The 288,358-nt window shown below is 37.2% G+C and overlaps 1 non-coding gene across 1 annotated transcript; it reads right to left on the bottom strand.

The window, feature by feature from the left end:
- Positions 1-183,449: 183,449 nt before the first annotated feature.
- On the bottom strand, positions 183,450-183,521 carry TRNAY-AUA (transfer RNA tyrosine (anticodon AUA)). The gene has a single exon. It is a non-coding gene; the product is annotated as a tRNA-Tyr (tRNA).
- Between the last annotated feature and the right edge of the window lie 104,837 nt (positions 183,522-288,358).

The raw sequence follows: 288,358 nt of genomic DNA on the forward strand, positions 1-288,358 counted from the left end.
AACAGAAGCAGAAGATATTAAGAAGAGGTGGCAAGAATACACAGAAGAACTGTACAAGAAAGATCTTTACGACCCGGATAACCATGATGGTGTGATCACTCATCTAGAGCTAGACATCCTGGAATGTAAAGTCAAGTGGGCTTTAGAAAGCATCACGATGAACAAAGCTAATGGAGGTGATGGAATTCCAGTTGAGCTATTTCAAATCCTGGAAGATGATGCTGTGAAATTGCTGCACTCAACATGCCAGCAAATTTGGAAAACTCAGCAGTGGCCACAGGACTGGAAAAGGTCAGTTTTCATTCCAATCCCAAAGAAAGACAATGCCAAAGAATGCTCAAACTACCACACAATTGCACTCATCTCACACGCTAGTAAAGTAATGCTCAAAATTCTCCAAGCTAGGCTTCAGCAAGTTCATGGTTCATACGTGAACCATGATGTTCCAGATTTTCAAGCTGGTTTTAGAAAAGGCAGAGGAAACAGAGATCAAATTGCCAACATCTATTGGATCATGGAAAAAGGAAGAGAGTTCCAGAAAAACATCTATTTCTGCTTTATTGACTATGCCAAAGCCTTGGACTGTGTGGATCACAATACACTGTGGAAAATTCTGAAAGAGATGGGAATACCAGACCACCTGACCTGACTCTTGAGAAACCTATATGCAGGTCAGGAAGCAACAGTTAGAACTGGCCATGGAACAACAGACTGGTTCCAAATAGGAAAAGGAGAATGTCAAGGCTGTATATTGTCACCCTGCTTATTTAACTTCTACGCAGAGTACATCATGAGAAACGCTGGGCTGGAGGAAGCACAAGCTGGAATCAAGATTGCCAGAAGAAATAACAATAACCTCAGATATGCAGATGACACCACCCTTATGGCAGAAAGTGTAGAGGAACTAAAAAGCCTTTTGATGAAAATGAAAGAGGAGAGTGAAAAAGTTGGCTTAAAGCTCAACATTCAGAAAACGAAGATCATGGCATCTGGTCCCATCACTTCATGGGAAACAGTGGAAACAGTGTCAGACTTTATTTTTTTGGCTCCAAAGTCACTGCAGATGGTGAGTGCAGCCATGAAATGAAAAGATGCTTATTCCTTGGAAGAAAAGTTATGACCAACCTAGATAATATATTCAAAAGCAGAGACATTACTTTGCCAACAAAGGTCTGTCTAGTCAAGGCTATGGTTTTTCCAGTGGTCATGTATGGATGTGAGAGTTGGACTGTGTAGAAAGCTGAGTGCTGAAGAACTGATGCTTTTGTACTGTGATATTGGAGAAGACTCTTGAGAGTCCCTTGGACTGCAAGGAGATCCAACCAGTCCATCCTAAAGGAGATCATCCTGGGTGTTCTTTGGAAGTAATGATGCTAAAGCTGAAACTCCAATACTTTGGCCACCTCATGTGAATAGTTGACTGATTGGAAAAGACTCTGATGCTGGGAGGGATTGTGGGCAGGAGGAGAGGAGGACGACTGAGGATGGCTGGATGACATCACCTACTCGAAGGACATGAGTTTGGGTGAATTCTGAGAGTTGATGATGGACAGGGAAGTCTGGCGTCCTGCAATAATTTGAGTCATGAAGAGTTGGACATGACTGAGAGACTAAACTGAACTTAGCTGATGGAAGGTTTCTATTTTTTGTTCACATGTTTTTTGTATAGGGAAGTATACCCAGAGGTCACTTTTCTTGTTCCATAATCAGAATATGAACATGATTGCACCACTTGTCTCACTGGTTCTGATGCCCCTCCACCTCCACATTGAGCTGCACCCTAACAGTCCTTGTCTTCATGGTCTCTGCTCTGCCCTGTGACCATTGCAGTTTTACAGTTTTCCTACCTTGTGACAGGAAAAAACTGCTTTCAAATTGAATGCTTAGTCGCTCAGTCTTGTGTGAATCTTCCTGACCTTATGGACGGCAGCCTTCCAGGGTCTCTTGTCCATGGGATCCTCCAGGCAAGAACACTGACTAAAGCAGGTTGCCATTTCTTCCTCCAGGGGATCTTTCCAACTCAGGGTTGAAACCCACATCTCCTGTGTCTCACATTTACAGGCAGATCCCTTACTACTGAGCCTCCTGGGAGGCAATGATATAGAATATGACCTTCTAAAAAGATTTCTTTATAGAATGTCATTGCTTCTGCAAAATTTCCTAAGGTCTATTTGCCAGCATTTCCCTTGTCACAGGAACCTGTGATCTCACTGTTTAAATGCTTTTTCCCCTTCTCTATAAACTACACTGAAGAACATAAGACCAACTAATTTAAAATAAAATGTAATTAGAATTGACTGAAAAAAAATCTTTTGATGCTAAATAGATATATCTTACGTGCAATAAAAAATAACTTGAATATTTCACTGATACTTATACATAAATGAAAAAGCCAGTTAAAAAATCTTGAAAAATCACAGGTTATTCAAGCTCTGACAGAGTCAGTTTTGACATGTAACCATTGGGTTATAAAGGCTAAAATAATTTCATAGTAGGAATGAAATGTTTATTAAACGAACAGATAGATAAAAAGGAATTAAGTGAAAAAAAAATTTTTTTTTTTTTGCAAATTATCTCACTACTGCTGTCTGGGTTCTTGTCCAACTTTCATTCAATTTACTGTGTGGATAGTGAAAATTTTATCTCTGCTGTAGCAACTACTAACTCTGAAGATGGCTATTTTCTCACAGAGAGTAATATAATTTTGACATCCAGGCAGTCTGCAAATTAAAGTCTAGAAGTAACTTTGTTCTTTCTATGATCAGAAAAGGCACATTCTCAGGCACCCAGGGAAGAATTAAAATCAACATAATATTTAACAGCTATAGGAGTACCTAATAATCCACTTTGATTGTCCTCATGGGAAATGCAAATTTACCTATTTATGTCTTTTATACTGATTTCTCCAATCAATCAAATGATTGAATTTGAAATATCCCAACCTTTTGATTGATCTAATCTACCAAATGATGAAACTGTGGATTCTCATTCCTCTAAAAGCGTGTTCTATTTTTCTCTTTTCTTTTTCACAGACTGATTTACAATCTTTCCTTCTATTGCTCCCTCTGGTACACTCTTTCCATATATTCTACTAGCTTTTGTGTTAAACAGTTTAACTAAATTGAATGAAGGCTCATCCCCTCATTAACTTTAATCCCTGCCTTCCTACTTTTAAATTAACAATGCTCAACTATCAAGGGAGTTTTATGACCATCAACCCATTTCTTTCTTTTCATGATTATATAAATACAGTTATTATATTCCCAATGAGATCGCTATTAGAACACACTTTCTCTGAGATTAAAACAAAGCCATTCTGCCTAAATTTCTTTCATTGTACATATTTTTACATTTTTTAAATTGATTCTACATTAGGGAGAAACTGAATGGCATTGCAAATATTAAGTATGTAACTTCAATTCTTAATATTTTAGAACTGTATCTGATCAATGCTTGTAAGAAGATATTCTTTATTTTATAATGCTAAAGACATCATTTTGATTTGGGATTTATATTTTCTCATACCTTGAAATAATACTAATAGTTAAATAAACCTAGGTATGTTGCTCTTTTGCTTAAAACAAGTTGCTATTTCACATATTTTATCATGATATGCTTTTTGATTTTGACATTGAATTTTTTTTTTACTAAATAACATTCTATTAATGATTCTCACATTTGCTCAAAGATACTTTCTGTGAAATTCTATCATTTAATTTTTAAATACATTTTTCATTGCTTTAAAAAATTTCTTATTGGTGTTTCAAAAGGAAGGTCACCATAAAGATTGTGACTGACAATATGTGGTGGCAAGTTACTGAATGACCTAAGAAAGGATTGATGAACCACAGGACAGGGAGTGGAAGCTCATTCATTCAACATTGTGTGTGTGATGTTTTATACTAAATTCTGTAGATGTCAGGATTACTAAAGCACAACCTTTGTCCACAGATACAATCAGAGGCTAGTGGGGAAGACAGAATGTAGCTACTAACCATAAGTCAGGAATATTACACAAAAAATGTGAAAGAAGCGTAAAGTGCTTTGAGAACAAAGAGAGGAAACAAATGACAAGTGAGCATGAAAAGGACATTTACCAATTTTCATCCATTTAAACTCAGGTATTCAGTGATGCTACACAATAGACACATTGCTAGGTGTCATGTAACAAATATCTAAAAAATGTATAAAACAAATTATCCTACACTCATGGTGTTTAAAATTTAGTGTGTGATATTTAATCTACAGAGTCTCAAAAGGAAGATGTTCAGGAGGCAAAGAAATATATTTCAAGCATAATAAGGAGCTGAAATAAATAAACCTGAGGTTATAAGATGATTATAAGTACACAGAATCATGTATATGCATTTGAGTGAAGGGAAAAAGATGAGGGTAAAAAAGAATGTCACCATACAGGGTGAGAAGAGAACATAAAGGAACTGGAAGCCCCCATTAGAATTATTTTTAAATTTTATTTATTTAGTTGTACTAGGTCTTAGTTATATCTCACAGACTCTTTGATCTTCTTTACAGCATGCAGGAATTTAGTAGTGTCATGTGAACTCTTAGTTGTTAGTTGTGATGTGTGGTATCTGTTTCCCTAAACAGGAATCAAACCTGGGTCCCCTGCATTGGGAGCTCAAAGTCTTAGCCACTGAACCCCCAGGGAAGACCCCTCTCATTAGGATTTCTGCTTCACCTGTTTAATCAGTAAATTGTAATCAAAAATTTTTGAGTAGAGATATTGACAAATCAAATTGCCAAAAAACATCTGTTAGATCACAGAAAAAGCAAGAGAATTCCAGAAAAACATTTACTTCTGCTTTATTGATTATACCAAAGCCTTTGACTTTGTAGATCATGACAAACTGGAAAATTCTTAGGTGGAAAATTCTTCAAGAGATGGGAATAAGAGACCACCTTACCTGCCTCCTGAGAAATCTGTATGCAGGTCAAGAAACAACAGTTGGAACCAGACATAGAACAACAGATGGGTTGCAATTCAGGAAAGGAGTACCTCAAGGCTGTATATTGTCACCCTGCTTATTTAAATTATATGCAGAGTACATCATGAAAATGCTGGGCTGGATGAATCACAAACTGGAATCTAGATTGCCAGGAGAAATATCAATAATCTCAGATATGCAGATGACACCATCCTTATGGCAGAAAGTGAAGAGGAACAAAACAGCCTCTTGATGAAAGTGAAAAGGGAGAGTGAAAAAGCTGGCTTAAAGCTCAACATTAAAAAACTGAAATCATGGCATCCAGTCCTGTTACTTCATGGCAAATAGATGCAGAAACAATGGAAACAGTCACAGACTTTGTTTTTCAGGGCTCCAAAATCACTGTAGATGGTGACTGAAGCCATGAAATTAAAAGAGGCTCCTTGGAAGAAAAGATATGACCAACCTAGACAGCATATTAAAAAGCAAAGACATTACTTTGCCAACAAAGGTCCACATGGTAAAAGCTATGGTTTTTCCAGTAGTCATGTATGAATGTGAGAGTTGGACCATAAAGAAAACTGAATACCAAAGAACTGATGCTTTTGAACTGTGGGGTTGGAGAAGACTCTGAGAGTCCCTTGGACTGCAAGGAGATTTAACCAGCCCATCGTAAAGGAAATCAGTCCTGAATATTCATTGGAAGGACTAATGCTGAAGCTGAAACTCCAATACCTTGGCCACCTAATGCAAAGAGCTGACTCATTTGAAAAGACCCTGATGCTGGGAAACACTGAAGGCTGTAGGAGAAGGGAATGACAGAAGATGAGATGGTTGGATGGCATCACCAACTCGATGGACATGAGTTTGAGCAAGCTCTGGGAGTTGATGATGGACAGGGAAGCCTGGCGTGCTGCAGTCCATGGGGTCACAAAGAGTCAGACACTATCGAGCAACTGAACTAAGGATTGACAGGTCTTTTTGGTGAATTACTGATGCAGGAAAGGAGACTAGTGATGATATCTATTACAATCATCCAGTAGAGACTGAAGTCTCTTTTTAAATCTGGAATAAGTAGCAATATAGAATAAGTGAAAGGACTACAGGGACAAGATGCTAATACAGGAGATGGCAAGAGTGAATGTCGACATTTTAGAAATCAGCGAATGAAAATGGACTGGAATGGGAGAATTTAACTCAGATGACCATTATATCTACTACGGTGGACAAGAATCCCTTAGAAGAAATGGAGTAGCCATCATAGTCAACAAAAGGGTCCAAAATGTAGTTCTTGGATGCAGTCTCAAAAACGACAGTATGATCTCTGTTCCTTTCTAAGGCAAACCATTCAACATCAAAGTAATCCAAGTCTATGCCCCGACCAGTAATGCTGAAGAAGCTGAAGTTGAATGGTTCAATGGAGGCCTATAAGACCTTTAGAACTAACACCCCAAAAAAGATGTCCTTTTCATTATAGCAGACTGGAATGCAAAAGTAGGAAGTCAAGAAACACCTGGAGAAACAGGCAAATTTGGCCTTGGAGTACAGAATAAAGCAGGGCAAATGCTAATAGAGTTCTGCCAAGAGAATGCACTGGTCATTCAAACATCCTCTTTCAACAACACAAGAGAAGACTCTACACATGGACATTACCAGATGGTCAACACTGAAATCAGATTGATTATATTCTTTACAAACAGTGATGGAGAAGGTCTATACAGTCAGCAAAAACAAGACTGGGAACTGACTGCGGCTCACATTACGAACTCCTTATTGCCAAATTCAGACGAAATGTAAGAAAGTAGGGAAAACTACTAGGCCATTTAGGTATGACCTAAATCATATGATTATTGATATGATTATTAATATCAATATAATTTAGAAAATATATATATTCACTTATGATTATATGATGTATGATTATGATTATATGATATCATCTCTTATGATTATTCAGTGGAAGTGATGAAGATTTAGGGGACTAGATCTGATAGAATGCCTCATAAACTATGGACAGAGGTTCATGACATTGTACAGGAGAGAGGGATCAAGATCATCGCCAAGAAAAAGAAATGCTAAAAACCAAAATGGCTGTCTGAGGAGGTCTTACAAACAGCTGAGAAAAGAAGAAAAGCAAAAAGCAAAGGAGGAAAAAAGATATACCCATATGAATGCAGAGTTCCAAAGAATAGCAAGGAAAGATAAGAAAGCCTTCCTCAATGATCAGTGCAAAAAGGAAAACAATAGAATGGAAAAAAATAGAGCTCTCTTCACAAAAACTAGAGGTACCAAGGGAATATTTCATGCGATGATGGGCACAGTGAAGGACTGAAATGGTATGGACTGAATGGAAGCAGAAGATATTAAGAAGAGGTGGCAATACACAGAAGAACTATACAAAAAAAGATCTTCACGACTCATATAATCACGATGGTGTGATCACTCACCTAGAGCCAGACATCCTGGAATGTGAAGTCAATTGGGCCTTAGAAAGTATCACTACGAACAAAGCTAGTGGAGGTGACGGAATTCCAGTTGAGCTATTTCAAATCCTGAAAGATGATGCTGTGGAAGAGCTGCACTCAATATGCCAGCAAATTGGAAAACTCAACCGTGACCACGGGACTGGAAAAGGTCAGTTTTCATTCCAGTCTCTAAGAAAGAACACTCTAACTACTGCACAATCGCACTCATCTCACATGCTAGTAAAGTAATGCTCAAGATTCTCCAAGCCAGGCTTCAGCAATACATGAACCGTGAACTTCCAGATGTTCAAGCTGGTTTTAGAAATGGCAAAGGAACCAGAGATCAAATTTCTGACATCCACTGGATCATTGAAAAAGCAAGAGAGTTCCCCAAAAAAGTCTGTTTCTGCTTTATTGACTATGCCAAAGCCTTTGACTGTGTGGATCACAATAAACTGCAGAAAATTCTGAAAGATATGGGAATACCAGACCACCTTAGCTCCCTCTTGAGAAATCTGTATGCAGGTCAGGAAGCAACAATTAGAACTGGACATGGAACAACAGACTGATTCCAAATAGGAAAAGGAGTATGTCAGGGCTGTATATTGCCACCCTGCTTATTTAACTTATATGCAGAGTACATCATAAAAAACACTGGGCTGGATGAAGCACAAGCTGGAATCAAGATTGCTGGGACAAATATCAATAACCTCAGATATGCAGATGATACCACCCTTATGACAGAAAGTGAAGAACTGAAGAGCCTCTTGATGAAAGTGAAAGAGAAGAGTGAAAAAATTGGCTTAATGCTCAACATTCAAAAAACTAAGATCATGGCATCCAGTCCCATCACTTCATGGAAAATAGATTGGAAACAGTGGAAACACTTTATTTATTATTATTATCATTATTATTATTATTATTGTTCCAAAATCACTACAGATGGTGATTGCAGCCATGAAATTAAAAGATGCTTACTCCTTGGGAGAAAAGTTATGACCAAACTAGATAGCATATTAAAAAGCAGAGATGTTACTTTGCCAACAAATGTCCATCTAGTCAAGGCTATGATTTTTCTAGTAGTTATGTATAGATGTGAGAGTTGGACTATTAAAAAAGCTGAGCACTGAAGAATTGATGCTTTTGAACTGTGGTGTTGGAAGAGACTCTTGAGAGTCCCTTGGACTGCAAGGAGATCAAACCAGTCCATCCTAAAGAAAGTAAGTCCTAAAGCTCCAGTCGTTTGGCCACCAGTTGCCAAGAGCTGAATCATTTGAAAAGACCCTGATTCTGGGAAAGATTTAACTTGGGAGGAGAAGGGGATGACAGAGGATGAGATCATTAGCTGGCATCACTGACTCAGTGGACATGAGTTTGAGTAAACACTGGGAGTTCATGATGGACAGAGAGGCCCGGCATGCTACAGTCCATGGGGTCACAAAGAGTTGGTCATGACTGAGCGACTGAATTGGACTGAACTGATAGAATAAGTGATAGGAATACAGGGGCAAGATGGTACAAGTTTGGCTGTTAGGATGTGATGGTAATAAAATTACTCATGAAACTTCAATATAGTGAAATTTGACAGCCCAGCTCTCTGGTATACAATTTGTATTTGAAGACTTTGTGGTTAATATTGGTTGAGAAACCAAGTAAGTAGCTAGAAATGGAAGGAAGATTCAGAAATAAAGATTAATATTTAAATGACATAAATATTTGTTAATAGTTAAAACAAAGGAAATGGATGAGATTGGCCAAGGGGTGCAAGCTAAAGTAGGAAGGAAATGGATAAAAGGAGAGAGTAATGGTGAACAATTAAAATAAAGGGGTAAGAAAAGAAAAAGGAGATCCTGAAGGGTCTTTTTAAAGGATAATTAGAAAAATCACTAAAATGTTTGTAGGAAAAAAAAAGATTAATAACAATGTATAATAGAATAATCTAATACATTCATAGATTATTAAGAGCTTTATAGAATCAGAGTCAGTAGAATACAAGATGGCAGACATTCTCAAGCCGGCTGGAGTGAGTAGGAGATAATGAGGTAGTAGCAGCAGATGAAATACGAAGGGATTTTTTCTGGGGATCCAGCGGTAAAGAATCCACTTTCCTGTGGAGGGGATGTAGGTTCTATCCACGGTCAGGGAACTAAAGCTCCCACTGGGCGACTACTGGTAAATTCTAGAAATTATATTAGCATAAACATGACATTAAGGTTTATCACAAAAGTCAGACTTGATGTAGTGAGTAAACCACCACCACCATAGAAGTGAAAACTTGATTTATTCTTAAAATTGTGTACAATTTAAATGCTACAGTTTATCAGTTTAAAGTTAAAAAAAAAAAAAAAAGATTTTCTCAATAGGCTAAAAAATATCCAGCTAAAATTAAAAGATGTTTACTCCTTGGAAGGAAAGTTATGACCAACTTAGACAGCATATTAAAAAGCAGAGACATTACTTTGCCAACAAAGGTCCGTCTAGTCAAGGCTATGGTTTTTCCAGTGGTCATGTGTGGATGTGAGAGTTGGACTATAAAGAAAGCTAAGCACTGAAGAATTGGTGCTTTTGAACGGTGGTGCTAGAGAAGACTCTTGAGAGTCCCTTGGACTGCGAGGAGATCCAACCAGTCCATCCTAAAGGAGATCAGTCCTGGGTGTTCATTGGTAGGACTGATGTTGAAGCTGAAACTCCAATACTTTGGCCACCTGATGCGGAGAGCTGACTCATTTGAAAAGACCCTGCTCTTGGGAAAGATTGAGGGCAGGAGGAGAAGGGGACGACAGAGGATAAGATGGTAGGATGGCATCACCAACTCAATGGACATGGGTTTGGGTGGACTCTGGGAGTTGGTGATGGACAGGGAGGCCTGGTGTGCTTCAGTTCATGGGGTTGCAAAGAGTCGGACACGACTGAGCGACTGAACTGAACTGAAGTGAAAACTTACTCAGTTGCATTGGTGGGTCATTAAGTCAAACAGTCATCTATGTGTTCAGTCACTCAGTCATGTCTGATGCTTTATGACCCCATGGACTGTAGCCCAACAGACTCCTCTGTCCAATTCTCTAGGCAATAAAACTGGAAGGGGTAGCCATTCCCTTCTCCAGGGGATCTTCCAACCTGAGTCTCTTGCATTGCAGGCAGATACTTTACTGTCTGAGCTACCAGGGAAGCCCAACATTTTTGCTCCCTATTTCACTTTTTGGTTTCCTTCTATTTTGGCTATGGAGAAACACACACACATACACACATACATACACACACACACACACACACACAGAGTGGGACCTGCATCCTCTTGTATATTAGTTCAACGTGACAAGGTATTACCCTCCCAACCAGAGCTATGAGTGAGTTTTTAAAATTCTGTTTCATATTTCTCTTTGGTTTGTTGCTTCTGGGTGTTGCCGTACCCTATTGGGAATGATCATGAAATATCATGGCATCAGCCCACTCCCTTTCTTCTCTTGCCAAATGCTGAATTATTTAGTTCAAAGCAATATTGTGTAGAACTTTCTAACAATAAATAAAGCTTTCTAATTCCTTAAGAGTTGCTACTGGCAGCGGTAGACAGGAAAACCAAATCCATATCTAGTGCAAGGATCTACTGCACTAGAGAATGTATTCTGTCTGCTATCTTCTTTAAGATAAAAGAGGGCTAATAGAATCGACTTATCACGAGGTGACTAGATATTATTCTCTGCCGTGGAAGGTAGGGCACTCAGCAATGGCTATAGCCAGATCACAGATGAGATGGAGAAGGGGTGCAGTGAGGACTGGGCAAGGATGGGTTACTTGTTGAAAAGTTAATGAAAACATCTCTTTTGGCTTCCTTAAAAAGTTCAGTGGTCAAGTACCCAGGCTCATAGTGAAAGAGAGTGATATTGAGAGGATATATATTTTTTTTTAACACCTGATTTTTGAGTGTCTCCTCAGGCACACTAAGTGTTTATATTGGAAACAAGTATTTTTACTCCTTAGGACTCTTCTATATGATTCATCCATATAATCAGGGCATACCCAACTTGATGGCTTGGTAGATGAGGTAATATATGCAGTTCACAAGGAGCTTATCAGGATTTTTCCTCAGAGAACCTGAATTTCCTCACAAATACCCTTGTTCTACACTGCAATTCCCCATCAGCACTTGACATGATTTCCAGAGAATGTTGCTGTCTGACAACAGGCACCTTGAACACTTTTGATTCCGACAGATCATAGAGAGCATAGTCAGAAGTGGCAGCACTCTTTACAGCCTGGATCAACTGGAGGACATACACTGTTCTGAGCCCCATGAAAAGCTCTCAGTATTCTGGATTACTAAGTAAATAGATAGAGCACCATTTCCAAATATGTATATCAATTGAGCAACGCACTAAATTTTGGCATATGGCATCTACAAATCCAAGTGATCCAACAGGCATTGTTCTTTTTTCCTAGTAAGGGGATGCAAGGTGCAAGTTATCTGAGACTTTGCAAGAGGCATTCCAACATATCCTAGATACCTCAACAGCCAAAAACATTTCAGTGGCAAGTACCTAAGAGTCTTTTATTTTCCATTGTCTAGTATGCATATATCTTTCAAAGTATTTTGGATACTTGCTACTTACCAATCAATATACCCTATCAACATAGACAATCATTGTGATAGACCAGCATGATTTCCTATAGGAAACAAGATAATTAAGGTCCCACTGAGCTAAATGATAAGGCCAAGCCCAGGAATTGATGGAGCCTTTGTGGCAAAACAGTGCAGTTTTACCTGCCAGTTGAAAGTAAGTGACTTCTGGTATTCTTTGTTTATTGGTATTGAGGAAAAAATGCATTGATCAGCTTGATAGTTAAGTTTGCATGTGTCATGGATTATATTCACTATTTCCATTAAGGAGAAAATATAATTGGAGACGTCTCTGATTGAGCTTATGGATAGCACACTGTCATTCTCAGTCATCCATCAGTTTTCTACATAGGGCACAGTTAAATGGGACTGCAATGGAATAATCACCTTAGTGGATGGATATTGCATCTTTCCAATTCTTAGGGCAAAAACTATGGAATCATTCTTCACTTCTATCCTCTCACATGCACATCCAATTTGTTAGGAAATTCTATTGGCTTAGATGACTGTGATAGCCTCCAAACTGCTCTCTTATTTTCATCTTTGTCCTCTACCATTGATTTTCAGTATAGCAACAAGAAATACTTGTAAAATATAAGGCAGATCATGTCATTCTTCTGCTCAAAATGCTGCTGTGTTTCTTCACTTCATTCACAAAAAAGAATGACATCCTTTCTGTGGCTGGAAACACTCTTTGGGTTCTGGGTCCTCATTCAATCTCTGAGTTCATCTCCTGTGCTCTTTATTCACTCAACTCCAACCACAGTGTCCTCCTTGCTGTATCTCAAACACACCAGTCACACTTTTGCCTTAACTTCTTATTTTCTAGTTACTTCTGGTATGTGAAATGTTCTTCCCCCATAAATACAGATTTCCAGCCGTTTGTGCATGTGTGTGTGCTAAATCACTTCGTCATGTTCAATTCTTTCCGACCCCATAGACTGTCACCTGCCAGGCCCTTCTGTCCATGGGATTCTCCAGGCAAGAATACTGGAGTGAGTTGTCATTTCCTTCTCCTTTCTAGCTCTTTACCTTCTTTAAATCTTTGCTCAAAATTATTCACTCAATGAGGCCTCCTCTGGCTCCCCTATTTAATACAGCAAACTTGCTTCCTTCCTCATTGCTTTCCTAGTCTTGCTCATTCACAGATTCCTGCTTTATATTTATATAAATAGAAATTTATATTTTATAGAATAATAAATCAAATGCCATTTTTCCCTCTGCTTAAATATGTGTTAAAACATCAACTCCCAAAGAGAGAACAAGATGGAAGAGGAGTAGTTGGATGTGGAGTACATTTCTGTCCATGGATACATCAGGAATACACCTTCAGACACAGAAGTGCATGCAGAACACCAGTTGAGAGTGGACAGGAGTACCTACCAGAGGAAAAGAATATATAGACCCATGCAAAACTCAGTAGGATGAAGGAACTGGGGGTAGGGGGACAGGAGTGTTAGTAGGACTGGACCTGCCCTCAGCTGGAGGGGGAACTGAAGTAGGGGTCCAATCCCCACATCAAGGCAATTGTCTGATTCAGAGGAGAAACTTTTAAGGCTGAGAATGAAGCAGCTGATCTGTGGCAGCCTAAATGGGATGAGAATCAGACAGTCCTTGCCACAGCCATACATACCCAGGACAGGGACATAGATCCCCTGGAAGGTGCAGTGGCTGGGAGCTGGAGTTTAGGGATTGTGGAGCAATCCCAGGGCGATGGCTGCTGTTGACTGCAGAGAGACAGATTAAGGGAATGTGAGGGAGGAGATTGTAGTGGGAAATGCCTGTGGAAGAAAGCGGGGCAGCAAGTTGATACTACTGTGTCATGTGTAAGGGGTGGAGCCATCACCCTAGCCTCTCTCCCCCCACACACAAGCACTGGCAGCTGAACAATAGAGAGGCTGGCCGATCAAATGCCTGATGGACTGAACTACACACAGTAGGACCCAACCTAGGGTGCCCTTTTAAGTGCCTGACCTGCCAATCTACACGGTAGGACCCCAGCCAGGGGGGCTCCTCTATGTGCCTGACACACCAAACAACAGAGAAGGACCCCAGGCAAGGGAGCCCTCTAAGTTCCCGAATGGATGGAGCTATGCAGAAGACTGGCCAAAGAGGCCTTCTGATCGCAGCTACAAGAGGTTCAAATAAAGACACTAATAGAGCCATATCTCCTGCAGTGGAGGCAGTATGTGTCTCTGCACACCTGGAGCTCCCAGGGTCCCCAAAGCCAAGCACCTGCACCAGCTTCACGCCCAACTCTCACTGGGACAGAGCTGCCGCAGGCAAAAAGAGTCTTGTGTCTGTGTATGCAGAGTCGCTTCGGTCATGTCTGACTCTTTAAAGACTTGCCTGCCAGGCTTTTCTGTCAGGGAGAGGCGGTCTGCAGGTAAGAATAATGGAGTGTATTGGCCAATACTGGTTGCCTTCTAGAGCACTGTATTTCCTGCTGCCCTAGCTGCCAACTCCCCAGAGTACCTAGTGATGCCAGAACCCCTGCAACCCAAGCAGCTGCACCACCTCCACATCTGGTCTTCACAGGAGCAAAACCCAAGTCCTCCAGAGCAGCTTCAGGAGCAAACCCCAGTGGATGACCCACATGCAGAGGTGGAAATAAAACCAGAATTGAAACCCAGGGGCAGTGTGGCTAAGGAAGAAGACTCAAAACCTTCCCACCAGCTGTACAAGCTGCAGATTAAATTCACACAATCAACTAAGCAGACTCTATGTCTATGGAATATATAAAAGGTCATTGAGGATGCCCAAAAATGAAAATGCACAGTTCTGACAGCTGTGGACATTGGAGGCAAGAACACAGATGAGCTGGACCAGATTATAATCTGAGCTGCCCCCACAGGAGGTCCAGAGATCAGCACAGTGTTGGAGGGCATCCTAGAGAGGTGAGGTGGACTGTGACTTCCAGCGAGGTGAAGGACTCTGACAGCAGTAACTCAAGAAAAACATTTATGATTCTTATTTATGACTTGTACTGTAGATTCTTTTGGATTTTTTTTAATTTTCCTTTTTTTCCTCCTCTGTTGTAGTTGTCAGTTTTACTGGCACTATGGAATCTAATTAAGCTTTTGAGCTTTTTTTTCCTCAGTCACATTTTTTATTGTTGTTATAAACCCCTGCCTCTACGTTGAGCTTTTGCAGTTCTGGGGAGTTTTCCTTGTTCTCTCTCTCTCTCTTTTCTCTAATTTTAATTTTTAAAAACCTATTATTATTTTTCTACATTTATTCCTTTGTTTTTCCTACGGTTCTTTTCCCATTGCAGTTAATCTTTAATATATATAAATCTTTATCTACCTCTATTTAACCTTGCATATCTATTCTTTCTTTCTTTTCTTTCTTTCCTTTCCTCTCAACATATTTGTTAGTTTTATTTTCATTGCTTTATTCCACAATTGGCACCTTGCTTCAGTTTTGTTTCCTAGTTTGTGTTTTAGTCAGTTTTGTTCTGGTAGGTATAATTTTTGGTTTCCTTTATTCACTGGGTCAATCTATTGTATTTTATTTTGTTGGACTGTTTTGATTTTGGTTATGAGGCTAAATGTATATGTGTATATTCAGTCATAATTTTTATTGTTGTTATAAACCTCTTCCTCTATGTTGGGCTTTTGCCGTTCTGTGGAGTTTTTCTTTTTTTCCTCTTCCTTTCTTCTTCCATTTTTTTCCTATTTTTCTTTTTTTGTAATTTTAATTTTTAGTTTTTTTAAACTTATATTTTTTCTAGATTTATTCCTGTGCTTGCCTTTTCTACAGTTCTTTTCCCCTTGCAGTTAATCTTTAATATATATAAACCTTCTTCATCTACCTCTATTTAATTTTGCATATCTATTCTTTCTTTCTTTTACTTCTTTCCTTTTCTCTCAACATATTTGTTAGTTTTGTTTTCATTGCTTAATTTCCCACTTGGTACCTTGCTTTACTTTTGTTTTCCAGTTTGTGCTTTAGTTAGTTTTGTTCTTAACTGATAAATATAATTTTTAGTTTCCCTTTATTGCCAGGTCAACCTATTGTACTTTATTTTTGTTAGACTGTTTTGACTTTGCTCATGGGTGTATATGTATATGCTTTTATTCCATTATTTTAATTAGTATTTGGCTGATTTTGTAACTGCCATTTGTCTGGGGTCCATCTTTGGTTTCTCATTTTTGGCTATTTGTTTTAATCTCACATAATGCCATAAGAGATCACTTGTGTAATCTTTATTCCTGAACAGAGGTCAAGGTCTGAGCCTTTGGAGTGGGAAAACTGACTCCAAGAACCTAGACTACCTGAGAACTAACCCTAGGGATTATCAGACAGTGAGAAGTCACACACACAAAAAACCACTTGAAAACAAGACCTGGCATCACCCAACCACCAGTAGCACCCTGTGCAGGACACTTCATCTAGCTAAACAACAAACAAAACAGAAAATACAAATCCAATCATCAGCAGACAAGATTACCACCTCACTCAGCCTTGGCCATCAGAGGAAAAACAAACAAACAAAAAAACTCAGCACAAATCTCACCCTACAGGCAGTTTATGCAAACCACTGGACCAACCTTAGGAGGTCAGAAACTGAAAGGAAGAAAGAATTCAACCTTGAAGCCTGGGAAAAGGAGACCTCAAACACAATTAGTTTAAAAAAATAATAATAATGAAAAGGCAGAGAAATACTACACAAATGAAAGAACAAACTAGAAACACAGAAGTCCAAATAAATGAAGAGGAAATAGGAAAACTACCTGAAAAAAAATTCAGACTAATGATAGTAAAGATGATTGAAAACCTTGAAAACAAAATGGAGAAAATAAAGAATCAATTAACAAAGACCTAGAAGAATTAAAGAGTAAACATACAAACAACATAACTACTGAAATTAAAAATAGTCTAGAAGGAATCAATAGCAGAATATTTGAAGCAGAAGAATAAATCAGTAAACTGGAAGATAAAATGATGGAAATAACTTCTGAATAGCAGAGTAAAGTAAAAAGAATGAAAAGAACTAAGGATAGTCTCAGGGACCTCTGGGACAGTATCAAACACACCAACATTTGAATTATAGGGGTCCCAGAAGAAGAAGAGAAAAAGAAAGGGTATGGGAAAAATTTTGAAGAGATTATAGATAAAAATTTCCCCAACATAGAAAAGGAAATAGTCAATCAAGTCCAAGAGGCACAAAGAGTCCTGTACAGGATAAACCCAAAAAGAAACACACCAAGACACATAATAAGCAAACTAACAAAGACTAAACACAAAGAAAGAATATTAAAAGCAGCAAGGGAGAAGCAACAAGTAACATACAATAGAAACCCTGTATGCTCAACTGCTGATCTTTCAGCAGAAATTCTGCAGGCCAGAAGGGAATGGCAGGATATATTTAAAGTATTGAAAGGGAAAAATCTACAACTAAGATTACTGTACCTGGCAAGGATCTCATTCAAAATTGATGTAGAAATAAAAGCTTTTCAGACAAGCAAAAGGTAAGAGAATTCAATACCACCAAACCACCTTTACAACAAATGTTAAAGAGACTTATATAGTCAAGAAATACAAGAGAAGAAAAAAGAGATACAAAATCAACCCCAAACAATTAAGAAAATGGCAATAGGAACATATATATCAATTATTACTTTAAATGTAAATGGAGTAATGCTCCAACCAAAAGACACAGACTGGCTGAATAGATACAAAAACAAGACCCATATATCTGCTGTCTACAAGAAACCCACTTCAGATCTCAAGACACATATATACTGAAAGTGAGAGGATGGAAAAATATATTCCATGCAAATGGGAAGCAAAAGAAAGCTGGAGTAGCAATCCTCATATAAGACAAAATAGACCTTAAAATAAAAAAGATTACAAGAGATAAGGAAGGACACTATGTAATGATCAAGGGGATCAATCCAAGAGGAAAACATAACAATTGTAAATATCTATGCACACAACATAGGAGCACCTCAATACATAAGATAAACACTAACAGGCATAAACGGAAAAATTGACAGTAACGCAATAATAGTAGGAGACTTTAACACTCCAATCGCACCAATGGATGGATCATCAAAACAGAAAATTAACAAGGAAACACAAGTCTTAAATGATACATTAGGTGAGATGAATCTCATTGATATCTTCAGGACATTCCATCCAAATGCAGAAGAATACATCTGTTCTAAAGTGCACATAGATCATTCTCCAGGATAGAACTCATCTTGAATCACAAAACAAACCTCAGTAAATTTAAGAAAATTGAAATTGTATCAAGCATCTCCTCTGACCACAATGCTATGAGACTAGATATCAAGATATTGCAAGAAAAAAACTGTAAGAAACACAAACACATGGAGATTAAACAACACATTCTAAATAACCAACAGGTTACTGAAGAAATCAGAAAGGAAATAAAAAAATTTCTAGAAACAAATGACAATGAAAACACCACAACTCAAAACCTATGGGATATAGCAAAGACAGTTCTAAGAGGGAAGTTCATAGAAATAGAATCCTCCCTCAAGAAACAAGAAAAACATCAAATAGACAACTAACTTTACACCTAAAACAACTGAAAAAAGAAGAATAAACCACCCCCCCCAAATCAGTAGAATTAAAGAAATCATAAAGATCCGAGCAGAAATAAATGAAAAAGGAAGAAATAACAGTAAAGATTAATAAAACTAAAAGCTGCTTCTTTGAGAAGATAAACAAAATTGGCAAACCTTTAGCCAGACTCAGCAAGAAAAAAAGAGCAACAAAATTAGAAATAAAAAAGGAGAGGTTGCAACAGACAATGCAGAAATACAAAGGATTATAACAGACTATTGTGAACAACTATATGGAAGTAAAATAGGTAACCTAGAAGAAATGGACAGATTCTTAGATAAGCTCAATCTTCCAAGACTGAAGCAGAAAGAAATAGAAATTATGAACAACCCAATTACAAGCACTGAAATTGAAGCTGTGATCAAAAATCTCCCAAAAAAGCATAAGCCCAAGAACAGATGGCTTCAAAGGAGAATTGTATTAAACATTTAGAGAAAAGCTAATGCCTATCCTTCTAAAACTCTTCCAAAAAATTGCAGAGGAAGGAACACTTCCTAACTCATTCTACAATGCCACAATCACCCTAATACCAAAACCAGACAGACAATACAAAAAAAGAAAACTACAGGCCAATATCATTGATAAACATAGATGCAAAAATCTTCAACAAAATTTTAGCAAACAGAATTAAGCAACACATCAAAAAGTTCATACACCATGATCAAGCTGCGTTTATTCCAGAGATGCAAGGATTCTTCAATATACACTAATCAATCAAAGTGATACACCATATTAACAAATTGAAAGATAAAAAACATATAATAATCTAGTCCATTCTGAAGGAGATCAACCCTGGGATTTCTTTGAAAGGAATGATGCTAAAGCTGAAGCTCCAGTATTTTGGCCACCTCATGCGAAGAGTTGACTTATTGGAAAACACTCTGATGCTGGGAGGGATTGGGGGCAGGAGGAGAAGGGGATGACAGAGGATGAGATGGCTGGATGGCATCACGGACTCGATGGACATGAGTCTGAGTGAACTCCGGGAGTTGGTGATGGGCAGGGAGGCCTGGCATGCTGTGATTCATGGGGTCACAAAGAGTCAGACACGACTGAGTGACTGAACTGCACTGAACTGAACTGAATCTCAATAGATGTAGAAAAAGTCTTTGACAAAATTCAGCACCCATTTATGATTAAAACTCTTGAAAGAATCGGCATAGAAGGTACCTACCTCAACATAGTAAAGGCCGTATATGATAAGCCTATGGCAAACATTATTCTCAATAGTGAAAGACTGAAACCATTCCCCCTAAGATCAGGAACAAGACAAGGGTGTCCACTTTCACCACTATTATTCGATATAGTTCTGGAAGTCCTAGCTACACCAATCAGAGAAGACAAAAAAAAAAAAAAAAAAAAATGAAAGGAATCTAGATCAGAAATGAAGTAAAGTTCTCACTGTTTGCAAATGACATGATTCTGTACATAGAAAACACTAAAGATAGTATCAGAAAATTTCTAGAGCTAATCAGTGAATTTAACAAAGTTGCAGGATACAAAATCAATACACAGTAATCACTTGCATTTGTATATACTAACAATGAAAAATCAGAAAGAGAAATTAAGGAATCAATCCAATTCACCATCACAACAAAAAGAATGAAATATCTAGGAATAAATTTACCTAAGGAGACAAAAGACCTCTATACAGAAAATTATAAGACTCTGATATTTTATTTTATTTTATTTTATTTTATTTTACTTTATTTTACAATACTGTATTGGTTTTCCCATACATTGACAGGAATCCGCCATGGGTGTACATGCGTTCCCAAACATGAATCCCCCCCCCCCCCCCCCACCTCCCTCCCCATAACATCTCTCTGGCTCATCACCGTGCACCAGCCCCAAGCATGCTGTATCCTGCGTCAGACATAGACTGGCGATTCGATTCTTACATGTTAGTATACATGTTACAATGCCATTCTCCCAAATCATCCCACCCTCTCCCTCTCCCTCTGAGTCCAAAAGTCCGTTATACACATCTGTGTCATTTTTGCTGTCTTGCATACAGGGTTGTCATTGCTATCTTTCTAAATTCCATATATATGTGTTAATATACTCTATTGGTGTTTTTCTTTCTGGCTTACTTCACTCTGTATAATCGGCTCCAGTTTCATCCATCTCATCAGAACTGATTCAAATGTATTATTTTTAACGGCTGAGTAATACTCCATTGTGTATATATGTACCACAGCTTTCTTATCCATTCATCTGGTGATGGACATCTAGGTTGTTTCCATGTCCTGGCTATTATACACAGTGCTGTGATGAACATTGGGGTACATGTCTCTCTTTCTATTCTGGTTTCCTCGGTGTGTATGCCCAGCAGTGGGATTGCTGGGTCATAAGGGAGTTCTATTTGCAATTTTTTAAGGAATCTCCACACTGTTCTCCAAAGTGGCTGTACTAGTTTGCATTCCCGTCAACAGTGTAGGAGGGTTCCCTTTTCTCCACACACTCTCCAGCATTTATTCCTTGCAGATTTTTGGATTGCAGACATTCTGACTGGTGTGAAGTGGTACCTCATTGTGGTTTTGATTTTCATTTCTCTAATAATGAGGGATGTTGAGCATCTTTTCATGTGTTTGTTAGCCATCTGTATGTCTTCTTTGGAGAAATGTCTATTTAGTTCTTTGGCCCATTTTTTGATTGGGTCGTTTATTTTTCTGGAATTGAGCTGCATAAGTTGATTGTATATTTTTGAGATTAGTTGTTTGTCAGTTGCTTCATTTGCTATTATTTTTTTCCATTCAGAAGGCTGTCTTTTCACCTTGCTTAAAGTTTCCTTTGTTGTGCAGAAGCTTTTAATTTTCATTAGATCCCATTTGTTTATTTTTGTTTTTATTTCCAGTATTCTGGGAGGTGGATCATAGAGGATCCTGCTGTGATTTATGTCGGAGAGTGTTTTGCCTATATTCTCCTCCAGGAGTTTTATAGTTTCTGGTCTTACATTTAGATCTTTAATCCATTTTGAGTTTATTTTTGTGTGCGGTGTTAGAAAGTGATCTAGTTTCATTCTTTTACAAGTGGTTGACCAGTTTTCCCAGTACCACTTGTTAAAGAGATTGTCTTTACTCCATTGCATATTCTTGCCTCCTTTGTCAAAGATAAGGTGTCCATTTGTGTGTGGATTTATCTCTGGGCTTTCTATTTTGTTCCATTGATCTATATTTCTGTCTTTGTGCTAGTACCATACTGTCTTGATGACTGTGGCTTTGTAGTAGAGCCTGAAGTCAGGCAGGTTGATTCCTCCAGTTCCATTCTTCTTTCTCAAGATTGCTTTGGCTATTCGAGGTTTTTTTGTATTTCCATACAAATCTTGAAATTATTTGTTCTAGTTCTGTGAAAAACATGGCTGGCAGCTCGATAGGGATTGCATTGAATTTGTAAATTGCTTTGGGTTGTATACTCATTTTCACTATATTGATTCTTCCAATCCATGAACATGGTATATTTCTCCATCTATTCGTGTCCTCTTTGATTTCTTTCATCAGTGTTTTATAGTTTTCTATATATAGGTCTTTAGTTTCTTTAGGTAGATATATTCCTAAGTATTTTATTCTTTTCGTTGCAATGGTGAATGGAATTGTTTCCTTAATTTCTTTTTCTACTTTCTCATTATTAGTGTATAGGAATGCAAGGGATTTCTGGGTGTTGATTTTATATCCTGCAAGTTTACTATATTCATTGATTAGTTCTAGTAATTTTCTGTTAGAGTCTTTAGGGTTTTCTATGTAGAGGATCATGTCATCTGCAAACAGTGAAAGTTTTACTTCTTCTTTTCCAATTTGGATTCCTTTTATTTCTTTTTCTGCTCTGATTGCTGTGGCCAAAACTTCCAGAACTATGTTGAATAGTAGTGGTGAAAGTGGGCACCCTTGTCTTGTTCCTGACTTAAAAAAAAAAAAAAAAAAGACTCTGATGAAAGAAATCAAAGACAACATAAACAGATGGAGAGATATTCCATGTTTCTGGGTAGTAAGAATCAATAATGTGAAAATGACTATGCTAGCAAATGCAACCTATAGTTTCAATGTAATCCCTATCAAATTACCAATGGCATTTTTCACAGAACTAGAACAAAAAATTTCACAATTCATATGAAAAGACAAAAGACCACAAATAGCCAAAGCAGTCTTCAGAAAGAAGAATGGAGCTGGGGGGAATCAACCTTCCTGACTTTAGATTATACTACAAAGCTAGTGTCATCATGAAAGTATGGTATTGGCACAAAAAACAGAAATATAGACCAATGGAAGAAGATAGTAAGCCCAGAAATAAACCCATGCACCTATGAGTACCGTATTTTTGACAAAGGAGACAAAAATATACAATGGGTCAAAGACAACCTCTTCAAGCTGGGAAAACTGGAAAGCTGTGTTGTAAAAGAATGAAATTAGAACCCTTCCTAACATGATACACAAGTTGAGTTCAGTTCAGTTGCTCAGTCCATCCTCCCTGTCCATCACCAAATCCCAGAGTTCACTCAGACTCAAGTCCATCGAGTCCATGATACCATCCAGCCATCTCATCCTCAGTCGTCCCCTTCTCCTCCTGCCCCCAATCCCTCCCAGCATCAGAGTCTTTTCCAATGAGTCAACTCTTCGCATGAGGTGGCCAAAGTACTGGAGTTTCAGCTTTAGCATCAGTCTTTCCAAAGACATCCTGGGGCTGATCTCCTTCAGAATGGACTCGTTGGATCTCCCTGCAGTCCAAGGGACTCACAAGTCTTCTACAACACCACAGTTCAAAAGCATCAATTCTTCAGCGCTCAGCCTTCTTCACAGTCCAACTCTCACATTCATACATGACCACTGGAAAAACCATAGCCTTCACTAGATGGACCTTAGTCGGCAAAGTTATGTCTCTGCTTTTGAATATGCTATCTAGGTTGGTCATAACTTTCCTTCCAAGGAGTAAGCGTCTTTTAATTTCATGGCTGCAGTCACCCTCTGCAGTGATTTTGGAGCCCCAAAAAATAAAGTCTGACACCGTTTCCACTGTTTCCCCATCGATTTCCCATGAAGTGATGGGACCGGAAGCCATGATCTTTGTTTTCTGAATGTTGAGCTTTAAGCCAACTTTTTCACTCTCCACTTTCACTTTCATCAAGAGGCTTTTTAGTTCCTCTTCACTTTCTGCCATAAGGGTAGTGTCATCTGCATATCTGAGGTTATTGATATTTCTCCCAGCAATCTTGATTGCAGCTTGTGTTTCTTCTAGCCCAGCGTTTCTCATGATGTACTCTGCATATAAGTTAAATAAGCAGGGTAACAATATACAGCCTTGACGTACTCCTTCTCCTATTTGGAACCAGTCTGTTGTTCCATGTCCAGTTCTAATTGTTGCTTTCTGACCTGCATACAGATTTCTCAAGAGGCAGGTCAGGTGGTCTGGTATTCCCATCTCTTTCAGAATTTGCCACAGTTTATTGTGATCCACAGAGTCAAAGGCTTTGGCATTTTCAATAAATGAGAAATAGACGTTTTTCTGGAACTCTCTTCCTTTTTCCATGATCCAATAGATGTTGGCAATTTGATCTCTGGTTCCTCTGCCTTTTCTAAAACCAGCTTGAACATCTAGAAGTTCACGGTTCATGTATTGCTGAAGCCTGGCTTGGAGAATTTTGAGCATTACTTTACTAGCGTGTGAGATGAGTGCAATTGTGTGGTAGTTTGAGGATTCTTTGGCATTGTCTTTCTTTGGGATTGGAAGGAAAACTGACCTTTTCCAGTCCTATGGCCATGGCTGAGTTTTCCAAATTTGCTGGCATATTGAATGCAGCACTTTCACAGCATCATCTTCCAGGATTTGCAATAGCTCAGCTGAAGTTCTATCACCTCCACTAGCTTTGTTTGTAGTGATGCTTACTAAGGCCCATTGACTTCACATGCCAGGATGTCTGGCTCTAGGTGACTGATCACACCGTTGAGATTATCTGGATCATGAAGATCTTTTGGTACAGTTATTCTTTGTGTTCTTGCCACCTCTTCTTAATATCTTCTGCTCCTGTTAGGTCCATACCTTTTCTGTCCTTTATGGAGCCAATCTTTGCATGAAATGTTCCCTTGGTATCTCTAATTTTCTTGAAGAGATCTCTAGTCTTTCCCATTCTGTTGTTTTCCTCTATTTCTTTGCATTGATCACCGAGGAAGGCTTTCTTATCTCTTCTTGCTATTCTTTGGGACTCTGCATTCAGATGCTTATATCTTTCCTTTCCTCCTTTGCTTTTTGATTCTCTTTTCACAGCTATTTGTAAGTCCTCCCCAGACAGCCATTTTGCTTTTTTGCGTTTATTTTCCATGGGGATGGACTTGATCCCTGTCTCCTATATAATGTCACAAACCTCTGTCCATAGCTCATCAGGCACACTATCTATCAGATCTAGTCCCTTAAATCTATTTCTCACGTTCACTGTATAATCATAAGGGATTGATTTAGGTCATACCTGAATGGTCTAGTGTTTTTCCCTACTTTCTTCAATTTCAGTCTGAATTTGGCAATAAGGAGTTCATGATCTGAGCCACAGTCAACTCCTGGTCTATTTTTGTTGACTGTATAGAGCTTTTCTATCTTTGGCTGCAAAGAATATAATCAATCTGATTTCGATGTTGACCATCTGGTGATGTCCATGTGTAGAGTCTTCTCTTGTGTTGTTGGAAGAGGGTGTTTGCTATGACCAGTGCATTTTCTTGGCAAAACTCTATTACTTTGCCCTGCTTCATTTGGCATTCCAAGGCCAAATTTTCCTGTTACTCCAGGTGTTTCTTGACTTCCTACTTTTGCATTCCAGTCCCCTATAATGAAAAGGACATCTTTTCTGGGTGTTAGTTCTCAAAGGTCTTGTAGGTCTTCATAGAACCGTTCATCTTCAGCTTCTTCAGTGTTACCAGTTAAGGCATAGACTTGGATTACTGTGATATTGAATGGTTTGCCTTGAAAACGAACAGAGATCATTCTGTCGTTTTTGAGACTGCATCCAAGTACTGCATTTCGGACTCTTTTGTTGACCATGATGGCTACTCCATTTCTTCTAGGGAATTCCTGCCCCCAGTAGATATAATGGTCATCTGAGTTAAATTCACCCGTTCCAGTCCATTTTAGTTCACTGATTCCTAGAAAGTCGACATTCATTCACTCTTGACATCTCCTGTTTGGCCACTTCCATTTTGCCTTGATTCATGGACCTGACATTTCAGGTTCCTAAGCAGTATTGCTCTTTACAACATCGGACCTTGCTTCTATCTCCAGTCACATCCACAACTGGGTATTGTTTTTGCTTTGACTCCATCCCTTCATTCTTTCTGGAGTTATTTTTCCACTGATCTCTAGTAGAATATTGGGCACCTACTGACCTGGGGATTTCCTCTTTCAGTATCCTATCCTTTTGCCTTTTCATACTGTTCATGGGGTTCTCAAGGCAAGAATACTGAAGTGATATGCCATTCCCTTGTCCCGTGGACCACATTCTGTCAGACCTCTCCACCATGGCCCGCCCATCTTGGGTGGCCCCATAGGGCATGGCTTAGTTTCATTGAGTTAGACAAAGCTCTGGTCGTAGTGTGATTAGATTGACTAGTTTTCTGTGATTATGATTTCAGTGTGTCTGCCCTCTGATGCCCTCTTGCCACACCTACCATCTTACTTGGATTTCTCTTACCTTGGATGTGGGGTATCTCTTCACAGCTGTTCCAGCAAAGCACAGCCGCTGCTCCTTACCTTGGATGAGGGATATCTCCTCACTGCCACCCCTCCCGACCTTGAATATGGAATAGCTCCTCTAGGCCCTCTGGACCCATGCAGCATCGCCCCTTGGACATGGGGTTGCTCTTCCAGGCCGCAGCCCCTGGCCTCGGGCAGGGGTAGCTGCTCTCAGCTGCTCCTGCACTGTCCCAGCCTGGCACTCTCGGGCACAGCCCCTGACCTCGGATGCAGGGTAACTCCTCTTGACCGTCGCCCCTGACCTCGAACATGGGGTATCTCCTCCCAGCTGCCGCCCCTGATCTCTGATGTGGGGTAGCTGCTCTTGGCTGCGTGTGCCATTGCAGCAGCCCGTGCTCTGATGATACACAAAGATAAACTCAAAATGGATTAAATACCTAAATGTAAGATCAGAAACTGTAAAACTCTTAGAGTAAAACATAGGCAGAACACTCGATGACATAAATCAAAGCAAGATCCTCTATAACCCACTAAAAAGCCTCTTGATGAAAGTGAAAGTGGAGAGTGAAAAAGTTGGCTTAAAGCTCAACATTCAGAAAACGAAGATCATGGCATCCGGTCCCATCACTTCATGGGAAATAGATGGGGAAACAGTGGAAACAGGGTCAGACTTTATTTGGGGGGCTCCAAAATCACTGCAGATGGTGATTGCAGCCGTGAAATTAAAAAACACTTACTCCTTAGAAGAAAAGTTATGACCAACCTCGACAGCATATTCAAAAGCAGAGAAATTACTTTGCCGACTAAGGTCCATCTAGTCAAGGCTATGGTTTTTTCAGTGGTCATGTATGGATGTGAGAGTTGGACTGTGAAGAAGGCTGAGCGCTGAAGAATTGATGCTTTTGAACTGTGGTGCTGGAGAGGACTCTTGAGAGTCCCTTGGACTGCAGGGAGATCCAACCAGTCCATTCTGAAGTAGATCAGCCCTGGGATGTCTTTGGAAGGAATGATGCTAAAGCTGAAACTCCAGTACTTTGGCTACCTCATGCGAAGAGTTGACTCAATGGAAAAGACTGTGATGCTGGGAGGGATTGGGGGCAGGAGGAGAGGGGGACGACCAAGGATGAGATGGCTGGATGGCATCACGGACTCGATGGACGTGAGTCTGAGTGAACTCCAGGAGTTGGTGATGGACAGGGAGGCCTGGCGTGCTGCGATTCATGGGGTCGCAAAGAGTCGGACACGACTGAGTGACTGAATTGAACTGAAACAAGTGAGACCTGATTAAACTTAAAAACTTTTGCAAAGCAAAGGAAACTATAAGCAAGGAGAAAAGACAACCCTTGGAATGGGAGAAAATAATAGCAAATGAAAACGACTGACAAAGGATTAATTTCCAAAATGTAGAAGCAGCTCATACAACTCTGTACCAGAATAACAAACAACCCAATCAAAAAATGGGAAAAAGACCTAAACAGACATTTCTGCAATGAAGACATTCAGATGACTAACACATGAAAAGATGTTCAACATTGCTTATTATTAAATAAATGTTAATCAAAACCACAATAAGATGTCACGTCACACCGGTTGGAATGGCCATCAGCAAAAAGTCTACAAACAATAAATGCTGGAGTGGATGTGGAAAAAATGGAATGCTGTTGCACTGTTGTTGGGAATGTAAACTGATACAGCCACTATGGAAGACAGTATGGAGATTTTTTTTAAGAAATAGGAATAAAACCACCATATGACCCAGAAATCCCACTCCTAGGCATTTACGCTGAGGAAACTAAATTGAAAAGACACATGTATCCCGTTATTCATTGCAACACTATTTACAATAGCTAAAACATGGAAGCAAACTAGATGTCCATCAACAGATGAATGGATAAATACGTTACGGTACATATACACAATGGAATATTACTCAGCCATAAATAGAAACACATTTGAGTCAGTTCTGATGAGGTGGATGAACGTAGAACCTATTATACAGAGTGAAGTGAGTCAGAGAGTGAAAGATAAATATTGTATTCTAATACATATATACGGGATCTAGAAAAATGGTACTGACACATTTATTTACAGGGCAGCAATGGAGAAACAGACATAGAGAATAGACTTATGTACATGGGGAGAAGGTGAGATGTATGGAAAGAGTAACATGGAAACTTACATTACCGTATGTAAAATAGATAGTCAACAGGAATTTGCTGTATGGATCAGGAAACTCAGACAGGGGCTGTGTATCAACCTAGAGGGGTGGGATGGAGAGGGAGATGGGAAGGAGGTTCAAAAGGGAGGGGATATATGTATACATATGGCTGATTCATGGAGAAGGCAATGGCACCCCACTCCAGTACTCCTGCCTGGAAAATCCCATGGGCGGAGAAGTCCATGGGGTCGGAAGAGTCGGACATGACTGAGCGACTTCATTTTCACTTTTCACTTTCATGCATTGGAGAAGGAAATGTAACCCACTCCAGTGTTCTTGCCTGGAGAATCCCGGGGACAGCAGAGCCTGGTGGGCTGTCTCTGGGATCACACAGAGTCAGACACGACTGAAGCGACTTAGCTGCATGGCTGATTCATGTTGAGTTTTGACAGAAGCAACAAAATTCTGTAAAGCAATTATCCTTCAATAAAAAAAATAAATCAAAAGAGAAAAATAAATCCCCTCTTTGAAGTAACTTGCATCCCTTGCCTGAATTAGGTTTTCCTGCCTATACCCAGCATAACTACTATTTTGGCTTCTGTGATTATGATTCCTTTTTTTTCGTCATAGTTTAACATATACAGATGAATTGCTAAACAACATATTGCATATATTTTATATTTTTCTGTATTTTTCCTCTATTCTATATGTTTCTCCTTTAATGTGAAACACATTGAACTTATTTCACTTGCTTACATCTATTACTATTTAATTTTCTTTGCTATAATGTGGTCCCCATGTTGATAGAACCTTTGTCTGCTTTGGTGATTGATGTACCCTCAGGGTATAGAATGGTTAGTGCCATATAGAAGATGCTCACAAGATATTTAATGAATGGCTAACTGGACAAATCTTTAAAGGAGATTAAGTGAAATAAAGCAAGTTGAAGAAAACGTGTATCAAATAATTCAATTTACATAAAAAAGGGAAATGAAAACGATAATATGTTGTTTAGCAACTCATCCATGTGTTAAATTATAAAGAAAAACAAAGGAATTATAAGCACAAAGTCACAATAGTAGTTATTCCAGGTATAGCGAGGAAAATGTAATTCATCTGAGAGATGCAAGTTACTTTACAGAAAGAGATTATATACTTTACATATTTGAGTAGAAGACAAAATAGTATTTGATTTATCGTTCATTATATATTCTTTGCTTCATGTTTAAGAAGTAATTAATATCATCATATATTAATTTTTAATTTTAGAATGCATTAGTATAAGATTTTTTTAAGTAAACATTCATTTAGATGTTAGATGCTAGATACTGTCCTTGATTTGAACAAAACAGGGAAACAAAAACAAGCAAACAAACAAATAAAATGAAAAACCTTTGTCATCTCATAGTTTAATTCTAGTGAGGGAGATAGTAAGAAATGTGTATATTGTCCTGTGATCTCTAAGATATTCATAAGTATAGTGGAAGTGTCACTTTATATGTGAACATCAGGGAAGACCTCAATAAACTAAGGCCTGAGAAACAAGGGAATCCCGATCATGGAGAGATCTTGGGAAAATTATATTAGGCAGATAGACAAGCTGATGTGCATGTCCTGACCTGAAAGTATTTAGGGATTAATAAGGTGGCTTATGTGACTCAAGAACAGAGAAGTCAAAGGACAGAGCTATACAATATGAGGCCAAACTCTACCATAAGGACTTCAGATTGTCCTCTGAATTAGAAACCTTGAAGGTTTTGATCAAAATGATACCATAATGGAACGTTTAAAAATAAAGTCGTTCTGACCACTGTGTTGGGAATCAACTGTGGGAAGATAAGGACAGAGTTAGGGAGAAGACCTGTTAGAAGACTACTGTAGTAAACCAGGCAGAGATAACAAGGACGGGGACACGGACCAGTTTATCACAATAGAGGTGGTGAGGTGCGGTCAGATTCTGGGCACATTTTGTGGTTTTTCCTGATGAATTGGATATAAGTTGTGACAGGAAAAGAGGAATCAAGAATGACATCAAGGTTTGTAACCTGAGCAATGATAAGATGGAGCTATGTACTGACAGGGCATCCCTGGTAGCTCAGTCATAAAGAATCTGCCTGTCAGTGCAGGAGATGTGAGTTCAATCCCTGGTTTAGGAAGATTCCCTGGAGAAGGGAGTGGCCACCCACGCTGATATTATTCCCTAGGAAATCTCATGGACAGAGGATCCCGGCAAGCTATAGTCCATGGGTGTAGCAAAAGAGTCAACCATGACTTAGCAATTAAAAAATGAAAAATATACTAATAGGGAAAACTGTATGTGGAACTGTGTGTTAATCTTTTGGGCTGGTATCTGCTGTGTGACTTTTAAGTTTATTTCTCATAGTTTTGGAGGATGGCAGTATAAGATCAGGGTGCAAACAATTTAGTGTCTGGTGAAAGCCCTCTTTGTGCTTTATAAATAGCTGCTTTTTGTTGTGTTCTCACATGGCAAAAGGAGTAAAGTGTTCTCTGAGGCCTTATTATTTTATAAGAGCACCAATTCCATTCATGTGCTATAATCACCTCCCAAAGGCCCCACCTACAAATACAATCATAATGAGAATTTGGCTTCAGCATATGAATTTTGAGAGGACACAGACCTTCAGTCCATGGCAATTAGGATTCAGGTTTGGATTTAGATGTGTCCAATTTGAGACATAGCATGGGTTGTTGTACAGTCACTAAGTTGTGTCCTACTCTTTGCAATGCTATGGATTGTAGCCCTTTAGGCTCCCCTGTCCATGGGATTTCCCATGCAAGAATATTGGAATATGCTGCTCTTTCTTTCTCTAGGGGATCTTCCTGACTCAGGACTTGAACACGTGTCTCCTAGATTGGCAGGCAGATTCTTTACCACTGAGCTACCAGCAAAGCTCCATAATATGTATTAAGCAATTGGTTATACAAGCCTGCAGTTCACAGAAGAGATCTAAAGATAACAATTTTACTGGATGGAATAATCTCAGGTATGTGCATAGACATGATTTATCAAAGACTAAGCTCTGGAGCCCTTTAACATTTGAAGTGAGTTGAGCCAGTAAAGGAGTTTGAGGGTGACTGGCTAAGGAAGATGACCAAGAAATTGTGGTGTTCAGTCCCAAGTACATGCTAAAAAGATGAAACTGAAAAATCAGTGATCAGCTGCTGTTATGCCAAAAAAGAAAAAAAAAAGAAAAAAAGAAAAAAAAAAAAGAACTTAAAATTGCTTCTGGAGTAACATGGAGAAAACCTAGGTAGCAACAGTTTGTGTGTGTGTAACACTGAGAACAAAATGAATACGAGTAAAAGCATGGAAATGATGTGTATGGCCACCATAAAGCTAAAACAATTTTTAGTTTCAATAAAACAGAAAAGAGTTTAAATTCCCTTGAATCTAGGTAAGAAGTTTACTTCTTAATATTTCTTGATCATGCTTCTGAGAATGGTCATATCTTTACTTGGACCCTCGTTATTTGGACGGTTTGGATTAACAGTTTGTGAGAGTGTTTGGTGAGTCATTCGACTTTGTTCACCATAGTAGAATATTTTACAATCCATTTGCCTTCCCTTCTCTCCGTAGAATCAAAATGTTCTTGGCACACACCATTTCTGGGAACCCACCAGGGCACAGTACACCAGTTTCCTTGTGGGAAACTTTTGCAATCAGCCACCAGCTGTAACAAGAACAGTGTTTCATTGAGAGAGCTGAAGCCAGTTGGAGAAGAGATCTTGAGTTTATTATTCCTTTAAGGATTTTGATGCTAGTGAACCAGCATGATATTCTTTCTTCCAGGATTTACAGTCATCATAGTTAAGACATTTCTTTTTTTTACTACCATATCATTTATAATCAATTTTCTCCTGAAAGGAGATTGGATTTACTGCACACACGATGCACCACATCATTTGCAAGACCTACACACTCATGAATTTAGTCAATGTAGAAGGGGAAATTTTCTTTGCTTTTACACAGTGTTATAAACTTTATCTGTCACTAACTTTCTACTTAGAGTCCTTAACAACCCCACTGATTCTTTCCCTGGTTGTTTGCTTCTTTTATTGATCTGTCTTTCCCAAAGCCATAGGCAGTACCAAGCACAACAAACAATTTAAGGTCTTTATTTGTCTCTTGAGTCAAACAGTTTCAAATCCATCTGATGATATTATCTCTTCAGCCCATAAACTTCAGAGTGGGCCTCAATAACAAAACTTTATGTTTTCAAAACATAATCTCATTCTAATTTTTTATTTTCTGTTGTCACACAAGACCCTACCTTAGGTTCCCATTACATTTATTCTATCAATTTGCTAAACAGTGGCATATAAACATACATTGGTTTTAATTACCCATATCACACTTATGCATTTGCTTCTTAAAAACACATTAAATATACAGCTTCCTGCTTTCTGGTAAAAGTTTTCTGAGGTACTGTTTACTCACATTTAGTTATATCCTCAGGGTTATCATTTGGTATTCTGCAGAGTTCAGTAATGTTCTAATTCTCTAACTGTTTTCTAAATGCATAAGGAATTTTCTAGATTCTCTATGTTTGTGACTCTGAAATAAAATATTTCATCTGACAATGAAGCTAAGACTCACTTTATCAAATAATGTGTTTTTGTATCCCCTCACATCTAACTGCTGCTGAATTTTTAAATATTTTTTTCTTTTCCCCCCAAATTTCAAGCTCCACCTTTATGGGAATCATTTTTTTTTTTCCATGTAATTTCTTTAACTAGGGCTAAAGGACTTCTTGGACATGGTGTTTCTTTATATATCAGACTGTAGGTCATATGCCATGCAAGGAACTGGTGATAATGTAGTGAACAAGATAGACAGATTCTGCTGTCACAGACCATTAATCAGAGATGCAATCAATAGAACAGGTAGAGTGAGCAATGGGGAAGTATAGGATGCCAGCTAACCCATTAGGCTTGACTGTTTCTCCATGCTTCACTCTGGTGCCGCTCATGATGCCATGGTTAGAATGCTGCGGCTGCTGCTGCTGCTGCTGCTGCTAAGTTGCTTCAGTCATGTCCGACTCTGTGCGACCCCATAGATGGCAGCCCACCAGGCCCTCCAGTCCCTGGGATTCTCCAGGCAAGAACACTGGAGTGGGTGCCGTTTCCTTCTCCAATGCATGAAAGTGAAAAGTGAAAGTGAAGTCGCTCAGTCCTGTCTGACTCTTAGAGACCCCATGGACTGCAGCCTACCAGGCTCCTCTGCCCATGGGATTTTCCAGGCAAGAGTACTGGAGTGGGGTGCCATTGCCTTCTCCATGATAGAATGCTACTTAACCAATATTCGTATTCCCTGCATTTAAGAGTCTTACGGTCAAGAAATGAGACAAAGAATAAGTGTTTCATGAGCACCAGGTATCTTGAAGTCTGAGAACTGGTGAAGGAGCAGTAGGAACAAGCCAACTACAACTCTGCCAACTTCAGGATTTTACTCAGTGTTAGAACTATGGGATTATATTGTTGGAATTCAAGGAGGGTACCTTAGTATAATGCCATCAGATACCCATCTTTCACTTGTCATCCTGAGATTATTTCAAACCTTTATGCCAACTTTTACCTCTGAAACCTGTCGGTATTAAAAGGAGCTTGATCAGAATATTCTCTAGTAAATCTACTTCTTTTTAAAAATAATTTTATTTATTTTATTTTTTAATTGGCTGTCCTGGGTCTTCATTGCTGGGTGGGATTTTTCTAGTTGCAGTGAGTGGGGGCTACCTTCTAGTTGTGGCTTCTCATTGAGGTGCCTTCTCTTGTTGCTGAACATGGGCTCTAGGGTGCGCAGGCTTCAGTAGTTGCAGTGGAAAGGCTCAGTAGTCACAGCTCCCAAGCTCTGGAGCACGGGCTCAATAGTTGTGGTTCACATGCTTAGTTGCTCCATGGCTTGTGGGATCTTCCCAGACCAGGGATCAATCCCATGTCTCCTGCATTGGCAGGTGTATTCTTTACAACTGAGCCACCAGGGAAGCCCAATGTACTTCTTTTAAGTTTCTGTTAATAGCCAATGTGAACCTGCCCCAACCATTATCACTATCCTGAATCCAAAATTCGTATAGAATTTGGGGAGGGGACAGGGAATGAACAGAGAAAACCGTGATGCACTGTGATACCCATGATGTACTCCATGTGTGACTGAGGCTCTATTACATCAGACCAAAAGGAGTGACACATGAAGTCCAGATAAATCGGCAGAGGCAGGATAAGGGATAGTAAAATGAATAATATGAAAGGTCCAGTTAGATGAGAAATATGGACAGAAAGTTCCAACAATAAACATTTAGTAGAATTTACATAAAGCATCTGGAGCACAATATTTAGGAGTTTTGGAAGAAGAAAACACAATAATATGTGCTGGTTTTTCAGGGCAAAATACCTATCCTGGTACCAACATAATGGCTCAGCCTTAAAGGACATGATTTCAACCTGTTGATTAAAATATGAGTTTTGTCTAGGGAGTCAGATAATAAATAATCCAAAAGGAATCAACAATGAAACTAAACTGACCCTGGACCAATGTGCTAAAGCCCTATACTGTATATTTCATTTTCCTACGACAGAGGAGATTTACAATTTTAAAAAAAAAGTGATGAATGATCTCCATTTATAATATTGGGGAATTACAAATGAGATTCAAGGTAAAGAAAATTCAGACACGATCTTGAATGAATACCACCTCCATAATAAACAAACTTTTAATCATTTTTTTGTTACAGAGTTGATGAAGTGGCTGTAAGTCCATGGCACTGACAAAAAGTTTCTTCTCAATGTCAAGTGACAGGAGATAGTCACAGTATCAGTAACTTTTACTATGTAAGACAGACTTTATTGGAAGAAGAACCTCAAGTCCATTTCTAAAACTTTAGAAATCTATATATTAGTTCATTTAATAATAATTAGGTTCAATCATAACATTCCCTTCATAAATTATGCATAGTTAGGATAAACCCACATTCGTTTGAAATAAGTTATCTGTTTCTCTCTTTTCACATCCCTTTAGTAGTTTCTTCTTTGGTCCTTCCTGACTTGACATTCTCATTATTCAACTTTGGACACTCATTTAACCACTTTTCTTAAACTTACTTCGTATTTCTAGATTGTACCATGTTTTAGTGTCTAGAGTGCTGACTGACTATACTTCCATTCCTGGAAACAATTCTGGGCATGCCAGGTTTCTATAAACCTGTCTATCCTTCAGGGAGAAATATTTGATCTTATAATTTCCTGAAATTTATCTATTTTCAATTTATAAATGATTACAAAAAACTAACTAAGCTTCTGCTTCAGGGGTTCAATGCTGTCTCTACTTAGGAGTAGAGAATTAGTCTTTGATTCTTTATCTGTTTTCCCATCAATGGAACACTCTACTTTTATTAAAGTAAATCTGACACATTAGTTATAAGATTGTACATCTCATTTAGTGAATTCTATGAAAATTCAATTTGTCTTTTACTGTTAGTTATTTCCTTCCATGTTTCTAAAACCTGATTCTAAAGAGCAAGAGAAAGAAATAAAGAGTGAAAAATAAAATACAGTAAAACAAAAACTGAATATTTGTATCATCTATGATACAAATTTGTATCATCTAATGTATGATTTATATAGCTTGGAGTATTAAAATCAGTATTGTCCTGAATGCTAGCTTTATGTGTTCATGAAGATTATCTCAAATTGCATACATTTTAAAATTTGCTTTTGCCTTCAATGTTTCCCTTTTGAATTTCATAGAACTATAATAATTTTTGAAACAGTAACTTTAATTTCCTTTTAATGTAGTCAGAATGTTTAATGTTCTAACATATTTCTAAATGATCTGATGCAAGGCAAGGAGAAGGAACTCAAAAAATTCTGATCTCAGACTTTTCGTCTAGTCAGCTGGATGAGTTTAATTTTGAATACACAAATAATGATGTGATCTCTAGTTTCATAGAGAAACTCACATCTACTTATAAATCCATATTTTTGGATCTTTCTTTGTTAATTTAAAATTCCCTCTATAGTCAAGTAGATGTGCATAAATAATTTACTTCCTTTGGTATATCAAAGGAGATTTACTTGGACAAAATGTAGAAGCATTTTCAAACTTTAAATATGTGTGGTTAAATTGCTTTTAGGAAAGATGGTATTAAAATCATATAACGGACCAGTAATGCACATTTTATAGTGTCATCATTAACACCAAGTACTTATATACTTTATCAATTGGTAGGCAAAATTAATCACTTGATTGTTTGAATTGGCTTTTCTTTGATAATTAAATAGAAGAAATGCATTTAAAGTTAATTCTTCTATCTAGAAGATCTATTGAGGCTTTTATATTTTCCTTTATTTTTAAGATTTTTGCCCAAGTATTAAACAATTTTATAAAATCATTTAAACTCTTTATGAAGACATCATATAAAAAATGAAAACAAAATGAAACATTTGCAAATAAATTCCTGAATATGACCTTTTATTCTTACTAAATAAAAAAGTCAATATCATGAGATTAAATTGTATCCATAAAACCTGGTGACCAATTCAACATTGTGAAAAATGAAGTGTGTATACATGTGTAAATATGTTTATAATGTACAGAAAGGGAGAGAGACAGGTTATGCCAAAATATTTTTTTCTTACGATCTATAAGGCAAAAGAAGCATAATTTAAAAAATAATAAAATGAATTTGAAGGAATGACCATCAGTACCTTGGTAGCTCTGAGGTTTTTGGTAATCTGTGAGACTCTGGCAAGTCTATTTGGCATCATTAGAACTTATGCATGTAGAACTCAGTGAACAACCCTTCCATCACTCGCTCCTGGTGTGTGAGGACCAGCCCTACCAACTCTAAAAAGGTAGTGGGAGAATCCCTTACATCAGTGAGTGAGTGACCACTATCAAGTCCTTTACACAAAACAAAATAAAGGATGGTTGTTGTTGGTTAAGGTTTGTGAGCCAGATAACAGGGTTAAAATATTCTTTTTATTATTCAATTGATGCTTATCAGATTTTATAGACTATATTTCTTGCAATTACATTTACAATTTTGCTAATTTATTTGACATAAATAAAGCAAGAAACATGAGTGCAATCTTGATAATTTGAATAGAATAAAGAAAATAAAAATTTTCTTTATCAATGCAGAGGCATTAACTCATCAAGGAAGACCAAAGCAGAGCATATATGATGTAGTTGGATAGCACTAGATTTGGACCCATACTGGATATGGAAGCTCTTGTGAATTTCTAGTTTCTCATTTCCAAGTGGAAAATAGAAGTAGTAGCCTCTAAGGAATAGGGAATGGCTTATTGCAATATAAAGCCATCAGTAAACATTACAAAAGAGCTTCCCAGGTGGCTCAGTGGTAGAGAATCCCCTTGCCAATGCAGGAGACACAAGAGAGTTGGGTCCAATCCCTGGGTCAGGAAGATCTCTTGGAGGAGGAAATGGCAACACTCTCCAATATTCTTGTCTGGAAAGTTCCATGGGGAGGAGCCTGGCAGGCTACAGTCCATGGGATTGCAAAGAGTTGGACCCAACTGAACACACACATATACATAAAACTTTTAAAAAATGGACTTAGACAAAATACTATTATTTATCATTTCACCTAGATGCCAACACACATACCAATTAATTAATTTAACTACTACTAGTCCCAAAAAGAAACCTGGGAAGGTGCACGGTACTGACTACTGGTCATTGGTCATTGATTCTAGCTGATGTAGATGAGGTAGAAAGTTGTGTCTAGCCTGGAGGCAGTAAAATATTTCAACCAGAAGCAGCAAGAAAGAGACTCAGAATGAAAAGTAATCTCATGTCTCTCGGCTTCCTCCTACTGTTGTGACAACATACAAGTCTTCACTTATAAATCAACTTTAATTTTTTTCTGATAGAGACTCTAAATTTGGGCTGTCTCCCATGTATAGAATTAAAATAATTTATGAAAATGCAATCTAAATCAGCAACAGAAAGTGTTTGCAATGAAGAACTGATAGTATATAACTTAAATGAAATTCCAGATTGAAATAAGACAATTTTTTCTTAAAGAAACATGTCCAGAATGCAAATAGTGTGATAGCATGAACATAGAGAAAGGTCTTAAATAATACAAATCTGCTTTATTTGCAAACTACTTATTCTATAGTGAAATCTTCCTGATTGTAATAGCCAGGTGACAAAGCCTACTGGTGTGGTAGGTACATATTCATTCCCATACCTTTGTCCACTTCACCCTTGGTGTCCACCTTCTATCCCATTAATAGTAAGCTAATTAGTGACATGTTTTGATTAATGCAATATAAGTGGATTTGAAATACACTGTAACTAGGTAGAAGTTTAGATATGATTGTAAGTTTGTCTTGTTACTCTTATTTAGTCACTAAGTCATGTCCAACTCTTTGCAACCCCATGGACTGTAGCCTGCCAGGTTCCTCTGTCTGTGGGACTTCCCAGGCAAGAATACTGGAGCAGGTTTCCATTTCCTTCTCCAAGGTGTCTTCCTGACCCAAGGACTGAACCTACATTTCCTGCATTGACACATGGATTCTCTACCACTGAGCCACCCAGGGAAGTTCTGGGGCTTGTCTTAGTCTCTTGTTAATTCCCTGTCAAAAGAACGGGTATGCTGTAAATAGTGTCCTCTCTTTCAGCCTTGATCTTATGGGAGATTTCTTGAGAAGAGCCATGCTAAATGAAGTTGAGTCACAGAAGTCATAGATAACCTGCAATCTCCGTTGCTTAAGCGGTAAGGACTAATCTCATAAAATAATATGGGTTGATTCTTTAGCAACAAAGCTAACTAATACAAGTGTAGATTCAAGTAATGGTTAAATAAATGAGTAGATACTTCTTTTAAAAGTATGATTTAATAATAGGAAAAAGAAAAACATAAACATATTATTAACTATTGTTTTTTTAATATTTTATTTATTCTATGCAGTCCTAATAATTCTTTCTTTACTTTATAACTTCTGAAGAATGGTTCTTCCATTTCTAATTATGAGAAGAATTTTAATTATAAAGAAAGAGGGATGCTGTTCAAATAGTGGCCAATTTCTATAAATATTGTGGTTCAGTCATGTAATGAGAAATGTACTATTTACAGAGAGAAAGCATTCAGATATTTCTTCATTACAAAATTAATGAAATACGAATAAATGTTATGACAATATTAGCCTTATTTCCAATATTTATCAACATACCATGACTTCCAATTAGCTTTGCAACTCAAAGTTGAATAAATGTCCTTCAGGAGAATGATGAGCACATGCAGATTAATATTAAAAATGACTTTGTTCATTAGTTAACAACTTTATTCAAGTCACCTCTAGGCTGATTGTAGACGATTCAGGCAAGTTTTCTGATATTAAAATCATACACAGAAATGCAGCATGCCTAAATTCAAAATATATCATAGTTTTTGGTTTAAAAAATATTTAAACAGGAAGATATTAAGGAAATCTAGTCAAAATTTAATATAAATGACAGGGATATGTGCAAGTCAAGCAACTGGCATTATCTGAACAAGGCCTCAGATTTTGTTTCCAGTTTCATTATTTGCATTAATTATGTATTGGCAGTTTATTTTTTATGCATGAGAACTGAGAGAGAGATACTGATCCAACTGCATATCATAATTGTCCTTTCAGAAGCAAAAAATGTCCAGTAGCAAATATAGCAAAAGATTAAGGGTCCCATTTTAGTTTTATGTTTCTATGATTGTGTTTAATATCATTTTTCCCAATTCACTGCCTAACTGATATGCAGTACTACTATTTCATAAATTCTGCTTTTCAGTTTGTTCAATGAAGATGACACCATGCATCCTGAAATTAGCTTCTTATTTTCAAAAAAATTTTTGAAGCTTGTGATTCACTGCTTTTAGAAATGTATACATTTCTAGGTGTCATTGTCTTCAATTGTAAGATGACAACGTTAAATATGTCATTAAAATGCATTCTACCTGATTTGTAGAGAGAATAAATATTCAAAGACGTTATCCATGTAATCCTATTAAAGCAGTGTTTGCAAGGAAAACGTGTCGCATGCTCTTGAATCTTTGAAGCTCATGATGATTGTAAGCCATGCTATGGCTCTGTTGTTAAATTTTCCCAAAGCAGTTAAAGCTAATGGCAGTAACAAATGAAATGCTGTAAATCCAGGAAAGCATCAAGCCTGCTTAATTCCTGAGGCATAAATTTTAATCATTGAAGTAGTCTTTTTTTTTTTTTTTTCTGTTTCCTTAGCTAATCTCACTTTCCTTTGTTTTTTCCCAAGAGGATTTGATGTTTTGTTAAGAATGAAATCAATTATAGTACAACTGCAATTTATAAGGGATTTAGCCCTAGACAGAAGTCACTAAGATGAGAAAAAGGTGTTTCACTCTGTTTTTCAAGCAGGTCTCTTTCTGTCTCTCTCTCTCATTTGGTTGATTGTCTTTATTTTCTTGTATTTTCATTGAGAGATTTTTGGCAAATTAAGCACTTTGACCTCCCACATGACTTAGTGGTAAAGAATCTTCCTGCCAATACAGGAGATACAAGAGAGGTGGGTTCGATCCATGGGTCAGGAAGATCCCCTGGAAGAGGGTATGGCAACCCAGTCCAATATTCTTGCCTGGAAAATTCCATGGGCAGAGGAGTCTGGTGGGGTACGGTCTATGCGATCACAAAGAGTTTTTGGACAGGACTGAGCACACAGGTATTTAGAGCGGTCACTCGTTCAGAGAGTTATTTCTTGTATACCCTTTACTTCCTTTTCTGGAAACTAAAAACTGTTACATGTAATTTATGCAGTTTAACTGGGGTTCGTATATGGACTATATAGGTTTACTTTGCCTGGTGTAGTATTTCAATCACCTCTATCAAAATTCTCTGGTGTGTTATCTAAAATGCAGATTCTTGGGCTCTAACTAAAATTTACTGAATCAGAATATTTACAACCGTGTCTGCATATTTAACAAAGTTCTCAGGTGCCTCTGAAGTTTTTGAACCATTGCTATAAATGAAGAAGTAGATGATGATATAGTTACTGACTTTTTTTTTTACCATTTCCTTATCATTTTGCTTTTTTCCCCCTCTTTTCAACTTATTTGCTATAATGTATGTTCTTCAATGTTGAGCTTTACCTTTCATCAACAGAATCATAGTACTGCTAATTAAATCTGAGAAAAGATTTGCCCTGAGGTAATAAGTTTTATTTTTCTTATTTTACTACATTTGTTATGTTTCCAAATAGGAAATCAGTTTGTTTGTTTTGTACATTAGTAACTTGGACTTGTAGAATATTAAATACAAGTGATTGGAAAAATTGTCTACATGGAGTTTTTAATAATTTGAGACTCTTCCTTCCAAGATAATGAAAATAATTCAGTGAGAGTTTAGCTGCGATATCTGAGTAACCAATAGTTGGAAAGAAGAGTACAGTTATCAAAAGGTGGACTTGTTTGTTTCATATTTTAAAGACAACTACATTCAAGTCAGAGCAGCATAGAAGGAAAAACACAAAACAATAGAATAGTAATAACATAATGTGTGCTGGAACACTGCCCCAGTGTACAAATGTGCAAAATCTTCAAACTGCCTCACATTAGCCCTGTGCTCATGTGTACATGGGTGGCACAGTTCAAGTTAAACTGGTGTTGATTTCATGCATTATACATCACACTAGGAGATGGAAATCACTATTGTTTCCTAAATTTCTACCTGAATTACAATAAATTAAAAGCTTATATATTGGAAAAACTGGTTCAGTGTAGAGGGAAAACTCAGGAAAATTAAATGTGCATTATTAAATATATTGTATTAATCAGAGTATATGTGCATGTTTGTGTATATAAAATCAGCAAATCATCTTAAGAATAATCTTTAAAACTGACTTTTCAAAGATTAGGAAAAATAACATAAAGATCATTTTGAATAGACCTGAGCATAAAAGAAAAAAAAAAAAAAACAACAACAACTGCTGAACAGTTATTGTAGTTTAATTCTCAATCATAGTAAACAACAATAAATGATCTTGTGACAACTTTTTGTCCATATCAGGTATTTACTTTTAGATTTTCTGGATTCTTCTTTCAACTCCCCATTTTATTTCATCTCATTTAATATGACTTCTGTAATCTTGAAATTATATAGTGAAAGTGAAAGTCGCTCAGTTGTGTCTGAGTCTTTGTGATCCCATGGACTACAGCCTGCCAGGAGCCTCTGTCCATGGAATTCTCCAGGTCAGAATATTGGAGTGGGTAGCCGTTCCGTTCTCCAGGATATCTTCCAAACCCAGGGATTGAACCCAGGTCTCCCACATTGCAAGTGGATTCTTTACCACCTGAGTCACCAGGAAAGCCCAAGGATACTGGAGTGGAAAGTCTATCTCTTCTCCAGGGGATCTTCCCAACCCAGGAATCAAACCATGGTCTCCTGCATTGCACGGAGATTTTTTTTTTACCAGCTGAGCTATATTGGTAATTAGCTGACATTATATAGGTTTCCACCGATGTTTTTGGAATCCTTTATATCTCTTCTATCATTGAAGAAATGATCATTGAATGCTTATAAATACTTGAGTGATATTGAGCTTATTTCTTAATCTACCAGTAATTAAGAATTGGAAATAACATAAAAAAATATGAATTTCATGTTCTTCCAGCTCAAAATTTGATAATTCTTTGGGGCTGTTTTTCCCATAACTCAGACAGAACTGATTGTTAGAATTTTCTTCCTTATATTAAGAATAAAGGTGATCGATCATGATTTTTACTCTTTTTGGAACAATACTCAATAGGATCTTTTCAGACATAGATGAGAGAAATTCAGGTCAAAGTGATTGTAGCAAATAGGGAATTAGGAGTCTCATAAGACTGGCATGGTTGGAGCCAGGCATTCAAATAATATAATTAGAGTTATATCTCTCTCCATCTCTATTGTCTTCTGCAATACTTTTTGAGAAAGTAGTGTCCAGATGGTGACCATGAGGCCAAACAGCAGTTCCAGCCAAATAGTCCAATGGTTTATCAACATCACCTCTTCTCCAAATCTTCTTGCAAAAGCCTGAGGATTGAGCTTCATTGGCTTGTACCCATTTTTTGATTAATCACTCTGGCTATGAGAGGAGCAGATGGGAATATGAAAAATGTGCGTGCGTGTTCAGTCACGAAGTTGTGCCTGACTTTTTGAGAACCTATGTACTGTAGCCTGACAGGCTCCTCTGTCCATGGGAATTCCCAGGCAAGGGTACTAGAGTCAGTTGCCATTTCCTTCTGCAGGAAATCTTCCTGACTCAGGGATCAAACCCACGTCTCCTGCATTGGAGGGTGGATTCTTTACCGCTGAGCCACCTGGTAAAGCCTATGAAATATGTACATTTTTCATATTGGTACATTTACCTCATATTGGCTATGCTGAGGTAAAATTTCTACTCCTGCATCTAAGGGTTAAGATAACCCAAATTAAAATAAAGAAGCAATATTACTTCTAAGAGGATAACTGATGTGCTTTTATCGGGAAGTTTGGAATTAGATGCCATGCAGGTAAACAGGTAAACACAAAAGATGTCCAAGGTAGTTTCTCGAACACTTAATGACAGCTAGCATGTTGTTTCATTATTCTTCTATTAGGTTTATTTCAGCAAACACTTCTCAAGCATTTTAGTCTCAGGACTACTTTAAACTCCTTAAACTGTTGAGAACCTCTAATGATTTTCCTGTATTTGAGTTATATATACTGATATTTACCATATTAAAGATTAAAACATAAAATGTAAGCACCATTAATTATTAAATCCTATAAAAAAATAATAAACCTGTTACCTATTAACACAACTGTAGTACTTTTTAGAATAAATAACTATATTATCATAAAAATTAAATTTGTGAGAAAATGGCTTTGTTTTTATACATCTCAGATTTCTTTAATATCTCCAGATGGCTGGATTCTCATATCTTCTCTGCCTTCAATCTGTGTTGTTTTGATGAAACTCTAGCCTTACACAGTTGAAAAGGGGAAGGATATTTTAAAACAGATCTTCAAGTATTTTTGAATGTTGAACTTCTATACTACTCCCAAACTTGACAGTTCCTTAAAAATTGTAACACGGAATCCAAAAATGTACTCATGAACTTTTATTTTATTTTTTTATCTTTTTATATTACAGTGTAGCTGATTAATAATGCTGTGATAGTTTCAGGTGGATAACAAAGGGACTCAGGGAAACATAGACATGTATCCATTCTTCTGCAAATAATAAACTTTTAAATTCTGTTCCATTAAGATCTATTGGTTGAACTTTCATTTTGAATGGATCTTTTATCCATGCATAATTTGGAAACTTTGAAACATCGTGCACTGTGTATTTGAAAATCACTGGTTGTATGTAGCAAAAATGCTCTATATGTACTTCTCATTTCTGTGCCCAGAATAAGGAGACATGTACTAAAGGGTTGATATTTAGTACATTTAATCCAAGGACAAAAATTCTTAAGTGAACCTGGCATTTCTTTCTTGTGAGTACATGGCAGTGAATAATAACAATGACTAGTAGTATAGTTTTGTACCACTGCTTTGATTCAGGCAAAAGCATCAGAAATTTCACCCACTGTTGCTTTTGCATCATCAGTAAAGATGTCAATACAGTAAAAGTATCAATACGTTGAAAAAGGGCAAATAATTTCTTAATATTATTATGAAAATTCACTTTACTTTTCAATCCTTTGAATGAAACTTGGAAACTCTACAAGTCTCTGTTTTAAAACCTAACTTGCTGCCTCAAACCTACTGCCTAAAGTGTTTTATGTTTTTTTGTTTGTTTATTGTTCCCTCTTTTTTTTTTTGTTTCCATATCATTTATTTTATTATGCTCTCCCAGATAAGACAAATTCTGTTAGCATCTGCGCTAGTCAGTCAGTTCAGTTCAGTCGCTCAGTCGTGTCCAGCTCTTTGCGACCCCATGAATCACAGCGCACCAGGCCTCCCTGTCGAACAACAACTCCGAGAGTCCACCCAAACCTATGTCCATTAAGTCGGTGATGCCATCAAACCATTTCATCCTTTGTCGTCTCCTTCTCCTTCTGCCCCCGATCCCTCCCAGCATGAGTCTTTTCCAATGAGTCAACTCTTTGCATGAGGTGGCCAAAGTATTGGAGTTTCAGCCTCAGCACCAGTGCTTCCAGTGATACCCAGGACTGGTCGCCTTCAGGATGGATGGCTTGGATCTCCTTGCAGTCCAAGGGACTTGCAAGAGCCTTCTCCAACACCACAGTTCAAAAGCATCAATCTAAGGTGCTCAGCTTTCTTCACAGTCCAACTCTCACATCCATACATGACCACTGGAAAAACCATAGCCTTGACTAGATGGACCTTTGTTGACAAAGTAATGTCTCTGCTTTTGAATATGCTATCAAGGTTGGTCATAACTTTCCTTCCAAGGAGTAAGCATCTTTTATTTCATGGCTTCAATCACCATCTGCAGTGATTTTGGAGCCCCCCAAAATAAAGTCTGACACTGTTTCCACTGTTTCCCCATCTATTTCCCATGAAGTGATGGAACCAGATGCCATGATATTTGTTTTCTGAATGTTGAGCTTAAGCCAACTTTTTCACTCTCCTCTTTCACTTTCATCAAGAGGCTTTTTAGTTCCTCTTCACTTTCTGCCATAAGGGTAGTGTCATCTGCATATCTGAGGTGATTGATATTTCTCCTGGCAATCTTGATTCCAGCTTGTGTTTCTTCCAATCCAGCATTTCTCATGATGTACTCTGCATAGAACTTAAATAAGCAGGGTGACAATATACAGCCTTGACATACTCCTTTTCCTATTTGGAACCAGTCTGTTTTCCCACATCCAGTTCTTTTTTTTTTTTTTTCTTTCTTCTTCTTCTTTTTTTTTTTTTTTTTTTTACTTTATTTTACTTTACAATACTGTATTGGTTTTGCCATACATTGACATGAATCCACCATGGGTGTAGATGAGTTCCCAAATGTGAACCCCCCTCCCACCTCCCTCCCCATACCATCTCTCTGGGTCATCCCCGTGCACCAGCCCCAAGCATCCTGTATCCTGCATCGAACCTAGACTGGCAATTCGTTTCTTACATCATAGTATACATGTTTCAATGCCATTCTCCCAAATCATCCCACCCTCTCCCTCTCCCTCAGAGTCCACAAGTCCACTCTACACATCTGTGTCTCTTTTGCTGTCTCGCATACAGGGTCATTATTACCATCTTTCTAAATTCCATATATATGTGTTAGTATACTGTATTGGTGTTTTTCTTTCTGGCTTACTTCACTCTGTATAATCGGCTCCAGTTTCATCCATCTCATTAGAACTGATTAAAACGTATTCTTTTTAATGGCTGAGTAATACTCCATTGTGTATATGTACCACAGCTTTCTTAGCCATTCATTTGCTGATGGACATCTAGGTTGTTTCCATGTCCTGGCTATTATAAACAGTGCTACGATGAACATTGGGGTACATGTGTCTCTTTCTATTCTGGTTTCCTAGGTGTGTATGCCCAGCAGTGGGATTGCTGGGTCATAAGGCAGTTCAATTTGCAATTTTTTAAGGAATCTCCACACTGTTCTCCATAGTGGCTGTACTAGTTTGCATTCCCACCAACAGTGTAAGAGGGTTCCCTTTTCTCCACACCCTCTCCAGCATTTATTGCTTGCAGACTTTTGGATTGCAGCCATTCTGACTGGTGTGAAGTGGTACCTCATTGTGGTCTTGATTTGCATTTCTCTGATAATAAGTGACGTTGAGCATCTTTTCATGTGTTTGTTAGCCATCCATATGTCTTCTTTGGAGAAATGTCTATTTAGTTCTTGGGCCATTTTTTGATTGGGTCGTTTATTTTTCTGGAATAGAGCTGCAGGAGTTGCTTGTATATTTTTGAGATTAGTTGTTTGTCAGTTGCTTCATTTGCTATTATTTTCTCCCATTCAGAAGGCTGTCTTTTCACCTTGCTTATAGTTTCCTTTGTTGTGCAGAAGCTTTTAATTTTAATTAGATCCCATTTATTTATTTTTGCTTTTATTTCCAGTATTTTGGGAGGTGGATCATAGAGGATCCTGCTGTGATTTATGTCGGAGAGTGTTTTGCCTATGTTCTCCTCTAGGAGTTTTATAGTTTCTGGTCTTACATTTAGATCTTTAATCCATTTTGAGTTTATTTTTGTGTGTGGTGTTAGAAAGTGATCTAGTTTCATTCTTTTACAAGTGGTTGACCAGTTTTCCCAGTACCACTTGTTAAAGAGATTGTCTTTACTCCATTGTATATTCTTGCCTCCTTTGTCAAAGATAAGGTGTCCATATGTATGTGGATTTATCTCTGGGCTTTCTATTTTGTTCCATTGATCTATATTTCTGTCTTTGTGCCAGTACCATACTGTCTTGATGACTGTGGCTTTGCAGTAGAACCTGAAGTCAGTTCTAACTGTTGCTTCCTGACCTGCCTATAGGTTTCTCAAGAGGCAGGTTAGATGGTCTGGTATCCCCAACTCTTGAAGAATTTTCCACAGTTTATAGTGATCCACACAAAGGCTTTGGCATAGTCAATAAAGCAGAAATAGATCCAGTGGATGTTGGCAATTTGATCTCTGGTTCCTCTGCCTTTTCTAAAACCAGGTTGAACATCAGAAAGTTCACGGTTCATGTATTGCTGAAGCCTGACTTGGAGAATTTAGAGCATTACTTTACTAGCGTGTGAGATGGTTGCAATTTGCGGTAGTTTGAGCCTTCTTTGGCATTGCCATTTTTGGGGATTGGAATGAAAATTGACCTTCTCGAGTCCTGTGGCCACTGCTGAGTTTTGAAAATTTGCTGGCATATTGCTAAAATGTGCGCAAAAGTGAATTTTACACTAATAATTTACTGGTATAATAATCTATTATAATTATCATTATCACAGTTTTTCTGCACAGATTGGAGGAACAGAAACATGGTTCTTCTATCAATGCTGTGGACATGTGCACTAAATTCTGCCAGCTGTTTTACAATACTGATACTGAGTTTGTAGTTAACACAAATTGTCAGGGTTTTGTGCATGTCTGAAATTCTAAGTATTCTCTTTTCTACGTTCTCACAGGTAATTATTTTAATGTTCAAAAATTTATTTTAATTTAATAATGATTTGGAAAGCTGTGCTGTTTCCTTCTGGCTAAAGCCCTGACTTCATAATCCAACATATATCTAGTCTGGGTTGGCATGTTTCAGTTCTGTATTCTCCACTAGAAATCACCCACGGCCTTTGAACCTGCAGTTTAAGAAAAAACAATGTGTTTTAAATGTGCACACACACACTCTCCTACATCTGCAGAGTAAAATGAGGAGAATTTAAGGACACCTTACTATCTACCTTAAGCACCTTAAGGTCAATGAGATGTTTAGAACCTCCCTGTCATATTTTCTCACGGTCCTTCAGTTCTTATCCCATTGTCCTTTGCAATTGAGCAGGTTATTTTTATAATTCATTATATCACTAGCCTTGTGGAAACTTTCAAAACTTTCTTTTATTTTATACATAGAATACATCAAAAATTAGATTTATTTTAATCATACCTTCTCTATTGTCATGTCCTATTCAAGACTTTAATCACCATATAACTTCACTCAATAGACATTAAGTCTTGGCCCATCCACTGACTCTCTGGCACACTCTTGGCCAAAACTAAACTTCAAAAGAATTAACTCTTCTGGGTTGCCTAACATCTGAGTATTATGAAGCTCATAGATGACTAACACTTTATGTACTATCATGAAATAATGTAGATAAAACCTGGCTCTATAACTCTATAATAGGTGTTCAGATAGGAACAAAATCAAATAAATAGATCACAAACACAAATCTAGCAATATTTACATCTGACAGGTAGACTCGCTGGCTTGAAGACTGTTTTTACTTTTTCCTGTTAGGTGGAATGAATGTGGAAACAAATTTCTACTGAACAAACCAGAATTGTATCTAATATGGCCTTCCTGTAAACATAAAACTAAAGCACAAACAAATGCTTAATTAATATTACTTAGGATTGAATTGGAGAAGGCAATGGCACCCCACTCCAGTACTCTTGCCTGGAAAATCCCATGGATAGAGGAGCCTGGTGGACTGCTGTCCCTGGGGTCGCGAAGAGTCAGACACGACTGAGCGAACTTAGCAGCAGCAGCAGCAGCAGAATTGAATTGGTAGCAATTGCACCTTATTTAAGAAAATTTAAAAGTTAATTTAGAACTCCCAGGATACAGTTTTATTTAATATATTTCCTAATATATTTATTTCTAATACCTAATATATTAGAAATAAAACCCATTTTTACTCAGTTATATTATTAGATACTATGTGGGTTTATGTGGGGCTTCCCTGGTGGCTCAGATTGTAAAGAATCCACCTGCAATGAAGGAGACCCATTTGATCCCTGGGTCAGGAAGATCTCCTGGAGAAGAGAATGGCTATGCACTTCACATTCTTGCCTAAAGAAATGTTGATTTATTATATACTGACAAAATAATGAAAATCTCATTTTTATATTTACACTGGATATTTAGTTATAGAGAATTACATTCCTCCAATTTCATATGGCATCAATAGAAATAATAATTTCCCCTTATAATAGCATAGAAATAATGCCTAATAGCATTATTCTGTTATGATATGTAAACATCAACATATCATGATACAAATGAGAAGATCACAAAGGAAATTTTTTGGAGTCACTTATTAAATGATAGAAATAGGGAATACTTTATTTGTGAGAAACTTATGCCCTAGTTGCCAAATAAACCATATTAAATGAGAATATAATAGCTGAATCAATCAGCAAGTGTATGCTGAACTCTTATACCAAAGAAAATTGAGCACTCTGCCAAATGCTGTGGGTGGAATAGAACCATAAAATGGTCCTGCTTTCAAGATCTATATGATCTTATGAATAACATAAAAATCAATGGGGGAATTATTTGATTGCCAACTAATAAAACATTAACAATATATGTTCCTAGAATTTGAAATTTCGGCTAAAGTGATTAGAATTTTTTTTTTTTTCATTTTGATTTGACCAAGGAGAAGAAAAGCCAGTATTGTATCAGACAGAAAACTAACTGACAGGTAACCATTTGCACACTCAGATATATTACTTTAGTAGATTTCAATGGAAGGCCTCTATATTCATATGAACAGGATTAAGGAAAATAATTAAGGACCAATGCAATACTCTACACCTAAAAATAAAGAGTAGTGTTAACACTCACAATGACAAGGAAGGGAATAATAGCTTTTCAATAAGAGCAAAAGTGGGCATAATGGTAGGGGAGAACTACTTCTTAGGGACTTTACATCATACAAAGCCAGGGGCGAATGCATTGTGATGTCGTGCTCATTCCTGCTGGAATGTCTCATTGGTCAAGTCCATAGGAAGCAAGAGGACAAAGAGATGATTATTCATCCAAAATGACCAGAGTCTCAGGGTGAAGAAAGATGAAGAATAGATATAGAGGGAAAAACAGACAGTATAGAACATAGTTGTAAATGAGGATTACAGAAGTACATTAATATTGGCGGTCTCCTAATGTAAAATTATATGAAACGTCACTTTGGGTACTTTTCACCAACAAAACAAGATCAATGTGAGCCAGAGTATTCACCAATGATAAAGAAAAAGTTACATTGTCAGCACCCTAGAATCCCTTGTGCCCCCTTTCCTGATGATGGGCAAAATCTTCATCATGATTTTGAGAAGATTTCTTTGTTATTCTTTTGATTTTTACTATTTATGTTTATGTCTCCAATAAAATGATTTAGTTTTCCTTTTTTTGGAAATGCTTTTGAATTAAATCATACCATTGTATTATTCGGGGTCTAGCTTCTTGTGCTCAACACTTTGTTAATAAGAGTCATCCATGTTACTGTGTAGTCAATTTTCATTTATATAAAATATTCAATATCTTGGAACTTATGTGTTTGTAAATGTTTGAGTTGCTTTTTGCATTTGGCTATCATGAAAAATGCCACTTGGAATATTTTTCGCATATGCCTTGATGAATATCTGCATATTTCCCCAGAATATATACCCAGAATGCAAACCCCAGATCGTAGGGCTTGCATAGCTTTGTCATTGTCAGATGATGTAGTCTATTTTCTAAAGTAGTTAGCAGCACTTCCACCAAGAATTAATGAGAGGTACTATCATTTCACATTCACATCAGTGTGTTCTTGTCCAAACTAAAATTTTGGTTGAGTAGATGTCTCATCTTTTCTTTAAATAGTTTCTCTTTATTTTTTTAGTTGTAGGATAATTGCTTTACAATATTGTACTGGTTTCTGCTGTACAACTCAAGTCAGCCATGAGTATACAAAAATCCTCTCCCTCCAAACCTCTCTCCCATGCCTCCATCCCACCTGTCTAGGTTGTAACAGAGTGCTGGACTGGGCTCTCTGTGTTGTATAGGTGCTTCCTACTAGCTATCTGCGTTACAGATGGTAGTGTGTATGTGCCAGTGCTACTCTCTCAATTCGTCCCACCCTCTCATTGCCCTGCTGTGTCAAGTAGTCCATTATCAATGTCTGCGTCTCTGTTCTTGCCCTACAAATAGGTTCATCAGTACCATTTTTTTCTAGATTCCGTGTATGAGTTAATAGATGATATTTGCTTTTCTCTTTCTGCTTTCTTCACTCTGTATAACAGGCTCTAGGTTCATCCACCTCAGTTCAGCTGACTCACTTTCATTCCTCTTTATAGTTGAGTAATATTCAATTGTATATATGTACCACTACTTCTCTATACAGTTCATCTGTCAATGGACATCTGGGTTGTTTCTGTGTCCGGGTACTGTAAATAGTGCTGCAATGAACATTGGGGTACAGGTATCTTTTTGAATTATGGATTTTTCAGGGTATATGTCCAGTAGTGGGCCTGCTGGGTCATATGGTAGTTTTATTACTAGTTTTATAAGGAGTTCCCTTTTTAGTAAATTTAACCTCTTAATTTTAATAGAACAGAAGTTCTCAATGCATTAAGTTAAGTAAGTAAGTAAAGTCACTCAGTCGTGTCCGACTCTTTGTGACCCCGTGGACTGGAGGCCACCAGTCCATGGGATTCTCCAGGCAAGAATACGGGAGTGGGTTGCCATTTCCTTCTCCAGGGGATCTTCCCAACCCAGGGATCGAACCCAGGTCTCCCACATTGGAGGCAGACGCTTTAACCTCTGAGCCACCAGGGAAGCTATTATGGTTAATTGATCTTATATCTTTTTGGAGAAATCTTTACCCACAAAGTCATAAAAATGATATCCAGTATAGCTTCGGAAGTGTTTTCATTTTGCCTTTAATATGGAAGCCTTTAAGCTATCTGATATTATGTTCTGTGCATGGTGTAAGATCAGTGAGTGGCCTGTTTCTTTTTTTTCCTCCTTTGAGATACCCAGTTGTTTCCCTGATGATCTGCAATGCTGCCTCTGTCACATATCAACAATGCATGGAAGTGTGACTCTTGTAATGGAGGATTTAATATTTTTAACCCTTACAAAACAAAAACAGCAAAAGCAACAAAACCTATGAGCTAGTATTACTCTGGTAGAAATAAGGAAATAGATTCATAGAGTATTCATTTTTTCTAGCACCAAACAACTAATAAATGATAGATTCAAAATCAGGTCCCATTGAGTCCAAAAGCAAGGCCCTCACCACAACGATTCTCTAATGGGAGAGAAGAACTCTACATTTTAGGCCATGATTCCACTGAACTTCCTCCTTCTAGAGTCTGGTTCCTTCTTATACTTAGTCCTAGCATATTCATCTGTTTTGCTTTTCCTCACCTGTTTTGGTCTTAATCTCTACTTATAATGGCCTTTAAAATTTGAAAAAAAAAATTTTTTTCATGAAAACTTTTCAGAGTCCTAACTTTCTTAAACCAGTTTTCTCTAAACTTGCTCTCTTGTTCTGCTTTTGAGCTACTTCCTTAAATTTATTAGACACTTGAAATTATTGTGTAAGGAATTTATCTTCAGCTGCTTCCCCTCTTTCTCTTCCATTGCTTCTATTTCTTTATAATCCTATAGATCCCCAGGGGTGGGGGCTTTTACTGACAGTGCAGCCATGAAATTAAAAGATGTTTGCTACTTGGAAGAAAAGCTGTGAAAACTTAGAAAGTATATTAAAAAACAGAGGCATTACTCTGCTGACAAAGATCTGTATAATCAAAGCTATGGTTTTTCCAGTAGTCATGTATGCATATGAGACTTGGACCATAAAGAAAGCTGAGTGCTGAAGAATTGATGCTTTTGAACTGTGGTGTTGGAGCAAACTCTTAAGAGGCTCTTGGACTATGGGAAGATCAAACCAGTTAATCCTAAGGGAAATCAATGCTGAGTATTCATTGGATGGACTGATGCTGAAGCTGAAGCTCCAATATTTGGGCTGCCTGATGTGAAGAGCTGACTCACTAGAAAGACCCTGATCCTGGGAAAGATTGAAGGCAAGAAGAGAAGGAGATGACAGAGGACAGATGGTTGGGTGGCATCACTGACTCAATGGACATGGATTTTGAGTAATTTTGAGTAATCTAGGAGATGGTGAAGGACAGGGAAGCCTGGGGTGCTGCAGTCCATGGAGTCGCAAAGAGTCGGACACGACTGAGTGATTGAAGAACAATAAATGTCTATACAGTGTACCTCACATGTTCAGTCTTGCCGTCCTTGTGCACCCTATCCAGTCATACTAGAATAGCTGCTTCAACTTGCAAAAAAAAAGCTCCTCTGAGGCCAGTTGACCACTTCTAGTTAGGTAGAAGAATTACTGAGTTACTCTATTTTCAAATCATATTCTCTGCAGGAAAGCAACTGACACATGCTTTCTGTTACTGCTAAATGTTCCAATTAGACCTAGGAGGGAGCATGGGGCATAATCAAATGTGTCTTCACCTAGAGACTTTTGTACTAGAACTGGTAGATAGACTAGCATTTTCCTCCAGAAAGGAAACCTTGAGAATGCAAGTTACAGTTTCAGATGGTAATGTGCTCTAAAGTGCAAAGAATTTTATCTTCAGAAGAGAGAATAAAGCTAATCTGAAAAGAGAAACAGAAATCCAGCATAGGTAGAGAATCCTATGTGATGATTTCCTTGTGTCTGTTGTGGTGATTCCAGAACTGTCCTGGTTCCTGTACTTTCAGATATTTGCTTTTATAGCTTCTCTGTATGGTCTAAAAACATCCCTGTAACCTTAAGCTAGTTTGTGTTAATTTTCAGTTTCTTGCAACCAAAAGTCCTAATGGACTTACCAGTGCTCTAATCCAATGCTGGGTCTTGATTCTTTGCCATTTCTTCCCTCCTTCCTTCCTTCTCTCCATCTTAATTTGAAAGAATTAGATCATTTATGTTGATAGTGGATATAATAGGTTTGTTCTTTTCAAGTTTATTTGCACTTTAACAAAGAGAAATTACTTAAACCCCAAACTCCATGATTTTTTAGTGTAATACAAAGACCTTCTGGAATCAGATAGCCTGATATTTCATTCCATTTTCCCTTACTAGCTATGAAACCTTGAAAACCTTGCCTCTTTGATAAAAATTATGTCAATAACACATGGACTGTTTAACCTCACCAGTTTTGAAATATGTTTTGTGAAATCAATTTTAAGACTCTAAGTCTTGTAGAAATATTAATTATTTAAAATTTCCTACTGTGCTAAAGCCACTGTATTTCAGATACTGATAAAATTAGGAGGAAGATATTCCAGAGAAAACACCTTTCTATTTTCCTCTAAATGCCGCATTGTTTAAGTGGCTAAATCATCTTCCAGTTTTCAAAGTTAGCACTGGGACAGGAACTGATTTTGGTCCCATTGTTGGAGTCTAAAAGCTCTGTTAACCTGCATGGATTGTCCTTGGTATTTCATCAAGGTCTGTGCTCGAATTTACAGAACAATGACACAAATGTGATTTTACACAATATCTTGCAAATTGAACTTTAATATTCTCTTCAGCCAAGAAATATTTATTTCACTATATTAAGAAGAAAGATATATAAACTGTATATACTGAGAAAATAAAATGATGCAACATTAATTATTTGCTAAACTGAAATGTGACAATCCTAAAGGAAAACCAAATGCATATTCAGACAGGAAAGTTACAATAAGGGTATCAGAATCCATTTGAGTCTACCATTTTTCAAACATCTAGTTTTACCTTGAGGTCACAAGAAAGTTCCATCTTGGGAGGGAAATAGCAAGATGACCTGTCCTGACACTGTCATAATACTAAAGGTTTCATGAGTTGAACTCCCGAATCCTCTCATGACTTCATTAGCCACTTTTTGTTCTCTTCTGTCAAAAACCCAATGAAGTAATTCATGCCAGTGTGTCATTCCAGGTTATACCCCTGACATGGAAGTATGCTTTCTTTGTGTTTTCAACTGTGCTTTAGGGTAACATTAGCCTTTCTTTACCTTTCCTGCTGCATTGGTGGTGACCTAGAGTTATTATTATTATTATTATTTTTTATCATTTGACTGCCAGGTGGAAATAAGGCAGCTTAGGACTGAGGAAATGAGATTAGAAAATGCAAATAGCGCTATTTCTTCATAGGAGTTCTGTTGTCCTGCTGCAAATGAAGAGATCCACCAGCTGCAAGAGAACAAAAAGCTGTCGCAAAAATCCTGAGGAGTGAAGAGCTCTTCTTTCCTCCTTGATTCACCAATTAAGCTCTTAAGGTCCATTGTAGACATATCATCCTTATGATGAAAGCGCTAGTAGTTTAGCCTAGGGGGACATTGATTGTTTGTGCATAAAAACAGAGATCCAGTCTGTGTTTAACATCTTTTAAATAGGTTTTGTAGGTTTACTTTCCTTTTGCCAAGTTCCTAGGGCTGTCTGAGTCAGAGACACATTAAGGATTTCAGTTTCCTTTCATACATGCTAATCAATCGCTTCAACCATTTAAACAATTGTTACTGACAACAACTGAAACAACAGTTCACATCTCTGTAAGTTCAGTTCATTTCAGTTGCTCAGTTGTATTGGACTCTTCGTGGCCCAATGGACTGCAGCACACCAGGCTTCCCTGTCCATCACCAGCTCCTGGAGTTCACTCAAACTCATGTCCATTGAGTCGGTAATGCCATCCAACCATCTCATCCTCTGTTGTCCATTCTCCTCCTGCCTTCAATCTTTCCCAGCATCAGGACCTTTTCAAATGAGTTAGTTCTTTGCATCAGGTGGCCAAAGTATTGGAGTTTCAGCTTCAGCATCAGTTCTTCCAATGAATGTTCAGGACTGATTTCCTTTAGGATGGACAGGTTGGATCTCCTTGCTGTCCAAGGGGCTCTCAGGAGTCTTTTCCAACAACATCCCTATAAACATGGCCACAAAAACAAATGCGTTATGCCATGTTCAAATGTTCATTATGTGTATGTTAGTGTGTGTTTGCATATGTGTAGATAGGCAAGTACATTACATACATATCTGTGTGTATTTAATGCATATTTTCTATTATATTTATTATACATCAATATGGCTAATTTATCTTATTTTACTTGAGAAATTTCCTTAAGCAAAGAAATTAAATGAAGAATCACAATTTAAAAATAAACTGGTATATAACAATTTTACATCATAGTAATTATGTTGTCTATTGAATATTTAACATACTGAATGAAACCATGAACTGTATTTATGAATATACTTCATAGGGACCTGGCATACTTCATGGTATCCTGGCATATTAAAGTAGAGAGAACAGTATATGACCGTAAGTGGGACTCAACAAGACATGTCTGAAAACTTGAAGGAACCCCTGTACATGGGAATAGAGATGTGGAAATATTCTCTATTTGAGGCTGGAAATCTTAGAGATAAAATTTATTGAGAACAAGGTAAACAAGAATTTTTAATTTTATCTGGTAAGCAATGGTGTGTGGGATACTCAACTGAACAGGGTGGAATTCTTGTAAATAGACAAATCTGGCTGAAATATGAAAAATGGACATGAGGGAGATTAAAGACATAGAAGCTGTGAAGAAACTGTATCGGGGGATCAGCCTTTCTTTTAGGGATTTGTAATGTACTTCTCAGTTGTGTCCAACTCTTTGTGACCCCATGGACTGTAGCCCACCAGGCTCCTCTATCCATGGGATTCTCCAGGCAAGAATACTGGAGTGGGTTGCCATCTAGGCTCACAGGAGGAAAAGGTGATCACTAGTGATAAAGACAAAGGAAAATGCAAACAAAGAGAAAAGAAAGTGGATCCTAAAAGCTGAAAACTGTAAACAAGGCAGAAAGGAAAGCATGCTCTGCTAGCAGGTGACATCAGAGCTCAAGAGACCAATTCTGAGACATTGACGAGATGGGGACTGTGAACCTCAGGCTTCTGTTTTAACCCTGGGATCCGGAACTAAAGAGGAAATAAAAAAAGAAACTATGGCTGAAATCCATGTGAAAATTTTAACTTAACTTTGGGTAGTGATAGCCAGAGTGGAGAAAATTGAACAAATTCTATAATATTTTAAGTAGAAGAATAATGAAATAGAGTGATAAATATAATGTGAAGGGAAAAAGGGAAGGGTGGGTCAGGGGAGAAACTCTGGTTTCTGTCCTAATGTTCAAGGTAGATGGTAGCATTTGTTAGGATGAATGAAGAAGAAGCTGGCAATTTTCATTTTCTTTTGAGTATTCCACCTTCACTGTCAATGAACTATCAACATAAATTGCATACATTAAATGTGCAGGTTGTGTGTCTGAAACTCACCAGAAAAACGGAGTCTTGAGTTATGGATTTGACATTTAAATTCACAGTACAATATGTATTTCTTACCATAATTCTCACAACTACCTTTTTATTTTCTGTCCTATTATTCCTGTTTACTTTCTTATTTTCCTACTTGTTCCTGTTTATTCTTCCCTTTGCCAATCAACTCCTTTCCTTAATATCACCCCAGCAGAGTGCAGTTGCAGAGTACTACTGGTTAAAGTAAGGTGAAACATTCATTATCGAGTTAGGATAAATTTGTAAAAATGTAATATTCAGATATCATTAGATCCAGTAATTATATTTCTAATTAATTATATTTAAAAATTCACTCAGGTGAACAAATTATGTATGCATAAAATATTCATGTTAGATCTGTTTATAATAGCTAAATACAAGAAAAAAAGCTGACTTATGTGGGCAAAGGATTGTGATCAATGCTTTGGGCAAATTTGTACAAGGGAATACTATATAGCTTTAAAAAATGAGAAGCAAGTTCAGGATTTTAGATTTTATTAGTACATATCTGTCAGAAACCATACAAAGTCAGCAAAAAGTAAAAATTAAACTTTGAATCTAATTCATTGAAAATCTGTTTATCTCTTTATACCTTGAGAAAATATTTTGGTTTTGGTCATCTAGATAGGCTTCTATAGGCTTTATCCTTTGCTTTTTATAAACTAAATCTCTCATAAAATAGTATACCCTTGAAATGGAAACTTGCCATCTTTTAGTGGACTAAAATAATTTAATACAAAAATCTTCAATTTGACACACTCAAACATTTTCTATCTAGCTCTAACAGTTTTTATTTGACCTTTAGGATTTAATCAAACTGTATGAAACTATATTCAGAATACATTTTGAAAATTATTATAAGCTGTTTATAGCTTTGTAAATCTGTTTTGGGTTCTATAATTGTATCATATTTAGTTCACCATCTCTAATAAAGTCACTGTCCTCACTTTCTCCAATTTTATTGTGCTTAATTGCTTTAACCGTGACCGACTCTTTGAAACCCCATGGACTGTAGCCCACCAGACTCTGTCCATGGGATTCTCCAGGCAAGAATACTGGAGTGGGTTGCCATCTCCTCCTCCAGGGGATCTTTCTGACCCAGGGATTGAACCTGGGTCTCCTGCACTGCAGGCAGATTCTTTACTATCTAAGCCACCAGAGAAGCCCCTGATTTCATCATTAAAGTAGAAAAAGGAGCATTGCTGACAGATTCTGTAACTTTTAACAGCATGGTTTAGTATCTGAGAGGAACAAAAGACTATTCTGTGAATCAAGGAAAAAGTTATGATCCAAGTATTTTAAAAATGTACTTGTTACTGTTATATTCTGTATATTTTTTACTCTGCAAGTAAAAACAAACCTGAGTATCACATACACATTCTAGCCTGTACCTCCTATCCAAATAGAATACCTCCTATTTGGATATATTCTATCCAAATATTACAGGATTAGTAATTTTCTGTTCAACAGAAAAGACATCCGGTATTAACCATACTTTGCCCTTGAAAAGAATCCTCCTTTTCCCCCTCTTCCTTACATCCAAAGCTTCCAGAATGGCAAAAAAAGAGTAGCTGGAGCTCAAGAGATGGGATCATACATGGATGGCTATAACATATGGTATATGTTAGTGCAGCACGGAAAGATATCCGACATCCAAATCACCTGGCTTTTCTTGTTCTCTGCATAAAACGCAGTCAGTTGGGAATAGAATCTTCCAGTCCATTATCATAAAGAAAGCTTATTATATAAAGACCCTATGGAGAGGAAGCATATGCCTTAAACCTAAAGGACATGGAGCACCTGAGAAGCCTGGGAGTTGTTACATCAAGGAAGGAAAAGGTGTTGAATATAAGCTTTGTCTTCATCAATTTGTCCTGATCAAGTAAGAATCAACCAAAAAACATGTGGATGTGAACTTGGCTTAGGAGAAGAGGAATTTTAAGATGAGAAACTTACCTAACAGAAAAACAAACCAAATTTTGAAGCACTTGGGTTTTGTCTGTGCTTGGAAGGTCAGAAAGTGAAAAATTGCTAAATCCATGAAACTGAAACTATTGGACAGTTGAGTCAGACTCTATTGTAGCTTTCTAAAGCCCTCTAAATATCACTTTATGCCAGAATATAAATTAGTAATGACCTTAGTGTCTCAAAAGAAAGGAAAAAAAAAATCTCTCTTTTCAAAATAGAGAGAAGGATGATGTTTAAGAACCAAATGAGGTTTCAAATCCACTATAAATATTTTTAACACCATTCCCTTTGCCTGAGATGCTTTCCCTCTGTTCTTCTGTCAGCTCCTCTTTGATGTTCTCCCCGATCCTCTTGTGGGAATTCCACAACCCTCATCTCCTTCCCACTCCTTTAATAACTCTCACCATAGTAAAATTTTACAAGTCTGTCTCCTCAGTTGAATTCAAGTTCCTTTAGGGCAATGACTGTGTTTTAGACTTTTTTTTTCTTCCAGCATCCAGAACATTCCTAGAACATAATCGTAAGCATTGATTGAATGATGCTTGCTATTATATTGTTTTGCCTAATTTTACTTAGTATACTTTACTAAGATTTAAGTTCCCTAATTAAAAAAAAAAAAATGCTTGCTTAGGCATAAACGCTGTTTTCTCCCTAACTTGAAACTTTTCAATGGCCAATCAGAAATATGACTACTTTAGTCTTTCACAGTACAAGAGAAAACAATATTGTCTTCCTATTAGAGATAGTAAAATTTGCAGACAATAGGAGCACTTGATTACTAAAGAAAGACTCCAAACACCTACAAAGCAGTTAGATGACCCCTGGAATTCCCACCCAAAATGTCTATCCCTGAGTTTCTTTAGTGGTTCTTGATGAATTTCAGGCACATGAGAAGCTGTCCAGATGAGCTTGGGAAAGGCAGCCATCATAATAGCAAGAGTGGTGGTTAGAATCTGCTCTTCCCAGAAGTAACTTCCACTTATAGAAATGCTAAGACAAAGGATTTAGGTCTTTATAAAAGCAGCCATGTCTATAACCATTTTCTGTTACTTTCTCCAACCTTCTTTATTCCCTCCCTCTTCCTCTCCACCCAGGATTTCCAGAAATGTAATCTAGCAATTCTCCCACCACCACAATATTGGTATTTATGTAAAGAAGTCACATGGCTACCCTCCTGCCTGAGCAGAGTACACTATGGTAATACTGAATAATTATGATGACCTAACCCCTAGGAAAGTTATCCATTTGATAAATATTTACATAAGGTTATTTGCCTCATTCATTAATAATTGATTTTTCAAAATGATCCTGCCAGTTTCATTTCTATCTTCTTTTAATTTACTGTTTCCTAAGTCTCAAGATGATCAGGGTTGTGATTTTTCACCTTCTGCCTCACTTGATTGAAGTGGCTTCAAGCATAATTTTGGGCTGCTCCTGCTTGATTGCTCTATTTACAACCAGTATGCTATTTTTTTGTGCATATACTTATCTGAAATCTTGAGGCCGTGATAACTATAGCTTCAGTTTGTAAAAAGTAACCTTCATTACTTGTAGAGAATTTATAATGTACATGTTTTTACATGGGGAATTTTCTTTAGTTGTGTCTTATATTTCCTCCTAGTAACAAGAGGGTGTCCTTGATTTCTTACATGTTGATAGACTAGTTTTTTTTATAGTATGTTTGCTTTTGTGATTGTTTTCTTTAGTGCTATGAATACTAGCTAGCCTCAGGATAATAAAGACATATTCAGAAGATTTAAGTTGCATACATACAAAATTCTGTTTTCCCCCAAGGGTGTCATATACTTGGTTTCAGAAAACCAATAACAATACTCCTCTAAGAAGGGGGATTGAGCACTTTTGAAAATATTTAGAGCACTTGCTCCTGTAATCAGAAGCCCCTCCTGTCTCGAAAAATGGACTTAGACTTATATTTTTACCTATTAAAATAATTATTGTTTAGACTAAAATGTAGATGCTTCTTTATTCAAACTAATATTTCTAATACATCCATCCTTTAATATTTCCAAATGACCAAGTGTTATCTCTAATATTTTAATAGCAATATTATTGACTTTTTAAATTATAGTAGCAATCTATCTGTCAATATAGAGAATATAAAAGATATTGAAAAAGCATAAGGAAGCAAAATTTATAATACTCAGAGACAGTTGATATTAATTTTATTTTTCTATATGCATGTGTGCATATTTACAAATCTTTATACACAATATAAAATTAAGATAATACTATATAGACAATTTTGCATTCCATATTTCTCAATCAGCATTGTTCTGTGGATTTTTTCAAGATCCTTTTTTATTCCTTGGAACACAATTTTTAGTAGCCTATATAGAATTATTATGGAGATTTCATAGTTTAATAAATATCTTATTGCCAGATAGGCTATTTTTCAAGGTTATATATAAGAGAATATTATATATTATTTTTGTACAAAAAATCTGCTTTTTTATCAGAATATACTTCTGAGTCAAAAGACAAACTACTCAAACTTTTTTTTATACATATTACTAAATTATTTAAAAAATGGAGGGCAATATTGTGTCTTATCATTTTTAAATTTGTTTTTTTGACTGTTTATTGAAGATAGCCTAGTTATTAGCTAGTTGTACATCTTTATATTGGAGCTGCCACCTGATGAGTTTATTTTTCTTCATCAGACATTATTCTTACTTTTCAGATTATAAGAACTCTTTACTTATGAAGGATTAAAAATTTAAACTCTACTTTTTAAATTGATAACCTAATTATGTGTTATGTGCATTGTAAATAAGACAAGGAAAATACCTACTTTTACAAAACTTTTAATTTAGAGCCAAAGGTAAAAGATAAAAGTAAAAGGTAAATAAATCAAATTTTTATTTATATAGTAATAAATAAATTAATTCAGAGATTGATAAGGGTATTATAGGGCAAGTGATACTTGAATTAAGGTGCCTAGAAATATGGTAAAACCTGCTACTCTCTCAAATCATCTTTACTCAGTTCCTATGCAATTCATGCCATATTTATTTTTTCAGACTTTACTGATTCTTATTTTTCCTAAAAATTTTGTGACAGTATTTTATTAATAGAAAATTTATAAGACTTCCAGTGTAAGCCTTACCTTGATCAAGCACTTGGTAGTTACTGCCATTCATCAAAGTTCTGGATTACCTGTGTTTTCCAATGGTAGTTCCTTGCAACTGACAGTTGTTAAATATTTATGAACAACATGCAGTTCTAAAATAATTTCAGGATGAAAAGTAGAAACATAAAGTATAAAATTGATCTCAGGATGCATCATGTAGTTTTGCTGCAGGAAAAATCAGAATGGAGAGATATTTGGACTTGGTGAATAAGTCTGAAGTGAATTCTTTGGTGTACTCACTAACACAGATGCCATTTTGGTGGGATTTTGAAAAGATCCTCTCCTTTTTTTCTTATGTTCAATAGATTTGACCAATAGCAGTACAGCTGAAGAAGTAAGAATTAAATAGGGGGCTCGGAGAGTGATATTTGGGAGTAATGGAGAAATGGGAAATGGGTCTTGGGCACGAAAATAGGTACTTATGTGACCCTCCTTGTCTCTGACTCAACAAAAGCATTCCCACATATAGGTCCTGGAGAATTATAGCCATGTAGAAAATGAGTGCATGAAAGAGTCTCTAGATTGCTTTGCAGGACAGAAAATAGAAACCGTGTTTGAGAATTCTCAGGTATGCAGATAACAAATTTTATTTCCAACACTATACAAAGCTTACCTTAAGATCTTCAATTACTTAGAAGGCAGAAGTAAACATATAATCAATCATGGTGTTTAATTAGATTTTTATAAAGATTTGTGTAGTGTTAATAATTTTGTCATAAATAAATTTAAGTTCATTGGAAGTTCTACTCTTGTATGGAGAGTGAAAAGCAAGGAAAATGTGAAGTGAAATGATGGATAATAAATACGAAGAGGATGAATCTCAGTAGTTCTTAGTAGAGAATTGGAGGAAATAATTTAGCCAAAAGAGTGTATATTTCCATTACTAGAGAAGAAATAATTAGTAACTTCCAAACACTAAACAAAAAAAATGAACTACAAACTGAGACTTATCTATCAGTCACATGATTGCTTGTTTTTCTGGGTGCAGGTAGGTAAATTCAGGTAACACAGCCTGATAGCCTTTCTCAACAGATAATTTAGGAATATGGAGTCACAGGGCCTCTTCTGTTCCAAACTCTGTCATTATGGACTTTAAATAAAGTATCTATGCTTGGGGAAATGAACTCTGAAATAACATTCTCACAACCAGTTTTAGTTAAAGAATTTCCGTTGACATATGACATCTCTTACTGAAATTTCCAAACAAGTATTTTTAATAAAATAGATTATTTTTTTAATATTTTTAATAAAATAGACATTGTCTCACTATTTCCAAAAAAAAAAAAAAGCTGTCTGGCTGAACTGTAAGTGTATGCTGATATACTTGCAGATACTGAACTTTATATTCTATAATTTGGATTCTCACTCAAAGAGCTCAGTCCAAAGCCTAGCACAGTGGTAAGTATTACACATTCAATAAAGAGTGCTGAGTTAGTCTATCTAGCATCTATGATGATTATGATAATAATGAGAATGACAATGATGAGAGTAATGATTTGTGTTCACAAAGCTACCATTTATTGAACTAGTAGTGACTGGGACTGTACCAAGTACAACATGAATCAATTAGCTTGTGTATTTCCATACGAATTCAATCTTTAGTGTTAGTTGCTCAGTTGTGTCCAACTTGCTGTGACCCTGTAGACTGTAGCCGCTAGGGTCCACTGTCCATGAAATTCTCCAGGGAAGAATATTGGAGTGGATTGCCATGCCCTTTGATCTTTAAGGCACCATAAATAAGACTTAGAGATGTGAAGCATTATAATCCTTAAAAACATAGCTGACTATTGAAAATGAAAATAATGATAATGCAGTGTGAGGTGAGGGATGGAAAATAGATTTGGTCTATGTATAAACAAAAAATAAATCCATACTTCATTGTAAACATTCCAAATGAGACTTGGAGAAAAAAATCCATAAACCAAAACAGAACAGACTCAGAGAAGTCAGTCACATTAAAAGGTGTAGAGGCAGGGAGTGATATTACTTTGTCATTTTCCGGTCACTTTTACCTACTGTTTATTAATTACCATAATATGTAAATGTGTAAGATATAACACAGAAATAGCATTACTTAGATGCCAAAGTATTTAATGTTGATGATAGCATTACATTTTTTAAATACTGTCATGAATATTTTTTAATTAATAAAAAACAAGACACTGAATCTTTGTCCAGATTTGTGTTTCAGCATTGATTGCTGAGCAGCAATGTTAAAAATTTCTACCTCATTTTCACAAAAATAGACAAGCTTTAAACTAGGATAAGAATGGGCTATGGGTTTGGAGCTAAGAGGTAAGATGTCCACCGAGCATATTTTCTATTTCTAAAACTAACAAATGGGGTGAAATCTCCAGTGCACAAGAAGAAATTAAAATAACCAGTTGGCTAATTCAAACTGTGATTAATTGAAAGGCTTATATCTTTAGAAGCATAAGAAACTACATTAAACTCCTATAGATATTACCCTGAACCTATAATTACATCAGCACATTTTTGCTTTCTTTTGGGATCATCACAGCATGGAAGAAAGAAGGAGTAGAGTAGGAAATATAGTATTCATTACATTATTCAGAATGGCTACCCGTATAATAAACAAGCTGATGATCAGAAAGCTGTTCAGATAAGAATGTTTCCCATTTATAATTATGCGGTCTTAAAATCTTATGAAAGGCAACTGACAGACTTATGCATCAAGAGTATTTGGGCAAGCACAAATCCTCTTAATAAAATAAAAATATTGAAAACAAAAGCAAAAAAACCTTACAACTAGGATTTTAGCCTTTGACTTTACGTTTCTGTTTCATTATAAAACAAACTTGAAGCTAATCATATCATAACCTAAGACTCCCTACCATCAAAGGTATTTCTATAAAATAATAACAATATAAAACACCAAAGCTCTATTCCAGGCCAAAACAATATGCAATTCTAATCTTGCTGGCTTTAACAAAAAATCATAATAAAGGTCAGGCCCAAGGTTTTAAACATACTTTCCACTGTACTATTTTAGAAAAAAAAAAAAAAATCAGAAAATGCCACTCTTTGGGGAGATGGTAAAACATTATATTTAGATAACAACTGGTATGATACAGACAAAAACTTTCACTCTTTCTTCCTTACAAATATCATTATCTTTATTAACCTCAGTAACAATCTCAGTTCAGATTAAAGTTTATTTTATTTGCATACAAGTAAGGGGCAGAGAGTGAAGAAGAACTAAAGAGCCTCCTGATGAAAGTGAAAGAGGAGAGTGAAAATGTTGGCTTAAAACTCAACATTCAGAAAAATAAGATCATGGCATCCAGTACCATCACCTCATGGCAAATAGTTGGAGAAATACTGGAAACAGTGGCAGACTTTATTTTGGGGGGCTGCAAAATCACTGCAGATTATGACTGCAGCCATGAAATTAAAAGACACTTACTATTTGGAAGAAAAGTTATGACCAACCTAGGAAGCATATTAAAAAGCAGAGACATTACTTTGCCAACAAAGGTCTGTCTAGTCAAGGCTATGGTTTTCCCAGCAGTCATGTATGGATGTGAGAGTGGGATTGTGTAGAAAGCTGAGTGCTGAAGAACTGATGCTTTTGAACTGTGGTGTTGGAGAAGACTCTTGAGAGTCCTTTGGACTGCAAGGAGATCCAACCAATCCATTCTAAAGGAAATCAGTCCTGAATGTTCATTGGAAGGACTGATGTTGAAGGTGAAACTCCAATACTTTGGCCACCTGATGAAAAGAGCTGACTCATTTGAAAAGACCCTGATACTGGGAAAGATGGAGGGCAGGATGAGAAGGGGACGATAGAGGATGAGATGGTTTGATGACATCACCGCCTCAATGGACATAGGTTTAGGTGTACTCCGGGAGTTGGGGATGGATAGGGAGGCCTGGTGTGCTTCAGTCCATGGGGTCACAAAGAATCAACTGAGCAGCTGAGTTGAACTGAACTGAAGTGGAATGCATACAGAGAAGTTAAGTTTTTTCTCCGGGGTTACCCAAAACAATCAGTTATTGTCTACTTGAGTATTATATATGTGTTTATCTGTATTTATGTGGAGAAGTATACACATATATACTGAACAGCACATATATGTATATATATATTTATATATACATAGTAAGAATATATACCTGCATAATACCATATATGTAGTTTATATATGTGAATGTATGTATATATTAAATATGAAATGTGGTGTGTGGGTATTGCCAGGACCTAGATGAAGTGCAATGTAGTTAATCACAATTTTTAAAGTTGGGAAGAGTTCACCTGGATTGGAATAACCCAGCATATTCTCTCATCCATCTCAATTAAGTTATTCTTCAGAAACACGGATAAAATGCATCATAATTTAGAATAATATGGATTTAAAACCTCTGGTGCTATAGACAGCATAAATCTAAGAGGTTTAGAATGCTGAGCAAGTGCTGAGAATATAGCAGTGGGTAAAGAAATAGAGATCTCTTCAAGAAAATTACAGAGACCAAGGGAACAATTCATGCAAAGATGGCCTCAATAAAGGACAGAAATGGTAGGGACCTAACAGAAGCAGAAGATATTAAGAAGAGATGGCAAGAATACACAGAAGAACTGTACAAAACAGATCTTCACTTCCCAGATAATCACAATGGTGTGATCACTCACCTAGAGCCAGACATCCTGGAATGTGAAGTCAAGTGGGCCTTAGGAAGCATCACTACGAACAAAGCTAGTGGAAGTGATGAAATTCCAGTTGAGCTATTTCAAATCCTGAAAGACAGTGCTGTGAAAGTGCTGCATTCAATATGCCAGCAAATTTGGAAAGCCCAGCAGTGGTCACAGACTGAAAAGGTCAGTTTTCATTCCAATCCCAAAGAAAGGCAATGCCAAAGAATGCTCAAACTACTGCACAACTGTACTCATCACACACGCTAGTAAAGTAATGCTCAAAATTCTCCAAGCCAGGCTTCAGCAGTACATGAACCATGAACTTCCAGATGTTCAAGCTGGTTTTCAAAAAGGCAGAGGAACCAGAGATCAAATTGCCAACATTCATTGGATCATCAAAAAAGCAAGAGAGTTTTGAGTACGCCAAAGCCTTTGACTGTGTGGATCAGAATAACTGTGGAAAATTCTGAAAGAGATGGGCATACCAGACCACCTGACCACCTCTTGAGACACCTATATGCAGGTCAGAAAGCAACAGTTAGAACTGGACATGGAACAACAGACTGGTTCCAAATAGGAAAAGGAGTCCGTCAAGGCTGTATATTGTCACCCTGCTTATTTAACTTATATGCAGAGTACATCATGAGAAATTCTGGGCTGGAGGAAGCACAAGCTGGATTCAAGATTGCTGGGAGAAATATCAATAACCTCAGATATGCAGATGACACCACCCTTATGGCAGAAAGTGAAGAAGAACTAAAGAGCCTCCTGATGAAAGTGAAAGAAGAGAGTGAAAAAGTTGGCTTAAACTCAACATTCAGAAAACTAAGATCATGGAATCTGATCCCGTCACTTCATGGGAAATAGATGGATAAACAGTGGAAACAGTGGCTGACTTTATTTTTCTGGGCTCCAAAATCACTGCAGATGGTGATTGCAGCCATGAAATTAAAAGACACTTACTCCCTGGAAGGAATGTTATGACCCACCTAGACAGCATATTCAAAAGCAGAGACATTACTTTGTCAACAAAGGTCCATCTAGTCAAGGCTATGGTTTTTCCAGTAGTCATGTATGGATGTGAGAGTTGGACTATAAAGAAAGCTGAGTGCCGAAGAACTGATGCTTTTGAATTGTGGTGTTGGAGAAGACTCTTGAGAGTCCCTTGGACTGCAAGGAGATCCAACCAATCCATTCTAAAGGAAATCAATCCTGAATGTTCATTGGAAGGACTGATGTTGAAAGTGAAACTCCAATACTTTGGCCACCTGATGAAAAGAGCTGACTCATTTGAAAAGACCCTGATACTGGGAAAGATGGAGGGCAGGATGAGAAGGGGACGATAGAGGATGAGATGGTTTGATGACATCACCGCCTCAATGGACATAGGTTTAGGTGTACTCCGGGAGTTGGGGATGGATAGGGAGGCCTGGTGTGCTTCAGTCCATGGGGTCACAAAGAGTCAGACATGAGTGAGTAACTGAAATGAATTAAATAAGTGAATACAATTCAAAAAACAAGTCAATTATATTTCCATATACTGTAAGCAAGAAAATACAAGATGCAATTCAGAAAATTCTATTTGTACTTGCAGCAAACAATAAAATATTCAAGAATAATTTTAACCAACAATGTCTAATGTTCTTACACTGAGAACAACAAAACTTTAAGATAAATTAATGAAAATTAGATAAATTGAAAGATATTCAAGTTTATAGATTAAAGAACTCAATGTCCTTAAACTGACACCTATTTCCAAGTAAAACTATTAGATTCAATATAATCCCAATAAAATTCCCAGTGTATTTTACAATAGAAATTTGCAAGTTATTTCTAAAATATAAATGAAATCATGAAAGTCCTCTAGTAGCCAAAACAATCTTGTAATACAAACAAATAATAAACTGGAAGATAAGTAGTATTGAACTTTAAGGCTTACCATAAAGCCTACTCTAAAGTCATTATGTGACTGATGTAAGGATAAGCAAATATATCAAGGGAAAAAAGACTGTCAACCCCTCTGTTCAATGGGAAATGAAGAATATTTTCAATAAATGATGCTGAATATAAAAAAACAAGCTGACATTTACTTTATATCATACCGAAATATTGACTTAAATAGGACAGGCCCTAAAATAAAAGCTAAAACTACATAACTTCTTGGACAGAAAGGAGATTAAACCAGTTAACCCTAAAGGAAGTCAATCCTGAATATTCATTGGAAGGACTGATGCTGAAGCTGAAGCTCCAATCATTGGCCACGTGATATGAAGAGCCAACTCATTGGAAAAGACTCTGAGGCTGGGAGAGATTGAAGGTAGGAGGAAAAGTGGACAGCAGAAGATGAGATGGCTGGATGGCATCACTAACTGAACGAACATGAATTTAAGCAAACTCTAGGAGATGGTGATGAACAGAGAAGTTGGCAGGTGGCAGTCCATGGGGTTGCAAAGAGTTGGACATAGCTCAATGACTAAATAGCAACAAAACTTCTAGAAGAAAATATAGTGGAAATATTTTTCTGGCATCAGCAATAGACAAATATTTCTTAGTTCATTGGAAATAATACCTTTAAAAAAATAAAGTAAAAATAGATTTCATGAATAAAACCTTTTTTTTCATCAAAAGACACTGCTAAGAAATATAAATGGGTAAGCCACGTATTGTGAGTCAGTATTTTCAAATATATACTTAACAAATGGTTTCTATCCAAAACATAACATATAATTCTGTGACCAGTCTTCCCAGAGGAAGCCTGACCTCTCAGGGTCTCAGGACATTGGAATCTTTTCAGAGGCCAGTAGAGGAGTTTTAGAATCATACTTTGATTTTTCATGATTGGACCATACTTTCCCTTTTTAAAGTTTCATTTTATTAAATTACTGAAAATTACTGCGTAATATAGATATGCTATAATTTATTTGACTATTCTTCTATTAGATGCTTAAATTAATTTCAATATTTTACTTTTCATATAAAATTTACATTAACTATTTTGCACAGCTATATTCTTAATAGTGGTAAGTATTTAAAATTGCATGTGTAAAACTGTGGTACCTCTTGTTTATTGTCAACCAATTTTCATACCCACAAACAGAACTGAAATTCATCCTTTCTCATAAAGTCATCACATTTAGCATCATAAGTGATATCTATGTACTCAATGAAAAAAGAATAATGATAAAGATTCTAAGCAAATATACCTGTTATGGGTTTGAAGGAATACTCATTTTAAAATCTTTCCTAAGGAGTGTCTTATTATATAGATTTTGGTGAAAGAGATCAAATAAAGATCAAATAAAGATCAAATAATTTGGCCCTAGACAATAACTGCCAGAATTTCAATGCTTAGGAGGGTCCCTTTGTAAGAAATGTTCTTCAAAAAACTGTGTGACTAATTCTCTCAGTGATATAGTCCAATTATTCTGTGCTTATATATTTCATAATTCTTCTCAACTCAGTGTGTTTCAGTAGAATTTACACAAACTGTCTCTGATATCAGTAATTATATGGTAAAAAAGAAAGATTGAAGTCAGTTGCTACTGGTTTGACATCATTTATATTTACAATACATTTTCCTATATTCCCACATAACCAGTTCTTTATTTATTAGGGATGTGAGAATGGTACCTTCTTCAGTTGATTTGTTCATTTTAATTATGTATAAATAATTTAGCTTGCAGGCTTTCAAACACATACAGCCAAGCTTCCTATTCTGTGTGTGTTCAATTTTCACATGAGGCAGCCGAAGCTGTAAACTTGGTACTCTTAAAATTCACTTTTTGCTTAAAATATAGTAGTTATGAGCTAATGAAAAAACATTTTAAACTGTAACATCAGGAGATTTTGTACAGTGCTTTCCACAGTGTTTTCTTTCCCTGGTAATTTCATATCACTTGACATGAACCCCCACCTCTATCACCCTTATGGAATTTCCCAAGATACTTTGGTACTGTAATATGTGAATTTTTCAACCTACTTCTTTGAACCTTCCATTTATTCTTATTTCCCTTTTCCTTGGGTTTGGCCATTATTCAAGATTTAACAAATTTGTTTGTTTGTTTGTTTTTCCTCTAAAATCTTTCCCTAAGGGGAATGTACTTACAGCTTCAAAATATCACTTCTCTGGAGATTATTTCAAATATATACTTGGCATGGTTTCCCATTTTAAAATATAATGGGAGAAATCCAGCAGTCTACAGTTAATTTCTTTTGAATATCCTGTTTCTGTTGGGTCCCAAAATACACATCCAGATTTGAATACAACATTCTCCTAAACCAAGTTGATTTCTTACTTTCCTTTCCCATCAATAGAGCTGTATTTCATAGTCTTACATCTTCTATACCTTTCTTTCATTTCATTTTCTGCCATCATTCTTCCATAACAAAATGTGCAGGCAAATTGACCATCTCCTCTCTTAGGATACACTTTTACTAATTTTATCCACACTACATAAACTGTCTCTCCACTGGTCCTTTCCCTGCCCAACTTTGATATTCAGGGGGCTTGATTCACATTCTCCATGAAAGCTTTCTTGACCATGCTTATAAAGAAATCGCTTCCTCCCTTCAACTCTGGTTGTCCTTCCTACAGCAGAGAGGTCCTTCAAGACCCGCTACAAAAGCAAAGCCTCATTTGACTCCTACAGCCATTGAAGCACATGGGTATAGTTTCTCACAATCTGAGATCAGTTCATTTTCAGAGCTGGTTTGACTCCCTCCCTCTTTAGTAGAAGCCAGGGAGACTGGGAGCACCTATCTCATTTTCAATCTGTTGCTCTCATTAGCCTTTAAAGTTGACAATGATGCTTTCACTTCCACTGCAGCAACTGAATATACAAATGGAAAAGGGTGGAACAAATTATGTGCAATAGAACTATGACCCACAATCTTTGTGGGAACCAGCCCAGAAAGCCAAACCACAGCCTCTGCAGCAGTTGGCCCCAAAAACTCAGAGTTGCCAGTGGCTGTCAACTTCCATACATTTTTCTTTTTCTTCTGACTCAGGACCAATTACAGAAAGGCAAATATTTCCCTAGTCCATCACATAGGATGCTCTACTTCTAGTAGCTGCCTCCTGCTTCCCTATGCCCATGCCTTCCTATCTGATGCTTTTTTTCTTCCTTCCTCACTATAAAGCATTTTCACTTCCTGCCTGCACTGGAGTCTCTGCCAAACAAGTCATGGTGGCTGACTTCCTTGCTATATCTTGTGCTGAATAAATAGCCTGTTTGTTTTCATTGGGGTGATCTTTATTTATATCATAATTTTTTGACCTTGCTTCAAGCATAATTGAAATCTCTTGCAATTAATGGCAACTTCATCTGTATTTATCTCACATAGAGAAAAGTTTGAGTTATTAAAGTTTGCATTGTCTATCTGTTGCCAGTATTGGCTGTCAGGGCTCACTTTCTCTCTTGATCATACTGTATGTAGAACAGTCATTATTATGGATGCAACTGTATTTGCAGGTTGTGAGGATTATATATGGAAGAATTATTGTCTGAATGCAGTCCTTGAGATTAGGAAGGAGAGAATGGACACAGCTGCACAGATCACTCCCAGGAAGTTTAACAACATCATCTCATTACAGTCTTTGTCTTTAAAGTTTTCCAGAATTTTCCAGGTGCCAAGGCTGGAAACATAGACTTTTTCCTTCTAAATGTTCAATTCTGAAATCACAGAACCACTCCAGGCCTGCAGAAAGCTGCAATCAATACCCTTTTCAATCTGCAGTTTCAGTGAACACAATTTAGCAAGGGTATACAAGTAAAGCATTTTCTGATCCGAAAACAATAGGAACACAGAGCTATAATGCTGTATCTATGTCTCCACTGATATCCTGAAAGAGCAATTTAATTTTGCAGCCAGCCATGTGTAATTCGAGTGTGACACATTAACAAATGGATGGCTGGTCCATCTTCCTGGCTTCCTGTCAGGATCTGGCTCTCATGATGCCTTCGGGCATGTCACAGGGAGCTCCAGCCCATTCAGAGCTGCATCTGAAGGAATTAGAGGACATAAATGTGGACTGATGAGGACAGCGGCTGCGAGGCAGGAAAATTAATAGTTTCATAGGAAACAATATGCAGTGTAGTAGCAAATCTGGGGGAAATTGACATTTTACTTAGTTCCTCAGAGCTATTTTAAGTATAATATAGAGAATTTAAATTATTGTTGAGTTTATTGAACCTATTTAACATCTGGCAGAATTTTAAAATAAGTAAATCAAATGGAATGCTAAACTGTAATTGGATTTCTATTGTATGTATTCTGTATAGCATTGGGTTGCCCTGGGAATATTAGACATGATGTAATTAACCTGAGCTTGTCCTAAATGCCTTCCAGAGAGAAGCTGGAGGGAGAGTGGAATGATGTATCAGTAGGAATGATTAGGATGTACTTTGGCATAAGTTTTCCTCAAAGTGAGACTCCATTTTAACCAGGATGCCAAGCGGGATATGATTCCACATCAGAACCCAGTGTTAGAGCCCTCTCCCATCCTCACCCTTCCACTTGCAAAGAGTAGTAAATCAGCAGGGATTTCTTGGGTTGGAAAAGAGGAAACAGAAACGAGAACTCAGAGTGCAGCAGAACTTGACCTGGTTACACTTGTCAAGGGTTATTGCTAGTTTCTCTGTGTTAAAATGTCATCTTTTGGTAGTAGAACCATATGTTGATATTTTATTATTTGCATGCACGCATACTAAGCTGCTTCAGACGTGTCCAACTCCAGGCTCCTCTGCCCATAAGATTCTCCAAGCAGGAATACTGGAGGAATACTGAATACCTATGTCTCTTAAGTCTCTCGCATTGGCAGGCAGGATTTTTACCACAGTGCCACCTGGGAAACCCCAGTTTATTATTTATACTTTATAATATGTACAGTAAAATGAATGCATTTATTTTTACAGGTTGCTAGCTTGTCTTTTCTAACAAATTTGAAAAATTATTTTTGGACATATTAAGAATAACCCTTATTATATTGCTAAATATAAATATTGAAACCAACTATACATTAACCTCACATATTTTTTGCAAGATTTACTTGACTCAAATTTGGAGAAGCCAAAATCCTTAGAGTCATATTTTGGAAAAGTTTCTTTCCATTGGACCATGCTACAAATAATAAATAACAACTGAATCATGCATTAGCTGGCACCTGTTCTAGTCATTAGTGAATCAGGCACATTAGGTATTTCTGATATATATATATATATAATACAGACTCTCAAAAAAGATGTTAATAAGATTCATAAAAAGAAATACAAAATAACAAAATATTATTTAAACATTGGTAAAACTTAAAAGACTACATCTGAAAGGGCCTGACATACAGTAGTTACTTAAAACAGTTGATAAATGAATGTATAGGTGGGTTAAATTTCATCATATATGTATAAGATATGGACTTTTGTGAAAAAAGTAGACTTAGATTTGAAATTCTTTGATGATGTGAAATGATCATGCACATGTTATTACTAATTAAGGGTATCAGAATGAAAATCTTCTAAGAACCTCAAATAAATTAGTCCTCTGAGAGTAAAACTAAACTATCAATTTGGGTTGGAAAAGTTGGCCTACACTAAAAGCACCCATTTCAAAAAACTTTTAAATTGGTGGGTATAATTTTTTTCTTCTAGTTAAGTAATCAGAGAGTAAAGACTCATGAAAATGATTTTTTAAAATAGTATAATAAGTAAATATCATTTGAGGAGTTTTTAAAAATACAGATCCCAAGGAACCTCTCCAGTTTACTGAACTACTACTCTACTTTAGTAGTTCTGGGTAGGGCCAGGAAGCTGAATTATCAAATAATATCTTTGGGGATTTTGATGCAGGTACCTACAACTTCAATTTAGAAATACTGATCTAAGCAGAGTTAAGTTCTATTTATTGGAATAAACCTGTGGCCTAGAAAATTATATTGACCTATATGCTGAGGAAGTAAAATAAGGCATCAGTAAAAGACAGCACAACCCAATAGAAAATAGTAAAAAAAAAAATTTTTAAATATACATCTGCATAAGACTGTCCTATGGAGATACAGGGTCTCAAAGGAGATGCAGGAATTAATCAAAAGTGATCTTCAGTGTCTTTGATCCCATGGTCAAAGTTATTCCAATGAAAAAACTTTCTTTCATGAACTGTATCCTACCAGTCTCCTCTGTCCATGGAATTCTCCAGGCAAGAATACTGGAGTGGGTTGCCATTCCCTTCTCCAGGAGATCTTTCCAACCCAGGGACTGAACCCTGATCTCCTGAATTGCAGGCATATTCTTTACTGTCTGAGCCATCAGGGAAGCCCTTCTTTCAACTATCTAATTATAGTGGTGTCTACCTTCATTTTTTTTGTAGGATCTGGTGTTTACAAAGCTTTTCCAAGGTTATAAGTTGGCTTCATAGTCCACTGGACTGTCTTTGCCTACATGAAGATGCTGGCTTATTTATTATTGTAAAAGGACAAAAAAATTGGCATTTGGGAATCCATCTTGAGCTTATGTGTGTTTTGACTACTCAAAATCTGAAGACTCCTGGACACTTGAAGTTACCCTTAATAAAACCAAACCTTCGTTTGTTTGTTTCAGTGTTAAGAAGAGTCTCCATGTGAAGAGAGACATCCAAATCTCAGGACCTCATTTTTAGGTCTCAGAGATCCACTCTCCAAACACCCTCCTTCCCACCCCCATTATTTACTGCTGCTTAACCTACATGACTTTGGGGAGCTGCTTTTTCAGGAACTGTTCTTTCATTGTCTATAGATTTGAGATGATGCTATCAATCGTAAGTCAAGTTTGTTGTTGTTGTTGTTGTTAAGGCTCTCTTTTTCTTTTTCTTTTTTTTTTTAAGAAATGGATCCAGAGTAAAACAATGAGTCAATTTCACAATATAACTGACTTGTTTTTGTTTGGGGATGCCCCTCAGATTTTAACCTGCAAATGAATCACTTGTGGATCTTACTATATGCAGATTTGGAATCATTAGTTCTTAGGACCTGGGAGTGTTGCATCTGGAAGAAGACTTTGTCATATATTGAAATGCAGTTCTGAGTAGCAAGGAGCCAGGATGGCTTCTCTCTATCTCTCTCCTCTGTATCTCTCATCTCTGTCTCTGTCTTCTTCCCTTCTTCTGCTAAAATGCAGGGTACAGAGTAAACATTTCTCTCTCTTGCTTGCCTAAGCACTGGCTTCTAAACTTTCTGGCCTCAGTACATTCTTTTCCATTTATAATTTGTATTATATGGAGGAAGATACAGTGTTAACCGTACAACAGTCCAATGATATGAGACTGAAACACAATAAGCTTAGCACTTATACAAGAAAGATAAATATGCAATAGCAGTGGCAGTGTTTTTATTTACAGTCCCTGAAAAGCCTGGGCATTTGGGACATCTAGCTACATGCTATTAATACTTTGTAAGCTCATTTCTCTTTTGTACTCTTCATTTTTAGTAAATTCTTATTTAAGTTTTCTAACCAAAGGATGATTTGATGAAATTTAACTCCAGCTGTCATTCACTGTACATCCAAATACGTACCATTTTTCTCTGCAGGGCATAACTATGAAGAAGCAATGTGGTCCATTCACCCAAATCAGTAAACAAGGAATGTTTCCAAATTAAACAATTTTATTTTATACTTTTATGTTTCTATGACATTTTAAGCCATTTCAGATCATTTATAGAAAATCTGGAAAGAGGTTCTCTTTATAGTTAAGATGTCAAAACTCCACAATTCACAGGAGCAATATAAAGAAGTCCAGTCTGGGAGTGGGTCAAAAAGCCAATAACACCCTTCCTCCTTATCACTTCCTAATATCGGGTACAAGATCAGTCCCCAGGAAATGAAGAGAGACAGAGATGGGATAATTCAAGTTAGGCTCTCTAGTAAATGGAAAAAAAAAACCTGAACCTAGTCAAAGTTTCAATGTATCAATTGCTTTGTTTCCTGTCAAGAAGTTTCTGTGCTTGAACAATGAAATGGTGTTGTCTCCTCTTGAGCCTGGATAGAACACCTTGATAAAAATCTGGATTAGTGGGTGTTGAAGACCATCATTATTTTATTGAATTTTCTCCCTTAGGTAATCCAAAGACTTTGCCTTCATGCTCAGTCTCTAAGTTGTGTCTGACTCTTTGCAACCCTTTGGGCTATAGCCTGCCAAGGTCCTCTGTCAAAAGGCTTTAAAAGGGAAAATTCAAAGAAAAGTTCCAGGATATTCTTATGGAGAAATACCAGCAGAGCTGTAGCCTACTGGGGCTCTTTGGAATATGCTTCTCATGGAAGAGTCATCAGATCTGAGGGGACTCAGGTAGGGAAGTGGATCCAAAGGGCTCTTCCATATGAGTATACAGTTTATTAGGTTAGTGCAAAAATAATTACAATTTTGGATTCAATGTTAAATCATTATAACTAGGCTCAAGCACATCTTTATTAATCAAAATAGGAATGGTTACAGTCAACAAAGTCTTGCCAAGGAGAAACAAGTTTATTTATTCCTGTAGCATAAAGATCCATGCTTCGGGGTTCGAGGAAACCTTGAAAAGCATTTTCTGTGTCCTGCTGGTTGTGGAAGCATTTTCCCCGCAAAACAGTTGTCAAGATGCTTGGAAAAGTGGTAGTTGGTTGGTGAGAGGTGAATAAGGCAGATGAGGAAAAACTTCGTAACCAAGTTCATGCAACTTCTGAAGCTTTGGTTGTGTGAGGTGTGGTCGGGCATTGTTGTGGAGAAAAATTGGGCTCTTTGTGTTGACCAGTGGCGTCTGCAGACATTGCAGCTTTCCATACAAATTTGCCCAGTACAAGTCTGTTCAGTACAAACCAAACAGTTTTCAGGTGCAAATCTCATTCATTTGCTAAACATAGTTCTCAGATATAATGGTTTCAGTGGTATTCAGAAAGCTCTAGTGGATCAGCCCGGCAGCAGACCACTAAACAGTGACCACGATCTTTTCTGGGTACAAGACTGACTTTGGGAAGTGCTTTGGAGCTTCTTATCAGTCTAAACCCTGAGCTGGTCATGGCTGGTTGTCATATACAATCCACTTTTCATCACAAGTTACAATCCTTTTGAGAAATGGTTCATTGTTGCATAGAATTAGACAAGACGACAATTCAAAACGATTTTTTTGATTTTTGGTCAGCTCATGATACACCTACTTATCAAGATTTTTCATGTTTCCAATTTGCTTCAAATGCCGAATGACCTTTGAATGGTTGATGTTGAGTTCTTGGGCAACTTCTCTTGTAGTTGTAAGAGGATCAGCATCAATGATCCTCATAGTCGGTCATTTTCAACTTCTGATGGCTGAACACTGTGCTCCTCATCCTCAAGACTCTCGTCTCCTTTGCAAAACTTCTTGAACCACCATTGCACTGTATGTTCACTAGCAGTTCCTATTCCAAATGAGAGTTGACGTAGCAAGTTGTCTCCACTGCTTTATGACCCATTTTGAATGTGAATTAAAAAATTGCTCAAATTTTCTTTCTAACATAATTTCATACTCTAAAATACATATAAAATAAACAGCAAGTAACTTTATTGGCAAAAAATTAAGAAATATATATTGAAATGATGTATAACATAACCACATTTATTTAAGAAGGTATTCCAATATCAAATGGCAAATTTCAACAATGCAAAACCGCAATTACTTTTGCACCAAGAGTTCTTACCTAATTGCCCTTGATAGGTAAGATGCGGAGCTGGAAAACCACACTGACTCTTTCTGCTATTGAGAATCCTGGCTGGGACTTGGAGCCAAGACCTCAGACAGAGATTACCAGTGGTTACCTGAAAGATGAGAACCCCAAATCCTAAGCATGCTTGATCAGCTCTAGTATTTTGCATCGTTTTAAAGCAAAGAGTTTGAACTATTGTCAGAAAACTATTGGTTTATGCTTAAAAACCTTTGTGGAGGGGACTGAAAATATAAAACCAAATATTTTCTTTTAATACATAAAATGGACCAGCACATGATTTCAATAACAGCTGCTCATCTCCTGGGAGTGTTGTGAATGAACACGTGAAAGATATGGGTTCTTATATGTACTATAAAATAAACAAGGTCAGATCAACTGGCCTGTAGAAAGGATCAGCTGTTTCCTTTTGCATTTTTATGGAAAAATTTAAAAGGGACTCTTCCTCATCAGTTAATCTTTTTTTTTCACAAACATATGAAGTGCTGGACATTTTAATAGATTCTTGAAAAAAGAACAAACAGTGTATTCATTTTGATCAGAATCAATGAAAAGGAAGATTCAAGTAGAAAAACAGACTTTATTTTTAGTAGACTTAGTTAAAGATTAGGAAGGATTTAAGGCACAATAAGGAAAAAAATGGAATTTAATTTCATCTTTGAGTTTTTAAAATGAATCTACTAGTTTAGAGTATCCATGCTGAGTATCTCAGGAAAAGTTGATAACAGCTGGATTTAATAAACTCATCTTTCAGTGGTTCTTCGGATTTTTTTTTTCCTGTGATGGAGAAGATTAAGAGATTCTCAACAGTAGTAATGATGATGATGACAATGATAATCATAGCAGTTACCATTATTATCAATTGTTCAATATCTGTAGGACACAAAATATTTTGGGGAATATATAATTTAGTTATTAACAAGAACAACAATAAAAACTATGATTATTTTCATTATACATATCCTTTTTCATTTGTTTATTTTTTGTTTTGGCTGTGTTGGGTCTTCGTTATGGTGCAAGGGCTCTCTAGTTAAAGCCCAAGGGCTTAGTAACCCTGCAGCCTGTGGGATTTCAGTTCTCTGACCGGGGATCAAATCCACATCCCCTGCACTGGGAGGTGGACTGTTAACCACTGTACTACAGGGAAGTCCCTTTCCTCATTTTAAAAAGGAGAAAACAGAGATCAGAGAGATTTAAAAGTAACATTGAGGAGACTGTTTCATCAATTCCAAAATTAGTAGCCAACAAAATTATATAATTTTTTCACTTTCTCTCTTTTTCTCCCCCTTCATGACCACTAGTCATGTTCTCTCTTTTTATACTAAATGCATCTCCATCTTTTCTTCTCATTTTCCAATTCCACATGAGTTCCATAGAAAGCTGTACAAATGATGCAATTGACCTGTTATTAAAAACCGGGATACTATTTGCTCAAACTGTAATAGGCTATTATAATATGTAAATATATACATTGATATATTGATGATGGCTAGGTAAATTTTTTTAAAAATCAATAAACAAGTAAATGACAGATTCTTGATCCCTCAATTTAATATTGCTTCTCATGTCAAGTCTTAATGTTTTTAGAATGTCTGAGTGGGATATAGAAAAACATGTACTCTATGAACACAGATGTATGCAGGGCCCATATTGTAGGTCATTACTAAGTATTCAATCATATTAGGCAATCAACTCTTAGGATTTTTAAGAGAGAAATTCAAACATCAGGCTATTAAATAACCTTTAACATATATTTCAACTCTGTTACTCTGATTAGAAAATTTACTGTTTAAAAGTCACCTTATTTCTATTATTGCATTTTATTTTTCATTTTTATTTACTAAAATCTCAGCTTCCACAGTTATATATTTTAAAGCATATGATATATATTATTTTGACATTCCAAAAAATCTTTAATATGTCACATTAAAAAAAAAATAACAAGAGTGCTTGTTTTCTATTTTTCTCTTTTCTTCTAGGATTCAGTTCACAGCTATTTATTTATCATTTAAATGCATTCAACTGAAAAAGAACATTTTCCTGCTGAATACAGAAACCATCAAAGATAAAGATGGGCTGATGTTTTTAGTGCCTGCTAATATTGTGTCTAGATTTATCTACCTTGAAAGTCATGCTATTTGTCAAAGCCTTGTTTAGTGTGGAAAATCCTCTGTGGCCAGTATTAGTCAAGTTCAGACATTCTTGTTCCATGTGTTGAACATCAGAGAAAGAAAAGGAAAGAATCATCAATAACCCAAGCATATCCCTCTTTTATTTGAATAACAGCTTTAATAACTTCCTAAAAAAATATAATTTTATAGACATTTCTGCATTAATTTGAATTATAGGTCTTTTGAGCTTAAGATATCATGATTGTGTATGTGTGTGCGTATGTGTTTTGGTGGAGGAAGAATCTTCAAATCGCTCTCTCATTGTTTAAAGAGCTTATGAAATTTCATCCTTTCCATTAAGCTGTGCGCATTAATGATAATCATTCTTACTGCCCCTGCCAAGTCTAAGTTTATATCACCCTGGCCCTTTTTCCCTGAAATCTACTGAATCTATGACCTTTGCTTCTCACAATGCAAAAATTGCAGTTACCATTTATTCATTTTTTTCCTGACTTACTTTTCTATTTGCTTATCTATTTAACTGTTTATTTTTTATCATTACAAAAAGGCATTTATTTGGTTTAAAAAAAAATTTAAACTAATAACAGGAATATGCCAATCTCCCTGCTTCCCTAAAACCTAGTTTCACTGATGCCACAGAGAAACTATTTTTGCACACATTGATGTACAAATACATATGTTTGCATATGCATATTTTCAAGAAAAGTTCCAATAACTTGCCCTGTTAGATCAAAAAGCTTGCAGGTTTGAGATCTTGTCAAGTTACTCTTCAAAGATTTTGTTGTTGTTGTTGCTACCATCTAAGGGATACCCATATTCTTTATCAACAGTGTCTCGTTAGGCATTATAATCTTTGTCAATCAGACAAGGAAACAGACTATACAAGTAATAGTGACTGTGATTTTAATTTTCATTTTAAAATTATGATTATGATTAAACATTTTTTATATATTTATAAACCATTGCTATTTCTTTATTCTTGAACTGTTTGTTTATATTATTTCCTCATTGTTTAATTCATGGATTGGTCTTTTCTTGTTACTTAAAAAGATTATTATTTAATAAAGCAACTAATCATTTGTCTGTTATTTTCTCTAAGATTGTCATTTGTTTCTATTTATATATGTTTTTGTTTTAATATTTCCCTTGTAAAAACTTTTGGTTTCCACATAACCAAATTCTTTTTCTTCTTAAGTTTCTGGGTTCTTTACATTAAAGGAGTTTCTTTAAAATAAGACACTTTTCAATTATAATATTTTCCATGTATTTCTTATACTTATCAAAAATTTGATTTTGATATCCTTTTCAATCCAAGCATAATTTAAATGAGGGATTATTTTCATTCCAAACTGTGTGGTTTACTTTGTTTTTTAATATTTATTATTCATTTTGCTTTATTGCATTTTTATTAGAACTATGGTCTCCATTAGGTCTCTGCATTGGACTATGACTTGGTAATTTTTCTGTGGCCTAATATATGGACACTATAATATTCTGAAGCCACTTGAAAAGAAGGATTTTTATTTTCTTTAATTTGATTCAGTTGTTTAAAATTATGAACTTTGAGTCTAAGATACTGTCTTTCCAAATTTCTGTGTTCTCTTTTTGTACATGAGCAGAGATTTCAGGGTAGGTTATACTTAAGTTTAGTAGGTTACAGTTGTGTGTAAGTGTGTGTGTGTGTGTGTGTGTGTGTGTGTGTGTGTCTGTGTTGAATTACCATTCATTTCTCTTCTTGCCTAGTGTAGTCACCAGCTGCATATCTGATTGCTACCAACTATTTCTCCATTCCTTGGCCACACTGATATTCCATTTCCTGGAAAGCTGTCATCTAAGCAGTCCCTTATTCAACCCCAAGGTGAAATCCTAGCACTCCATCTGAGTGCTCTGTTAAGCTTATTGTCTAATCAGTCAAAGCACAGCATTACTGTATTGATATTGAAAGTGAAAGTCACTCAGTCCTGTCCGACTCTGTGATCCCATGGACTATACAGTCCATGAAATCCTCCAGGCCAGAGTACTAGAGTAGATAGCCATTTCCTTCTCCAGGACATCTTTCCAACCCAGATCTCCCTCATTGCAGGTGGATTCTTTACCAGCTGAGCCACCAGGGAAGCCCAAGAATACTGGAGTTGGTAGCCTATCCCTTCTCCAGGGTATCTTTCCAACCCAGGAATTGAACCAGGGTCTCCTGCATTGCAGGCAGCTTCTTTACCAGCTGAGCTACCAGGGAAGCTTGTATTGATATTTTAGGGTAACATAATATGTTGAATGATGCCCCCTTTCATATGCCTATATCCTAACTCATGGAATCTGTGAATGTGACCTTATTTGTAAATGGGGTATTTGCAGAAGTAATTAAATATGATCTCAAGATGAGATCATCCTGGATTATCCAAGTAAACTTGGATTATCTGATGATGTGTCCTTTGAGTGACACACAGAGGAAAAACATAGAGGGTGAGGAGAAAAAGGCTATGTAAAGGTGAACACAGAGACCAGAGTATGCAGCCACAAGATGAGGAAAACCTGGCTTCACTAGAAGCTGGAAGAGACAAGGAGGAAGTCTCCCCAGAGCCTTTGGATGGAGGGAGTGCTACCTTTCTAATATCTTGATGGCAGACCTCTGGCCTCCAGAACTATGAGAGAATAAATTTTTGTTGTCATACTCCCAAATCGTTAAACAGCAGCCACAGGAAATTAACACAGGTGGTTACATCTCTTTCTGGAAATGAATGTACCAGAAGTTATCAGAATAGTATCTATATTCACTGTTACATTGGAGAGTGAATACAAAAGCAGAAAAAAATCAGTCTTTCATGATCATTACTAGAGATAGTAATTAACATGTTGTGGAGCATCAAGTCCAGGAGTATTCATATATTCATCTATTCATTCAGTGAGTTTCAAGAATATACTAAGGCACTATTCAAGGAGTAACAAACACATAATGATCACTGCTCTTGTGAAATTGACCTTCTAAGGGATAATACTAAGTAAGTTTTGCATAGCAGCACATTTGACTTTTGAAAATAGATTCTTTTAAAAAATCTTTTGATAGGTATCATTAATACATTTAAAAGAAAATCCTTTGTAAGCTAGTATAGTAATACCATGTGACTCCTTTCTACATTGTAGAGGATTCTTAAAACTCTGATTAACCTAAATTGTGCCTCTGTTTCTCAATGATTCATGTGTGAGAGATTGTTTTATTTATGCCATTATTATCTAATAAATGACCATGTCTTCAGAATACCAAATGGAACAAAAATGGAATCAAAAGAAGCTGCTGAAAATTAAATGTTCAAATAGATGAAAATAAATATTTAATGGTGTGACTAAGTGTAAGGGTATGGGGTTATTAGAAAAATGTTCAGTTGAGAGTGTTTCAGGGGGTATTTTAAGGTTTTCTTTCCTTTTTGTTCATGCCAAGCAACCTCGGGCAGTTGAGACTCAAGAGGCTTCATGGTATGAACTGTTAGGCCATAACTTAGTGATCTAAAACACAGCATATGGCAATTAGAGGCGTGTGGTTTCCTTTAAGCTATTCATTTGACTAGTGTAACAGAAGCACCTAAATTCCTTCAACTTATTATAATTTGGTACAATGGAGAGTCCAAGGCAAAGAAGAGCATTGCAGGACAGAAGTGTTCCAAAATATAGCAGTACTCAGAAAATGAAGGAGAAGTAAGAGCTAGGTGTAGAGAACCCTTCCTGTACAATGCAAATTAGACACAGAAGAGCAAAAGCCAGGAGAGGTATATGATCCAAAGAAGGAAAAGTCCCCAAGCTTCAGAAACTCCTCAAAAGTTCTTGTGACCGATTACCCTTTACCATTTTACATTTTTATGTTATGAAATATAAAATGTGTTTCTTGCTTTGTGTTCTTTGGAGAAATTGAGAAGCAGTGAATTGTTCCATATTTAAATTCTAGAGGACTCTTCCTCCTGGTTTTTTTTTTTTTTTTTCATTGAATCATAAAGTTTAATATACCTAAAAAAATAGAAAGACTATCCCACATTGGGACAGCTTGCCAATGGAACAACTGCCTAAGAGAGATCATATCCTCTCATCTTTAGCTGAAAAGTTATCTTTCTCTCATAAACTGTATTGTAGTATCATGTTCCTCCACAGATGACGAGAAAGTTGGAATGCATGTATCCCTTGTTTAGTTATCAACCCAGCTTTGATGATTGGGTTTCTACCTCAATATTACTGATTAATCATAATAAAGCATAGCTCTGTGGTAAATCATATTTGTGCTCTGCAAACACAACTGCTTGTATAACCAAAACTATAGTAGTTTTAAGGAAATGGAAGACTTGAACTTGAAATGTTTTTCCACTTTTTTATTATTAATTCATGACAATAATAGTAGTAATAATGAGCTGTTATCTTTTGAGCCCATATGTGCCAAACGTTGTGCTAAATAATTTACACACCTATTTCTGTTTTCACAGTGAACTTGTTAGGTAGGTATTTTTGTCTCCACTTTATAGGGGAAATCTCTCTTCCTTTGGGCTTCCCTGGTGGTTCAGATGGTAAACAATCTGCCTGCAAAGCAGAAGACCCAGGCTCAAATCCCTGGGTCAGGGAAGATGACTTGGAGAAGGAAATGGTAACCCACTCCAGTATTCTTGGCTGGGAAACCCCATGGACAGAGGAGCCTGGCAGGCTATAGTCCATGGGGTCACAAGAGTCAGACATGATTTAGTGACTAAACAACAACCATTCTGATTTTAAAATGTTTTATTTTTATTTTTATTTTTTTAGTTTATTTTAATTTTAATTTTTACTTTATTTTACTTTACAATACTGTATTGGTTTTGCCATACATTGACATGAATCCACCACAGGTGTATATGCTTTCCCAAACATGAACCCCCCTCCCACATCCCTCCCCATACCATCTCTCTGGATCATCCCCATACACCAGCCCCAAGCATCCTGTATCCTGCATCGGACATAGACTGGCAATTCGTTTCTTACATGATACTATACATGTTTCAATGCCATTCTCCCAAATCATCCCACCCTCTCCCTCTCCCTCAGAGTCCAAAAGTCTGCTCTACACATCTGTGTCTCTTTTGCTGTCTTTCATACAGGGTCATCATTGCCATCTTTCTAAATTTCATATATATGTGTTAGTATACTGTATTGGTGTTTTTCTTTCTGGCTTACTTCACTCTGTATAATCGGCTCCAGTTTCATCCATCTCATTAGAACTGATTCAAATGTATTCTTTTTAATGGCTGAATAATACTCCATTGTGTATATGTACCACAGCTTTCTTATCCATTCATCTGCTGATGGACATCTAGGTTCACACCAGTCAGAATGTCTGCAATCCAAATGTCTGCAAGCAATAAATGCTGGAGAGGGTGTGGAGAAAAGGGAACCGTCCTACACTGTTGGTGGGAATGCAAACTAGTACAGCCACTGTGGAACAGTGTGGAGATTCCTTAAAAAACTGCAAATAGAACTGCCTTTTGACCCAGCAATCCCACTGCTGGGCATACACACCGAGGAAACCAGAATTGAAAGAGACACATGTACCACAATGTTCACTGCAGCACTGTTTATGATAAAGGGTTTTAATGTAGTTCATTATTTAAAAATAATATATACCAAAAAAAGACTGTGTAGGTCTGCCCTAAGTTCCCAAATTTTTGACCTTCATATTCATCCTTCACAAAAAACATATCATTAAAAATTTTATCACATACTCTCCATATCACAATAAGGAATTTTATGTGTATGACAATCTTAAGATTATCCATTCTATAAGATTCATTTTATGGATGAAGAAACTGAGTTACAGAGAGGGAAGTGACAACCCAAGTTTGCAGAGTAAGGAGCAAAGATTATATTAGAAGATAATTCTCCCCTGAACCTATTTGCATTTTCTTGATATCAGCTAGGCTGCCTCAAAACCAGACCAGGTATGGATATGCAACAGGTCCCTCAAAGGTCATTTGTTAGTATTTTTCTCACTTATAGCAACCATCATTGCAGAAAACCACTTTCTGAAACAGAAGTCTGTACATATACAAAGTCTGTTTATTTTACTGTTGTTTTATTTAAGAATGGGGAATATGATATCAATACAGTACACAGAAAATGATGACAATAGCTTGAAAAAAATTGTATATATATGTACATATATATGTGTACACAAATCTATGTATTACTTGTAACTTGTTGATGGCCTTATTTCATAAATTTAGCAGAGCAATAAAATTACTTACATACTTCAAATGAAATAAACACAGAAAAATCATTTTTATTTTGTGGCACTCACAGAGATGTTGCCTATGGTTCTTATTTTATTTCATTTCTTAGTTTAGGAAGCTGACTTGCATAGTAATGACACTATGAATGCAGTCTTCTGGTGCCATTTGGTTCTGATCATTCTTTATTGATGCAATACTTTTGCTATGTTTTTCTTTCATTCTCAACATTTATAGTCCACAAAGAGCTGTGTTTTAAAGGCCCATCAATGTAATTGTGTGACTACATTTATCTACTCTGAAATGCGATGGACAGTCATTAGTCTTTCAAAGGTTTAGAGTTTTATGATATCTGCTTATATTCTTTCTCATTATTTAGTGTATATTTATAATCTATTCCTTTAAATTCAGTTATAAATCAAAATATTCTAGTGTGGACATGGGAGTGACTTATATTCCCTAGGAAAGAGAAATCCATTTTTTTAAACTGTATTTCAGTGAAAATATGCATTGGATTTTGGGGTGAGATGTATTTTTTTTAAAAAATGGAAAATAGTAATAAAAAGATGTTTTAAAAAAGAAAAATCTTAAATGGGATTATATAATAAAATGTTGAAATATATAATCTATATTTTACAATGCACATATTTGCATATGTGTGTTGTAAGAAACTTCAGTTGTGTCCAACTCTTTGCAACCATATGGACTGTAACTCGCCAGGCTCCTCTGTCCATGGGATTCTCCAGGCAAGAATACTGGAGTGGATTGCCCTGCCCTCCATGCACTCCTCCAAGGGATCTTCCACACCCAGGGACTGAACCCACGTCTCTTAGTCTCCTGCATTGGCAGGTGGGTAATTTTATTTCTTTGGAAAATTGGAAGTCATCTCCCTTTAGTCTTTAAGTTTTACATGTTAAAGAATCAAAGAATCACATTTAAATTCAAATAATTAACTCTTTTCATAAAGGTAAGAAATCGCAAGCAAATAAATTTCTATGATGTGCTCAGTAAGATAATGTGGTGATAAAACATAAGACCTGACCTCAGGCACCAGTCAGTGGGGATACAAGTCTGTCATAGCCAAAGTCCTCTTAGCACTAATTCTAAAGAAAAATAAAATCTACCCTTAAGAAAATGTTTTCTCTATGACAAACTCATTGCTAAGCAACTTGCCTCTATCATTTCTCAGAACTCTCGTGACATGAAAATGTCATGAGAACTTACAGGAGAAAGAGCAGATTACTTTAAAGAGTAGTGAGAGGATTTGGATCACACAAGTGAAAAGGGGCCAGCAGATGAGAAGATCTAGGCAAGAGGTTTGGAGCAAGTGCATAGGATAGATTCTACTTCTCTTCTGCTGCTGCTGCTGCTGCTGCTAAGTCACTTCAGTTGTGTCTGACTCTGTGTGACCCCATAGATGGCAGCCCACCAGGCTCTTCCACCCCTGGGATTCTCCAGGCAAGAACTGGAGTTGGTTGCCATTGCCTTCTCTGCTGCTTCTCTTCACCTGCAGGGAAATGAACATGTGCTTTAGAGTAAGTCCATCCTTCTGAGATCCATTGGAATGCCCAGAGAGTGAAGGCTATACCATTCTTTATACAGCAAAAGGGAACTCATAGTGAGTTCATACAAAATGGTGGTGTTGGGAAGAGACAGAGGAATTTTTTAAAAATCAAGTTAAATAATGGCTTTGTTTAACTTGATTTCTCTGAGGAAAGAAGGGTAAGAATTTTTTTTCAAATTTTAAATGAGTATAATAATTTTTGAAAACATTGAAAAATATGTTTCTACTAATAACAGCATAGGTGTGGTAGGCAGTAGATTATGACTAGGGGAGACAAAGAGAACAGAAATGGGAACTAAGCTGTGTCTATATAGAGATTATTTTGATGATAAAAGACTCAAATGGAGATCTCCAAAGGCCGCTTAAATCTGGGGGAACTTGTGTGTGTGTGTTTGTGTGTGGGGGTGCATAGTGGTAATGGTATAAGCAATACGGATACACACAAAAGATAATTTATACAGAGCAGAGGAGGAACAATTACAAAATTTTTTTTTAATGCCTACATGAATTTGGGAAGGGAGAAAATCAGGGAAGTCAACAATGGAATCAAATTCACAGCCCTAGAAGGATGGAGCAGATTGTGTATTCTTTCTTGTTGCCTTTTCCTGTTTTCCTCATAGATTTAAACACATGTTGATTCATTTAACATTTGTTTAAAACATTTTCTTTATGTAAGTCATTATAGATTAAGTATTTGTAAACATTTATAAAGTAAACAATTTTATTAGGTGCTATTGATTTTTATAGAGTGGAAACAAGATTTGTCTGATGTACAGTTCCAAAACAGGCAACTCCATGTTTTGCGAGTACACCCTCATTTTGTCTCTTTGTCTGTAATACAGATTTATTCACAAGGCAATTCTGCCAAATTCTGCTCCAGTTACAGATTGAAAGCACTTTCTTAACTCTCATGGGAACTTTCTATAAGTGTTAAATGTCAGAATTTGGCCTGAATTGCACATCCAATAAATAAGAAGATAATGTAACTAGAATGTTGGCTCAAAAAAATCGTCTCACACAGACTTAAAGAATATTTCTCCTGCCCAGCTTTATGAGATGTCATGCACTGTCTTTCTCCAAAATTCTTTGTATAAAGTTAAGCACATTTCTCTGTTGATATGTCCCTTGCATAAAGTCTCAACCATTCAGGTTTCAAGGGTAGTTCTTAAAAAAGTGTCTCTACAGAACACTAAAAGTCATTTTTACAATTTAATTTTTCTTCTTAACTAAGTATTTTGTTCATTTTCGCCTTTCAGAGTGCTTGTAAGATCTTTTATTTCCTGAAAACTTAAAACTATTAATATATGGAGTAGAATTTATAACAACTAATCAAGGCTGAAGTCCTGAGAATCAGGCCTGCTAGTATAAGCTATTACAAGTCCAACCTTGTAATCTACATATTTAGGTCCTTCTTCAGCAAACCTTTCTTCTATTGTATCTCTGAATATTATTTCTATACTATATCATTTGTCCTGTTACCCTACTATAATAAAGGTTATTAGAATATTAAATCTCAACTATCCCTCTTCCAAAGTTATCATCTTTTCTCTACACATTATCATCTATGTTCCCTCTTCCTCATATAGAGCCTCTCAAGAGCAGCACTGATTTCATGTACTCTGTATTGTTTTTAATATTTTTTAAACTCTGTGTTATGTCTTTTTATTCTCCTTTATCTCTATCAATGGATATTTTAGCTTTTAATAAGATCTTCATGTTTTCATCCTTAGACTCTGTAGTAGTAGGGTTTATGCAACAACTCAACTAGCTAAGGGATGCTCAGGTAGCTGATAAGACACTATTTCTGAGTGTACCCATGCTGATACTTCCAGTAGAGGTCAGCATTTGAATCAGTAGACTCAGTAAAGTGATCTGCCCTCAACAATGTGGGCAGGCATCACTCTATTCACTGTGGGCCCAATTAGACAAAAAGATATAGAAAGGGCAAATTATCTCTCTCTCTCTCTCTCTCTCTTTTTTTTTTTTTTTTTGAGCTGAGATGTCCATCTTCTGCCTGGGGACATCAGAGCTACAGGTTCTCAGACCTCTGAAGTCAGTGACTTACACTAGCAGCCCCACAGTTCTTAAGACTTTAACCTCAATTAGAAGTTAAATCTTCCACTACCTTGGTTCTAAGCCCTCAGACTCAGACTGAATTACACCACCAATTTTCCTGTTTCTATGACTACAAAAGGCAGGTTGTGGGACTTCTTGGCCTCCATAACCATGTGAGCCAATCCCTATAATAAATCTTCCCTTATAAATAGCTGTTAGGCAACACACACATGCACGCACACACACACACATGCATGCGCTCACACACATATGTATTTTCTTTTTCTATTGGTTTTGTTTTTCTGAAGAACCTTGATTTACAACAGATTCTAATTTCTAATCTCAGTGAGATTCGAATTGAGTTGTACATGTTTTCATTCACTCATCTCCAGTGTGTATAGGTGGCTCATTGTTGTCTGACTCTTTGTGACCCTGCGGACTGTAGCCCAACAGGCTCCTCTGTCCTTGGAATTTTCCAGGCAAGAATACTGGTGTAGTTTGTCATTTTCTACTCCAGGGGATCTTCCCAAGCCAGGGATTGAACCTAGGTTTTCTGTATTGCCTGCAGATTTTTTATGGTCTGAGTTACCAGGGAAGCCCCAGCTCCACTACCAAACACTGCTCAAAATTTACAATAGTCTCTCCCCTACTCCCACATCATGTGTCTTTACTTTTGCTAGGATGCCCTTTGAACCTTCCTTAGGGAGGCTTTTCCTGATACCAGTAGAGAGAGGCTCAGGCCAGGCTTGAGTCTTGCTCCACCATTTACTACAACGTGGCCATAGAAGTCTACTTTCTCATTCTCTGCCTCAGTTTCTCCATCTATGGAATAAGAATAAAAATACTAACACTGAAGCATTGTCATGAGGAAGAATACAGGTAAGGCACTTCAGTACTTTGCACTGTCCTGTACAAAGTACTCAATATATGTGAATTATTACTGTTCTCAGTTATTAATATGAATGGTTGGTTGATTTAGATTTGCATATTATCAGTTCTGTGATCTGTTAGCCTGAGCCATCTGGAGAGGTGGCTGATATTGTATAATCTCAATGTGATATTTGTATAAGCTCAATCTTCCAGTGTTTGTTGAGCTATCATACAGAGAACCAAATTTATTGGGCAGATATTTTGTTCCATCTTATCACAACTCTGCTCACATCATAGGGTGTGGCTGGTCACCATGTGTGATGCCTTCACATGGAATCCTGAGGCACTGGGTGGAGGGAAGAAGAGCTGAGAAGAGAGGTTGATCCTACTTTACAGAAACTCCAAGGTATTATTCATGAAAAATGCCTTGCACATTTCAGAGTGGGCACAGCCACCAATGCTAGAAAGAAGTAGAACAAAGTCCTTACACCTTTAGAAGGTATCCCAAGAAGAAAGTACCCCAAGCACTGGTGACTGATACCACTTTTTCAAAGGAAGTAAGTGCATTGTCTTCTTCTATTTCAGCATTAATTTCTGCCTCCATCTCAGAAAAAGTAGGGAGAGAATTATAAGAATAAAATGCCTCATGGATAAAAATTTGGAGTAGGCCACCCATGTTTTTTTTTAAGTATCATTCCATACTCACATATCTGAAGGTAGTACTTCAAAATTTGTAATATATGTACTTACATTTTACTGATTTTGTTGGATTAAAGTTTCTACATTTTTAAATCATTTTGCATCTATTCCAGGAAGAAATATTCCTGAGAAATATTCTCAGGGGGCTAGTTTTATGTACAGTATAAATTGCAAGTCAATTTCTTGCTATCCATCTTGACCACCCCCTCCCCCAGCTCAAAAGACTGTCATATCATATCGTACCAATTTAGGAGGCATGGAATAAGTCTCCCCACCTATATTCCTGTCCTCATGGTCAACAAGGATGTCAGTGTGAACTTTCAAGATGAAATTTGACTCTACAACTCAACTGGCTTGGACAGCTTTCCAAACTAATCTCCAGAGATGCTTCTGATGGTCCAAACATAAGCCCCTTATAAACATAGGGCTGCATTTCCTTTACTGGAAATTTTTTGATCACTCTGCCTCTCCTCATCCTCCCCTGCTACAGCTCCCGTTTCCTTAGTCAAGGCTAGTTCTTGTACCCTACACTTTTCTAGCCCTTGAACTTTAGCCCTACTATGATTTTAATATTTCATACTACCTATCCAGAACCATTGTAACCTCCATGAGAGTAGGCTCTATATTTAACTTTGGAAAGGCATCATTAGCATCATGGTGCACTATACTTATTTGGCAAAATTAGACACCAAAACATTTGTTGAATGAATTAATTTGAACCTCTAGACTTCTTACTTAGCTTAGTCATATTAATAAATTCAGAGTATTCAACAGTTAGTAGTAGATTTTGAGTTCCAAGAATTCCTCCTCAGCTAAACTTTGAAAAATTTAGTGTAGTCCCTCAATCATTTCTGACTCTTTGTGACTCTGTGGACTATAGCCTGCCAGGCTCTTCTGTCCATGGGATTTTTCAGAAGTGATCACTGGAGTGGATTGCCGTTTCCTCCTTCAGGGGATCTTCGACCCAGGGATTGAACTCCTGTCTCCTGTGTCTCCTGCATTGCAAGCAGATTCTTTATCTGCTGAGCCATCAGAGAAGCCTTTTTATTCGTTTGTTTATAGAAGTTTATTAGGGCATCCCTGGTGGCTCAGAAGTTAAAGTGTCTGCCTACAATGCAGGTAGACTTGGGTTCAATTCCTGGGTCGGGAAGATCCCCTGAAGAAGGAAATGGAAACCCACTCCGATATTCTTGCCTGGAGAATCCCATGGACAGAGGAGCCTGGTGGGCTACAGTCCACGGGGTCGCAAAGAGTCGAAGACTGAGCGATTTCACTTTCACTTTCACTTTCAGAGCTTTGAAAGAGAGCGGGAGAAATGGGAAGGGATATTCTGACATCATAAAATGAATAGAGATTTACTCTTCTTCTGTCCTTTGTTTTTCCGTAGTACAAAAGCATAAAGCTACTTGACTCGTTTCATGCTTTCTCAAGTTAAACTAAAATTTTTAAACATCCTATGTTTAAGTATTATCTAGCTACTGATTCTTTTCCTCATGTTTACTGAGCATTTGTTTACTTATTTTTTGAAACCAGTCATTGGTAAGTTATCTTCAGGTATGCTCCTAGCCCAGCATTAAAGCTCTCTGTAAAGCATACCAAAAGGAAAATAAAAATAGAAATGGGTGCTCTCTCATGTTCTGTCTTTACAGTGAAATACAGGTATGATATTAAAAGATAAATCTTCTAATGTTAAATTTGCTGGTAGTTGAAAACAAATTCTAGTTATTAAAATTAAATCCCCAAAAGAAAGTTTTACATGCTTAATAATATATGTTCAGAGGGTTATGCAGTTTTATATGACTGAGATTTCCAAATACTACTTGCATTGCTAGTCATCTTTTTGTGCTGTTTCTCTGCCTGTTATAGCCACTATTTTTTTTTCTGCTGTTTCTTTCAAAGCAAATGACAGACACATTTCTTTTCTCTAGTCAGCTTTATTAAACTATGATTCTTCTGCTGTTGAGTTCTATGAAACATTTAGTTTCAGCTTATTTTTAGTTTGCTATCAGTGTCAGCTGCCCATCCCCCTGCTGGGTGATTAGATTAACCATTGTTTCCACTGGTGCATGGTTCTTCCCAAGCCACTCTAGTTCAGAATTACCACAGAGATGCTCTTGGCCTTGGGCAAGTCATTTAGCTTCTCTGTGCTCTCCTTTCCTCATTTATAAAACGAGGATTAAATGACCTTTCTCTACCTACCTAACAGGAGTGCTTTAGATAAAATTAGATAATAGAATTAGAAGCGAATGGGAAGTTTAATTGTTGTACTAAAGCATGATGATCTAGTCTAAGGAACCCAAATAGAAACAGGTGTGTAGCAGTTTTTTGTTTTGTTTTGTTTTTGTTTTTTTTTTTGGTGTGTGGCTTTTGTATTCATAGATCAGTCTGCTATCAAAAGAAAAATAAATGTCAATTTGAGAATAAAAGGAAACCAAAACTAAAAATTTATAGTAGAAGACAACTGTGTCAGAGGCCAGATTAGAAACTCTGGGTGACCTTCTGTGATTGTGTGAGAGACTTAAGATAGAGAAAGCCATGACTCACTGTTCTCTACAAAAAGAGAAGGAAAGGAAATGAGAAGTAAGAGATCTGAGGAAGTGCTGCTAAACCAGAAAGCTCAGGAAAAACTTAAAGGTCAATCCTTGGAAAACATTGATCAGTAGAAGAGAAGCATGAGATTTTTAAACTGCAATGCCATACTAGCATCTAGTTTTCCTTTCTATTTTTTAATTTATTTCTTCTTCTACATCATGAAAGAAGAGAAGATATAGAAAAGTAGAGAAATCCAAAGAACAAATGTGATTTTTGCTAGAGATTGTAAGTGGTTCATAGTCTCTTTTCCTAGATTAAAATCATAAATTGAATTCATCCCACTGCAAGAAATTAGATTAGATGTACCTGGGCATACTAGATTCATGGTAGAGGCTCAGTTAATGAAAATTAGGGTGTAGTAAATACATGATAGCCTGGGAGAAATCAGGGCTAAGTTACACAATAAATGACAGCAATGAAGGATAATGAAACTGAGGCAGCTGGTTTGTATGTTCAGTATAACACCAACTTATGTAGATGTTCTTTATTCTTTATATTCAGTTGTTTTCTTAAAGATTTCAAATTTTATTGAATAAACATGGAGATATAAAAACCATGCTTTGAGATTTGATTAACCATACCTAGGGAAATTATCTCAGTTTTTACCCTACAGCTGTATAGTTGGGTCAAGCCTGTCTGTCAGCTGTCTGCCTGAAATGCTGAATTCTAGCTATAGATATGGAAGGTGGATGCACTGGACAACTTTTTAACATCCAGAGTGTTAAAGAATAGACATTCTTATGTCATTCGAAGAATAAGTCTTCTCTGGAGATTTTCTTCAGTATATTTGGTTTTTATTTACCTTTTTTTTTTTTTAATCTCTTTGCCTATTTCATTAGCCCCATCAACAATATCAAATTTAATTTCAAATAGATTCTTAGAATCTGTTTCACTCTTCTTCAGTGATTCCAATTTTATTTTGTGGCTTTTGTATAAGAAATTGTTTATCAATAGCAACAAACAACAAATAAAACAACAATAATAAAAAAGCAAGAATCTCATATGATTTATCAATTTAGTTCAGTTCAGTCACTTAGTCGTGTCCCACCCTTTGCGACCCCGTGAATTGCAGCATTCCAGGCCTCCCTGTCCATCACCAACTCCCAGAGTTCACCCAAACTCATGTCCATCGAGTCAGTGATGCCATCCAGCCATCTCATCCTCTGTTGTCCCCTTCTCCTCCTGCCCCCAATCCCTCTCAGCATCAAGGTCTTTTCCAATAAGTCAACTCTTCACATGAGGTGGCCAAAGTATTGCAGTTTCGGCCTCAGCATCAGTCCTTCCAGTGAAAACCCAGGACTGGTCTCCTTAAGATGGACAGGCTGGTGTCATCTGCATATCTGAGGTTATTGATATTTCTCCCGGCAATCTTGATTCCAGCTTGTGTTTCTTCCAGTTGAGCATTTCTCATGATGTACTCTGCATAGAATTAAATAAGCAGGGTGATAATATACAGCCTTGACGTACTCCTTTTCCTATTTGGAACCAGTCTGTTGTTCCATGTCCATTTCTAACTGTTCCTTCCTGACCTGCATATAGGTTTCTCAAGAGACAGGTTAGGTGGTCTGGTATTCCCATCTCTTTCAGAATTTTCCACAGCTTATTGTGATCCACACAGTCAAAGGCTTTGGCATAGTCAATAAAGTAGAAATAGATGTTTTTCTGGAACTCTCTTGCTTTTTCCATGATCCAGCCGATGTTGGCAATTTGATCTCTGGTTCCTCTGCCTTTTCTGAAACCAGCTTGAACATCAGGAAGTTCACGGTTCACGTATTGCTGAAGCCTGGCTTGGAGAATTTTTAGCATTACTTTACTAGCATGTGAGATGAGTGCAATTGTGCGGTAATTTGAGCATTCTTTGGCATTGCCTTTCTTTGGGATTGGAATGAAAACTGACCTTTTCTAGTCCTGTGGCCACTGCTGAGTTTTCCAAATGTGCTGGCATATTGAGTGTAGCACTTTCACAGCATCATCTTTCAGGATTTGAAACAGCTCCACAGGAATTCCATCACCTCCACTAGCTTTGTTCATAGTGATGCTTTCCAAGGCCCACTTGACTTCACATGCCAGGATGTTTGCCTCTAGATTAGTGATTACATCATCATGATTATCTGGGTCGTGAAGATCTTTTTTGTATGGTTTTTCTGTGTTTTCTTGCTACCTCTTCTTAATATCTTTTGCTTCTGTTAGGTCCATACCATTTCTGTCCTTTATCGAGCCCATCTTTGCATGAAATGTTCCCTTGGTATCTAATTTTCTTGAAGAGATTTCTAGTCTTTCCCATTCTGTTGTTTTCCTCTATTTCTTTGCACTGATCACTGAAGAAGGCTTTCTTATCTCTTCTTGCTATTTTTTGGAACTCTGCATTCAGATGAGTATATCTTTTGCTTTCTCCTTTGTTTTTGCTTCTCTTCTCTTCACAGCTATCTGTAAGGCCTCTCCAGACAGTCATTTTGCTTTTTTGCATTTCTTTTCCATGGGGATGTCTTGATCCCTGTCTCCTGTACAATGTCACGAACTTCAGTCCATAGTTCATCAGTCACTCTATCTATCAGATCTAGGCCCTAAATTCTATTTCTCACTTCCACTGTATAATCATAAGGGATTTTATTTAGGTCATATCTGAATGGTCTAGCGTTTTTCCCTACTTTCTTCAATTTAAGTCGGGATTTGGTAATAAGGAGTCCATGATCTGAGCCACAGTCTGCTCCTGCTCTTGTTTTTGTTGACTGTATAGAGCTTCTCCATCTTTGGCTGCAAAGAGTATAATCAATCTGATTTCGGTGTTGACCATCTGGTGATGTCCATATGTAGAGTCTTCTCTTGTGTTGTTGGAAGAGGGTGTTTGCTATGACCAGTGCATTTTCTTGGCAAAACTCTATTAGTCTTTGCCCTGCTTCATTCCATATTCCAAGGCCAAATTTGCCTGTTACTCCAGGTGTTTCTTGACTTCCTACTTTTGCATTCCAGTCTCCTATAGTGAATAGGACATCTTTTTTGGGTGTTAGTTCTAAAAGGTCTTGTAGGTCTTCATAGAACTGTTCAACTTCAGCTGCTTCAGTGTTACTGGTTGGGGCATAGACTTGAATTACTGTGATATTGAATGGTTTGCCTTGGAAACGAACAGAGATCATTCTGTCGTTTTTGAGATTGCATCCAACTACTGCATTTCAGACTCTTTTGTTGACCATGATGGCTACTCCATTTCTTTTAAGGGATTCCTGCCCGCAGTAGTAGATATAAGGGTCACATGAGTTAAATTCACCCATTCCAGTCCATTTTAGTTCGCTGAATCCTGGAATGTCGACGTTCACTCTTGCCATCTCTTGTTTGACCACTCCCAATTTGCCTTGATTCATGGACCTGACATTCCAGGTTTCTAAGATGTATTGGAAAAGAACTGCAAAAAAGCAAAATGGCTATCTGGGGAGGCCTTACAAATTGCTATGAAAAGAAGAGAGGCCAAAAGCAAAGAAGAAAAGGAAAGATATAAGCATCTGAATGCAGAGTTCCAGAGAATAGCAAGAAGAGATAAGACAGCCTTCTTCAACGATCAATGCAAAGAAATAGCGGAAAACAACAGAATTGGAAAGACTAGAAATCTCTTCAAGAAAATTAGAAAAACCAAGGGAAAAAAAGCAGAAGATATTAAGAAGAGGTGTCAAGAATACATGGAAGAACTGTACAAAAAAGATCTTCACGACCCAGATAATCATGATGATGTGATCACTAATATAGAGGCAGACATCTTGGAATGTGAAGTCAAGTGGGCCTTGGAAAGCATCACTATGAACAAAGCTAGTGGAGGTGATGGAATTCCTGTGGAGCTGTTTCAAATCCTGAAAGATGATGCTGTGAAAGTGCTACACTCAATATGCCAGCACATTTGGAAAACTCAGCGGTGGCCACAGGACTAGAAAAGGTCAGTTTTCATTCCAATCCCAAAGAAAGGCAATGCCAAAGAATGCTCAAATTACCGCACAATTGCACTCATCTCACATGCTAGTAAAGTAATGCTAAAAATTCTCCAAGCCAGGCTTCAGCAATACGTGAACCGTGAACTTCCTGATGTTCAAGCTGGTTTCAGAAAAGGCAGAGGAACCAGAGATCAAATTGCCAACATCGGCTGGATCATGGAAAAAGCAAGAGAGTTCCAGAAAAACATCTATTTCTACTTTATTGACTATGCCAAAGCCTTTGACTGTGTGGATCACAATAAGCTGTGGAAAATTCTGAAAGAGATGGGAATACCAGACCACCTAACCTGTCTCTTGAGAAACCTATATGCAGGTCAGGAAGGAACAGTTAGAAATGGACATGGAATAACAGACTGGTTTCAAATAGGAAAATGAGTACGTCAAGGCTGTATATTGTCACCCTGCTTATTTAACTTCTATGCAGAGTACATCATGAGAAATGCTCAACTGGAAGAAATACAAGCTGGAATCAAGATTGCCGGGAGAAATATCAGTAACCTCAGATATGCAGATGACACCACCCTTATGGCAGGAAGTGAAGAGGAAATAAAAAGCCTCTTGATGAAAATGAAAGAGGAGAGGGAAAAAGTTGGCTTAAAGCTCAACATTCAGAAAACGAAGATCATGGCATCCAGTCCCATCACTTCATGGGAAATGGATGGGGAAACAGTGGAAACAGTATCAGACTTTATTTTTTGGCTTCCAAAATCACTGCAATTGGTGACTGCAACCATGATATTAAAAGATGCTTACTCCTTGTAAGAAAAGTTATGACCAACCTAGATATTATATTCAAAAGCAGAGACATTACTTTGCCGACTAAGGTCTGTCTAGTCAAGGCTATGGTTTTTCCAGTGGTCATGTATGGATGTGAGATTTGGGCTGTGAAGAAGGCTGAGTGCCGAAGAATTGATGCTTTTGACCTGTGGTGTTGGAGAAGACTCTTGAGAGTCCCTTGGGCTGCAAGGAGATCTAACCAGTCCATTCTGAAGGAGATCAGCCCTGGGATTTCTTTGGAAGGAATGATGCTAAAGCTGAAACTCCAGTACTTTGGCCAACTCATGCAAAGAGTTTACTCATTGGAAAAGACTCTGATACTGGGAGGGATTGGGGGCAGGAGGATAAGGGGACGACAGAGGATGAGATGGCTGGATGGCATCAAGGAATCAATGGACATGAGTCTGAATGAACTCTGGGAGATGGTGTTGAACAGGGAGGCCTGGCGTGCTGCAATTCATGGGGTCACAAAGAGTCAGACACGACTGAGCGGCTGAACTGAACTGAACTGACGCAATATTGCTCTTTACAGCATCAGACCTTGCTTCTATCACCAGTCACATCCACAGCTGGGTATTGTTTTTGCCCTGGCTCCATCCCTTCATTCTTTCTGGAGTTATTTCTCCACTGATCTCCAGTAGTATATTGGGCACTTACTGACCTGGGGAGTTCCTCTTTCAGTGTCCTATCATTTTGCCTTTTCATACTGTTCATGGGGTTCTCAAGGTAAGAATACTGAAGTGGTTTGCCATTCCCTTCTCCAGTGAACCACATTCTGTCAGACCTCTCCACCATGACCCGCCCATCTTGGGTTGCCCAGCGGGCATGGCTTAGTTTTATTGAGTTAGACAAGCCGTGGTCCTAGTGTGGTTAGATTGACTAGTTTTCTGTGAGTATGGTTTCAGTATGTCTGTCCTCTGATGCCCTTTTGCAACACCTACCATCTTACTTGAGTTTCTCTTACATTGGGCGTGGGGTATCTCTTCACATCCGCTCCAGCAAAGTGCAGCCGCTGCTCCTTACCTTGGACGAAGGGTACCTCCTCACCGCCGCCCTTCCTGCCCTTCAACATGTGATAGGTCCTCTAGGTCTTCCTGCGCCCATTTAGCCACGACCTCTTGGACGTGGGGTTGCTCCTCCTGGCGGCCAGAGTCTGTAAGTGATGCCAAATATATGGTTGAACACTTTTAATATCATTTGTTTAAAATATTTTTAAAAATTAATAATATATTTATTAGTAAGTGATTACACATACTAATTTTTGAGATGTTTTCTATCTCGGAGAGAGGTTATAACTATAAGCCATTTGTGATTCAGGGGAATTTTCTGTTTGTGCTGCCATTTCATTTAGAAAATACAAAGGAGAAGAAAAGATCAAGGTGCACAGCAAAGACAGAGCATACAAAAGGAACAGAGACCATTGATGTCAACAGGAAATATCTATCTTTCTTTTCATTTAAAATTAAAGAAAGTAGAAATGTGACAAGATGAATACTTTTAACCAAAGGTAACTGAGAATTGCTGTATGTCAAGTTGTCAAAAATGCTTCTGACCTGATTTTTCTTTCATTAATTTTACTAAATTTTGTCCTCCTAATCTATTATTTCTTCTTGCTAAAATATATGTAACATCTAAGAAGAATCAGAATATGTGGTAATTCCTTTCCCACCACCGCCCCCCCACCAGAAATCTATCATTGAGCCTCCATCTGACAACATCATTGATACTCATTAAGGATGCAAGTTTATAAATTTCAGTCTAACTTTTGGGTTCTTTATGAACATAGATTTGTAATTGAGCCAGCTTATGACACATTAAAAAAAATAGGTAGCGGGTTTCTGAAGCAAATTAACTGGGGGCCAAATTTAGCTTCCTAAACTCATTTCATTTGCACCTCAGCTTGGACTTAAGCCATTAGCACAGCAGGATAAAGCAATGGTTATGCACCAGGCCACCAGCACTTCCATGCATAAGATTTTGCAGAATGACAGAAATAATGAATGTAATTAAAACAGCATGGAGCCAAGAAAAAATAATTAGTATACAAGTTGGATGGCTCTGGGAGGCCCATGACATGACAAAAACATTTTAAGGATTTTAATGATATCCTAAACTAGTTTAGTTTCCAAATAAGAGCTCATGTATCAAAATATTTGAGAAATGAATGTTCTTAATAATTGTCTCCAAACGTTAGACTTAAGGTGTTATACTTTTAATGACCTCTTTTTAATCTCAGATTTTCCCCCTTACTCTGGAAATGACACCTATGAATTATTTAATTATTATGTTCCTGAGAAAGGAGTTATATAAATGCCCTATGGTCATAAAATGGTAAAAGTTAGTTAAGATTTTTGGGAATTGTCATTAATGAGATTTAAAAACTTGTTTTTTTTTAAATAGTTATAAATCAAATAAGACACTACATTCTAACTTATTAACTCATAATCATACAGGCTATAATTTTTAAAGCTTTTAATCTTAAAAGTGAGAGAGGTCTAAACTTTCTCAAGGAAGATTTTTTCTGGAAAATCAATTTGAGCACCACTGATAACACTGCTAGTTCTTTAAAATCATGCAAACATAGTACATTCTGGGAAGTATAAGTCCTTCCTTAAAGACAGAAGAGAAGTATATATTATAGACAATTCTTCCCACCTCCTAAAATAAAAAGGATTAATTGATAAAGGTAGATTTTTACACTGATTTTTAGAAACACTTTGGGGCTTCTCTGGTGTTTCAGATGGTAAAGAATCTGCCTGCAATGCAGGACACCTGGGTTCAATCTTGGGGTTGAGAAGAGCCCCTGGAAAAGAGAATGGCTACCCTACTCCAGTTTTCTTGCCTGCAGAAACCCATAGACAGAGAGGCCTGGTGGGCTGCAGTCCATAGGGTCACAAAGAGTCAGACACGACTGAGTGATTTTCACTTCACTTCAGGATTACTTTTATTCTTTAACTTGTTCATACAAACTCAAAACAATAATTTTTTTCTAAATTATCTCTCTAGAGAAAAACCTAAAATGACTTCTAAACTTTTTTTCAAATATTATAGAGTTCTAAGAAATTATAATAGCAAATAAAGCCAAGAAAGTTGTGATGATAGAAAAAAAATAATGTGCCATTTTAGATCATGTTCTTTCAGGATGAGTAAATCATAGACAGAAAGCAAGGCAGAAGGAGAATTTGCAAGATATGTGGATGTGGATATAAAGAAGATAAAAGGAAAATTCAAGATCTGGGCCTTGGACGTCTTGGAGAATAATACTGCTACTGATAGAATCATATATCAAAAATTATATTTGTTGGAAAAAATAATGAAATAAAGTCGTTGAGACTGAATGACAATGAGGCATTCAAAAGGAACTGTGTAGTAGATTTTCAAAAGTAAAAAACTATACGAGGTCAAGATCTTAGAGATGGCTGTTATTTGCAGAGTCATTTGCTCAGAGATTTGACTTAATTCTTTTAAGCTGGCTGTGTTCATATCTCAAATGATCAAAAATTTCCTTTTAAAAAGGGGGAAAGGCAGATTATAAAAGCACTCCATACAAACATAAATTAAATTACTATTCTTATAGTCATTACATTTTAAATACTTTCAAACAAAACAGTAGCATTGCTTCACTTTACCTGTAAAAAACAGGCAGTTTTATACTTACAACAAAGTTTGTTTCCAATGCAAAATGTTTGTCATCATGTTATACATAACTATGGAACTGTTTTTAATCTTAAGCGGGAGTAAAATCCAAATTTTCTCAAGGCAAATGATTTAAGGAAACAAGTAAAATGTCACAGAAAATGAGCCCCAAGCAGCCTGATTCACTCACCGGTTCTTCCCAAATTCTACCAAGACTTGAAGAACAGGAAACATGGTGGATTCTGCTCTTTAGAGTGTGAGCTGAACATCGTGCTCCTTTAAAAGTATGTCATATTGTTGAGTTCCTGACCTCTAGAAATTCAATCTAATGATACAGCTAGACATGTTAAACCCTGGTCAAGCACTATGGGAATGCACTGCAGTCACATTTCATTAAAACAAAGCAAACAAGATTCTTTTCATGGTCTTGGAAACTTCCCTTGTTCATGCATGCATGGTTTCAGCTCACAAGGCTCATACTTTCATCTGGTAACATAATTTCTTGCATTTTATTTTGTGCTTGTATTCAGTTTATGTGAAAGACATTCTCTTGAGGATGTATCTGGCAGGAAAAAATTTTGTGGGATAGTATTCCTCACTATTAAATGATAAAGTGACTATATGTGGCTTTTATTAGTTTCCTCCTATGAATCATTCTCTTAATATAGACTATATTGCCAAGGATTTCTTACTTTGAATAATGTGGTTGTTGTCTATTTCATGATTCTTGTTAATTAACCTTAAAATTTGTAAAATCTATGTAAGAATGCAAATAGTTGAAGGAAAAGAGTTCATCTGCCTGAGTACAAGTATCAAAGCAAGTATATAGTTATTTGTTATGTTGGAACTGGTCCTTTTTGTAAGGAGAGTTTTTAACTGAAACAAATTATCAGTGGCTAATGGTCTATTTGGCAGAGCTCATAGCCAGCATTATTCTGGCTGCTCTTGATTAGAATGTAGACCATAGAAGGCCAAGGGATTCTTAATTGATTGTTATTAACAGCCTGTGCATTGTGTGTAATTATGAACAAAACTGGACCAGGGAGAAAAAAAGAAAGAAAAAGAGCTAAAGAGAATTAGGGTTATCACCTCCTCAAATATGACCCAGAGAAGTATGATCTAAGCAACATCTGAGGCTATAAATATGTTCTTTTCAACCCTATTTCTCAAATGTCTTAGGAGAAATAAAACTGATTTTAAGAATGAGAGCTGTAAGGACTTATTTAGGAAATCAGTAGTTAATCACATATATAAAGTCTGGAACACACTGGAGTCCATCAGTTGGTCAATTATATACTTGATACAACTTGGAACATAATTATTAGTATCTATGGCCTTACTAAACTACCTGTTTAAATGATTTAACAAGTGATAAATATCTGGTTAAATGGATATTTAGGTACTTCTGAACATAAACATGATGTTAAGGTTTATATCCACTCTATAATTTGTCATGTTGATTCTAATGAACAAAAATGCTCATGCACTAAATGTAAATATGCCCTATTTTTGAGAAAAGAAAAGGAAAAGAAAGATAAGACTGACCATCTTCCTTAAAACAGTTCTGTAGCTTGGCATGAAATAAATGAGTCATGGAAACCGCAGATACTTAAACATGGTATTTATCTTATTAGTAGTGTCTTCCTGTTACACAAAACACCTAAAACAACAGGGAATAGCAGATTAGAAACAATTTTCTCAGTTTGGCTAAACACTAGTAAAAAAATCATTCAATAATTTCCAATCAGGGTGTGAATAAGAAGGGCTTGGCATTTATGTGGTTTCCAACAGGTGAATGCCCTTGCCTTAGGAATAATATATACATTATTCATTGGCCAAAACCCAACAAAGTCTTTCACGTGAAAATAAATGCTAACTTCATTTCCAGTACAGATATCAAAAATACAGGTTGTTATATACCATGCTATTATACCTGCTTCTAATTACACTGATGTGGTTGATTTAGCAAGATAAAACAGTATTTCAGAAAAGGTGAACTTAAAGAAAATTATTACAACAAATGCAATTGTAATTGTGTAGTTGATCATGACGATTTATGGAAGATATTGGTAGGAAAAAAATAATAACACTAGGCAAGCTAGCAGACCTTTTTCAAAACATTCCAATCAACAAAAGTGTTTCTTTTCTTTGTGACTCTGACAACAATTTTAAAATGTTTTTTTTTTAGTCACTAGTTCTTAAGTGGTTCCAATTTGCAAAAGGAGTACATCAAGGCTGTATATTGTCACCCTGCTTATTTAACTTATATGCATAGTACATTATGAGAAATGCTGGACTGGATGAAGCACAAGCTGGAATCAAGATTGCTGGGAGAAATACCAATAACCCCAGATATGCAGATGACACAACTCTTATGGCAGAAAGCATAGAAGAACTAAAGAGCCTCTTGATGAAAGTGAAAGAAGAGAGTGCAAAAGCTGGCTTTAAACTAAACATTCAAAATACTAAGGTCATGACATCCAGTCCTATCTCTTCATAGCAAATAGATGGGGAAACAATGGAAGCAGTGACAGACTTTATTTTCCTGGGCTCCAAAATCACTGCAAACGGTGACTGCAGCAATGAAATTAAAGGATGCTTGCTCATTGGAAGAAAGGAGCAACCTAGACAGCATATTAAAAAGCAGAGACATTAATTTGCTGACCAAGATCCATCTAGTCAAAGCTACAGTTTTTCCAGAAGTCATGTATGGATGTAAGAGTTGACTATAAAGAAAATTGAGAACTGAAGAATTGATACTTTTGAACTGTAGTGTTGGAGAAGACTCTTGAAAGTCCCTGGACTGCAAGGAGATTCAACCAGTCTCTCCTAAAGGAAATCAGTCCTGAATATTTGTTGGAAGGACTGATGGTGAAGCTGATACTGCAATATTTGGCCACCTGATGCAAAGAACTGACTCGTTTGAAAAGACCCTGATGCTGGGAAAGATTGAAGCTGGGAGGAGACGGAGACAACAGAGAATAAGATGGTTGGATGGCATCACTGACTCAATAGACATGAGTTTGAGTAAACTCTTGGAGTTGGTGATGGACAGGGAGGCCTGGTGTGCTGCAGTCCATGGGATTGTAGAGTCGGACTCAACTTAGTGAGTGAACTGAACAAAACTGAACTGTTAAGTAATTTTCTAAACTTAGAGATAATTTGAATGTGGATATTACTATTTTTGATCATATTATTTGCCTTTTAATTTCAATGAATATAATGTTTTTTTACATTGAATGATATCCACCATAGAGGTAAAATATATCCCTAGGAACCTACATTATATTGCAAAATTATAATAATGTGAAATCAACATAGTTTTGTTTTTAAAATTCTCAGAGTTGAAACCAACCCAAATGAAAGATATATTGGAATACATATGACGCCCAACTCCATTCAGTGGAATAAGATACTTGTAATTCAGTAAGTTTTATAAAATATAGCATATTGCAGTGCTCAAAACTTGATAAAATAATTGCTTATCCTGTAAGGATATTTGCTTATGTGCACTAATAAAAATTAATGGTCAATCAAATGTTAAAAAACAGTTTATCCTAAAGAATCTGAGTCTACTTTAATAAATTTGATCTACAAGTCTAATTTATATCTATACAATTTTCTGGGAAATTTTCCTCATTACTTCCCAAGTAGGAAAATTATTACTGTACTTTGTCATAATTTTGTAAAAAGTTATGACAGTGAATAGATTGGCTAAAGCTTATACTTTGGAATTGTTTTATTCTAATATTATTCTAGTGTTAGAAGCCATGATAAACATTACTATCTACTATAAAATTCTTGTCAATAACAGCATTAGTTTTGGGGATGTGCTACTCACATGTGTATATTTGTTATATTGGAAGAGTACTTTAATGGAATGAAAAAGTTTAGAAATAGAATTGGAGTAAACAAATGGAAAGGCTATCTGGGTAAGATGACAAATTGAGCTGCTTTGTCTAATTTCTTCATGTCTGATCTTGCTTCATTATCAGAAACTAAGAGTGCTATGCACATGTTAAAAAGTCACACTCTTCCCTCTAGATACTTACCAGATGTGACCAGATTGAAGAAACCCAATAAGGACTGGAAAATAGCTGCCTTTACTGAGGATGAAGCTAAATACTGTGGAAACTGGGTAGAGGAGACTTAGGCTGAATCACGTAATAGGAAATGTGGACTATGTCACATCCTCATGATTGATATTGAAAGGCAAAATTCTAACATGATTTCAAACAGAGAATCCCAAAAGGGTCTCAGCACCCTGTTTAGGGGTAAATACCAAATCATTGAAAATTCTACTTATACAAATGTTAAGTGATTAGTTAAGTTCAAAAGAAAAATATATAGTGTGGGAATTATAAACATTTTACTATAAGAAAAAGAACTTATGTAAGAGTAAATATATACTGATTTTTTTAAATGCTTTACTACTGAACACAATGTATTTTTAAAGTACCTACTTTGTGCTTTCAATAAATGCAATAAAACAGACTGAGGGGGAAAAAAGGAATTTAATGATGTGATTAAAAAAAAAAAAGCTTCAGGTGAAAAAGAATTAACTGTATGAAGAAAAATACCAGTAAACTAATAGTAAAACTGATAAATTAAAAAATTGCACGTAGAAACAGTGTTGCATATAATCTTCATTGTAGATTAAATTGATCAGTAATTTAGAAAATAAATGGTATAATATCTTAGAATATAAATGAACATCCATGAATAGTAAAACTAATAAGAGAAAGTGGAATTATGAAAGATACCATTGTGAGATTAAATTCCATGGTTCTTGAAGTGAAGGATAGAAACAGTAGAGAAGAAAATACAGCCAAATGTAAAAAAAAAAAAAAATTATATAAAGTATAATAAAAAGAGATCAACACCTAGGAGTCTAGGAGTATTTTGGTGAATTAAAATATATTAAAATAAACTATATCCAACAATCATTTATACAGAAATAGCAGGATGCCTATGAGAAAAAAAAATCAAACTGGATAAAGGAATTCTACTGAAATAATAAATTCCAATGGTAGATTTGAAAAATATAAGAACATGAAGAAAAAAATGATCACCTAAGAAGTTTGTAAGAAAGCAAATCATGGTTTGGGTGTGATAGAAATAAACACATACTTTCAAAATGTAAGGGTTTAGAAAGAAGTATCATTGGCCGGCGGTCCTAAGATGGTGGAGGAATAGGACAGGGAGACCACTTTCTCCCCCACAATTCAAAAGAGAAAAGCAAACAAACAAAAAAGATCATCTGAATGCTGAGCAACTTCCACAAAAGAACTTCTGGATGCTGGCAGAGGACACCAGGCACCCAGAAAGGCAGCCCATTCTCTTCGAAAGTAGGTAGGGCAAAATATAAAAGACAAGAAGAGAGATGAAAGAGTTAGGGACTGAGAACTGTCCTGGGGAGGGAGTCATGAAGGAGGAAAAGTTTCCAAACAGCAGGAAATCCTCTCACTTGTGGCTCTGTGGGGAGTTTTGGAATCTCAGAGGACAACATAACTGGAAGAAGAAGAAGGAAAAAAACCCCACAGAATACACACCTAACTGCCATTCCCATGGAAAAGTAACCCAGATGCTCCCGTCTGCCACCAACAAGTGGGGGCTGGACAGGGTGGCGCAGGCTGCATGCTTAGGGTAACGACCAGGCCTGAGTGCCCTGAGGAAAATCTGTGGGAGCTAACATGAGATAACAATCCAAACTGTGGGATAGCCAGAGAGAAAAAAAAAGAACTTTCCTGAAAAAGGCTCTAACCTAACGTGAAACCTGGCCCACTCACAGAACAAAGTATTGAGCAAATACCAAAGGAAAGCTAGTCAGTTGTGTACATGCCCCTTCTCCAGGGAGGCAGAGAGGCAGAAGGCAAGGGGCAATCTCGGCCCCAGAGACTGGCATCCTCCAGCAAACTGTGAGCAGGCCCCCAGTTGCTAACCATGTCTTCCTGAGAACCTGAACGGTTGACATTCGCCAGGAGGGTGGCAGCCTGAGATCGGCTCCCCAGAGGAGACACAGGGCACACCAGAGATGGTGCTTTCATGGCACACTCAGGAAACTGAGCAGCCGGGACCAAGGAGGTGATTAAGATGCACGGTCTACCTGGGACAGTGCGTTCACCAAGCACCTGGCCGTCTGAACTGCTCGGACCTGGGAAGGGCACAAAACACATGCCCAACCAAGTCTGTGCCCTTGCAGACTACCAGAGAACCTGAATCTGAGCAGCTTAGACCTGAGAAGTGCATGATACGCAGGGTCCACTTTGGGCAGTACCCATGCAGAGCAACCTGGAGCCTGAGCAGTGTAGACCCGGAAAGCACATGCTGCCATGAGCTGGGGCAAACCCAGTGTGGTCCATACACTGTGAGCACTCCCCACAAATGCCAGTGATATTTGTTTGCAGTGTTCCTCCCTCCCCACAACACAACTGAACAAGTGAGCCTAAATAAGTGACCACCTTTGCTCCCTTGTGTAAGGGTAGAAATTAGACACTGGAGAGACTTGCAAACAGAGGAAGCCAAAATAAACAAAGAGGGAACCACTCTAGAAGTGACAGGTCAAACAAATTAAAACCCTATAGTTAACATTGACTAGGCATGGGAACTGTGGTGTTGGAGAAGACTCTTGAGAGTCCCTTGGACTGCAAGGAGATCCAACCAGTCCATTCTGAAGAAGATCAACCCTGGGATTTCTTTGGAAGGAATGATGCTAAAGCTGAAAATCCAGTACTTTGGCCACTTCATGTGAAGAATTGACTCATTGGAAAAGACTTTGATGCTGGGAGGGATTGGGGGCAGGAGGAGAAGGGGACGACAGAGGATGAGATGGCTGGATGGCATCACTGACTCAACGGACATGAATCTGAGTGAACTCCGGGAGTTGGTGATGGACAGGGAGGCCTGGCGGGCTGTGATTCATGGGGTTGCAAGGAGTCGGACACGACTGAGCAATTGAACTGAACGGAACTGAGGCATGGGAAGGGGCCTATTGACTTGAGAAGTACAAGCTGAAACAAGGAAATATCTAAAACTGAAGTGACCCCACACTAACCACAACAACTCCAGATAAATTCCTAGTTATATATTTTACTATTATCATTTTTCATTTTTTTATTTCTAAGTTCTTTATTACTCCTTTAATTTTCATTTTTATAACCTGCTATTGCCTTTCAAAAAAAAAATACCCTATTTTAAAGCAAATTTCATATATATATACATAGTAATTTTTGTGACTGATTTTGTTTTGTATTTTTAATATTGTATTTTTGAGAGTCTAACCTCTACTCTAGATTTTTAATCTTTGCTATTTGGTATTTGTTATCAATTTTGTGCCTTTAACAATCTAATCTTTCACTATCCATTTTCACTTAGGGGTATAATTACTGGCTTGATTGGTCTCTCCCCTTTTGACTCTCTCTTTTCTCACCCAGGTCACCTCTATCTCCTCCCTCTCCCTTCTATTCTTTACTTAACTCTGTGAATCTCTCTGGGTGTTCTGGGCTATGGAGAACACTTAGGGAACTGATAACTGGCTAGATTGGTCTCTCCCCTTTTGACTCCCCCTCTTCTGCTGGTAACCTCTATATCCTTCCTCCCTCTTCTGCATGTAACTCTGTAAACCTCTCTGTATGTCCCTCATTGTGGAGAATTTTTTCACCATTAACCTAGATGTTTTATCATCTGTGCTGTATGGATGGGGAAGTCTTGAGGCTACTTTAAGAATAAGACTGAAAGACAGAGACAGGAGGCTTAAATCCAAAACTTGAGCACACCAGAGAACTCCTGATTCCAGAGAACATTAACAGACAAGAGCTCATCCAAAAGCCTCCATACCTACACTGAAACCAAGCTCCACCCAAGAGCCAACAAATTCCGGAGCAAGACATACCATGCTAATTCTCCAACAATACAGGAACACAGACCTGAGCATTAAAATACAGGCTGCCCCAAGCCATGCCAAACCGATAGACACCCCAAGACTCACTACTGGAGACTCCATTGCACTCCAGAGAGAAGAGATCCAGCTCCACCAACCAGAACACAAATGCAAGCTCCCCTAACAAGGAAACAACAAGCCACTCTTCCAACCCCACCCACAGGGAGAAAGCTCCACAATAAGGAGGAACAACAAACTTCCAGCCTACAGAAAGGCCACCCCAAACACAGCAATCTAAACAAGACGAAAAAGCAGGGAAATATTCAGAAGATAAAGGAACAGGATAAATACCCACCAAACCAAACCAAAGAGGAGTAGAGGAGTCTACCTTAAAAAAAAGTCAGAATAATGATAGTAAAGATGATCCAAAATCTTGAAAACAAAATGGAGTTACAGATAAATAGACTAGAGACAGGGACTGAGAATATACAAAAAATGTTTAACAAGGACCTAGAAGAAATAAAAAAGGGTCAGTCAATAATGAATAATGCAATAACTGAGTTCAAAAGTACTCTGAAGGGAACCAATAGTAGAATAACTGAGGCAAAAGATAGGATAAATGAGGTGGAAAATAGAAAGGTGGAAATAAATAAAACAGAGAGAAAAAAAAAGAATTAAAAGAAATGAGGACAACCTCAAAGATCTCTGGGACAATGTTAAACACCCCAATCTTCAAATCATAGGAGTCCCAGAAAAAGAAGACAAAAAGAAAGGGCATGAGAAAATACTTGAGATAATAGTTGAAAACTTCTCTAAAATGCGGAAGGAAATAGCCACCCAAGTCCAAGAAACCCAGAGAGTCCCAAACAGGATAAACCCAAGGCAAAACACCACAAGACACATATTAATCAAATTAATGAAAATCAAACACAAAGTTCAGATATTAAAAGCAGCAAGGGAAAAGCAAAATAACACACAAGAGGATCCCCATAAGGATAAGAGCTGATCTTTCAATAGAAACTCTTCAGGCCAGAAGGGAATGGCAGGTCATACTTAAAGTGATGAAAGAGAAAAACCTATAACCCAGGTTACTACAACCAGCAAGGATTTCATTCAAATATGAAGGAGAAATCAAAAGCTTTACAGACAAGCAAAAGCTGGGAGAATTCAGCACCACCAAACCAGCTCTTCAATAAATGCCAAAGGATCTTCTCTAGACAGGAAACACAGAAAAGATTTATAAACTCGAGCCCCAAACAACAGAGTAAATGGCAACGGAATCATCCTTATCAGTAATTACCCTAATTGTAAATGGGTTGAGTGCCCCAACCAAAGACAAAGACTGGCTGAATGGATACAAAAACAAGACCCGTGTATACGCTGTCTACAAGAGACCCACCTCAAATCAAGGCCGACATACAGACTGAAAGTGAAGGGTTGGAAAAGGATATTTCATGCAAATGGACACCAAAGGAACTCAGGAGTAGTGATACTTATATCAGATAAAATAGACTTTGAAATAAAGGTCATGAAAAGGGACAAAGAAGGACACTACATAATGATCAAAAGATCAATCCAGGAGGAAGATATAACAATTATATATATATATATGTATATATATATATATATATATACACCCAAAATTGAACCACTGCAATATGTAAGGCAAATGTTAACAAGTATGAAAGGGGTGATTAACAGTAACACAATAATAGTGGGAGACTTTAATACCCCACTCACACCTATTGATAGATCAACCAAACAGAAAATTAGCAAGGAAACACAAACTTTAAGGGATACAATGGACCAGTTCAGTTCAATTCACTTCAGTCGCTCAGTCATGTCCGACTCTTTGTGACCCCATGAATCGCAGCACGCCAAGCCTCCCTGACCATCACCAACTCCCGGAGTTCACTCAGACTCGCGTTCATCGAGTCAGTGATGCCATCCAGCCATCTCATCCTCTGTCGTCCCCTTCTTCTCCTGCCCCCAATCCTTCCCAGAATCAGGGTTTTTTCTAATGAGTCATCTCTTCCCATGAGGCGGCCAAAATGTTGGGAGTTTCAGCTTTAGCATCATTCCTTACAATGAACACCCAGGACTGATATCCTTTAGAATGGACTGGTTGGGTCTCCTCGCAGTCCAAGGGACTCTGAAGAGTCTTCTCCATCACCACAGTTCAAAAGCATCAATTCTTTGGTGCTCAGCTTTCTTCACAGTCCAACTCTCACATCTACACATGACCACTGGAAAACCACAGCCTTGACTAGATGGATCATTGTTGGCAAAGTAATATCTCTGCTTTTTAATATGCTATCTAGGTTGGTCATAACTTTCCTTCCAAGGAGTAAGCATCTTTTAATTTCATGGCTGCAATCACTATCTGCAGTGATTTCGGAGGTCCCCAAAATAAAGTCTGACACTGTTTCCCACTGTTTCCACATTATTTCCCATGAAGTCATGGGACCAGATGTCATGATCTTAGTTTTCTGAATGTTAAACCTTTCCCACTCTACTCTTTCAATTTCAACAAGAGGATTTTAGTTCCTCTTCACTTTCTACCATAAGGGTGGTGTCATCTGCATATCTGAGGTTATTGATATTTCTCCCAGCAATCTTGATTCCAGCTTGTGCTTCTTCCAGCCCAGCATTTCTCATGATGTACTCTGCATATGCAGGGTGACAATATACTCCTTAATGTACTCCTTTTCCTATTTAGGACCAGTCTGTTGTTCCACGTCCAGGTCTAACTGTTGCTTCCAGACTGCATATAGGTATCTCAAGAGGCAGGTCAGGTGGTCTGGTATTTCCATCACTTTCAGAATTTTCTGCAGTTAATTGTAATCCACACAAAGGGTTTGGCATAGTCAATAAAACAGAAATAGGTATTTTTCTGGAACTCTCTTGCTTTTTAGATGATCCAGTGGATTTGGGAAATTTCATATCTAGTTCCTCTGCCTTTTCTAAAAGCAGCTTGAACATCAGGAAGTTCACAGTTCACATATTGCTGAAGCCTGGCTTGGAGAATTTTGAGCATTGCTTTATTAACATGTGAGATGAGTACAATTGTGCGATAGTTTGAGCATTCTTTGGCATTGCCTTTCTTTGGGATTGGAATGAAAACTGACTTTTCCAGTCCTGTGGCCACTGTTGAGTTTTCCAAATTTGCTTGCATATTAAGTGCAGCACTTTCATAGCATCATCTTCCAGGATTTGAAATAGCTCAACTGGGATTCCATCACCTCCACTAGCTTTGTTCATAGTGATGCTTTCCAAGGCCCACTTGACTTCACATTCCAGGATGTCTGGCTCTAGGTGAGTGATCACACCATTGTGATTATCTTGGTCATGAAGATCTTTTTTGTACAGTTCTTTGTGTATTCTTGCCACCTCTTCTAAATATCTTCCGCTTCTGTTAGGTCCGTAATATTTCTGTCCTTTATCGAGCCCATCTTTGCATGAAATGTTCCTTTGTTATCTCTAATTTTCTTAAAAAGATCTCTCGTCTTTCCCATTCTGCTGTTTTCCTCATTTCTTTGCATTGATCACTGAGGAAGGCTTTCGTATCTCCCCTTGCTATACTTTGAAATTATACATTCAAATGGGCATATCTTTCCTTTTCTTTTTTGCTTTTCACTTCTCTTCTTTTCGCAGCTATTTGTAAGGCCTCCTCAGACAGCCATTTTTCTTTTTTGCATTTCTTTTTCTTGGGGATGGTCTTGATCCCTCTCTCCTGTACAATGTCACGAACCTCCGTCCATAATTCATCATGCACTCTGTCGATCAGATCTAGTCCCTTAAATCTATTTCTCACTTTCACTGTATAGTCATAAGGGATTTGATTTAGGTCATACCTGAATGGTCTTTGGTTTTCCCCACTTTCTTCAATTTAAGCCTGAATTTGGCAATAAGAAGTTTATGATCTGAGAAACAGTCTCCCAGTCTTGTTTTTGCTGACTATATAGAGCTTCTCCATTTTTGGCTGCAGAGAATATAATCAATCTGATTTCGGTGTTGACCATTTGGTGATGTTCATGTGTAGGGTCTTCTCTTGTGTTGTTGGAAGAGGGTGTTTGCTATGACCAGTGTGTTCTCTTGGTAAAACTCTGTTAGCCTTTGCCCTGCTTCATTCTGTACTCCAAGGCCAAATTTTCCTGTTACTCCAGGTGTTTCTTGACTTCCTGCTTTTGCATTCCAGTCCCCTATAATGAAAATGACATCTTTTTTGGGTGTCAGTTCTAAAAGGTCTTGTAGGTCTTCATAAAACCATTCAACTTCAGCTTCTTCAGCATTACTGGTTGGGGCATAGACTTGGATAACTGTGATATTGAATGGTTTGCCTTGGAGACGAACAGAGATCATTCTGTCATTTTTGAGATTGCATCCAAGAACTACATTTTGGACCCTTTTGTTGACCATGATGGCTACTCCATTTCTTCTAAGGGATTCCTGCCCACAGTAGTAGATATAATGGTCATCTGAATTAAATTCACCCATTCCAGTCCATTTTAGTTCGCTGATTCCTAGAATGTCAATGTTCACTCTTGCCATCTCTTGTTTGACCATTTCCCCAATTTGTCTGGATTCATGGACCTAACATTCCAGGTTCCTAAGCAATATTGCTCTTACAGCATCAGACCTTGCTTCTATCACCAGTCACATCTACAACTGGGTATTGCTGTTGCTTTGGCTCCATCCCTTCATTCTTTCTGGAGTTATCTCCATTGATCTCCAGTAGCATATTGGGTACATACTGACCTGGGGAGTTCCTCTTTCAATATCTTATCATTTTGCCTTTTCATACTGTTCATGGGGTTCTCAAGGCAAGAACACTGAAGTGATTTGCCATTCCCTTCTCCAGTGGACCACATTCTGTCAGACCTCTCCACCATGCCCCTTCTGTCTTGGGTTGCCCCACACAGCATGGCTTAATTTAACTGAGTTAGACAAGGCTGTGGTCCGTGTGATCAGACTGACTAATTTCCTGTGATTATGGTTTCAGTGTGTCTGCCCTCTGATGCCCTCTCACAACACCTACTGTCTTATGTGGATTTCTCTTACCTTGGACGTGTGGTATCTCTTCACGGCTGCTCCAGCAAAGCACAGCCACTGCTCCTTACCTTGAATGAGGGGTATCTCCTCACAGCCACCCCTCCTGACCTTGAACGTAGCCCCTCTGGGCCCTCCTGCACCCACACAGCCACCACTCCTTGGACCAGTTATACCTAATTGATATCTATAGAACATTTCATACCGAAACAATGAATTTGACCTTTTTTTCTCAAGTGCACATAGAACGTTCTCCATGATAGACTACATCGTGGGCCATAAATCTAGCCTTGGTAAATTTGAAAAAGTTAATATCATTTCAAGCATCTTTTTTATCACAATGCAGTAAGATTAGATGTCAACTACAGGAAAAAAAATATTAAAAATACAAACAAATGAAAGCTGAGCAACACACTTCTGAATAACAAAAAAATCACATAAGAAATCAAGAAAGATATTAAAATATGAATAGAAACAAAAGAAAACACGACAACCCAAAACCTGTGGGATTCAGTAAAAGCAGTACTAAGGGAAAGGTTTACAGCAATACAATCTCACCTCAAGAAGCAAAAGAAAAATCAAATAAATATCCTAACTTTATGCCTAAAGCAACTATTAAAAAAAAAGAAATGAAATGAAGAACCTCAGCGTTAATAGAAGGCAAGAAATCATAAAAATTAGGGCAGAAATAAACGAAAAAGAAACAAAGAAGGCTGTATCAAAAATCAACAAAACTAAAAACTGGTTATTTGCAAAGATAAATAAAATGGACAAACCATTAGCAAGACTCATTGACAAAAAAAGGGAGAAGAATCAAGGCAACAAGATTAGAAATGAAAATGGAGGAATCACAATAGACAGCACAGAAATACAAAGGATCATAAGAGACTGCTATCAGCTACTATATGAGAATAAAATGGACAACTTGGAAGAAATGGATGAATTATTAGAAAAGTATAACCTTCTAAAACTGAACCAGGAAGAAATAGAAAATTTTAACAGACCCATCACAAGCACAAAAATTGAAATGGTAATCAAAAATCTTCCAACAAACAAAACCCCAGGTCCAGAAGGCTTCACAGGTGAATTCTACCAAAAATTTAGAGAAGAGCTAACACCTATCCTAACCTTGCTCCTCCAGAAAATTGCAGAAGGTATACTGCCAAACTAAGTCTATGAGGCCACCATCACCCTAATACCAAAACCAAAGATGCCACCAAAAAAAAGAAAACTACATACCAGTATCACTGATAAACACAGATGCAAAAATCCTCAACAAAATTCTAGCAAACAGCATCCAACAACATATTAAAATGATAATACATCATGACCAAGTGGGCTTTATCCCAGGGATGCAAGGATTCTTCAATATTCACAAATCAATCAATGTGATACACCACAGTAACAAATTGAAAGGTAAAAAACTTATGATTTTCTCAATATATGCAGAGAAAGCCTTTGACAAAATTCAACATGAATTTATGATAAAAACTCTCCAGAAAGCAGGTATAGAAGGAACATATCTCAACATAATAAAAGCCATATATGATAAACCCACAGCAAACATTATCCTCAATGGTGATAAATTGAAAGAATTTCCCCTAAAGCCAGGAATAAAACAAGCATGCCCACTCTCACAATTACTATTCAACAGAGTTTTGGAAGTGTAAGCCACAGAAGTCTGAGAAGAAAAAGAAATAAAAGGAACCCAGATTGGAAAAGAAGAAGTAGAACTCTCACTGTTGGCAGATGATATGATCCCCTACATAGAAAACCCTAAAGACTCCACCAAAAATTACTATAGCTAACCAATGAATATAGTAAAGTTGTAGGATATAAAATTAACACACAGAAATCCCTTGCATTCCTATATACTAACAATGAGAAAACAGAAAGAGAAATTAAGGAAACAATTTCACTCACCACTGTGACAAAAAGAATAAAATCGTAGGAATAAATCTACCTAAAGAAACAAAAGAGCTATATATAGAAAACTATAAAACACTGGTGAAAGAAATCAAAGATAACACAACTAAATGGAGAAATATACCATGTTCATGAATCAGAAGAAACAATATAGTGAAAATGAGTACACGACCCAAAGCAATCTACAGATTCAATGTAATTCCTATCAAGCTAACAACGGTATTTTTCACAGAACTAGAATAAATAATTTCACAATTTTTATGGAAATACAAAAAAATAAAAATAAAAACAACCCTCTAATAGCCAAAGTAATCTTGAGAAAGAAGAATGGAACTGGAGGAATCAACCTGCCTGACCTCAGACTATACTACAAAGCTGCAGTCATGAGGACAGTATGGTACTGGTTCAGTTCAGTTCAGTTCAGTCGCTCAGTCATGTCCGACTCTTTGTGACCCCATGAATCGCAGCATGCCAGGCCTCCCTGTTCAACACCAACTCCCGGAGTTCACTTAGACTCACATCCATCGAGTCAGTGATGCCATCCAGCCATCTCATCCTCTGTTGTCCCCTTCTCCTCCTGCCCCCAATCCCTCCCAGCATCAGAGTCTTTTCCAATGAGTCAACTCTTCGCATGAGGTGGCCAAAGTACTGGAGCTTCAGCTTTAGCATCATTCCTTCCAAAGAAATCCCAGGGCTGATCTCCTTCAGAATGGACTGGTTGGATCTCCTTGCAGTCCAAGGGACTCTCAAGAGTCTTCTCCAACACCACAGGTCAAAAGCATCAATTCTTTGGCGCTCAGCCATCTTCACAGTCCAACTCTCACATCCATACATGACCACTGGAAAAACCATAGCCTTGACTAGACGGACCTTAGTTGGCAAAGTAATGTCTCTGTTTTGAATATACTATCTAGGTTGGTCATAACTTTTCTTCCAAGGAGTAAGCGTCTTTTAATTTCATGTCTGCAATCACCATCTCTAGTGATGACTGGTACAAAGACAGAAATATAAATCAATGAACAAAATAGAAAGCTCAAAGATAAATCCATGCATCTATGGACACCTTATCTTTGATAAAGGACGCAAGCCTATACAACAGAGGAAAGACAATCTCTTTAACAAGTGGTGCTGGGAAAACTGACCAACCACCTGTAAACAAATGAAACTCGAACACTTTCTAAAACCATACACAAAAATAAACTCAAAATGGATTAAAGATCTAAATGTAAGAACAGAAACTATAAAACTCCAAGAGGAAAACATAGGCAAAACACTCTTTCACATAAATCACAGCAGGATCTTCTATGACCCACCTTCCAGAGTAATGGAAACAAAAATAAACAAATGGGGCCTAATTAAACATAAAAGCTTTTGCCCAATTAAGGAAACTATAAGCAAGGTGAAAAGACAGCCTTCAGAATCAGAGAAAATGACAAATGAAGTAACTGACAAAGAATTAATCTCCAAAATATACAAGCAGCTCATGCAGCTCAATACCATAAAAATAAATGACCCAATCAAAAAATGGGCCAAAGAACTAAACAGATATTTCTCCAAAGAAGGCATACAAATGGCTTAGAAACACATGAAAAGATGCTCAACATCACACATTATCAGAGAAATGCAAATCAAAACCACAATGAGGTACCATCTCACGCGGGTCAGAATGGTTGCTATCAAAAAGCCTACAAGAAATAAATGCTGAAGAGAGTGTGGAGAAAAGGAAACCCTCTTACACCGTTGGTGGGAATGCAAACTAGTACAGCCAGTATGGAGAACTGTGTGGAGATTCCTCAAAACATTGGAAGTAGAACTGCCATATGACCCAGCAATCCCACTGCTGGGCATACACACAGAGGAAATCAGAATTGAAAGACATGTGTATGGTAAGGTTCATTGCAGTGCTGTTGACAATAGCTAGGACATGAAGCAAGCTAGATGTCCATTGGCAGACGAATGGATAAGAAAGCTGAGGTACATATACACAATTGAATATTACTCAACTATTAAAAAGAACACACTTGAATCAGTTCTAATGAAGTGGACGAACCTGGAGCCTATTATACAGAGTAAAATAAGTCAGAAAGAAAAACACCAACACAGTATATTAATGCATATATATGGAATTTAGAAAGATGTTAATGATGATCCCATGTGTGAGACAGCAAAAGAGACACAGATATAAAGACCAGACTTTTGGACTCTGTGTGAGAAGGTGAGAGTGGATGATTTGAGAGAATAGCATTGAAACTTGTATATTACCATATGTGAAATAGATCACCAGTCCAAGTTTGAGCAATGAAACAGGGCACTCAAATCCAGTGCACTGCGACAACCCTGAGGGATGGGATGGGGACGAAGGTCGGAGGGGGGTTCAGGATGGGGGACACATATACACCCATGGCTGATTCATGTTAATGTATAGCAAAAACCACTACAATACTGTAAAGTAATTAGCCTCCAATTAAAATAAATTAATACATTTTTTAAAAGAAGTATCATCAATATACCTTTTCTATTTTTGAAAATATATCAGAGAATGCTGAGAAACAAACCAAAATTTAAAAAAAATAACTTTAAATGGAAGCATTAAAGTGATGATATCAAACACTGCTGCTGCTGCTAAGTCGCTTCAGTTGTTTTCGACTCTGTGAGACCCCATAGACGGCAGCCCACCAGGCTCCCCTGTCCCTGGGATTCTCCAGGCAAGAATACTGGAGTCGGTTGCCATTTCCTTCTCCAATGCATGAAAGTGAAAAGCGAAAGTGAAGTCGCTCAGTCGTGTCCAACTCTTCGCGACCCCATGGACTGCAGCCTACCAGGCTCCTCCGTCCATGGGATTTTCCAGGCAAGAGTACTGGAGTGGGGTGCCATTGCCTTCTCCATATCAAACACTACAACTAGGTTAAAAATTGATTTCTGATACTATAATTTGGCTATATAATTTGATGGATTTATCAAAATATTTAAAAGAAATATAATAGCAAATAGAAGAATATATTTCTTCCAATGCAGAAGATAATAAATAAAACGGACATAAAAGGAAAAAAAAGTGATAGGAACTGAAATGAAAATGTGAAAACAAAACACAGAATGCAAGTTGTCATCTAGCAAAGTTGTGATGAAATGTCAGTAGTATATGTATTTAAATTCACCATATCCTACTCTGTTCTCAACCCTGTGTGCCCTTAGCTCCCATCCCTACCCCACCACACACATGCTTGGCATTGCTGTCTCTAAATGGATTTATACAGATGGGATGATCCAAAACATGTGAAAGATTCATACTCTGGACACCTGAAAAAGAAGCACCTATGCTGTAAGCAGCTGACTATTGGAGGACTCTAGATAAAGACACATGTAGTGGGTGCATCAGCCTTCCCAGGTGTTACTAGTGGTAAAGAACCTGCCTGCTGACGTAAGAGAGGCAGGTTCCATCCCTGGGTCAGGAAGATCTCCTGGAAGAGAGCATGAACCAGCTCCAGCATTTTTGCCTGGAGAATACCATGGACAGAGCAGCCTGGCCAGGCCATAGTCCGTGGGATCACAAAGAGTCATACACTGAAGAGGCTGAGCGCACACACATGCAGTAGGTACATCAAGAAGTGTCCTTTGTTTTCTACTTTACAAAGTTCATAATTCAAGAGAACTGTGTGTAATGAACAAAGTCTATCAGTCAAATCCAAACCATTTTATAGTTAATATTTCCCCCCTAAAATGTGAAAGGATATGCCATCAATCTCAGCTCTTCTAAAATGAGTTTTAACATTTTTTGGTGCATATCTTCTTCAAAACCTACATAATGGCTTTGTTCTTCGAAGAAAAGTAGATTTTCATTCCAGAGGGTAAATTTTTGATGAATCAAAATACCAAGTACTGGAGAAGAAAATATACCATAGTCACCTGAAAATGATATTAAATAGCTATTTTTGAATGAATGAAGAACATTATAAATCATTAGTTAACTACAATCAAATAGGTCTTTAACATATCAAGTGAGCAATAAGTCAAATGTAGGAAATACTGAATTTGGATATACAACATTTTGTAACTAATATAATAGTTTGAAGTGTAGAGGAGAGTGTTTGACAAGCGTTGGCAGCAACACTTGGTATTTTATAGATGTAAAGTTTCTATGAATGTTGGAAAGTATCTTTGTAATTATTTAACATCATATTCTTGCTTTATGGAGTCTAAGAAATGTTTTAATCCTTAGCATTGAAGTATGTGATTGTGACTATGGTTGCCATTGTCTTCTATTTTTAGTACTGATTTCTTTCTGTCCCCTCAGCCATTCCTGAAATTTTTATTTTCTGTGCACCTCTTCCTTGAAATTAGTGCCTCATTTGATTGAGTAAGCTAAAGTCTTCCTTCTTCACAAGGTAGAGTCTCCACATTCTTGGCCTGACATTTAAAGTAACCTGTGGCCTAACCTCACCCTATCTTTCCAACTATAATCCTTAACTCTCTATTAACAGAAAGGTGTGTCTGTATGCTATCACACACATCTTGTAAAATATCTCCATATTTGCTTATAGCATTGGTCATCTGCCCTCAGACCCCTTCCCACTTCACCAGTCTTCTCCTGAACATGTGTTCTTTCTCTCCTAATCTCCATGCCTCCTTCAATCTCTCTGATACACACACACACACACACACACACACACACTTCTTCACACCCCTGGGAAGTATTACTAAATATTTTATGTCCATATTGATTTCTTTTCCTTCTTTGAGAATTTATTTCTTATATAAGACACATAACAAAAAATCGTGTATTATTTTATTATCTTCATTAAGTACTTCTTTCAAATATTATTTAACTCTACAAGTAAGTAAGTAAGTGTTAGTTACTCAGTCATGTCTGACTCTTGTGACCCCATGAACTGGAGCCCACCAGGCTCCTCTGTTGATGGAATTCTCCATGCAAGAATACTGGAGTGGGTAGCCATTTCCTTTGCTAGGGTCTCTTCCTGGTCCAGGTATTGAACCCAGGTCTCCTTCATTGCAGAAAGATTCTTTACTTCCTGAGCCACCAGTAAAGCTCATTTAATTCTATGCACAATTTAACTGTTTGTATTTTATTTCCCTAAGAAAAAGGTTAGCTCTTCGAGCTCAGGGGAATTAAAATACTTCATTTTTTGTATCCTCTACATCCTTGTATAGAGTATATACTGGAAACCTATTTGTTGCTTTATTGACTTTATCCAGATTTCTGAATAACATATTACTAGTTGGGGTGGAAAAAATAACTTTTGACATCCTTTTAGAATTTATAAGCATCAGATATTACATGTAGAAGAGACTTGAATTATTCAACTTAAAGTTACTAAACTGTGAAATACTCTGCAGAAAAGCCAAAGGTATAAGTGCAGCCATGTATAATGTCGCTGTAGGTTAACGATGAAATAGATCTTTTCCACATTTTCGGTGAAAGCATTTGTGAAAAGATGTATTGCTATGAGTTGGAAATCTATATTCTGCGACAGCTGCTGACTAGTAATGAGATCTAATGAGCTGTCTCTTTATTGGAAAAAATAACATTTGCAATAACAGCCCCTTTGCAAATTGTAAAAGAGTATGGGAGTGCAGATATAACCCCAAGTTGATATGGGTATATTCATGTCAATGTCATTTCAATTCAAATCTAAGTTTCTGTTCTCATTTAAAGTAAGGTACTGTACACTCAAATGTGAGAATCAACTCCTTTTCCCCCTAATAGCCCATGGCTAAAAATTTAGTTCCTTTCATGTAATATTAACATAACACCAATGCTTATATTATCACAGTAAACTTAAGGCAATTAAATTTAAATAATGATAAGCTTTTCAGATTTCATTTTCAAGTTTAACAGAAAGCTATTGTCTTTTCTCATGGCTGAGTTCAGCTAATATTCAGGGTTTGTTATTTGAAATGATTATACTGATGCATAAATGGTCTCCCCTTTCTCTTGTTCCAAAATCCCCTAACATACACATTAAAAAAGCCAACTGTGCTTAGAACTACAGTAAAATTTTTGAAAACTGATGGTAGTTTACATTATCTTGGAATGCCTCAAGGCTCAAGTTGAAATCATTTGAAAGTAGCAGTGGCAGCAAAGATAAAATTGATTTGGGGAATATAAAAAATCTAATATTTCACATAATGAAAATAGAGGTGTTATCAAAGAGTTGTCAATAAAATGCAATTTCTTTTTGAAAAAAATCACTTTACCCTTGACTCACATTTAAATCATAGAGATTTAAATGCACAAAGCACAGATAGTTTTGAAGCAATAATTTTTATAGCTTTCAAAATGCCTCAGCATCTCTTACATATTGGCAATAATTTCCTACATCCAATACATCCTTCTCCTTTTCTCCTTTGTTCCAGAAAAGGACTTCAATATTTTTAAAGCTAATCACTCCAGTTATTTTCCAATTCTCATCACCTTGATTTTTTTTTTTTTTTCTTTTTCTGGGACCTTTCTCTATGTTTTACTCCCTCAGTCTCCTGTTCATTCAACATAGCTGTAACTTCTGGTTCTCAAATCAGCTCTTAATTATGCTTAGATATCTCCTATGTAAAGCAAAACGACAAAAACAAAAAACAGGCAACACTCCTACTGTGTCTTAATAGCAAATGAAATTTTGTGGGAATAAAAAACTCTATATGTATTTTTTCCATATTTGTCTCTCTCCTTCACTCTTCAGTCTACTCAAAATACTGATATCCATTTCTCCAAGAAATAAGCCTCTCATTTTTAATACATAACGTTTGGAATTTATCAACAAAATTAGATGTTGATGACTCTCTGACTTGGCTTTAATATTGGTATACTTTCCTAATTATCTTTCTTCTTTAATTTTTGATCTTCTCTAGTTGTATTTTCAGAGTCCTTCTTTTCCCCTCATCTAAACAGTGTTGCTTCTTGGGATTCAATTCCAGGAACTGGTTTCTCTTCGTTCTGGAAATTCTTTCCAGAATGATCTGATGAATTGTCACCAATTACCCTCCAGTAATAGTCACAGCTATGGTTTGACCATAGTCAAAGCTATGGTTTCTCCAGTAGTCATGTACAGATGTGAGCGTTGGACTATAAAGACGGCTGTTGTTGTTTAGCTGCTCAGTCATGTGCAACTCTTTTGCAACCCATGGACTGTAGCCCATCAGCCTCCTCTTCCCATGGGATTTCCCAGGCAAGAATACTGGGGTGGGTTGTTCTTTCCTACTTCAGGTGATCTTTTTTGACACAAGAACTGAAACTGCATCTCTGAGTCTCCTGCATTGGAGGTGTATTCTTTACCACTGAGCCATCAGGAAAGCTGCTTTAGAATTATGGTGCTTTAGAAAACTTTAGGCTTCAAGTTTGAGTAAACTCTGGGAGTTGGTGATGGACAGGGAGGCCTGGCGTGCTGCAGTCCATGGAGTCTCAAAGAGTCGGGCGTGACTGAGCGACTGAACTGAACTGGACTTCAAGGAGATCAAACCTGTCAATCCTATAGAAAATTAACTCTGAACATTCATTGGAAGGACTAATGTTGAAGAAGAAGTTCCAATACCTTGGCCATCTAATGTGAAGAGCCAATTCATTGGAAAAAACTCTGATGCTGGAAGAGATTGAAAGCAAAAGTAGAATAGGGCAGCAGGGAATGTGGTGGTTAGATAGCATCATTGACTCAAAGGACTTGTATTTGAGCAAACTCTTCAGAAGATAGTGGAGGACAGAGGAGCCTGGCATGTTTCAGTTTATGAGGTCTTAAGGAGTCAGACACAACTTAGCACCTGGATAAAAATAACCTTCTGGTTACTGATGACCCCCATCAATCTGCCCAGATGAGATTTGTTTCTGGGGTGTCAGAAGCATCCAAAGTCTACTAGGCATATTGGCATCTTCATGCTCAGTATAATCAACTCTTTACTTTGGTTTGAGACCCCTTTTTTCCCCACTGTGTCCTCCAAGTTTTTCTATATTAACAAATCACTATCCAATTAGTTTTTCCTGCCAGAAGCCCTTCTGCATTTCTTTATTCCAATATTCTCCCATAGCCAATAAAATCATTCTATCAATTTAAATTCTCAGATAGCTTTCTTATTTGTTAGACCTCTAGTCTCATACCAATTTCCTAATCCAGCTGACCAACACATTGTACCTAATGTAAGTTTGTGGATCCTCAAGGAAACAAAGTGATCTATTTAAATATGAATTTGATTATGTCATTTAGCTCCTCAAAGTTATTCTATTACTTCTTGTGGCTTTAAGCTCAACTGCATATCTTTTGGAGAAGGCAATGGCACCCCACTCCAGTACTCTTGCCTGGAAAATCCTGTGGGTGAGGAGCCTGGTAGGCTGCAGTCCATGGGGTCGCAAAGAGTTGGACACAACTGAGTGATTTTACTTTCACTTTTCACTTTCATGCATTGGAGAAGGCAATGGCAACCCACTCCAGTGTTCTTGCCTGGAGAATCCCAGGGACGGGGGAGCCTGATGGGCTGCCGTCTTTGGGGTCGCACAGAGTTGGACACGATTGAAGCGACTTAGCAGCAGCAGCATATCTTTAGCTTATCTTTGTACTTCTTCAGTCTTCTCTCTAACTCCCTTGTTTAGTTGAAAGGTTACCTTATAGTCACAAAGCTCCATGTTCATCCCTTTCACTTAAGCACAAGTACCCCCATCGTTGTCTCTCAGAAAAATTGAAGTACTTTTAAAAATGTTTATTAAGTGCCTGTTATATACTAGGTTATAGACTCTACATTTATATCTCATTTAATCATGACAACTCTAAGAGGAGCTCTTATTTCACCAATCTTACACATAACAAAGTTGAACCTTAGAGTGAATAAATAGCTTGTCTAAGTATACCTGACTAGTGTTTGAACAGGCATTTGAACCTAGTTCTTGCTTGACTTCAAATATAGAACAATGTCACTACCTTAAAGAGTTTTTATTAGACTTCAGAATTCATATTGTGTGCAATGTCTATTTTTCCAGAGAAGGCATTTTTATTTTCCAGAGCAGTTATTTTTTTTAATGTAGCACTTACTACTCTTTGCTGTTTAATTTAATTTGCTTTTTAATTATTTGTACCCTTGCATGAAGCCCTAAGATCTGTATTATATAATTTTTGCAACACTGTACAGTGCTAGGAAAAGCACAGTCACTCAACACTCAAACTTTGAGACATCCAGGCACCAAACCAGCCAGCGCTGCATGTTTACCCCCAAATTTGCCACTTGGTTCTTAAGGTAGAGACAAATTTTAATGGATGACTAGCCACTTTCATCCTACACTATGGTAGGTGTTTATTGTTGTCCAGCATTCCTTCTCTTTCTAGAAAGAACATTTCTTCCTTATTTGTAGAATTGCCTCTCCTTCTCTATGTATATGTGACTTTTGTGTTAATGCCAGTCACAATACTCAAACTTCCTGATCATAGAGTCAAATGGAGTGACCAAATTCTAGCCAATCATAGTACTCATTATCTTGACCACCCATTTTGGCCTGTTGGGGGAGAATATATTCTACACCAGTGTAATAAAAATCTAATAGCAAGATAATGAGTAGAAAAGTTTTCTGCATCATTCCAAACTCTAATAGAAATGCTGTCATTTCCCCAAGGAAAATATATCTTTAAAAGTATCTCTCAGTGGGACAGAAAGTTGGATTTGGAGGACATGGAGCCAAGAACAATGCCTGAACCATGTCCTTGGACTGCTCCAGCAGAGACTTCATAGAATACTCCTTCTTCATTTTTCTAGCAGAGATTTGGAAGAGACTTAGCACTTAGTAATTAATGACCAAGTGTCCATGACAGTAACGGATGACAGAATCTACCATACTGTTCCCAGAAAGTCAGATCTATGTCGTCCAATATAACCAAAACAAATTCTTACTAGAATCTGCCTCTTCACATCTCTCTCTTCTGAAGCAATGCATATTTATAGGCATAGATGTGCTTAAGAGAACCTAGTTCCAAGGGAGGCTGGGAAAGTGAGTCTTCAGCTTTTACCTCTGAGAGGTAGGACTGACATTTTGGTAAATTCCTCAGAATTAAGCAAACTGTTTGAATGATTCTGTATAGCAATTAAGTACAAAAATTATTAAGTCCTTTGTTTCTTATACAGAATCACTATACTTCAAGATAATATAAGCATGTGTGTAGCTGCAGCCATGTTCTTGCAACCTAATATTCAGCGAAAACCAGGAGGAGATATTGAACCAATGTATAAAAAAAAAATAACACCAAGAGAGCTAAAGACACCCTTTAGCTCTGGAATTGCTAGTCTGCATTATTCATGGATCTCTCTCTCTCTCTCTCTCTCTCTCACACACACACACTTTATTTATTAGTTTGAATTATATATCTATCCTTTGCAGGTGGGGATGTTCCGACTAACATAGATACTTATGATGGTTAATCTTATGTGTCAACTAGTCAAGGCTATGGTTTTTCCAGCAGTCGTGTATGGATGTGAGAGTTGGACTGTGAAGAAAGCTGAGCACAGAAGAATTGATGCGTTTGAACTGTGGTGTTGGAGAAGACTCTTGAGGGTCCCTTGGACTGCAAGGAGATCCAACCAGTCCATTCTGAAGGAGATCAGCCCTGGGATTTCTTTGGAAGGAATGATGCTAAAGCTGAAACTCCAGTACTTTGGCCACCTCATGTGAAGAGTTGACTCATTGGAAAAGACTTTGATGCTGGGAGGGATTGGGGGCAGGAGAAGTAGGGGACGACAGAGGATGAAATGGCTGGATGGCATCACTGACTCGATGAACGCGAGTCTGAGTGAACTCTGGGAGTTGGTGATGGTCAGGGAGGCTTGGCGTGCTGCGATTCATGGGGTCACAAAGAGTCAGACATGACTGAGCGACCGGACTGAACTGAACTTGACTGAGCTACAGTGCCCCCCAAATATTAGGTCAAAAATTATTCTGGATGTTTCTGTAAGGTTGTTTTTGGACAAGACTAACATTTAAGTAGGTAGATTTTGAGTAAAGCAGTTGCTCTCCATAATGTGAATGGGCCTCATCCAACCAGCTGAAGGCTTTAATAGAACAAAAAATGACACCCTCTGAGCAAGGACAAATTCTGCAAACAGACTACCTTTAAACTTAAACTGTAACTCTTGCCTAGGTCTCCAGTCTCCTGGCTTACTCCATCAGATTTTGATTTTACCAGGCCCCTGCAATTACATGAGTCAAAGTTTTAAACTAAACTTCTTTTTCTGTATACATTGTGATACTTAATTAAATGTATCAACTAGACTGGGTCATCAGCTGCTTAGATATTTGTTAAAAGATTATTCTGAGTGTGTCTGTGAGGGTGCTTTTTCATAAGATTAATAGTTAAATTTGTAGACTGAGTAAAGCAGATTACCTTCTATAATGCTGGGAGGGGATGTTGTAGGGAGGGGGTGTTGTGGGGAGGAGGGTACATCCAATTAGTTAAGAATTATATACTATACACACACACATACACACACACATGCCTTTGGAGTGGAACTAAACCATTGGCATATGTGTGTATATATATGCATGCTAAGTCACTTCAGTCGTGTCCAACTCTGTGTGACCCTATGGACAGCAGCCCACCAGGCTCCTCTGTCCATGGGATTCTCCAGCTAAGAATACTGGAGTGGGTTGCCATTTCCTTCTCCAATGTATGCAAGCATGCTATCTCTTCAGTTGTGTCTGACTCTGCGACTGTGTGGACAGCACATCAGGCTCCTCTGTCCACGGGATACTCTAGGCAAGAATACTGGAGTGGGTTGCCATTTTCTTCTCTGTATGTACTCACACATATATCCTGTATGCATGTATATGTGCATATGTGTGTGTGTGTGTGTGTATACAAATATCCTGTTCATCTATTTCTCTGGAGAACCTTGGGTAATACAATATTCTACCAAGAAAATTGTTAATGGCAGAGATGGGACTGCTGGGAATGTTCAAAGCAAATATTATTTCATATTTTATAGAAAAGCAATGACCTCTGCATGAAACGTTTACCCTTCTGCTGCTGCTACCCTAACATGGAGCACAAATTCTGGGCTAGATGTTTAAGTATACTCAAAGGAAAAAGCCTTGTTTTAGAGAAAGGGAATTCTGTGGATAGGCTTTCGTCTTAGTCCATGTAGGCTGCTATAATAAGAATGCATAGACTGGGTGGTTTCAAAACATTTATTTCTCTTAGTTCTGGAGGCTGGGAAGACAAGATTAAAGCAAAGATCAGTGCCTGATAAGAATCTACTTTCTGGTTATAGACATTTGTTTTTGTTTCCGGCCCCCCCCCCCCCCCCGCCCCCCGCCTGTTTCCTCACATGGCAGAAGAGGCAAGAGTTCATGGGTGTCTGTTTTATGAGGGAATTAATTTCATTCATGAGGGCTCCACCCCTCATGACTTAATCACCTCTCAATGTTCCGTTTCCAAATATCATCACATTTGCGATTGGTTTTAACATATGAATTTTGGGAGGATAGAAATAGACAGTCTAGAGTAGCTTTCTTGCTTTTTGTCTCCAATCAGCTCATTGATGCACATTATCAGTCAGTTCCATTGTCCAGAGTTTATGTCCCAAACCAAAGAACAAGTGGCAACAAGTGTATCTACCCTAGGCTTCTAGTCAGATAGATTGATCATGAACTATTGAACTATAGAGTCTAGCTGAATGGTGGTTATGCAGCTAATGAAAATTGTTCAGGAAATGAATGGAGACTTCAGAATTTCTAAAAATTTCTACATCAGAATTGTTCAACTTTTCCATGCGTAGAAGAGTTCATTGCATCTGGGAGTGTGAGTTTATTAGGTGGCATATGAAGTGAGGCTGATGAGAAGTTTGCCTGTAAAAGGATTTTCATGGCGGTCCAGTGGTTAAGACTTTGCCTTCCAGTGCAGAGGGTGTGGGCTTGTTCCCTGGTTGGGGAGCTAAGAGCCCACATACATCACAGCTAAAATACCAAAGCATAAGACAGAAACAATATTGTATCATATTCATTAAAGACTTTAAAAATGGTCCAAATCAAAATAATATATAAAAATAAAAATATGAAGTACATGTGAATAAAAATATTCCATGGAAAATACTCTGCCATTTGCTACTTAAAACAGTACTTACTAAGACAAGTGTCAAAGTTTGCATTAAATATTGCTCTTATTTTTTTTTCCATTCTGTGTTTTTTTCATTCAATAAATATTTGAAGGGAAACCCTTGAGTGCCTGTTTCTTTTTTGAAAATAGTCATTTTAATCCCAGAGAAATCTTATGAACTAGTCATGTCTTAGATATACCATCCAAAAATATCCATCAAATAAAACTTATTTCTCTAAGCCCAGAATTCAACCTTATTCTGTAGTAATGATTTGTTGAGACCTTTAAAATATGTTGAAAATATTCTAAAGCCAAATAGCTAATGCCCTATTTTAATTTAGTAGTTCAGTTCATAAAATAAGAGCAGTTTATCTGCAGTCAATAGCTTCAATGGACAAGCTCCAAGAGATACACAATCATATTTCATTTATATTCAGTTTTGTTATATTTATATGGGAAGCATTGGAAGCTTATTAGTTTACCAATATGTCCTGAGCTCAAAAATGTTAAAATCCAAATAAAACAAAACTTATTGCTACCATGAAATCTGATTAATTTTCTTCTCCCTTATTACAACTATCAATACATAATTGAAAGAAACCTTGATTAATCTTGACATAATTATATAATAATAGAAATTTTGTTAATAACAGTAACAAAAAATTTTTGAGACCTTATTATAAACAAGGCACACATTTTGAAATAGGTGCATTATTTTTCCTAACTTAAATAAGGACAATATTAGAATTGGAAAGATAACTAAAAACTCTTCAGTTGTACTGTTTGTTAGTGACAAAACCATGATTCAAAATCATAACATATGATAGAGCCTGGGCTCACTCTTAACCATGATGTTCTGCTTCTTACTCATGTGACCTTGAAGGAGAGCCAGGTTGTTGGAAGACTGAGGAATCAAGATTCTCTTTGTGGACAAGATGTCTGGAAAGACAAAAATGTCCCTCCCACCCCCTCCACCTCCCAACTAAGGGAAAAGAATGAAAGAAAGAAAAAAAAAGCTGAGACTAGGATGAATTTCTTGGTGAGCTTCCCAATCCTCAAAGGAGGGAACTCAGAGATCAAGAGTAATGAAATGAGAACTGAATATTATTTTCCACTCAGCTTCTATGGATGGCACAGCAGATGTTTCCTAATGCAATGTGGTGAAAGCTGCTAACTCTTAACTACCACATGGGAAAACTGAAGACTGGGAAAATTCTTAGACAGTCTTGGATGGGTGTCCCAGTAGAAAAAAAAAAGGAAAGACTGGTCGTCTCTCCTTGGCCAAAAAAAAAAAAAAAAAGAGAGAGAGAGAGAGAGAGAATCACAAGTTGGTCTTACAAACTCTTTATTAGCTTGCAGCTGTATCCAGCTGGGAGACCAGTGATGGGTGGTGAGACAAGAGCAGGTGTATCTGTGTGGGAGACTAAGGATGATGTGGAGCTAGAACAGACTTCAGCAATAGGGAGAAATCATCTCTATGTTTCCTTTGTTTACCAGGAAAGGAGATTTTGGTCCTAGTGTGAGGCAGTGAAAGCAGAATCAGCCTGTGATGGAGGAATAGTCTCCAGCAGTAGCAGCCATATTATTAAAAGCAAAGCAGCCCAAGATCCCAGGTTTTGGTGTATTTCGTCTGTGGTTAGCACTACTGCTTTGTTCTTAGTGCTATTTGGACATAGAAGAATAAAATGGAAGAAAGCATTTCTTCCTCTTTTTTAAATATATCTTTTAATTGAAGTATAATTGATAAACAATATGATATTAGTTTCAAGAAACAGCATTTGTGTAGATTACAGAATGATCACTGCAATAAGTCTTTTGGTGGTGGTGTTCTGTCACTCAGTCGTGTCCCACTGTTTGCAACCTCATGAACTGCAGCATGCCAGGCTTCCCTGTCCTTCACCATCTCCTGGAGCTTGCTCAAACTCATGTCCATTCAGTGGGTGATGCCTTCCAACCATCTCATCCTCTGGTATCCCCTTCTTCTCCTACCTTTGATCTTTCCCAGCATCAGGGTGTTTTCAAATGAGTCAGCTCTTCACATCGGGTGGCAAGAGTATTGGCGCTTCAGCCTCAGCATCAGTCCCTACAATGAATATTTAGGATTGATTTCCTTTAGGATTGACTGGTTGGATCTCCTTGCAGTCCAAGGGACTCTCAAGAGTCTTCTCCAGCACCATAGTTCAAAAGTATCAATTCTTCAGTGCTCAGCGTTTTTTATGGTCCAATTCACGCATGTGTACATAACTACTGGAACAACCATAGCTTTGACTATGTGGATCTTTGTTGGTAAAGTCGTGTCTCTGCTTTTTAATATGCTGTCTAGGTTTGTCATGAGTACTACATTTCATCATACAAAGTTAATACATTTTTATTGACTATGTTCCTTATGCTGCACTTTATATCCCTTGATTCATTTATCTTATAACTAGAATATGTACTTATTGATCCTCATCACCCAATATGCCAAACCCTCTTCTAGTGACCACCAATTATTCTAACTACAAGTTTGGGTTATGTTTCATTTGTTTGTTTTGTTTTTTAGATTTCACATATAAGTGAAATCATATTTATCTCTCTGTGTCTGACTTGTTTCTTTTAGTGTAATACCCTCGAGGCCCAGCTAGGTTGAAATCTTGCCATTTGCATGGAGATAAAGATCATAACTGAGAATTTCTTCTTTCCTTTTCCTCCTCAAGAATATTTCTGGGAAACATTTTTTAAAAAATATATGGGAATGAGAGATTTTCAGTACTGGAACAGTCAAAAGCTTTCAACTTAGTTTAATTCCCAGTATAGAAGATAACAAGAAAGAACTATTCAGGGAATTCAGTAGAATTCCTTGTATATCATTAACTATGATTTGGGGATTTGTGCTACTCCATTTAATGAAAGGCCTGGGCGATTTGCAAATGACATTAAAGCTAGTAGAATAGAGACACACGTTAATTTGTTCATTCTTCCCATTGTTGGGACTAGGGTCTCAAGTCAAACAGTTGGGTAAATCATGAGTTCTTTCCTCAATAAGTTCATGGAATGGTGAGAGAGTTCAGTACCTAAATAAATGATTATAGAATAATATGATTATATGCTTGAAGGTTTGAAAAAGTACCATTAAAGCCAGAAATAAAGAAGAACTTATTTTGCTTGAGGGAGCTGTGAGAAAAAAGTGCAAAGAAGTAACATAATCAAAACCTTTCTGATATGTGTCTATTATCTAAGCACAAGGTTTAAAGAAAAGCATCATAAATATTTTTACAAGTAGAACTGTCTTTAATTTATCCCATTAGCTACTTGCATTACTCACATGACCCTCTACAGAAGATAGAGAGAGAAAGTTGGAAAAAAAAAAATATATACAAGATCTCTGGGTACTTGATTTTGAATAACTTTTTAATAATTCACTTAAAGAGTATTTAGTATATCTTAATATATGCAAGCCTGTTATTTTAGGGATTGAGAATACATCAGTGACCAACATCTCTCCCCTACCCCATGCCTCCCTTCATGGAGCATCAGACTAGTAGGGGAAATAAAAGTTTTAAAGTACATATTAATACAAAATGTGATAAAAATATGTTGATTACTTCTATAAATAAAAAATATAGCAGAAAAAAACACAGAGAATGTTGATGTGTATGGGAGTCATTTTATTATATATAATTTTATACTAGGTGATATTTGAGCAGTGAACTGAGAGGAATGAAGAGCTGTGTATGAGGGGAAGGGCATTTCACGTGCAAAGGCTGTGGGTAGGAAAAGTTATTTGTTCCAAGAGCAGCAAGGTGGTCAATGTGTCTGGGACAGAATGTCTAGGAAAGCTATAGAAAGTGAGGTCAAGGATATGAGTGTTAGAGTCCCACTTGACCTGGAAGGACATGGTAGGGGGGAAGGTCATTGTAGGGGCTTTGACTTTTCCTCAGAGCAGGATGTTAGTAGTATAATACTTTAAAGATTAAAAACTGCTAATTCTTCTTCAAATTGCTTAGCCCAAGGAACAACTCAAACTCTTTAAGCATCTTCATAAAAAGTGTTTCTTTTAGATTAATTGGTTACAAATCCTGCAACAGAAAGCAATCTCTAGAGTAAGTCATTCTCATTGAAAACAGTAAGAAATACTTTTACCATTACTACCTGGAGCTATTATACTGAATATTTAAAGGGCAGATTAAAGCTCAAGGAATCAGTAATTAGTAATTAATTGGGTTATAGAAACATCAACACCAAGTTCATCAGTTCAAATCAAAGTTGTGGAGACATAATTGTTAACATTTAAAAGCGCTTCACTGGAAATTGTGAAATGGAAGTCTGTCTCACTGGGGTTTTTTTTTTTTTTTTTTTTTTGCTTGTCAAGAAGCATTCATATGCACAAGTCAAGAATGCCCCTCCTTTTGATATTCAATGAAATGCATGCAGGAAGCCTTTCTGTAGATACAAAGGTTAAATGAATCTGGAAACTGGCCTATTGGGTTACTGTAAAAAACTTTAGCACAACACATAATCAAACATTTTCTATAATGGCATCAGAGTGTGTGCTCCCTAGTTGATTCTAACCCTCATTATACAAAATTCACTGAAAAATGCAATGCAGAGCATGCTGGTTTGATTATGTTACAAAACCAGTTAAATGTTTTCATTAGCTGCATAATATTTTTGCACAATAAGTATAATTGAATGTTGAAAATGTACTAATTCATTTTATCCCATGAGGCAAAAAATAATATTAAGGGAAATAATAATATTGTTAGAGACTGATTAACAGAGCACAAAGTGTAAATTCTTCTTACTAAAAGGCATAGTTTCAATTTAGAGCACAATATGGAAAAAAAGTCAGGAATTTTACTTATTGAATTATTTAAAATTAATAAAGGGGCTAGAGTTTGTCATCTCACAAATGCAATGGCTTTACCAATTTGATGGGACAGCAGATAACAATATATACTATCTGCACACCTGGAGATGTAATACAGAAGTTGTGTGTGTGTGTGTATTACATGGAAATATGCTAGATTTTGAGCCTGGTGGAAGATGGAACGGAGCATTGCTTGAAGTAAACAGTTGCATGTGAACGATTTAATTCAGTTAACTGCAATCTGTTTTTTTGTTCAGATAGATATTTCCTGATCTGAGTTAGTATACTGTCTTACTTTATAAAAATAAATGAATAAAGATATTCAAAATATTGCAAATAGCAACTGAAAAAATGTTCAGTAAACACCATAATAGAAATACTTGTGCAGTCAGTTTAGTTCACTTCAGTCGCTCAGCACCATGGACTGCAGCACGCCAGGCCTCCCTGTCCATCATCAACTCCCAGAGTTCACTCAAACTCACATCCATCAAATCGGTGATGCCATCCAGCCATCTCATCCTATGTCGTCGCCTTCTCCTAATGCCTACTATCTTTCCCAGCATCAGGGTCTTTTGAAATGAGTCAGTTCTTCACAACAGGTGGCCAACGTATTGCTGTTTCAGCTTCAACATCAGTCCTTTCAAAGAATATTCAGGACTGATTTCCTTTATGATGGACTAGTTGGATCTTCTTGCAGTCCAAGGGACACTTAAGAGTCTTCTCCAACACCACAGTTCAAAAGCATCAATCTTCAGCGCTCAGCTTTCTTTATAATCCAACTCTCGCATCCATACATGACTACTGGAAAAACCATAGCCTTGACTATACGGACCTTAGTTGGCAAAGTAATGTCTCTGCTTTTGAATATGCTGTCTAGGTTGGTTATAACTTTACTTACAAGGAGTAAGCATCTTTTAATTTCATGGCTGCAATCACCATCTGCAGTGATTTTGGAGCCCCAAAAGAAAATAAAGTCAGCCACTGTTTTCCAGTCTATTTCCCATGAAGTGATGGGACCAGATGCCATGATTTTAGTTTTCTGAATGTTGAGCTTTAAGCCAACTTTTCACTCTCCTCTTTCAATTTCATCAAGAGCCTCTTTAGTTCTTCTTGGCTTTCTGCCATAAGGGTGGTGTCATCTGCATATGAGGTTATTGATATTTCTCCTGGCAATGTTGATTTCAGCTTGTACTCATCCAGTCCAGCGTTTCTCATGATGTACTCTGCATATAAGTTAAATAAGCACAGTGACAATATACAGCCTTGACATACTCCTTTTCCTATTTGGAACCAGTCTGTTTTTCCATGTCAGTTCTAACTGTTGCTTCCTGACCTGCATAAAGGTTTCTCAAGAGGTAGGTCAGGTGGTCTGATATTCCCATCTTTTTCAGGATTTTCCACAGTTATTGTGATCCACACAGTCAAAGGCTTTGGCATAGTCAATAAAGCAAAAATAGATGTTTTTCTAGAACTCTTGCTTTTTTGATGATCCAGTGGATGTTGGCAATTTGATCTCTGGTTCCTCTGCCTTTTCTAAAACCAGCTTGAACATCTGAAAGTTCAGTGTTCATGTACTATTGCAGCCTGGCTTGGAGAATTTTGAGCATTACTTTACTAGCATGTGACATGAGTGTAATTGTATGGCAGTTTGAGCGTTTTAGGCATTACCTTTCTTTGGAATTGGAATGAAACTGACATTTTCCAGTCCTGTGACCATGCTGAATTTTCCAAATTTGCTGACATATTATGTGCAGCACTTTCACAGCATCATCTTTTAGGATTTGAAATAGCTCACCTGGAATTCCATCACCTCCACTAGGTTTGTTTGTAGTGATGCTTCATAAGGCCCACTTGCCTTCGCTTTCCAGGATGTCTGGCTCTAAGTGAGTGATCACACAATCATGGTTATCTGGTTTGTGAAGATCTTTTTTGTACAGTTCTTCTGTGTATTCTTGCCACCTCTTCTTAATATCTTCTGCTTCTGTTAGGTCCATACCATTTCTGTCCTTTATTGAGCCCGTCTCTGCATGAAATGTCCCTTTGGTTTCTCTCGTTTTCTTGAAGAGATCTCTTGTATTTCCCATTCTATTGTTTCCTCTATTTGTTTGCATTAATCACTGAGGAAGGCTTTTGTATCTCTCCTTGCTGTTCTTGGAACTCTGCATTCAGATGGGTATATCTTTCACTTTCTCCTTTGTTTTTTGCTTCTCTTCTTTTCACAGCTATTTGTAAGGCCTCCTCAGACAACCATTTTGCTTTTTTGCCTTTCTTTCTTGCAGGGATCATCTTGATCCTTGTCTCCTGTACAGTGTCATGAACCTCTGTCCATAGTTCATCAGGCACTCTATCAGATCTAATCCTTTGAATCTATTTCTCACTTCCAGTGTATAATTGTAAAGGATTTGATTTAGGTCATACCTGAATGGTCTAGTGGTTTCACCCACTTTCTTCAATTTAAGTCTGAATTTGGCAATAAGGACTTCATGATCTGAGCCACAGTCAGCTCCTGGTCTTGTTTTTGCTGACTGTATAGAGCTTCTCCATCTTTGGCTGCAATCTGTTTTTGGTATTGACTATCTGGTGATGTCCATGTGTAGAGTCTTCTCTTGTGTTGTTGGAAGAGGGTGTTTGCTATGATCAGTGTGTTCTCTTGGCAGAACTCTATTAGCCTTTGCCTTGCTTCATTCCGTACTCCAAGGCCAAATTTGCCTGTTACTCCAGCTGTTTCTTGACGTCTTACTTTTGCATTCCAGTCCCCTATAATGGGAGAAGGCAATGGCACCCCACTCCAGTACTCTTGCCTGGAAAATCCCATGGATGGAGGAGCCTGGTAGGCTGCAGTCCATGGGGTCGCTAAGAGTCAGACACGATTGAGCGACTTCACCTTCACATTTGACTTTCATGCGTTGGAGAAGGAAATGGCAACCCACTCCAGTGTTCTTGCCTGGAGAATCCCAGGGACGGTGGAGCCTGGTGGGCTGCCGTCTATGGGGTCACACAGAGTCAGACACGACTGAAGTGACTTAGCAGCCCCTATAATGAAAAAGACATCTCTTTTGGGTGTTAGTTCTAGATGGTCTTGTTGGTCTTCATAGTACCGTTCAACTTCAGCTTCTTCGGTATTACTGGTCAGGGCATAGACTTGGATTACCGTGATATTGAATGGTTTGCCTTGGAAATGAACAGAGATCATTCTGTCATTTTTGAGATTTTATCCAAGTACTGCATTTTGGACTATTGTTGACTATGATGGTGACTCCATTTCTTCTAAGGGATTCCTGCCTGCAGTAGTAGACATAATGGTCATCTGAGTTAAATTCATCCATTCTAGTCCATTTTAGCTTGCCGATTCCTAAAATATCAATGTTCACGTTTGCCATCTCCTGTTTGACCACTTCCAATTTGCCTTGATTCATGGTCCTAACAGTCATGCAAAATTGGTCTTTATAGCATTGGACTTTGCTTCTATCAGCAGTCACATCCATAACTAGGTGTTTTTTTGCTTTGGCTCTTTTTCTTTATTCTTTCTGGAGTTATTTCTCCAGTGATCTCCAGTAGCATATTGGGCCCTACTGGCCTGGGGAGTTCATCTTTCAGTATCCTATCTTTTTGCCTTTTCATACTGTTCATGGAGTTCTCAAGGCAAGAATGCTTAAGTTGTTTGCCATTCCCCTCTCCAGTGGACCACATTTTGTCAGAACTCTCCACCATGACCCGTCTGTCTTGGGTGGCTCTACACAGCATTGATCATAGATTCTTTGAGTTGGACAAGGCTGTGGTCCATGTGATCAGATTGGTTAGTTTTCTGTAGTTGTGATTTTCAGTCTGTCTGCCCTCTAATGGATAAGGATAAGAGGCTTATGGAAGAATCCTGATGGGAGAGTGACTGAGGGGGAAACTGGGTCTCATTGTGATGGGCAGGGCCATGATCAGTAAATCTTTAGTTCAATTTTCTGTTGATGGGTGGAGCTGTGTTCCCTCCCTGCTATTTACCTGGGGCTAAACTACAGTGGAGATAATGAAGATAATGGCTACCTCCTTCAAAATATTCCATGTGTGTACTGGTACACTCACTTCCCCCAATCCTGAAGCAGGCCACCACCAACCCACGCCTCCACTGGAGACTCCTGGACACTCCTGGGCAAGTCTGGGTCAGTCTTTTGTGAGGCCACTTCTCCTTTTTCCTGGGTCCTAGGGAACACAAGTTTCTGTTTGTGCCCTCCAAGAGTCTATTTTCCAGTCTGTTTATGTTCTGGCAGCTCTGTGGTGGGGTTAATGGTGACCTCCTCCAAGAGTGCTTATGCCATATCCAATTCTGCTACACCCAGGGTGCCTGTCCCTGTGGGTCCATTGCTGTCTTGTACTTCCACAGGAGACTCTCAAACACAGTTCTGTCTCAGTCTCTGTGGGGTCCCTGGGTCCTAGTGCACACAAGATTTGTTTGAACCCTCTAAGTGTCTCTGGCGGGCATGTCGTTTGATTCTAAATGAGAATTCACCCCTCCTACCATCGTGCTGGGGCTTCTCCTTTGCCCTTGAGCATGGGGTATTGCCTCACAGCTGCTCCAGTACCATGCAGCCGCTGCTCCAGCGTCTACCATCTTTCTGGGGTTTCTCTGACCTTGGACATGGGTTATCTCCTCATGGCTGCTCCAGTGAAGCACAGCCAAAGCTCCTGACCTTGGACATAGGGTATCTCCTTCATGGTCGCTCCAGTGCCACACAGATTTGTGCAGTAATTCTATGTAAGTAATAGTCCTTCTGTTGAATATAATATTTGCATCCTATACTATTGCAAAGTGCATAGTCTTTATACTGATAGATTTGCTAATGATGCAGCAAATTCTAGTAAGAAAGAATTTATTCTTTGCAATGCTGGTTTCTCTTCCCAGACTTATCTGTATACTTATTTTCAAAAAATTTCAATTAATAACCTAAACAGATTGAAAAAGTAATTCTGAAATTCATCTCAAGGAAGGAGTATATAAGGATAGCTCAAGAATATTTGAAAACAAACAATACAAAGATTCAATAAGTTAACAATTTATTCTAGAGGGAACAAATTGATTCTATCAAATAAATTAATATTGAAGAAGGTTGTATTTCAAATCGGTGGGGAGAGTAGAGATAAAGTCATGACTCATGTTGGCAGAAAAGGAAAAGATTAGTTGCTGACCAAGACAGCCTTAAGGTTCCCCTCAGCTTGACTTAAGTTTAGACAAATTTCTTCTTGACTGTAGGTCCCTGACCTCTTTTTCCTTTGAGCATTTTCTTTAGAACGCTTGCAATTGTAAATTCTTTCTCTGCACTTTTGAGATGTAAATCTTCTACAACTTTGGAATGTCTTCTCAAGGACTTGGAAGCAATTGCTTTGAAATGTAATCATAAAGAAAGACTGGGATGCAGGTTTCCAGAGTGTGGGAAAGGAGATGGATAACTTTGAAAAGAACCATTCAGCAAACACTAATGGCCTCAACAAATTGACCACTGCCCTTCCAACCCTCTCCAGCACTTCCCTCCTAGCTCATTTCAGTGCTTAAATTCTATTCTTTTTCTATTCAACTGAGCTCAGTTCAATCTTTCTCCTCTCATAAGTTTCTCTCTTTAATTGCAATACTCTCAAATAAAGTCTTTCTTGACTGTTTGAACCAGTCTGGAGCAATTTTTCTTTTTTAATGCCTAATTACAAAATATCTTTACTGCAGCTTCTAAGTCACTTCAGTTGTGTCCAACTCTGTGCAGCTCCATAGACGGCAGCCCACCAGGCTCCCCTGTCCCTGGGATTCTCCAGGCAAGAACACTGGAGTGGGTTGCCATTTCCTTCTCCAATGCATGAAAGTGGAAAGTGAAAATTGAAAGTGAAGCCCCTCAGTTGTGTCCAACTCTTAGCGACCCCATGGACTGCAGCCTACCAGGCTCCTCCATCCATGGTATTTTCTAGGCAAAAGTACCAGAGTGGGTTGCCATTGACTTCTCCCCAAAATGTCTCTAACAAAACCCAATTAGTTTATATTTAATATGTGAACCACAATGAAAACAAAAATAAAGATTTATTATTAAATAATAAATTATTATTATAAATAATAATGATAAATTATCATATTATGTATATCATAATATAGCACACAATATAATATTATTAAATCAATAATAAATAAATAATAGTAAATTATTATTATGAATAATAGTTATATATTTAGGGAGTCAGGGAGGCCTTGGTAAAGTTTATACCAACTGCGAAACTCTAAAGGGAAAGAGTAATAAGTGTGAATAAATACTAAACATATCTAAATGCAAAACCCAGAACTAGGAAACTATCTGCAATATTTTTGAGAGACCATGAATTAATATTTTTAATATTCTCAGAGTATTTTTTTAAAGGATATTTTGCTTTGTTGTTGTTGTTCAGTTGCCAAGTCCTGTCCAACTTTTTGAAACCCAATGGACTGCAGCATGCCAGGACTTCGGTCCTCCACTATCACCCCAATTTTGCCCAAATTCATTGCTATCTAACTATCTCATCCTCTGCCATTCTCCTTTTGCCTTCAATCCTTCCCAGCATCAGGGTCTTTCCTGTTGATTCAAATTATGGTTGGCCAAATTATTAGAGCTTTAGCCTCAGCATTAGATCTTCCAATGAATATTCAATATTGATTTCCTTTATGATTGACTGATTTTGATCTCCTTGCTGTGCAAGGGACTCTCAAGGGTCTTCTCCAGCACCATCAATTTTTTGGTGTTCAGTCTCCTTTATGGTCCAACTCTCACATCCATACATGACTACTGGAAAAAACATAGCTTTATCTATATGGACCTTTGTTGGCAAAATTATGTCTCTGCTTTTAAATACCATGATATAGTAAATATTAAAAGTATTAGTAGTCAATAACAAATGAAAAAGTGTTTTAAGTCATTCATAAATTAAAGTAAAAGTACCCCAGTTACACCTTTTGCCCTAATCAAATATCATATTTGCAAAGGTTAAAAAAAAAAAAAATGAGCAAGCAAGAGTAAAATACTACAAGGATTAAGGAAAAAAACCTTTTGTTTATTTTTAATGGGAATATATATTCATATCAATCTTCTGGTTAAGATCACTCAAATTTAACCTTTTTTTTCTTCTTTTAGCATTTACGTTTGGTTCTTGTGTATGGTCTCCATTTTTCTGCTGAAATGTTCTATGTATCTAAACACGTTTCCAACTTTTCCTCTATTCTTAATACATTTATCACAGTTTATTTAAATCCCAAACCTGATAATTCAATATTTAGGCCCTCACTAGGTCTACTTCTATTGGCTGATTTTATTTTTGACAATTGATCATGTGTTCTTGCTTCAATATTTCTTTATTTTGAATGTATGTTAGATATCTGTAAAACAGCAGTCGTGACTAAAGTTTATTTTCTCAGAAACTTAGTCCTTCATCTGTAAATTGCTAGTCATTTTGTCAAACTAATCTGTACTTTAGGCTTCAAATCTATCATGTGACTATTTGGTGATGATCTATGGGAAAGAGCTAATGGGTGGGTGCAGAGTCTCTTGGTGGCTGTGGTTCCCAATTTTTAAAATTGCCTTGCCAATGAATGCTGGGCTTTTAAAATTTATTTTAAAAGTTTATCCAGTTTCTTCTCACTCCTGCCAATGGTTTCTTTCTTACCCTCCTGCTTCACCATTAGAAACAAAAGCCAGGATAGATCTCTTCTCCCAAAAGGGACCGTCACTTTCAGTTTTGTAATCACTTTCATTTCCTTATGTTCTTATCTATTTGATGACTTAAAAAATTGCTTTTGTAAGTTATACGTCTGTCCTTGTTGCTAAGTTGGGGATGATATTATGCTGTTAACTTTCTTCATCTTCAGAAGAAGCAGAAATTCTAAAATAATTTTAACAGAAAAAGATCCAATGTTATACACTTAAATACATAGTATATTTCCATATGTTGAGGCATTATTTGAACCTCAAAATGATATAGAAGGTTATACTTTTTTGAAAATATTTTCTATGATAATTTTGAATGATAAATTCAGATCATAAACTTTTCATTAATAAATTTAAAAATTATGATTATTTCTGGGGTAATTATATATTTCTCAGCTAGGGATCATCTTGTTGCAAGGGACAAAATCCTTCCCTATTTAGCTGAAAGCTATTTTTACTTTTGATGTCAAATTACAGTATTCCCATAGAAACAAATAGTTAATGGCAGGGAATGTAATGGGTTTCATAGTCAGCTACTCTTTCTATTCTTCTTAGATTACATGGCCTCTCATCTCTGCTTCTTTATGCACAGAAGTGTCTCATTGTACCTGAAATTATTATCTGAATCCCATATATACAAGTACTACTACACAAGAGAGAGTATAAAATACACATACAAATTAGACTTGCTAAATCACAACTAAGAATGAAGTTGAGTTTTTTTTTAATAGCATGTGACTGTATAAGATGAGAATAGACAAGACAAAGAGCAATTAATTTACTGATAAAATAACATATTAAATAATTAATACCATATAGAGTGAAGGAGTAAGAGTTTATGAAATTCTGGGTTACAGAGTTTTCTTTTGAAGTAAGTTACAAACATGATTGTTGAATATTTTTCATGAGAAATATAAATGCAGTGGAGAGATTGGAGAACATTTGAAATCTCAGTATGTAGTGCTCCTAGAAAGTACTTTCTTTTGTTTAGTCTTTCTGTCCACCCTTCCTCTGTCCCTCGTTTCCCTCCACAACATTGTATCTATACAGGGTTAGAGGTGCAGAGATGACTGAGCAAAACAAATTCCATCTTCTCATGAAGCTTACATTTTATGGGGGAAGACCAGCATGAAGAAATAGATCCTTAAATATATATGTAAGTGTGTGTGTGTGTGTGTGTGTGTGCATATGCGTATGAGGGCAGTAATGAGTGTAATGATAAAGAGTTAATAGCATGGATGATGGTAATTAGTTTCTGTTTTTGATGAGCCATCCTCTGGTCAAAGGTTCTCCTTGTTTATGAACGAAGAGAGAGAAAGATGAATACAGATTTGGGAAGAGTGCATTGGGCACAATATACACCAGGCATTAATGCTTGAAGGTGAAAACCTGCTTTTCATGTTCACCTAAGCTGAAGGATGCCACAATAGCTAAAGTGGAATGGAGAGAGGACTGAGTCATGAACGAAGAACTTGGAGTGACAACTGGGAGCCAGAGGCAAAGTTTCAAATCAAGAAAACATTCAGAATTGTATTTTATGGCAGAAAGTGAAGAGGAACTAAAAAGCCTCTTAATGAAAGTGAAAAACGAGACTGAAAAAGTTGGCTTAAAGCTCAGCATTCAGAAAACGAAGATCATGGCATCCGGTTCCATCATTTCATGGGAAATAGATGGGGGAAAGAGTGGGAACAGTGTCAGACTTTATTTTTAGGGGGTCCAAAATCACTGCAGATGGTGATTGCAGCCATGAAATTAAAAGATGCTTACTCCTTGGAAGGAAAGTTATGACCAACCTAGATAGCATGTAGAAAAGCAGAGACATTACTTTGCCAACAAAGGTCCCTCTGGTCAAGGCTATGATTTTTCCAGTGGTCATGCATGGATGTGAGAGTTGGACTGTGAAGAAAGCTGAGCACCGAAGAATTGATGCTTTTGAATTGTGGTGTTGGAGAAGACTCTTGAGAGTCCCTTGGACTGCAAGGAGATCCAACCAGTCCATTCTAAAGGAGATCATTCCTGGGTGTTAATTGGAAGGATTGATGCTGAAGCTGAAACTTTAATACTTTGGCCACCTGATGTGAAGAGCTGACTCATTGGAAAAGACCCTGATGCTGGGAAAGATTGAAGTGAGGAGGAGAAGGGGATGACAGAGGATGAGATGGCTGGATGCCATCACTGACTCAATGGAAATGAGTTTGGGTGAACTCCGGGAGTTGGTGATGGACAGGGAGGCCTGGCGTGGTGCGGTTCATGGGGTTGCAAAGAGTTGGACATGACTGAGTGACTGAACTGAACTGAACTGAAGGGAAATTATTGTAGGGTTTGGAGCAGAAAAAAAGACATGACCTTACTTAAATATTAAAAGGATCAATCTGGCTGTTGCATAAAATGTAAGCTAATATGATTAATAGGGCCTGTGAAAAAGTTTGGTTATAATAATTTTTAGAAACAGTATTGGGGGCATGTGACTATCTTCCATTGTAGCTCTGTGTGTCATTAGAATATGATACATAGGATATAATTTTAATACATGCATCAGGCAACAAAATAATTTGTTTTCAGTTCAGTTCAAGTCACTCAATGGTGTCCAATTCTTTGCGACCTCATGAATCACAGCATGCCAGGCCTCCCTGTTCATCACCAAATCCTGGAGTAAACCCCAAACCCATGTCCATCGAGTCAGTGATGCCATCTAACCATCTCATCCTCTGTCCTCTCCTTCTCCTCCTGCCCCCAATCCCTCCCAGCATCAGGGTCTTTTCAAATGAGTCAGCTCTCTGCATCAGGTGCCCAAAGTATTGGAGTTTCAGCTTCAACATTAGTCCTTACAATGAACACCCAGGACTAATCTCCTTCAGAATGTACTGGTTGGATCTCCTTGCAGTCCAAGGGAATCTCAAGAGTCTTCTCCAACACCACAGTTCAAAAGCATCAATTCTTCAGCACTCAGCTTTTCTTATAGTCCAACTCTCACATCCTTACATGACCACTGGAAAAACCAAGCCTTGACTAGACAGACCTTGTTGGCAAAGTAATGTCTATGCTTTTCAATATGCTATCTAGGTTGGTCATAACTTTCCTTTCAAGAAGTAAGCATCTTTTAATTTCATGGCTGCAATCACCATCTGCAGTGATTTTGGAGCCCATAAAAATAAAGTCAGACACTGTTTCCACTGTTTCCCCATCTATTTGCCATGAAGTGCTGGGACCAGATGTCAGGATCTTAGTTTTCTGAATGTTGACCTTTAAGAAAACTTTTTCAGTCTCATTTTTCACTTCCATCAAGAGGCTCTTTAGTTCTTCACTTTCTGCCATAAGGGTGGTGTCATTTGCATATCTGAAGTTATTGATATTTCTCCCAGCAATCTTGAATCCAGCTTGTGCTTCCTCCAGCCCTGCATTTCTCATGATGTACTCTGCATATAAGTTAAATAAGCAGGGTGACAATATACAGCCTTGATGTACTCCTTTTCCTATTTGGAAACAGTCTGTTGTTCCATGTCCAGTTCTAACTGTTGCTTCCTGACCTGTATATAGGTTTCTCAAGAGGCAGGTCAGGTGGTCTGGTATTCCCATCTCTTTCAGAATTTTCCACAATTTACTGTGATCTACAAAGTCAAAGGCTTTATTGACTATTTACATAGTCAATAAAATAGAAATAGATGTTTCTCTGGAACTCTCTTGTTTTTTCCATGATCCACAGGATGTGGAACATTAGGGAGTTCACGGTTCATGTATTGCTGAAGCCTGGCTTGAAGAATTTTGAGCATTAATTTACTAGCATGTGAGATGAGTGCAACTGTCCAGTAGTTTGTGCATTCTTTGGCATTGCCTTTCTTTGGGATTGGAATGAAAACTGACCTTTTTCAGTCCTGTGGCCACTGCTGGGTTTTCCAAATATGCTGCCATATTGGGTGCATCACTTTCAGAGCATCATCTTTCAAGATTTGAAATATCTCAACTGGAATTCCATCACTTCCACTAGCTTTGTTCATAGTGATGCTTCCTAAGGTCCACTTGACCTCGCATTCCAGAATGTCTGACTCTAGGTGAGTGATCACACCATTGTGATTATCTTGGTCATGAAGATCTTTTTTGTACAGTTCTTCTGTGTATTCTTGCCACCACTTCTTAATATATTCTGCTTCTGTTAGGTCCATACCATTTCTGTCCTTTATTGAGCCCATCTTTGCATGAAATATTCCCTAGGTATCTCTAATTTTCTGGACAAGATCCCTAGTCTTTCCCATTCTGTTGTTTTCCTCTATTTCTTTGCATTGATCGCTCAGGAAGGCTTTCTTATCTCTCCTTGCTATTCTTTGGAACTCTCCATTCAGATGCTTATATCTTTCCTTTTCTCCTTTGCTTTTCACTTCTCTTCTTGTCACAGTTATTTGTAAGGCCTCCTCAGACAGCCATTTTGCTTTTTTGCCTTTCTTTTCCATGGGGATGGTCTTGAACCCTGTATCTTGTAGAATGACATGAACCTCAGTCCATAGTTCATCAGGCACTCTGTCTATCAGATCTAGTCCCTTAAATATATTTCTCACTTCCACTGTATAGTCATAAGGGATTTGATTGAGGTCATACATGAATGGTCTAGTGGTTTTCCCCATTTTCTTCAATTTACGTCTGAATTTGGCAATAAGGAGTTCATGATCTGAGCCACTGTCAGCTCCCTGTTTTGTTTCTGCTGACTGTATAGAGTTTCTCCATCTTTGGCTGCAAAGAATATAATCAATCTGATTTTGGTATTGACCACCTGGTGATGTCCACGTGCAGAGTCTTCTCTTGTGTTGTTGGAAGAGGGTCTTTGTTATGACCTGTGTGTTCTTTTGGCAGAACTATATTAGCCTTTGCTTTGCTTCATTCTGTACTCCAAGGCCAAATTTGCCTGTGATTTCAGGTGTTTCTTGACTCCCTCTTTTGCATTCCAGTCCCCTATATAAAAATATTCAGATAGAAGGAAAAGTAAAATAAAAATTATTAATTTTCTATTTTAGATTTTTAAATAATTTATTGGAGACTATTACCAAAAGAGAAGATTTGGTAAGATCCATAAGAAATATATATTTTTAAAGGATCATTGACAATAACAAAGTTAAAAGAATTTTATAATTATTTTTAAATTTTCTTTCAGTTCATTGCTATTAAGAGTAAATTTGCTTCCGCATGACCGAAAATTAAGGCCTTTTTTTGCATATCTATTTTTGGTAAGTATCCAATTCTTAATTGGTAAAGTAAAAATATGATATTGCAATGTTAATATTGAGATCACTAAGGAAGCAATACAACCTCATGGCTTCCTATTGTCCTGGTGAGAAAGAGCTGGAAAGGATTTAGCTGTAATAGTAAAGAAGGAAATAATGCACCACAGCATTATATTTTACTTGTTTATTTCCTGCAGCTGCCTTGCAGGAAATGTGTGTATCATCTAATTAGGAAGGTGTCCACCAGCAATTACATCAGATGAAATCCATGGGATCCAGCAATTATAGCTGATTGGATTAAGAGCAAATGGATACTTAATAAGTATTTCTTAATGATGATGATGATGATGGCCATACTAAGAGTATTTGTATGACATTAACACCAAATAAAAGACTAAGACTTTTCACTCTTTTTTTTATTTTCTTTTTACTATACTTGTGGTGTGCTTAGGAGCATTCCAATTTTGCAGTGAGAAAGCATCTTTCTTAAGGGCTATCAAATGACAATATGTAAGCTACTGATGAATGAACTAAACAAGCTATAGTAGCTTACTTTACCTAGATGTCACATAAAGAGCAACTGATTGTACTACATTTTCTACTGTGTAATATATTGCTACAGCTATCTAAAATTAAATTGTAAGCATTGAATAACTTTACCTCTTAAAGTCAAAGAAAGGGTTATCTTCAGAATTGAACTTGCATCTTATCCAATAAATATTCATTTATTCAATCTAAGTTTACTATGTAGAGGAGAAATAATAAGTTTAGAGAGCAGAAAATCAAAATGAAAAGTTATCAAAGTTGAATTTTTAAATATTTCTCTTAGATATCAACAGATAACTTGCCACTTAAAATTTAAAATAGCCCATTTAATCACAAATTCACTTGCAAATATATTCTATGATGTAATAAATTTCATTCTCTTGATACTATAATTTTTGATCATTACTATAATGTGTACACTGCTCTTAAGCAGAGGTCATACATAGAATCATCCCTGGAAACTCACCTGGACTAAGTGCTGCAGAGGAGAAAAAGAGCTGATGCTGCAAAAATGATACTATAAACAATATACTAAACAATAAGAAATTCAAATTAGGTTGAATAAATGATCAGATTAAAATAACAATCTAGCAGAGTTCAGGCTCTTTTTATTTCCAAAAGAATGTATGGAGAATCATTGAATTGCAGAGTTCATATCTGGGAAAAATTAATTTAATCTCTTTTCAGTAGTAATGCAAACTTTTAGAGATTTACATTGAACCTATGGGAATAGATGTTTATAATCTTTGTGTACGTAAGGTTGTATGTGTGAATTTTATAATCTTATTGTGGGTAAGGCTGAATTTTTGTTTGAAGTGGTAGTTGCTTTTGTATATTTTGCAGTATATTTGGCAAATAATTTTCTCCCATTCCAGTCAATAGGAAATAAGTCTAATATCTAAACATAACTTGACTAAGAAACAGAAGCCCAAGGAAGTCTCAATTTTTTGAGAAAACCATATTTCACTCACTTAGCTAAACATTTTATTTTTATGAATTCATAAAAGAAATTAATATGTGAATTCCCTATGAACCTTTTGTCTGTTTGAGCAATTAATAGTAACATTATTTTCCCAGCTTTTCAAAATATTATTGCTATGTGACATAACTCCTTTATACATTATAATGTTTTGAGAGAGCAAGATTCTAGCTCTGATAGCCACTTTTTTTCATCCATTTCTGTAATCTCACATAGGAGTTGCTGGTCCTACATATGCATGGAATCTTCCTCAGCATTCCTACTGTCAACATAACCTTTATGGTTTATAACATTTATTTTGCTTTAATAAGTGAAGTAAATCCCAGGGATCCTTAGGCCATAGAAGAGGTCTCATACATTGCCACTTTGATTAAATCTTAACACCTGATTATGATAACAGGAAACTTACTGCATTCTGGCTTATGAAAGCTACACACAGCTGCTGAATCTTGTGTCATCATGACACTAGTTAGTTTTGCCATTGATCTAGACAGTGTGAGATTTTCCATAATAAATCCATACCATGAACCGACCATCATTTAGTCCTACTTTTTGGGAAGCAGTGCATTCTATGTAAATTACTTTTTGGTCAATGAGAGGGGAAAAAAAAAATGTTTAAAGGTAGATATAATGAAGCAGGGTCTATAAGGGTCTGTAATCTTTGAAAAGGGACATTCAAATGAACATATTGCTATGCATATAACATTATAACACAAGAAGGTCGCTGTTTCATAGGAAATCTGCAGAAAGTCAAGCTCAACTCAATCTTCTGTCTTGATAGGGATAATAATCAAGAAAATGTCTATGTTCTGTGATTCATTATTCCTCGGTGGGGGGGGGGGGGGCTATATGTGTATCTGGATGTAGGACTCAGTTTTCATTATTATCAAATGGAGACCTATGGACTTCCCTGGTAGTCCAGTGGCTAAGACACCACTCTTACAATGCAGGGGGACCCGATTTGACCCAAGATTAGGGAACTAGATCACACATGCCACAACTAAGAGTTTGTGTGCTGCAACTGAAGGTCCTGCATGCCTCAAGGAAGATGGAAGATCCAGCATGCTGCAACTAAGATGTGAAAGAGCCAAATATACATATATACATATATATACATATATATATATATATGTATGTATACACACAGAGAGAGAGAGAGAGAGAGAGAGAGACAGAGAGAGAGAGAGAGACAGAGATATGTAATTATACACACATACACACACAGATACATATACACAATTTTAAAAAAGGAGACTTGGTTTTGGAAGATTATGAGTTACCAAAGGAATTAGCACTGGACTGTGACTAGTCACAGTCTATCAACTACTATCTAGACTCTGTATCTATTTTTTAAAGTCACTAAATTTATTTATGTTCCCAATTCATAAATCATAGGCATATATTTGGGAACACATCACATGCATGTCCCATAATGTCTGACCCACCTGCCTTTACCACCTCCCAAGTCATGGTCAGCTTTCTACTACAAAGAGTCTAATTTTGAGGCCACCTACCAAAACAGCCCTTTCTGTATCTGAAATTGCTCCAGTACTCTATGAACAGTATGAAAAGGCAAAATGATAGGATACTGAAAGAGGAACTCCCCAGGTCGGTAAGTGTCCAGTATGCTACTGGAGATCAGTGGAGAAATAACTCCAGACAGAATGAAGGGATGGAGCCAAAGCAAAAACAATACACAGTTGTGGATGTGACTGGTGATAGAAGCAAGGTCCGATGCTGTAAAGAGCAATATTGCTTAGGAACCTGGAATGTTAGGTCCATGAATCAAGGCAAACTGGAAACGGTCAAACAGGAGATGGCAAGAGTGAACGTCAACATTCTAGGAATCAGCGAATTAAAATGGACTGGAAGGGCTGAATTTAACTCAGATGACCATTATATCTACTACTGTGGGCAGGAATCCCTTAAAAGAAATGAGTAACCATCATGGTCAACAAAAGAGTCCGAAATGCAGTACTTGGATGCAGTCTCAAAAACGACAGAATGATCTCTGTTCGTTTCCAAGGCAAACCATTCAATATCACAGTAATCCAAGTCTATGCCCCAACCAGTAACACTGAAGAAGCTGAAGTTGAACGGCTCTATGAAGACCTACAAGACCTTTTAGAACTAACACCCAAAAAAGATGTCCTATTTATTATAGGGGACTGGAATGCAAAAGTAGGAAGTCAAGAAACACCTGGAGTAACAGGCAAATTTGGCCTTGGAATACGGAATGAAGAAGGGCAAAGGCTAACAGAGTTTTGCCAAGAGAACACACTGGTCATAGCAAACACCCTCTTCCAACAACACAAGAGAAGACTCTGCACATGGACATCACCAGATGGTCAACACGGAAATCAGACTGATTACATTCTTTGCAGCCAAAAATGGAGAAACTGTATACAGTCAGCAAAAACAAGACTGGGAGCTGACGGTGGCTCAGATCATGAACTCCTCATTGCCAAATTCACACTTAAATTGAAGAAAGTGGAGAAAATCACTAGACCATTCAGGTATGACCTAAATCAAATCCCTTATGACTACATAGAGGAAGTGAGAAATATATTTAAGGGACTAGATCTGTTAGACAGAGTGCCTGATGAACTATGGACTGAGGTTCATGACATTGTATAGGAGACAGGGATCAAGAGAATCCCCATGGAAAAGAAATGCAGAAAAACAAAATGGCTGTCTGGGGAGGACTTACAAATAGCTGTGAAGAGAAGAGAAGCAAAAAACAAATGAGAAAGTGAAAGATATATCCATCTCAATGCAGAGTTCCAAAGAATAGCAAGAAGAGATAAGAAAGCCTTCTTCAGTGATCAATGCAAAGAAATAGAGGAAAACAACAGAATGGGAAAGACTACAGATCTCTTCAAGAAAATTAGAGAAGCAAAAGGCACATTTCATGCAAATATGGGCTCTATAAAGGACAGAAATGGTCTGGACCTAACAGAAGCAGAATATATTAAGAAGTGGTGGCAGGAATACACAGAAGAACTGTACAAAAAAGATCTTCATGATCAAGATAATCACAATGGTATGATCACTCACCTAGAGCCAGACATCCTGGAATGTGAAGTCAAGCGAGCCTTAGAAAGCATCCCTACGAACAAAGCTAGTGGAGGTGATGGAATTCCAGTTGAGCTATTTCAAATCCTGGAAGATGATGCTGTGAAAGTGCTGCACTCAATATGCCAACAAATTTGGAAAACTCAGCAGTGGCCACAGGACTGGAAAAGGTCCGTTTTCCTTCCAATCCCAAAGAAAGGCAATGCCAAAGAATGCTCAAACTACCTCACAATTGCACTCATCTCACACGCTAGTAAAGTAATGTTCAAAATTCTCCAAGCCAGGCTTCAGCAATACGTGAACCGTGAATTTCCTGATGTTCAAGCTGGTTTTAGAAAAGGCAGAGGAGCCAGAGATCAAATTGCCAACATCTGCTGGATCATGGAAACAGGAGGAGAGTTCCAGAAAACCATCTATTTCTAATTTATTGACTATGCCAAAGCCTTGGACTGTGTGGATCACAATAAACCGTGGAAAATTCTGAAAGGGATGGGAATACTAGACTACCTTTCCTGCCTCTTGAGAAACCTATATGCAGATCAGGAAGCAACAGTTAGAACAGGACATGGAACAACAGACTGGTTCCAAATAAGAAAAGGAGTACATCAAGGCTGTATATTGTCACCCTGCTTATTTAACTTATATGCAGAGTACATCATGAGAAACGCTGGGCTGGAAGAGCCACAAGCTGCAATCAAGATTGCCGGGAGAAATATCAACAACCTCAGATATGCAGATGACACCACCCTTATGGAAGAAAGTGAAGAGGAACTAAAAAGCCTCTTGATGAAAGTGAAAGAGGAGAGTGAAAAAGTTGGCTTAAAGCTCAACATTTAGAAAATGAGCATCATGGCATCTGGTCCGTTGACTTCATGGGAAATAGTTGGGAAACAGTGGAAACAGTGTCTGACTTTATTTTTCTGGGCTCCAAAATAGCTGCAGATCGTGACTGCAACCATGAAACTAACAGACACGTACTCCTTGGAAGGAAAGTTATGACCAACCTAGATCGCATATTGAAAAGCAGAGACATTACTTTGCCAATAAAAGTCTGTGTAGTCAAGGCTATGGTTTTTCCAGTGGTCATGTATGGATGTGAGAGTTGGACTGTGAAGAAAGCTGAGCGCTGAAGAATTGATGCTTTTGAACTGTGGTGATGGAGAAGACTCTTGAGAGTGCCTTGGACTGCAAGGAGATCCAACTACTCCATTCTAAAGGAGATCAGTCCTGGATGTTCTTTGAAAGGAATGATGTTTAAGCTGAAACTCCAGTATTTAGGCCATCTCATCTGAAGAGTTGACTCATTGGAAAAGACTCTGATGCTGGGAGGGATTGGGGGAAGGAAAAAGGGGATGACAGATGATGGGATGGCTGGATGGCATCACCGACTAGATGGATGTGAGTCTGAGTGAACTCCGGGAGTTGGTGATGGACAGGGAGGCCTGGTGTGCTGCGATTCATTGTGTCGCAAAGAGCTGGACACGGCTGAGTGACTGAACTGAACTGAACTCTGTATTGAACTAAATTTTCTTACCTACAACTTCCCATCCTTCTTGTCTATGACAACCGTTGGCACAGGTGAAAGTAGCTATCATGTCTCCCTAATACTTTATTTTCCAGGCTATTTATCCATCAGAAAAATAAAATTAACTATCCCTAACCTGTCTTGTCTCAAGAGATGAGAATAAAGTGAGATATTAGATATGAAAGGGTGTAAATAATACATAATAAAAACATATAAAATGTATCATTGTTCTACCTTAAAATAACAGATATGAAATTTAAACTTTCAGCTAAAGCATCTTTCATCATAGTGTTAAAAAAATAAATCCAATTGTTTATATTTTTACATTCTTAAAATTGAACTAAATTAGTGTTTGGGTAGAAGAGTCAGCCAAAGAATTTCAGTAACCATAGTAAGTAGCAGTTAGAGCATGTAAGACAAGTTAGGACAATCTGAAGGACAGAAAAATCTGAGACTCTCAACTTCGCAAATCCAGAGAAATGGAGGAACTGAGCTAAGAAGGCTTCTCTGTTTAGGACAATGCCTTTTTTAGTATGAAAACTCTAAGCACAGGAGGCCTGATCACCCTGATATGGATCCCACAGGTCCTATCACTTTGGAGGTTAAATGTACCTCTGGCATCTGCATAATGATTCAGATCTTGGAATCTAGAGTCAAATTATTTAACTTAATATATGACTATACCACTTGTTAACTGTGTGATTTCAGGAAAACTATCAAACTTTTTGATCTCAAAAACCTTACCTGAAAATGGGCTTAATAAGAGTAATGTACAGTCTCGGGTTTTTGAAAGGACTGCATGAATTACACCATAGAAAGTGTATAGAATATTGGTTATTTCCTAGCTCAATAAATGCCAGCTGATAATGAATCTAGTACTGGTGCTAGAACAGAGATCTTCAACCACACATACTTTCCTTATTTTATGTACAACATTATGTACTGTGGCTGCTTAAGTCAATGGGTATACAAAATGGGTCCTCCTATCCTTTCTCCCATTTTCAGGCTTATCACAAAGGGAGATCTAAAATATCATACAGTGGAAATGATCTATTGATTAGAAAAAGGACATCCAATAATCAATTTAAAGATAATGTTGACTACTTTTTCCATCTTACTACTTGATCTGAGCAAGCCTACTCTTTCTGTACCTATATAGGGAGTACAGACATCATTATTCAATTTGCTCCAATTCAGACTGATATCAGAATGATCAGACATAACAGAGTCAAAAGAATATTCCAGTCATTGATGTCAGTGAACTGGAGAGAAAAAATGTAGATGCAACTACCAGATTGCTATTCTCACTGATGCCAATCAAACTCAGAGGGAAAGACCAGACAGAACTTCGTACTTGTCTTAAGTGTGTGGACTCAAGTTAACACTTATATTAAAATTTCATTTTACTTTTAGCCTCACCCTTTTCTGTAAGAATGCCTTTCCAAGTAGACAAAGCAAATCAGATCACCAGAAATTCTGTTCTATTTATTGTTACTTCATTTTCGTATGATTTTCTCATTCTGATAGCATCAGAAGGATGAAAGAATCCTCTTCACAGGTCACAAGGGAGGGATGCCTGTTCACTGCAGCCTTTTCTGTAAAGAGATGGGCTACTTGGCTCCCCTCCCTGTATTGCTGGCTCATAAGATCACACTAGTGTTTCAATTTCTCCATTTTCACTACTTTATTTTTCATAAGATCTGACCGACTGATATAATTTCTTTTGCATTTTCAACTTAAATTATTCTATTTACCCTCCACTTTGGTGCCTTCCAGGCTTCTCTGGTGGCTGAGGAGTAAAGAATCATCCTGTCCATGCAAGAGACCTAAGTTCAATCTCTGGGTCAGGAAGCTCCCCTGGAGAAGGTAATGGCAATTTACCTCAAAAATCCCATGGAAGAGAATGGTGAGCTACAGTCCCTGGGGCTGTGAAAGAGTCAGACATGACAGCAACTAAACAACAAAATTAATCAGGGAAAGGGGCACAGTTCTTGTGATGCTAGCCTACTGTGATGCCCTTTCGGTGCCTTTCTGATTTCTTCTCTGATTTACTTTTCTAGTCTATACTGCCCACCTAAAATATAGTGGAAACTGGGAAGCGTGCTCTTCAGTTTTCATGGCTTTGTTTTCTTTTTTCTTTGTCCTTATTTTCATTTTCTTTTTCTATTTTTCCTAATATAACACTTCTCTTTTTCTCATATTTCTATATTTTTGGTTTCCATGGGATACTGGGTTCCCCATTCTGTGGCTTTCTTGTTATGATACAGAATCCATATGTATCCTGTAATCAGGATCATTGAAGCTGTTAACTGTTAGCTCTGAAACTCCAGCAGCTAGACACCTTCCCCAGTGCATGGTGGGGACAGCACATCACGTTGTCTTGCAGGTTAGACAAGAGGTTCTCACTGGACCTGAACAGGCTGCAGTTATCTTTTGCCCTTAAAATCATTCTAATCTGTTCTTTCACGGTTGTGATTGAGATTTTAGCCAGGGAGTTCCACTTATGTCTAGTCTCTTTCTTCCATATCCTTCTGTAGATCAAGCGAATCATCTATGTTTTGTGCAGAAGGCAATGGCACCCCACTCCAGTACTCTTGCCTGGAAAATCCCATGGATGGAGGAGCCTGGTGGGCTGCAGTCCATGGGGTCGCTAAGAGTCGGACACGACTGAGCTACTTCACTTTCTCTTTTCATTTTCATGCATTGGAGAAGGAAATGGCAACCCACTCCAGTGTTCTTGCCTGGAGAATCTCAGGGACAGGGGAGCCTGGTGGGCTGCCATCTATGGGGTCGCACAGAGTCGGACACGACTGAAGTGACTTAGTAGTACAGCCTCACTGCATGGATGGTCTATGTGGGCAAGAAATTTCATCAGCAGCTACAATGTTAGGAAATGGTAAACAGTTGGCACCTCTGTCAATCAGAAAAGCAGGAATCAAATAGGCTGCATTGCAATGAGGCTGAAATTACATTTTTATGGATATAAAATTCGTATACCTCTGTAAAAATTAGATATAAAATTTAACACATTATGGTCAGGCCTTGAAAGGGTATCTGAATCTAAACAAACATGAATATATGGATTCTGAAGAATATACTTACTGAAACGAGTTTTGGAGAAGGCAATGGTACCCCACTCCAGTACTCTTGCCTGGAAAATCCCATGGACAGAGGAACCTGGAAGGCTGCAGTCCATGGGGTTGCTAAGAGTCGGACACAACTGAGCGACTTCACTTTCACTTTTCACTTTCATGCATTGGAGAAGGCAATGGCAACCCACTCCAGTGTTCTTGCCTGGAGAATCCCAGGGACAGGGGAGCCTGGTAGGCTGCCATCTATGGGGTCGCACAGAGTGGGACACGACTGAAGCGACTTAGTAGTAGTAGTAGTAGAAACGAGTTTGCTATAAAATTTCATCCTGAAATTAAACTGATAGAAAATTTTAAAACAAACATCACAATAACTCTAGAAGAAATCAAAATTGCATTTACACACTGTTTATAAAGTGATGAAAACAGGAACTTCTTATATTACCACCCATAGACTGTTTTAAGCTATATTCAGGAAAATATTCTTTCATGACATACTAATTTTTAAGCATTAAATCATTTGAAAAACTTAGAAATTCATTTATTAAAAAACATGAAGAAATTATTAACGAAAGCAGAAGTAAAGATTGACTAATTGAAAAATAGGTAATAAAATGGATTAACAAATCTAAATGTAGATTGTTTTAAAAATAATAACAGAAGTATATAGATAATCTAATTAGGAAAAAGAAAACTAGAAGTAAATAAAGTGAATTAGAAGATATAAATGCAATTAGAAAGAAATTATTTAGATAGATTACTTTATAAACCTCTATGCAAATATACATATAATAGGTGGACTAAAAGAGTCTGCTTTGTACTAGAGGAATATTACAGAGTACTTACACAGCAGGAATTTAATCTTATTTCTATCATTTCCTGGCTGTGTGAAATTGGGAAATATATCCATATTATCTGTGCTTCAGTTACATCATTTACAAAGTGAGAGTGATGATCACTAGATTTACCTTGGCACTTTGTTCTAATTGAGTTAAATAATATTTAAGAAGAACTTCTAAATTCCCAGCATACAGTTAATGTTTAATACAAGTTACACTTTAATAATAGCAGCAACAATTGGGTTTTACAAGCTAAATATTATTTCAACAGCCACAGACTTACATGTTTTTAATATATAACTTTATTGTTAGAATGGCTTTATTTTTAACTCTTAACATTCAGTTTTGATAAACAACAAGCAAATTACTGTAGATTTGTTCAAGTCAATAAAATCTAAATAAGTGATTAGGTAATTAAATTCAAGGGGTAGAACTCAACCCCATTTCAAAGCCGATGGGCCCCACTTCAAATACCCACCCCCCAACCCTTTTCCTGTCTTCCTCCTGGATAGGCTATCACTCCAAGGGGTACTTATATCAACAAAGCTGTGCACTGGCAGATGAGAGACCATTTCCTCCTTGTTGGACTCATATGTGCCTAGACCCTATTAAGTTGCTGTTATCAGCTGCTGGAGCTTCCGTCATCTCTTTTCTTGGCACAGAAAATATCATTTACAGTTCTGGCAGATTCACTTGGTTTTTCTATTTAGTTCTCTGGCATTGATGACTATCTAAAGAGGATGGTCTGGCTCCCCTGCTCTCCTGCAGGATTAGCTATTTCAAACTTGCTGCCAGCTCCTGGAAATCTGGATGAAAAAAGCAAGGTATACCTTTACTTCCTCACTCATTGACTATGGAATTTCAAGGGAAACCCAGCTAAGTCCCTGCAGCTCTCCTCAGGGTCTCCTAATGGAGCTAAAAGTTTTTACCACTTCTCTCTCTCCCTTTCCCTTATTTGGTATCTTTTAAATTCAAGCTCCAAAGGTTTCTTCAAGTGTGATGTGGGTGAGGAAGATGATGGTGATGATTAGGGAGAATGTACCTTATTTTACATCTGTGAGCTGTCAACTCAAATCAGTCTTCACTGTTGTAAATTGATAACAGAGTTGGTGTTTGTTTACACGTAGAGAAGAAAGAAGTTGTCACAGAGATACAAAAAGTTTGGTGTGAATGGCAAGTAATATCGAGGTCAGAGAAAGAAGGAATACAATTAGAAAAATGAGCAGGACTCAGATGATTTTAGACGTCATCATAAGGAATTTGAATTGCATTCTGATGGTGATGGCAAACAATAAATGAGTTTTACACTGGTCAAGGCCAAGATCTGATAGATGCTAATGAAAAATATGAACTCTAAAGATCAGAGAGGAGGCAGAGAGACCTCTTAGGATATCACTGAACAAATTCAGGCGAGAAATGAGATGGTGGTTAGAGCCAATATTGTTACAGCGGAAATGATGGCAAATTTGCTGTGAAATGGAAAGAAAATGAAAAGAATCAAGGATGTCTTTTGTTATAGACCTGAAGAATGAAGTAGTTGATAGTGTCATTTCAAGAAATGGGACATTTATCCTGTGCCAGGCTTTGAGATATGTGGAATAAGGGAGAAAGTAATAGTTTCCATTTGAGAGTGATGTACACAGGGAGGTGAAGGTAACCTTCAGAGATGAAAGGGAAGAGACAGGGGTGATGCTAATCAGAATGTTCTTGCTTCTGGTGGGAGCAATGTTTGTTTGACTGGAGAAGAACATGAAAGAATTTCTTGTGGTAATGGAAATGTTCTGTAACTTAGTCTATAGAGCTATATGCATTTTTCAACACTGGTAGAACTCTATAACTATGCTCTGCATTTCACCATATGTAAATTATACCTTGAAATGGTAACCCATGATTTAGGAAAGCAAAAGTAGCTTTGCTCACAGATATAGAAAGATGCGGCTTCAATGCAGGAGCTGTAGGAGACTCAGGTTCAGTCCCTGGGTTGGGAAAATCCCCTGGAGGAGGGCCTGGCAACCCACTCCAGTATTATTGCCTGGAGAATCCCTTAGACAGAAGAGGCTGGTGGGCTATAGTCCATAGGGTCACAAAGACTTGGATACAACTGTAGCAACTTAACACACACATAGTAGGATAGTGAAAATAAAAAGCAATTCAACCAAGGAAGCTTTCCTTTGAGATAAGAGAACCAAAAAGCTTTCACTTTCTGAATACACTGTTTCTACTTAGACTTGTTTAAGACAGAGGTTTGAGAAGTATGACCATGAAGGATCTATCCCAGTTACTTGAAGAGGTGAGTTCTACGGAACTCTCCCTGTGATAATGATTTCTTGTCAGTTAACCTTACTCATCAGATCAGATTATAGGAGAGCTTGTGTTACCACCTGACCCTAACTTTCTCAATGGCATTTAAGGAAATAATGATTCATGTATATCTGCACTGTTCCTGCACTGCTGAGGTCTTCTGAACAGCTCACAATTATTGGGAGCTATAGAAACTCTCTCCCAGAAAATAGAGACATCCAGAAACATTTCAGGACAGTCAAGTGTGATGCTTAATTTCATGAGTCAACTTAAGTTTCCTTTCTGGAAACATTTTCTTACTTTCCAGGGTAACAAATCACTCTCTCTCTCTGGAGAAGAGAATAAGCAGATGAAGCAGATGTACCAATAACCACAAAAACTTAGAGTTCTCTCTAAGAGGAAGGAAGGGATAAATTAGGAGTTTGGGAATAACAGATATACATTCAGTTCAGTTCAGCTTAGTCACTCAGTAGTATCCGACTCTTTGCAACCCCATGAATCGCAGCACACCAGGCATCCCTGTCCATCACCAACTCCCGGAGTTCACTCAAACTCACGTCCATGGAGTCGGTGATGCCATCCAGCCATCTCATCCTCTGTCACCCCCTTTTCCTCCTGCCCCCAATCCCTCCCAGCATCAGAGTCTTTTCCAGTGAGTCAGCTCTTTGCATGAAGTAGCCAAAGTACTGGACTTTCAGCTTTAGCATCATTCCTTCCAAAAACACCCAGGACTGATCTCCTTTAGAATGGACTGGTTGGATTTCCTTGCAATCCAAGGAACTCTCAAGAGTCTTCTCCAACACCACAGTTCAAAAGCATCAATTCTTCAGCACTCAGCTTTCTTCACAGTCCAACTCTCACATCCATACATGACCACTGGAAAAACCATGGCCTTGACTAGACAGACCTTTGTTGGCAAAGTACTGTCTCTGCTTTTGAATATGCTATCTGGGTTGGTCATAACTTTCCTTCCAAGGAGTAAGCATCTTTTAATTTCATGGCTGCAGTTACCATCTGCAGTGATTTTGAAGCCCAGAAAAATAAAGTCTGACACTGTTTCCACTGTTTCCCCATCTATTTACCATGAAGTGATGGGACCAGATGCCATCTTAGTTTTCTGAAAGTTGAGCTTTAAGCCATCTCCTAATGTGAGGCTTCTTTCACTTTGATGCAAACCTAATTCAAGAAAATGTAAACATTTTGCCTTCACTATGTTGCCCTCTGGGGCCTGGGGGGTGGGAACCCAATGCTCATTTATTGTTCTGGATACTGTTTTTATGATGAATGGCAAACTGTCCCTGGCTTAGAGTCTTGGGTTCTTGGCAATTGTTGCTGTTTAGTCACTAAGTCATGTCCGATTCTTTTGGGACCCCATGGACTGTAGCTTGCCAGGCTCCTCTGTCCATGGGATTTCTCTGATAAGAATACTGAAGTGGGTTGCCATTTTCTTCTCCACAGTATCTCCCCAACCCCAGGAATGAATCTCTGTCTCTTGCATTGGCAAGCAGATTCTTTACCACTGAGCCACAAGTGAAGCCTATTCTTGGCAATACATGAGTGTGTCCGTATATATGTGTGTGTGTGTGTGTGTATAAACAACAAATTAACTTGGTAACTGGCATGTGGGGTAATCTCAGACACTTCAGAAATTTTGAGCTAACATGGAGGATTCGACAGTAATCATGTAATAATTCCTTCACGATGTGTGTCGTTTTCGTGGATGAAAGCTTGAACCCTAAGCCAGATGTCCCACAGAGACCAGAAAAATTTGGGAGCTATTTCTAGCAGATGTAATGCTGACAATGAAATTTTAGAGCTACCTACTTTTGCAGGGGAAATATACATCCCTGCAACAGTTTTTACAGTGTCTTCACACCAAACTATACCTGTTGGCAACCTGTGTTACTGTCGAAGCCTAATCATTTCCCATCTGTTTCCTTTGTGACTCTGCTTTCTAAGGTCACAGTACAAGTGGTAAGCAACTCCTCTTTTATTTCCCTCAATAGAAGAAAACTTTGCATTTAGCTTGCATTCAAATGAAGAAAGCTGATTTATACCTTTATCACTTCAAACCATTTCTTGATTTCAAACATATTCATTCTCAATTCTTCTGACACGGGTTCAGTTCTTCCTTTGTCAGAAAGTGGTATACACAGACAATTTAATAATGAACTTCTATGCAGATGTAACACCACTGCTTTCTTGGAGGTAGATCAAAATATGTATTGTCTACAGTGTCTCTATAGCAATTTGCAGGAAGATCAGAAAATGTGGAACCTGCTACACTGTCTGCTGCAACAATCCCCCTGTAGGTTTAGGGGAGTACATGGAACATAAAGAGATACTTGGACAATTCTATGAATTTGAGCATATCTTGAAATGTAGAAAAATTTGACTCTGGTCCTGACAATATTATAATAACATCCATGCTGATGTTAATAACAATCACATAGTGGCAATGGGGAAAAATATTCAACGCATTGTATAAGCCATTACTTTATCTGTGTGATTGACCACACTAAATAAGTAATTATTTTAATGCCATATTTAGAGACAGAATCTGATAGTGTGTCTGCTACACCTTGGAGATTTATTTCTTCTTGGATGCTAAACACATGCTAAGCAACACACAGGACTTTGAATTAGATTTTGATCAATGACCTCATGCTAATTTCCATTCTGTTTGTTTTGCTAGTGGGAAGCTTTGAGAAGTGAAGTTTCAGATGTATTATGTATTTTTGAGGGTATTCAGAAAGACAAAATGATATCTTTTACAGAAGTGATGGCCCCCTATCTCTTTTCTTAATGTCAGTTCTCTACATATCTAGGATTATTCTTTATCTCTAGAAAACTCTGATCTTATATGAAAGAATGAAGTGTGAGCTCAATCTATTTCTAAGAACAAAACCACCGAATAGCTTTATTTTCAGAAAGGCAAAATAATCTTAAATTACCTTACATTCTAAGTGATATTATCTGGACTGGAGCACAAAGATAATGTCATTGTGTCCTTTATCACTCACCAACCCACACTCTGGAGTTAATTAAATGAAAGATTCATAACAAATGATGAGATAATAAAACAAAGATTTTTTTCATTTATCTTAATTCTTATATATGCACTTAAAATGTCTAGAAAAAATCCATCCTATCTTCAATTATAAATATCAGTGAGAAATTCAATTACCTTTAAGTCCCAAGATTAGCTACTGAAATACAGGTACTATTTTGTTCTTTTCACCAGAGAGTCTGCAACTTGATAAATTGTTCCAAGACCAGAGCACATTTTCCCATCAAAAGAATCCACAGAGAAGTGTCAGGTCAACACATGGTTCCCACCCAACTGTTGAGCCTTCATGATCCTCAAGTTGAATATTTTATCAATGCTGCAGAGAACCTAATCATCAGGCTTGTTAATAATACTCCTTTAGAAAATTAATTCAGAACCTTTCAATTCCCTAAGGGAGCCAGGGCACAACTTGCCCTGTCAGTGGGACCATGGATTCTTTTCCTCCTAGTGACTGGGTAGCAGGAAGTCCCTCTTCCCCCTCTAGTAATTAGCCTTAGTGTGACAGCCATGGTGTGAGGCTGGGACATCCAACACAGAAAAAAGTTGGATGAGCTAAATATACTGGCTTGATAGCTCTGAAGAGATGCTTCTCACTCTGGCTGAGTACATGATACCTTTCTGAAGTTTCCTTATGAGGGGTCTCAGAGCCAACCTTTATGCTTCAATTTCCTTCCAAAGCATTGCTTCGGATGAACCCCACCTCCACACCTCCATGCACAGCTGATTAGATCAGATTCTCAGTATTTCTTCCCTATTTTCCTCTTCTTTTATGAAGCATACAGGATTTCTGGGGCTTTTCTCTGCTCACATACGTTCTTCCTGGACACTCTTCTTTAAGGCAACCCCTGGGAAGATGTATATGGTAAAATATTGTCTTCTCAAATCCCTCTTCCTCCGTAAACCTCACTTGGTGCTGTAAGGTGTGGTGTGCAAACTGAGCATCTAGGTATGATGATTTGAACTGAGAGCCTTGCTGACTGTGGCTAGTGATGGTACAGGTTCGGTATAGAAAGAAATCCTTCCTTATAAATATTCATTTAACATAGAAATCTCAGTATAATTAACTATTGGACTTAAATTTAAGACAACTTTAAGGTAGCTCAGACAGTAAAGAATCTGCCTGCAATGAAAGAGACCCAGATTTGATGCCTAGGTCGGGAAGATCCTCTGGAAAGGGAGAGGAGCCTGGTACATTACAGTTCATAGGGTTGCAAAGAGTCAGACACAACTGAACAGCTACTACATTAGCTTGCCATGCCAATATTCAACCCAACATCTGTCTAGATACAGCCCGCAGTTCTATAAGCTCAGGGTGTCTGCTGGATAGAAGAACAAAGAAACAAAAGGGTGTCTAGTCTTTGCCTAGAACATAATTGAATCCAGAGCCATCTATTTTGGAACATATACATACAGTTAGACATAAAGTGTTTTACATGTTTTGGAGTCTAATTAGTATCATATTTTTTTCATTTCTTTAAATCAAATTTTACTGATTATTTCTCCATTAGTCAAATTCATAGGGAGTTCATCATCATACTCTTAGGGTTTTTCCCTGTCTTGCAAATTATTTAAGAAATCCACATGATTAAGGCTTTTCTAAAGAAGTGTCTGCCTGATTTCATTGTGAAATGAAGTAAGAGCATTTCTCCTCTGCCCTAGCTACTGCCATCTCTACCATGGAGCCACACTGCCCTAAAGTGCATAGCAGGAGTGACCCCCCTGAGCTGTCCTCTCAGGACCCTTCCTCAACTCTGACGTCAGGGGTAAGCCTCACAGCCCTTTGCCATTGTGTGTCTTTGCTTGGTGCCCTTTCTACTTGGGAAGGATTTTTAGCAAGATGTATCTGCTCTGCCCACCTCTTTTGTAGGGAACTCAATCAACCTTGTCATATCAAATACAGAGAATAGATACTGGTCCATGTTATCCCTCTCTGCCCTCTGTCTTCCAGTCTTCATTTTCCTATTCAAAGTATAGACAGATTAATTTGTCTGTTGTTTACATATATATAAAACAGGATACCAAATGTCAGTTTTGTTTTGTTTGGTATTTTTCCCCAGTTCCGTTTTGTTTTGTTTTGTTTTTTTTTACCCTGTCCCCTCCAACTGTATGAGTGCTTCTTCCAAAGGACCTCTCAACTGGCTTGGGGTAGGAAAGCCTCAGTATTCCCTACTAGATTGACAATTTCAGCTTCTATAGATTCCTTCTTACTCTCTCGGTTCTGATTGTTTGCTTAGAGATTATATAGTCAGATTTGGGGGTAAACAACTTGAGTGATGTTTGCAGGGAACAAGTCTATATTTTCAATTCTTAATGAACTCTGAGGGGAGTTGTCTAGTACCACTTTCTGCTGTTCTCCACTTGATGTCTTTTTTTTTTTTTTTTTAAATAATGTTTGTGATGCTAGTTCTGGGACATCAGAAAACATTCTCCTCCAGATTGGACTTTTGTATGAAGTTGGAAAGATCCCAGAGGGAACAGGCGGTGAGGCTAGTTGAAGATTCTGGAGATAATCTGAAGGCTGAGAGCTCAATAAAGTACTATCACACCAGTAAGACATGAAGAAAGTGAGAACAGCATGCTAATGTAGGAAGAGAGGTCATTGCTCCCATTCTGGATAAGTAAGTTGCTTTAGGAAGATGAGGAAGAAGGAAACAAAAGAGTCTGATTTCCAGGGCAGAAAACAGGAGTCGTCAAGGTGTCAAGCTGATAACCACTTATATTCACTTAGGTATCAGCAGACATTGTTGAAAGCTGAACACTCTCTCTTACCTGCATGCTCTCTCTTGTGCATCCCCCCCACCCCTTTTTTTTCTTCCGCCTCTCATGGGGCAAGAGTTCAAGGGAGAAAATGGCAGTGATCAGCCCTTGGGAACTAGACCAGACCTCCAAAAATGACCCTCCTTTTCCACCCTCCCTCTGAGCTCATCTGTGATTCTATGTAGATAACCTAGAAGAGAGCTGAGTGGCGATGGTCATGGTGGTGAGAGGTGGATGTGGGACAAATTTGTGAGATTTGAACTGGTTAGTAAGTGCGAGCACTATCATGAATTCTACTTGGAAAACACTCGATTTGAAGGAATATTTATTTGAAACTTTTAAGAAGGGACTAAGACCCGTGGAAACCCAGATTATATCTCTCTGTTTCTACTGGCCCTCATACAGGAGAGTGAGTTGGGTTCATGTAGCAAACTCCCTATTGTGCAAATATCATGTCTGTGACTATTGTTCACACCTGATGCAAGGCAAATTCCTGCGAAAAAATGTCTCTTCCTTCTCTCCTATATATTCATGGAGGAATCCGTCCCACGTTTGGCCCTGGTCCAATACCCCTGAATGGAGGAATTCTGAATATAGGGTATAGTTTTTAGTCTCCACTGGATCCAGCCCAACAAAAAGTAGGAAAATTTGCTACCTCTCTTCCTACTCCTAATTAAAAAAAAAAAAAAAAAAAAAAAACTTCTGACCTATTGCACTTTGATCCTAGTCCACTGTTAAGACCCAGTGAAGGTTCTTAAATCCTGATTCTTTTCTCTAGAACTGGATTTCTAACGACCTCATATTGCAGAAGTGGTGGATCAGTCAAGTCCACTGTGAACAAACAGCTGCAGGTCTTTGTGTAGTAGAACATAGACAGAGGGCGGGTCTCTGATTTGAGGTGGAGAAAAAGACTTGAGGAAAATTGGAGGTGATCTTCTGACTGGCGGCAAAAGCCATCAAGCTCATGGAAACAGAAGCCTGTAGAAAGGAAATCCTACCTAAATGTGTTACCCCATGTCTTGGTCTGTGAGGCTCAGTAGTAGGTAAAGATGCCACTTTTTAAAGGACACAAAATGGGTCACACATGAAGCAGGTGAGTAGTGATGCTCTGAGCAGAGCAGGAAATAGAATCATCCCAGGAGACTGCAGTGTGGGAACTGGAAGGGCTGCCAAAGGCTGTAAGGAAGACTTGCTGAAAGGCTTGCCCATGTTGTAAATGACAGGGACCTTGCTGATAAAAGATCGCAAATACAAATACATAAGGAAAAAATAATTTACTAATTTCATATACCCACTTCTTAATGAATGCCATCTTTTATTAAAAATAAAAACATGTTTTATTTGGATTTTCTTTTTCAGAGTAACCTCACAAAGGAAAGTTTTAATCATCAGTTCAGTTCAGTTCAGTCACTCAGTCTGTGTGACTCTTTGCAACCCCATGGACTGTAGCACGCCAGGCCTCCCTGTCCATTAACAACTCCTGGAGTTTACCCAAACTCATGTTCATTGAGTCAGTGATGCCATCCAACCATCTTATCCTCTGTTTTCCCTTTCTCCTCCTGCCTTCAATCTTTCCCAGAATCAGGGTCTTTTCCAAGGAGTCAGTTCTTTGCATCAAGTGGTCAAAGTATTGGAGTTTCAGCTTCAGCATCAGTCCATACAATGAATATTCAGGGTTTCCTTTAGGATGGACTGATCGGATCTCCTGAAGTCCAAGGGACTCTCAAGAGTCTTCTCCAACACCACAGTTCAAAAGTATCAATTCTTCAGTGCTCAGCTTTTTCATAGTCCAACTCTCACATCCATACATGACTACTGGAAAAATCATTGCTTTGACTAGATGGATCTTTGGTGGCAAAGCAATGTCTCTGCTTTTTAATATGCTGTCTAGATTGGTCACAGCTTTTCTTCCAAGCAGCAAGCATCATTTAATTTTATGGCTGCAGTCACCATTTGCAGTGACTTTGGAGCCCAATAAAATGAAGTCTGTCACTGTTTCCATTGTTTCCCATCTATTTGCCATGAATTGATGGGACCAGATGCCATGATCTTAGTATTTTGAATGTTTAATTTTAAGCCACCTTTTTCACTCTCTTCTTTCATTTTCATCATGAGGCTCTTCAGTTCCTCTTCACCTTCTGCCATAAGGGTGGTGTCATCTGCATATCTGAGGTTATTTTAACCATAGAACTTAGCTAAAATAGTTGAAGGCCACTTCAAGTTAGCTGAAAACCAGTAGAGGTCTTGGACATGCCAAAAAGGGCCTTGGGACTGAGTATAGAAAGAGCAACCAGAAATAGCTGAGCACTGCTCAGTGCAATAGAGGTATCTGAGTTCCTGGAGGAAAAGCAAGGGTAAAGAGAATATGAGGGGCCAGGAGGAAGTAGATAACAATGTACAAGGGGAGTTTTAGCAGAAGAGATACAGAATGAGGGAGCAGGTCAAGGACAGAAGATGGCCCTTGACTCAGCAAGTTTGGAGAAGCTAGAGCTAGAAACGAGCACAAAGAGCTCTGGGCATTTCACAAGTTTTCCCATGAATATGGAGTGACCTACCCTCCATCTTGGAGGTGGGATTGTAGGGGGAATTCCAAATAATTAAACAGATGGAAATAACTAAGTGATCAGACTGTCATTCCCAGTTTCAGTATTTTTAGGAGTGCTGGGTGACAGGAAGAAATATGTGACCACTTCAAAATAATCAAGTGGACAAGTGACCAAAAAAAAAAAAAAAACAACAACACTTTAAGCAAACATGAACTGATAAAAATATTTACCTCTACACAACTCTAGACCATAAATCTGCTGATGGAGGGTTTTTAAATCGTACTCATTAATTCAGTGACTTTTCCAGTGTTGAGCAACTATTTGTGAAAAGCATAAAAGAATAACAGGAGGAGGAAAGAGAAGCAAGGATAGGGTTCATACCAGGCTGTCAATGGTTAGAAGAAATTGAGTAGCACAGAAAATATATTCAGCTCAGCATCTTTGATGTTACCCATCTCTCTATTGGGAAACCTCCCCACCATGTGCTTGCACACACACACACACACACACTCACACACACACACAACATCACAGTCCAGTTTCCTCACCTGCTATAAGTTTATCTTCCTTCATCCTTTTATTTAAAACACAACTCTCCCCAAACTCAAGTTGCCATTTCCTGTTCTACTTCCAGCTTTTCTTTGCTACATGGCCTGTGTGCCATCTGGGCCATGATGTAGTTTCTGCATATTTATTTTTTGTCACCACACTTTGGTATCTAAGCTCGAGGATAACAGGAAATTTCGACAGTTTTGCTCACTGACATGTCCTTTAGCAATGAAAGGGCTCTTGGCCCATAGTAGGTACTTTTGAAGAAACGTATGTATGAATGAATGAAAGTGAATATACATGTCCTGGTCATCCGAAAAACAGAAATGATTTTTTTTTTCCCTCCAGACTCAAAGAATCACATTGAAGAAGTTAAAACAGCAAAAAGAAAGTGAAAAAAAAAAAAAAAAAAGGGAAAGCCTATTATCGGATATGAATTAAAGCCTGTCTGCTTTTATGTGTTTGAAACCACAACCAACACAGAACAGTAGTCAGAAGCTGGACCTAATTTCTAGGAGGAAATTAGAAGCTTATTTTCTGTCTTTCTATTGCTTTTGAATCTGTGTCCTGATACAAGCCAAATGTTGTCTGTCAGCCTGTTCCAGCATGTGCTCTCATGTGCTGCCACACTTTTCATTGCTGTCCCTCTGAGTTAAACTGCTCTGTTCTGCTGCCTCACTATCTAAGGCTCGAGATAAAAATGCTCAGTTGCTGCTGCCATGCTGTCTCGTGTTTAAATGCTTCTGAATCATGGGGTTTGCCTCTGACTACATCTTGGTAGCTTCCAAATAAGACTTAGAGAAACCAAGCAACCACTGCGATGATGACTAAACACTTTGCAGAACAGCGAGAGGGAGAGATTGGTATGGCTCTGATGGTTCCATTTTTCCTTCTGAGCAACGCCAATCCCCACCACCTAGGGAGGATGGATGACTGGTGAGTGCCATCATGGGCACAGCTCTGACTGGTCAACAGATGCAATTCTATTATTATGTGCATTCCCCAAGAATATGAAATTGATGAAACTAAAAAGAAAACAAAGAGATGGAGCCTTTCTTCACCAGAGATGCTTATAGAAGCCAAAAAGTCTTCCTGGTCTTTGTTTACTGTCTTTCCATGGCGTAGCAGATATTGGGAATTCTAGAAAATGAAAAAAAAATATGCTAATGTCCATTGAAGCCTGAGTGGTCTTTAATGCAAAGCTGTAGGATCAATGAAATTCAAAATTTCCAGCAAGTTATGTTGATTAATATTGTTCACATATGCTTTTTTTTTTTTTTTTTAACTGTTTAGGGTGTTCTTTGATGTGAGTCCAAGAGGCTGTACAAAGGATATGGGCATTTGTGTGATACTCACTGTAAAGGAAAACACAGCACCAGGGAAATGCTGGTTGCCATCAGCCTTGTCTCAGGACAGCTTTAGGGCACCATGAAGTATCATAGAATGTGCCCTCTTTTTTTGATTATGTATATCTACCATTTATCTAAAATACCCTTGCACTGGCATGGCTACTTTCCAAATTTCTTCTGCAAAGTTCAGTAATTCAGCTGCATTCAGGATATTTTTCTCATCTTTCTACCATATTTTTCAACTTTTAATTTTATATTGGAGTACAGTTGATTAACAGTGTGTTAATTTCAGGTGTGCAGCACAGTGATTCAGTTACGCATATACCTGCATCTATTCTTTTTTCAAATTCTTTTCCCATTTAGGTCATTACATAATACTGCGCAGAGTTCTCACTGCTAATATGGTAGATCCCCTCATTGGTTATCCATTCTAAACAGCAGTGGTGCATGTCAATCCCAAACTCCCTAATCATCCCTCCTCCCCTACTCTTCCTCCCTGGCAACCAAAAATTCACTCTCTAAGTGAGTCTGTTTTTGCTTTACAGATAAGTTCATTTATATATATTTTTTAATATTCCACACATAATCAACATAATTTTTTCCAACATGTCTTCATATAGTTTGTCAAGTTAGATGACAAAAAAAAAGAGAAAAGTTGTCATAAGGGATCATCTGTTAATATTTGTTTTGGGTGTATTTATTTATAATATAAAAACTATGTTATCTCACAGCATAAACAGGGTTCTTGGCAGGGATATTTAAATGATGCTTTGAACTTGATGATATTCAGTATATATCATCACTCTTAGAAAGTAAAAGCCCCCCACCACCCAGATTTAGATTTATAGTTTTAGTATTTACATTCAGAAGAAAATATTAAAAGCCAGAAATCATTGAGTCTCTGCTCCTCTTTCAATGGGAACCAGTGTAAACTGAATATTGCAATCAGGTTATAGGAATTTGGTTCCTTTTACTTTCTAATGAAGGAACACATTCTGACGAGCAATCTTAATTTAAAAAGTTAAAATTTGAAAAGAACAGTAATACAATTTCACATTGCATTTGAAGAATAAATGTCAAAACTTGCAGATTAATTTGTGCTTAGAAAAAAAGTATTTCTCCATGTTTCTTTTTCTGAAAGATCTACCTGTCATCTTTTGAGTAGTCAGATCCCATGCGGCAGTCCTGCCTTTCCAGCGCCCTCTACTGGGCAGTACAGCTGATGATTATGTGTATGTGGGCGCATTCACATTTAGGCTGATTTCATTTTCAAAGCACAGAATCAAAGGGCAAGGCTAGAAGGAATTTGAGAATTCCATCCCTGCTTTCTACTGGGGTCCTATTCAAGCCACCTGAGAGTCATGAAAAATCTCTTCTGTTTTTCAAGAGTGTTAGAAAAGCAAAATGTGTCAAAACTACTTTGGTTGATATTTTTACCCACCTGGCCTCATACCTGTGATGCCTTAGTGGGCGTTTAGGATGACTTAAATTACTGCACCTGCCACAAGTGCCTTCAGGGTACTGTAATCGATAACACTACCTTTTATCCCTTACACACAAAAGATGTGACTTTCACTCCAGCCAATGGAATTAATCAGTGCAACATAAAAATTGCATATGTGTTTATCATTTCCTTTCTAGCCATAGTAATGGGTGCATATGTGTGATGGAAATAACATACTGTTTCTATTTTTTTCATAGGAAATATCTAGAGGCACAGGCACCCACACGTAAAAACCCATGTTGCCTTTTAATGATATTCATTTTGTTACATTTTAATGAGAAGGGCGAAAAAATTCTTTATCCTTAGGCTGGAATTTAGTGTCTGTCAGTATTTGGCATGTGCCTATAACACAGTCTTTATTACATTTTGATGTCTGTGATTGACCTGCAAAACAGGAGGTTTAAAACAAAACAAGTCAAATATCGTAGCCAAGGGGAATCTATATGTGCTTCCTGCTCTTCTTTCCTTCCCTTGGTTACTGGCAGAATGTGTTAATTAAAGCATGAAAGGAGATGAAATTTGGTAACTTTAAGAGCTGCTTTTGGTTGATTTTTGACTCCTTGAACATGAAGTTTATATGGATATTTATAATATGTTAATGCATGACAAACATATATGTTTATATATATATATATATATATATATATTTTTTTTTTTTTTTGGAAACTTGCTGAGGCTCCTAGATAGTCTCCTGGCTGTGCTGTGCTATACTTAGTCACTCACTCACGTGCGACTCTTTGTGACCCCGTGGCCTGTAGCCTGTCAGGCTCCTCTGCCCATGGGGATTCTCCAGGCAAGAAGACTGGAGTGGGTTGCCATACCTTCCTCCAGAGGATCTCCCCAATCCAAGGATCCAACCCAGGTATCCCGCATTGCAGGTGGATTCTTTATCGTCTGAGCCCACCAGGGAAGCCCAAGAATAGTAGGTAGCCTTTCTCTTCTCCAGGTGATCTTCCCGAAACAGGAATCTAACCGAGTCCCATGCATTACAGGCAGATTCTTTACCAACTGAGCTACCAGGAAAGCCCCAGTCTCCTGGCTACCATCAAAGAATGAAATCACCACCATCCCTTGCAACTTTTCAGCAGGTTCATAACTATAATACCCTAATAGCATAAACTTGCTGATGGATGTTACATCTTTCAGTTTTCTGCAGTTACTCTATCATTTTCTATAGGTTGCAACTAAACAATTGCTACAATGATGAATTAAAAAACTACAGCAGTCATGATAAAATACCCATCTGCAGTAGTTAAAATAGTTTCAAAGAGGGCAAAAAAGATTATTCCATATTTCTATAGTCATGTATGTTACCATATGTAAAAGGTATTTGCATGTTACACATAGTATTACTTTACATCAGCCTTTGAAATATTTTTTTATTTTTTACAAATAGTCCAGTGCAAAAAGAAAGTAATGCAGAGGAAATGTACAAGAATCTTTCACTTTAAGAAAATCAAACTTTGTTCAAAGCTGGTAGAACACCAACACACTGATCATATCTTTTCAGAACCTCTTGAAGTGTAAACTTAGAGGGTCAAGCATAGAAAGTTGATCGCAACCAAATCTTCAAACAGACAAAACATTCTCTAGGACCCAGTAGGGACTGAGTCAGCTGCCAGGTAATACATAAGCAGAAGAGTTGAGCGCGTGATTTTGTTTCTGCAACCCAAGGTAGCTGAGTCTTAACATCAAATGGTATGTCAGAGCTCTAAAAATATGTTAGGTGGAAAAAGAACTTACTCAACTTTAAAAAGTATTCGAGCTTGTGGTATTTTTGGCCATTTTGCCATGTTTATACTTTTTGTGATAATGTATTAGAGAGTGAAGAGCTAGGAGATAGAAACATTTTTATCCAACTGATGGACCCAGAATTCTAATTATTTACATTTTTGTTCCATTAGGCTACCAATGGTTGTTTAGTAACTGCATGTGGAATTCAAAAACACTGAAGAAAGCCAGCCATACAGTAATGGAAACAGTGTTGTTTTGGGAGTCAAGAGTCTGGTAAATTTTGTTTTTGTCTTCTATTGCTGTCCCTATATGTTTCACTAGCCTTGAAGGAAACAATTTTATTTTATTTTTAAAAATAAGCCTTTAGGGACTTCCATGGTGGTCAAGTGGTTAAGACTCCATGCTTCAAACACAGAGGGTGTGGGTTTGATCCCTGGTCAGGGACTAACACCTCACATGTTGTAGCACAAATAATATTAATAATAATTAACCCCTCCCTAATTACTGGCTTCCTCATCTTATAATAAGTATTGTTTGGAGTAAGATGATTAACTCTTTTGCAGCTATAAATTTTTGTAAGCCAGACTTGCATATCCAAGTGCTTTGTTGACATCTTTGCTTAGAAATATGATCTGACCTCAATGGTAACATTTTAATATGTAAAAAGCAAAACAAAACACATCCTTTAATTTGCCTCCACACATCTGCCTCTCACCTAGTCTTCCCAGTCTCAGAGCATAGCAATTATTCAGACCAAAGTGATACATGGACTGAGTGGTCTTCTGTTTTCAAGCCTCTACTATGGTCTATCCCCCGACACGGCAGCTGGAAACAAATCTTTTTAAAGCAATCTATAAGACTGCTTTTCTCTTTTATTAAAAACCCACCCACAGCTGCCCATATGCTTTTAAAATTTTGAAGTGTTTATTTTATTTATTTTTGACTGCACTGGGATTTCATTGCTGCACATGGGCTTTCTCTAGTTGGCAAGAGCATAGGGCTACTCTCTAAGTGCTGTGCACGCTTTTAATTGCTGTGGCTTCTCATTTGCAGAGCATCCGGCTTCAGCAGTTGCAGCTCATAGGCTCTGGAGTTCAAGGTCAGTAGTTATGATGCACAGGGTTAGCTGCCTTGCAGCATGTGGGATCTTAGTTCCTGGACCACAGATTGAACCCATGTTTCCTGCATTTGCCCCTGGATTCTTAACTACTGGACTACCAGGGAAGTTTCTGCCCATATGTTTCATCTGCAGCATTCTTTCTTTATTATTTCTTCTCTAACTTCACCTGCCACCACTGTCTTCTAAAATCAATTTGCTCTAGCTGGATGGGTCTTTTTGCTCCATTATCTGGCTCCATGTAGAAAAATAACTCCTTAAGAAAATCCTTCACTAGGATTGTTTTGTCATCATTATTAAAGAAACCATAACGTGGTTAAAACAAAGCTGATTTTGTAGCAGTTAAGCAAATGCTAAAAAGTATAATTTGCCTGCTTGTATTGGTATTGGTATATCTTACCTTAAGCAGAAGTTTGAAATTGCACACCTTTTTATAATAAAGAAATTATCTGATGAGTGTAGAAGATTCTACATTGGAACAGAGAATAGTTGGGAATAAATATTTATTTATTCTCCTCTTGTTTCGTTGGCAAAGAAATGGTGGTCCTAGAAATTTCTTTTTGATGCAAAAGTTTTGAAATTGAGAGGGTACATCTTTTGGCTCACAAAATCCTTCCATGGGCAGAACTTTACCTTCATGTTTTTGTTTTGCACAGTAGGAAACTCAATGCATAAAAAACTTCCTATTTTAGGGCATGTACAACTGTTTCCACTTTCAGGTATGCGTTTTCTCAATATATTCATTTACCTAAGGCTCTCACTTCCAGTTTCTGCTCAGCTGTCATCTTTGTAATATATTCTTCCCTGACCTTTTATACCAAATAACTCTCCACTCCTCCTCTAAGCTGTTTTATCTCTTTATTCTTTATAGAACCTATCATTATCAGATATACAATATGTTTATTTGATTATTTGTATATTATTCATGAATTTCCTGAGAGCACGGTTATAGTTTGTCTGTCTGTTTGCTTTTAATTATTGGTATACTCGGTACCTAGAAGAGTTCCTGGCATGCAATAAATGCCTATTAATATCTGTTCATTGACAGGATATTTGAGTTTAATTAAAAGACATGATTTTCAGATTAAAAAAGAAAAATGGAGGGAATAAGTTCAAATACACAAGAGTCAATTGTATATAAACTAGAATAAACTTGTAACATTTCCCTCATATAGTCAACACTTTTATGTTAATGCCTATTGTTACCAAGTGCCATTCCAAACACTGGAGTTCCAAGATATGGAGAGGCTTAGATGAAGGGTAGAATATAACACACAAAGATAGATTTAAAACTAGAAGTGAGAACAAAGTCCTATGGTATCACAAACAGAAGGTCAATTACTTCTGCCCAAAGCAGTTAAGGGAAGTTTCACAGAAAAGAGTGTACTTAAGCCAGGCCGTTTGTGAGATGTGATGGTGAGGGGGTTATTGCTGTTGTTCAGTTGCTAAGATGAGTCTACCTCTTTGTGACCCCATGGATTACAACATGCCAGCCTTTCCTAGTCTTCACTATCTCCTTAATTTTGCTCAAACTCTTGTCCATTGAGTCAGTGATTCCATCCAACCATCTCATCCTCTGTTGCCTTCAGCACTCAATCTTTCCCAACACGAAAGGAAGGGTGGTGGTGACTATTAGTGGGTAGGTGACATATAGGGAGGTGAATATTTCAAACTGTGGAAATAATATGAGAAAACTCAAGGTAGAATCATGCATTTAGAAGATGTAGCATTTGCCAGCAAGTTTCTATAAAGCCGTATATCCCTGGCTCCCAGCTTCTGCTTAGCTGACAACCCACTGAAGAATGCTATGAATCTATGAATGCTAAGAATGCTGGAATCTCTGCTATCCAAGAAACAAATCATGGGCATCCTCAACCTTTGGGGACGTCCCAAGCTCCCTTTATTTATATATCCGCAAGCTAGTAAGACAGAAGGCCAATGAGGTAGCAGCTAGATTCTGCCTCTGTCTTCAATTTAGCCTCAGAATTGTGTATCCAGCTGGGTCTTGCTGTTAGATGATTCTATATGACTGAATTGCAGCACCCGCTCCCAGCAGGAGACAGCTAGGAATGGAGTCTGGACTCAACATGCAAGAGCTGACATATATATTTTAGTGTTTATTTTTCTTACTTTTGTAATCCCAGACATTTTTCCACATTAATATTTTATCACCTTTTTTTTTTTTTAATGTTGCAACTCTATAAGGCAGAAATGCAAAGAAAGCTGGTACCTTTTGAGGGACTGACCATTACCCATTGTAAAGTTAGGGTTTTTTAAATATTTCCTCATTTATATTTAATGTAGCATTAGCCATCACAACTGCTCTATCTACACTGGTAAAACTGAGCTTAACATGTTTGATAAACTAGGAAATTGTGTTGTTTCTGGGTTCTAATCTCAGCTTTAAAATGAATAATTATGTGTTATAAAAAAAAAAAAAAAGGCACCTGAACATTCTCTTGGTGTCCACATGTATCCAACAAGGAACTTGAACCACAGTGATTACTGAGATTCAGCATTCCCTAATTCCAGAAATCAAAAAAAAAATGGTCAAAAATGAAATTGGTAACCTTTTACAATCAGCATGTCATTACTTGAAAAACACAGAATATTTTGGTTTGTTCATTTATTTTAAATATTGACTTTTCAGATGTATGAATCCCTTTTATGCCTTCTCCTTCTATGCATCTGCTACTCAGACCCATTCAGTCACGGTTAGAATATGAATTTAAAGAATTCATTATTTTACATAGTGTGTTAATGGCATCTTGTGTGTTTATATATGTGTGTTGTATTTAGATTCATAAATTTCTCAGGCAGGGGTTGTTTAAATCAACTAAGGACTGCTTATTATATAACCTAGACAGCACATTAAAAGCAGAGACATTACTTTACCAACAAAGGTCTGTCTAGTCAAAACTTTGTTTTTTCCAGTAGTCATGTATAGATGTGAGAGTTGGACTATAAAGAAATCTGAGCACAGAAGAACTGATGCTTTTGAACTGTGGTATTGGAGAAGACTCTTGAGAGTCCCTTGGACTGCAAGGAGATCCAACCAGTCTATCCTAAAGGAAATCAGTCCTGAATATTCATTGGAAGGACTGATGCTGAAGCTGAAACTCAAATACTTTGACCACCTGATGCAAAGAACTGACTCACTGGAAAAGACCCTGATTCTGGGAAAGATTGAAGGCAGGAGGAGAAGGTATGACAAGGGTGAGATGGTTGGATGGCATCATTGACTCAATGGACATGAGTTTGAGTAATCTCCAGGAGGTGGTGATGGACAGGAAGCCTGGCGTGCTGCAGTCCATGGGGCCGCAAAGAGTCAGATAGGACAAAGCAACTGAACTGAACTGAACTGAAGGACTATTCTGCAATAAATCACAATAACTGTTATGAAGATGAGCATGCCTTAAGTGGAAGGCTGGGGGTCATTTCACATTACTGCTCCATTTAGTTGTTCTTATAGATATTAGATCTTAGAGGGCTTCCCTTGTAGCTCAGCTGGTAAAGAATCTGTCTGCAATGGGGGAGACCTGGGTTCAATCCCTGGGATGGGAATATCCCCTGCAGAAGGGAAAGGCTATCCACTCCAGTATTCTGGCCTAGAGAATTCCATGGACTGTTTAGTCCATGGGGTTGCAAAGAGTCAGACATGACTGAGCAACTTTCACTTCTTCACTTCATTAATCTTAGAAAGTAATAAAAAAAAAAAAAATCCCAGAGCATGACATACCGTTTTCTTTTCTGTGCCTGAAATGATAGACAATACTAAATAAAACCTCTCACTTTTATTTTCTTAATAAATTCTTGTGACTCCAGATCCCATCTGATCCCAGGACATCTGACTGACTCGGATCACAAGAGAAAAAAATATTACTTTCCTCTCAACACACACCTCCACTGCTCCCACTTTCATGGTGGCATATTCATCTACATTTAAGGCATAAAATAATTTAGGAAATATTTCTATATTTTCCTACTAAAATACAAGTTTGTTGAGAAAGCGAGCTGTTAAAAAGAACAAAATTGAGGTAAAAGATTATGCTTGGAAAAATGGTAAACATTAATAACTTTAAATGAGGGATCAGGCATATATTATGTATATAACTTTGAAACATGCCTTTACTTATCCTTTGTTGCTACCATCACCCAGCCTATGGAAGTTGTACTGAATTTACATTTTAGGATACAGGAATCAATTCCTTTAAATTAAAACCAGTAATCAATAAAGACTTTTCAAAATCTGATGCCATTGTTAAGCTCATGTAATTTCAAAGAAGAATCTTTATACATTAAGAAATTGATTCATTTTCACATGATCAGATATTTTCATTGCTACTAGATTAAAACCTAGTGTGTGTAATTTTAGTACACTTGTATCATTTTCTTTGAAAAAATGTACAACTCAATCTATGCCTGATAAATTAGTTTTCTTGGTTTCTATTCAGTATGTTTTAAATTTTCAAAAAAAAAAAATATGGTTCTGACAAGTATTTAAAGGACAAGTGCAGTTGTGATGAGCCAGATATTATAGCTATATGTGAAGGGATTAAGCAGCTTAAAATACATTGTCACAGACTCTGGAATCTCCCCTTTTTCTTGACAGCCAAGGTCAAGTTTTCCTGGCTGCGACTATGGGGACTATTTTCAAACCATTTTGCAGACCCAGTCTTGTAAACTTCAATTAATATATACTCTAGAGATTCGGAAGACGTCACTTTCGTAATGACGTTTATGTTGAAACCACGAATAAAATGCTTATAGATCCTGCAAAACAGAGCTCATTCATTTGCAGCTGTTGATGACAAAAATACCTAAGAGCAGCTTCTGTCTATTTCTGCTTAGTTGACAATAAGCAGAAACCAGCCCAGGCACAATTAGAATGACAGGGAAAGATATGCTCTTCATCTTAAGTCCCACTCCCGTTCCCACACTGTCTTGATGGCTGTGCTCAGTCCTCTCCTGCTTTGAGATTCCGGTGCACCTCCGCCACCCCGCCCCCCGCTCCCTGGATTCTATACCTAGTTCACAAGGTTCTAATGCCTAACAGGACACTTTTGAATTGATTGACTTATTGCCCTTTATATGAAAGGATTTCAAGTATGCTCCAAAAGCATTCAGTTTTTTATACTTAACTGTGAAATAAATGTTATAAATTCTCTGGCTCAAAGAATTGTTAAAATATCTGAAATCAAAAAATATACTCTTCTATAATAATTGTTTGAGAACAGAAGTAGTCCCAATGCAACTGATATGTTAGGGAACAATTTAAGCATAACACACGTTTCACTTTTGCTTACATGCAAATTCCTCTTCTAGAAACACCGTAAGTCCTCCAAAAACATCACCCACCTGAATCCAGCTGCATAGGAATACACACAATTCAGACACACATACTTCTATCTACCTCAGCTCACTGTCTGTCATAACAGCTACACCCATGCACATTTGGTGTTACAAATTTCATCCCATTTCTAAGAACCCTACTATCACACCCTACTCTGTCATTCAAAATAGTTAGCAGACTTACTATCCTTCTATCACTCAACTCCACAAGCGAACTCTTGGTCTCTTTCAAAGTGAAGTGCCATATTTATTGTAGAATTTATGTATTTATAAAGCAGTTAATTGTGTAAAACTATGCTGCTATTTTTATGAAGTTACTATTTTTTTCTGATGTGTCATTGATGAAGTTTTTGAATGTTGAGCATCTGTGGTTTTTGTTGCATAATTTTGAACATTGTGATGATTTTTAGGAACATATATTTAGCATGATAGCAGAACTGACTGTATGAAAGTCCCTCCTTTCCTAAGAATATCTCTCACATTTCCTGGGAGGATGTCTATCAGTGCCTTCTCTGGACCTATTTTCTTCTCATGCTTGACTTTTGTTCCTGTCAACTCCCATTTACTATAAAGACTACACAAAGTCTAGGTTTGTTTTTGTTTTTCCTTTTTATACTTGAGAATAGATGGGAATTGTCATGGATGTTATTCTAAAGAATTTGGTTTTTATTGGGTAGGTAAGAGGCTCTCTTAAGATTTTTAAGTTGGAGAATGGAAATGGAAGGCAAGCCACTGCAGGTGAGGGTTCTATGTAAAACTTTCTGTTAGGAGGTTTATGGATGGACAGCTTGTGACTTTCTAGAGGATAGATAATGCCTTATCATCTCTATTAGGACGTCATCTGAAGTTCTAATGCTGGGCATCCTGCCTTATCTGAAATGGCTCAACATGTTTACTGAATGAACTGAATACCAACAGGATAAATGTGGACTAGTTCTATACGGTCACCCAGAGACACTGAAAAAGTCTTAATAATGATGTAGATAATCAATTTCTCTAATTAGGCAAGGAGGCATTCTAGTGCATTTTAGGGAAGCATAAAACTCTGACAATGGAAATTGAAATAAAAATGATTTTTAATTTATCCCAACTTTGAAAGTGAAATCACTCAGTCGTATCCAACTCTTTGCAATCTGATGGACTGTAGCCGGCAAGGCTCCTCTGTCCACGGAATTTTCCAGGCAAGAACACTAGAGTGAGTTGCCATTTCCTTCTCCAGGGAATCTTCCCAACCCAGGGATCGAACCCTGGTCTCCTGCATTATAGGCAGACGCTTTACCATCTGAGCCACCAGGGAAGCCCTAAGTATATTGCCCTTTGAGCTCCTGTTTTAATAGTGCTGGGCTTGTGACTTTCCCATTAGGACATCACTGACAATCATTCAGAAAATCAGTTAATCAGACCATTCCAATTCTCATAAGCATTCTATCTAACTGTCTGTTGTGTAGAGTTTAATGTCTTCACACACTTCGGCTATTTTAATTTTTTAAAATATTTGGGAATGTTTATTATCCTGGGTGTTCATTGGAAGGACTGACGCTAAAGCTGAAACTCCAATACTTTGGCCACGTCATGTGAAGAGTTGACTCATTGGAAAAGACTCTGATGCTGGGAGGGATTGGGGGCAGGAGGAGAAGGGGACAACAGAGGATGAGATGGCTGGATTGCATCACCAACTCGATGGACATGAGTCTGAGTGAACTCCGGGAGTTGGTGATAGACAGAGAAGCCTGCCGTGCTGTGATTCATGGGGTCGCAAAGAGTCAGACATGACTGAGCGACTGAACTGAACTGAACTGAACTATTATTATGAAATTCTCTAGAGACAGAAACATAGGAAATCCAATCCTATGCAATATTTATATGGTAAAAGCTAAAAGGAAGAATGAAAATCAAAAGTATAACCATAGAGACTATGGAATCATTGTATGCTGACTCTAAATGTGGTGTCTGCTGGGTGAGTCTGACTTCATTTCAATTAAGTGCATATTACAACTCCCCAGGTGGGTAGCCCATCTGCTCTTCATGGAAGGCAATGTCACCCAACATCTTGGCTCCCTTTCCTGCCAGTTAGTCCCCTATATGCATTTTATATGAGTGTTACAGAGCTTGGGTAGGTGTGAAGATTTGGACTTACTATTGTTTTGCTGAAATCTAGTTTAAGCATACACTAACAAAGGAATGGAAATTGTAAACATTAGTGTGGGAACTCAGGGATTTGTATAAATGTGTACATTTTTATTCCCTAAGTGGTTATATAAACTTAAGATTGTATTCTTTTTTGGCTTAGAATGAATGCATGTGCGCCTGCTCAGTTGTGTCTGACTCTGTGACCTCATGGACTATAGTGCCCCAGGCTCCTCTGTCCATGGGATTTTCCAGGCAAGAATACCAGAGTGGGTTGCCATCTCCTTCTCCAGGGGATCTTTCTGACCCAAGGATCGAGCCTGTCTTTTCTGTGTCTTTTTCATTGCAGATGAATTCTTTACACTGAACCCACTGGGGAAGCCCTAAAATAAATGGGTCACCTAATAATAGATTCATTTTTTAGTTATGTTATCTTTTTCTGTCTTCTCACTGAAATTCAAGACAGCTTTTGAAACATAGTTTGGTGGTGGTTTAGTTGCTCAGTTGCATCCAACTCTTGTGACCTCATGAACTGTAGCCCTCCAGACGCCTCTGTCCATGATATTTTCCAGGAAAAAATACTGAAGTGGGTTGCCATTTCCTTCCCTAGTGGATCCTCCTGACCCAGGAATGAGCCTACATCTCCTGCATTGCTGAGCCACCAGGGACATATAATTAAACATGGTCTTCTTGTGCACTTGGATCCTTGTGTATATTCTTGCCAGTTGTTCAAAGTGGTTGAATTTGACCCTAAATAGTTTCATTGTCTTAATGCATTATTCTGGGTGGCAAAAATAAAACTGGACTGGAATTATTTAGGCCAAATGATACAGTGGACTTCTAGGAAGCCTAAGGCATATTGGCTATTTTGCATTGAGAAGAAGCCACTGGAGAGTGATAGTTTAAGAAAAATTTTGTTGTGAAATATTTGATTGGGGAAACAGAATTTTGAGACATTCAGTTTAACATATTAAGGCACTATTATCTGCCCTCCAAATAGATTTCCGGAAGATAGTCTGCCACCTTCAACACATTTACTGAATTTCAACTTGACAGTTTATTGTTGTCATGGGATAGATGTAACCTGAATTAAAGGTATAATGTTAGTAAATAATATTCTAACAACTTACAAAAATTAGGACTGAAATTTTAAGCTTTGTTACTATTGGAGGTAGTATTAGAGTTTACGTGAAAGTCTGTCAGTCATGTCCAATTCTTTTTGACCCCATGGACTATAGGGTACATGGAATTCTCCAGGCCAGAATACTGGAGGGGGTAGCCTTCCCCTTTTCCAGGGGATCTTCCCAACCCAGGAATCGAACCAGGGTTTCCTGCATTACAGGTGGATTCTTTACCAACTGAGCTATCAGGGAAGCATTAGAATGAAAGTTCATCAGAATTCCCTATTAGTAATGATTTATACTTATATTTTTTTAGAACAGTTGCTTTAGTTTCCTTTTATAAGTAGAGATTGAACTGTTGTGCCAGAGACCCCAAATATCACTGATTGAGAAAAATAATGGAATGTTCTATCTCTTCTTGTGACAATCAGGAGGTAGGCAAGAGTTCCAGGTGAGGCAGGCAATTCTGATACTTGAGGCCATACAGGGACCAGATTAATTGTTCTCCACCATACCAGAGGAAATTTTCCTTCTGCATGGGAAAAGCTGGCCACCAGGACCAAATCCCTGTGTGTCTGTCATTAAAGAGAAATTAGGAGATGGACCACAATTTCCTTTTCTAAAGATGTGATCCAGTGATCCAGATGTAATCACTTGCACATGAGGCTGAGAAATACAACACCCTTTTGTGCAAAGGAAAGGGAGGTGTATACAGGAACAATATATATATATTTTTTTTTTACTTAATTGGAGTGTAATTAATTTACAATGTTGTGGCAGTTTCTGCTGTATTGTGAAGCGAATAAATTATACAAATATATCCACATTTTTTAGTTATTTTTCCATATAAGTCGTACAGAATATTGAGAAGAGTTCCATGTGCTATACAGTGCATCCTTATTAGTTATCTATTTTATATAGTATATAAAAGGCAGAGGAATGAGAGATAAAACTGCCAACATCCGGTGGATCATTGAAAAAGCAAGAAAAACATCAATTTCTGCTTTATTGACTATGTCAAAGCCTTTGACTGTGTGGATCACAATAAACTGTGGCAAATTCTGGAAAAGATGGAAATACCAGACTACCTGACCTGCTTCCTGAGAAATGTGTATGCAGGTCAGGAAGCAACAGTTAGAGCTGGACATGGAACAATAGACTGGTTCCAAATAGGAAAAGGAGTATGTCAAAGCTGTATATTGTCACCCTACTTATTTAACTTATATGCAGAGTACATCATGAGAAATGCTGGGCTGGAGGAAACACAAGCTGGAATCAAGATTGCCAGAAGAAATATCAATAACCTCAGATATGCAGATGACACCACCCTTATGGCAGAAAGTGAAGGGGAACTAAAGAGCCTATTGATGAAAGTGAAAGAGGAGAAAGGAAAATTTGGCTTAAAGCTCAACATTCAGAAAACGAAGATCATGGCATCCAGTCCCATCACTTCCTGGCAAATAGATGGGGAAACAGTGGAAAGTGGCTGACTTTATTTTTCTGGGCTCCAAAATCACTGCAGATGGTGACTGCAGCCATAAAATTAAAAAGACGCTTACTCCTTGGAAGGCAAATTATGACCAACCTAGATAGCATATTCAAAAGCAGAGACATTACTTTGCAAACAAAGGTCCGTCTAGTCAAGGCTATGGTTTTTCGAGTGGTCATGTCTGGATGTGAGAGTTGGACTGTGAAGAAAGCTGAGCACCAAAGAATTGATGGTTTTGAACTGTGGTGTTGGAGAAGACTCTTGAGATTCCTTTGGGCTGCAAGGAGATCCAACCAATCCATCCTAAAGGAGATCAGTCCTGGGTGTTCATTTGAAGGACTGATGTTGAAGCTGAAACTTTAATATTTTGGCCACCTGATGCGAAAAGTTGACTCACTGGAAAAGACCCTGCTGCTGGGAAAGATTGAGGTCAGGAGGAGAAGGGGAAGACAGAGGATGAGATGGTTGGATGGCATGACCAACTCAATGCACATGCATTTGGGTGGACTCCATGAGTTGGTGATGGACAGGGAGGCCTGGCGTGCTGTGGCTCATGGGGTTGCAGAGAGTCAGACACGACTGAGTGACTTAACTGAACTGAACTGATGTCAATCCCAATCTTGTCATACCTACTGTTTATCTGTTTGTTCAACTTTCGTTTTTTTTTAATAATATCATCATAAAATATGTTCTACTTATATAACAAAAAAGCTTTAAAAATGGCCAAAAAGTTTCTTTGAGCTTTTCAGTAAGATCTTATGGAAGAATCCAACAAACTTTTTGATCAACCCAATACTTTAAAAAAATCTCTTAGTGTCCTTTGTTTCATTACCCCAATATCACTTACAATGCCCTGTGGGCTCTGGCCTTGCCTCCAACTCCAAAACACTTTATCCATTCTCTTCCTGGCTTCCTATTTTCTAACTTCCTATTTCTTTTCTGTGGACAATTCAACCTCCTATACCTGTTTCTTTGCTCTTTTCATTCCTCCTTTAAAAAATGTTCTTCCCATGATTCTATGTTTAATTGACAACTTCTTGTCTTCAAGAGTGCAGCTCAGATCCCACTTCTGCAGAGATTGTTACCACTCTGGTTCTTCAGACTGCTTCACCATTCTAAAAATTTACTTGATAGCACTTATACCTTTAATTCTAATTTTATTTATTTACTTTTAATGTATTTAAAATTTTATTTTGCTTCTATTATGTAAATCTATGAAGGCCCAAATCTTATCTGTTTTGTTTTTGATATTTAAAAAACCTCCTAGATGAAAACACACAGTGCAAAAGTTTTTATGAGCAGTGAACATACTTTGAACGACACTATAATGATGCATATATGTTGCACTTTTGTCCAAACCCATAGTATGTGCAACACTACTCACTTTATTAAAGTAAACCCTAAGATGAACTGGAGACCTTGGTGATTATGGTGCATGAATACAGTTCATCCTTGATTTAAACAGAATAAAAGATTCCACTCTATTGATAATAGCTATGCATGTAAGGGAAGGGAGTATATAGAACATTTCTGTACCTTCTCGTCAATTTTGTTATAAATCTAAAACCGCTTTAAAAATTCTCAAAAAATTAACACTCATGGTAGATATTTTTGACAAAACTTTTTTTCACTTTTATATTGTCATTCAGTTGCTATTGTGTCTGACTCTTTGCAACCCCGTGGACTGCGGAGTGCTTTTAAATATATATACAGACCATATATTTATGTGTGGTTGACGGACTGTGATATAAAATGTATTTTCTAGAGCAAAAAGTTTGCAGGCCACTATAGTTAAATTGGAACTTCCACGGTGGCTCAGATGGTTAAGCATCTGCCTACAATGTGGGAGACCTGGGTTCGATTCCTGGGTCAGGAAGATCTCCTGGAGAAGGAAATGGCAACCCACTCCAGTACTCTTGCTTGGAAAATCCCATGGACAGAGGATCCTGGTAGGATCATTATACTGGCAAATAAAATCACAAATTAACCTCAAAAAAAAAAAAAAAACCCTCCTAGAACATAGTCATTGAAACATAATAGATCCTCAAGAAATATTTTTGAAATGAGCAAATAAGTATATAATTATCAAAATGCAATATGCATATACATTTACAGTGTTTGCAATATCTTTTTAGAATGTTGTGTTGTCAAATAAATGTCTGCTTTTCTCTTAATATCTTAACAATTAATAAGATAACGTACACAACTGACGTACAGTTCATCACTTGCCTCCTGTGAGATGTAGCTCCTGACCCTAGGAAGGTTTGTATAATCTGGTCCTATGTAATAAAATGTTTAGTTACAGCATGGCATTGTGTTTTCTAAGATTTTGTTACCAATGGATTTTCATTTGCTTTATGCCATATCCATAAAGTTCTATTGACTAAACCCTGAATAAACATTCTGAAATATTTGTTGGTCTGAAAACAAAAGACCGATCGGTAATACTGATCAGAAATAAATGGCTACTTCTGAATCATACTAAATAATCTTCAAATCAGAAAAGCAACTAACTATTTTAGAGGAGAAATATAATAATAAAGCCATGAATTCTTAGAAATAAAAAGAAATAACACAATTTAACACATATTTACACATATAGTTTATAGAATTTTTAAAAGGGCTATAATACTTTTTCTCCTTCATCCTATAAGCAAACGTATGAAATGATACAATATAGTGAAAATGAACATTTACTTCCTTCTGTTGTTTATCTTTTATAATTATATCATGGATTTTAAATTCCTTTCAAGATTACACACAAAATGATAATCATCATAAGTGATACGAATGAACCATAAGACTTCTCAGAACAAGTAGACTGGACCATAAAAGAGTAGCAGAAAGTTTTATAACATGGCCCAGGTTCACCCATTTGGCCTGAAAAATGTTAAGCTCTAGATTTCCTTTGGTTCATTTCTCAGCTGGCCAGATCATGGTAGAATAGCACAATCAACATTAGATGGAGCTTCTGTTACTATCTCCAATGCAGCATAGTTTTTTATTAAATGGGTTTTCCAAAGTCAAAAAGCCTTGGAGGATATGTCTGTGAATCCTGTGATAATCACAGTGATTCTTTCTGAGGTTCCATGGTGATTCTAGTAAAAACAACTGCATTGTTGCCTTGTTAGTTAATGTTAATAACATGATGTCAATTTTGTAGAAATAACAATATTTTATTTCTTTTGTGCTAACATGAATGACAAATTTCCTTATTTTCTAGCTATCTGAAAGTGAATGCAAATAAGAAAATGATTTTAAAATTTAAAAGAATTAGATTATATTTCTATTAAATTTTTCTTTTTTTTCTTTTATTTATTTATTATTTATTTATTATTATTATTATTATTATTTTACTTTACAATATTGTATTGGTTTTGCCACACATCAACATGAATCTGCCATGGGTGTACACGTGTTCCCAATCCCAAAGCCCCCTCCCTCCTCCCCCCAACACCATCCCTCCGGGTCATCCCAGTGCACCAGCCCCAAGCATCCTGCACGCTGCATCGAACCTAGACTGGAGATTCGTTTCTTATATGATATTATACATGTTTCAATGCCATTCTCCCAAATCATCCCACCCTCTCCCTCTCCCACAGAGTCCAAAAGTCCATTCTATACATCTGTGTCTCTTTTGCTGTCTCGCATACAGGGTTATCATTACCGTCTTTCTAAATTCCATATATATGTTTTAGTATACTGTATTGGTGTTTTTCTTTCTGGCTTACCTCACTCTGTATAATCGGCTCCAGTTTCATCCACCTCATTAGAACTGATTCAAATGTATTCTGTTTAATGGCTGAGTAATACTCCATTGTGTATATGTACCACAGCTTTCTTATCCATTCATCTGCTGATGGACAGCTAGGTTGCTTCCATGTCCTTGCTATTATAAACAGTGCTGTGATGAACACTGGGGTACACATGTCTCTTTCAAGTCTGGTTTCCTCTGTCTGTATGCCCAACAGTGGGATTGCTGGGTCATAAGGCAGTTCTATTTCCAGTTTTTTAAGGAATCTCCACACTGTTCTCCATAGTGGCTGTACTAGTTTGCATTCCCACCAACAGTGTAAGAGGGTTCCTTTTTCTCCACACCCTCTCCAGCATTTATTGCTTGTAGACTTTTGGATGGCAGCCATTCTGACTGGTGTGAAATGGTACCTCGTTGTGGTTTTGATTTGCATTTCTCTGATAATGAGTGATGTTGAGCATCTTTTCATGTGTTTGTTAGCCATGTGTATGTCTTCTCTGGAGAAATGTCTGTTTAGTTATTTGGCCCATTTTTTGTTTGGGTCGTTTATTTTTCTGGAATTGAGCTGCAGGAGTTGCTTGTATATTTTTGAGATTAGTTGTTTGTCAGTTGCTTCATTTGCCATTATTTTTTCTCATTCCGAAAGCTGTCTTTTCACCTTGCGTATAGTTTAGAAACTGTACCTTAATTCACATGAAGAATCCAGAAACTGTTCTTCATGCCACTATTATTAGAAAGACCTCTTTACATGAGAAAGTCAGTAGATTCTGTCCCCATGGAAAAGTCTGTTGGCTCAGAGTGTCCACCACACACATAGTCATCTTCTGAGAAAAGCAACCTAACCTCAGTCCTTGAGTGTAAGAGATTGTGCTTTCTGTTCTCTCTCTTGGAAGCTTGGCTGTGATTGATTGGATCTAATGGGACCCTTTCTCACTGAGACCTTTGCTTGTGAAACATAAAAAGGGAAATGAATAGAAAGAAGTTATAGCAGAGAACTAGAAGCCAGTGAGTTGGGAGAGAGTGAAATGTACTCTAAATCAGTATAATCAGACTATCTAGGCTTGGATGTGGGCATCGGTTTTTCAAAATTTCCCAGATGTTTCCAAAGTACAGGCTATACTGAGAATCACATGGTAGAGCAAAGAGAAACTTAACTGAAAGGATGCAAAAGAGGCCAGAGCACTATGACCACTGCTGTATCACTGAAACAGCTATTGCATTTAGCATGTATTTGGGATATAGTTGTATTCTTGCTTTGTGAAGCCAGAAAATGCAGCTTCTGTGCTGGTTTTTCTGTGCTTCCTCAGCAGATAGGTATCCTTATAATGATAAGCCTGAGGTAACTTGAGTTTGTACATAATTTTTGCAAACTTGCATGCAAGGACTTAAATATTGGAATATTTTTCAATCAAATCTGAGTGCTATATCAAAAGAAACAAACACCAAACATAAGGAAAGGAAGTTTTTTTCCTTAACCATTCAGTAGATCCATTGACGTTTTTCCATGTTCCAATGTTGTTCTTTGAATTATCCAAGGGTGCTTGAACAAACACTGCATCTAAGATTAAAGTAACAAGGCATATTTTCCCTTAGCAAAATTCAGAGACACACTTTCAAATTTTTTTTGAAAAAAGCATTTGTGGCAAGAAGGCTCATGACTCAGAACATAAGGATGTGAAAAACTGAAAAAAAATTTAAATATTAATAAATACACTATACTGCGTTTACATTGAGGAATTACATAATACTTTGTGCAGTCAAAGAAAACCTACTTGCTAATATTTGAATACCAGATGTAAATCTTTGTGCACCAAAATCCATTCATTCTGCTATGTGCAAATGGAAGACATACTTTTGTATTTTAATTAAATATAGAATGAGTAACTAGTCTTTGTGTACTCAACATTAATGGCAAAAGTATGACTCAAGTATGTATTTATTTTTATAATAAATGTAGACATTAGGACTGGAGCTGTATGTTGACATCATAAATGGATTTCTTCTTAAGTTTTATTAATGTTTTTTCAAACTGTTTTTTTATTTTCCCAAGAAATTATGCTGCCTCTTGCATTAACTAGTCAGATTTTCAAATTAATGTCAAACATATTAACTGATATATCACTGTTTAGAAAAAAACTGGTATTTATTACACAAAATTTACCAAGAGTGACTGCTGAAATCTTAACACAAGTGCATTTCTTCAGGTTTTGCCTTTAACTCCATTATATCTTTGAACTGCTTTTAATATTTATTTTCTTCCTTGCCCTTAATGTTGTGAGAAAGAGAGGACGTGTTCCAGATGGGCCACAATGTTAGTGACATACATTACTTCCTCCTGCTGACTTCTGCCTTACATTTTAGATTAGTTTTAAAGTTGCATAAATAAAATCTCTTAAAAGTAAAACTGTGTATAATAAACGTGTAATCATTGCTAATGATTATATTGCTAGTTACCGGTGCTTCTATGACTTTGTTTTAAGGCAAAAATACATTCCATCCAAAACTCTTAGTTTTATGGAGCATATTTGATATATGGTTAAAATTCTACCTTCTTTTTTTAAATTAAAATATTTTAAAGTAGCAAAAACAATAAAGGAAATATACCAAATAGTTTATAATAATTATAAATGGAGTATAACCTTTAAAAATTGTGAATCACTCTGTTGTGCTTGCATGTGTGCATGCTAAGTCATTTCGGTCGTGTCTGACTCTTTGCAACCCCATGGACTGTAGTCCACCAGGCTCCTCTGTTCATGGGATTCGCCAAGCAAGACTATTGGAGTGGATTCTTATGCCCTCCTCCAAGGGATCTTCCCAATCCAAGGACCAGTGTCTCTTATGTCTCCAATCTTTTATAGTTTTCTGTTCCTGTGTCTTTATGTCTCCTGCATTGGCAGGTGGGTTCTTTACCTCAGAAGCCCCATGTTGTACACCTGACATTTATATAATATTGCCAATCAACTATACCTCAAGTTTAAAAAAAAGTAGCAAAAATTCTCCGTCTTAGGACCATAATGATATTCTACAAAGCCTCAAAATAAGCAATAATTATACCCAACTAAAGTATGGGGTAGGGGATCCAGAGTGGAATACAACTGCTATAAATGATTCTAACTGCACTTGAAAAATAAGAATAACATAACTACACTGAAAGAGATGAGGAAACAAAAACTGAACAACTTTGGAAAACAATATCTTGACTCAATGTTTTGATGCTAAACTCAAACAGGCTTTAAATAGTTGGTCAGTGTATTTCTACTGCCTGGTACAGACAGAAATTTTTGTTTTTTAACTTCAGTAACTTCATATAAAACAAGCAAAACAATTTATCTTTATAAGTATGTTAACTATATAAAAAACAATATGATGATGTTCTTCATAGAATATTGGGTATTATCACTTTATTTGGAAGACTAATTAAAAAAATAAAGATATACTGCTTATGGAGTTTTAATAATTCCCAAGAAAACGACACATTTGCCTCCATGTAATGAGCAAATTAGTCATTAGAGGCTCTTTCTATTCTTTTCCAACTTCTCAGAAAATGAGTTTTCATGAAAATGACTGGATCAAGCTCCAAGATGCTATTAATCTTAGGTTAAGATAGAAGAGACATCAGATCTCCTTCAGCATGATCTAATTTTTTACTGTGATAGTTGAAGTAGCTAAAGTTAGGCACTTTAGAGAATAATAATTAATCTTCTCATCCCTCTAGAAAGAATCTCTTAGGTTACTGAAGACAGGATTGTCTTTATGGTTTAACAGAAGTGCCTATATAAGCACATGGAAAAGTGTATTAACTGAAAGACTCTTTCTTACTTAGCATCTAGCTATGTCCTTGCATTCCCCTCAAGAGAGGCATTTAACTTTGAACAGATACTAAGTAATCAGGCATTTCATAGTATTGGACTAAGACAGATCAATGAGTAAGGAGTTTTACCTTGGAAGTTCTTACTGAAAGTTTTATTCTCTCTTTCAGCATAAACTTCTGATTTTTGTAGACTATATTTCCAGGCATCCTGATGTTTATTCTGTCCTTTTCTGATAAGATCTATATCTGACAATGTGATTTTATTAGAGTAGCATCTTCCCTCTAACGCTACGAAATTTGACTTTTTTCAGTATCTGAAATGACAAATGATTTTAGACTGAATCTTGTGCAATTCTTTCTCTGGAATGTTTTCCCAAAACTGCATTATAAATTCAGATACATTATGAAAGGAAGAGTAAAAAAGAAAAGCATAATTGAACAATGCCCATGTATAAATACTGTGCCATACACTTTCAAGTCTTACTTAATATAATGTGCTATTAACTAGCACATTAATCTCCCATACACATATACTAAATATTCTGTTCCTATTTATTGATGGAGGAAATATTTTAGACTTTTACTTTTGACAGTTTTTAAAAAATTGTATTTCTAGTACATATTTCCAGTCCATCCTAAAGGAGATCAGTCCTGGGTGTTCATTGGAAGGACTGATGCTGAAGCTGAAACTCCAATACTTTGGCCACCTCATGTGAAGAGTTGACTCATTGGAAAAGACCCTGCTGTTGGGAGGGATTGGGGTCAGGAGGAGAAGGGGATGACAGAGGATGATACGGCTGGAGGGCATCACCAACTCGATGGACATGAGTTTGGGTAAACTCCAGGAGTTGGTGATAGACAGAAAGGCCTGGCGTGCTGTGATTCATGGGGTCGCAAAGAGTCGGACACAACTAAGTGACTGAACTGAACTGAACTGAACTGAGTTTGCATATGCTGTGGGATAGTTCCATGATTCATTTAAATTGGAAACTTTCTTATTTTTAAAGCTTAGCATGTTTAGCTTAGATTAGGTTTACTCAGAAACCAGCTTAGGTTTTTTTTAGCTGGCTCTAATTCAATGAGATTTTTTTTGAAAGACAAAATCTTCCAAAACTCAAATAAGAAAAAATAGACAGCCTGAATAGGTTTATATCTAGTGAGGAAATTGAATTAATAATTTATAACCTTCATAAACAGAAAGCACCAGGCCCAGATGGACTCATTGGTGAATTCTCCCAAACATTTAAGGAAGAAACTATACCAGTTTTCTACAGTCTCCTTCACAGAAGAGACTGTAGCAAGTGAACAACTCAAAAGATGGGCCAAAGACCGGAATGAAGACGATATACAGTTGACAAATAACTATGTGAATAGGTGCTCTACATCGCACATCAGGGAAATGCAAATTAAAACAATGAAGAAATACCTGGTATATCGTATTATGCACCTGCTACAATGACCAAAATCTGGAACATTAGTAATATCAAGTGAATGTGAAGATGTATAACAAAAGCAATTTTTATTCATTGCTGGAGGAAATGCAAAACTGTCATTTCTTTGACAGATAGCTTGATATTTCCTTACCACACAAAACATTTGCCATACAATCCAGCAATCTCACGCTGTTATTTACTAAATGGAGTTACTACACAAAAACCTGTGTAGTAGATGTTTATAGTAGCTTTAATCAAATCTATCAAAACTTGGAAGCAACAATGATGCCCTTCAGTAGGTGAATGGATTAAAAAAAAAAAAGCTCATTTCTTTTTTTTTCCTAAAAATCAATAAGTTATTAAGCCATAAAAAATATAGCAAAACTTTAAATGCATAGTATTTAGTTGAATAAGCCATCTGGAGGAGGAAATGACAACCCACTCTAGTACCGTTGCTGGGAGAATCCCATGGACAGAGGAGCCTGGCGGGCTGCAGTCCATAGGGTCACACAGAGTCAGACATGACTGATGTGACTCAGCACAAATAAGCCATCTGAAAAGGCTACATATTATATGATTCCAACTATATGGTATTTTGGAAAAGCAAAAACTATGGAGACAGCAAAGTATCAGTGTTTGCCAGGGGTTAGGGATGAGAGAGTAATGACTAGGTAGATCACAAGCAATTTTTTAGGCAGGTGAAATTACTCTGTATGAAATCATAATGGTGGTTCCGTGTCATTACACATTTGTCAAGACACATAGAACATGTAACAGCAAGAAGAAATTCTAAAGAAACTGCAAACTTTGGGTCATGACATGTTAGTGCAGGTTCATCAGTTGTAATTAATGTACCACTGTGGTGAGTGATGTTGATAATGGAGAAGTCTATGTATATATGGGGCAGAGAGTCTATGAAAAATCTCATTATCCTCCTCCCAATTGTATTATGACTCTAACTATACTATACAAAAAAAAGGGATGTTTTAAAATGATTGAAATATTAATATCATATTTTGTGAATGCTGAACGTTTGCTAAAACAATCAATTCAGTGCTTGGCATGTATTGGTTGAATTTAGGTTTATGATATAACTGGTGTGGGAACAAAAGCACAGAAATATGCCACAAAGATGTAAACACACACTTAGAAACACAGGAACACATAGAACAGTTATGATCTGCAATGTTAGAGTCTTAATATGAAGGAGAAGAATGAAATGAAAAACAGTCTCAGGATGGTGTATTAGTTTCTAGGGCTGCCAACACAAAATATCACTGTTCTGTTGTGTAAGAGTCCACGGTCACCATGTCAGCAAATTTGGTCTATGGAGGCCTCTTTCTTTGGCTTGCAGATGGCTGCCTTTTTGCTGGGTTCTTACATGATCTTTCCCCTGTATGTGAATGTGCCCAGGTATCTCTCTGTGTGCACAAATTTCCTCTTCTTATAAGGAGGAGGAAATGGCAACTGATTCCAGGAAAATTCCAGGGAGAGGAGCCTGGTGGGCTACTGTCTATAAGGTCGCAAAGAGTTGGACACCACTGAGCGACTAAACACACAAAACACCTAAGGATACAAGCTAGACTGGATCTCAATTCCTTAATGCTCTCCTCTTCACATGCATGCCTGCTAAGTCACTTTAGTTGTGTCTGACTTTGTGCAACCCTATGGACTGTAGCTCACCAGGCTCCTCTGTCCATGGGATTCTCCAGGAATGAATACTCAAGGGGGTTGCCATGCCCTCTTGTAAGGGATCTTCCTGATCCAGGGATCAAAGGTGCATCTCCTGCATTGCAGGCATATTCTTTACCACCGAGCCACCAAGGAGGTCCTCTCTTAACGTAGTCACCTTTTAACAGTACTGTCTCCAAGTTCATCCACATTCTGAGGTACTGGAGGTTGGGGCTTCTACTTTTGAATTTTTCCAGAGGTGATGAGTCAGTCCATGAAAGAAGTGATAAATAGCTCACTTTGAATATTTTTTTGTTTTGGTTAGTTTCATTTAAAGAAAATAATTCAGAAGGTACATTTCATAGGTTTTCCATACAATCTCAACCCCCAAAATTTCATTTTAGCAAGAGTCATTAGTCAGAAAAGAGTCAGGAAAGACATCCCAAAGAAAGTGTAGCTTTTGGTGTCACTGTGCCTGCAGTATTATCTTACAACATAATTTGTAGTTTTAAAGTGATTTTAAAATCTTTTTTCCTGACACATATCTGATAGCCAATCATTTTAATTATTAATTTTTATTTTTGCTGTGAGTGAATACACACTGCATACAAATAGAAATATTGCTTTTTACCTTTGATTGTGAATTGCTTTTAGCATGAATCTTTAATTTCTTGACAATTTCCACACAGTTAGGTACAAAAAGAGAATTTTAAATCAATTTTGTTGAGAACATGTTTGTTTTTGTTTAATCATATTTAGTGAATTTTTTTTCACACAACCATTGACAAAGTGAAATATTTAAATAGATTCTGGGGATAATTATTAGATGGTGAAAACCCATTGTCAACTTCAGTTAATTAAAAATAACTTAGATGCTTCTTTTTGTAAAGCATTTCCACGTGTATGTTATATAACAGAAAAAAAGCCATGTAATGTTTCATCTTACTATTAATTGTTTACATTATTTTTTAAAAAGTGCATTTCAAGCTGTCTCTTTGTCGAAAGTTATTTACTGCTATTTATTTTTCTTAATTTAAGCTATTGTACTGCTAAGTCATATATATATATATATATATATTTAAATCTGAAATAAAAATTAGACCTAAATTTAAAAAAAGTTTCATGGAGTTGCAAATTCCAGAGGCTGCCACAGTTTCAATATATCCCTGCAACATAAAGAGATACTTTACTAACTGATGACTGATAGGATTAACTCAAGTGCATTTTAGCTTTTTCTTAATTATTGACTCAATATACAACACAATCCAACAGGGACATTTTCTATGCTTTAAAAAGGCCCTTCTGTTTGAACTCTTCAAAGAAATGGAAAAATTAATCAAACCATTATGATTTTGACTTTACATATTACCAAGATTTTGATTTTTTAAAAAGTTTAATAATTCCTTGCCATGTAAATTTAGACTTTTTTTTTTAATTTTTATTTTTACTTTATTTTCCTTTACAATACTGTATTGGTTTTTCCATACATTGTCACATGAAACTGATGATGCCATTTAATTAATTTTCTGACTTTATTTTTAAATAATTAACTATTTTTAAATGAAAGTTTTTTTTTTTTCACCAAAATTATTATGTTCTAAATTATGTTCTCACTAATTTCACGCAGGACAACACCTCAGAGTCTCTAGAGACATCAAGTAACTTAATAGCTTCAAATGGGTGTTGGAAGTGGAAACTGTGTTAAAATAAAGAAAACACTATCCACCCATTTGCCCTTCTTCCCACTCTCTGTTGAGCATCCTTTGGGAGTGGTGCTCCTGGAAAATTCCAGCATGTGATCTAATGAACCAGTGGATGGAGATAGATGGAGTTTGGCTACTTGATAAGAAGAGCAGCCAGGTAGAGATAAGGCTAAATTGGAAGGGAAGGATGCAGATGTGGGATGCCAGACTGGCAGGGAAGTCCGCTAGCTGTCCAGATGATAAAAGATCAGCATGGGTGTTGGTGGGTAGGAAGGAAAAAGTCTATACAGTTAGGAGGAAGGTAATAAGCATACTTGTATGCTTCTGATAAATACCTCCTGCAGGTCCATCAGGATGGCAAAACTGCACGTACTTCTGGCTACTTCTCTAAATCTGACCCTAGAAAAATTGCAGGAGAAGAAAGCATGTACTGAGATAAATTAAATAAAGCCTTTGAGAAACTTCTACCAAGATCAAAAGCTGTCTTGGACTGGAATGATGGGTTGTTGTCTGTAGTGGGGTGGCCAGGAGGCAGTGGCAGAGCAGATTGAGGAAAGGATATAAATTCTAGATGTTCTTCCTCACATCACCCAGGCAAAATTGTTTCTTCTTCCTTCTCCACATAAATCATCAGCAAAAATCGAGTCCACTAGTAGGCAGAAGTGGTTGTAATAATTTTAGGGCAACACAGGCAACCTGCTGGGTGGAGAATCTGGTTTGTGATGAGAAGTGCAGCTTATCCATGTTGCCTCATCCTAACCTCCAGGGCTGGTGGGTTCTCTCTTGTCTTACAGCTTCTTTCTGAAAATGTTACTGGGGAATCTCTGACCACAATATTTCTTAGGTGCCTGTGCCAGCGAAGGGGGTTGTCTAAAATTTCGGTGCCTGACTTCTCTGCCCTGAAATTGATTCTTCCATTCCTCTTAAACTCGTGAGAAGTGACCCAGAATAGAGAGTGGCTTTCACTGGTTTCCAGTGCCCTTTAACTTCCAACAGACAAAGTAGCCTTTAATCCATGGAAAATGAAAGTACAGGGTAATTAGCTACACACATAAGCTATACATCCAGTGCATCAGAAAAACAAACAGAATAACACTTTCCAAAGATAAAAAGAGACTCCTATCAAATTTGGCAACCACGAAACAAAACTAAGATTCAATAATGTGCTGCCTACAGGAGACACATTTAAACAAAAAGACAAAGAAAGTTTGAGAATGAATAGATGAAAAAACATATACCAGGGGAAAGAAAGTTGGGGTATAAATTTAATATCTGAAAGATAGAATTCCAGAAAAAAGGTATCTGATACAAAAGTGAGTTTTCTATACTGGTAAGATTAAAAAATTGAGATAACCATTACAAAATTCATTCATTAATAAATTTGAGCCTCTAAATTTATAAAGTTATAACTGACATTGTGATGGATTGGCTCACTATATAAAGAGAAATAAAAGTGGATTTGTCCCTAAAACCATACGGCAAGCTGGACACCAGATGGATTAAAGATCTAAATGGGAAACGTGAAGCTATAAAGTCAAGAGAAAGTGTAGGGGGTTCCTTTTAAACACACCCACAAAACAAATTATAAGGTGTTACATTTATGAATATGATTATGCCAAAATTAAGAATTTCTGTCCAATGAATTACATTATATGTTTCTTTCCAAAATAAATGAACAGATACAAACTTATTTACAATCCTATTTATAATCTAAGATTGAAAAGCTATTAACATGTACAGTATATATACCATCACAGGAACACAGCAGATAATTAGGTAAGATGAACAGAAGCAACTAAAAGTCCAAACATTAAATAGACATATGAAGAGATATACAGACATTTGTAATTGTAAAACAGTAAAATGGGATACCACTTTAAATTCATCACATTGACAACCATTAAAAAACTAGGTAACATTAAGCATTGCTAGAATGTGGAGGTAGAGGAGTTCCCATGCATTCTAAGAAGATCTGTAAACTAGTAATGCCATTTTGGAAAGCAGTCTGGCTATACTTAATCGTATAGTATATGTGTGATCCATGACTCAGGAATTTCATTCCTGGATATAAATCCCAGAGAAATTATCCCACAGTCCTAAAAGGAACCATACATAGGGTTTCATATAGCAATTTTGTTGTGATGGATGGACTTAGGGCAAAACAGGTGTTTATCACTGGGTGATTATAAGCACATATGACAATATGAAGAAATGTTAAAGATATATTACTGAACAAAAAAAAGTAGGAATCAGAATAAGATGTGTGGTACAATGCCATTTACATAAATTAAAAATTCATGTGGGAAAATATCAACATTCCTTTTTCAGGAATGCAAACACATCAGATATTCAATTGGTGGAAGAACAGAGGACAGAGGGTAGTAGGATAGTATTAGTCGTTCAGTCATGTCCAGCTTTTTGTGACCCCAAAGACAATATCCATGAGCAAAGGCTTCTCTGTTCACGGATTCTCAAGGCAAGAATACTGGAGTGGGTGGCCATTCCCTTCTACAGGGAATCTCCCCCAGCCAGGGATGGAACCGTCTGAGCCACCAGGGAAGGACTGATCTAAAGATAAGGGAGTTTCAGGACTTCCTTGGCAATTTAGTGCCTCCACTTCCAGGGGTATGGGTTCAGTCACTGGTGGGGAACTAAGATCCTGGATGCTGTGGCCAAGATGCAGCCAAAGAGGAAAAAAAAATTTAAAAGATAAGGGAGTTTGGCATAGGTGTATAGAATGGGAGTGCTGAGGTTGGATAAGTAAAAATTAAACAAGAGACTTTGTCCTGAGCAAAGGAGCTTCAGATGAAAACTTATGATTAATTCAGACATTATTTTCACCTGGAACTGGAACAAATAGAAATTGAAAGCATTAAGAAAAAACAAGAGGGAAATATAAAAACTAAGTATGCAAAGGTTTTGACTCAATAAATGCATGTTATTTACTTTGTTTTTTTTTAAAGGTTTTATCCACATAATTGAGTTCACAATAGTAAAAATGTATAGTATAGTTAAGACATTATAAACATTGTTTTTTCTCCACATTGTGTAATTATGACCACTGACTAGTCTGCTTATTTCTTCCATTCTTATTATTTTAATAATATTAAAATAGTCTTTCAGTTACTTTTAAAGTTTACCTTATATTGACATATTTATAGTGCAAATTTAAGAATATATTCTGGAAACAACTAAGACTAGGAAATTGAACATCATTAACTTTAATAAAAGAACATGATTTCAAGTTTTCAATGAATAGATCAATTATATGAAAGCCTATGACGTTTATTGTTTTTAATAACTTTAGAAAATTCATCTATCAGCAAATACAGCATTGTAATCATTTCTAAGAACATTTTAATTTACTGGCTCAAATTCTATATCTTGTATCCCAATTTAAAAATCTAATATACCAATTTATATTAATGAAGATTCTTGAGACTTAAATATATTCTCATGCTTGTTATATATAAAGCATTGACATTTTGGTCTCTGTATTCATCTGATTCTCAAAATGGCTTCCAAAAGACAAATTATTCAGTTTTCTTCATCCTTAGAAATTATTTTCTTGCATCTTATTTTGGATAATCTCCTGATCCTTTACAAGTTCTCTACCAAATAGAAAAACAAAGCAATGTCAGATATCCTTAGAGACCCTGAACATTTCTAAAGGTATTTGTTGCTAGAAAGTCAAAATTTTGATACAGCAGCAATCCAATAACTCCTTCCTCCCACCTGACTAAAGCTATTCTATCAAGGAAAAATTTTTAAAGGACATTTAAAAATGGATTGAGTGTTTTTTAGCTACTTGGGATGTCACACAGCTGTCATAACTAGAGATGAACATCTGAGATACTAACAGCATAAAAGAGAGGTGTGTACTTGGACAGCACAAACCTCTCTGTTTCCTAAACATTGTCACTCCTCGGGCATCTGTTCAGCACCCTCTCTGCCTCGATCATGGTTCTCTGGCCCCTTTTGTTTACGTCTTTTTCTCTTTAGGCTTTAGGTGCCTGTCTCACAGGAAAACATCTATTTCTGCTTGATTGACTATGCCAAAGCCTTTGACTGTGTGGATCACAATAAACTGTGGAAAATTCTGAAAGAGATGGGAATACCACACCACCTGATCTGCCTCTTGAGAAACCTATATGCAGGTCAGGAAGCCACAGTTAGAACTGGACATGGAACAACAGACTGCTTCCAAATAGGAAAAGGAGTACGTCAAGGCTGTATATTGTCACCCTGGTTATTTAACTTTTATGCAGAGTACATCATGAGATACGCTGGGCTGGAGGAAGCACAAGCTGGAATCAAGATTGCCAGGAGAAATATCCATAACCTCAGATATGCAGATGACACCACCCTTATGACAGAAAGTGAAGAGGAACAAAAAAGCCTCTTGATGAAAGTGAGGGAGGAGAGTGAAAAAGGTGGCTTAAAGCTCAACATTCAGGAAACTAAGATCATGGCATCTGGGCCCATCACTTCAAGGGAAATAGATGGGGAAACAGTGGAAACAGTGTCAGACTTTATTTTTTTGGGCTCCAAAATCACTGCAGATGGTGACTGCAGCCATGAAATTAAAAGACGCTTACTCCTTGGAAGAAAAGTTATGACCAACCTAGATAGTATATTCAAAAGCAGAGACATTACTTTGCCAACTAAGGTCCATCTAGTCAAGGCTATGGTTTTTCCTGCGGTTATGTATGGATGTGAGAGTTGGACTGTGAAGAAGGCTGAGCGCCGAAGATTTGATGCGTTTGAGCTGTGGTGTTGGAGAAGACTCTTGAGAGTCCCTTGGACTGCAAGGAGATCCAACCAGTCCATTCTGAAGGAGATCAACCCCAGGATTACTTTGGAAGGAATGATGCTAAAGCTGAAGCTCCAGTACTTTGGCCACCTCATGGGAAGAGTTGACTCATTGGAAAAGACTCTGATGCTGGGAGGGATTGGGGGCAGGAGGAGAAGGGGACGACAGAGGATGAGATGGCTGGAAGGCATCACTGACTCGATGGACGTGAGTCTGAGTGAACTCCAGGAGTTGGTGATGGACAGGGAGGCCTGGCGTGCTGTGATTCATGGAGTCGCAGAGTCAGACATGACTGAGTGACTGAACTGAACTGAACTGAGAGTACATCATGAGAAACACTGGACTGGAAGAAGCACAAGCTGGAATCAAGATTGCCAGGAGAAATATCAATAACCTCAGATATGCAGATGACACCACCCTTATGGCAGAAAGTGAAGGGGAACTAAAAAGCCTCTTGATGAAAGTGAAAGAGGAGAGTGAAAAAGTTGGCTTAAAGCTCAACATTCAGGAAACTAAGATTGTGGCATCTGGTCCCATCACTTCATGGGAAATAGATGGGGAAACAGTGGAAACAGTGCCAACTTTATTTTGGGGGCTCCATAATCACTGCAGATGGTGATTGCAGCCATGAAATTAAAAGACGCTTAATCCTTGGGAGGAAAGTTATGACCAAACTGGATAGCACATTCAAAAGCAAAGACATTACTTTGCCAACAAATGTCTGTCTAGTCAAGTTCAGTTCAATTCAGTTCAGTCACTCAGTCATGTCCCCCTCTTTGCATTCCCATGAATTGCAGCACGCCAGGCCTCCCTGTCCATCACCAACTCCTGGAGTTCAATCAAACTCACGTCCATTGAGTCAGTGATCCATCCAGCCATCTCATCCTCTGTTTTCCCTGCTCCTCCTGACTCCAATCCCTCCCAGCATCAGAGTGTTTTCCAATGAGTCAACTCTTCACATGAGGTGGCCAAAGTATTGGAACTTCAGCTTCAGCATCAGTCCTTCCAAAGAACACCCAGGACTGATCTCCTTTAGAATGGACTGGTTGGAACTCCTTGCAGTACAAGGGACTCTCAAGAGTCTTCCCCAACACCACAGTTCAAAAGCATCAATTCTTCAGGCTTAGCTTTCTTTATAGTCCAACTCTCACATCCATAGATGACTACTGGAAAAACCATAGCCTTGACTAGACGGACCCCCCCCCAAAAAAACGTCCTTTTCATTATAGAGGACTGGAATGCAAAAGTAGGAAATCAAGAAACGCCCGGAGTAACAGGCAAATTTCGCCTTGGAATACAGAATGAAGCAGGGCAAAGGCTAATAGAGTTTTGCCAAGAGAATGCACTGGTCATAGCAAACACCCTCTTCCAACAACACAAGGGAAGACTCTACACATGGACATCACCAGATGGTTAACACTGAAATCAGATTGATTATATTCTTTGTAGCCAAAGATGGAGAAGCTCTATAAAGTTAGCAAGAACAAGACTGGGAGCTGACTGTGGCTCAGTTCATGAATTCCTTATTGCCAAATTCAGACTTAAAAATTGAAGAAAGTAGGGAAAACCACTAGACCATTCAGATATGACCTAACTCAAATCCCTTATGATTATACAGTCAAAGTGAGAAATAGATTTAAGGGCCTAGATCTGATAGATAGAGTGCCTGATGAACTATGGACTGAGGTTCGTGACATTGTACAGGAGACAGGGATCAAGGCCATCCCCATGGAAAATAAATGCAAAAAAGCAAAATGGCTGTCTGGGGAGGCCTTACAAATAGCTGTGCAAAGAAGAGAAGTGAAAAGCAAAGGAGGAAAGGAAAGATATAAGCATCTGAATGCAGAGTCCCAAAGAATAGCAAGAAGAGATAAGAAAGCCTTCCTCAGTGATCAATGCAAAGAAATAGAGGAAAACAACAGAATGGGAAAGACCAGAGATCTCTTCAAGAAAATGAGAGATACCAAGGGAACATTTCATGCAAAGATGGGCTTGATAAAGGACAGAAAAGGTATGGACCTAAGAGAAGCAGAGATATTAGAAGAGGTGGCAAGAATACACAGAAGAACTGTACAAAAGTGATCTTCATGACCAAGATAATCATGATGGTGTGATCACTCCCCTAGAGCCAGACATCCTGGAATGTGAAGTCAAGTGGGCCTTAGAAAGCATCCCTATGAACAAAGCTAGTGGAGGTGATAGAATTCCAGTTGAGCTATTTCAAATCCTGAACGATGATTCTGTGAAAGTGCTGCACTCACTATGCTAGCAAATTTGGAAAACTCAGCAGTGGCCACAGGACTGGAAAAGGTCAGTTTTCATTCCAATCCCAAAGAAAGGCATTGCCAAAAATGCTCAAACTACCACACAATTGCACTCATTTCACATGCTAGTAAAGGTTTTTCCAGTAGTCATGTATGGATGTGAGAGTTGGATTGTGAAGAAAGCTGAGTGCCGAAGAATTGATGCTTTTGAACTGCGGTGTTGGAGAAGACTCTTGAGAGTACCTTGGAGTGCAAAGAAATCCAACCAGTCCATTCTAAAGGAGATCAGTCCTGGGTGTTCTTTGGAAGGAATGATGCTAACGCTGAAACTCCAATACTTTGGCCACCTCATGCGAAGAGTTGACTCATTGGAAAAGGCTCTGATGCTGGGAGAGATTGGGGGCAGGAGGAGAAGGGGACGACCGAGGATGAGATGACTGGATGGCATCACTGACTCGATGGATGTGAATCTGAGTGAACTCCGGGAGTTGGTGATGGACAGGGAGGCCCGGCGTGCTGCAATTCATGGGGTCGCAGAGTCGAACACGACTGAGCTACCGAACTATCTGTCTCTGCTCATGCCTTTTTCTAATTTCCCTCTGTTTATCGCCATTTCCTTGATTTTAATGTTTCTAATCAGTGTATACGTCATCAGATGAGTTAAACTTTAACATGCTCCTTTCTCTCTCAAGCTTTTAAGGAACTCTGAAATGATTTATATCTTGATTAATGAACTTCAGAGAAAGACAAGAAATTAAGTTCTAATACACAGACCACTGTAGGCTACACTTAATCATCCACTTTAGCAGCTAAAAACAGCTGCTTAAGCAGTTCCCTTCTTTTCAGTGAAATTAATTAGATGCTTTTAAAAACAATCACATAGTGTCAGTAATAAAAGAAGTTGAGGATTATAGACTCAGAATATAAGTTACACCCCTGTTTCTTGAGTAATGTTATTTAGTCACTAGTCATGTCCATCTCCTTGTGATCCTATGGACTATAGCCCACCAGGCTCCTCTGTCCGTGGGATTTCCCAAGTGAAAATACTGGACTGGGCTGCCATTTCCTCCTCCAGGAGATCTTCCCAACCAAGGAATAATATTCTAGAGGAAATATGTTGAGTCTTTCTCTTCCTCAATATTCATTCTACAAATGAAATAACTTAGCATCAGTACTACCCACCAGGTATACAATGGTCCCCAGTGCAGAAAGTTAAAGGTCACAGAAAAGATAGAACTAATAAAATAAACACACTAACAAGCATAATGTAAAATATACTGGAGAAGCAAACAACCTGTTTAGGGCACACACAGCAAAAAGTATGGTGTTTTTTTGAGCAATTGATGCTTGACAAGAGACAGATGGGAGAAAACTGGAGGGTCTGTTGCATCCACTCCTCCCCTCTTATCTCTCCTCATCCTGCAGTCAGAGAAATCTACTTGAAACTCACATAAGAAGCCATTTTCCTGGGCTCTAATTCCTTCAACTCAAAATCCTTTGGTGCTCATTTCTTGACATCACATGAAAGTCTCTCTCTAACCTATACACACTTCCACCTCCGAGAAAAGCCTTTACGTATACTGTCCCCAAATGCCTGGAAACTTCTCCCCACATTCTCCTTCTGTGCAGTTAACTCACTTTAATTGTCCTAGGTAGAAATGTGAGAGGCATAGTGGTTTCCTTGTCCTAACACATGTTTTAGAACTTCTTTTATGTAAGAAAGGACTCCCTAGTTAGATGCATATTCCCAGGAAACAAAGAAAACTAGTATGCTCTTAACTTACTGGCATGTGTGACTCACTTTACTAATATTAATATCTATAATTTGCTTATGCTGGATGTCAAACTATGCCTTCCCAAAAAATATTTGCTAATGCATACCCCAGAAATGATCACAAGGCTGGGTTTTCATCTAATATTTTAAATCTATACCGTATGTTATGAGATGAGAAATTGTATTTTCTAGCTAATGGTGCTTGTTCTGATCAGAGATACAATCTCAAAATCCTCTAATACGGGAAAGTCACTCAGTTTTGTCTGACTCTTTGCAATCCCATGGACTGTAGCCCACTGTAGCCCACAGGCTCCTTTGTCTGTGGAATTCTCCAGAGAATAATATTGGAGTGGGTAGCTATTCCCTTCTCCAGGGGATCTTCCCAACCCAGGGATTGAACCTGGGTCTCCTGCATTGCAGACAGATGCTTTACCATCTGAGCCACCAGGGAAGACCATAAAATATGTTATGAGATGGGAAATTGTGTTTTCTAGCTGATGGTGCTTTTTCTGATCAGAGATACAATCTCAAAGTCCTCTTATCTGTTTCTATATGAAGGTTTCCTATACTTTAGTTTATTCACTCAAAATTACATATAAGGTAAAAATTTTCACATTGATCAAAATTACATGTAAGGTAAAATTTTTCATCTTTCTCTTTGTGATTTTTGTAAGTGACTGCTGATTTCATTCACTGTCACTATTATATGTTCTTATTGGGTTTCCCTGGTGGCTCAATTGGTAAAGGATCCGCTTGCAATGTGAGAGACCTGGGTTCGATCCCTGGGTTGGGAAGATCCCCCAGAGAATGGGAAGGCTATCCACTCCAGTATTCTGGCCTGCAGAATTCCATGGACTGTATAGTCCATGGGGTTGCAAAGAGTCAGACACGACTGAGTGACTTTCACCTCATGACAATCACATGGATTAAAATATGTAAGACATCTGGCAAATGCTATTGCTGCTGTTGTTGTTGTTGAGTCACTAAGTCATATCAGACTCTTTTGTGACCCCGTGGACTGTAGCCCACCAGGCTCCTCTGTCCATGGGATTTCCTAGGCAAGAATACCGGAATGGGTTGCCATTTCCTGCTCCAGGGGTTCTTCCCCACTCAGGGATCGAACCTGGGTCTTCTGCATTGGCAGGTGGATTGTTTACCATTGAACCATCTGAGAAGCCCCTTGCAAATGTTAACAAGTTCTAAGTAACATACAGTATTCTGGGAGTAGTATTTCTGTCTTTAATAAAGAACTGGTGTTATTGAGATATAAAAGTAACAGTTGTGCTTTCTTAGTTGTGAGAAATCTTTGAAAGCAAACCCAGCTTTCATGTCTGAATGTAAATTATTTTCATTTCTCTCATTTGCTTGCTAAAAATGTAAATAAGCACTTTTGAAAAATAAGAGACTGCTTTAAATACTTTTCTTTTGGTTTCTTGTTTGCAAATTCACCCTCTTCTGTGTACCCTAGAAAATTATGATTTTGCAGTTTTACATTCGATAAAATCTTATGGATTTAGAAAATCAAGAATTGGATCTATATGTAAATGGAATAAATGGCCTGCTTCCAAACATCTTCCCACAGGACTGAGAAGCAATCTAATTTTCAAAAAAATTGAAGGAGCTTTTTGAATTAAACCGTGTTTTCTAGAGATCTTCTTCATTGAATGCCTTTGAAGTACCACAAAGAGATCCAGGGGTTAGCATGAATTCTCAAGTGTGTGCATTAGAGGGCAGGGTTCATACAAGATGAAAAATATATGTGTGTGAGTGTGTGTGAATACGTTTATAATTTTTCATGACACTGGTTTCTATAGGAACATTTTAGATAAAATATACCATTTTTAGGATGTTGAAAATCAAGTTATTTAATCATAATTTCTTAGTAACAGTATGCTCTTTTAATAGAAATAAAATCATACAAAACTTACTAAAAATTTTCAATGACTCTAAATACAAGTACTTGCAAGTCAGCACACAAATAAGTTCTCAGCCTACTGACTTCCTTTTTGCGTCTTTCTCCACTTAACCCCAGATAAAGAAAACATTCTTGATAGACATCCTTTTTGTTATTTTCTGTAGACTCAGTCAATCATTAATCATTTTCACCTTAAGTAGGATGCTTTCTTTCCATTAATGCAAAATCTAAAGAACCTAAATGTCTCACCTTCGGGAAATGAGTAAGTAAATTATTACATTTCTATATGTTTGAAAATCATGTCAACAACTTTAATAGGAGATACAAAACATGTGGTGAAATATAATCTCATTTTTAAGCATTGAATATGGAGTCATTAAATATGGAAAATTTCTAAGAGAACTTATATTGACTGTTAACAGCATTTATTACCTGGATAGTTGGGAAGTGAGTTATATTTTTCTATATGTTTTGTTTATTTTTTAAATTTTCTGTAATAAACACCCATTTTCCATATCAAAATAGTGCATTGGTGTTTTAGATGAAATGCTTATTAACCTTGGTTGTATAAAGTTTTTAATAGCCATAATGCACATACATGTGGTGTTAACTGACTGTGAAGTCATTAAAGATACACCAGAAAATGATTTCCTGCATCAGACAACAGAGATACATCATAATCAGAAAACTGAACAAATAATATTGTATATTAATTCATATATGTAGAATCTGGTAAATTGGTACAGATAACCCTATTTGCAGGGCAGAAATAGAGATGCAGACATAGGGAACAGATGTGTGGATATGGGGTGGGAGTGAGGGGGAGGGTCAGATGAAATGGGAGGTTGAGACTGACGTATGTACACTGCCATGTGTAAAATAGACAGCTAGTGGGAACCTTCTGTGGAGTGTAGGGAACTCAGCTCAGTCCTCATGGTGACCTAAGTGAATGGGATGGTAGGGGTGGGAGGGAGGTCTAAGAGGGAGGGGATATATGTATATATATATATATAGCTGATTCACTTCACTGTACAACAGAAGCTAACACAACATTGTAAAGCAACTATACCCTAATTTAAAAAAAAAGGAAACCTATGAACATATACTTTTGGGTCAACAGCAACCTCTGTATTTACTGATATGGTCTCAAGGAAGCTGAAAGCCAGAACCTGACTTCATTTTCATGTCTTGTAAAATTTATATGAAAAGATGCTCAGTACAAAATTGATGGCTACAAGGAAAAAAAGTTATCTTCAGTGGCCTTGAGAGTTCTAAGTATTTTCAGGCAGAAAGACATAGAGTTTGTACCTACTTCTGCATCAACACTTTAAAATTGACAAGGAAAAGCTAGAGCTCTTAAGAGAAAGGATCACAATGATGAGTGGATTTTCAAACTTACCACATGAGGTAGAGATGAAGTGAATTGTGAACTTTAGCAAAGACAAAAGTAGCTTTGAAAGAGAAATGAAGGCTATCCTGAGATACAAGTAAACATGTCAACAGAAAGACACATGGTATATACTGTGTTTTTGCTCAGATTTGTTAAATAGGAGAAAGTAATTGATGATGAATGAAAACAAAGAAAGACCTTTTGAAGTAATTGCAACAATTTGAACATTACTAGAAGACCACTAATGATAGTATAATCCACATAGCTAAATGAATTCAGACTGACCCTGCATGATGAATTACTAGAAATATTTTTAAAATATTGATAGGTCAAGAACAAATTAGATGAAGTGGACTTTAAGTTATGTTTTAATTTTAAGATGTGATAATTTCTGGGTAAGCCAGGGAGCAAAATAAAAGCATTGGTCCATTTGCAAGCACATGCACTCCGGAGAGCATTTTGCAGGCGGCAGAAGAGATTGACAGTAAAGGAAAAAAGGCACAAAAGTTACATCAAACACGTGTATCAGTACAATGGTCACAAATCAGCTAACCTCTGTCAAAAATTTAAATAATATAATGGTCAAACTTGTGCTTATTAACACAGATGTGAAACATATAATTTTTTATAAATTTATTTCTATTATAGTCTTTGCAACCCTGGTCCTTAATCAAGTCTCTCCCTTTCCAGACTCATGACAGGATTCAGGAATGTTTGTGTATGCTAAGACATTTAGAAATGCATCAAGTACAAATATTAATCTGAGTAGTTAGCCTGACTGAGTCCTTTTCAGAGGTTCTTTCCCTTGGGATCTGTGTTTGGGGAAAAGGAAGCTTCTCACAGTGTAATTCCTGCATCCCTCCATTTCTTGCTGGGTTTTGACTGTCTTCCTGGAATGCTAAAAGGAGGCTGGGCTCCATACTCACTACTCATGGGATGTACCTACATCTCTGGAATCTTTCTTAAAAATCAAAAAAACAAACAGCAACAACAACAAAAAAAAAAACTTTTATTTTATATGGGAGTATAGCCAATTACCAATGATGTGATCATTTCAGGTGGATAGTAAAGGGATTCAGCCTTACATATACATGTGTCCATTCTCCCCCAAACTCCCCTCCCATCCAGGCTGCCACAAAACATTGACCAGTCTTTCTACACCCACTAGAACACTGCAGGAGAGCAGGGTGCAGATGCAACCTACTGCAATACAACCTTATTGCAATCCCAAGGAAATGTGTTTCTAGTTCAGAGAGAGAATCTCTTCTCTCCCTTCTGCTTTTGGTTAAGATATTTTATTTTCTATACTCTGCAATCCTCTTCCTTCTGTTTTTGGACAAGATGTTTTGTCTGTACTGACAAATCCTTTCCTCTCCCTGGGGTTTAAGCTTTTTGAACATAAACAAGGATGTCTTATAGGCATTTCAGTTTTCTGCCCTGCTACATTTGTTCCCAGGAGTAATAAATACAAGTAGATCAACTTGTTTAAATAGAAATAAGTGAAATAAAAAGATGTAAAACTTACCAAAAATTGGCTAATGTCTCAAATATTACCTTCTTTTGAAGATGAAAATCCCATAATAACATACATACATTTTTATGTGGAAGACATCAGTGAATTAGGATGCTAGAGCAAGGAGCTTAAGAAAGTACCCGTAATCAGTTTCTTAAATGGCAACTTCAAGAAGTCAGATTAAGAGTGAATGCTACAAACGATAGGGTAAGTTTTATAATAAAGATTTGCTGTATCATGTTAGAATAGTGGGACTAAGAAGATAATGAGTGTGCATTTAAACAGCAGGTTAAGACCTCCTTCACACAGTCTCCAGAAAGGTATGGGAGAAATAGAATGTTTCACCCTTAGCTCATCCACCTCTATTTTAGTGTTTGCTTTCCAGTTCGCACATGGACAAATCTTACTGTCCTTGGAAGTATCTTCATCAACATCCTTTTAATATGGTCAGTTGTGAAGTATTCCAGGACATATTAGCAACAGACGGTGTGTCAGAACTTTTTTTTTTGCACAGCAGATACTGATGAGCCTTGAACAGCAGGAAGTCACTGATAACCATTTTGAAAAATGCCACTGGCTTCGATAAAAATTATGTTATAATAATAGCTACAAATTCCCTACAAATGTGCAGTTATCATGGTTGGGAGGGATTCTAGCAATGCAAATTGGTTTTTTTTTCCCCCTGTTTTTATTTCTTCCTAAGCAGAATATAGTGTATAGTAATTGTATCAGAAATTTGTATTCTCCCCCCAAAATCCATATTCCTTTCCTTCTATGCTGACAGACACTATCTGATTTTAAGTGATAGGTGTAGAACATTTTACAGTCTTTTGCAGCAAGGAACAGAATGTAACTGTAGATAATGAGTACAGACTCTGATAGGTGTTTTTAAATAAGCGGCATATTTATTTCTCCTGACTATTTTTTAAATTTCTTTTTGATTAGAATGTAGATGTGATGGCTGGAATTGAAGCAGTCATCTTCGATCATGAGATCTTTGAAGAAGATAGAGGAATAAGAAAAAAGGTGCCTTTCTCACTGATATGTTAGAGTTACCACTCCAGCTTTAAACAACTTAAGTGAATTTTTATGTGAGAAATAAAACTCTATTTTATTTAAACCACTCTATTAAAAAAAAAAGTCAAATCTAATTCTAAAACTTCCAATAATCTATTTGAGTTTTTATTAGTATTCAAAACCAAAATTGTCATAGGACTTTTACACTCAAAATACCTCTAGAAATAATCTATAGAATAAAGCATTAATGAATACATACTACTTTTATATAAATTAGAAAGCATGTAGTTTCCATAAAAAGATTTATATGATATTTAATACATTTATATGACATTTCTGTCAGAAAATAATTATGTCTCTTTTAAATAATTATTTAAAACTTAATTACTATAAACTTAAGAAAAAAATACACAGATTTGAGTTAGTGTTCCAAAGTATTCAAAGTAACTCTGGAAAAAGAATTAAACTCCTTAATGTTAGCCAAAAATGTGTCATTTGCTAAGGAAATTGCGTGTTTAAAGAAACAAATATTTTCCAAGTGGCTAATTGTATATCTAAGCTTAGTATTTCAGAATCTGAGACTTTCTTTTGGAGTGTGGACCAGCTTATACTTCACACATGACAAAATGCTCAAGCACTTAAAACATTAACCTTATTTTCCAGTCTTACTGAAACATGTGAAAAATCAAGTTAGCAAGCAGTGAATTTATGACTCTGCAAACAAAATAGACATCCAACTGGCCAATTATGGTTTAACTTTTTTCCCAAGCAGAATATAAAGATTATTGTATTTCCTAGTATTTATACAAAAACATTCATTATCTGATTGAAAGGATGGGATATCAATGTCATAGCATTGTCCAGTATTCACTCAGATTCAGCCAGAAGGAAACCCTAACCTCATAGAGGAACATAATTTCCATTCACTTCAGTGAGGATTTTTCTGTTGGATGGACTTACTATTTCACCCTCAGTTTGAGCCATAATTATTCATTTTATCAGGCAATATAAAGTCTTTTTTTCATAGTTCATACTTTTACACCTAGTGCTATCAATTAATAGAGAAAAGCCCAGTTATAAACCAAATCCTGGAGAAAATAAATTAGGTAAATTTGAATGACACAGGATATTATTAAGGATTTAACAATATTGCTAACATTCCTGGGTTTAACCATTATGGTACTGTAATTTTTTCCTTCTGTTTTCTTTGTTTGTTTGAAATCCTGGCATAATTTCAAAAAGGTTTGTGTGTATGTCTGTGTGTATGTGTGACGGAGAGAGAGAAAGGGAGAGAGGAGGGGAATTGAGAGAGAAGTATATTTACAAACCCAGTGAGCGGAGATATAATCACCTTTCAGGTTCACTACAGAACACAGAGAAGCAATCTTTATGCATCTAATGAAATCTACCTGATTCCCATGTTTATTATTTCAAATTGTATAAGGTCCATTTAGCTTGATCCCTGATGTACATACATTTTTGTGTTTAAAGATATTTTAAGATGATAATTTTACTCCTTTTGATGACAGCCTCCTATGTGAAATAACTAGCTTGATCTGCTATAATTAACATGGCGCAAGGTGGGGGTGGTGAAGGAGTTTCTTAGGAATAGTGCCGAGGTAACAAAGAGACCACAACCAATAAAAAGAAGCCCTTGAAAAGGTAAGAACCAATTTGAGACGTTTGTGGAAAACAAAACGTTAACACCAGGGAGAAGTGTAGTTGTGGTTGGGAACCATACAGAAACAACCTCCTATTTGTTTCAAGGTATTCAATTCATACTTTGAACTTAGGTTCTAATTTATACCTTGTTTCCTTTCGTTCCTGCTATTGAATCTAAAGATAAAATTGTGGGCAACGCAAGTATTTGCTTTAGGGCAACCTTGAATTGAGATAATCACCATTTGTTTTATCATGGTGTAATCCTGGGCAGCTGTTAATTTAGAATAAAGTAAGAAAAGTGGCTCATTCTACACGTAATATACTTTACACATTTAGTTCTCCGGAGCTGGGTTTCTAAACCCTCGAGGTTTATTGTGTTGTATTTTGAAGGAAAGGGTCCATTAACTTGCTAAGAACTTTTCACAGAAGCTTATTACCGGCCTTGATAATAGTCTCTGAAGCCGGCAATATAAAGAGGATGAAGATAAGGACAACTCTTCTGTCAGCATGTTGGGTTTATGGTGGATATTGTTTAACTAGTATTAAAATTACCAAGGATATTCTTCCTGGGCCATATATTTAGACACATTTATTTTTTAATTTACACTATAAATTTTGGATAACTTATTGAATTATGGAACAATCAGGCACATTTTTCTTCTTGTGCTTATTAATTCCAAAATGAGGTGATGCTAATAAACTTGAATTATCCTTATATAAGGGCTTCCTTGGTGGCTCAGAGGGTAAAGAATCCGCTTGTAGTGCAGGGACCCCGCTTCAATCCCTAGGTCGGGAAGATCCCCTGGAGAAGGAAATAGCAACTCACTTCAGTATTCTTGCCTGCAGAATGAGCATGGGGGTCTACAGTCCAGGGGATCACAAAGAGTCAGCTACAACTGAGTGATTGATACTTTAACTTTCACTGTACTTACATGTATATGATATAGTACACACATGGCGGTAATGAATTTGAATTCTAGAAACTATAAGATAATAAGTTAATCTCTAAAGAGAACACATTAGAGGGAAAAGCTTTGCATTTTTATCTAAGCTATTGAAACTTATGGAAGAGTCCACTTTGCTTTGCTTTAAAAGGATATCTATTGTTTATTAGCCTCCACAAATATTAATAATTAAGAAAAATGATATAATAAAATTATTCAGTCACTAGAGTAAACATTAATTTACTTTATTATTGTTAAGAACATTTAACATAAGATCTACCCTCTTAACAAAATTTTAAGTGTACAATTCTGTCAAATACAGGCATGATATTATATCTCAAATCTCTAGACTTATCTTGCATAACTGAAACTTATATCCATTGAACAGCAACTCATCATTACCCACTGCCCCCAGGCCCTGGCAACAACCATTCTCCTTTCTGATTCTATGAGCTGGACTATGATAAATACCTTATGCAAGTTGAGTCATGCAGCATTTGTCCTTCTGTGACTGACTTATTTCACTCAGCATAATGTCCTCTGGTTCCTTTATGTTGTCATGTATTGCAGGATTCCCTTCTTTTCTAAGGCTTTTCCCCAGTGTGTCTGGTCCCACTTTTATACATTATAATGTATCCCCAATTTTATTGAAATGTATGCTGAAGTGGCTCAGATGGTAAAGAATCTGACTGCAGTACAGGAGATCCAGGTTTGATCCCTAGGTCGAGAATATCCCCCGGAGAAGGGAATGACTACCCACTCCAGTACCCACACCAGCACTCCAGTATTCTCACCTAGAGAATTCCACAGACAGAGGAGGCTGGCAGACTACAGCCTGTGGGGTCGCCAAGAGTCAGACACAACTGAGCGACTTGCACTTTTCATGCTGCAATGTACATGGAATACAAACATGTTTTTGAGATTCCAATTTCAACTCTGAAATAAATACTCTGAAGTGGGATTGATGGGTATATGGTAATTTAATCTTTATTTTTTTTAAAGAAAGCTTGACACTGTTTTACATAATAGTTGTACAATTTTGCATTCTCACCAGCAATGTTCAAGTGTTTCTATTTCTTCACATCTTCATTAACACTTTTTAAAAATTAATGTTAATTAATTAGAAATTATTTTATTGTAGTTTTAACCTGCATTTTCCTGTTAGCAATGTTGAGCATATCTTCATATACCTGTTAGCTATTTGCATGTTTTAAGAAATATTTATTTAGAGCCTCTTCCCAATTAAAAAAAAATGGGTTAGTTTGTGTGTGTGTGTGTGTTTTTAGCTGTAGAAATTTCTTATATTTTTGGATATTGATTTTTTATCAGATACATATTTTACAAATATGTTCTTCCATTTCATAGGATGCTTTTTTTTGAATATTTTGTTCCTTTGCAATTAGGTTATTTTTAAACTTTATCATCACTATTGTTTTATTGTCTGTAGAATTCAGGGCTTCCAAAACCAAAATATGTAATTTCATAACTGGCTGTCTAATGGAGAATCTGCATATTCTCTATTCTGTGCCATATGCAATGTCTGATTATTAGAATGAGGTTTAAAGTAGATTATCTGTATGAAATATATAATTTTTATTACATCTATTTTAAGTTAATACAAAACATAAGGTATCAATGCCATCATTCTTGTTTTAAAAATCAGACCAAGGAAATTTATACTCAAAACTACTCTTCAGCTTCTGCCCTCCTAATATTAAAGGTCTGCTATGATATATTCTCCATCCAGTTCACTGAGCAACCTGAAAAGCTTTATGCCCAGATATAAAAATTTGTATGTGGCTTCAGATCTTTCTACAACTTTTGCATTATTGATGTAAAAGAAAAAATTGAAAAGACATCTGGTTCCATTTAGGACTAAATCCCTTAATTCCATAAATTAAATCTTAAATCATGCACTATATACTTGCAAGAAGATCCTAAGTCTAGACAGATATTTATGAAAGATATTGCAGTTGTCAATAGAGCACATCAATACTTAGTGGAAAAAGCAAATGTTACAGTGCTATTTCCTCTACTTTTCTTATTAAAAATCAGTCTAGAAAAGATGATTTAATGAAGATCCCTCCTCATTTGCAAAACTAGCAATGGTGTCTAATGCATAATGGAAAAGATGACAGGCATTTAATGATTTACAGGAGACATTCGTATACTGTTTGCATTTGGGTACACAAAAAGATACAAAAATGACTTGACTATGCTTTGAAATATCCTGAATTCAAGTTGCTTTCTTTTCAAGTTTGGTTTAAGGGAGATTATTTAGGTGGAAATGAAAGAATGGGACTGAGAAAAAGCTTATAGAAATGCAGAACTTTTTAGTTACCCATGAAAGCTTTTAAAAGTTGCCCATTTTTCTGTTCTATTGATGTCACGTAATATTTGTTTCACAATAAATATAGTACTATCAACCAAGTCAATTCTATTATCCTGTTTGGCAGGAACCCAAAGAAGGCAAACATAAATTTTTGGTTTCCATTAAAACTTTGGGAATCTTTAAAGCTTCTTTAAGGACAACAGGAAAGATCTGCTTCTACTCTTAAAATATATTTATTTCAGTGATATCCAAAGAAATGGTTTTGCATTTCATACTATAGCTTTCAGAGATAAAAGCAAAGTTACAAGATATGTAACCTGAATCAAAATAGTCATCTGGGAATATCAATGCATTCAACCTATCCAAACACAATAGTCTAGACAGACACACATACTTGTGCCACCACAGAGCCGAAGGTGGGGGGGATTTCATTCTGTGATTTTTTTATTTGCATCCTGATCCAAGTCTTGCTGCCAGATAGGCATTGCAGAACTGCAGTTCTCATTTCAAATCCAGATTTATGCTCTGATCTCTTCTTTAACTCTATATTCATATTTTTCCTCTGACTATTGTCTAACTATTCCCCCCTCCCCCCGCCCCGGAATCTTACAAAGTTTCCAACACCATCATAAATCTTATATTTTGTTTAAGATGAGTATGCTTGCTTGAGTTATCTAGACATCCTTAGGAAGCAATAGAGAGTAATGAAAACCAATAATTGAGTGACATTCATGTTCTTTTATAGAATGAATTCTTCCTTAGTTCTAATCTTGTTGCTGGTCACACTGAGAATTTGAAAGATTTACAGTTATTTCTCTATTTGAAAGAGAAATAGGGAGTGAAAATAATCTCATCACAGCAAAATGTTTTCCTTCAGCAAATATCTTGGGTTCCTCCTAAAGGTTTCTAGGTAATATTTTATTATGCTGGTTTATTTGTGTTGATAGCTGAAATTCACAATATTATATAGCAAAGAGAAGATAGAAGGAAAAGGGAAATATATCCATTAATATAAAAGTTATAGCAAATGGATAATCTCATTGTTTATATCAGCTTACCTTTCTTTAGTGATGAAATGTGCTGTTGTTGTTTTAGTTGCTCAGTCATGTCAGACTCTTTTGCAACCCCATGGACTGTAGCTCTCTAGGCTCCTCTGTCTATGGAATTCTCCAAGCAAGAATACTAGAGTGGTACCATTTCCTTCTCCAGGGGTTCATACTGACTCAGGGATCAAACCCACATCTTGCATTGGCAGATGGATTCTTTATCACTGAGCCACCTAGGAAGCCCAAGAAATATGTATTAAAAAGGTGTATATTTTTTTGGCCCCAAATCATCAAACTCATTCCAATGCCAAATATACAATGGCATATTTTATTATTTTTAAATTGTTATTGAAGTATAGTTTCTTTACAATGTTTTGATATTTTCTGCTCTACAACAAGATGAATCAGCTATATATATACATATATTCTCCCCTCTTTTAAAAAATTTCCTTCACATTTAGCTCACCAAAGAGCATTAAGTAGAGTCCCCTGTGCTATATAGTACGTTCTCATTAGTTATCCATTTTATACATAGTAGTATGTATATGTCAATATTCATTTTAAACCTTACTTTCTCATTTAACGGTCATTGGTAAGGGAGTGGTAAATGTTTTATTATTGTATTTTACTTTTTTTTCTTGTAGGAATGCTCTCTTCATAAGCATAGAAAAATAAAGATAACATAATATCAACATTCTAAGAAAAATGTTGTTATAAAAAGTTGATTACTAGAGTGAACTCTTATTTTGTTAATGAGATTCTTTTATTGCCATGGATGTTCTACGGTTGTGTCAGAATTCTTTACATAAATAGAAGCAAGGGCACCTTTGAAAGATATAGGACATAGGTAATCCTATAAAGTCATATTTCTGTTTGTGTGTTTATAGAAATCTTGATACTTGTGATAATGCTTTCATTATTTATAATGAATAGCAAATGGTCTTGACTACATTGTATCTCTTTTGCTTTATATTTTGAGACTATCAAAGCTCTCTTCTAAAATAAACATAAAATACACATCTAATAAAACGTACATTTGTTGGAAAGGTTTCACTGATGTTTATAATAGTGTAGTATGCTATAAGTTATTTAGTGAAAGTCGCTCAGTCATATCTTACTCCATGCGATCCCATGGACTACAGCCTGCCAAGCTCCTCTGTCCATGGAATTCTCTAGGCCAGAATACTGGAGTGGATAGCCATTCTCTTCTCCAGGGGATCTCCCCAATGCAGGGATCAAACTCACGTGTCCCCATTGCAGGCAGATTCTTTACCATCTGAAGCACCAGGGAAGCCTCAAGTAATTTAACTGAGATTTAAAATGTTGTTTTAGATAATCTAATATTTTACATTGCTTACATGCCTTCATTTACAGCTAGGGTGAAAATATGGTGTGTGAAATAAAAGATGAGGGCAAAGTTTGAAAGCATCTCAACTGAATAATAGAAAACATGATTATTTTAATAGTGAGGAAAAGGTGACTTAAATAAAATCAAAACCATTAATAAGCACTTCAGTTGCTAGAGAAAAATCACTGTATGCATATTTGTCCTTTACCTAAAGGTATGAACATTTCTGTAAATGCAAGTGAGGCAGACAGAGAACTACAGATAGAGTTCATCTTGTCAGAAAATTCATCTTTTTCTCTAGAAAATAGAGTGGCAGCTTTCCTCCTAAATACCTGACATAAAAATATATAATGATGACTAATAGTATAAAACTATATGTGAAGGCAGACACAATGCCTTCTAAGAATCCTAGCTATAGAGTGTATATGTGCCTCTTACACTTCTATTTGCAGGTTCTCTTTCTCTAAATTTGGGAGTGCCAACAAGGTCCCCATCCCTACGTCTAAAACTACTCTACAATGATTATATTACAAAATATTGTATGATAAATATTACCATACATTCTGTGCTTTTCTTTTATGATCAAAAACTTTTTAAAATGAAAAATATTAATCTTAAACCACAAAGTGCTCTTTTTTAATGTCAAAATTAAAGCTATTTTCTCCTTTTCAAAAACTGTAATACAGTTCTACTTTATAAAATTCTTTTCTCACTCTTTTTTTTCTTTTTTTCACCCAGACAATAGTTTTACACATTTCTTTTAACTTCCTTAGTATGTTTAACTTTATGTTGGGAAATATATTTTTTAGTTTTTTATTTGCTAAGATTCTTTTCATTCTGAAGATAATGGTAAACCAGTGATAATTATAAACTAGTAATAAAATATTAGATTTAGAAGCATACTTAAGATGTTCTAAACCCAAGTGGTTTCCTTACAGATTGCAAAATTAAGGCACAAGCAAGTTAAATTATTAGCCCAAGGTAATTGTAATGTTAAAGAAAGGCGTCCAAGATACTTTCAGAAAATCCCTTCTTAAAAAAAAAAACAACAACATTATTTGAGAATATCCATTTTTAGCAGTACTTCAGATGCAATACTCTATCTCAGCCCAATGTAGATTTTGGTCAAATACAAAAAAAATTAAAATTGAATATATTGCTGGCTCAAAAGATATCTCTAGGATTTTGAGGTTTCGGAAGCATAGTGAATTAATCGCAATGGGCTGAATACTAGAGACTGTAGTAGCTACACTGGATAACACAACTTTAAAACAAGCTTTTTACAGGAATAAAAAGAAAGCAAATTCTGGAATATTATATTTCTAGTAGTCAAATTGTTAAAAAAAAAAGGTAAAAATAAATAGGATAAATTAATATATTTTCAGTTCAGTTCAGTTCAGTATCTCAGTCATGTCCGACTCTTTGTGACCCCATGAATCGCAGCACGCCAAGCCTCCCTGTCCATCACCATCTCCCAGAGTTCGCTCAAACTCACATCCATCGAGTTGGTGATGCCATCCAGCCGTCTCATCCTCTGTCGTCCCCTTCTCCTCCTGCCCCCAATCCCTCCCAGCATCAGAGTCTTTTCCAATGAGTCAACTATTTGCATGAGATAGCCAAAGTACTGGAGTTTCAGCTTTAGCATCAGTCCTTCCAAAGAACATCCAGGGCTGATCTCCTTTAGAATGAACTGGTTGGATCTCTTTGCAGTCCAAGGGACACTCAAGAGTCTTCTCCAACACCACAGTTCAAAAGCATCAGTTCTTCAGTGCTCAGCTTTCTTCACAGTCCAACTCTCACATCCATACATGACTACTGGAAAAACCATAGCCTTGACTAGACAGACCTTTGTTGGCAAAGTAATGTCTCTGCTTTTGAATATACTATCTAGGTTGGTCATAACTTTTCTTCCAAGGAGTAAGCGTCTTTTAATTTCATGGCTGCAGTCACCATATCAGTGATTTTGGAGCCCTCCAAAAATAAAGTCTGACACTGTTTCCCCATCTATTTCCCATGAAGTGATGGGACCAGATGCCATGATCTTCGTTTCCTGAATATTGAGCTTTAAGTCAATTTTTTCACTCTCCACTTTCACTTTCATTAAGAGGCTTTTGAGTTCCTCTTCACTTTCTGTCATAAGGGTGGTGTCATCTGCATATCTGAGGTTATTGATATTTCTCCCAGCAATCTTGATTCCAGCTTGTGTTTCTTCCAGTCCAGCGTTTCTCATGATGTACTCTGCGTAAAAGTTAAATACGCAGGGTGACAATATACAGCCTTGATGTACTCCTTTTCCCATTTGGAAGCAGTCTGTTGTTCCATGTCCAGTTCTAACTGTTGCTTCTTGACCTGCATATAGGTTTCTCAAGAGGCAGGTCAGGTAGTCTGATATTCCCATCTCCCTCAGAATTTTCCACAGTTTATGGTGATCCACACAGTCAAAGGCTTTGGCATAGTCAATAAAGCAAAAATAGATGTTTTTCTGGAACTCTCTTGCTTTTTCCATGATCCAGCGGATGTTGGCAATTTGATCTCTGGTTTCTCTGCCTTTTTGAAAACCAGCTTGAACATCTGGAAGTTCACGGTTCACGTATCGCTGAAGCCTTGTTTGGAAAATGTTGAGCATTACTTTACTAGTGTGAGAGATGAGTGCAATTGTGTGGTAGTTTGAGCATTCCTTGGCATTGCCTTTCTATTTAAATATGATCTCAATTTATATTAGATCTTGTTTTGTCCTTTATGTTTCTTATACTCATCCATGAATTTGATATTTTTTTTTTTCTTTCAGTGCTATCTTAAATGTTTTTTTCTGGTCTGCCTTTTGGTTTCTAATTCTTCCTCAGCTTTGTCTAATATTCATCATTTACCTCTCCATTGTAGTTTAATGTTTATTCATTTTTGGTTAAATTTTTATTTTTCAGAACTTCTATTTGATTTTTTATATCTGTTTTTATGTCCCTGAAGATATTTTCAGGCTTGTCTTATTTAAAAAGAGATTTAAAATTGTGTGTGTATATTTATATGTGTGCCAAGTGACACAGTGGTACAAAATCTACCTGCCAATGCAGAAGATGCAAGAGTCGTTGGTTTGATCCCTGGGTCAGGAACATGCTCTGGAGTAGGAAATGGCAATCCACTCCAGTATTCTTGCTTGGAAAGTTTTGCAGACAGAGGAGCCTAGTGGGCTACAGTCCATGGTGCCACAAAGAGTTGGACATCACTGAACATGTCTGTGTCTTACAGTTCCTATCTGATTTATTTTTGAGGATATAGTCATCTTTTATGTAAGGATATATTTAAGGGTATATTTATATATTGATATAAGTATCTCTTGCAGATATTTTTCTTTGTATTACCTTGGCACTTGGTTTTCATTTGGTGTTTGGTTATTTTTTTTAAATTTATTATCTTTCTCAGTGTTCTTAACAAATTATCTGATATGATAAAGAAAATGACTTCCTGTTGATTTTTGATTACTTCTTCTAAGTGTGACATACCACTACCAGTCTAGGACTATTTAAATACAAAGACTGAGATTTTGGCTCCAGAGCCTCACAATGGTGGCCTTGTGCTTATAATTTCTCAAGAAGTATTTCTTTTCTACTTGCTGTTCAGCTTAGAACCAGGCAAACTAGGGAATTTTTAAACCTTCTTGGGGTATATTTTTTCTTTTTCCTCATAATGATGATGTAACTCTACAAGGACTCAGCTTAATGTGGCCAGTCTTCACTGTTATAACTACTTTCCAGATTAGGCTCACGATTTTCATTTTTGTCTCTCTTGCTCCAGAACATCAAATATCAAAAGCAGATCATGAGATTTTTTTCTTTCTAGGTTGACTATGTTATGCTATCTAATTTCCCATGTGGCTCAGCAGTAAAGAATTTGCCTGTTGATGCAGGAGCTGCAGGAGATGTGGGTTTAATCCCTGGGTCTGGAAGATCACTTGGAGGAGGAAATGGCAAACCACACCAGTATTCTTGCCAGGATAATTCCATGGACAGAGGAGTCTGGAGGGCTATAGTCCATGGGGTTGCAAAGAACTAGACGTAACTGAGCTACTGTCACATGCACACACACACAAACCCATGTAATGCCTGCTGAATATTCACTGGAAGGACTGATGCTGAAGCTGAAACTCCAACACTTTGGCCACTTGATGTGAAGAACTAACTTATTGGAAAAGACTCTGATTGCTGGCAAAGACTGAAGGCAGGAAGAGAAGGGGATGACAGAGGATGAGCTGGTTGGATGGCATCACCAACTCGATGGACATGAGTTTGAGCAAGCTCCAGGAGTTGATGATGGACAGGGAAGCCTGGCGTGCTGCAGTCCATGGGGTCACAAAGAGTTGGACATGACTAAGTGACTAAACTGAACTGAATGCATAAAATGCTTCAAGGAATCCTGTCCTCTCTGATTTTCAGCTCTCTCTTAATTTTTAGTCTGATAATTCCTATCTTGTCAGTTTTTTATTCTCTTAAAATTATTAAAATTTATTATTTTGCCTATTATTTTGAGTTGGTTTGGTTAGAAGAACGCTTCTAACCTAACAATCCCATATTGTCATTTTGCTGAAGATGAAATTTCAATAGAAGCTCTCCTATCTGTGAGTATGAGTGAAATATATTCAGACACTCTGAAACATAGTGGGCATTATATTGTATAATTTCAAACACATTTATATCTTGTGACTAAATAATTTCACTTGGAGATATGTAAAATAATATATACATATATTATACAACCCTATATAATAAAGTATTTTCATAGCTGCATTGTTTGTTAGAACAAAAAAGTAACACAATCCAAAGTCTAGTGACACAGTAATACAATATAACAGGGGTCCTTAGTTTAGAAGTATGGGAAAACGTTTTATTCTGCAACAGTCACATGATAGTACACTATACAGCATTGAAAATGAAGAGACTATGAATGTATTGAACACAATGGATAATTTTCAGAAATATAATTACTCTGAGGTTAATCTGGAAAGCTTAGAGTTTGTGATACCACTTTAGTAAAGCTCATAAGCAAAGAATACATTGTTTGTAGAACATGAATGGTAAAATGATTGAATAAAAAAGGAATACTGACTATCACATAATTTAGAATACTGATTATTGTTAGAAAGAAAAGACGTGAATGGAAAATGGGAGAAGTAAATGAGTAGCTTCAAGATATTGATGATAGATATCCTACTTTTGAATTAATGTAGTGGTTTCAAGGTGTTCACTTTATTTTTATATTTTATAAGTGATTTATATTTGTAATCTACATGTGTAACTTACACATATAACTTAATGCAAAACATATTATTTTATAGATATCTATAATTCCCTGATTCTTATTAAAAGCTGTTAGAAATGTTTTAGTGCCTCTCTAAGGCATCCAGTATTTAAGCATGCAGTGTAGTGAATTTATAATCATAATTTTAAACAACCCTGGTAGAATCCTATTTCTCTTACCTAAAGATCCAGCTGTGTGGCCACACCTTTTGGACTAGAATTCCAGTCCATTCTCTGTTCAATTCGAATGTTACACATTGCTCTATCCAGATGTCAGAGTTTACAAAATATAGTCTATATTTGTCTGGCAATTTTAGTCTGATAATTTTAAGTATAGTCACACAGAGGGTGGGGGAATGAGATTTGACAGTTCACTCTTTAAACTGTGGCTCATTATATCAATGTATTCCACGTAATTCAAGCAAATCACTCTTGGAGCCTATATTATTTATGTCAGTCAGCTCAAGTGGGCATGTTAATGCCATAATCTTTTGGATTCTAGTTGTATTCTTATTACACATAAATGGTTGTGAAATTTATAAGCAGTTGAACTTTGTTATTATAAACTGGTAGCTTATCTAACATGAAGAGCAATTTACTTGAAAATTCCCATGCAAGTAAGTGCAAAATGACTTGAAGATTTTGCCTACAGTAGGGGCAGGAGGAGCAGCCCAGACCAAAACTATGCCACCAGTTACCCTAACCTGCTTCACACAGAGATTTAAGGAGGGAGGCAGAATCAGCGTTTGTCCTCTTGACTTCTATGAAGAACTTCTTATAATACTGAAGAAATAAAGAGAAGAATCCACACCAAGGAAGAAAAATATACATTTTGTTACATTATTTCACTTTTATTGTACTTTTTTTTACTCTTTTGAAAGAACTGAATTAAAATAATGCTGTCTAAAAAGGAGGTTAAGAGTATATTTCTTTTCCTTATGAATTTACTTATGATTAATTATAGACAAGGAACAAAATACTCAGATTGCATATTCGTTTTCAAAGTATATTGGTTTGTATCATCAAAAGTAATCACTGATCTTGATATACCTTACTTTTAAATACATAATCATATCCTCAATATAATCAATTCCACAATAAACTCCCCAAATTTCATAGAATTTTATTTATGTTTTTCCTATATCTATTTCTATATAAGTTGTAGTGTATGTTGTATTTGTCCAGATTGGTGAAATCGCATTTGTGATAACGGGAAAAAAGCCAAAAGCAGTATAAAGCACTCATGTGTCATGTTGTTCCGTCAAACTAAAACTTCACTTAATACTACAGAATGTATTGACTGTTTGCACATGTCCCATTACCTTTGGTGGCCAGTTCTCTTTGGAGTAGGAACAAGCCTGGTAAAATAGACCCCCTAAATCAAATTGGTGTATGGTACCTAAATCTCTTGGCTGCCTTTGAAAACAGGTCTCCAGGGTGGTTGTAGCAATGCTGCTGTATCAGCAATTGAAAAATTCCAATTTACTTTCCTCTTTAGATCCACACAGAAAATGAGCCCACATCAGACTGCAATGATTAAGGAAGACATTGCTTGTAACAAGTCTTTCCCAGTTTAAAAATAACTTCATTGGAGTTGAAAAGTCACATACACATCAATAATAAAGGGGATAGGAGGGACTGAAATGACTCAAAATGAATTGTATATGACTTTGGTTATATTTAATGAAGTGAAGTGACGTGAAAGTCCCTCAATCATGTGCGACTCTTTGGGACTCCATGGACCATATAGTCCATGGAATTCTCCAGGCCAGAATACTGGAGTGAGAAGCCATTCCCTTTTCCAGGGGATCTTCCCAACGTAGGTATCCAACCCTGGTCAAGTGCATTTCAGGCAGATTCTTTACCAGCTGAGCCACCCGGGAAGCCCTAACTGATGAAAGTAAATTAACAACAACAACAAAAAAGGTAGTAAATAAAAATAAAAAAATTATTTGTGTGTGCGTTTGGGAAAAGTAATGCAAACTTTAGTGTATATGCCTAGATTTTTAAAATTCTATCAATAATATTTTGGGTTTTTCAGGAAAATTTATTTTAAAACACATGAAGATAAAGATTTTGTGTGACAAGTAAAATCACTGTGACTAATTTGAACAGGTCTATTTATTAAAATGCTATAGATATTTTGATAATCATTTGAATATTTGGCAACATTTTCTTATTAAAAGAGTAAAGATTAATTCACCTAATTAAAAATAAATCGATAGAGATATGTTCATTTAGACATTTTGTCTTACCTGAACATTTTCCCCAGTACAATTAAACAAAAATATATGTCATATTTTTTAGGGTTGACCAAGAAAACTTTAACATTCCTTCAACCAGACCACACTTTAGTCTAGCATCATCCTGACTATAGGCCCCTGAGCTTCATTTTCTTAGAACATTAGCTTTAGATTTTTTCTTGTTGTATTTGATCACAAAACACTGAAGAAGGGGAATGACTGAGAATGCTAGCATTCTCCTTTGGTAATAAGTAAAGATAAAAATATGATCGCAGTCACTTGTATTTACACACATTTGGAAAAGAGAATGTTTTTCTGATATTTCAGTGGAAAGGCTTACTACTTTCCATTATTTACCATTAAAAATGGAAAAAAAAATGTGGAAAATGTTTCAATATGATATATAACCACATAGTCACAGAGCATCAGGAACTGAAAGTCATACAGGGAGAATGCTATATGATAAAAAGAAATCAGAGAAAATATAAAGAGCAGCAGAGATGAGAAAAGGCTTGGGAGAGACATTGAACTATTGCGAGGAAACTAAAATAGCAATAGCAGAATTAAAATCCGTAATTGAGGTGATAAAGAAAAGCATTAATCGTTCAGGAAAATTGAATTAATAATCTGGAGGAGAATGTTTTAAAAAATCCATTAGAGCCTGAGAAAATGAAAAAGAGATGATCAATGGAAATGAACATGATTGATGTGAATAGAGTACAGATTGTGGAAGTTTCATTTGCAGAAAACTGTTGCCCTTGAAAAACAGTGTGAATAAATATAGGAAAAAGGTATAAATTAAATGTAAATCATAAAACATGATTTTAATTTGGTACTAAAGATACAAAGTATGTCTCTATGTGTGCACATATATATTTCTTGTGAATATATATACACATTTATGGGGCTAAAATACCACACAAAGATTTCTCTTTGGTGGGAGATTTTATTTTTAAAAATAGGAACATTTTCATTTCCCTATTTATAATAATAATCAGGCACTTATTATCATAAAATACTAAATAAAATATTGATAATATTGAAAAACATGAATTATGTTACCCAGAGTGGGTAAAATTAAGACAGTATCACTTCAGAAATTATTGCTTTAACAGCATTTATCTAGATTTGTTACATGTTATTTACTATGTCTGTGTTTCTATATTCTAAACAAACTACATCGTGGCAGTGCTGTAGGAATAGTTCGTCATGGCCATTTAGTTCCGGGTTGGATTCCTGGGTGGGAAAGATCTGCTGGGGAAGGTATTGGCTACTCATTCCAGTGTTCTTGGGCTTCCCTTGTGGCTCAGCGTAAAGACTGTCTGCAATGCCGGAGAACAGGGTTTGATCCCTGGGTGGGGAAGACCCCTGGAGAAGGGAAAAGCTACCTACTCTAGTATTCTGGCCTGGAGAACATGAATTGGAGGAACAAAGTGCTAAATAATACCAAAGTTAAGCTTCCGCGATGGCTCAGTGGTTAAGAATCTGCTTGCAATGCCGGAGATGCGAGTTTACTCTCTGAGTGAGAAAGCTCCCCTGGAGGAGGGTATAACAACCTACTCCAGTATTCTTGACTGAAAAATCCCATGGACAGAGGAGCCTGGTGTGCTATAGTTGAAAATATCACAAAGAGTTGGACACGACTGAACACCCATACTCCTAAGCTTTTCACACTCATTCTGGGACAGAACACAATTGGGCAAGAGAGAATATCCCAAGCTTAGAATGACTAAGATATTAGAAGTTTTACTGTTTGTATATATTCCGAAAGAGATTCTCTCTCTCTCTCTCTCTCTCTCTCTCTATATATATATATATATATATATATATATATATATATATAGTACTTGACAGATAAGTAGAAAAAAGGAGAAAGAGAGATTTATCTATTTACACACACACACATACACACCCACAAGTATTTAAAAGCATAGGTCATTTATGCTATTAGAACAATTACTTTGTGAGATAATTACCTAATTGAGAACAAACTAAATGATAATTGAGAGTGGAAAAGTGGGACGAGAAAACAATGAAAAAATGAAAGGAAAGACATGCCAGTATAGTTCAAACCTCTATGTTTACCAAACTTTCTTCACCTTGGCATTCACTCTTCTTATTCTGTTGTTAGGAATACATACACTTGAGATGACTTCTATCTTCTCATGTCCTTGAATAACAGTCTCCAAGGCATCCTTATAATTCACCATCCACTGATCCGAACTGATTTTTAAAGCATCCAGCAGAAAACTTAAATGGCATTTCTGGATTACGTTATGAACCTTTTTACTTATTGCCTATATGTAAATTATTGTTTTGAAAGACAGTAGCATTTCATATGGTTTTTGCCATCTGAATGATAAGTGCAATTTTGTACAATAAAAAGGATTGCTTTCAGGCAGTTGCGATTTAATTAAATTCTCTGAGCTTCGTGATTAAAAAGAAAATGCTATTCCTAAATCTAGAATGCACACAACACATTCTAACATTATGGAGCAAGTATTAGACTTCTTTTGTACTTCATTACAAGTCATGACAGATGATTGGAAAAAAAAAATCTAATGTGCAAAATGTATTGATTCCGACAATAGTTCAGAGCTCATAATTAGTATTGCAGATTACTCAAATAAGTATGAATTTCTAAACTTACAGTTAAAATGTTTTAAGGAATTCTGACCTTAATATTGCTATATTATATACTCCATCTTATGATTACTATCAATTATCAGTTAAGTAAGCATGCAAGTATACACTCCCTATTTGAGATATACATGACTTATCTCTCCACTTCCTTGTAAAGTCCAGAAGGCCAAGGACCATACCTTGTATTTCTTTCTTTATCTCTCTTGAATCGTCTCATGGTATAGTCCACTAGGCATATATTTGCTGATAAATTGACTGATTGCTGTCAAGTTATTGTTAATTACTCACCAAATTTCAATGGTATTTTTCCTCAAAAAGATCACAGAGTTCTACAGAAAACTGCATATTTATAGCACAGAGCACTACAGAGTTGAAAATAGTAAATCCAGAGAGAACATAGGAAAAAAAGTCAAAGAGATGAAGAACAAATCATAAAATTGATTCAATAGACTTATGGGTCACTTAATTTTATGCATTTAATTACATTTCCAAGTCATTTTGCTATCAAAGATGATTATATGACACTGGATACAAAACCAGAACATTTCTTCTCTATTTCTTAAGCCTCCTAGATATTTTGTCTGGACTATTGTGATTATGTTTCATTTCCAGCCTTTAAGCCTTATTACTTTTTCAGACTGCCATGCAAGGGATCACAAACACATACTACTGGTCAACATGATGCAGATACACACCAGGGTATTTTGGGTCAAGGGAGGGGATTTACATGCAGGGAATTACTTGAGCACCCACAGCACCTTGAATTCACATTAGCCTATGATTTCCTCCAGATGTAGCTGGTCTGTAGATAGCACAGCTGAAGTTCCTATAAAGAGGCTCCGGCCTCGGGATTCTGTACAAACGGTGCAGTGGGGGAGGAGGAAAAAGGGAAGGGAAAGGGAACTTCGATGCAACTCCTTAAAGATGGAAATTTCTCTGTTCAAATAAGTGTCCTTGTGGGTACAGTCTATCCTACTAGTCAGTTAATTCAGACATGTCAAGCCAGCTTTCAGCTAGCATAATGGGTGTGGGTAGAAACTGAGCCAGCACAGTCATCCAGAGACAAGTTTAGAAGAGAGTTTAGAAGTCAATAGTAAGTCACCCAGCTAAGCTTTCTAGAGTAATGGGGCAAGAGTGGCTGTTACATGATATTTCTGGAAAACTCTTTAGTTTTAACACTGTGTGATACTGAGAACCACAGTGCCTGAGCCCAACTACCAGCCGCCCTGCCCTAGGGTAGAAAGGCACTTATGTGACAGTTCAAGCAACACACAAATTGCTCCTGATCATATTCCTTCTTGCTTTTACAACAGCACATTTTTCTGTGAAGAAAAGGACTGAGAATATAATTTTCAATGGAAAATGATTAACTTGCTGTATCAGTTCAGTTCAGTTCAGTCACTCAGTCATGCCCAACTCTTTGCGACCCTATGAATTTCAGCACCAACTCCCGGAGTTCACCCAAACTCATGTTCATCAAGTCAGTGATGCCATCCAGCCATCTCATCCTCTGTCGTCCCTATACTGGCACACAAATTAGAGATTTCTCAGTTGCTTTAAGTATTTTAAAATTTGTTTGTAAAATGTATATTTGAAATAATTATACTGTCTAAAATTAAAATGTTTTTGGATAATTCCAAAATACCCTTTACAATTATGCTATCTAAATCATTACAGAGACTGCCTAATCATATAACCATGAAAACAGTATTATAGTCCTTGTTGATTTTATAAATTATATTTGCCACTTAATTTATAATTTATTTTGCCTGTTTACATTATTTAGTTCAAGTATACACACCTCAGTGTGTATTCGTTATTTGGAATAATAGGTTATTTGTTGCGATCATGTCCCCCTTCCTCATAAATTCATAAACACATGCTTTCTCTTTTACTACCTTTTTGCTCTTCTTTATGTCCTTAATCTGATGTTTCCTTTGAGAACAAATTTCAATTGTAATAATTATTATTATGATTCTATATGGCAACAGAAAATGAAGAGGTGGATGAGTTGCATAAGAATCCTCAAGTAGAAAAATAGATAAGGGAGACTTTAATACCAAGGATTTTATCCGGCCCTGTAGTGAGATTTCTGGTTAACCCATTAGTGTTGGATTACTCTCATCATAATGGAAAACATCAGAGAGGTGTATTGTAAAAATTTCTCACTTGGCCTCTCATTCTACTTCATTTTGGGAAAAAATACAGTTTAATCAGGATAGGATAAAGAAATATTGGGGTAAATAGCTTAATAAACATGCTCTATTATTTCACTGATAACTCATATAACTTTCTTCTATTTGTTATTGTTTAGTCATTAAGTTGTGCCCAACTCTCTTGCGACCCTGTGGGTTGCCATTTCCTTCTACAGGGGATCTTCCAGACCCAGGGATCGAACCCTGCATTGGCAGGTGGGTTCTTTTCCACTGAACCACCCAAGAAGCTTCAATTTTCTTCTATGGTCTGCCCATAATTATTTAAAAAACACAAATCAAAAGTAAAGATGAACTCTTTCTTATAGCTATCTAGTGAAAGTTTTGATTCACATTTCAAAGCAAACCTCTAAGGGCCAGTTGACATACCTCTGTTCGCATGATATCCCCACTTCTAAGGTGCAGGGTCAAGGAAGTCTTAAACTATGACTCAGGTGAAGTGATTGTTCCACAATGACCCCTTCAACCCCACCCCACCACACAGAATATCCATTAAGACTGTTTTAAAGCCATTTCAAGTATGTTTGTTCCTAACAAATATTAACACAATTGTCAATTAACACACGATTTAAAAAGTAATAGCAATAATCAGTAAAGGATTGATGGCATTCTAAGGGGTAAAACAAGATGAGGAAGACCCCTTTATTCTTGTTTTCACAAGTATAAAATGAAGAAATTAAGTAAACCCTTTTATTAAGTATATTGCAGTTTCCTATTCTATGAGATGCATTTATACTAAATATATTAGTGAGAATATAATTGCTATTCTGCTCACAATATAAGTTGAAAATGACAAAAGGAAATGACAAGACAACCTCAATGTCTAGTCTAGTAGCCACTCCCATCTCAATAAAAACAAATATTAGAAAGAGAATCATAGTCATCAAATAGCATTCATAATTATGCCATCTAGCAAAAAATCAACTCCTTCTTTTTGCTATAAAAAGTTACTCTTTACAATTTCTAGGCAAAAACAGTGGATATTGAAAATATATAGTGTATATTTTTGTATTTGTGGGAAAAAAATTTCAAGTATGTATGTATAATTCTATGAAATTTTTGATGATGCATTTAATAAATTTAAATACATTTAGGAAATATTTATATTACATTGATATTTTATTACCTTAAAATGAAATGAAGGGTATATTAAGGAAATGTCAGTTAAAGTAGAATAAATAGAATAACTATACACAGGGGGACTGGGCTTCCAGCTACCATTAATCATAATGGTTACAGTTTGGATATCATCAAAAAAACTCAAGGTACCTCTGTAAAGACACAGATTAAACTCCATATCTAGGTTTCCTGAGATGGATTTAATGTTTGAAAATTTCAAAACTTGCTAGTCAAAGTCCATGAAACTGCTTCATTATAAATTAATATATAATTTGTGGTGCAAAAACAAACAAATACACAGAAAAAATTAGACTTTATCTCTAAGGGTGGTTTTGATGGTATTGGAAAAAAGAGAAAGAAAAGTATGGTCATTCTACTCATGTCAAGCTCTATGAAAAAGCTACACACATAACATTGAATTCCATAAAACAGTTGTGCATGCTGACATGCTAATCCTTATCTATCATTTGCTTTCTATCTCTTAACATTAAAATTCTATTTAAATATGAATAAAAAAGAGCTGGTGAGGAATATTTTGAAAATGTGATAAAGTATAATAAAATTTATGTACTTATATTAATTGCATCTTTCTTATTTTCAAATAATTCATGCTTATTGTAGACAATTTGGAATATACAGAAAAATAAAAATATGTAAGAAAATTATTTGATGTAGAAAATTATTGTAATCACCTTCGTATGTATTTTCAGTTTCTAAACTTATATATTTGAAATCTTAATTAAATATTTATATACAATGTATTAAGACTAAATAGTACACAATTGCACCCTTATTAATTGCAAATGCTAACCATTAGTCCATGTCATTATATACTATTTAAAAATTTGCATTTGGTCATACCACATGTTCTTACAGCTATTCTAAGTATATATTTATTCATTATTCAAACACTAGACATTTAGGCTGCTCATAAGTTTTTACTGTTATTAATATGTCATGATTTTCATTTTTCTACTAAAATGTTTGCCTGGATTCTAGTTTCTTAGAATCGAGTTCTAGAAATTACTATATTAAAGGGTATGAACTTTTAATAGACCTTGACATGTATTGATAAATTGCTTTCCAGAAAGGTTGTAACATACTACTGAAGTGACTTAGCATGCATGCACTTATTCATACTCTGTTATTTGTTACATAACATGTAGCGCTTTTAAAGGTATGACTAACAATTCATTTAACTTTCTAGAGAAATTTAAAAGTATTGTAATTTAGTGTTTGAGATCTGTCAGAATTCCTGTAAGCTGTCAGAGATTTTGATATGCTATAATAATATTGATACATTTTAAAAGGAAATATAACTCCATATTCCCAGAATCAGTCTTTTACATAAAAAAGTAGAAAACAGTCATCATATGAAGATTGTATTCTATTTCATGTTTTGTTTATTTTATTGCAGTACAAATTTGTTGCACTACATGATTTTCATCACATATTTTTCTTAGGTTATTTTATCCATTTGGGATTTGTATGACTTTCTTCTCATATTTAATAAAATGATTCTAGAATAGTATGGGTGATTATCTTTGAAATGATCATCCAAATGATACCAAATGATTATCTGTTACTTTATTGTTTATAAAGAACTTGAATATCCATTCCCTCTATAATTTGATCCTTATAACAACAGCCCTGTGAAATTAGCATGCTACAACTACTCAGGGTTTTATTCTTTTTTTTTTTAATCCCTACTAATGAGAAAAATAAGGCTCCAAAATGCTGAGTAACTTTCCAAAAGCATACAGTTCTAGATGATAGAACTCGGATTTGAAGTGGTTCTTTTGATTCCCAGATCCCATGTTCTCTAATGGCACACCACTCCAGTACTCTTGCCTGGAAAATCCCATGGACGGAAGAGCCTGGTGGGCTGTAGTCTGTGGGGTCGCTAACAGTTGGACACTTTCACTTTCATGAATTGGAGAAGGAAATGGCAACCCACTTCAGTGTTCTTGCCTGGAGAATCCCAGGGATGAGGGAGCCTGGTGGGCTGCCGACTATGGGGTCGCACAGAGTCGGACATGACTGAGGCGACTTAGCAGCAGCAGCAGCAGCACCCAATTATCAATCTTTAAGCAAAGGGACATTTTAATGGAGCTTCAATCATCACAGAGTGAGTCATAATCTACATCATAGAATAATAATTGCTTCGGATTGGGAAGATAGGGAAGCCATGAGAGATTGCTAGAAATTGGTTTCCCTACAGGTAACTGAAGGGCATGAAAAACTTAATTATATCTACAAGGAAATTATCAATTTGAACACTTAAATATTGAGCCTGTTCACCAAAATGAAATTATCAGATAATGTTCATTGGTTTACTTTTTTCCCCTTACAATCCATGGGAGATACTTTTCTCATAAACTTTCATAGTAAGATTCAGCATCTATTAGGCTCAGATGGGAAAAAATCTGCCTGCAATGTAAGAGACAGGTTCTATAACTGGGCTGGGAATTTCCCTTGGAGAAGGGAAGAGCTACCCACTGAATTATTCTTGCCTGGAGAATTCGTTGGACAGAGGAGCCTGGCAGGCTAAGTCCATGCGGTCACAAAGAGTTAGACATGAATGAATGACTAACTCAGATTCTTCCCAGAGCCAGTTTTTTATAATGATGATGGAAGCTGGTGATTTTGTTTTATTATAGCTATTTCTTCCACATTAATCAATTAGTATTTTACTGGAATGAAGAGCCTCCTTCCTTCTCCACTTATGTCTTTGTGCTTGTACTCTTTACATATCTATCTATGTATCTATTTTCTATAGCCTTTCTAATGTCAATGTGGACTTACAAATTCTTATTTTATTCAATGGACTATCTTCCATTTGTTTTTTATTTATTTTTATGCTCAAATTGTCCCAGATTTTCCCATAAGTAGCCCCTTTCATTATGATAGTGGCTGTTTACATTCTGAAAGATATTCCATGCTCATCTATCAGTTTTGAAATGAAAATTGCCAGTTCTCCAAAAGTCCTGGTTCCTTCCAGTGGTGAATCATGTATCCCAATCAAGATCTAGGTGTTCACTGCTACAAGCACATCTGGGATATATTGTAGGTTTGACTCCAGACCATGGCAATAGAGTATATAACCCCATATAGCAAGTCACAAGAATTTCTTGGTTTTCTAGTGCATATAAAAGTTATGTTGACATTATACTCTAGTCTATTAAGTGTATATTAGCATTATGTCTAAAAAATAATGTACATATGTTAATTAAAAGTACTTTATTGCTAAAAATATGCAGTGAATTATAATCTTTTTGCTGCCATAAAGTTTAGTCTCAGTTTTGATAACTGCTGATTGATCAGGGTGGTATCTGTTGAAGTCTGGGGTGGCTGAGGCAATTTCTTAAAAAGAGACAGCAATAATGTTTGCTGTACCAATTCACTCTTTTTTTCACAAACAATTTCTGTGTAACATGCAATACAGTTTGATAGCATTTTACCCACAGTAAAACCATTTCAAAATTGAAGTGAATTCTCTCAAACCCTGATCCAGCTTTATTGACTAAATTTAAATATCATTCCAAATCCTTTGTCATTTCAAGTCTTCATAACATCTTCACCAGGAGCAGTTTCGTCTCAAGAAATAATTTTCTTTGCTCATCCATAAGAAACAACTTCTCATCTGTTAAATTTTTGTCATAAGATTATAGAAATTTAGTCACATCTTCAGGCTCTATTTCAAATTCTAATTCTCTTACTATTTCTACCGTATCTGTGATTACATTCTCCATGGAAGACTTGAACCCCTCAAAGTCATCCTTGAGGATTGTAATCAACTTCTTCCAGACTCGCGTTAACTTTGAGATTTTGACTTCTTCCCATGAATCACAGATGTTCTTATTGGAATGCTGAACCCTATCCAGAGGTTTTCAATTTACTTCGTCACACTTATAAGAGGAATCATTATATAATGGCAACTATAGCTCTATTTTAAAATAGCACATTTCTTAAATAATAAGACTTGAAGACCAAAATTACTCTGATCTGGATTTCAGAAACAATGTTGTGTTAGCAGACATGAAAACAACGCTAATCATGTACGTCTTTCTTGGAACTTTTGGGCAACCAGTTACATTGTCAATGAGCAGTAATATTTTGAAAGTATTATTTTTTTCTGAGAAGTAGGTCTCAACAATGAGATTAAAATATTCAGCATGCTAAGTTAAATATAGGATTTTCAGAATGGTACATGAGCATTGGCTTCAACGTAAAGTCACCAGCTACATTAGCCACTAGCAAGAACATCAGGTCAACCTGTTTCTTGAAGCTTTGAAGCCAGGCATTGACTTCTCTTCTCTAGCTATAAAAGTGCTAGATAAAATTTTCTTCTAATATAAACCTGTTTCATGTACATTTAAGATCTGTTGTTTAGTGTAGCCACTTTCATGAATTCTCTTAGCTAGATTTTCTGGATAACTTGCTGCAACTTCTACATCAGTGCTCACTACTTCATCTTTTTTTTTTTTTCCCACTACTTCATCTTGTACTTTGGTACTACAAAGATGGCTTCTTTCCTTAAACTTCGTGAATCAACCTCTGTCAGCTACAAGCTTTTCTTCTCAGCTTCCTTTCTCAGCCTTTATAGAATTAGAGAGATTTAGGGTCTTGATCTGGATTTAGCTTTGACTTAAGGGAATGTGGTAGCTGGTTTGATCTTCTATTCAGACCACTAAAATTTTCTCCATATCTACAATAACTGGCTTTCTTATCATATATGTGTTCACTAGAGTGGCATTTGTAATTTCCTTCAGTGACTTTTCATTTGCACTTCAACTTGGCTAACTGTAGCAAGACACCTAGCTTTTGGCCTATCTGGAGTTGCAACATGGCTCCTTCACTAAGCTTAATCATCTCTGCCGCTGCTGCTGCTGCGTCGCTTCAGCCGTGTCTGACTTTGTGAGACTCCATAGACGGCAGCTCATCAGGCTCCACCATCCCTGGGATTCTCCAGGCAGGAACACTGGAGTGGGTTGCCAATTCCTTCTCCATAATCATCTCTAGCTTTTGATTTAAAGTGAGAGACGTGGGTGGGGCCCCTTTTTTCATTTGAACACTTAGTGGGATATCACAGGTTTATTAATTGGCCTAATCTTAATATTATATGTCCCAGGAAACAGTGAGACCTGAGGAGACAAGGAGAGCTGGGGAAATGGTCAGTCTGTGGACCAGTCAGAACACACACATTTATTAAGTTTGGCGTATTACACGTGTGTAGTTGTGGCCACTCAAAACAATGGAAAGAGTAGCATCAAAGATTATGGATCACCATAAAAAATATAATAATAATAGAAAAAGTTTGAAATATTGCCAGCATCACTAAAATGTGACACACAAACCTGAAGTAAGCAAATTGGAAAAATGGTAATGAAACAGATCCACTAGATACAATGTTGCCATAAATATTAAATTTATAAGAAACCCAGTATCTACAAAATGCAATTAAGTGAAACACAATGAAATGAGATATGCTTATATTGGGACACCATTAATTCCAGATCCATTCAACTAACAGATTTAAAATACCTGTGAATGCACATATATGAATGTGTGTATACATACATACAGTATATGTACTGATACCTCCAACTTCAACCCACCCACTGGGTTCTTGCTTGCTGTTCCCCAGTCCATATTGTATATCCCCTCTTCCTTAATGAGAGTCCTGGCTCCAAATGCCAATACACTTACTCATTGACTCATTCTGGCAAAATATATAAAAAGAGTTTCAGAATTGCTGGACCCACAACTCTATGAAAATACAACATACAAGAAAGAGTTTAAAGAATTTTTTGCAGTTTTATGTTGCCCTTACTTTGAGAATATACAGTTAAAATGCTGTATTCAGATGTTCCTTGAATTTATTTGGTTTATCTATTTGGTTTTGTGTTTGTTAGGTTCCATCTGCAATGTGAGAGACCTGGGTTCAATCCCTGGGTTGGGAAGATTTCCTGGAGAAGGGAATAACTACCCACTTCAGTATTCTGGCCTGGAGAGTTCCAGGGACTGTATAGTCCATGGGGTTGCAAAGAGTCGGACACAACTGAGTGACTTTCACTTCAGTTGTTAGATTGGTTTGACTTTTACTTCCTTGTGGTTGTATTATTCATGTACAATATAGCAGAGTTCACTTGTTTCTCTTTGTAGTCAGTTTTTTTTTAATTCCACATTAATTTACTTTTATTTCTTGAATATAAGTAAGTTACATGCATAAGAATATTGTGCATCACATTTGATATTGCATTTACTTATGGTTAGTCCCTCAGTTGTGTTCTACTCTTTGTGACCCCATGGACTGTATTCTGCCAGGTTGTTCTGTCCATGGGATTTTTCAGGCAAGAATACATGAATAGTTACCATTTACTTCTCCAGGGGATCTTCCTGACCCAGGGATTGCAACTCCTGAGTCTCCTGTATTGGCAGGCAGATTCTTTACCACTAGCACTACCTGGGAAGCTCCATCAATCCTGATATCTGTCATAGTTGAGACCAGAGCCTGGAAGTTGATGTTTATTTCTTGTTTGTTTGCCAGAGCAAATCACTTGTTCTTTCTTTGCAAAGTCTTATTTTCTGTTAAAAAGAAAAGGAAAGAAAGAAAGAAAATAAGAGATGGCCTGTAGTTTTATCAACTCTAAAATTTGTTCTGTTAATCGTATGGTGTTTGTAAACCCTTTGTAAATTGTAAATAACCTTGACATAAAGTTTTATTTTGGAACATGCTAGAACACATGCTTGCATGGGATATTATAGCTATTTTAAGATGAAATCATTGATGCCTTATTTTTGGCACCTTTCATGGTGAGAGTTATAGTCTTACCTCAGGGATTAAGGTCTGAAATTTTAGAGTATCTAAGAATAGCAGGATAAGAATTGACCATAGGCCAGCTAGAACTGGCCCCTCAGATGAGCCTGTGGGCTACTGGTGGGTCATGCTCACAAAGTCTTCCAGAGTCAGCCATGTTTCCTTTAAAGATTACCTCTGTTGGAATCCTGAGAACATCTGATCACAGCAGGAGGAAAACTTCTACTCTCTGCCTTTTACATTTCATCAGCTTGACTCATGACCTTCTCAGCCAAACACATAACCAGTGAAGGAGTCTGCATTTCTGATTATATATCCTGACTTTCCTAGCATATCACATAAAGTAAGCACTTTTCCCTGAAGTTTTCTATTAATAGTTGAGAGCCAGAGAATACTCATATCCATGCCATCCGTGATCCCTGAACTTGACTCCCTGGAATGGGGGCTGCCAGACCCTTGCTCCTATAGTTGTGAAGCAGAGGCAGAACTGAATGCTCCTCCTACCTGCCGGGCCCAAAAGTGAGCAATAAATTTGATTGAGCAGCAACAGCCACAGGGGAATCATATACTGTTTTTCTTCTGCCATGAGGACTAAGTTTTAAAATCACTCTAGAAATCACCACAGCTCATAAGTCACCCCCTTATATTATGACCAATAAAATGCCAAGGCAGAAGGATCATCCGGCTTCACAGAATATTGAATTTATGCACCTTAGATTCATCAAGAAATATAAGAACTACAAGAGTGAGTTGTATAGTAAATATTTTATTTTTCTGTTTTCATCTATTTGTTGACTAGGCCAAATGCAAAATACATTATAAAATAAAGAAACAAAACACAAAGTCACCTCCTTTGAATATTTATCTGCTTCTTTCCTGGCATCAGATTGTTTATTCATTTATATTTGTATTTATTATTCATTAAACACTTTGATATTTAAAGCTTCATGTCAGGAGATAGAATGCAAATAGTTACTTCTCAAAAAGTAACCCCAGAAATTTAAACTATTTTAAGTCTAAGTTAATGTAGATGGGTATATTTGAAAATAATGTTTCATTCATTTAAGTAAAGTGGCAGTTAACAGTCATTTTTAAACAAATGCTTCCAAGGCAGCTGACTATTGGAAATAAACTCTATTTTGAAAAGCTTTATAAAAAGCCTTAAATATTATGATAATTTAAAAGTGTTATAATAATGTTGATTCTTTTTTTAAAACCATACCATCCATTCTTTTTATAAAAGATAGATACATAGAGAGATATACACATCTATTTATATACACACATATACTTTTTCTTCAGATTAGTGGGTTAAATAAATATTTGGTTGCTGTTTTTTTGTACTGAATGCTTATTAAAATATACTGATATGCAAGGCTACACCTCAATGTTTTATGGCCTAAGGAGAGACACAAACAAGAAAATAAAATAATAGATTAAAGATGTACAGTATATTTATTTCAAAGCATATATTTTCAGTACAAAATTGAGAGAGGTGGATTTGCTACTACATGATTGTATTTTATTATAAATCTCTATTATTGGAAAGTGATTGTCCACGTAAAATACATTGTAATTGAAATAATGAGATAGATAAAAATGAAATTGAGGGAAGTAATAATGATGAGGTTGCACTAATGTGTCTTACTGATAATCTAGACGAGGCGGGGGATCAGAGAATAATCATAGAATGCTTTATTGAAATTTCAATGGCTTAGGAAAATTAAGACTATAAACCTCTATTATGGAGACCTGATTATTAGAATCTTTTGAAAACTGCAATATATTTTGATCAGTTGTGTCTATAGAAGGGTTGTCAAATGTGCCAGATTTTGATAAAAATCAAATCAAGTTAATGTTCATGTTCATTAAAAATAAATTTCACCCTATGTTTCAAATACCTTGTGGCTCAGTCTAGATTATATATTTTAGGTCCTTCATTGTGTTTGACATTTCTTTGTCCTGAGATAAATTTTAAAGATGAACTGTATTGCATTTACCAACTAATATAATTTAGATTCACTTTCACTGTACACTTTAGATTAATTTTTATATTCTAATATGTAAGCACAAAATGCTAACTGTAAGTACATTTAATAATTATTTATTAACCATCCTTAATTTTACTTTGTTAGGAGACTTAGCTACATCATGACTCTTATTTACACAAAGAAACCAAATTTCACTCACTCTCAGTTACAAATCTTTGATGATGTGTTTCAGTGCACTCTATATATACTGATTTATTTTTTAAAATAAAATTGGTTTGCTATTTTTCCTTTTTAAAAATAACAAATAATCCATCCACATCAAATGGATATTAGTTATGTTCTACCAAAAAATGATTTTTGAATTGAGCTGCTGAATCAAATCAATAGCAGTAATAAAGCACCTTTGATTATTAATTTTTATTGAGTGCCTTCCCACTGTGCTGAAATGATATGGTACAGTTTCTACACCAGGACTGATTGGGTCATTGCTGCTGCTAGTGTATTTTTAAACAATTGAGCTACAACCTTTGAAAGTAAGAATTCATCATGGAAAATGCTGATGCAACCATAAATGATGCAGGTTAATGGTATTGCTAGATGATACATGCTATTAGTAGGGGGAGCAGTACTGGCCCTTGTTCTGTTTTGCAAACTTTCACCAAAGAGAAGTCCTTGATATTTCAGCAACAAATGGAAGTGTCCTGCATGTTTTTATTTGTGTGGCGTGAAAAGAGGTATGTTGTGGTATTCATTACCAGGTCAATTTCTTGGGGTTGGCTAATCACTGGCCAAAATACAAATCCATGATCCCAGCTTTTCCAGATATTTGTATGGCAGGCAGCTACACAGCAGCAACTTCTGTAATCCCTTCTCCTGCAGTTAGAGCTACTAGAAAAGCTTAATAATATCCCAGAGGCAAAGATGAAACGGTATTTCCACAGCTACTGTTTGCTGTAGAGAGCTTTTGAAGTCAAGCTTAAGATGTCTTTATTTCCCTACCAGAAAGAATTTTTTTTTTTTTTTTTGCCCTCTTTTACTCTGGTGTTGTCATGATGATGGTTTTCTGCTTGAAAAATATTCCAAGCAGCTGCAGCTTTCCCATAAAGCATTAGGGAATGAGAATAGCTTTTCATCAGGGGCTGTTGGAATCTGTAACTACAGTTTGTCACTGACGAAACCTACGGCTATGCTGGTAGTGATCTCAATTTAAAACTCCCGGTTTCTTTCTTATGGGTTTAGGACAGCCATGATTTTCATCGTCACCTTATTGGGGACTGCCTTTACTTTTACCTTTTGTGGTTAATTAAATTCTAAATTGAGTGTAGTGCAGAGTTCCCAATTCAGTTTTTGTTCTGTTCCATCTAGAAAACAAAAAGCAGTTGCCCCAGAATGCACCATAAGTTAAATTAATTGCAGTAGTGGGTAACAAGGTGAAATTCAGACCTGCTTTATTTAGTATAGGGGAAGGGTTGCTACGTGTTGATTAAGAAAACCTTCATTTCAGACAACCCTTGATCACAGGATCACAGTGAAAAGTTGCAAGAAAATGTCAAGAGCAAAACAGCCATTTTATTTATTGAATTTGCCGCACCTGATGTCAAGTATAATAGGATCCGATGAAATATGGAGATTGTAGCAACAAATCTTAATTATAATAAGAAAGAGAAGCAAATCAAAAGAAACAAAAAACAAGTAAAAGCAATTGTATTGTATTGTATTTTAAAAGCAATACGACAATAGCAACAAAGTCTAGAAAGTTTAAAACGTCTTCAGAAACTTGAAACTGCAAATATCTTCATAGGTAAGAAAAACATGATTTGTTAAACAAGTGGTTGTATGGTACTGACATTCTTGAACTGTGAAAATTTAATACTACCATATATAAAAAATATTTTATGAAAAGAATATTTAATTCTTGATGTTATGTTTGTGAATTTTTCAAAAATATATTTTACGAGCTCATTTACTGCATTTATATTTTGAAATTTAGCAAAAGAAACTTTAGGGAAAAATGTCAAATTCCAAATACATATTTTTCCTCTTTTGCCTTCTTAGAGTAAGAATTTATTTTTATTGAAGTATAATTGCTTTACAGTGTTGCACTAGATTCTTCTGCACAACAAAGTGAATCAGCATCAGCTGTATGTATACATATATTCCCTCCCTCTTGAGCCTTCCTCCCAACCAGTACCTCCCATCCCATCCGCTAGGCCATCACAGAGCACTAGGCTGAGCTCCCAATGTTATACAGCAGCTTCCCACTAGCTCTCTATGTTACACATAGTGTATACATGTCAATGCTACTCTCCGATCGCCCCATCCTCCCTTTCCCCTGTTGTGTCCACAAGCCTGTTCTCTACATCTGCATCTCTACTCCTGCCCTGCAAATAATTAATTAGTAAAAACAGCAGACATTTGAGGAACTTGTGCCTTGTTTGTTTTTGAGTAAATAAAGCATTAAGTACTATAAAACATGAAAATAAGTTCATGAGGAAACAGACGCTATAAGATGACTCATATATTAAAGTCCAAAATAGTAGATAATTATAAAATTAATAATTATATTAATTAAATATGTAATTGATGATTATCTGAACTTTAAGAAGTTTTTATAACAATCATCAATAATTTTTAAAAATTTTAACCATTTTTGAATTTTGAAATATGTTTTTTTAATGCTCTCTTTACTTCCAAAAAGGATTTGAAAAAGTTGAGAACCTCACCCTTTTGCCACTAAATAGTTATATAATTTGTTTCACAGTTGTAGCTCAAATAATTCAATATCAAAGTTGGGAAACATGACTAATGGGGTTAGTCCTAGGATGAGTGCTATTTAATAATTCCATCAATCATCTCAAAACATGCTCATTTACTTAGTTAATAACATCAGACTGGGAAGGGTTATTTAGCACCTTGAAGGACAGAATTAAAATGTAGTGTGACCTTGAAAATTAACAAGTTTTAGAAGTTGTCAGAATCAAATTATAAAATCTTACAGAAAATACATATTAAAGTCATTCCATAGGCTTAAAACACCTGAATAGCAGATTTGTAACAGATTTATTAAGTTTACTGAAAAAAAAAAATCTCCATCCCAGTGAGGAGAGGGAAATAAATATCAAATGATTCTTTTCCTAATAGTATTTCCTAATGGTTAAGAGTTGGTGATGGACAGGGAGGCCTGGCGTGCTTCGATTCATGGGGTCGCAAAGAGTCGGACACAACTGAGCGACTGAACTGAACTGAACTGAATGATTAAGAGCATGGCCACTGAGATCTCCTGACTTGTGTTCAAATTCTGTCCCTACCTCTATTCATTTGTGTGATCATTGTCAAACTACTTAATATCTCATTATTCTCATCTGTTAAGTGGTGAAAGTTGAGTACCTCCTTCATAGATTTTTGAGAGAATTAAACAAAGGGTACTACCTGGAATATGATAGGTATTATATACTTTAAATACAACATGTGGTAATTTATCTGTCACCTGACAAATAAATAGAGCAACTGTGTCTATTTTATCTACCAGGGAAGAGAGTCTAAGGATGATTTTGATATAGTTTCTAAAGATGAGGATCACAATTGGCATATAAAGGACAATGTTTGTTTCAGACACTTTTAATCATCTGTTATAGCACTATTATGTCCAGAACCTTAAAACACTTAATCTAGGGTACTTTTCATATATTTTTGGCAATGGGAGACTATCAGCAACTTAGGAAATCTAGAAAGTTTCATTCAAAGGAGAATTATGGAAGGCCTTATAAGATTACAATTTGATAAAATCTTGTGAATTACTGGTCTGGTCTACAGGGTAAGAAATTGAATTTTTGACTCTCCTGTAATAGGTATTAAGAAAAAAAAAGAGTACTGCTTTATTCAACTGGGAACACAAATCAATGATATTCAATTCTGAAAAAAGTGTCATTTTATTCACATTAAGCAAAGTGCAATAATTTTTTAGAGGATATAATTTCAGACTCTCCTGGAATTTATGAATGCCTTTCTTTCAGGTCAGTGATTCTCACTAGGGATGATGAGTAGGGTATTATAATTATCTGTGTAATACTTTTGCAAAGTAACCCACTCACATCAGACAAACATACACAAATTCTAGTACGCACACTGGAGAACAATGCTTCTACCTCTGTGAGGAACATCAATAAGTGAGTCACTGCCACAGATGAGAAAATCTCTCAGGTAATACCATTCATAAGAAAATTCATGATCCTCTATTGTCATTAATACAGACGCCTCCATATATATGTTCTTATTTTTTCATCACCAAGTCATATCCAAATCTTTGCAAGCCCAGGGACTGCAGCCTGCCAGGTTCCTCCATCCATGGGGCTTCCTAGGCAAGAATACTGGAGTGTGTTGCCATTTTCTTTCCCAGGAGACCTTCCTCATCCAGGGATAGAACTTGCATCCTCCTGCAATGGCAGGTGGGCTCTTTACCTCTGAGTCACCAGGGAAGCCCCCATATATATGTATTTATTTCTCATAATCAAGTGCAACTAGGCTTACATAATATGTCAGTCAGGATTAAATTAACTATCAGAGATAGCTTAATGTATGTATGCCTCAGATTTTCATCTTTAATATGGAAATATTACAAATTATTAAACTCAATAGGAAAGGTTGATTTAAATATGTTTCAATGCTTTGCAAATGTAAGAGTGCTACATGTGGGCAAAATAAGAAGTCATCACTATGGGCTGAAAATAGCCAGACTCAAGTGCACCATAATTTAGATGACATAAAAGACTGCCCCAGTTTGATTTCAGTTAATTAGGTCAAGATAATTTGGCAGCCATTCTAGTATCTTTGTCTGAGCAAGAAGGGGTGTGGTGATGGACATCTCTGTGGTCCCTAGAGACAGAGCTGAGCAGAGCTTACACAAGTGCTTTACTAAAGTTGGTCATGCTCTACAAGCCTGTAGATTTGTGGCCATTCCTCATTCATTCCCAAATGCCAGTTGTCATATGAATGTCCTCTCAGCAAAGTTCTGTGCCCAAGTGCTTACTTTTAAAGGCATGTACAGATACGACCAGAGCCCTAATAAATCCATCATTAAAGTTGTCACCATAAGCCCCTGAAACTGACCATAACAAGATCCAGAGATTTTTTAAGTAGTTGATCTTATGCATGTTTATTTGGGACTTTATCTTCTACTACTAGAAAGCAGTTCTTGTTTTCTTTAATAAACCTCTGTTTTTTCAGCTGAATCTATAGGAATGTGTGTCATTTTTCATAAATGTTTCTTTTGTATGCTTTTATTTATTTTTAGAAATACTAAGAAGACAGCATACTTGAGATTTAATATATAGCCTGCTGCTAAACTATTTATGTAAAAATAATAGCTAGCACATTAAGAGAAATGGTATTAAAACTAAGCCCCCTGCAAGTACCTAAGAGAAACATCAAACTCTGCAAGTGTTTATTAAAGTTAAAATGGAAATACTTGATCAAATTCAAAGAGGCATTTCTTTAACTTTGGCCAGGAATTTTTTTTTTTTTTTAGTAGAGACAAGGGGGAAGAAATTTACTTATGAGATTAAGGGTTTAAATTCTTGATTTTAGCTGATCACTTGAATACCTAAAGAAATGAATAACACCTGGTAGCATTCCACCAATTTCATTAGCAACAAACCATTTTTCTAATGACCCTCACTTCAGCTCAGTGTCTATTTTCTGATCATTGTAATGTGGGAGGTGGAAAGGAGAGGGCTGAATTTAATTTCAAAAGATCAAATGTTTAACTGGAGATGCCCATATTCAAAAATATTACACAAGCTCTCCCTTATGGTTGTTATAACTTTTGCTTGTTGTTTAGTCGCTAAGTTGTGTCTGGGTCCTTACGACCCCATAGACTGTAGACTGCCAGGCTTCTCTGCTGATGGGATTTCTCAATCAAGAGTACTGGAGTGGGTAGCCATTTCCTTCTCCAGGGGATTTTCCCAACTCAGGGGTAGAACTGGCACCTCCTACACTGGTTCAGTTCAGATCAGTTCAGTTCAGTCGCCAGGCCTCCCTGTCCATCACCAACTCCCAGAGTCCACCCAAACCTGTGTCCATTGAGTCGGTGATGCCATCCAACCATCTCATCCTCTATCATCCCCTTCTCCTGCCCTCAATCTTTTCCAGCATCAGGGTCTTTTCAAATGAGTCAGCTCTTCACCCTTGATTCATGGACCTAACATTCCAAGTTCTTATGCAACATTGCTCTTTATAGCATTGAACCTTGCTTCTATTACCAGTCCCATCCGCAACTGGGTGTTGTTTTTGCTTTGACTTCATCCCTTCATTCTTTCTGGAGTTATCTCTACTGATCTCCAGTAGCATATTGGGCACCTACCGACCTAGGGAGTTCATCTTTCAGTGTCCTATCTTTTTGCCTTTTCATATTGTTCATGGGGTTCTCAGGCAAGAATAAGTGGTTTGCCATTCCCTTCCCCAGTGGACCACATTCTGTCAGACCTCTCCATCATGACCTGTCCATCTTGGGTGGCCCCACAGGGCATGGCTTAGTTTCACTGAGTTAGACAAGGCTGTGGTTCGTGTGATTAGACTGGCCTGTTGTCTGTGATTGTGTTTTCAGTCTGTCTGCCCTCCTGTGCTCTCTCTCGGTGCCTACTGTCTTGGGTTTATCTTACCCTGGACGTGGGGCATCTCTTCACAGCTGCTCCAGCAAAGTGCAGCTGCTGCTCCTTATCTTGGACATGGGGTAGCTCCTCTCAGCCGCACTCCTGCACAATCGCTGCCTCCGTGCTCCTGTGGCGTCGCAGCTGCCGTGCTACCTTGGTAGGCAGATTATTTACTGCTGTGCCACCAGAGAAGCTAAACCATATATGCATCAAAGAACTTCTACTTTGATAACTCAGTTTTGTAAAAGTTGCTGGGGTCATTTCTGTCCTTTGAATCTGTCCCAGTGTGTGATTATTACGTAACTTCATTTATCACTCATTCACAAATTTGAGAGGGAGCAGAATATGTCACCCCAAAATGTACCAGTGGGGATTGTTTTGAGTTGAAGACAATCAAGACTCAGCAGACTCAGGAAAAACATTTACCTCTATCTCAACTGTTTGAAAATATAGAGACATGATCTGGCCCAGAAAGAGATCTATTGGCAGAAGTGACTTTTTTATTTATTTTTAATCTGAGCAACTTACTTGCAGGGCAGGGAAAATATCCAGTTATCAAACACATTCTCCTCTCATCTTCCTGTGAACTGTCTTTCTCCTCTTTGAAACCTCAGACCCCACCCCATTCGTTAGTTCAGCATGGCATATAAGCCTCAATAGCCTATGTCTTTGAGTCTCACATCTTTTGGGGTCTAGTAATGTACATAATTAAATTTCTTTGTCTCCTGTTAATCTGTCTTGTGTCAGTTTTATTGTTAGATCAACCAATGAACCTTACAGAGCAGACTGAAAAATGTTTCCTCTCCACAAAATCAACAAATATTTGTTGATGACCCCAGAGGCACCAGGATCTGAATAAGACACTGGAAGTATAACATTGTATAGCAGTCATTCTGAATTTTAAGTTAACAGCAGATTAACTAGAGAAGCAAGCAGAAATGACAATGCACCATTCTAGTTTCATGGAGGTACAAAAAAGGGACACCCCAACCAATCTTGTGTTTTAAGAACTGACAGTGTTCTAGTCAATTGGAACAGGCTAGACAGACTTAGCAAGTAATGAGACACTAGGCGTGAACATTGGAAAACAAAACAAAATAACACTAACAAGAACTTCGAATGTTAAGATAACTGATTATCTGGGAGTGACAGTAGGGGGTGCACAAGAAAAGTATTGAATTTCCTTATACTTATTTGTATCGCTTAATAAACATTTTATTTTGAATTGCACACAGAATTGATGTAAAGTGACCTGGGAAACAGGATGAGTTCAAGAATAAAAGAGATGGGAATGTGTGCGTCTGTGCATGTGCACGCTCAGTCATGTCCAACTCTTTGCAACCCCATGGACTGTAGCTCACAAGGCTCTTCTTTCCATGGATTTTCCAGACAAGAATACTGGAGTGGGTTGCCATTTCCTACTCCAGGGACCTTCCCAAACCAGGGATCAAACTGGTGTCTCCTGCATTGGCAGGTGGATTCTTTTACCACTGAGCCACCTGGGAAGCCAACAGAGGGGAGAGTCAAGGGCAAAGTTAAATATCCAAAGCATATGTTGCAGCTCTTACAAACTCAAAATGACATCCTGTTCTAAAAACTGATAATGATCTCCTTAGTAGAACATAGGTTCCTTTCATGAACAAATCTTGTCTTAGTCATGTTTGTTAATACCAACACCTGGAACTGTACTTAATACATTTTAATATCAAGAAGTCATCCCGAGTCATGTTAAAATAGACAATTTCTCAAACAGTGAGAGATGGACCCAAGATTCTATTCCTAACAAACTCTCAGGTGATTTTGATACTGCTGAGTAGGCGGCCACAGAGACTTTCAAAGAACTAGTACCTTGTCCTCTTATATGGGAGAGCTCACACATTTTTAAATAAGAAAGAATTACATCTAAATAAGTTGAATAAAATCAGATTGCTTTTTAAAAGTTATATACCATATACTATAGACACATAGATGAAGGCAGGAAACAACTTATTCCACATGCAAGATATGGAAGACTTCCTAGAAGTCATATTTGAACAGAATCTTGATTTCCTATTGGAATTTTAATAGATGAGCCAAGAATTTTTGCAAAATTAGAGAGACACAAAAGGTAACTGCTTTTTCTTTTTAATCATTGCTTTACAGTTACTTAGAGTGCATGTAAAGAAATGATAGCAGTTAGAAAATTGAAGAGAAGATTTTTACCTCCTTGCTAAAGCATGCAACTTCCATTTCCTAAGCTCATAAATTTAAATTCTACAGAGAATTGATATAGAAAAAGTTAGTACCTTTTGGCAAAACTTCAGTTAGTGCAAGTTGTCTTGTGAAGTTTTTATCTTTGGGTGTTTAATCATTTTTTTTCAGAGCTTTTTCTATGCCATACTGAAAGTAAAAGTGAAGTCGCTCAGTCGTGTCCAACTCTTTGTGACCCCATGGACACCAGACTCCTCCGTCCGTGGGATTTTCTAGACAAGAGTACTGGAGTGGGTTGCCTTTTCCTTCTCCAGGGAACTTCTTGACCCAGGGATCGAACCCAGGTATCCAGCATTGTAGACAGAGGCTTTACCGCCATACTGAGGTTATTCAAATAATTTTTCCAGAAATTATCATATTGTTATAATATTTAATAAGATAGTTTATTTTATGTGGCAACCTTTCAAGGCCATGATATCCAGATATTTGATCAAACATCAGTGCAGATGCTGCTGTCAAGGTATGTTCTAGATGAGATCAACATTTAAATCAATAAATTTTGAAATTGCCCTCCATAATGGGTCTCATCTAATCAGTTGAAGATCTTAAGAATAAAATGAGATCTCACAAGAAAGAATGAACTTTGCCTCTGAACTGTCTTTGGGCTTGAATCTCTCTCTCTATCTATTGTATACCTACATATATATGTGTGTGTGTGTATGTATATATATATATATATATATATGGCTTATTTTCTTGAAATAACCACAGGACACTCTATTATACAAAGAGCCAGTGTGTACCAATGTACCATCCCATGCTATCTGTAGCATGGTGTTTATTTATTCATCCCTGCAGGACATTGACCATGGCCTCATGACTACCCCAGAATCACTTATCTATACATAAACACACACACACATACACACACACACACACAAGCACATGGCTTCTATTATTTTTTGGAAAATCCTGACAGATACTTTACTTCCACTGATTCTAGGACCCTATTATACAGATAGGACTGTCAGTATTTCCAAAGATTCTATGCCACTTGAGGGAAGTTTGAGCCCTCACTCCTCAGGGAATGGGTTCATGTTATTTACTTCCTCAGAAGTGTCAAGGAAAAGAGTGGAACTATCCTTGACTTCAGATATCATCATTAATGGACTAAAATGAATACCCATGGAAAATATTATATATATATATATTTATATATATATATGTAAATGAGATGCACTGCCTTAGTTTAATTTGTTTCAAAACATATTTGGGGAGTGCCAACCCTAGGCTAAACTTCATTCTAGGAGCTGAGAAAAAGAAAGTTAATAACAGAATCCCTTCTCTAAATGGGAGGAATGCTGTATATTACATGGTAAATGCCTGGTAAATTCAAAGGCAGGTGATTCTGGGGTAGTCATGAGGCCATGGTCAATGTCCTGCAGGGATGAATAAATAAACACCATGTTACAAATAGCATGGAATGATACATACTGGCTCTTTGTGTAATAGAGTGCCCTGTGGTTATTTCAAGAAAATAAACCGTTGACCATTAAAGGAAATTACCTAAATTAAATGTGCTAAAGACTGGGTCATGAGAAGGGAATGAAATTAAACAAATTGGAAAAAAGCTCTCTCCTCAGCCTGACTTACTTCTGCTAATCTTATTAAGTCCTAAGTCAAGGGGTTGGCTGCTGCTGCTGCTAAGTCACGTCAGTCCTGTCCAACTCTGTGTGACCCCATAGATGGCAGCCCACCAGGCTCCCCATCCCTGGGATTCTTTAGGCAAGAACACTGGAGTGGGTTGCCATTTCCTTCTCCAATGCATGAATGTGAAAAGTGAAAGTGAAGTCGCTCAGTCGTGTCCGACTCTTAGCGACCCCATGGACTGCAGCCTACTACGCTCCTCCGTCCATGGAATTTCCCAGGCAAGAGTACTGGAGTGGGGTGCCATTGCTCTTCGGAGTTGTGGACAAATTGGTGAAGGGAGGCAGCAGGGCTGTTCCTATCTTGTTTGTGACTCAGACTGACGTGACCAGGTCTAGACGTGACCTGACTCAATCCTCAGACTGATGTGACCAGGACTGCCAGCCAGTCCTGCTGTTAGTAACATGTGAAAGCCTCAGTCCTTCACCTCCTCCTTGCCCTCAAACTGAGACAGCAGACATTTGCTGCCATTCACCTGTTAGCCCGCCTCTTTACAATTGACCAAGGTATTTCTTGGGTCACTCAGTTTAGATGGGGAATTTTGCTTGGGAATAGCATGAATGGCTTGAGACAAAGGTTACAATGCAGTGCAGTGACTTTGGGTTAATGTGTCCTTTTAAGTTTTAGCCTGGGGACAGAGGGGAGTAACTACATTACATGGCATTGAACAAATTCAACCGCTGGACTAGCAGGGGAGGCAGGGGGATTCCCATGCCTTTTCTAAATTGGAAAACCAAAGGGCCATCATTCTTTGGAAATAATTTAACAATCTGCCTGACATGCAGTCAGCTTTCATGGAATGTACTCATGTGATGATGTTAATGATGAGGGTGGGGTGATGAAGACAATCACAGCTTAAAGAGGAAATAATTTCTCTCTGCCATTGCTTTCAGCAGACTTTTGTGTCTCATGTCATTTTCCCCATTTCTCAGATAAGGCACATAAAAATAAAGGGAAGCCAAATTAAGTAAGGTGTGCAAATTTTCTGGTCAACTCAGTGTTAGATGGTGGTCCAAAAATAATGCAAAGAATATGTTTGCCAGTGTGTACTTGTGGAAAGATTGCATGTTTTTGGTGTGTTTTCTCTACTCGCATGACTCTTGTGGTGTGTATGGCATTCACAGGCAATGGCACCTGGGTGGTTTTCCAGAGATGGAGACTAGAACATAGCTGCTCCAGCAAACTGAGGGAGAAGACAGAGGGAGGAATAAAAGGGAGAGAGAGAGAATGAGACTTTTGCTGTTCGTGTCTATTGTATTCCCTGATCTTAAAGAGGAAGGTGGGGGCTATTAACCCTCTTTCTTTGAGCCAAGCTGTTTAGCTTTGTGAGACTGGAAGAAGGAGGAGAATGAAGGGAGGGTCAACATCCAGGGAGATGTCTACTTTTTAAAATTTGGAATATATTTTGGGGTTTGTAGGCAACCAACTGTGAAAGCCAAAGAAGTGGTGTCTATGTGTCACTGAGTGTTTATTAGACTGCTGGCAGCTGCACCACTTATTTTAGCAGACGATGCAACAACTTCCCTAAAGTGTGGTGTATCTTGCATCTGTATGAATGTGCCTTTGACTTTCACTGGAAAAAAATAATATATCCTGCAGAGCAGCTTCTAATACTTTCATTCTCCTTGTTACCACTTAAAAATTCTCACTGATTGAGATGTTACATATCATTTTGAGTGGTGTTAACTTAATTATTTCTTATCTGTTGAGGATTTAAACATGCTGGTGTAGCTGGCATTAATTATTAAATAAAGAGGAAAATGATCTGTGGAGCAGAGATGTACTATAGATGAAGCCATTTTTTTTTAATCTTGCCCTTAACTTCATCTCTCTTTTCTCCAGACTTCAAAAAGTTCCATGGTACCTGCAAATTAATTTTAGATAAAATGAGGAAATTTTAAGTACAGGAGCTGCAAACTTAATAGTCTGTTTTATTAATGAAGGATTTGCTTATCAGTGCCTTTAATTTTGCAAAATGCTTCCTTCTCAAGCGTGACAGGAAATATTGAAATGTCAGACCCCCATGGGAGCCACCAAAATATTCATGAGTGCCTCAGAGAATCTTATCTATGTACAAACAGAAAAAAAAGTATGCCTAGATATATATCAGGGAAAACTTAATTTTTTCTACATGAAATGCCTTCTAAATGAAGATATATTATTTTCTGATATAATTGAAATTCAGTTCTCGTAAACTAGCAGTAAAAAGTCCATCCATTCATCAAAACACAGGATGATTACAAATGAATAATATCAGTTAAAAACATTAAAATTATCTTTCTTTTAAAATTTTTAACATCCAAAATTATATGTTTAAACAGTAAAGGAAAAGGAATCCTACTCAGCTCACAAAAGTTCTCAATCTGTCTTATCTAATTATGAGCAATCTGAAAATTCTTCTCACTTTTGGCTGTTCCCATTCCTTTACATTAAATTTGGCTGACGTAATTATTTTAACTATTCTCCCTAAAATTTTTCATCAGCTTCTAATAGTCTCTTAGTAGAAAAAATATATATATTTTCACTCTAACAGTTCTTCTGTCTTAGGCTGAATGCTTTTAAAGACATTCTCATCTTCAGATTAGATCTTTCTCTTTTTTTCCCTTTATAGAATGTATGCTTCCTAAAATCCAGACTTTTTTTTTCTGAGTAAATACCATTTTGAGACATGATTTATTAGAAGCAAGCTAATATTTCAGACTTGGAATATGAAGCTACTGGAAAAAGAAATTCTGAGAAATAGATAGGAGGAATGGGCTGGGAAAAAGCCTTAAAGAGCAAGGTAAATCTGAGTAATATATAAAAAACATAATTTCTATCAAAGTTATTCGATGATATTTTTTGAGCTGTCCAGAAGGCAATGGCACCCCACTCCAGTACTCTTGCCTGGAAAATCCCATGGATGGAGGAGCCTAGTAGCTGCAGTCCATGGGGTCGCTAAGAGTCGGACACGACTGAACGACTTCACTTTCACTTTTCACTTTCATGCATTGGAGAAGGAAATGGCAACCCACTCCAGTGTTCTTGCCTGGAGAATCCCAGGAACAGGGGAGACTGGTGGGCTGCCGTCCACAGGGTCACACAGAGTCGAACACGACTGAAGTGACTTGGCAGCAGATCTCAAAACTATTTAAAGACGACATATTTATCTATAACTCGTAAAAAGTTGTTTAGGATTGATCTTAAGAAATAAATAACAATTAAAATTCTGCTTTGTAAATGATAATTTTTATTTAATCATTTATCTAAATCTAGATTCTCCTTCTCTATATCTTGTTTAGGCAAAAAGACACCCTCAGAAATCAATTAAAATGATTATGTTTGGAGTTACCATTTCATAACCTTAAAATACAGTTTGTTTGATCATATTTTAATTGTTCACATGCTCTAATATTTACTATAACTTTAGCATTTCTGATGTAATAAGTCCGTGAAAATAATTTATGAATTGAATGTGAAATTCAAATAAATGAATTCTTCTGCACTGGAAAGAGCTTAGAATGTACCTTGTGTCAGCTGAAGCTGGTATACACAGAATTTACAGCAGAGTATATCAAAGAGCTAATTTGGATAATTTTAGCAGAAGATGATCATCCATATAACTCCACAAATAATTGTTTATAATGTGCACACAGAAATGGAAAGAAAAAAGGAAAAGTTGGTCCTTTAATCAAATAGCAGCTGATTGTTAAGTCTATCGGCCTTCCTTTGGTGTTAATAATCAGCTCTTCCTTTCCAATTACAATGCCTTTAGAACATTATTTAAGGAATTTAAAGAAAATCATCCGTGGAGAAAATTTCTTTATTCTTTGATCTAGTTTAACTTATTATAGCCTCCTTTAATCTTCAGCACATTTTTTCCAATTGCATATTATTCAGGTAAGTAAAATAATTCAACATTTCACTAATTACAGAGAAATGTAGAAACGTCTATTTGTGGGGTTTTTCAAATACCGCTAGGACAGTAACTCAGTAACTTTCCGAAGGATGATTTGGTAATGAATCACAGAAGACTAAAAATTCACAGATTCATTAACACAGGGTCACATCACGTAATTGGTGGTAAAAAGAAGCAATAAATAATATTCACACAGAAATACATATGGAGGATTTTAAGTATTAGCCAGTTTACAATACAAAGAGGTATTTGGAAACAGCAAATGCCTTCCAAGAAAATACCATCGTGGCACTAGAACACATCAACAATGAGGCAGTGTATTCCAGTGCACTGGAATATTTTGCATCAACTGTTATTAAAGGAACGTATAATGCAATGGAAGAACAAATTAAATACTATTTACTTGGAAAATAGAGTTGCTTTGATCTCACTTTGTATGCTCTGATCTCATTTTATTTTAAAAATTATATCCCATGTATTTTTAAGAAGCATAGTCTTAAAATGTATAGTCTAATATATATAAATATTAAAAATTTCACATTTTTTGCCCATGGAGTTTTAAAATAATATACCATGAAATATATTTTATTTTTTAAACCCAGAGTGTATGTATACTTAATCTTTCCAAAAGCTTCACTTTTACTCTCTCAATTATTGTCCTGCTGCTGCTGCTGCTAAGTCGCTTCAGTCGCGTCCGACTCTGTGTGACCCCATAGACAGCAGCCCACAAGGCTCCGCCATCCTTGGGATTCTCCAGGCAAGAACACTGGAGTGGGTTGACATTTCCTTCTCCCATACATGAAAGTGAAAAGTGAAAGTGAAGTCGCTCAGTCGTGTCCGACTCTTAGCGACCCCATAGACTGCAGCCTACCAGGCTCCTCCGTCCAAGGGATTTTCCAAGCAAGAGTACTGGAGTGGGTTGCCATTGCCTTCCCCTAATTATTATCCTAGCCTACAACTATTAAGAACCTACTGTATAGCACAGGGAACTTATTCAATACTCTGTAATGACCTATATATGGGGAACACGTGTACACCCATGGCTGATTCATGTCAATGTATGGAAAAACCCACTACAATATTGTAAAGTAATTAGCCTCTAATTAAAATAATTAAAATTAAAAAAGAGTGGATATATGTATATGTATAACTGATTTACTTCACTGTGCAGCATAAGTTAACAAAACATTGTAAATCAACTATACTTCAATAAAATTTTATTTTAAAATATTCAAAAAATAAAATCTTGCTCTCTGTGGAGAGAATAAGCTTGGGAAGCGTTGAGATCTTCCCAGGAGACATTCCATTGCCTTCTGCCTATCTTCCTTTCTCTCTTTTCTATTGCTCCTTATTCTTGACCTTTTCTTTTCTCAGGCTCACTAGTCCTCCTCCCAGCAACTCCTCCTCTCATTTGCCTTTCTCTTTTTCTTTCTCTGCTTCACACTTCTTCACTTAACTGCCTCCTATTACGCCCTTTACTCTTTTTTTATGTATTTATTTTCTCTGATTTATATTGGAGTATAGCCAATTAACAATGTTGTGATAGTTTCAGGTGGACAGCAGAGAAACTCAGCCATAAATATACATGTGTCCATTCTCCCTTAATTGTCATGGATTTGATTTACGTCATACATGAATGGTCATCTGAATTAAATTCACCTATTCCAGTCTATTTTAGTTCGCTGATTCCTAGAATGTCGACATTCACTCTTGCCATCTCCTGTTTGACCACTTCCAGTTTGCCTTGATTCATGAACCTAACATTCCAGGTTCCTATGTAATATTGCTCTTTACAGCATCAGACCTTGCTTCTATCACCAGTAACATTCACAACTGGGTGTTGTTTTTGCTTTGGCTGCATCCCTTCATTCTTTCTGGAGTTATTTCTCCACTGATCTCCAGTAGCATATAGGGCACCTACAAACCTGGGGAGTTCCTCTTTCAGTATCCTATCATTTTGCCTTTTCATACTGTTCATGCGGTTCTCAAGGCAAGAATACTGAAGTGGTTTGCCATTCCCTTCTCCAGTGGACCACATTCTGTCAGAACTGTCCACCATGACCTGCCCATCTTGGGTGACCCCACATGGCATCGCTTAGTTTCATTGAGTTAGACAAAGCTGTGGTCCATGTGATCAGATTTGCTAGTTGTCTGTGATTGTGGTTTCTGTCTGTCTGCCCTCTGACACAGTTTCTCGGTGCCTACCATCTTACTTGGAATTCTGTTACCTTGGATATGGGGTATCTTTTCACAGCTGTTCCAGCCAAGTGCAGCCACTGCTCCTTACCTTGGACGAGTCACCCTTCCTGACCTTGAATGTGGGGCAGCTCCTCTTGGCCTCTCCTGTGCCACTGTATCTACTACTGTGGCAGGAATCCCTTAGAAGAAATGGAGTAGCCATCATGGCCAACAAAAGAATCTGAAATGCAGTACTTGGATGCAATCTCAAAAATGACTGAATGATCTCTGTTCATTTCCAAGGCAAACCATTCAATATCACGGTAATCCAAGTCTAAGCCCCAACCAGTAATGCTGAAAAGCTGAACTTGAATGGTTCTATGAAGACCTACAAGACCTTTTAGAACTAACAACCAAAAAAGATGTCCTTTTCATTATAGGGGACTGGAATGCAAAAGTAGGAAGTCAAGAAACACCTGGAGTAACAGGCAAATTTGGCCTTGGAGTATAGAATAAAGCAGGGCAAAGGCTAACAGAGTTTTGCCAAGAGAACGCACTGGTCATAGCAAACACCCTCTTCCAACAACAAAAGAGAAGACTCTACACATGGACATCACTAGATGGTCAACACTGAAATCAGATTGATCATATTCTCTGCAGCCAAAGATGGAGAAGCTTTATACAGTCAGCAAAAACAAGACGGGGAGCTGACTGTGGCTCAGATTATGAACTCCTTATTGCCAAATTCAGACTTAGATTGAAGAAAGTAGGGAAAACCACTAGACCATTCAGTCAAGACCTAAATCAAATCTGTCATGATTATGCAGTGGAAGTGAGAAATAGATTTAAGGGACTAGATGTGATAGACAGAGTGCCTGATGAACTATGGATGGAGGTTTGTGACACTGTACAGGAGACAGGTGTCAAGACCATCCCCATGGAAAAGAAATGCAAAAAGGCAAAATGGCTGTCTGAGCATGCCTTACAAATAGCTGTGAAAAGAAGAGAAACAAAAAGCAAAGAAAAATAGGAAACATATACCCATTTGAAGGCAGAGTTCCAAAGAATAACAAGGAGAGACAAGAAAGCTCTCCTCAGTGATCAATGAAAAGAAATAGAGAAAACATTACAATAGGAAAGACTAGAGATCTCTTCAAGAAAATTAGAGATACCAAGGGAAAATTTCATGCAAAGATGGGCTCAATAAAGGACAGAAATGGTATGGACCTAACAGAAGCAGAAGATATTAAGAAGAGGTGGCAAAAATACACCGAAGAACTGTACAAAAAAGATTTCCATGACCCAGATAATCATGATGGCATGATCACTCACCTAGAGCCAGACATCCTGGAAGGTGAAGTCAAGTGGGCCATCACTATGAACAAAGCTAGTGGAGGTGATGGAATTCCAGTTGAACTATTTCAAATCCTGGAAGATGATGCTGTGAAAGTGCTACACTCAATATGCCAGCAAATTTGGAAAACTCACCAGTGGCCACAGGACTGGAAAATGTCCATTTTCATTCCAGTCCCAAAGAAAGGAAATGCCAAAGAATGCTCAAACTACTGTGCAATTGCACTCATCTCACACCCTAGCACAGAAATGCTCAAAATTATCCAAGCCAGGCTTCAGCAATACGTGAACTGTGAACATCCTGATATTCAAGCTGGTTTTAGAAAAGGCAGAGGAACCAGAGATCAAATTCCAACATCCGCTGGATCATGGAAAAAGCAAGAGAGTTCCAGAAAAACATCTATTTTTGCTTTATTTACTATGCCAAAGCCTTTGACTGTGTGGATCACAATAAACTGGAAAATTCAGAAAGAGAAGGGAATACCAGACCACCTGACCTGCCTCTTGAGAATCCTATATGCAGGTCAGGAAGCCACAGTTAGAACTGGACATGGAACAACAGACTGCTTCCAAATAGGAAAAGGAGTACGTCAAGGCTGTATATTGTCACCCTGCTTATTTAACTTCTATGCAGAGTACATCATGAGAAACGCTGGGCTGGAAGAAACACAAGCTGGAATCAAGATTGCTGGGAGAAATATCAATAACCTCAGATATGCAGATGACACCACCCTTATGGTAGAGAGTGAAGAGGAACTAAAAAGCCTCTCGATGAAAGCAAAAGAGGAGAGTGAAAAAGTTGGCTTAAAGCTCAACATTCAGAAAATGAAGATCATGGCATCTGGTCCTATCCACTTCATGGGAAATAGATGGGGAAACAGTGGAAACACTGTCAGACTTTATTTTTTTGGGCTCCAAAATTACTGCAGATGGTGATTGCAACCATGAAGTTAAAAGACGCTTACTCCTTGGAAGGAAAGTTATGGCCAACCTAGATAGCATATTGAAAAGCAGAGACATTACTTTGCCAACAAAGGTCCATCTAGTCAAGGCTATGATTTTTCCAGTGGTCATGTATGGATATGAGATTTGGACTGTGAAGAAAGCTGAGTGCCGAAGAATTGATGCTTTTGAACTGTGGTGTTGAAGAAGACTCTTGAGAGTCCCTTGCACTGCAAGGAGATCCAACCAGTCCATCCTAAAGGAGATTAGTCCAGAATATCCTTTGGAAGGACTGATGCTGAGGCTGAAACTCCAATACTTTGTCCACCCCATGCAAAGAGTTGACTGATTGGAAAAGACCTCGCTGCTGGGAGGGATTGGGAGCAGGAGGAGAAGGGGACAATAGAGGATTGAGAAGGTTGGATGGCATCACTGATTTGATGGACATGAGTTTGGGTAAACTCCAGGATTGGTGATGGATCAGGTGGCCTGGCGTACTGCGATTCATGGGGTCACTAAGAGTCGGAAACAACTGAGCAACTGTACTGAACTGGTACATGAATTGTCTAGTGGTTTTCCCCACTTTCTTCAATTTACGTCTGAATTTTGCAATAATGAGTTCGTGATCTGAGCCACAGTCACCTCCCAGTCTTGTTTTGCTGACCGTATAGAGAGAGCTTCTCCATCTTTGACTACAAAGAATGTAATCAATCTGATTTTGTCATTGGCCTTCTGATGATGTCCATGTGTAGAGTAGTCTCTTGTATTGTTGGAAAAGGGTGTTTGCTATGATCAGTGTGTTCTCTTGGCAAAACTCTGTTAGTTTTGCCCTACTTCATTTTGTACTCCAAGACTAAACTTGTCTGTTACTCTAGGTATTTCTTGACTTCCTACTTTTGCACTCCAGTCCCCTATATTGAAAAGGACATCTTTTTCTGGTGTTAGTTCTAGAAGAAGGTCTTGTAGGTCTTCACAGAACTGTTAATTTTCAGATTCTTTGGCATAATTGGTTGGGACATAGACTTGGATTACTGTAATATTGAATGGTTTGCCTCAGAAATAAATAGAGATTATTCTGTCATTTTCAAGGCTATGGTTTTTCCAGTAGTCATGTATGGATGTGAGTTGGACTGTGAAGAATGCTGAGCACTGAAGAATTGATGCTTTTGAACTGTGGTGTTGGAGAAGACTCTTGAGAGTCTCTTGGACTGCAAGGAGATTCAACCAGTCCTTTCTGAAGGAGATCAGCCCTGGGATTTCTTTGGAAGGAATGATGCTAAAGCTGAAGCTCCAGTACTTTGGCCACCTGATGCGAAGAGTTGACTCACTGGAAAAGACTGATGCTGGGAGGGATTGGGGGCAGGAGGAGAAGGGGACGACAGAGGATGAGGTGACTGGATGGCATCACTGACTTGATGGACGTGAATCTGAGTGAACTGTGGGAGTTGGTGATGGACAGGGAGGCCTGGAGTGCTGTGATTCATGGGGTCACAAAGAGTTGGACACAACTGAGTGACTGAATTGAACTGAACCACATTTCAGACCCTTTTGTTGACTATGAAGGCTACTGTATTTCTTCTAAGGGATTCTTGCTCATAGTAGTAGATATAATGGTCACCTGAATTAAATTCATCCATTCTAGTCCATTTTAGTGCACTGATTGTTAAAATGTTGATGTTCATTCTGGCTATCTCCTGTTTGACCACTTCCAATTTACCTTGAATCTTCGACCTAATATTCCAGGTTCTTGTGCAAGGAACCCTGTTGTTCTTTACAGCATCAGACTTTACCTTGACCACCAGACAGGCACAGCTTGGCATTATTATTGCAAAACTGAGACTTAAACCTAACAGTGTAGGGTAAACACTAGCCATTCAGATATGACCTACATTAAATCCCTTGTGATTATACAATGGAAGTGAAAAATTGCTTAAATGGATTAGATCTGATAGACAGATTACCTGAAGAATTATAGATGAAGGTTCATAACATTGTAGGGGAGGCAGTGATCCAAACCATCCCCAAGAAAAAGAAATACAAAAAGGCAAAATGGTTGTCTGAGGAGGCCTACAAATAGCTGAGAAAAGAAGAGAAGTGAAAAGCAAAGGAGAAAGATATATCCATTTGAATGCAGAGTTCCAAAGAATAGCAAGGAAAGATATGAGAGCCTTCCTAGGCTATCAATGCAAAGACATAGAGGAAAACAAGAATGGGAAAGACTAGAGACCTCTTCAAGAAAGTCAGAGACACCAAGGAAACCTTTCATACAAAGATGGGCACAATAATGGACAGAAGCAGGATGGAACTAACAGAAGCAGAAGATACTAAGAGGAGGTGGCAAGAATACACAAAACTAGACAAAAGAGATCTTAATGACTCAGATGATTACAATGATGTGATCATTCACCCGGACATCCTAGAATGTGAAGTCAAGTTGGCCTTAAGTAATAGCCCTATGAACAAAGCTAGTGGAGCTGTTGAAATTTCAGCTGAGCTATTTCAAATCCTAAAAGATGATGCTGTGAACATGCTGCACTCAATATGTTAGCAAATTTGGAAAATTCAGCAGTGGTCACAGGACTGGAAAAGTTTGGTTTTTATTCCAATCCCAAAGAAAGGCAATGCCAAAGAATGTACAGCAAAATTGCACTTATTTCACATGATAGCAAAGTAATGCTAAAAATTCTCCAAGCTAGGCTTCAACAGTACATGACCCAAGAATTTCCAGGTGTATAAGCTGGATTTAGAAAGACAGAGAAACCATAGATCAAATTGTCAATATCTGTTAGATCATAGAAAAAGCAAGAGAATTTCAGAAAAGCATCTACTTCTGCTTTATTGACTATGTTAAAGCCTTTGACAGTGTGGATCACAACAAACTATGGAAAATTATTAAAGAGATGGGAATACCAGACCATCTTACCTGCCTCCTGAGAAAACTGCATGCAAGTCAAGAAGCATCAGTTAAAACCAGACATGGAACAATGAACTGGTTCCTAAGTGGGAAAGGAGCACGTCAAGGCTATATATTGTTACTGCTTATTTTACTTATATGTGGACTACATTATGTGAAATGCTGAGCTTGATGAAGCACAAGCTGGAATCCAGATTGCCAGGAGAAATACCAATAACCTCAGATATGCAGATGATACCATTTGAATGGCAGAAAACAAAGAACTAAAAGGGCTCTTGATGAAGGTTAAAGAGGAGAGTGAATAAAACTCTACATTCAAAAAACCAATATCATGGCATCCTGTCCCATCAGTTCAGTTCAGTTCAGTTCAGTCTCTCAGTCGTGTCCAACTCTTTGCGATCCCATGAATCGCAGTATGCCAGGCCTCCCTGTCCATCACCAACTCCCGGAGTTCACTCAGACTCACGGCCATTGAGTCCGTGATGCCATTCAGCCGTCTGATCCCCTGTCGTCCCCTTCTCCTCCTGCCCCCAATCCCTCCCAGCATCAGAGTCTTTTCCAGTGAGTCAACTCTTCGCATGAGGTGGCCAAAGTACTGGAGTTTCAGCTTTAGCATCATTCCTTCCAAAGAAATCCCAGGGCTGATCTCCTTCAGAATGGACTAGTTGGATCTTCTTGCAGGCCAAGGGACTCTAAAGAGTCTTTTCCAACACCACAGTTCAAAAGCATCAATTCTTCAGTGTTCAGCCTTCTTCACAGTCCAACTCTCACATCCATACATGACTACTGGAAAAACCATAGCCTTGACTAGACGGACATTAGTCGGCAAAATAATGTCTCTGCTTTTGAATATGCTATCTAGGTTGGTCAAAACTTTTCTTCCAAGGAGTAAGCGTCTTTAATTTCATGGCTGCAGTCACCATCTGCAGTGATTTTGGAGCCCCCCAAAATAGTCTGACACTGTTTCTACTGTTTCCCCATCTATTTCCCATGAAGTGAATGGACCAGATGCCATGATCTTCGTTTTCTGAATGTTGAGCTTTAAGCCAACTTTTTCACTCTCCTCTTTCACTTTCATCAAGAGGCTTTTTTAGCTCCTCTTCACTTTCTGCCATAAGGGTGATGTCATCTGCATATTTGAGGTTATTGATATTTCTCCTGCCAATCTTGATTCCAGCTTGTGTTTCTTCCAGTCCAGCGTTTCTCATGATATACTCTGCATAGAAGTTAAATAAGCATGGTGACAATATACAGCCTTGACGTACTGGCAAATAGTTGGGGGAACAAAACAGTGACAGGCTTTATTTTCTTGGGTTCCAAAATCACTTCAGAGGGTGACTGCAGCCATGAAATTAAAAGACCCTTGCTCCTAAGAAGAAAAACTATGACAAACCTAGACTGCATATTAAACAGCAGACATTGCTTTGTCAACAAAGGTCTGCCTAGTCAAAGCTATGGTTTTTTCCAGTAGTCAGGTGTGGATGTAAGATTTGGACCATATAAAAGGCTTTTTGTGGTCCATAAATTGATGATTTTGAACTGTGGTGCTGGAGAAAACTCTTGAGAGTCCCTTGGACAGCAAGGAGATCAAACTAGTCAATTCTAAATATTCATGAAGGACTGATGCTGAAGCTGAAACTCCAATATTTTAGCCATCTGATGGGAAGAGCCAACTCACTAGAAAAGTCCATGATACTTGTAAAGACTGAAGGCAGGAGGAGAAGGGGACGACTGAAGACAAGATGTTTGAATGGCACCACTGCCCAATGGACATGAGTTTGAGCAAGCTCCGAGAGCTGTTGAAGAATAGGGAATCCTGGCATGCTGCAGTCCATGGGGTCACAAAGAGTTGGACATGACTGAATGAATAAACAACAATTCTACTCTGCCACCCACAATTTCTCCCTCATAAGTTCATTGTCTAAGACTGTGAGTCTATTTCCGTTTTGTAAATAAGTTCATTTGTATCATTTCTTTTGAGATTCTGCACATAAGGAATATAATACCATAGTTCTCTGTCTTACTTCATGCAGTCTGACAGTCTCTGGATCCACCCATGTTGCTGCCAATGGCTTAATTCATTCCTTTTAATGGCTGAAAAATATTCCGTTGTATATATTACTACATCATCTTTATCTATTTCTCTGTCGTTGGGCATTTAGGTTGCTTCTATGTTTGACTATTGTAAATAGTGCTGCAATGAACATTGGAGCGCACTTATCTTTTCCAATAGAGTTTTCTCTGGATGTATGTCCAAGAGTGGGATGGCTTGATCAAATGGTAGCTCTATTTTTTATTTTTTAAGGAATCGCCATACTGTTCTTCAGTTGGTACAGCCCCCTTTACTCTTTTCCTCATCCTCCTTTGACTATGACCTGGAGATTCTGAGGGCTAAATACAGAGATGTCTGACTTAAAGCATGTGCTCTGTTTTGCTTTGTGGCCTTTCTAATAATAACTGTAATGGGATTTTAAGTATAAAACGTTGTCTAATTTAGAATCAAATGGATAACATCTCAGAGTTGAAGCCAGGAAGGCTCTTAAGAGGATCGGAGTATCAAGGAGCTTGCAGTAGCCATGGCCATAACCTTAACATACACTTACAAAGACATTTGCTATAATTCTCTTTTATGCTACCTAAGCTGAATCATTTATAAGTTAATTCTATACTACATGATATAGTAATACAGATGCTGCCCTCGTATTTTAAAGTGTGGCCTTTTATAAGAGAATATAGATTAAGGGCAGTATTTTAAATGACAAAAATATCCTGTGTATTATTTTTAAAAAGCACCTAAAAACCTTGTGAACAATTATAAGTTTAGATATTCTTTCTCATGACACAAATACTTCATTCAACAACTCTTTCACACTTACATGTTGTAATAAATATCTGATATGAATGGCTCAGAAATGCGTTCTCTCCCTTCTGTTTCCCCACAGTTTCCAACCCTAATCCTACCTAAGAAGGAATGAATGTTAATAGGAGGAGAAAAAGTGATCACAGGGTCAGTCCTGAATGAGGGCTTGGAGAAGTTTGAAAAATCTCTTAGATGAGAGATAAATCGTCATCAGGGATAAATCACATAAAAAGTAAGATACTTAAGCAAGGCCAAATGACATTTCCTGTTATCTGGATATAGTAACATTCAAAGTATTTAGCCTTGACGTCTGAGAACATGTGAATATTTGCTAGTGGTAATAATAGTGTCCTTGATAACCTAAACATTTTCCTAGCTAGGAGAAATAAAGCCATGTCATGATCCATGCTAAACCGGAAAGAGTGCTTATTTCATACTTACATGTCAGAGGTTTCTCAGAAAATGAACAAACTGTAAGAAACCCTCAGGAAAAAAAGAAAGCAATGAGTGAAGGCCCTAATGCAGAATGAGCACTAAGCCATTGGGAATGTCTGCTCATGGCTCTTAGAAAGCCACGTGGCTTTAGCAGGCCATATTACCTGAGTTTGTTTTCTAATTACCACACATGCATGAGTATTTGAACTATATTATCTCTGAGCTCCATTAGATCTCATGGCATGTGATCTTATTTGCTTTGGTGAAAGCTGTCCTTTTCCTTCCAAACATACACACACACACACACACACACACACACACACACTTTACCTCTGCAATTACTGCGAATATTGGGAAAATGTTCTTTCAGTTCAGAGATCAACTGAAACTTTAAGTGATATTTTCTTTAATTCTCTGGTCACTTTTAAGTACAACAGTTGTATCTAGAATGAACATTCACTTGCATGTCTAGTTGATGTCTCCTCTGCTTCCTAAACCCTCAATCCCACAAGGGCGTTGGCCAAACCAGTCTTCTTCCCATTAAAAAAAAAAATTCTATTATTTATATTGTTATTTTTTATTGTTAGTTTTTGGCCATGCCATGTGGCATATGGGATCTTAGTTCCCTGACTAAGGATCAAACCCACACACCCTTCATTAGAAGTGTGAAGTCCTAACCACTGGTCCGCCAAGGAAGTCCTCCTCTTCCTTTCCATTTTACACATGTTTTCTTCCTTCTCTGATTGGAGTGAGGACTCCAGAGGCTGAAAGGGAACCATGTCTTGCTGCTGTAGTTTTCTTTGCTCACCACTGCTTCTGTGGCCAAGACTGCTGTCTCAGGATCCCCTTTGCAGCTTATGTCACAGTGCTGATTCTCAGGCAAGTTCATGTGTGGGTCATCTAGGGGCCCTGAAGGCCCCACTCTGCTTGTACCTGTGAAGAGAGACCCCCTCTGACTTAAACTTTTCTGGTGCCCTTCACTCCCACTCTGGGAGGAGGAGATGTTTGCTGCTGGAGTCAGATCTCTTGGGTCACATAGCAACAAGCTGGTTCAAGTTAGGCTAATGCTTATAGTGTTCACTTCAGTCTCTACAAGCTCAGTTTTCTTCTTGGATCCTCCTCTCTGCCCTGTTTTCTCTCTTTTCAGTTATCTGCCTTCCTTACACTTCCCTTGCACACAAAAGCCCAGTCGACAAGTAGGAAAGTTTACCGTGTAGGCAGATGCCCAGCCAGGACTTGGGGTGTCAGTCTCAGTTATAACAGACTCCCTTTAATCTCTACAAGTAAATCTCTTGGAATTTCATATTTATGGGAGGAAGCTGTAGCATTGCAAATAAACGCAGAAAAAAAGCCACAGTACTCACTTTCAAGCTTACACATCTAATTCAGCTCTAATTGCATGCTACCATCTTATTATACCAACTGAGGAAGAAGCAGGTAGAAGTATCATTTGTTGTTTGTTCATGTGGATAGTATACGTGTGTATGTATGCAATGCTTTAAAATCTCAAGAGGCCTAGTAACAATGCTTTTCTGTTCTTTCAAGGGTGCTTTCAGGCTAACTCTCCCTGGGGTTGTCAAAGTGGGCAATTAGAGTAACAGTGTAAAGCTCACTTCACATCCTGTTATTCCACACTGAAGTGCAGGTTATTCTTCCTATGAGATTATTTCACCAAGTTCCTAGGAAAAACTTACTCCTCATGGTTATTCCTTTAGTGGAAGAAGGAGGAACATATTGACTAGAAGAACTCAAGGAAGTTCAGTTCAGTCACTCATTCGTGTCCGACTCTTTGCAACCCCATGGACTGCAGCATGCCAGACTTCCCTGTCCATCAAAAACTCCCTGAGCTTACTTAAATTCATGTCCACTGAGTCAGTGATGTCGTCCAACCATCTCATTCTCTGTCATCCCTTTCTCTTCCTGCCTTCAATCATCCCCAGCACCAGGGTCTTTTCCAATGAGTCAGTTATTCGCATCAGGTGGCCAAAGTTTTGGAGTTTCAGCTTCAGCATCAGTCCTTCCAAAGAATATTCTGGACTGATGTTTTTTAGGATGGACTGGTTGGATCTCCTTGCAGTCCAAGGGACTCTCAAGACTCTTCTCCAACTCAAGGAAGAGATGACAACAAAACAATGGGAAAGCAGGATGCTCTAATCTCCGAAAGATGGAAATCAGGAAAAAGATACCTCTAAGGTTCTTAGTTAATCTTTTATCTCTCTTCTCTGTAAGGTGAGAAGCTTCTTAATGTGTTGGGAAATGTGGCAGCCAAATGTGACCCTATATGTCACATATAAAAAATTTGCAAAAATCATGAGAGGGGTCTAGTTTTTAGAAATTTTATAAGAATCTCATTTTAAACCAATTGATTATGGACAGTAAGGTAGCATCCTTAAAATCTATTTGATATTGTATTGTATAATATACAATAGTATATGAAATAAATCAATGTTCATCAACTGATGAATGAATACCTGAAATGTCTTATATGTATACAATGGAATATCATTTGATGATAAGGAAAGAAATATATTACAATGTGAATATACTTTGGAAATCATGGTGTTAGAAAATATGTCAAAATATGTCAGAAAGGACTTCATTTATATTACATTTATATTACATGTTCAGAATAGACAAATCTACAGAGACAAAAAGACTCGTTTCTGCCTAGGATGTTTTGGGAGAGGACAAATGTTGTAAAGTTAGACTGGTGATTATTGTTTAATCTTATGAATTTATGAATGAAAAGATTCTATTCACTTTAAATGGGTGATCTGTACAGTGTGTGAATCATATGTCTATAAAGCTGTTAACAAGAGAAAACAATAAATATTCATGGAATTCCCCTGAACTAGGACAGTTGATCTTATAGGTGGGAGCTTTCCTACCATGTTACATTGACTTTCTTCTAGAATGCATCCCAGATTCACAAGGGGTCCAGATTCTTTAGAAGATAGCATAAATTTTGCTAGAATGGAATTGATTTTTTCTTCATGAACATCAACATATGACACCAATGACCTTCTTTATATACACTTTTCATGAATGAGTTCATATGCTAATAACTCATTGGACCAGAAGAATGTGTGAAACTTAAGTCTGCCTCTTGAATGGGGGTGAGGAAAGTGAATGTCCAGGAAATGATCAAGAACAAGAATTTGGTTATGGGAATGAATTATTATAACATATCTGTAATTTTAACTATTTGATATTTGCATAGATATTCGTGCTCATCAGGCTGATAGGTCAGATAATTCCTTAGGGTATATGAGTTATCTTGAGAGAAGGCTGAACATTCTGTAATGTGTGGAGCATGATAGGAACACCCAAATGTGGTCATATACCTGCAGGATGTTGTGATATGTTGCAATTTATGCATGACTATAAATGTGGATTATATTATCTAGTTTCATTGACTTCCATGCTCATCAAATAACCAGGTGTCTGAGAAAACTTCCTTGAAAAAAAGCCACAGAAAATGTTGAATAATGCCTTTGTAAACAAAGCAATAAAGATATCTGCAGAACCGACACATCTCCCCCTAACACGAGCTCTTTGTCCAACCAGGTTTTGAAGTAAAACAATCAGAATTAAGCACCTCTGGCAAAAATCTGACGAAGATTTTTTAAACCATCAAGAAGATACTTTGAAATTTAGGTTTCCATCCACTATTGTTAGTGTTAAAATTTCCCTTAAATGCACGTTGTACCTTGAGTGATTAGTGATGCTTGGAAGGCACAAAGCAACTAGGAAAGCTTTTTGGAAATAGGGGCCCAGAATGCAAAGAAAAAAAAAGAGTATATTTTTTAAAAAACATTATGTGGAATTGAAATGAGCATTTTACACAATTTCATTAAGCTTAATGAACATAAAACTTTCTTATTTAATAGTCAAATGCAAGAGAGAAGAGAAGTAAATCCGACCACCAAATAACACTGAATGAAACCTTATTCTTCCTGGCTCTGTTCAAAATGTTGAAGATAATACATGGCAAATGTCTTGTTAATGAACCAATCTCATTTCTTTGTTCTTAAGTATTTTTGGAATATAATAATAAAGATAAATGTGATAAGGACATGAACAAATGAATATAATGACAGATCATAAGAAAGGAAAGAAGTACTGATAAATGACAGCAAGGATGAAAACATTTACCAGAAGTGAAAGTTTAGCTGCATAGTTCAACTGAATGTATAGATATTTCCAGAATGACTCAATTTATGAGACTTTTTAAAAATTACAATGAATAGCTAACTTTTTGCGAACTGCTTTTCTGGTTTCAGTAGTGAAAGACTCATAACAGGTGAAGAAAATGTCTTAAAAATCTGTTCCTTTCATTAGAGCAAAAAAAAAGTTTTTTTTCTTGTTTGTTTGTTTGTTTTGTTTTTTGCAAAATTTCCTTTTAATATTGATGGAATGACCGCTTTGACTTAAAACACAATTTCTCATAAAGTCATAAAAATAGCACCACACATGAAAATTATTCACTGCATTATTCATGGGCAAGTTATTTCAGTGGAAAAGTTTTGCCAAAAATGGTCTAAGTACTGCATGAGGTCAATTTTTCATTAAAAAATAAAAGACATTTAAAATGTAGTATCTTTTTAAAAAATGCTTTGTAATAGATTAAAAGTGAAAGAAAGAATATCTTTTGTATTATGCAGAAGTTCTCATGTTACCTCATGGAAAAATACTTGGAAGAATTGCATACTTATGTATTTTCCTTTTATTAAGAAGACAAGTGTTTCAAATTTGTGAACTTTGTGTGTGTGTGTGTGAGGTAAGTGAGTCAATAACCTGCTATCTACCAGAGAGCACTACACCCAAGAAAGAAAGACAAATGAATGAATGAATGAATAATTAATCTAGTGCTTATAGGCAAAACTGATAGTTTAACAGAGAATCAGAAAGTAACTGCTTTCAGTAGAAAAGAAAAAAGGAAAAAAATGATGCTCCAGAGAGAGGATTTTTTAATTGTGTTTCAAAATGTTTCCATAATTAAGTAATTTTGATCAAAAACAAGTATGTCACCTATAAAATTTATTTTATGCCATATTTTAAATTAAATGGAGAATTTCATACTCTATTTTCAAAATGGAAAACTATAGTAAGGTTTGATTGATTCATTATAAATATGAACTTGCAGTTACCTTCAACTAGTTTGCAAGGATAGTAACATGGACAATTCTAAATCAAATTTCAAGAAAAAAAAAATTAAAGCCTTGTACTTTGTGTATCAGGTAGTTGGAACTAACCAATCATTGAGTAATTGGATTTAACAGGATAGCCAATAATGTACTTCTTTGATTTGGATCCACATATCCTAGTAATAAATCTTTTTTTTTCCCTTTTGACAGCCTTTAAAACAAGTCTTCAAACAAATGGAACTTAGAATTATATGATCACAGAGTTATATCACAAAACATTAAACCAATATTTTCAAAAATCTTAAAGCATATTCATGTTGTGCTCACCAAATACATTTTAGGGAGAATAAAAATGTTTTTGAACAATTTATAAATACATGTAAGTGAAGTTCTTTTTAAAAAGCACTATTAGTTTCAATTACCTTAAATTTGTTTTTAATCTTCTATAATGCACAGTTATTAATATATCAAAATTCTACAACCTGAGATAAATAGACTTAACAATGATTAAGAAGGTGACATATACATTTTGAAAGAAGTCTAGAGTTAAGCAGTGCTACAGTTAGTTCAGTATGTGTGTGCATTACTTGTGTGTATGTGTTTGTGTACTCTCAGTCATGTCCGATTATTTGCTACACTGTGTACTGCAGCCCACCAGGCCCCTCTCTCCATGGGATTTTCCAGGCAAGAATACTGGGGTGATTTGCTACTTCCTCCTTCATGGGGTCTTCCAGACGGTAAAGCATCTGTCTACAACGCGGGAGACCTGGGTTCAATCCCTGGGTCGGGAATATTCCCTGGAGAAGGAAATGGCAACCCACTCCAGTACTCTTCTAGAAAATCCCATGGACGGAGGAGCCTGGTGCAGGCTACTGTCCGTGGGGTCGCAAACAGTCGGACACGACTGAGTGACTTCACTTTCACTTTCTTTTCTCCATGGGGTCTTCCAGACCCAAGGACTGAACTGGGAACTCCTGCATCTCCTGCTTTGCAAGTGGATCCTTTACTGCTAAGCTGATGGGGAAGCCAGTCAGTCCAATAGCTCAGATAACTTCCTCAGGAATCTATTCAGCAATTCCCCTGTTCTCACTGTTCTGACATGTGCAGCCTCCATGATAGCTGCGTCATGTCCTTAACCTGCTGTCTCCAAGGATAGCGCAGAGATGGTCAACACAAAAAGGCAGTTCTCCTTGGTAGAAACACTCTTTTTTTCAATGAAGAAAATCTCTGGAAATTTCTAGCAGATATCTTCTTGTGTTTGCTTGGTCCTGAGAGATTTCCATGATTATGTTTGGACCAAACTGCTGGCAGCAGCAAAGAGAACAGCCATGGTCTACTGAGCATAAGTGTGTTTCATGCCCAAGGACTAGATAAATCACCCAAGTGAAATGGGTTTTCTGCTAACAAGAAAAAAATTTTCTGTCAGGTAGACGACTAAGTTTCTGCACCTGTAATACATTAGTATAGTATGTCTTGTATATGATTTATGAGGAAATAAATATGCCTATATTGGCATTTTGTGCTCTTTTATTTATTTATTTATTTATGTTTTCTGATAATTGTATGCTATCAAGAAAGTTTTACAGTTGTGGCTATACTTTAATCCCAGTGATATTTGTAAAAGAATGATCTAATTGAAAAGTTTCTAATTAATCATTTAAAAAGTGAATTAAAAATAAATCACCAGTAAGTGAATAAAAATTCTGTCTAAGAGGATTAAGAATAGGGAATGACTTGAGTACTTCAGTCTTTGTTTTCATTTTTAATACGACATTTGTGTTTGAAGGGAAACTATTGAGAATTCTAAACAGCTTAAGCTAACTGGACCTAAAACTATCAAAAAATATTAGGAAAATATCTATAGTAGCTGTCACTTCAAATGAATAAATGAGACATCTTTAAAATAGACTTGGCAACATAAAGCATAAGTCTTAGATTGTAAATGGCCCAGAAAAAATACTGGGTTTTTCTTTAACTCCAATCCTGGCATAAGGGATCTTTATAAGAAGTGAATTGTTAGTTCATTAAATGTTTAACATTAAATGGTATATTCATTAAATGTAAATTAATTTCAAGTAAACATTAAAATAGAGCCATGTAGTTAGTAAATCAACAATATTTATGTGCTAAGATTTACAAAAGAGGCTATAGTCCTTAAGAATACAGACAGTGAGTCCAGTGAGGGTAGCAGGACAAATACAAACAGAAAAGATTTAACTAAGAATATATAATGGGAAAATATACAAAGTAAATGTCAATCCATCCATCTCTAATGAACTGAATGTATAAATACTTGAAGAAAGCCAAAGAAAATTGAATAACTGAAGTCAAATGGAAGCATTCAGTAGAGAATCTGTAAGTGATGTCAACAGTTGACTTGTGCATGAATAGGGCAGCAGACTTGTGGCTGAAAAGCAGAGTGATCATACATCCATTCCCTGTTGGCTTGGAAGAGTTACAATTGATGTGGACTATCCTGATATCCTGATTTAGAATTTTCTTTCTGTTTTTTAAAGCTGAATATTATTAGCAAAATTTGCTTTAACATAGATGAGATAGTTTTGGTAGATCTCTGCTTTGTATTTCCAGCTCTGCAACTACTTCCTCTAATAGTGAATTAAACACATGTATAGTGGACATAGTTTTCATTTTTATATGTGGATAAATATAAAGAGCAAACAGTGATATCCTGCCACTCATTTTCCAGTTGTTCCATATGCAGAGTAGTTGCCTTCTCCCTTTCAAGACAATAGCATCAAGGCACTTGCTGATAAACCATGAGTGCTGAAATTACGTGCTGCACAGGCTGCATTGTGCTGTCACTTCAGTCACGTCTAACTCTGTGACTCCATGGACCATAGCCCACCAGGCTCCTCTGTGCATGGAATTCTCGGCTAGTCATTCTATTCTCCAGGGGCTCTCCCTGACCCAGGAATCGAACTAGGGTCTCCTTCACTGGAGGTGGATTCTTTACCAACTGAGCTTTCAGGGAAGCCCCTATTGGTTGTGAGACACATATAATTCACAGATGTGTTCAAACAAGCTGCAGTATTCTAGCATCTAAAATAGAAGTCCTTGCCAAAAAATATTTTTATACATACTCACACAAAAGAATTACATTTTTCTGATGCTACTGATATTGAATAAAACATTGTGGTAGTATAAAATTCTCCTTTTATTGTGCAACATTATATAGCATATTGAAAAAGAGAGACATGACTTTGCCAACAACGGTCGTCTAGTCAAGGTTATTGTTTTTCCAGTGGTCATTTATGGATATGAGAGTTGCACTGTGAAGAAAGCTGAGCGCCGAAGAATTGATGCTTTGAACTGTGGTGTTGGAGAAGACTCTCATCAAAATGACACTTTCCATGTCACTCTAGATGGCAGTACTGATAAGGAATGAAGGCTGGGAACTTAATCTAATTTACTGAACTTACTGTGCAGAGAATTATATAGCTCTAACCTTTCCACCCCTGTTCCCATGTCCTATTCTACCACCTGCAGCCCTATAAACAGAACAGCCTTGCCAGATGGGAGCCATCTGTAAAATAACTCATCTCTTCAAGGGGCAGCTGGATTCAAGTGCTATCATGTCTTCTAATATGCAGTATATTTTAGTTATTGCTTTTAAATAATCTTCAGTCTTCTCTTTTACATATTGGTAAAGACATTAAATAGCAGATGTCAAAATCACTTGATTCTTTTGCTTATTGACTTCCAACCAGTCCATTCTGTGGGAGATCAGCCCTGGGATTTCTTTGGAAGAAATGATGGTAAAGCTGAAACTCCAGTACTTTGGCTACCTCATGCGAAGAGTTGATTCATTGGAAAAGACTTTGATGCTGGGAGGGATTGGGACAACAGAGGATGAGATGGAAGGATGGCTTCACTGACTCGATGGACATGAGTCTGAGTGAACTCCGGGAGTTGGTGATCGACAGGGAGGCCTGGCATGCTTCAATTCATGGGGTCGCAAAGAGTCGGACACAAATGAGTGACTGAACTGACTGAATCTTAGTTTGGATATATTTGAGCCTGTAAAGAACTATGTCACAAGTCAGACTGTTTCCTATATTTGTATTAAACTATTTTTAATATTTTGGTTATAATTTTTTAAATACTGGAAATCTTTTAAAATGTTTTATTGGAGTATGGTTTCTTTACAGTGTTCTGTCAGTTTCCATTGTATAGCAAACTGAATCAGCTGTACCTATACATATATTCCCTGTTTGTTGGATTTCTTTCCCATTTAGGTCACCACGAAGTACTAAATAGAGTTCTCTGTCACATGGTAACTTCTCATTTGTTATCTATTTTATACATAATAGTATATATGTCAATCCCAGTCTCCCAATTCATCTACCCCTATCCCCTGATTGTGTCCATGTTTGTTCTCTATATTTGTATCTCTGTTTTTGTTTTTCAAATAAGTTCATCTGTATCATTTTTAGATTGGCACTTATTTTCTCTTTATGACTTACTTCACTCTGTATAACAGTCTCTAGGTCTAGTCACTTCTCTGCAAAGGGCACAATTTCATTCCTTTTTATGTCTGAGTAATATTCCATTGCATATATGTACCGTATCTTTTCTATCCTTTCCTCTGCTGATGGACATTTAAGTTGCTTCCATGCCCTGACTATTGTAATTAGTACTGCAATGAACAATGGGATGCATACATCTTTTTGAACTATAGATTTGTCTGAGTTTTTGTCTAACCTTATGTGGAAAGGTTCGTGCTATATAATTCTCTGCAGAGTAAGTTCAGTTTATCTCAGGAGTGAGATTGTTGGGTCACAAGCTTCTATTTTATAATGTGAATTTGCATGGAATTCTAGTCAGCTACATGTTTAAGACATGTAATTTTGTTTTAGGTTTATTCTCATATTAATCTTATTTCTCAGGTTTAGTAGTCAAATTACACTTGCATTTCATCACAACATTATCTTTCTAGGTAAGATGCCAACAAACACTTTTCTTCTCAGCCACCATCAATGTGAGTTATTTTAAACTTGAGAAGCTGGGGATTACCTGCTCCATAAGAGACAATAGTGCAAAGACATGTCTTTAAAAAGTATACCATGTCCTTTACTGTTAGCATTAATTTCTGATATAGACTAAATAAATATTAAAATATCTGAAAGGATTAGGAAGCACACACCTTGGAAAATAAAATTGATGTTTTATTCAGTTGATACACAGTGCTATGGCAGCAAGTCATGACTGTAAAACCTCCTATGTTCAGCCAAGAAAACCATTCTTAGAACAAACTGTGTCTGTTGGATGCTAAAAATGGTGAGATTCTAATGAGAATGTATCTGGATCAACAACCTATTTCTACCATTATCTGAGCACCATATGGCATAGCACTCATCATAATTTTAACATTTGTATTATCACAGTGAAGCCAGCTTATCTTCAATTCTCATTAAAGGAAAAAGAAAATTCCCAAATCTGCCCACAAAAGGTAAATATTGAAATAAGGAATCTTTGTACTATTACTACTGTTTGTGCTCCCCTACCAGTGTGTATTTTGCATGCACAGCAGGTAGAGTAAGAATTAGGGCATCAACAACAGTGGCATGAATTTTTGTTTATCCTGAAGGAGCTAAATATAATAACAAAAATATCTAAGCTAATTTCTGGGTAATGCATTCAGAATTTTTCTCATCCATGGCCCACTGCTGTCTATAGAAGAAACTTGATTGAATTGCATTATTTCATACAAACTATGCTGTGGAAGGGGATCTTCATACTTAACATTTCTGGGAAGTCAATAAGCAAAAGAATCAAGTGATTTTGACATCTGCTATTTAATGTCTTTACCAATATGCAAAAGAGAAAACTGAAGATTATTTAAAAGCAATAACTAAAATATACTGCATATTAGAAGACATGATAGCACTTGAATCCAGCTGCCCCTTGAAGAGATGAGTTATTTTACAGATGGCTCCCATCCGGCAAGGCTGCTCTGTTTATAGGGCTGCAGGTGGTAGAATAGGACATGGGAACAGGGGTGGAAAGGTTAGAGCTATATAATTCTCTGCACAGTAAGTTCAGTAAATTAGATTAAGTTCCCAGCCTTCATTCCTTATCAGTACTGCCATCTAGAGTGACATGGAAAGTGTCATTTTGATGAGAGTTTAGTACATGAAATCAGTTTTTCATAATTTAGCATACTAGTCCAAAGGAAATAGCTTCCTTATTTACAGTTAAAGTGGAAATACACTTTCCATGTCAGTAAGACTGATATACACAATTTAACTCACTTATACAAATTTTATGAACAACCATATATAGCCATTTATTTTATAAATAGAATAATTTACATAATTAGGTTGATTAGGAATGAATGAAAATTAGGGTGTGGATCAGCCAAGACAGAGAAGATAGCAACCAACCTCGTCTCAGTGACTTTCAGACAATAAACAAGTTTTTTTTTTTTTTTTCTTGATTAATTTAGATGTAATGTACAGGTTCAGAAGAGACATTCTTCTTATCAAAAGACGGCCAAGATTTGGGCAGACAGAGGCTTCACCATCTTTAGATGTGGTCCTTTCACTAAAAGCCTCTGTGATTGTCACTGGAGGGAGCATTTGAGAGCCCTGCATTGGAAATTAAACAAGCAAGCCTAGAAATGACATGGTCCACTTTTGGCCATTTTTAATAGCAAAGCAAGTTACATCTGTGACTTCACAGGGGTGAGTAAATACAATGTATCTGGAGAATAGAATCTGAAACATTAGTGCTCAGCAGCAGTGCTACCCAGGAGGAAAACAGCACAGAGTGATGAAATGATATTGTCCAAGCTGCTGCTGAGTCAATTCAGTCGTATCCGACTCTGTGCAACCCCATAGACGGCAGCCCACCAGGCTCCGCCACCCCTGGGATTCTCCAGGCAAGACCACTGAAGTGGGCTGCCATTTCCTTCTCCAACTGTCCAAGCTGTGAAACTATAATAATACACCTGATATTTCAACACTTTTTCTTAAACATCTTTCCAAATGCCTTCCTAAAGGTATCACTGTGAAAGGGTACTTGAGGTAAATTTAAGAGTATATATAGTTAAAGGAGGGGAGAAATTATGATTAAATTTCAGACAAAAAATACTGGTTCGCAAGATTCAAGACAAGTTCTTTTTTTTTTTTCTTAGCAAATATACTATAACCATTTATTGAAAGGCATAACACAGAAATGATATCAAATGATCACGAATTAATACGCTTTAGAACCCTAGGACATAAACTGTTGTTGGAAGTGGAGGGAAAAAGACAGTATCACTATTCATAGCCAGACATCTTGACAAAATTCTTAAATAAACTTCCCTAAATTTAAATAGCAATTTCAAATACTTCATAATAAAACATTGGCTCATACTATGGTATTTTTTACCCATTATCTATTTAGATTTTTTTTGGAAATGATGAAAAAGTTACTAAAATAGATTCCTACTGGCTTTGGGTCTGAAAGTCTAGAAGTATCTATTGCCAAAATCTTTGTTATGACCTGTGGATTCTATGACTTTGCTCAATTAGATCAGTTAAAAAAATCAAATGTCCAGAAATATGGATAAACTTGAGAAAGCATGTACAAAACTATCAACGAAGCCATCACACACACTGTCACTGACCTAGTCTAGCAAAGTTGGCTTTTATTAAATGGCAGCTGTGCCTGATTAAAAAATTATGACTCCCCTCAGGAATCATGAAGGTCATGAAAAACCAAGTCATAAAACCCTCTGCTCCTTGAAGGCACACTGACAGAGAACACTTCCTATTTCCTTATATAATTTAACTTTAACTACCATCATACACAACATATACTTAAAAGATTTTTTTAAATTGTAATTTTATCTCTTACACACATATCTCAAATTGTTAAATAATTACCCTCAACTAATAGTTGAAAAACACAAATGACCTGAATTATAAATATAATCTGATAGTTGGTTACTTTAAATCCTGTTTTTTTCTCAGATATATGAATGAGTTTTCAACTAATTTTCTTCAATAGGAGTATTTGTTTCTCTTTACCTTCACAGTTCTAAAAGAGATTGGATGAGAAAATAAGAATCTATCAATGAGTAAACAACCTATGAAAGTTCATAGGCTTATCAAATGTTAAAAGACTTTGTGGATGCCTTCCTAATTTAAATTTATAGATAATGCTTTGCATATATATGCATGTATTCTTTTTGGAGGAAAATTCTTCACTTTTTATTTTCTTATTAATCTATCTGACTTCTCTTCCAAAGGTTGCACTTTTCCAAATTTGTTTGCTGACAACTGGCTACAATTATCCAGATAATTTACAGAAAGCCAATAAAGTATTTAGTGAAATGGACCAGAAATTCCCTTATAGCCATTTTTCCAATATCAGTACAAAGTTTCTACAAAATAGCCATTATTACTGATAAAGATCAGATTTAGAAGTTTTGGCTTTTGTCTGCATTACTGGTGTGGAGGAGGTGAGAGAGCTCTCCAGGGCCACTTTTTAAGGGCACTTTTGTCATTTATGATGGCTTTGCCCTCAGACACTAATCACCTCCCAGAGCCCCCACCTTTTAATACCATTAATGACAATGTAGGATTTCAACATATGAATTTGGGGAGGGACATCAACCTTCAGTTGATAGCAGCTGGAAAGCATAAGAACACTAAGGATGCATCCTAGGATTGTTGATTTTCAGTTATGAAGCAGTGTCCAACTCTTTGCGACCCCATGGATTGCAGCACGCCAGGCTTCCCTGTCCTTCACCATCTCCTGGAGTATGGCATAATGATTTTTTCTGCTTCAGTTCAGTTCAGTTCAGTCACTCAGTCGTGTCTGACTCTTAGTAACCCCATGAATCGCAGCACACCAGGCCTCCCTGTCCATCACCAACTCCGGGAGTTCACTTAGATTCACATTCATCGAGTCCGTGATGCCATCCAGCCATCTCATCCTCTATTGTCCCCTTCTCCTCCTGCCCCCAATCCCTCCCAGCATCAGAGTCTTTTCCAGTGAGTCAACTCTTCGCATGAGGTGGCCAAAGTACTGGAGTTTCAGCTTTAGCATCATTCCTTCCAAAGAAATCCCAGGGCTGATCTCCTTCAGAATGGACTGGTAGGATCTCTTTGCAGTTCAAGGGACTCTCAAGAGTCTTCTCCAACACCACAGTTCAAAAGCATCAATTCTCCAGTGCTCAGCTTTTTGCTGCTTAGGTTGCTATAAAAAATACAGGAACGGGTGGCTTAAATGGTTGTATATTTCTGTTAAAATATATTTTCTAACAGTTCTGAAAAAGTCCAAGATCAAGTTTCCAGTTGATTCATTTACTGATGCAAATTTTCATGTGGGCTTTCTGATGTCTGCACATTTGCTATATCCTTACATGGTCTTTGCTCCTTATGCATGTTTAGAGAAAGTGTTCTTTTCTTATAAGAACACTAATCCTATTGGATAAGGACACCACCCTTATGCTCTCATTTAATCTTAATTATGTTTCAAAAAATCAGCATTGTTAACCATGGGGACTGTTGGAACCAGGACTCAAACCATATTTGTTGGGCCTCTCGTTCTCTTTTTCGTTGGGCTAGCCCTTCCCTTACTTTGCCTTCGATTATGTCTAGGGGGTTGGACAGGGGATAGACAAATGAGAAATTGACCAAGTCCCCGTTCCCCACCTCCCATTTTGCTGTCCCATCATTGGAGATCACACAGCTCCAAGACTTACAGAAGTACTGTTGTAGGGCCCCACAAGTCCCCCAACTGTTTTTCACGTGTCCCAGGCATGCATAGAATCCATAGTCCCTCAGCCATGTCCCCTCCCAACCACTGTCGATCAGTTTCTCTAGGTTAAAGTACAGATCCGGCCACCAAGTATTGGGGGGGGTGAATTCTGGTGGTTGAATTGAGTACCTCTCGAGTCAGTCCGTTCCGAAGCTTCCAGGTGATTTTGGCAGGTTGGTGCGGGTTAGCACTGGCTGTCCCAGTGTCGAGGAAGACGGCCACCAACAGGAGAGTCAGAGTGATTCGTCCAGGACCTGCCGGCAGATGAGCTTCATTCTTAAAGGATGGGAGGGATGTGGTGTCACCTTCCATTTTTCCTGGGCCTTCTCTTGTTCCTCTGGAATGGCACAGCGTACGTGGTCACAGTGCACCCAAGGTCCAATGTTGTCAACCAACAAGGCATCCACAGAGCCAGCCGCCTTCCCAGCAAGATGCCAGGCCTCGGCCTTATGCCAGCTAGGTCTAATCCCCTTACAGAGCCAGCCGCCTTCCCAGCACGATGCTGGGCCTCGGCCTTATGCTGGTCTTAACCAGAACTAACACCGGTGTTCAGATATCTCTCCTCCTAGTGAGGAAACCCCTTCTACCGGGAGAGTGTTACTCTTCCCAGTTAAAGGGATCCCGGATGAGCACCCAAATGTTATGCCCAGCGTCCGAGTCCCCAAAACTGACAGAATAAGACATCCACAGCAATGCAAAAGCATAAAGGGGTTTATTGCTAGCTCGAGCTAGGGCTCCCGTCCCATCCAGCACAGTGGAGTCTTGACGAAAGAGCCCTGAGGTCTGACTCACAGCTGCTTTTATACAGGCGGTTCTTAGTACAGCTGGTGGGTAATGATTGGCTGAGCCATACGCCCACGTGATTTCCAAATCCCGCATCCCTATCCAGATTGGCTCAGGTTTGGTGCCATCGGGGACTTTCCCAGGGTGTGGTTCCCTGGAATCATGACTGGTTTGGCGCCAGCTGGAATTCTCCTAGGGCGGGGCTTCCTAGAATTATGACTCATGCTTACAAGAACCTGAGGCTTAGGCCTGGTGTGGCCTGTTGAGCCTGTCATGGCTCAGGTTAGGTCCCAACACAGAAAACATCAAACATTAAGAACACTTCCCTATCATACGTTTATCTGTGAAGGACCTACCATTTATGTATCGAATATTTTCTTGAATCCATATTTTCAGTCAGTCTATGATCCTAGATCCTTTTTTCACTCTTGATGAAAGTGAAAGAGGAGAGTGAAAAAACTGGCTTAAAGCTCAACATTCAAAAAACTAAGATCATGTGATCCCATCACTTCTAGGCAAATAGATGAGGAAACAAAGGAAATAGCAACAGACTTTATTTTCTTGGGCTCTGAAATCACTGCAGATGGTGACTGCAGCCATGAAATTAAAAGACACTTGCTCCTTGGAAGGAAAGTTATGATCAAGCTAGACAGCATATTAAAAGGCAGAGACATTACTTTGCCAACAAAGGTCCATCTAGTAAAAGCTATGGTTTTTCTAGTAGTCATGTATGAATGGGAGAGTTGGACCATAAAGAAAGCTGAGTGCTGAAGAATTGATGGTTTTGAACTGCGGTGTTGGAGAAGACTCTTGAGAGTCCCTTGGACTGCAAAAGGATCAAACCAGACATTCCTAAAGAAAATAAGTCCTGAATATTCATTGGAAGGACTGGTGATGAAGCTGAGGCTCCAACACCTTGGCCACCTGATGTGAAGAACTGACTTATTTGAAAAGACCCTAATGCTCTGAAAGATTGAAGTCAGGAGGAGAAGGGGATGACAGAAGGATGACATGGTTGGATGGCATCACTGACTCATCAGACATGAGTTTGAGTAAGCTCCGGGAGTTGGTGATGGATAGGGAAGCCTGGTATGCTGCAGTCCACAGGGTCACAAAGAGTTGGAAATGACTGAGCATTTGAACTGACCTGAGGATCCTTTGGTATTATAAATTACATGAGCTTATTATTTTCTACGCCATGCAGTATATCTTTGTGTTTATTCTATAGATAAGACTTAGGGGAGGACTCTAGCATTTATATTATTGACTATTTTCTGATAGAGTTTATTTTCATTATATAGATATCTTTTTAAGAATCAGAAAATCATATTGCTCCTTTTATTCATTTTCAGATCAGCATTCTTACTGTTAATTTTTTTTTAAATGTAAAACCTGTACTCCTGACCATTTTTTAAATTATAGGTATCTGGCTCTCACAGAGCATTTCAGATATAGCAGAACCTTGATTACTTATAAAACAAAACATAAATTTTCTGCTTATTTCAGTGTAATTACTATGGTTTAACAAAAGGACTATCTTGTAAGTTTACAGTAGTTAGTTTTATCTTATTCTTACTTTAATCAGTCATATTTGTTTAGATAAATTTAAAATTCTTGGAACTTACATTATTTAGAAAAACTAAATAATAATCAATATACCTTTCAATGCAGACAGTTTTCAATGCTGTAATTATGCTTTGGATAAACATGAAAGATAATGCTTTCTCAAATTGTTTACTATGAAAAAAAGTCACCTTATTGACTTTTTAAAAGAGCAAAGTTTATAAACAAAGTTTTCATGGTGAGTTAAAAATATTTCAAATGTCATTTTGTCATCTAATTTATAAAGTAACTATAAAATATTTTTAAACCTTTAAAACAAAAAAAATTTAGAGATGCTCAAAAAATCAGTGAAATTGACTATTAAATCTAGAAGTATATAAAAGTATTATTATATGCTAGCAATTATATTGTAAGGACATAAATATATATAAATACAAAATTTTAGAGTATAAATTAGTGCATAAATTCTGATAGTTTATACAGCAAGTAATAGTAATCAATATCATTATTTTATTTTTTTTATTATTTTAATAATAGAGTGTTTAATAGAGTGTTTACACTCTACTTCAGTTCAGTTCAGTCACTCAGTCATGTCCGACTCTTTGTAACCACGTGAATCGCAGCACTCCTGGCCTCCCTGTCCATCACCAACTCCTGGAATTCACTCAAACTCACGTCCATCGAGTCAGTGATGCCATCCAGCCATCTCATCCTCTGTTGTCCCCTTTTCCTCCTGCTCCCAATCCCACCCAGCATCAAAGTCTTTTCCAATGAGTCAACTCTTGCCATGAGGTGGCCAAACTACTGGAGTTTCAGCTTTAGAATCATTCCTTCCAAAAAAATGCCAGGGTTGATCTCCTTCAAAATGGACTGGTTGGATCTCCTTGCAGTCCAAGGGACTCTCAAGAGTCTTCTCCAACACCCCAGTTCAAAAGCATCAATTCTTCGGTGCTCAGCCTTCTTCATAGTCCAACTCTGACATCCATACATGACTATTGGAAAAACCATACCCTTGACTAGACAGACCTTAGTCGGCAAAGTACTCATTATTTAAAAATTGCAGTATTCTGAGATAGTAGTTACACACTCTCCTTCTATAGATAAGAAAGTGGAGGCAAAGGAAGGTTAAGTAACTTTTCACAGCTACAGAGCTATAATGTGTAAAATCTAATTTCAGTCACGAGGTCTGACATTAAAGCCCATGTTCTTAACATTTAATTAAAACTTCTTCAAATACACAAATGCAGAGTAAAAACCTCTGCTTGTTGGCTGACCTAGAAATTTGAGTAAATAAAAAAGTTCAGTTCAGTTCAGTTCAGTTCAGTCACTCAGTTGTGTCCGACTCTTTGCAACCCTGTGAATCGCAGCACACCAGGCATCCTTGTCCATCACTAACTCCCAGAGTTCACTCAGACTTGTGTCCATCGAGTCAGTGATGCCATCCAGCCATCTCATCCTCTGTCATCCCCTTTTCCTCCTGCCTCCAATCCCTCCCAGCATCAGAGTCTTCCAATGAGTTAACTCTCTGCATGAGGTGGCCAAAGTACTGGAGTTTCACCTTTAGCATCATTCCTTCCAAAGAACACCCAGGGCTGATCTCCTTCAGAATGGACTGGTTGGAACTCCTTGCAGTCCAAGGGACTCTCAAGAGTTTTCTCCAACACCACAGTTCAAAAGCATCAATTCTTAGGCTGTCAGCTTTCTTCACAGTCCAACTCTCACATCCAGACATGACCACTGGAAAAACCATAGCCTTGACTAGATGGACCTTTGTTGGCAAAGTAATGTCTCTGCTTTTCAATCTAGGTTGGTCATAACTTTTCTTCCAAGGAGCAAGCATCTTTTAATTTCATGGCTGCAATCACCATCTACAGTGATTTTGGAGCCCCCCAAAATAAAGTCTGACACTGTTTCCACTGTTTCCCCATCTATTTCCCATGAAGTGATGGGACCAGATGCCATGATCTTCTTTTTCTGAATGTTGAGCTTTAAGCCAACTTTTTCACTCTCCTCTTTCACTTTCATCAAGAGCCTTTTTAGTTCCTCTTCACTCTCTGCCATAAGGGTGGTGTCATCTGTATATCTGAGGTTATTGATATTTCTCCCAGCAATCTTGATTCCAGCTTGTGCTTCTTCCAGCCCAGCGTTTCTCATGAAAAGTTAAATAACCAGGGTGACAATATACAGCCTTGACATACTCCCCTTCCTATTTGAAACCAGTCTGTTATTCCATGTCCAGTTCTAACTGTTGCTTCTTGACCTGCATATAGGTTTCTCAAGAGGCAGGTCAGGTGATCTG

The sequence above is a fragment of the Budorcas taxicolor genome, chromosome 9 (assembly GCF_023091745.1).
Source record: "Budorcas taxicolor isolate Tak-1 chromosome 9, Takin1.1, whole genome shotgun sequence".
Lineage (NCBI taxonomy): Eukaryota > Metazoa > Chordata > Mammalia > Artiodactyla > Bovidae > Budorcas > Budorcas taxicolor.